Here is a 288,358-nt window from a genome sequence, read left to right as displayed (position 1 = left end):
ATGGAGTTTTACTCAGCCACAAAGAAGAATGAAATTATGCCATTTGCATCGAAATGAATGGAACTGGATAATATCATGTTAAGTGAAATAAGCCAGAATCTGAAAGTCAAGGATTGAATGTTCTCTCTCATGCAGAAGCTAGAGAGAATTAAAGAAATTTTTAAAGAGAGAGTGAAGAGAGAGAGAGAGAGAGAGAGAGAGAGAGAGAGAGAGAGAGAGAATTTTTTAATATTTATTTTTCAGTTTTCAGTAGACACAACATCTTTATTTTATGTGGTGCTGAGGATTGAACCCAGCGCCCTGCACATGCCAGGCGAGCGTGCTATGGCTTGAGCCACATCCCCAGCCCTAGAATTAAAGAATTTTTAAAAAGGAAATCTCATGATAGTGAAAGACAGAACAGCAGAGTAGAGGAAGGGGATAGAAGGGAGCAGGGAGAAACTGCAGAATGAAATTGAGCAAATTTACGCTTGTGCATGAATGAATATATCACAATGAAATCTACTTTTATGTATGACTACAGAGCACCAATTAATTAATTAGTAGAAGGAAGACCAATAGAATAGAGAAAGAAGATCAGGGGGAGGGAGGAAGAAAGAAAAGTCTGAGATTGAAAATGGAGCAAATTGTATGTATTTATGAAGTGTCCAAATGAACCCCAAATTATGTAAAATTATAATGCACTAAAAATCATAAATAAGAAGACTAAAACCCCAAAAATAAATCTCATTTTTGAGATAGTCCACATTCTCCCTTCTTGTTTCCTAAGAAATCTTGGTTTGTTCCTCTATCTGATATGTCTTGAAATTCCCTTCTGAGACTTTGGTCTGACTTCATCCACTTGATTTGTGGTCCCCTGTCTCAGATCTTCTCCAGTGACATTACTAGCACCTCTACTGTTGTTTCTAAGAAAAACTTGGGTTTAGAAAGTGGAGGGAGAATTGTGGAACCAGCTCTGTTCCTTGAGTCTTCTTTGAGCCACTGCTCATTGATAGCCCTACAGAAAAGCCTGGTTTAAATTTTGCATGGGTGTTTGTTACCATGGGAATAAAGGACTTTCATGTTCCTTTTCTACTTCAGCTGTAAGAAAGTTTTTTCTGTTTTTTAAAAATTAATTAACAATAATAAAAAAATAAGAAAAACAAAGAAATATTTTCTGCTTCTCTTAAAAGTAGGTTCTCTTGAACTCACTAGAGCTGCATGCTTATATGCCAGGATGAAGTGGGAGCTAAGCAGTAGCTGCCTCTTTATTCCATATGGGCACCATGACTTCAACTAAACCCTTCCACACCTATTGTCCAGCACAAGTCACATAACCTTGATCATTAGATTTGTCCATTAGGGCTGATGGAGAGTCCTGAAATGGTGTTTTTTGTTTTATTTATTTTTTCAAAAATTTAGCAGCTTTATTGAGATATAATTCACATATCATACAATTTATCCATTTAAAGTATACAATGCAATAAATTTTAATATATTCACAGATGTATGTAGCTATCTCCATACTCACTTTTGGAACACTTTCATCACTTCAAAAAGAACCCTCAACCTTTTAGCTGTCACACTCTATCCCCTATCCTCTCCAAACCAATCTACTTTTTATCTCTATACCTTTACTTATTCTGCATGTTGCATATAAATGGGATATATGTAACATGTGTTATTTTGTGACTGGCTTCTTTGACTTAATGTAATGTTTTCAAAGTTTATCCTCTCTCTGGCATGTATTCATACTTCATTCCTTTTCATGGACCAATTAATATTTTATTATAAGACTATAATATATTTTGTAATCCATTTATCAATGATAAACATTTGAATTATGAGAATTCTATATTTTTTGCTATTATAAATGATGTGGGCATCTACATTGATGTAAAATTTTTGTGTGGGCGTATTTAATTTCCCTTGAGTATATACCTAAGAAAATTGCTTAACCATATTATAGCAGAACCCCTTTGAAATTAAAAGCCCTAAAATATTTTTTCCCTCAACCTCCTGCCTCAATGGAAGCTGAGAAACTGCCCCCAAAGTCAGATGGTGCCAACAAAGGTTGAAAAGCAGAATTATTACATATTCCCCGGATAGCACTGCCCAGCTATATCTATATATGTATATATTCTGACTTCTGTTTATATAACCATAGCCACTTCTATAGGACCTACAGAGACAAATCAGTTGCTTCTCCTCAGTTTTGACCAAACTTCATTAAATTCGTTTTCCTTTTCATATCATTTATTTATTATTATATGGGTGAGCAACCAAATCCAGCCAGCCAGGATCCAGGCAGTTTCCCTAGTTTGGCTGAGAGTAACAGTATGGTAATTCTATGTTTAATTATTTAACTGCTACACTGTTTCCCAAAGTGGCTACAGCATCTTACATTCCCATCAACAATATATGAGCCTGCCAATTTCTCCACCTCCTATCAATACTTCTTATAGTCTAAATTTTATTCCAGCCATCTTTTTTAGGGGGAGGGTAGGTACTGGGAATTGAACTTGGGGGCAACAGACCACTGAGCCACATCCCCAACCCTATTTTTCTATTTTATTTAGAGTCAGGGTCTCACTGAGTTGCTTAGGGCCTTGCTTTTGCTGAGGCTGGCTTTGAACTCGAGATCCTCCTGCCTCAGCCTCCTGGGCCCCTGGGATCACAGGCGTGTGCCACCATGCCTGGCTCTAGCCATCTCAATGGATGTGAAACAGTTGTCTTCGAGGTTTTTGTTTACGTTCCCTGATGACTAATGATGTCAAGTATCTTTTTGTTTCCTTCTTGGTCAATTGTGTTTTGTTTGTTTTGAGGCAGTACTGGGGATGAAACCCAGGGCCTTGAGCATGCTAGGCAGGTACTTTACCACTGAGCTACATCCCCAGTCCCAATTGTGTATCTTCATTGAAAAAATATCTACTCATGTTTTCTGTCCATTTTATTGTCATAAAATATATAAAATATAAAATGACAGTTCAGTGGTATTAAGTATATTCATAATGTGAAAACATCAGCACCATCCAACCTTTTGCCTTTTTTAAAACTGATGCTGTGGGACTGAGGTTGTGACTCAGCAGTAGAGCACTTGCCTTACACATGTGAGGCACTGGGTTTAATCCTCAGAACTATCTAAAAATAAACACATAAACAAAATAAAGGTATTGTGTCCCTCTACAACTAAAACAAAACAAAAAAACTGATGCTCTATGACCACTGAACACTAACTTTTATTCTTCCTAACCCTCATCCCCTGAAAACCACCATTCTACTGCTTTGTGATCTTAACTACTCTAAGAAACTCATATAAGAGAAATCATACAACATTTGTCCTTTTATGCTTGGCTTTTTTCACTTACCATAATGTCCTTGAGGTTCATCCATGTTGTAACATATTGCAGATACTTCTTCCTTTTTAAGGCTAAATAATATTCCATTCATTGTGTGTACACATCACCTTTTGTTTACCCATTCATCAGGTACTTGGGTTGCTTTCATGTTTAAGCTATTGTGAATAATACTGCTATGAACATCAATATATAAATATCTCCTCAAGATCCAACTTTCAATTATTTTTGGTACATACCGAGAACTGGAATCACTGGATCCTATGGTAATTCTATTTTTAACTTTTTGAGAAACTGACATGTATTTTTTTCATGGCAGCTGTAGCATTTTAGATTCCCGCCAATAGTGTATAAGAGTTATAATTTGTTTTTATTTTTGTCTTGTTTTGTTTAGTAGCCAACCTAATAGATGTGAGGTAGTATCTCATTTTAGTTTTGATCCACATTTCCCTAATGATTAGTGGTGTTGACCATCTTTTCTATTCAAGTCCTTTGCTTATATTTAAATAGAGTTGTTTTTGTTGTTGTTGTTGAGTTTGATATTCTCTTTATGTATTATTAATCCTTTTCAGACACATGGTTTACAAATGGGTTCTCACATTCTGTGGGTTATCTTTTTACTCTGCTGATAACTTTTGATGTACAAATATTTTAACTTTCATGAGGTCTAATATGGTATCATATTCAAGAAATCATTGTCGAATGCAATGTTGTGAAGTTTTGTCCTATTTTTTTTCCCAAAAACCTTATTAGGTATTTCATTCAAGTCTTTGAGCCATTTTGAGTGAATTTTTGTATATGATTTTAGGGTCTAACTGCATTCTTTTGCATTTGAATATTCAGTTTTCTTGGCACCATTTTTTGAAAAGACTATTTTTTTTTCTTGAATGGTCTTGGCCATCTTGTCAAAAAAATCATTAGACCACATACTCAAGGGTCTTTTTTACCAGTACCGTTTTGATTACTAGAACTTTGTAGTCAGTTTTGAAATTAGGAAGAATGAATATCCCAGTTTTGTTCTTTTTCAAGATTGTTTTGGCTATTTAGAGTCCTCTGAGATGTCATATGTAGCAGGGTTTTTAACCGAATTCTGACCCATTTAAACCGATGGGCAATAAAACTTAGGTCAACATGTCTTAGTTCAACAATCAGTTCTTGTCAGTTTCTGATCACATTTGACAGATAATATGTTTCTCTTACAATAAATCAGGAATAATTGAAAGTAGGATGGAATTTCTCTGCCCTAAGAAGAAACAGAAACTCAGACTAGAGAAGTTGCTCTTAAGTTTTTATGTTCTGAATTGTTAGTCTTGTAGTACTGATGGTAGACATGTGGCAATTAAATCAACATTATCTTTGACTTTTCTAATATCAATATGTCTCTTAGAACTTTCCCAAATTTAGTTTGTCATTCACTATTATTAGAGTTTTTGTTTTTGCCATAAAATTGCCTAGTCCTAGGACTTCTAATTGGTATCAAATTCATCAAGAAATCTCAGTCTACTTCCTATATGTACATTCTTCTCATCATCTGAACTTGTAATGTTCACAAACTAAGCCCAAGATTGGTACATTTAAATGAAGTCAAGTAGGATGAATGCTCAAAAAAAATTCCTTTATCCAAAATAGCAATAAGCCTTATATTGGAAGGTCACCAATAAAGATTATCAAGAAAACAGAATTTTAAAACTTATAGTTACAACTTAAGTGATATGCTTTAGACAGCGCCAAAATTCATTCCTGTAACTAAACTATTATTTTGCATGACTGTTTTGTAACCAATCAGGAATACTTGGAGACAGAGCCTATCTTATTCATTATGTGTCCTCAGCCTCTAGCCCATCTGCAAGGCATGTAGTGGAAGGTCAATAAATAAGTGGTCAATGAATTGGTTGTGAAAAGTCTTCTCTCTTGGCTCGTTTTCTGTTATTATAACAGATTACCTGAGATTGGATAATTTATAAAGAGGTTTATTGGTGCTCAGTTCTAGAGACTGGTAAGTCAGAGTATGTCATAGGCATCTGCTCAGCTACTGATGAGGCCTCATGCTGCTTCAACTTATGATAGAATGTGGAAAGGCAAGCAGGTTTGTGCAGAAGAGACAAAATACAGCAGCCTCACTTTCTAACAGTCTGCTCTCACTGTACCCAATGCAGCCAGAAATCCCCCACTGAGAAAAGATAGTCTATTAATGTGAGCTCTGCCCCCAGGACTCATACTTCCCACTATGCCTCATCTCCTAACACTGCCCTACTGGGGACAGTTTCAACACAAGCTGTGGAGGGAACAAACCATATTCAAACCATAGCATCATCTTTTCTGAATTATACTGAATGAAAGTTTAGAAAAATCCAAGAAGATTAAAAGCACACACTATTGTGACCTATTAAGTAACAGATAAAAAGGTTACTAAATCATACATTTGTTGTAATGCATGTAGAATGTCCTAGAACATATTAAGATTTGAGACCTAGTAGTGGGGACAGGGGAAAGTGGGATAATTCTGAAGAAAGAACCATTTTGTCCTCGACTAATTATAAAATCCATAGCATTTTCAGAAGTCACCCTCCTTTTATGAAACTCCCTGTAAAGTAAGATTCACTTGAAAGACACTTACAAGCTAGCTCATATTCTCTGGAGAAAAGCAACTTGCAAGGTAATGCCTAGTCAATGGGTCCATTAGGCCTGAGGAATTCAAGTCTTAACAGATTTATATATAAGTGGCTCCATTGTAGCAGAAGCTCTGACAAATGGACAAATGGACAAAATTCATGTGAGTTTTTAAGTAGTACCCAGTTTATCATTTTTGGTGACATTTTACAATGTGTGTTCTTTGCTTGATTTAGAGGCACATCCAGTTCACAATGGCCAATTGTTGAAATAGCTCCTCTGCTTTCTATTCCTAAATGCTAAATAGCTTGGCATGGTTGGTACATTCATTACCAATGCTTCCCATAGATCTTTTCACTGGAAAGTTTGACATTTCTTAAGTAATGTCTGAGATGACAAATTAGCTTGGACTGATTTCTCTCATCTGTTTATGCAAAGTTTATTTCTATAGCCAAACTATAATATGAAAAAAAAGATAATTAGGAAAACCTGATTTTTAAAACTCTCACAAATATCAGGTTACAAATGGATAGAAAACTGAGTGTGAAGGCAGACTTTGAGCAAGTTACATAGATTTTTGCCTCAGTTGTATCATCTCTTCCTTTCCTCCTAAATCTCACATAATAAATAAGCTTGTCTTATTAGCAGATTTAATTCTGAATTCTCCTGGAAAGGAATTCAAGAAAAAGCCATTCTGGATTTCTCTTCTGTGGTCTAGGGAAGAATGCAAAAAAGAGCAGTGATGACTCTGAGCTAAACACAGTACTTGGTGGAAGAGAATCAGCCTGTGTCTCTGATCTTCTACTCTCGTCTACCTCTTCAGATCCATTTCCAGCAAAAATCTATGGTACTATTCTTAGGAATACCTGGCAATCTGCTTCTCTTTTGCTTCTTTCTAAATTGATGAATTAGAAGGCTTCTTCTCTTATGTTGCAGATTGCACAAGGCAGATTTTGCAGAAAAGCAGTACTGGTAGAATATGAGGGCCCCCAAGGATAGAATATGAAATTCACCATGTCACATGTGGCCCTTTCCCACTGACCATGTCTCTCAGATGGTGAGACCACATCTTGGGGGAAGACATAGCTGAAAACAATTACTATTTCTAATCCTTTGCTAACAGAAACTCTTTTCTCCCCACACCTGATATTTCCATCTTGGAAGCTGCCTTATCCTCACAGAATTACCACAGAGGCAGGAGCTTTGCTCATTTGCTTTTCTGTGCATCTAAATATCCTGATAAACTAATCTCTAGAGAGTCCCAGTAGCCAGGCAACACAAGTTATGCTCCAATTGTGAGGTCCTCGATCTACTTTACTGTGCTATATTCTACTTCAAAATGAGAATACTAAAGGAATAGCTTCCAAAATTAGATGTGGATTTTTATTACTACAAGCAGATAACTGGGCCTGCCTCTTCCTCTTATTACTGATTAGAAATTCTGAGATAAGTGCTTTCACACATATATGCATTTCATCTAAGAATAAGATCAAAGCCAATAACTTGTTTTGTTTTTCCAGAAAAGAAAGAAAGAAAGAAAATGAAAGGAGATCTCTTTTGTTGAGTGACAGTTTATTTTAGACCCAAGGCTTTCTCCATTTGTAATTTAGTCCCACTTGTGTTTTTAGAAACATTGCCAAGTCAGATGGGTTTCTTGAGCACAGACTTAATGCACAAGGTTAAACACAGCTGCTATGGTGCCTGAAACTCTTAAGAATCCAGCAGGACCTAAGTTAGTAAAATAAACTCAGAAAGGGCTGTTGGAACAGCCCAGGGATTCTAGAGACAAAGTAAGAATAAACGAGGAAGAAATCAACAGGGTCCTGGGCCAAGGTCAGAGGCAGTCCAGGGACATGGACTTTGGAATAGCATTGTGTACAGTATATCTTCTATGAGACAGCACAGACTTGGACATTCTGGCCTTTAATTATCAGACTATCACGAGGAAAAGTGGTCCTGATTAGTATTGCCTTTGTCAGCACTTTTTATAATGAATGTTTCATTTACTAGGAATTTAGTTATCAGGTTATGGATTATAAAAATAACACTCAAATGCAAGGTCAAACCCCCCTCCCCTGCTTCTATTAGCTAAAACACACAGTTCTAATTATCCAGATGAAAGAGGTAATTGTTTTCCCAACTGGTGCCCTAATCTCTGGTGATTTACAAAGTACTTTTATGCCAGTCATCTCATCATGACAGTGTGTGCCCTTGTTACATGGTGGGTTGGACTGACATAGTTTCACTTGCCAGTTTGACGTACCTTCCTTTCCCTGCTGGGCTGCATTTGTTTCTGTGTGGCCTGACAAACACCACCATTTGGTTCTTCTATGCATGTGACACCTAATAAATTGGCCAATGGATTAGAACTTCCTCAGTTCTTATACCTCAAGCTAGAGAGTTCCTCAACCTCCCTGGGTTTTAGCTTCTTCAGATGTATGCTCTTATATTTTGTCAAAATGGTGGTAATTCTTACCAACTAATAAGAAATGATAAGAATGAGATTGCATGAATACAGGATAGTTAAACAGAGTGATGGGAATATAAATGAACAGTACTTTTTGTTGACATTATGCAATAAAATTAAAAATGTATACATCCATCGAGAAAGTTACAAAAATATTCAGATTTACAAAGATGTTCAGTACTCTTGGAAAAAATCCCAATGCCCTCCACCGTGAGACTAGTTTAAAAAGATATGGGGTATTCATACAAGAGAATCTGTGCATCCACTAAAAAGAATCATGTGGATTTGCATTTGTTGACTTCAGTAGAAGCTCCAAAAAATGTTTTTGAAACAAAAAAGAATCACAAAGCAGTATCATTGATACAATCCCATTTATGTGTAAATCAAATAAATCCCATATCCCACTGTGGTCCAATCTCAGCACAAGAGTCATATTAACAGAAACAATGCAGCAAGCATAAGGTATTACAAAGCAATTTCAGTTTTTGCTCTCAATTTTCAGAAAACATTAAAGAACATAATTCTTAACCCACAGCACCACATCTTAAAACAGCCTCTGTGTCCCACGTTTTTCATCTTGCTCTCTGATTTGCACATTGCAGTATTTCCTGAAAACTCTGTCTCTCAAAACCCCTTCCATTCTCATCCAAAGACTTCACCATCATACCCTATCTAATCAATCATTTTTCTTCTTTCCTCTTCTTCCTTTGGTTCTTTTTTCATTGATTAGTACAATCTGAATGATAAGGTGGGAGAAAGAAGAAAATGCTAAGCAAACAAAAATTCCTTTCCAGAGTGTAAAAGGAAAAGAGTTTTGTCTATGCATATGCTACAATGTCTTAACCTCCTAACAAGTGCAAAATGATTACTGGTATCCACCATATAGACACCAAGAAGTATCTGCAAGGATGTTGACAAAATTCTTAATAATTATCTCAGTTGGGGTTTCTCTGTGATTTTTGCTTTTTAACCTTATGTATTTCCTTGTACCTTTTAATTATTCATGGTGAACATGTTCTGCTTGAATCAGAAATAAATTCATATTAACTGTAAAAACGGAGGTTAACATAATGCCTCAGGAAATAGTGAATGTGAAAAAATAATTTAAGCACACAGCCTATATGTGTGTGTGTGTGTGTGTGTGTGTGTGTGTGTGTGTGTATAGTAAATTCATTTAAACTGTCCCTTTCTGTTTTCATCATTAACAAGCTTCATTATTTTGGAATTATTTTAATTACTCCTACCATGTTAGATTTGTCAAGTTCTTAACAGTTGCTTCATTTATTTTACTACCAATCAACCTTGTTTAATTTGTGAATCCACTGAGGTGTGACTTGGATTGCATCTAATGAGTTACAAGAAATGTTAAACATTTCAAACTAATTGTGATCCCCTTGGAAGCTATTACTTTTAGGGGCCTTTTTGGTTAACAGGGATTTATCATATGAACATTTTGTATCAACTTTCCACATTCACATATCCCTGTACCTCTACCTAAATATATAGCATTTATTTATTTTTATGAATTGTGAGCCAGACAAATTTCTCTCAAAATTAAGGTGCTTGCCTATGCAGTTCCCAGTCTTCTGACTCATGAGTCTTCTCTTAGCTGGGAATTTGAAGAGAAGTTTGCAACACATCACCCGTGAAGCCCAGTCATGGAACTTTAATAACTATTGCCAGGCACCTGGCACTCTTAGTTTCTTAGAAGGAAGCTTGTTAGTCAGACTACCCATCCACAAATGCCAAATGGCCCCTGCGCTGATGGCTGGAAATTCCATCCTGGGAGTTCCAGACAGCAGAACTCTCATCTAACAACTATATTTACACCTCAATGATCCTTTAGAATTACAGCTAAATAACTGAATCAGTTCTAGTTATAAGCAACTTAAAGCAGGTCCTTTTGTGAAGAGAGAAGAAATAACAGCTGTTAAAATCCTAAAGGACCTTGAAAAACTGGAAAAGTATTTGGAAACAGGTTTTAATGGGCTGGCTATGGAACAGAAAGTCAGAAGGGATGGTGCCAAAGTAAGGGGAAAATCACTTACTTTTGGGTCCAGAGTTGCGTCAGGAAAGGACTGTACTCTTAATTGAAATTATAGAAATATTAAGCAGCACTATAATAAATATAGCAGGGTACTTCTGTTTGCTTAACACCTTCTGAGTAGCCTTCAGCATGTGAATACTCGTAAATAAGTCCCATTATACCTCAACTACTGTTTAACAAGACCTCTTGAATTTCTCATTCTTTAGGGTGACCCAGGCAATACTGCTTCACCTTCTGGTAAGTAGATCAACTTACCCAGTAGCCCAGGCTCTTCCACCCTGAAGGAAGAGCTCAGTGGAGTCATCATCTCCTCTGGGAAATCTCCCTGACTTTCCTCTCTGTGTTCCTATGTAATCTTTCTTTGTATCTCTCCATCACTGCCTTATCACAGTTATGGCCTTGCATTTATTTGTTCTTTTTTAAATGTCTCAATCTTACTCTCAGATTTAAGCAACATTATGGCCAGGACCATGAGGACCAAGACTTTCTTTGTTCACCCTATGTTCCTAATGCCTCACAGAGCATCTGACCCTCATTAGCAATTGATAAACACACTACTTGTTGAAAAGATAAATGAATGAATGTGTGGATAGATCTCCTTAGGGTATCAATCAAGCTCTAAGGGCATAAATAATAACAATGTTCAAAATAGTTATCACTAAGGTAAGAAGAGATAGGGCCACTGCCTTGCCCTGGATTTGATTTAGAGAAAATGGGATTGTTGTTTAATTTCTATGATGTGGTAAACATTAGAACTGGTCTTGATGCATCCTTCCTGAGAAGGCCTGTCCTTAGAACTGACTGGATATATGATGAAAGAATCTCTATTAACATAACATATTTTGATCTGAAGCTCTTTTACCTGAGCTCTCTTACTCTCTTACCTGAAGTGACTTTACCTTAAAGGACTGTACAAGTCAGAAAGGATTCTTTCAAAGCAAAGAGCCCCACTTTTATGTTCTTGGATAGTAAGTAATGTTTTCTAGTAATAGTGGGCATAAACTGGAGTCAAATCAATACATAGATTTGCTGCCTTCCCCTTCTTCTGCTGAAAAGAAGCTAGCAGATTTCCAGGTCACCTCCCTCTACCTGACGTTCTTTGAATCCAGTGATTGGAACCTCTTTGGACTCCTACCCACCTTCTATTCATGCAGCAATTTTTCACATGAAAATTACCCTATGGAAGATTAGCAACCTATAAAGCCATCAGGGGAAGAAATTGATATTCTTATAACTCAGAGGGCCCTGGTCAGTTGGTTGGAAGCTAGTGTCACTGAGAACAACCCACACCACCCTCAAATGATAATTTCCATAATGAATGAATGAATGTGTGGATAGATAGACATTCCCAGTCACCCTTAACTACCTTTAAGACAGGGAACTTCATCTCTGTATTTCCAGCAAGATCACACTGTACCAGGTGCTTTCTCCCCTTCGCCACCATTGCCTTTGTATATGATTTTGACTTAGAAACAAAATGAATTTCCCACTTGACAATATAAGTGATACCAGGAGGCAAAATGAGGATGAGATGAAAGCTGACCAAAGGAGAGGTTAGGTGTCTAAACTGTATCTATAGCCATGTAGATTCATGTGCCACAGCCTAGGAACTTCCAGTGCCAATTAAACCACCCCAAACTAAGTGAAGGAACAATCTTGTTATGTAAATGGAGACCAAACAATTACAAGTCCATTAAGCTGGGCCTTCCACCCCTAGTGCAGCCTGCAGTTCTCAATCCTACCTACTATCTTCCATAAACACAGATTCAATTATATCACCCTTCAAGTTAAAAATCTCCATGTGATTCTCATTATCTACAGAATCAGATACAATCTCTGTTCTCACTGTAGTCTCATACCCCATCATGCATCCTTGAATTTATGTTACCATAACAATTTTTTTATATACTTGAAAATTCAAACAATATTAAGTGGTACAAAGAAAAAAGTATTATGTTCTCTTTTTCTATCCCATCAGAAGTAAACTGTTAATGCCTGGTATGTGGCCCCTGTGGTTTTTCTATTTATAAAAATTAATGTACTGGAGTTGTATTATGACTTAGTAAACCAACTAATGCACATATTAAAAAGTACATAGAAATAGGCCCAGGGACATATGTAATGAAAAAGCACTACATGTGTGTCACCCTGAGTAAACTATGAGTTTCTTGAGGAAAAAGAGTGTGTCTTGCTATTTGGTAAATCTCCATGGCCTAGCACAATCACATGATAGGAGCTCACTAAATGATATATTAATGAATAAAAGGATGAAAAGTGCTGCTAATAAAGAGCAACTTTTTCTTAGTTTTAATATGAACCTGAGAAAATTTGCATTTTATTTGTCCATTGATACTAGGGACATTTGTTAAGCATCTAGTATATGCTAGGCACTCTGTTTCTATTTTGAAGAGAATTCTGTCTTTTATCTCCATTTATCATTGCCATTCATGTACCTGCATCAATTCCTGGCCATAATGTCCTGGCTAGATATTATAGCCAGGAATTGACGCAGGTACATGAATGGCAATGATAAACGGAGATAAAAGGTTAAAAAAATGTAAAAATGAAGTACCACAGGCAATTGAAGGGAGCCAGAGTGTAGTATAGGCTTAAAGTTAGATAGTGGTTTGAAGGTAAACCAGCTCTTTTTGGATGAAGGTGCAGAAAAGACTTGATTTGTAACATAGGTGGTGTTCCATGGCCAATTTCAAGCTATCAATATATTTAACAATATAAACCTTCTCCAGCATACTACTGAATCAGAGCCTACCAGACAACATTTTGGAAACACTTTTCCTCCCCCTATTGTGACAACCTCCCAACAAAGTGTTGTCTGAGAGGTTTGAGCAAATGGAGATTAAGGGAACTAGAGAGTATCTCCAGACCTGACTAGGTATGCAGAAAACTCTTCTATCCACATGAAGATAATTTTTGTCTGTCTTGTTGGCTCTCAAGGCATCCAACCCTTCCCCCAAAGATTTATTTTCCCTTTTGTATTGCCTGAGCTGCTGAGTTCTTCAGCAATACTTCCAACCCAATTTTGTCGAATAAGCCAGAAATCATTCAAGAAGATGAGGAAAACAAGAGGAGACTGCATATTATCAGTAGGGTTCAACTCTAACCAAGTTCACAATCCCTGAGGCTTCAACATGTATATTTAGATATCAAATTTACAGCAGAAACATGGGGCCTGGAGTCTGGGAGATGAGTCAGAGTATATTTTAAGAAGTATTGGACACATGTTCAGATTGTATTTTTTTCCCTTTGGAGCCAGGAAACAAAGTGTACCAGCTGTGCCACAAGAAGGTATCATTTCAAAACCTGTTTTGATTGTCCAAGTGAGAGAAAAGATCATATGTTTCTAGAAATGGGGCTGGACCTGAACTAGTCAATCTTAGATCAGAGTATTTTAGTAGGATTATTTGGCTTTGGCTTCCTCTATTTATTAAAAATCTTAAAACATAAAATAAAAAGAACAAAAAATTATACCCACTGCTTTGGGACTCTGAAATACATTTTTATAAGTAGAACTTCAACCCACAATATTCTTATTCATCTGCCCAAGACTTGCAAACCAATATGGGATTCTAATTTTACATTCAAAATAAACCAGTATGTCTGAAGAGAGCCCTTTGAGAATTAAATAGTGTCTTTGATGATCAAAACAAAGAAAGGGTGGGGAATTATGGAGATAAAACTACCCAGTTAAAGCCAATAAAATAGTATGTTTTGTTATTTAAATTAAGAATATCAATATGCTATCCCTGAAAATTAACAATACATTTATTTTATTCCTTTTGTGGAATATTTCCAACCAGGGGCAACTCTATGAGCCTGCCATCACCCAGCACCCCATAAGCATAAGGGCCCTGTGCGTGGGGTTTAATGCTCTGTGGTTGTCATCTTGAAAGTCTTCATTTATCTTTGAATCTGTGCTTCAAAATGAAGTCCAATGAGACAACAGAGCATCTGCAAGTGGCTTGGAGGCTCAGCCCCTAGAAGGACTCATGTCCTACCACTTCCCTGACCTGAGAGACTGCCTAGTCTCTCCTCCTTCTCTTCCTGACACTTCTCATAGACTGATGCTGCCCTTTGGTCCCTGGCTCCAGTATAAGAGGGGTTGAAGTAGAGCTACTGTGTCTCACAGTGTAGTCTGGCAGAGATGGCAGTATGCATCCCACCCTGGGTTAGGGTACCACACTACATCAGACAGGTGATTTGCAACCTGTTTCATATGAGAGCTCTACATGTAGGATATACCATCTCAGAAGATTTCACAAGGGGGTTTTGCCAGTCTGTTCATTAACTCAATCCATCACAACTATGAGCCAGGCATAATGCTAAGCCACTGAGTATATCTTCTAAAGAGCTTAGAGTCTTATAGAAGCACAAGCAGAGAAAGAAAGAGAAATGTCAAAATGGTTTGAGGAGTAGGAAAGATGTGGTAGTGTCTGAGGAACAGAGAAAAGGGACAGAGAATTCTTCCCCTTGCTGGTGAAGTATAAATAGTAGTTTTCCAGGCATGGGTGATGGGAGTGGCACACTCAGGAAGAGAAGGTAGTAGGTGCAAAAAGTGGTAGGAAAGTTAGTAATGCATTGTGGGAGGACTTCCCAGGAATGTGTGATATTTTTCATAAAAACTGAGAAAATACAAAGACAAGAAGAAAGAGGTGGATGTCAAGAGCCATCTGTGGGATTTGTGTGGACTACATCAGCATTGTAGCCTAATGAATAGGAGAATCTGGTGTCTGGGAACTTACAGTGGACATTTCCTCTGGCTGACCGCCCAGACACATTTTGAGCCCTATTGAAGCTCTGCCAAAGGCCCCACACAGCACCAGAGATGGGGTGACCTGCTGTAGCGGCACAGTCCTTCTGAGATGGGTGTGGCCTACCAAGATGCCAATCAACCTGCTGACTGCAAGACATCACAAAGCATTACTCCACCCCTGAAACCTTATTCCTGCCTTTGATGTACCCCTTAAATAAACCACTGGAGCCATTTTCTAATTGTCTAGTTCCAGCTCCTGTGTGGACTGGACCTTTTGGGGCCTCCATTTTTTGATACTATCTTTCCTACTTTGTCTTTTGTTCTTCACTAATTATTCTAGACTTTAATTTCTTAGGTGGCTTACATCCTCCTGAGCAGGAAGAAGAACTCCCTAACGAGGCGCTGGCTACCTCCCCAAAGCTGGAGAGAGGAAGCAAAGTGAGAGATGGAGGAAGAGAGAGGAATTAAGAAAAGAAGAAAGGAAGGGACCCAAAAGGAATCAAGGTTGCCACTGGTTTCTGGAGTTCAGTGTGAAATTGAAGTCCAAGAGAAAAATCGGGAGCAAGATTTTAAAATGGGAAAACAGTGTACAGATTTTGAGAAAAGTTGAGTAAAAATTTTATAAAGTCTTAAGACCCTCCAGAATATCTCTGAAGTCTTCAGGATAAAATTGAAATTTTTCTTCGTGCAGTATTTATCTGGTTTTTTGTTTTATCTGTTTTGTATTCTAGCATCTTATCTCCCTTCCTTATTCTTTGGAAAATTGTCATTCCCCATTGTATAAAGGCTTGGCTGGGGTGAAATACAAGAATGAAACTGTGACTGTGTTTTCCACATCTTGGCATTTCAGAGCTCCCTTGGTTTCTGACAACTGCTAAGCCTTTGTTCTTAAGCCTATGATCAGATTTGTGAAAACCATGATGTTCTTCTAATAACCTCTTACATCCAGTTAAAACCAGTTTCACAGGCTTTCAACTAAGAACATTGTTTTGACCAAGTGCAGTATTTTTCAAATGCTCCTGTAATAAATTACCACACATCTGTAGTTTAAACAATTCAAATTCATTTTGTTTACAATTCAATAGGTCAGAAGTCCAACTCAGGCCTCACTGGGCTAACATAAAGGTGCTGCCATGGCTGTGTTCCTTTCTGGGGGCTTTGTTTCTTTGCCTTTTCCAGTGCCTGGAAGTTGTTCTCATTCCTTGGCCCTGGCCACTGGCACATTTTCAAACCCAGTCATGGTAGATTGAGTCCTTGTCATATCACCATCTCTCTGGTTCCCTGTGGTTTTAATAAAGGCTCTGCTCTTTATATATCTTCTTGTGATTAGCTTAGAATGCTCTGGAAACTCCAAAATAATCTCCCCATCTTAAATAAATGTGTAAAGTTCTTCTTGCCATTTAAGGTAACATATTTTCAGGTTGCTAGGATGAGGGTTAGGACATCTTTCAGGGGTGATCAAACTTTATATCCATGGTGGTAGGATGGATCAGAATCATATTGTCTGCGAAATGGTGCCCCAAGAAGAGAACAGCATCATTTTTAGGGGATTGGTGCCAAGGATGCTTTGCCTGAGTCTGAATATCATGAGGAATTAAGACCCAGAAAGAGGGACATTATTCAGAATGGATACAGTACAAAATTTTAAATGTTAAGGTTATGGAATATGGAAAAAGATTGAATAATTAATCTAGATAGAAGACAGTTAAAGAGATAAAACAACTAAATGCGGCACATGGCTCTGGATTTATGTTCTGGTTCAGAAAGGGAAAAGAGACATTTTGGAGACAGATGAGGAGATCTGAATGGGATCTGTGACTTGGAGGGTCATATCATACATATCATACCCTGAGAATTTCTTGCTTGGGAAGGTTGTACGGTAGAAAGGGAGAAAGTTTCCTTGCTTGGAGATGGGGTGGGAAACAAACAAGGGATGATTTAGAGATGGTGGGGTAACATGTTTGCACCTTTCCCTCAAATGAAAAAGATTAATAATGATGGAGATTCTACCTGCATGCATGTTCACACACACACAGAAAGAAAGAGGTAATGAGAAAGAAAAAAGGAAAAAATGCTGATATTGAAGAATCTACATGAAAGGAATATAGTATTCTTTAAGTTTGAAATTATTTCAAACTGAATTATAAAATGTGATGATGTAGGGTTTATTTTTATTGAAATGGAAAAGTGTCCAGGTAATCAGAGTATTCCATACATGTGTATGTTAACAGAGTAATCTCCTGGCCAGATAATTGGAGGTAATTACTAACATTTTCCTCATATTTTCTAAATTCCTGAGCATTTTTATGAGCTTTTTATTTTTTCTAATCAGAGTAAAATAAAAGGTATTTCCATTTTGAAGCCAGATTTTAAAAATTCTATAATTCCAACTTTTTATTTATAAAACTTCTCAAGTCCTTTTTTTCTTTTTAAAATGGCAGGACTAAAATTATAGTATGCCTACAAATAAATTCATGCATATAGCTACTCACACTTAGGAAAGATACATATATATAGATACAAAAGTACTAAAGTATATATTTTAGTAATTTCCAAGCAATGACCTAAAGTTGTCTTTACACGCACTCAAGTACACCATTAAGTACTTGATTATATTAATAGTCCTAAATCTTTAAACCAGCAGCTCAGAAAATTAAAATTAAAATTAGTGGCATTTATATAACACTTTATAATAAGAAAGTTATTTCATTAAATCTTTCGAATCACATTGTTTGACTGGTACTGCTATGCCTCAACCCAGACCTCTCTATCTCATGAGATATGAGCTAGCACAGGTCTTCAGGATAAAATTGAGAAAGCTCGTGAGAGTATATTAGCAGGGTGGAGAGGAGCAGGAGAATATTCAGACACTTTTTAAAGATAGTTCTTACTCTTCTCACCCTGACTCACTGGCCAGGCAGTCAGTTTGTTGTCATGATTAGTGCCTGGTCTATGAATCTATTTTAGAGAGACAGAAGAGAGAAGACTGATAAGAAATCTGCAGGCATCATGTTCACCATAATCTCTCATCTTCATTCATCAATCCCCAGAAAGAGACCTTAAACCCATGGATGTTGGGGAAAATGAGATGCCACAGAAACCAAAAGAAATTAAAATCTCCTAAGCAGAGCAAATGATTAAATTACTTTTCCCAAAATCATAACTCATGGGCAGATAACTTCACGTGTTCAGTAAAGGTGAAACTCAATAAGGAAACACATAACATCTTGAATTCTAACTGTGGAAACTGGAGCTGCTCAGCTGGTGCCTAGTTTTGTAGGTATCTTGTCTGCTGAGTCATATATAAGCAGTTTGCAGAAAGAATTGTGTCTTTTGCATATCCCACCCATTTCTTGCTTTGCATGGCTTTCAGTAGCCTTTGTCTCTAGCTGTCTCTCTTCACATCATGAGTTTTCATTAGCCATGACAGATCTGCATCACTGCTGAGGGAATCCAGTCTTCTTGCTCCTTTGTTAGTGTTATGGTTTGGATCTGGAATATCCCCTAAAAGCTCATGTGTTAAGGACTTGGTCCCTACCGCAGTAATGTCCAGAGGTGGTACTTTGGGGAAGTGACTTTATCATGAGGGCTCTAATCTCATCTGTGGATTAATCCACTGGATGGTTAATAATTTGGATTATTGAGAGGTGGAATCAAGTTGGAGGAGGTAGGTCACTGGGGGTGTGTTCTAGAAGGTTTATCCTCAGACCTTTCTGCTCTCTCTATTTCCCAGCTGCCAGGAGCTGAGCAAGTTTTCCTCTGCCACGTCCTTCCACCATGACGTCCTGCCTTACTTCAAGCTTAGAGCAATAGAGCCAGCTGACCAGGGATTGAAACCATGTGTCCAAATAAATTTTTCTTCTCTTACTTGTTTTTTTCAGGTATTTTTCACAGTGATAAAAAGCTGACTAACCCAGTAATCTGTGATTGTCACTAAAGGGGAAGGGAAGGGGGAGGTATACAACATTTGAAGCAAGTAGTGAGAGTAGAAAAAATTATTTCTGGATTATACCCTAGAGTCCAATCCATTCTCAAAATCAATTGCACAGGATGTAACTTGGATGGGGGTAAAGCTGTCAGGGCTTGAAACTACTCTTTGTAAGAAGGGAAATAGATAGAAGTGGAAGAAAGCAAATGGTTAGAAAGGGCAGGCAGGAGGCAAGAAAGCCAAGCACCAGAGAGAAAAAAAGAGAGGCAACTGAGATCACAAAGACAGGAGAGAAGAAACATGTCTTCTGGGAATATTTAATAAGAAATTGTCCTGGATATGCAGGAGAAAGTACCTAGATTCCCTGGTCAAAAATCTTTAGTCAACACCATATTGTTTACAAAAGGTCTTATGAAAATGGGATTTCTTTTTGAGAAAAGGATAAGATGACAGCAAACACAATAAACTAGGCTGTATAATTTTTCATGGAAAGTCAGTTTCTCCCCAAGTCAACCAAACAAAAAATGTTAGAGATAGTGGTAGAGATCATTCAAATGTTGGTTTGAAAGAATACTAAATTGTCAGTCCTCCTGCTTGTATCCATCTACCCCTGGGAGTGGAATGCTCCTAGATTATCTTACATTTTCATGTTTTTGCAGAGCCTCTGAGAAGCATTGTGAAGATTCTCCTGGCACACTGCTAAATGGCCTAGAAAGGCCATTGTCTGTGTGCATGACCCTGCTCCCCAGGCAGACCTGCCCTGCCCAAACACGGAACAGTCAAGGGGGAGCCATAAGAGGTTGGTGCCATTTTGTGCTGCAGGAAGAAGAAAGGTGTCCCCATTACCACTATCATTCCCTCCTTCAGGTTTTTGTCTTCTTCACATGTGAACACATAGTCCTCATCTCCAAAACCATCAGAACCCACACCATGCTGGGAAATGACCTACTGCAGTCCCTAGAAGGGGCTTCTCTCCCCAGCTCCTTCTCACAGTTTCTTTCCTTCTTCCAGGATAAGTATAAATATTTACAGGCACCAGAAGTCTAGAGAACCACTGCTCCTGCTTGTCAGGCTGCTGTTAGGCTGTCTTCAAGGATATCCACTTTCCATTTCCCTTCCATGCCATGCCTGATAAAGCACTAAATCCCTTTTGTGTGGGTTAATCTTATGCCTTAACTTGGATGAGTTTTGATATCAGATATTTGGGAAAACATTATTCTGGATGTTTCTATGAAGGTTGTTCTTGTTGTTTTGGATGATATTAGCATTTAAATCAATAGACTAAATAAAACAGATTCCTCTCCATAATATTAATGGACCTCATTAAATCCATTGAAGGCTGTGATAGAACAAAGACTGATGTCTCCACAACAAGAAAGATTCTCTTAGCCGACTGCTTTCATATTCAAACTGCAACCTTTCCTGAGTCTTCAGACTTCTTGTCTACCCTGAAGATTTGGGGTTTACCAAGTCTCCATAATTGCATGAGCCAATTCCTTAAAATGAAAACTAAACTATCTATCTGTCTGTGAGTATCTGTCTCCCTCCCTTTTTCTCTCCCTCTCTCCCTCCCTAAACACACACACACACACACACACACACACACACACACACACACCCCTCTCATTATTTCTGTTTCTTGGAGAACCTTGACTAATGCACCCTTTTCCTGGAGTGAACCATAGGGTCCACATTAATCATATGGTATTACATACACCATTACTCTAAGGCCCTCCAATGGGCTTACCTCAATTCACACATAGCAGATTGGGAAATAGGCATAGGGTGGAGAATGGTTAAGAGGTTCTTTGCTCCACGAATGTAAATAAGTATTTTACTGCATTGTGAGAGAATCCAGTTTGTAGGGATTAGCATACCATTTAATTAAAGGCAAAGGACCAATCCTTCTTTGAAATGGTTTACCTAAATACAGTTAACAGAGTAATATAATGCCTAGCTTTGTTCATTATTCATCGGATTTCCTTGTATTTCAGATATCCCTTTCGGTAGAATATTTTCTTGCTTTTTGGCTGTTTCAACTGGTAATTATTTAATTAACCTAATTTTCAACAATTTTCACATACATGAAGTCTCTCATGTAGTGGACATCTATGGGACTTTTTACCTAGTAGCCTTCCATTATTGAAGAAGAAAACAGTGTTTCTTAAATTCTCCTAGAAGAGTTGCTGTCCTCCTCTTACACCCATGATTCCCTGGAGTAAGACCATGATTCAAGCAAGCACAACAAGCTCCTTCTCTTGGAGGTTTAGACTTGGGATTGAGAGAATCACACTATCTCCCCTTTAAAGAGGCTAGAGCTCTGGGAAATTTCAGCAGCCATATTTTCTGTCATGTAGTTAAAGCTGTTCAAAAGTGAATGTGAAGAATTAGAGAAGGTTTTCAGGAACTTAATTCTAATTCTACCAGAAGTTCAGCCATCTTTCCTCTAAGCTCACAATAAATACTCCCTTGCATTATGGTAATCCGAGTTGGGTGTCTGTCATTTCCAATCAAAGGAGCACTAAATTACATGTGAGGAAAATTGCATCATCTATGAAACCAGAACTCTGTTCTAGTCTGAAGGCAGTTTGAATCATGAATAGAAATTTGTCCCCAGTGTGCCAGCCTCAAGCTACTCCACAGGTGCTTTGTGTGATGGGGTATGACTCCAGAGCTGGGTTCTTATCCACAAGCAAAACCAAAGTTTTTTCAACTCTACAAAGAAAATACAGGGGCTGGGATTGTGGCTCAGCGGTAGAGCGCTCATCTAGCACATGCAAGGCCCTGGGTTCTATCCCCAGCACTACATAAAAATAAATAAATAAACAAAATAAAGGTATTGTGTTCAACTACTTCTAAAAAAATATTTATTTTTTTTAAAAAGAAAATACATTTACATATGTCTTTTCCTACAGAGTTCATCATCATTTTCAATACCTTTTACATGTGATTTCAGAGTTAACACTGCTAATGGTGGGGAATATTGGGGAAATTTTAGAATAATGAAAATAAACATAAAAAGTAAAAATGTTTGATTATATCTCCTACTACTTCTTACCATCTCTGTAAACTTTTGAGAAAAGATGAGAACTTGCAGAATTTTTTCTGAGTCTCTGTTACATCTAACTAAAAAAGATGTTTTCCTCCTTAGTTTAGACTACTAAAATAAATATAGACTGGATGGTTTAGATGACAAACACTTATTTTTTACAGTTCTGGAGACTGGGAAGGGGACTGGCAGATCTAGTGTCTGGTAAGGGCTCACTTCTTGCACAGTCTGGTAAGGGCTCACTTCCTGAAGATGGTCATCTTTTCATCCTGTCCTTAAAAGATGGAAAGCAAAGAGATTTCCCTGGAGTGCCTTTTATAAGAGACACTAATCCCATTTGTGAGGGCTCCACCCTTATGGATCATTAATTACATCCCAAGGGCCCTATCTCCTAATATAATCACATCTAGTGTTAGGATTTCAATATGTGAAATCCTGAAAACATTCAAGAAGTCTATAGCACTTCTTTTGTTTGTTTTGTCTCCACTTATACACTGAAGTTATTCAGAAAGTAAAAGAAATATCTTACTTTACTTTCCACTGCAACTTTTCTTCCTCTCATTCATTCTTTATATACTAACCAAAAGACTAATTTGAAGACACAAAATCAAACCAACACTTTCCCAGTTTAAAATATTCCATTTGTTTCCAATCACACTTAGAATCAAAACCAAATATCTGACTAGGACTCCATAATCCTTTTATGATTTGGGTCCTGCATACCTTCTTGGCTCCAAGGAATGTTACCCTGTCCCTCATTCACTGTCTTCCAGCTATCCCTGGTTCTCTTAATTTCTTGAAAGTACCTTGTCCAAAAGGCATTATTATAAATCAGGCAAACTGTGTTTACATGAAAGCAACTGACAAGGCTCAGGTCTTGCAAAAGCCTATGACAAAACTGAGATGCTAGTCAATGAGGAAGGTTGTATCCTGGGAGACAGAGACCCTTATGACAGCAGATCAACATCTGTTATTCTACTGTTAAAATATGAGAAACCTAAGTGGGTAACTGCCTAATTTCACCTGCACTGAGTGCTATGGGATCCCATCATTGCTCACATGAGACTGAAAGGCTAACATCAAACTCCTGGCAGTAAACAGAGTGTCAAACCTCTAATAATAGAGATTTGATTTAGACAGAACTAGGTTTGAAACCTGGCTTTCCCACTCAGTGGCTGTATTACTTAACCTAGTCAATCTTACTGAGCCCCAATTGTCCACAATGTAATGTAGCAATAATATGACTTTGTGATATTTAAATTAGCAAAAGCTTATAAGGTCCTTTTTTTTAAAAAAAATATTTTTTAGTTTTAGGTGGACACAATATCTTTATTTTATTTTTATGTGGTGTTGAGAATTGAATCCAGTGCCTCACGCATGCTAGGCGAGCGAACTACCACTTGAGTCACATCCCCAGCCCCATAAAGTCCTTTCTTAAAGCAAGACCTTGCTGGAGTTGTGGCCCAGTGGTAGAGCACTTACCTAGCACGTGTGAGGTACTGGGTTCAACTGTCAGCACTACCTAAAATTAAATAAATAAAATAAAGTATTGTGTCCTTCTACAACTAAAAATATTTTCTTAAAAAAGGAAGAACTTAAACACTGCTAAATTCTGTGCAATAGATAAACAGAAGTGTGGTCTTGGCATTTGGTTTTACTTTCACAAATTCCATAGGTACAAAAGTTAAAAGATTGGGTAAGCACGTAAGAGCCAGCAAATCAGTCAACTTTTTGTTGATTGGGATTATGTTAGACTTTGCCCAAAGCCTTTGTAGTTTTTGGCACTGTGCTGGGTACACAATGGGGCAATGTTCATTAGAAATACATGTCTGTCATGAGGCATGTTCCTGAGCTCTGCCCAAGACTTCTCATCCTGAGCATCTGGGGTTGAGGCAGGCATGGGCATTTTAAACAAGTTCCCTGGATGATTCCCACTATAGATAGAAATTGAGAACATATAACTTAGTCTGAAAACAAAACTGATTGAGGGGAAAAAAATGTACCATTCTGGCTCCAAATGCAAATGATCTGCATTTTAGCTTTGTGTCTTTAAAAAAAAAAAAAAACTCTCTCCAAAACATTAGAAATATATTAGAATCTTTCTGAAAAGACATGCAATGAACAAAAGGTCATAGGTTGCTGGGATATTTATTTCAAATCCCGGAAATTTACAGGCTTACTAAGGAACTTTCAAAGGTCCTTAGTGAGCCTGTAAATTGAATATTCTATATCCCCATTCTACCCAAACATTCATTCTTCTGAGCAGCCTCCTATAACAAAGTTTCTATCAGGCAAGGGCTTATAGCTCATTTATAATATTAATGTACCCTCTCATTCAGCACTTTATCACTCTTCCTCTGTATCTGTGTAATAAGAGAGTCTGGCTTTCTTTTTGATGTTTGATTGCTGAGAGCTTTCAAGCCACATCATTCCCCTTCTACCCTACTTCTGGGCAAACTGATAAGAAAGGCTGGGTGCTCCCTCCTTTGCACCAACAGGTAGTTGAAATCACACAGTCCAGCATATGTGAGGGAAATCTTCCCTAATCTTAGGCCCTAATCACTACAAAATCCACCTTGTCACTCCTCCTGGCCTTCTCTAGCCATTTTATTCTTGGAAGTTTGCCCTGCTCTCCCTGGAAAGCCTCCTTGTGTGAGCAGTAAACCTTTTCATAACCTCTTGGTGTGTTTGTATGGGATCATCAGTCTAGACACAGGGCCCAGATTGGGGTGGAAGGTGTCCATCCCATGTCTATAGAGTGACCTAAACCATCTGAAAAGGGGCAGTGGCCTTTTAAACCATCTTGGCATTTGTACTTTCTCCATCCTGTCTGCACACAGATGTCTCCCCAACATGCTGCTCTGATTCTGCCACTTCTCTACTTGAGGTTAAAATACAACATTTTTGACAACCTTAATCTGGCATCTAAAGTCCATAGTTTTAACCCAATTTATGTTTCCAGACTTTTTCCTACCATTTTTCAAGAAAACAAAACAAACAAACAAACAAACAACAATAAAAAAAAAAAAAACACGGTTCTGCCGCAGTCTCTGGCTGGGCACAAATCACGAGCCACCACACAGCTTGTAGATTCAAACAGCAATTCTTTATTCCCGAACTCACACCGGCCGTCTACAAACACGTTCTAGGGAAATCCACCGTTCTCTGCCCAAATCCACTCCTCCACTGGGCTTCTGTCTCCCAAATATACTGTCTGACCCTAAGAACTCAAGAGGAACTCAGGCAGCAGGATACGCCCTATTCTAAAGGGGGAACACCCTAATCTCCTATTATGCTAAACCGGGACTCCCTAAACACGGATCCGCCCTGGTCCTTGAGCAAGGTCACCTTTCAGGAGTCCTTCCACTAGACAGCATGGGAGTAGCTGGCAAGGAAATTGTCATACCTACTTGGCTGATGGCTCCCAGCATCTCCCCCCTTCTGATTAATTAAACAACAAGTAATGTGGCTTAAGGACCGTGCCTGGTAGGTTGTCCAGTTCAACATATGGTTCTTACCCGTCATTGGAAAACTGACCTTTAGGCGTCAGCCTCCTGTCTTAGGTTGATACCACTACAACTGGATCATACCCGTCACTGACTACCGGTCCAGCATACAGCCATACTTGTGGATAGGTCTATGCACCAGTGGGAGGGTGAGGTTCTTTGCCTCACCTCTGTTGGCCCCCAAATTTGGCCTTGGTGCCAGTGGGGGAGTGAGGTTAATGTGGCTTAAGGACCGTGCCTGGTAGGTTGTCCAATTCAACATATGGTTCTTACCCGTCATCGGAAAACTGACCTTTAGGCGTCAGCCTCCTGTCTTAGGTTGATACCACTGCAATTGGATCATACCTGTCACTGACTACCGGTCCAGCATATAGCCATTGGCCCCCAAATTTTAGACCATCACTAGCAGAAGGGAGGAGGATACAGAAATGCTACAACACCAAGCCAATTGACAGTTCCTTTGGAAAAATTGCATCATAGCAGATCTACTGATTTCAAAGGTCTGATAAAAGTCTGATTTATATTCATACTTGTCCTTAAAGTTTAATTTTACTCTCTTATTTTTTTTTTTTTTACTTTTCAGTTCTTAAATTTATTTCCTCTAGCAGATTTTACAGGACTTAAGGCAAAGCTTGGCACATCATATGTTCTTAATGAGTATTTATTCTTCTGATTTGATTTTATAGAGTTATAAACCTACTCCAGTGTTTCTCAAGGATGAGAAATTAAAACACAGAATATTTTTTGATGTGGACTTTTCAGCAAAATTTTGCATTTTAAGTATATATGAGTTTATGGAACTAGGTTTCAGAAAGTATTTTTAAATATAAAAATGAAATGGATCTGTCCTTTAGTCTATTGTGATAAACAAACTTGAGTATTTTTTCACAAGTGTAACTTATAAATAATGAAATTTTCTTAATTATTAAATTACTTGGTTTGTTTTGAATATATTGATGTTTTCAGGAACTTTTTCTAATCATGCACTTTAAGTATAGATTTAAATTAACACAAATAGGCATCATATTGCTAACAAGTGTAACATGGTAATTTTGGTTTCCATTGGATTTGTGTTTGTGTGAATATATGTAGCAGCATCTTTGGGTTCCTTTTAAGAGAACTTTTCTTTAAACACTCTATCTGGTTTCCTCTCTAGGCAGATAAAACTCTAGGAGAAGCCCTGTGGCACCATAGCTCTCTCTGTAATAATTCTAGTCATGTTAGTACAGCTTCTGTCACAGATGTAAGATATGCCATGTCATTCTGTGGCAATCAATGGAATTCTGAACTATTTATGTGAAGGCCAGGAAGCATAAGTGGCCCCTTTCCCTTGTACTTTATTAATACGAAGAAAAGAATATCCCCAGAACGCCTTCTAATATCTAGAAGCTGCCTTAACAATATTTGTATCAATTTCTCTCTCAAAAAGGCTACCAATAATATTCAAAAACACTGTTTTCTCAATAAAGACAGGCAAGTCTATAGATAAGTATATATAATAATCCAGAAGCTGGGTGTTGCAAATTAGAAAGGAAGAGGACTTCAGTAAGAAATGCTTTGGATCACATTATTTGAACCTCCTCAAATATTTCTGAGAACCATATTGAGCCTTGGATTACCTGTTGTGCTGTATTTTTTATAATTGTGACACTGCTTTCCTAAGCAGTAGCCCTTGGCCACATGGGTCATAGCTTTGTAAGTATTACATCAGCTCCAAACTCCATATTTTCTCAGTTCTTTTGGTACAACTTCAACTACATTCACTAAAAAGCTCACCATGTGTGTGTTTGTGTTTGTGTCTGTTACTTCAAATATTCTTGGGTATGTAGGGTCTTTGCCATCTCACCCAACACTCTTCATGTCTCCTTAATTGCCTCTAATTAAATATGTGACCTTCATTCCCTATTCTCCCTCAAAACTATGCAGAGCCTTATATGTCTGAAATAATTTATATTCAGCTACTCTCCACATTCCCCTTTTGTATATCCATGTATTTGAGTCTGGAAAAAAAAATCTCAAAATTTCTGAAGCTTCCTTAGGAGAGTTTTATATCTGCCTCTCCTACTTCTCCTACTTTTCTCTCTCTCTCTCTTTTTTTTTTTTTTTTGTACTTTGCTACTCTTAAACATACTTTTTCACATTATCCTCCTATCTGGTAATTTTTCTGGCTATGTAATATTGATCATAACAGCATCTGTACCCACCTTTGACAAACTACCCACTATCAATACTAACTAAATCTTCATTCATAATAACAGAAGTTAATAAAGCAGTTATTTCAGATAAGGCTGTGGAAATCACTAACAATGGCATGTGAGCAATGTGCCACTAAACTCCCTCCAACCAGAATTTATTTCAAAACTCTTTTAAAAATTACAGTAGCTTATTAGCTGCAGAAAACAAAAATAGAAACAAAATTGCAAATTGTTGGCAGGTTTCTTAACAATTGTATGTTTTTTGAAATATCAAGAATCACCATTACCACTGGTTATAACACAAGTGACATTTATCATTAAAATATAGGAATAATTCTATGAAGACTAAAAGTGTAAGTAGAGAATATTTAAATAGGCTCATATACTTAAAGGAAATCCAGTAAATAAAATTAATGTTTCATTGACATTTCAAATTAGGTCTCTAATTGCCGCAGTCTCTGGCTGGGCACAAATCACGAGTCTCCACACAGCTTGTAGATTCAAACAGCAATTCTTTATTCCCGAACTCACACCGGCCGTCTACAAACATGTTCTGGGGAAATCCACGTTCTCTGCCCAAATTCACACTCTGCCCAAATCCACTACTCTGCCCAAATCCACTCTCTGCCCAAATCCACTTCTGCCCAAATCCACCACTCTGCCCAAATCCACTCTCTGCCCAAAATCCACTCCGCATGGGCTTCTGTCTCCCAAAATATACTGTCTGACCCTAAGAACTCAAGAGGAACTCAGGTAGCAGGATACGCCCTATTCTAAAGGGGGAACACCCTAATCTCCTATTATGCTAAACTGCCCTATTCTAAAGGGGGAACACCCTAATCTCCTATTATGCTAAACTGCCCTATTCTAAAGGGGGAACACCCTAAACACGGATCCTGCCCTGGTCCTTGAGCAAGGTCACCTTTCAGAAGTCCTTCCACTAGACAGCATGGGAGTAAGCTGGCAAGGAGATTGTCGTACCTACTTGGCTGATGGCTCCCAGCATCTAATCTTTGCATCAAATGAATAAAAAAATCATTTCTAAATAAATATTGATTAAACTCTGTTAATTCTTTTATACTGCCCTTTACCAACCAGACCAACAAATCCAGAATAGTAGTTTTATATTATAATATGATCATCTCTTTATGGGGATTTGATCTTAAATATGACCAGAAAGTCAGTTCCAAAATATCTCTTTGGCAATGACTCACTTTTTGACTCCTCTTCTGTTCTATCACATCTCTTCAAAGGGTATGCTAACAAGGGACACTTTTCTTTATCAATCAGGTATTAGGACAACAGAGAAAGTAGCAACTCTTACTTCTGTTTCAGAGACATCTTTCCAAAAGCACATCACTCCATTCTTAGGCAGGAGTTGACCTGAAATCTTTAAGCATAAGTTAACTAGTTTCTGATTAAAATGAAGATTAAACAATAGTATTTACTATTTTTCCTCCAGAAACCTTATTAGGAAGGCAGTAAAGGCATAACAATTTATAAATACAAAAAAAAAAAAACAGGAAAATAAATGACAATAATATTTGGTAGGTAGAAATCAGAAAGATGAGCAATTGCTAATTTGGGAAACTTGAAAAAGCATAGAAGAGGTTTAAGATGGGGAATCCTCCCAGGGTAAGTTCATAAATAATCAGATGCACATTACAAAACCATAGGAAGCCGGTTTCGAGGAAGGTGGAAAGCCAGAAGCTATACAAATGAGAAAAGGAGGTGATTATCAACTCTAAAGAAGCAAAAAGGTACTGAATAGTTCTATAAATAATATTTTTTTTTCTTTTTTTTATTGGTTGTTCAAAACCTTACAAAGCTCTTGACATATCATATTTTATAAATTAGCTTCAAGTGAGTTATGAACTCCCATTTTTACCACAAATAGAGATTGCAGAATCACATCGGTTATACATCCACATTTTTACATAATGCCATACTAGTAACTGTTGTATTCTGCTACCTTTCCTGTCCTCTACTATCCCCCCTCCCCTCCCCTCCCCTCCTCTCTCTCTATCCCATCTACTGTAATTCATTTCTCTCCCTGTTCATTTTCCCATTCCCCTCACAACCTCTTGTATGTAATTTTGTATAACAATGAGGGTCTCCCTCCATTTCCATGCACTTCCCCTTTTCTCTCCCTTTCCCTCCCACCTCGTGTCTCTGTTTAATGTTAATTTTTTTCCTGCTCTTCCTCTCTGCTCCATTTTTAGTTGCTCTCATTATATCAAAGAAGACATTTGGTATTTGTTTTTTAGGGATTGGCTAGCTTCACTAAGCATAATCTGCTCTAGTGCCATCCATTTCCCTGCAAATTCCATGATTTTGTCATTTTTTAGTGCTGTGTAATACTCCATGGTGTATAGATGCCACATTTTTTTGATCCATTCATCCATTGAAGGGCATCTGGGTTGGTTTCACAGTCTAGCTATTGTGAATTGTGCTGCTGTGAACATCGATGTGGCAGTATCCCTGTAGTACGCTCTTTTAAGGTCTTCAGGGAATAGTCCGAGAAGGGCAATAGCTGGGTCAAATGGTGGTTCCATTCCCAGCTTTCCCAGGAATCTCCATACTGCTTTCCAAATTGGCCGAACCAATTTGCAGTCCCACCAGCAATGTACAAGAGTACCCTTTTCCCCACATCCTTGCCAGTACTTGTTGTTGTTTGACTTCATAATGGCTGCCAATCTTACTGGAGTGAGATGGTATCTTCGGGTGGTTTTGATTTGCATTTCTCTGACTGCTAGAGATGGTGAGCATTTTTTCATATACTTGTTGATTGATTGTATGTCCTCCTCTGAGAAGTGTCTGTTTAGGTCCTTGGCCCATTAGTTGATTGGGTTATTTGTTATCTTATTGTCTAATTTTCTGAGTTCTTTGTATATTCTGGATATTAGGGCTCTATCTGAAGTGTGAGGAGTAAAAATTTGTTCCCATGATGTAGGCTCCCTATTTACCTCTCTTATTGTTTCTCTTGCTGTGAAAAAACTTTTTAGTTTAAGTAAGTCCTATTTGTTGATTCTAGTTATTAACTGTTGTGCTATGGGTGTCCTATTAAGGAATTTGGAGCCTGACCCCACAATATGTAGATCGTAGCCAACTTTTTCTTCTATCAGACGCAGAGTCTCTGATTTGATATCAAGGTCCTTGATTCATTTTGAGTTAACTTTTGTGCATGGTGAGAGGAGGGGGTTCAGTTTCATTTTGTTGCATATGGATTTCCAGTTTTCCCAACACCATTTGTTGAAGATGCTATCCTTCCTCCATTGCATGCTTTTAGCCCCTTTATCAAATATAAGATAGTTGTAACTTTGTGGATTAGTCTCTGTGTCCTCTATTCTGTACCATTGGTCCACCCTCCTGTTTTGGTACCAGTACCATGCTGTTTTTGTTACTATTGCTCTGTAATATAGTTTGAAATCTGATATCGCTATACCGCCTGATTCACACTTCCTGCTTAGAATTGCTTTTGCTATTCTGGGTCTTTTATTTTTCCATATGAATTTCATGATTGCTTTATCTATTTTTACAAGCAATGCGATTGGGATTTTGATTGGCATTGCATTAAACCTATAGAGAACTTTTGGTAATATCGCCATTTTGATGATGATAGTTCTGCCTATCCATGAACAGGGTATATTTTTCCATCTTCTAAGATCTTCTTCTACTTCTCTCTTTAGGGTTCTGTAGTTTTCATTGTATAAATCTTTCACGTCTTTTGTTAGGTTGATTCCCAAGTATTTTATTTTTTTGAGGATATTGTGAATGGAGTATTTTTCCTCATTTCCATTTCAGAAGTTTTGTCGCTGATATACAGAAATGCCTTTGATTTATGCGTGTTGATTTAATATCCTGCCACTTTGCTGAATTCATTTATTAGTTCTAGTAGTTTTTTTGTAGACCCTTTTGGGTCTTCTAGGTATAGAATCATGTTATCTGCAAATAGTGATAATTTAAGTTCTTCTTTTCCAATTTTTATGCCTTTAATTTATTTCGTCTGTCTAATTGCTCTGGCCAGTGTTTCGAGAACTATATTGAATAGAAGTGGTGATAGAGGACATCCCTGTCTTGTTCCAGATTTTAGAGGGAATGCCTTCAATTTTTCTCCATTCAGAGTGATGCTAGCCTGAGGCTTAGCATAGATAGCTTTTACAATGTCAAGGTAATTTCCTGTTATCCCTGGTTTTTCTAATGTTTTGAACATAAAGGGATACTGTACTTTGTCGAATGCTTTTTCTGCGTCTATCGAGATGATCATATGGTTCTTATCTTTAAGTCTATTGATGTGGTGAATAACATTTATTGATTTCCGTATATTGAACCATCCTTGCATCCCAGAGATGAATCCTACTTGATCATGGTGCACAATTTTTTTGATGTGCCTTTGTATCCAATTCGCCAGAATTTTATTGAAGATTTTTGCATCTAGGTTCATCAGAGATATTGGTCTGTAGTTTTCTTTCTTTGAGGTGTCTTTGTCTGGTTTCAGAATCAATGTGATGTTGGCCTCATAGAATGAATTTGGAAGAGCTCCCTCTTTTTCTATTTCCTGAAATAACTTGAAAAGTATTGGTATTAATTATTCTTTAAAGGTTTTGTAAAACTCCACTGTATACCCATTCCGTCCTGGGCTTTTCTTGGTTGGTAGTCTTTTGATTGCTTCTTCAATTTTATCCATTGATATTGGTCTGTTCAAATTGTGTGTATCCTCCTGACTCAGTCTGGGCAAATCATATGTCTTAAGAAATTTATCGATGTCTTCACTATCTTCTATTTTATTGGAATATAGGTTTTCAAAATAATTTCTAATTGTCTTCTGTATTTCTGTAGCATCTGTTGTGATATTGCCTTTTTCATCCCGTATGTTAGTAATTTGAGTTCTCTCTCTTCTTCTCTTCGTTAGCATGGCTAAGGGTCTGTCAATCTTATTTATTTTTTCGAAGAACCAACTTTTAGTTTTGTTAATTTTTTTCAATAGTTTCTTTTGTTTCAATTTCGTTGATTTCTGCTCTGATTTTAATTATTTCTTGCCTTCTGCTGCATTTGCTATTGTTTTGTTCTTCCTTTTCTAGGGCTTTGAGATGAAGTGTGAGCTCATTTATTTGTTGGTTTTTCCTTTTTTTGAGGAATGACCTCCAGATGATGAATTTCCCTCTTAAAACTGCTTTCATTGTGTCCCATAGATTCCGATAAGTTGTGTCTGTATTTTCATTTATCTCTAATAATTTTTTGATTTCCTCCTTTATGTCTTCTGTAACCCCTTTATCATTCAGTAACATATTGTTCATTTTCCATGTGACATAGGATTTTCCCTTCCTTCTTTTATCATTGATTTCCAGTTTCATTCCATTATGATCAGATAAAATGCATGGTATTATCTCCACCCCTTTATGTTTACTGAGGGTTGCCCTATGGCATAATATATGGTCTATTTTTGAGAAGGATCCATGTGCTGCTGAGAAAAAAGTATATCCACTTGATGATGGTTGATATATTCTATATATGTCAGTTAAGTCTAGGTTATTGATTGTGATATTGAGTTTTATAGTTTCTTTATTCAACTTTTGTTTGGAGGATCTGTCCAATGGTGAGAGAGGTGTGTTGAAGTCACCCATAATTATTGTGTTGTGGTCTATTTGATTCTTGAACTTGAGGAGAGAGAATTTGTTTTATGAACATTGCAGCACCATTATTTGGTGCATAAATATTGATAATTGTTATATCTTATTGGTGAATGGTTCCTTTTAACAGTATATAATGTCCTTCCTTATCCCTTTGGATTAACTTAGTCTTGAAGTCAATTTTATTTGATATGAGGATGGCCACCCCTGCTTGCTTGCGAGGACCGTGTGCATGGTATATTTTTTCTCAGCCTTTCACCTTCAGCCTGTGTATGTCTTTTCCAGTCAGATGTGTCTCCTGGAGGCAGCATATTGTTGGATTTGTTTTTTTAATCTATGTTACCAGCCTACGTCGCTTTATTGGAGAGTTTAAACCATTAACGTTTAGAGTTACTATTGATATATGGTTTGTACTTCCAGCCATGTTTGATTATTTATCTCTCTCTTTTTTTTTTAATTTAGTTTGTTTCTCCATGATTAGCTTTCCCCCCTCCGTCTGTCTTTACTGAGGTACTTCCCACTGTTGGCTTTGGTTATTGTTTTTCATTTCTTCCTCATGTAGTGTTTTGCTCAAGATGCTTTGCAATGCTGGTTTTCTGGCTGCAAATTCTTTTAGCTTTTGTTTATCATGAAAGATTTTTATTTTGTTGTCGTACCTGAAGCTTAATTTTGCTGGATATAGAATTCTTGGTTGGTATCCATTGTCTTTCAGTGTTTGAAATACGTTGTTCCAGGATCTTCTCGCTTTCAGCGTCTGTGATGAAAAATCCGCTGTTAACCTTATTGGTTTATCCCTGAATGTAATCTGCCTCCTTTCTCTTGTAGCTTTTAATATTTTCTCTTTGTTCTGTATATTGGATATCTTCATAACAATGTGTCTTGGCGTTGGTCTACTGTGATTTTGTATGCTCGGTGTCCTGTATGACCTACAATTTGTATATCTGTTTCCTTTTTTATTTCTGGAAAGTTTTCTGTAATTATTTCATGTAGCAGGTTACTCATTCCCTTGGTTTCAATTTCTATTCCTTCCTCTATCCCAATGACTCTTAAATTTGTTTTTTTTTATGTTATCACATATCTCTTGGATGTTTCTCTCGTGATTTTTAACCAGCCTATCTGAGTTGGCTAGACTCTTTTCAAGATGATATATTTTGCCTTCATTATCTGACATTCTGGCTCCTACTTGCTCCACTCTATTAGTGATACTCTCATTTGAGTTTTTAATTTGGTTTATAATTTCCTTCATTTCTAAGATTATTGTTTGATTCTTTTTTATAATATCAATCTCCTGATAAAGATGCTTAACTTCTTCTTTTATCTGTTTATGTAATTCATTCTCAATGTGTTCTTTTGCTGCTTGAATTTGCTGCCTCATATCCTCTTTCAGTTTCCATTCCATCTGTCTAAGGTATTCCTTGAGTTCTTTATATGACCATTTTTCTGATGACTCTATATCCTCCTGAATATTTAGGCTGTCCTGTGTTGTTTGTACTCCTTTTCTTCCTTGCTTTTTCATGCTGCTCATGTTGCTTCTTGTTCTGTTTGACTGCTGAGTTACTGTTTACTCCTATTAATTTATTTGATGCTTGGGAGGAAAGGTATTAAAAGGGAAGGGAAGAAGTCACCAAAGAGAATGAGAGTAAGCAGGTAGAATTCAAGGAAGGGGGAATAAGAGAATTGAAAAGAAATGAAAAGACAGAAGAAAAGAAGAAAGGAGAAAAGAAACAGAAAATTAAAAAGAATTAAAAAAATAATAATAATAGTAATAATAAAAATGAAAATGAAAATTAAAAAAATAAAATAAAATAAAATGAATTAAAAAAATTAACAAACAACAACAACAACAACTACAACAAAAATTTTAATAAATGCAGTCTTAGAGTTCGATTCACTATTTTTCCAGTAGGTGGAGCTGTGCCCACCGGGCCAAGCTTCTCCTCTCAGTAGGCGGGAGCCAGTCACTGTGCCGCAGCTCTTCCTCTAGGACTGGACAGGTCTTCAATCCTGAGTGCCTAGGGCCTTCTCTTGTGTCTAGTCACTTCTGCACTAGGGGAAGTGAGCTAGGCCCCGCTCACCAGTGACGCTCACCACAATACTGGCTACACGCCAGGTCTGTTGCTCCTGTGAGCCCTGTTTTCATGAATTCCTGGGCACACTCTTCCTGTTTGCCATTCCCTTGAACCCTAAGTTTGTAGAGCTTGGGGCTGAGAACCCCCAGCGAATTTGCTTGCCCTCTGGTAGCCACAGCCCCATAAGCTGGTGCAAGAGACCTCAGTTGTCAGCACTGGTGGGAGCGGTAGCCGGGAGTTCCGTGCCGCGGGTCCTGCGCCACTCCTGATTCCCCCGTGCGGGCAGGGCTGTTATAAGAGCCGGGCAGACCGGGCCGTTTGCCGTGTGGGCAGGGCCTTTCGCAGAGCCCGGCGGGCGGGAGCTGTTCACATGAGCGTGGGGGGGTGGGGGTCGTCATTTGCAGCGCTGAACCGGCGGGGTGGGGGGGGTGGTCGTTTGCAGCGCCTAACTGCCAGAGGCGGTTCACAGAGCCGGGGGTTGGGGCAGGCAGGCAGCGGCCGTTCCTACGTTCGCTGCAACATGTGGGCAGCTGCAGTTCGGCGGCGGCCGGCGGGACTGTGTCCCTGCCCCGCGTTGCCGAGATTTACTCGTCTGGGACAAACTGACCCCTCCAATAGACTTACTAATTCCCGGCAGGTCTCCTTTCAGCGGAATTTTGCTAGAAGATTCTCAGCAGGTCGCATGTAGGTGTATTAATGGGTTTCTCTGATCCCGTTACTGCAGAAGCATTGAAAGTGCTGCCTCCTCGCCGGCCGCCATGTTGGGTCTCCTCTATAAATAATATTTATAAGGAAATAATAATTTAACTAATGGTTATTGATTTTAAAAAAGTTATCTGTGTTGAGAAAATATAAAACCATGCCGGGTATAGTTGTACATGCCTGTAATTCTAGAGACTTGGGAGACTGAGGCAGGAGGATGGGGAGTTCAAAGTCAGCCTCAGCAACTTAGCAAGGCCCTAAGCAACTTAGCAAGACTGTCTTAAAATAAAATGTTAAAAAAGGGCTGAAACTGTGGCTCAGTAGTTGATCACCTTTGGGTTCATTCCCCATTACCAAAAATGAAAGAAAATGTAAAACCTAAGTTATCTTCCATAGTAGGAAGTTAGAAATTAATACCTAAAACTGGAAATGAAAACTAAATAAAATTATGTTATTTAAAAATATTAAATATTAGTTGAATGCTGAAAGACTTGAAATGGGTTGCTTCTTTGCCTCTTGCAATAGGGTTTAGGGACAGAAAGGAGCAGAGTAAAAGATCACTATTTTTCATTTAAAGGCTTTTAAAAATTAGAAAATGTGCTGGTTTTAACTTAGTGGTGCAAAATATAAAAAAGAGTTTATTTAGAACTCTTTCTAAAATATATATGCCAATTCAAAATGCTGAATTACTAGCATATGATTCAAATAATTTTATAAAGCATCATGATTAAGACAGTGTGGAACTAACAAAGAACAGAGTAATAAAACAAAGCAGAATGAAGAAAAAGACCCATGTATAAATAGTCATCTGATTTACAACAAAAGTTCCACTTTAATTTAGGTAGAAAATATTAGCACTTTCAATACAAGTGCTGAACTAATTGAATATCTATTTGGTGTGACGGGAGGAACATTGACTCTTACCTGATACTATGCACAAGAGTGAATTAGACATGGATTATAGATCCAAAAGTTAAATTGATGCTTCTAGAAGAGAAGGGAATGATATATTAAGGAATTTGAGATGGGAAACTATATCTAATTAATGTGATAAAAGCACTAATTATAAAACAGAAAGCAAAAGCTAGGCTTAATGGTATGCATCTAAGAGGCTGAGACAGAAGGATCTCAAGTTCAAGGGCAGCCTCAGAAATTTAGCGAGACCCTAAGCAACTTAGTAAGATCCTGTCGCAAAATTTTTTTAAATAAATAAAAAGGTCTGGGAATGTAGCTCAGAGGTAAAGCATCTCTGGGTTCAATCCCTATAGTAAATAAACAAACAACAACAAAAACCCAAATAATAACAACCCAAAAGATAAATTTCTTCAAAATTAAAAAACTTCTGTATTCAAAAGATACCATTAAGATAGAGGAAAGGTATGCCATAGAGGAAAGCTGTTTTCAACATCTGACAAAGGGCTTGTATTTAGACTATAAAACAAAAAATCTCCTACAAAACAATAATGAAAACATTAGACAACCCAATCTGAATAATTGACAAAAGGCTTGAGTAAGAACTTCATAAAATTGATATTCAAATGGGCAATAGTTATATGGAGAAATATTACCCTACTTATTCAGCAAATGTAAATTAAAACCAGAATAGATACCAATCTACACTCACCAGAATGATTAAAACTTAAGATAGGTAAAATCAAAAATTGATGAAGATGTGCAGCAACTATAATCCTCACATATTGCAAGTGGAAATTTAAATTATATAGGCACTTTGGAAAAATGTTTGACAATATCTATGTGTCTATCCTATGACCCAATACTTCTGCTTCGTGGTATATACACAAGAGAAAGGATGTATAATTCTCCAAAAGAAGTATATAAGAATGTTCAAAGCAAATTTATTCATTAAAGGAAAAATACTGAAATAACCCAAATGTTCATTAGAAATAGAATGAATAAGTAAACTTTAGTATTTTCATATAATAAAACATTGACAATCAATTTTTTTTAAAGAGAGAGTGATAGAGAAGAGAGAGAGAGAGAGAGAGAATTTTTTAATATTTATTTTTTAGTTATCGGCGGACACAACATCTTTGTTTGTACGTGGTGCTGAGAATCGAACCCGGGCCGCACGCATGCCAGGCAAGCACGCTACCACTTGAGCCACATCCCCAGCCCCTATCAATTTTTTTTAAAAAACACTATTATTATATGAAATTATGTGGGTGAATCTCACAGAAATAATGTTGAGAGAAGCAAGAGAGTACATATGTATTATTTCATTTACATGAGGCATACAGATAGTTTGTTAACTGTGCATTACTGTAACAAATTTCCTAATATATATATAACTTTTGAAAAATTTATATATGACAGCAGAATACATTATAATTAATATTACACATATAGAACACAAATTTTTCATATCTCTGGTTGTATACAAAGTATATTCACACCAATTTGTGTCTTCATACCTGTACTTTGGATAATAATGCCCATCACATTCCACCATCATTTATAACACCATGCCCGCTCCCTTCCCCTCCAACCCCTCTGCCCTATCTAGAGTTCCTCTATTCCTCTTATGATCCCCATCCCTACCCCACTATGAATTAGCCTCCTTATATCAGAGAAAACATTTGGCATTTGGTTTTTTGGGATTGGCTAACTTCACTTAGCATATCTTCTCTAACTCCATCCATTTACTTGCAATGCCATGATTTTATTCTCTTTTATTGCTGAGTAATATTCTATTGAGTGTGTGTGTGTGTGTGTGTGTGTGTGTGTGTGTGTATATATATATATATATATATATATATATATATATATATATACATACATATATATACATATATATGCCACATTTTTTAATCCATTCATCTACTGAAGGGCATCTAGGTTGGTTCCACAGTTTAGCTATTGTGAATCGTGCTGCTATAAACATTGATGTGGCTGTGTCCCTGTAGATGCTGTTTATAAGACCTTTGGTTATAGACTGACAAGAAGGATAGCTGGGTCAAATGGTAGTTCCATTCCCAATTTTCCAAGAAATTTCCATATTGCTTTCCATATTGGATATACCAATTTGCAGTCCCACCAGCAATGTAAGTGTACTTTTTTACCTACATCCTTGCCAACACTTACTGTTGTTTGTATTCATAACAGCTGCCATTCTGACTGGAGTGAAATGAAATCTTAGTTTTGATTTGCATTTCTCTAATTGCTAGTGATCATGAACATTTTTTCTCATATTTGTTGACTGATTGTATATCATCTTCTGAGAAGCATCTGTTTAGGTCCTTGGCAAATTTATTGATTGGTTTATTTGTTTTTTATGTTTTTGTCTTGTTTTGTTTTGTTTGGTGCTTAGATTTTTGAGTTCTTTATTTACCCTAGAGATTAGTGCTCTATCTGATGTGTGAGGGGTAAAAATTTGCTCCCAAGATGTAGACTCTCTATTCACCTCACAGATTGTTTCTTTTGCTGAGAAGAAACATTTTAGTTTGAATCCATCCTATTTATTGATTCTTGATTTTAATTCTAACACTATATGAGACTTATTAAGGAAGTAGGGGCCTAACCCCACACGATGGAGATTAGGGCCTACTTTTTCTTCTGTTAGATGCAGGGTCTCTGGTTTTATCCCTGGGTCCTTCATCCATCTTGAGTTGAATTTTGTGCACGGTGAGAGATAGAGGTTTTATTTCATTTTGTTGCATATGGATCCAGTTTTCCTAGCACCATTTGTTAAAGAGGCTATCTTTTCTCCAATGCATGTTTTTGGCACCTTTGTGAAATATAAGATAATTGTAATTTTGTGGGTTAGTCTCTGTGTCCTCTATTCTGTACCATTGGTCTAACAGTCTGTTTTGGTGCCAATACCATGCTGTTTTTGTTACTATTGCTCTGTAGTATAGTTTAAGTTCTGATATAGTAATGCCACCTGCTTAACTCTTCCTGCTAAGGGTTGCTTTAGCTATTCTGGGTCTCTTATTTTTCCAGATAAGTTTCATGACTACTTTTTCTATTTCTATGAGGAATGCCATTGGGATTTTGATCAGAATTGCATTAAATCTGTATAGTGCTTTTGGTAGTATGGTCATTTTGATAATATTAATTTTACCTATCCAAAAGCAAAGTAGATCTTTCCATCTTCTAAGGTCTTCTTTGATTTCTTTCTTTTAGGGTTATATAGTTTTCATTATATAGATCTTTTACCTCTTTCATTAAGTTGATTCCCAAGTATTTTATTTTATTTTATTTTTTGAGGCTATTTTGTTAATGGGGGTAGTTTTCCTCATTTCCCTTTCAGAGGATTTGTCACTGATATACAGAAATGCATTTGATTTATGGGTGTTGATTTTATATCCTGCTACATTGCTGAATTCATTTATCAATTCTAGAAGTTTTCTGTTGGAACTTTTTGGGTCTTTTAGGTCTAGAATCATATAGTCCTACAAGACCTTTAAAGAAGAACTAATACCAATACTCTTCAATTTATTTCAGGAAATAGAAAAAGAGGCAGCACTTCCAAACTCATTCTATGAGGTCAATATCACCCTGATTCCAAAACTAGGCAAAGACACATCAGAAAAAGAAACCTTCAGACCAATATCTCTAATGTACATAGATGTAAAAATTCTCAATAAAAATTCTGGCAAATTGAATACAAAAACATATCAAAAAGATAGTGCACCACAATCAAGTGGGATACAAGCGTGGTACAACATATGGAAATCAATAAATGTAATTTATCACATCAATAGACTTAAAGGTAAGAATCTTATGATCATCTCAACAGAAGCAGACAAAGCATTTGTCAAAATACAGTACCCCTTCATGTTCAAAACACTAAAATTGGGGATAAGAGGAACATATTTCAACATCATAAAGGCTATTTATACTAAGCTGCCGGCCAACATCATTCTAAATGGAGAAAAATTAAAGGCATTCCCTCTAAAAATTGGAACAAGACGTGGATGCCCTGTTTCACCACTTCTATTTAACATAGTTCTTGAAACACTGGCCAGAGCAATTAGATCGATGAAATAAATTAAAGGAAAATAAGAACTCAAATTAGCACTATTTGCTGATGATATATACAACTTATAAGTAGGAAAAGTTTATTATGGCTCAAAGATTTCAGTTTATGGTTGCTTGGTCCTATTTCTTTGGGTACAATACATCATAGTCAGACAGTGTGATAGAAGCCTATTCATATGGCAGTCAAGAAGTAGAGAAATGAAGAGAAGCAGGGTGAGAGGGAGAGACAGAGAGACAGAGAGAGACACACACACACACAGAGAAAGAGGTTCTGAGGTCTTAATTCTTTCAAGGGCAACCCCCAAATGACCTAACTTTAGGCCCTCCCTCCTAAGGGCCCACCCATAGCACCATAAGCTGGCAACCAAGCCTCTAACACATGGGCCTTTAGGGGATACTTATCCAAACTATAGAAACACACAAACTTAATTTTTAGTGATTGAAATCAAATGATTGTATCTGTGGACTGGGCTATTGACTGCAAAGGAGAAAAAGAAATCTTTTGAAATCCTAGAAATAGTTTGTATCTTGAGCTGGCTGTATATTCATAGGTAAACACATAAACAAAAAGTCATCAAGCTTTGTATTTAAGATTCATGAATTCTATATGTCATTCCTCAATATAAAAAAGAAAATGTCTTGGGGGACATCCTCATCCTCTTTATGCTCTCACCCCACTTTAGGCTTCCACACCATCACCACCTCTGATTGCCAATAACCCTAGTGTAGACTATTCACTCTTAAAGTTCAGGTCAAGAACAGGTCCCTAAATGTTCAGTCCTATGACTCCTCCAATGTCACAGCAGACCTAATCTACTGAACCTCCCAGAGGTTAGGGTTTAACTATCTTAATAATCTCATAAATATACCATCTGAGACATCCTGGTCTTCTTTCAACACTAAGTAAAATGCATGTTCTTAGGGAAAGCACATAGAATTCCATGCTATTATCTTCTCATACTCACTCTTATTACCCAAAACAAAAGAATAAAGGAAAATAAAGGGGGCGGGGAAATGGCTTTATAAATTTCTAATATTTTTCTGAATGCCTAAATTTTGGAATCCTTTCATAATTCTATTTTTCTGCCTTTCCCTTTGTTTTAAATTATTCTTATGCCTTTTTTTTCTGTTCACATATTTTGCACTTTAATGGGATATATAAAAAATGAGGTGGCTCTAAATGATTTTTTTAAATTAATATAATTTTAAAATCGTTTTAGGCCTAAAGAAATATTGAACAAAAATATATATAGTGCTCCCAATAATCTCTGTCTAACCCACACCCTCTTCTCCCTATTCTAACATCTTATATTTGTGTGGCTCAATATTGACACATTACTATTATCAAAGTCCATAGTTTACATGAAGGTTCATTCTTTGTTCATTTCATTATGGGTTTTGACATATGGGTAATGACATGTATCCAGCAGGTTCCCTGCTCCAAAATGACCTGTGCATTTTGGGTATTTATCCTCCTTTTCCCCCTTCCAGGCTACACAAACCTGGGACAATTTTTGATCTTTTCCAGAATGTCATACAGTTGGAATCATATAGTATATAACCTTTAAGACTATTTTTTTTAAATTTTGCAGTATGAACTCTATATCTTGTCATGGTTTCATTGCTCATTTCTTTTAATTCACTGAATAATATTCCATTTTTTAGATGCTCCACAGTTTGCTTATTCACCTAAAGGATATCTTGGTTGCTTTGAATTTGGCAGGCATGTATTATCTATGTAGATTTGGGAAAAAAAATTTCTCTACCCTCTTAGGTTCAGTGAATGAGCCTACAAAAATTAAACTAACAAAAGACAGACTAACAGGAGAAAAGGTTTATAAGTGCTCAATTCAATGGGTTATGTCGGAATAAATCCATTATAAATTGAAAATGCATTTAATCCAGAACCTCCAAAACATCATAGTTTGGCCTAGCCTACCTTAAACATGCTTAGAACACTGGCATCAGCCTATAGTTTAACAAAAAGATGTAACAGAAATCCTATTTTATAATAGTGCTGAGTATTTCATTTAATTTATTGAAACTGAAAACTGAATTTGAAAAACATAATGATTCCATAGGTATTCATCATTAACATACTCGTTGAAAGCACACTGGGCATGAAGAGCATCTGAAACATTGAGTTAAAATTAATTGCTGAACAATGGGGCTGGTTCAGCAATGCAATGGGGGCATAACTTCAACTACACAACCCGCTGCTCAGCACCATGACAGAGGTCCTACTGCATATAGCTAGCCTGGGGGAAATAATAAAACTTCAACCTATATTTCTGTTGACTGCATATCACTTTTGCACCATTGTCAAGTCAAAAAATTGTAAATCAAACCATCATAAATCAAGGACTGTCCACTTTTATATCCACATAGGAGCTTCTCTAAAAATAAGTGAAAACCCACAGAGGCAGTGAGACCTGGGCTACCTATTTAACATGTGGCAGTGTGACAAACAAAGAAAAGGAGTTTGGCTTCCAGGAATAGTGAATAAGGAAAAGTTAAATATATGGGGGGAAATAATGGAGATAAGTGTTATTTTCATGAAGTTTATTCAGACTCAGTGTTGACTTTGTGTCTCCTGTGATAAAGGAGAGTCTCCTCTTGACACAGAAGAAGGGATACCTTCACAAAGGAAAGCTTATGTCCTGTGCTTAGGCAGAGAGGGGAGGGCAGAAAATTCTTCTTATGTCTGCTCTTTAATTGTCTTCATCTCAAAATAACCCTTCTGCCAAAATGGCATTTTGCGGGTGACATATTCTGATTCACTTCAGCTGCTATAACCATTCGTGTGCAGGTATTTATGTGGCCATAAGTTTTCAGCTCATTTTAGTAAATACCTGGGAGCACAATTGTTGGATCATATGGTAAGACTATGTTAATTTTTTAACATTCTAAAAATAAAGATAATGAGATACTTCTTCAGAATAGGACATAGGAAATAGCCTTTATTCTGTTGTTATTCCAGTTCTGCTCAATGGTAAGCCTCATAATACTTAAAATTTTAACATTTTATTCTCTACTATCTGCTCATGAAGAAGCCTCTGAATTCCTTTTTATAACAATGTGCACCAAATAAACCTGGGCGGTGAGGAAATTATACCTTCAGTAGAATTCCCTAGGTGAGGTCCCCATTTTTTTTTCTTAGACTAAAAAGATTTGAAAGAAGGGAAGTCAAGCTTGAATCTGAGATCTTCTGCTTTCTAGCTCTTCACAACTACTGAACCTCTCATAGCCAGTTTCCCATCAAAGTAAAACAATAATAACAGGAGCAGCATGGCATTGAAGGGAGAACTGGAGGATATGGTATATGCAAAACATGCAGGATAGAGGCAGGCACATTGGGAAAAACTCTACAAAAGGTCACTTCTCTCCTATGATTGAATACTTGAATACCATACTATATTTTCCCTCCTACTTCACTTGCAGCAACACCAATGAATGGGAACCTCTCTCTGGAGACCAGGAAATCTCTAATAATTTGTCCAAGTAATTATTGAAAAGTCTTGAAAAGACCTGCAAGAATCAGTGACGGTCTATGGAAATCATTAGGAGTAGGATGAAAATATCCCTTGGCACTCTCTTGAAGGCCCTAATTCTTTATGCTCTTTACTACATTGCCTTCCTTGGGGTATTTGCATTTTAAATGAGGATCCCAGAAGATAATACAAAGGAATTAGCAACCAGCTGAATTTTAATCAATTCCATAGCTCACTACCCTCAACCTGCTCCAGGAATTACCAGTATCCAATGCAACATGGCCTAACTCTTCTGAGGATTGTCCACAGATTCAAACACTTCAACTACAGTAGAAATGTGGGACACTCACTCCTTCAGGGACTACAAGGTTCAAATGAAAAGAACACTGTGTTGAGACTGCTTGGAACCTTGGAAAATGAGACTGCTTTTTTTTTTTTTTTTATGGATGAGAGTGTAAAAATAATTTTCCATGAACATACATTTATCTTTAGATGTATTAGCCCTACCTACCACAGGGAGTATCCAACTTCACAACAAGCAAAAGTGCTGAGACTTGCTGATCATGTCTAAGATATGTCAGATATTTGACAGCTAGTCCTGTGCTTTTGGTTTCTAAATAAATGATTTCTTCCTTTTGTCTTCCTAAATGCCTACCAGGGATTAACAGCTGCTTAAATGCACCAAGATTATGACCTTCTGCCAGCCATAGATAACAAAATTCTTTCCCCATGATAATTTACCCTCTCAATTCTCAGGGTTATATTTGCATCATGGAGCCAGTATGTTTTTCTCTGTCAAAAGAAAGCAGGCCCCATACCTTATTTGTCGCTGAACTTTGTAGAATGGAGCCTGTATATACAGGTATTGAATATCTAATGACAAATGTCATAGCCTCACTGTAAAACAGTAAACTAAAGATGCAAATTTTCTCTTTACAATGTGAATACTTGCCCTATGGCTCAATAATTTACATTTTAGGATTTGCTATACCACAGAAAATATGAAGTAGTTTTAAAAATAATTACATCAGACCCTGCATATTCTTGAGAGTCAAGCTATGTAGCAGGCAACCTTAAGAGATAGGTCCTGAGACATTTACAAATTCCCCAAATCAGAAACACCATTATAGCGTGGAATTCCTCTTGTAAAGTGCAGTCAAGTATTACTAAAACCTTTTAATTAACCCCTTAAGACTTTTATAATACTATAAATAGAGAGCTAGACTCATTAATGAAGCTAATAATACCAATTCTGTCTGGAAAATTTATTGAAAGTTTGCGAGTTGCCTTTCCTTACCTCCGAATAGAATGCATGACAAAATTCATCATATAGATCCAAGCCATTGTACATGTGGCATTCCAACTTCATAATTCATCCCAAATTTCTATTTTTCTGTATAAGTACAGATTTCTTCACTTTTTCTTCAGTTGTGGGCTGACACTACTTGCTGGTTAGATTTAGAATGTTTTTGTTGTTACCTTGGTTTGCTTTTCCCCTGTTTGTTCCTTTGTATAGAGGGGGGAATTTTCCAAAGAATATAGAGACTTTTCTGTTTCACAACAGGTACATGGATGGAAACATGAGCTAAGAACTATAAAGTCAGGCTGAGATGAGGATGCTTGCTGCTGAACAGGTTCCAGTCCAGGTTAAGTGAAAACTCTGCAAACCTTGTGTACATTGACAAAGTTCAAATTATTACATTATGTGAACCACTGGAGTTCCTTGAAAGTAATCAAAATTGCATATATAAATTCTCTAAATGTCTAAGGTCTTATAATGATTTTTTAAATGCTCTAATATAATCTGTAAATATATAATTTTTTTGAGAGAGGAAAGAAAGGAGACTAAATTAGTGAGAATTAGTGAGCCCTGTGAAAGGGGCTGGGTTATTTGCTTTATGCTTTAGAGACATGACATCATTTATTTAATTCTCCCAATAAATTTTTGTTTTGTTCTGTTTTGTTTTTGTTTTAGGGCTATGCATCCAACTAAGGCCTTGCTCAAGCTAAGTGAATACTCTACTGCTAAGCTCTACCCCAACTCCATCCTAGTAACTTTATGAAGTAGCTATATGATTCCTATTTTTATAAGAAACGAAAGCTCAAAGAAGGTTTAGACATGTTCATTATTACACAATTAATTATTAATCATTGGTTGGAAAATAATCAAACTCTGTCTGACCCAATATCGTATTTGTTTCTTCCTGTCTGTCTATCTTTTTGTAGTTAGAAGATAGAATATAAAGGTCTAAAGAGGCCACAGATTCCCCAAAGTCATTTACTTTTCTATACCATCTAGAGAATAGTTGATAGGAAGGAAGGAAAGAGGGAAGGAAGAAAGGAAGGAAAAAAGGAAGGAAGGAAAGAAGAGAAAGGAAACAGTCTTGGATATTAGTTTTCCCATCACTGGAGGATTAGTGTTTGGAGCCATGGTGTGGAGAAAGTATGTAGTTGGAGACTTGGATGTATGTTTATGTGGCAAAAGCCTGGGGAGCCAGCTGCCTCCTGCAGCTCCTGCCATGGGTCCTACACTACCCCTTGCTTCTGGAGCCATGATAGTCTAAACACCAAGAGAATTCACCTTTGTGAGAAAAGGGCTAAAACAATGTTGTTGCCAGAGAGAGCACGTTTTGAAATAAATTCTTTCTTCAGCCTGGGAAAAAGGTGCAAGAGTGAACTGGTAATCCTTTTAGGTATACTATAACTTTTAAAATGGGATGGAAGAGTGGGTAAAAATCAGATTTGGGTGACTGGAATTTCTACAGCACTGTAGACTAATAAGTCTAAGGTTCCAAATACCTAATCCTTAACATATTAAAACTTATGGAAAGTCCTAGGCCTTCATTGAAATTGACTCTATTTTACTCCAATCTCAAATTATACTTTAATAAAACAAAGGAAAAGTTATATTAGTTAAGCTCCTTTTCAGGCTTATTATGCATTTACCAATTATATGAAAAAAAGATGCCAACTTGTTACCAAAAGCCGAATGAAACTAAGGTTAATTTTTATCTATAATTTCCATGTGGAAATCCACATAGGAATATAGTTATATTTTAAATCTAAACATTGACATATGTATCTATATATTTATACATAAAGACACTGAAGGACACATCAGATGTCCACTGATTTACAGACAGTGAGGTCTGTAATATTCTATTGGAAATAACACTTTCTGAAGCCATCGCTTCTTTCACTCAATTGCTGGGACCAGCTTTTTCAAAGCATACTTTAAAACATGGTATGAGGAATGTGGAAAATATAAGTGTTATGACTTAGACATGAGGTTTCCCCCAAAAGCTCATGTATAAGACAATGCAAGAACCACCAGAGTGAAATCATTAGATTATGAGAGTTATAATCTGATCAGTGGATTAATCAACTTATGTGAATTAACTAGGTGGTCATTAAAAGCAAATATGGAGTTGCTGGAAGACAGAGGTCACTGGGGATATGTCTTTGGGGTTTACATTTTGTCCCTGGTGAGTGGAGCTTTCTCCTCTGCTTCTTTGTTGCCATGTCCTAAGCTGCTTTCCTCTGCATGCTCTTTGGCCATGATGTTCTGCCTCACCTTGAGCCCAAAGCTATGTAGTCAGCCAACCACAGACTGAACCTCTGAAACCGGGATCCAAAATAAACTTTCCCTCCTATATGTTGTTCTTGTCAGGTCTTTTGGTCACCGTGATGGAAAAGGTGACTAAAACGACAAGGAAGGAAACTTTGGTAAAACAGCTACTTGTAAATTCAAACTGAAACCTCAAGGAAGGCCAAAGTCTGGAAGGGTGCTTTATGGGTACAGCAGTGGGCTTACATGGAGAGCCAGGCTAGTGGAATAGGTTCTGCTCTGGTTCAAGGTCCACTATGGGATTTTCTCATCTATCCGTTCTTTCTTCTTTGGCTTCTGCATGAACCTAAATAAACACATTGTTTATCTAGAGGGGTATGTTCACCATATGGTGTGGGCCCAGTTTTTGGTTTCAGGGAGGAACCAAGTGTTGAAATTGGCTGTGGACATGGTGGTCTTCACAGCCTTTGAGGCAGAGTGTTTGCTCAGGGAGAGGAGCTGGCTGCAGGGAGGAGGCATTTGCCTCTGCTGCTGAATTTTAATGAATGGAATCTATCAACAGAGTCAGGACACTGTAAGGCCTAACAGGTTCCAGGCCTCTCCTGGGCTGAGGTGAAATTGGGGGTTGGAGTCTGACACAGAATTTGACTACTGTTAAAGAAACCTGAAGCCACAGCTAGTCCTCAGGAGGCCATTTCTCCTGGATATCAATGATTGCAAGCTATACTCAGCCTGCTCTTTCCTGCCCTATTGTCAGATGCTACTGGGAAATAAAGGACACCTTCTTTTGCAGCATTATACAAATAATGTGCAACAAGTTGCTACCATAATTAGCAAACAAATGTCACATGTTATAAATTGTAAATACACAAATTCCGAATTGCATTTTGTCCTTAAAATGAAAAACAAAGCCTGCAGAAAGCAGATTTCCTTCAGCCCCAAGATACTACAGCCCAGACTACACCACAGAGTAGGCTCTACTTCTGGTCCGATCTAATTGTGCATGGGTGGGAGCACAGGTAGCAGTGGTAACTCATTCAATCTTATTCTTCCTAGGGTGTCTCTGAGTCCACTTGATTTATTTCACTGGCAGAAAGCATGTTTTTTCATCTGTTTGCGTCACTGAACCAACTGTGAAAAGGGAGAGAACAAAATGGATTCTATTCCTAGTGAATTATTAAAGCAAGTTGTCAGCAACTATAAATCCTGATAATAGGTGACATCCTTAGAAGCAGAAGAATACAACCCAGTCTGTAGAACTCAGTGGAAAAAAAACAAAGAAAATCAGTTCCTCAATGAAAAACTGAAGAAATTCCTATTTAAATTTTGAATGTGGATTTTGATCTTCACAGTCAACCCTGATCAAAAGTGACCAATAAATCCTTTTGAAAAATGGCTGGATGAAGTTTTACACTATTCCCTTTGCTCTTGTTCTTTAACATCTTTCGTGGTTGAGCTTAGAATCATCCAAAGTGATTTAAATGATGTTGCAGAGGAAAATTTTGTGGTTTCTTAATGCAGATACAACCTATACCTTGTGCAAAAGGTATATAAAAAAAAAGAGCATACAAAATAAAACAAACTTGTTACTTCCACATGAAACTGAAATAAGTATACTGAATGCTGGACTATTAGCATGAGTTCATGTGCTCATATTCCTATTGCCAGTTTTAATTCATTATCTATTCATTTGGGAAGTCAGTGCTGGGGTCTCACAGTAACTTGCTCTCTATTCTTTTTGAAGCAAATACTTCTGGGACAGTACTTCGAATTTCTAGACAGCATGAGGATAAGAAAAAAAAAATGTCTTTACAATTCTGTTAACCAAAATTTTTCTTTTCTGTTAGTTTAGGAGTCTATTTTCACTCATCCTAAATTAGTAAATGCCAGGGAGTAGCTAAATATTAATAAAGCATTTTGTCTTAAGAAACATCATGAACCCCACAGACTCCCTAATTCTGAATGGACGTGAGGGCCAATGTAGAGAGAGCAGACCACCTGTGTCAGGTATGGTGGTGTTTGGCCTGAGAGGGAAGGGGATCTTCCCTTCTCGGAACCTCAGAGTCCCTGCATTTCTATTATCCTAAGAGTGAATGCCTGCTTACCTGTTGCACGCTTAGGCTCCTTTCTTGCCCACTCTAGTCCTGGCCTTGCCTCAATGCTGCTACTTTGGCGGGCTATATGACTCCAGAGACATATAGGACATGCCCCTTTCTTCTCTCCTAGTGTAAGACTAGTGAGAATTTAAATAGCTTCCCTTGACTCCAGCCCCAAAGCCCAGCCATAAGTATACTTTTCAAAGAGGCTGCCCCACACTGGGGACAAGGAGACACTATTGCACAAACAGCACTCACAGAGTCATTTATGAATGCTAACACTGCACATTTTTGCTCAATAATAGGACTTTCCACACTCACTATCAGCTGGGTTCTTGATCTGATTTGTTGTATGCATTCCCTTCATGTTTTCTCCTTTTCCCCCAAGGTTGTGGGCTGAGGTCCTGGTTTCATTTCATAACCCATGGTGGTTACTGACAGTGTGTCATAGAAGGGAGAGAAGAGCCCAGAAAGACTTGCTTCCTAATGTTTTTTCCCTATCAGGAAAAAAGACTAAAATATATATATACTTTGCTCTTTTGGACTGCATAGGTGTGTTACAAAGATCAACATTGATGAAGTCTGTGTGGATTAATGTGAAAAGTAGCCATGTAGAAGATTGCCAAGTTATTGCCTTGGTAACATCTCCACATTAGGAAGAAACCTATAACACAGGCTGCAATTATAAAGCAGGAGGCTGGTTTTGTTTTTAGCAAACTGTATTTTTAGGTGTCTCCTGTCCCCTTCAAATGAGCCAGTTATTTCATTTATTTCAGTAATGAATTCCTGCCCAAAAATTGTTTGGAATGACCTTTTGGTATTTCCTTTAGGCTGGTGGCACATCTTCCCCTGCAAATATCCTGAATGGGAAAATCCTTTTGATGTATCAGGAGGCCCTAAATTTAAACCACCAAGTCTTATGAGGAAAGGTAGCCATTAGTCTAAGAAATGTTGGAGATAAAGAGACAAAGAAAATTTGGTTATAGATTATATCTATAACTATTATATCTGATCCTAAAATAGGAAGGTGAAAATGTGGGTTTACTTACACATATATGAACAGGGTTGTGGGACAGGTGTGAATAAGAGAATGAAAAGGGAAAAAACATCCTAGGTATTCTAATTTGTTGGTGAAGTAGTGACTTACCTGTCACAGAAAAAAGAAAGCAAATGAACAGGCTGTGTGTGCTACAACACCTCCCCTACCAGCCCCATCAGGAAAATCTTCTAGCCTCAGCCTTGATTGGACACTTTCTCAAACACAGATGATGCTGCAGCTGGAAGGCAAAAGATCCCATGGGACACACCACGGGAATGCCTTTCCTCCACCCAGGATCTGCACAGCATTGTCACCATCTCTCATCTCAGCTGCTGCAGAAGGCCAGCCAACAGGGCTGGATGCAGACTTCTCAAGGATTTCCATTTGACTTTTGAGGAAAAGCTTCCTTTGCCAATTGGTCAATTTGCTTCTGAGCTGCAAGATATCTCCCTCCCTATCCAAACACTTTTCCTTCTCCCTATTTCCACTATTCTCTCCCTCTGACCTCCTTCTACCTCTAAAAAGATGAGCTTTTTTGTTTGTTTGTTTTACTTCAAACAGGATGCTGCTCCTTAGGGGCCTTCCAAATTCTTGAAGAAGCTGGATGATTTACAGATACTTTGGGATACTTGTCGAAAAGCCTAAGGGAAGGATGAGCAGTTTTGCTAGCCACAGAAACGAAAATCTATAAGTGAAGAGCAATCAACTCCTCTCTCACTCCTCTTAAGAAATCTAGTTATTTTTTCTTTCCCTTTGTCAGACAATTTCATTTTAAGGTGCCTACAAAAGAGACAGGAATATTCTTGCTTTGTGAATTCTGGTATTTCCTTACTCAATACTGTGTACCATTCCTGGCCAACATTAATGATGATCTGATTTCTCAGGGTTTGCTATATTCCCTGCATCCCAGAAAGGCTACCTGTCAGATTTTTCTGAGGACCACTTGAGGATAACTCAGGATATAGAAGAATAGCCTGTGATACTGCTCCTAATTCTCAGTAGCACTATCCATCTTCTCACCCTGTAATTGGCATGTCTACCTTCCCAACTTGCCAGTATGCTGATTTGTCACATTTTAGAAACTTCTTTAATGTAAGTCAGAGTAGACTGAGGTTCCATATTCATGGCTTTTTGTTTGTTTTATCTATCTTAATTCCTGTTGTAGATCACTGATTATAGAGTAGATGAGTATGGTTTATTGCCTCAATATAACTCAGTTTAGTTATCACTATGAAATCTTTGCTAAAGGTAGACAGAAAAGCTGCAAGGTTATATTAAAAGTTAAAACATAGCCTCACATTCTAAATGGGTAGATCATCCAAATATAACAGGAATTTAACACAGGATGGAGTGATACAAGTGTCATAGAAAACAAAAAATATTCACTTACTACTACAGTGTTCTATGTATTGTACCAGTAATGGAATCCTAATGTGAAAATAGGTTAAAAAAAAAACATGAAGAAGGAAAAGTGTTCTATCAAACACTCCTGACAAAAGAGAAGCCTAAACTTGAATTCTGAGGTTTATGCTCTTCTGGCTATACTGGAATGCTCTGAATAATATTATATCAATCAGGTTTTAGGGTATAAGTGTAGAGAAGTATTGCAATATGAGACAGAATCAGTGTCACTCCAGGAGGATTGGGCTGGCAATTGAAAAACCACACAAACACAGGAAATAACTTTTGGGGGGTTCAGGACGGCTCTACAGTCTCAAAAATCAAGCTCCCACTTTTGAGGGCATGGAGAGCAAGGTAGGAAAGAGGCAAGAGGCAGGCAAAAGACAGAGCACTCCCTGAACCCTGGTATTTATTGGGGAAAAGATATTCGATAGCAAGTTCCACCCAAATAAGGCAGGATTTGGGTTTTGGAGGGTGGAGCCTTGCTTGGTGATGTCTTGTGGTCAGCAGTTTGACATCTTGGAAAGTCACACCTATCTCAGGTATTGTGTGGGATCATAGGCAGAGTGAGAGAAACGGCATCCACCATGTGGCCAGCGCAATGGTTTCATTAATGAGGTTCTTGGCATAAAAGTTAGCTAGTGAGATCGAAATAAACACACAGACTCAGTTACCTTTTTCTATGACCAGGTCTGAGACGGCTCCCCTCTCTGGTTCCCACCTCTACCCGCCCGGCAGGGCAGCAAGGATTACTCAGGGCTAGCAGGAGAGAGAGAGAGAGAGAGAGCACGCCAGGGAGTAGCCTTTTATAGGGGAACAAGAAATTCAGGGGAGAATTCCATCCAATGAAGGTTGAAGGGGGGCCGCACTCCAAGGTCAGGGTCAGTGATTGGGCCTCCGGGGTCAGTGGTCAGTCACACCCCCACACGGACAGGTTCTCTCAACAGGAGAGGGCCGGGAAAGCTCCGACACAGCCAGAGCACCTCAGACCCTAACAGGGAGTCACCAAGTCACGTGTGAGAATGGCTCCCGACAATGGCACACATGCATTGCACAGCCCAATCAGGCAGCAACCTCAGTCCAGCTCCCTCAGTCACTCAAATGCACACAGCTCACACACACAGCCCATGGGTGGCTCATGACAGAGAAGCCCCTACTTTATTTCAGAAAAGAGTGGTGAAAACCAAAGAGTAGAGGGACCTCACAGACCATCTGGCCTGTCAGGCAACATTGACTTCTGCCTTTCAATGAAAATTCTATTCTAGCTGGGAGATGGTCCTGTCTCTAAACAGACCCAGAGGTGATTCATTTATTTCTTCCTGACCCAGCAGCCCTTTAATTCTTCAAACAACTCTGTTCAGCTTTCCTATAGTAAAGGAAATCTGCTTCCATGTGATTTCCCTCATATGGCTACCTCGGCCCTTTTCCATGAAACTCTTAGATGTTTGAAACAGGTACAAAACCATCCATCTTGTGGCACAATTTATCCCTCTACACCTTGCTTTTATGCAGCTATATACCACTACCTACTTCAATAGGTGTCTCATCGTAATACTTTTATTTTATTAGAATATAAAAATAATGACTATTGTTGAAAATCCAAAAATGTATAAACAATCCTAGAAGTGTGTGGGCCAGCTGGAAAGTTGAATGTGTGAAATAGACAATATCAGGAGGACAAAAATAAGTGGTTATTTGAATGAAACTTGGTGAAAATGACATTGAGTTGACTGAAGATAGATGAATTGAGGAATAAGGTAAGCCTGGCCACAGAAGATGCTCCATGAAGAAAAGAGATCTTATGCCATAACCCAGAGGTAGGAAAAGGTACATGTTGTGTAGAGAAATGTGTAAGATCAACTTGGCAAATGGGTTATATGAAGGAGTGGTAAAAGATGAAACTATAGATCTAGTGGGGCAGGAAGGACCTTATCAGCAAAGGCATTTATTTCTGTCCAAAAAGTTCTAGGAATACATGCAATTATTTATTGTGTTTAAAAAAAGAATAGGATAAAATTTTTGTTGCTGCAAAGTCATTCTGCTGGCAGGGTAGAAAAAGAATTGAAAGGAGCAAGCTGGGACCAACAGGTCACTTAGGAGGTTATCACAGAGAGAGACATGGTAAAAACCAGAGTGACATCAGTGTGGGAATGGAAAAAAAAAAAAAAGTACTCAGGAGACAGAATCACTATACCTGGTGTCTGATCAAATTTTAGAGGTGAAAATTACTGGGAATCCAGTGACTGGGGCAATTTGAGTAAAAGATACTCAGAGTGTTTAGAACAGGGGTTATTTCAGAAAAGAGCCAAGAAATAAGACTAGAGGTAGGACTGAGCCTGGGACAGATCCATGACAGACAGCTAGAAGACTTAGAACATAACATCAATCCCAGGAAAATGTGAAGGCTTTGAAGAGTGATCAGCTGAGTGTTCTAAATCAGGGCTCCATTTCCAAAGAGCTCATTCAGGCCACAGTGTGAACCAAGGAATTGGAAGAAGGGGTGAGATGAAGACCAAGATAAGAACATAGTAGCCTGGATGGAAGTGGTAACACTAGAGAGTGTTGTATTAGAAATATTCAGCATGAACTCCAAGAAGATTTAGTAATTGATGTGATTATGATATTGTAACACAATATCAAACATCCAGTACACATTCTGGGCCTGCACTGTGGTCCTCAGTCTCCAGGGTTTGGTCAGGTCACAGGAGGTAAGGTCATTTGAAAAGGAAGAGAGTTTCTACTTGAGGTAGGCGTATCCCAGGATGGTGGGATATACAATTCAAAAGTTCAGGAGAGGTACTGAGCTAGAGATTTAGATTTGAGGATCACCTACATACGTGTGGCAATTGAGACATTCAGCATAGATGGGGTTGTAGGGAGGATGTCTATAGGCTGAAAGGGGAAAAATATCTAGAGCCAAACACTGAAAAACAGAAATTAGTGACTTTTCCTGTTGAACCAGAAGGGGCACTTAAACCTACAGCTGATACCTATTGTTTCTAAGTACTTACCTCCTAAAGATGATTGTCAGTAATTTTTCCCAAATATTCTCACTAGGACTTACCAAGAATTTTAGATGTATTCCTACAACAATCATCCTGAAGTGGATCTACCATGAAACTAATAAAGCTTCAAACGTAGTGCTCCTCACTTGCACTGGCCTCTTCTGAAGTATTTGGTGGGGACATAATAATGTATTAACAAGTCTAATGTTTTTATAAAGTTTGCAAAAGTAAAATATGGGCATGTCTTCCTGCTATTGCATGTTTGATTCCAAATCACTGCATAAAACAAATACAGCAATAAGTTCAATCACATGATATTTTAGTTACCCAGTGGATATAAAACTTATGTTTACACTATATTGTACTCCGAAAACCGTGCAATGACATTAAGTCTGGAAAAAATGCACATATCTTATTTTGGAAATATTTTATTGTTAATAAAAATAAAAGGCTAATGATCACCTGGGCCTTAAATGAGTCCTAATCTTTATGTTCTTGGTGGGTTTTACCTGGATGTTGATGGTTTTTCATCAGGGTGGTGAAGGCTGAAGTTTGGGGCGTCTATAGTAATTTATTAAAATAAGACAACAATGAAATTTTTGAATTTTTCTCCCATGAAATACTTCTCTGTAGCACAAAATGCTGGTTTTTTAGTTGTTTATCCAGAGACCTTCTTTCAAAATTGGAGTCAGTCCTCTCAAACCCTTACACTGTTTTGTCAATTCAATTTTTGAAATAGTCTATGTCCTCTAACACAATTTCAACAATATTCATAGCATCTTCACCAGGAGTAGATTCCATCTCAAGAAATAAGTTCCTGCTGGGAGCCATCAGCAAAGTAGGTATGACAAATTCCTTGCCAGCTTACTCCCATGCTGTCTAGTGGAAGGACTTCTGAAAGGTGACCTTGCTCAAGGACCAGGGCAGGATCCGTGTTTAGGGTGTTCCCCCTTTAGAATAGGGCGGTTTAGCATAATAGGAGATTAGGGTGTTCCCCCTTTAGAATAGGGCAGTTTAGCATAATAGGAGATTAGGGTGTTCCCCTTTAGAATAGGGCTTATCCTGCTGCTGAGTTCCTCTTGAGTTCTTAGGGTCAGACAGTATATTTTGGGAGACAGAAGCCCATGCGGAGTGGATTTGGGCAGAGTAGTGGATTTGGGCAGAGAACGTGGATTCCCCCAGAGCGTGTTTGTAGACGGCCGGTGTGAGTTCGGGAATAAAGAATTGCTGTTTGAATCTACAAGCTGTGTGGAGACTCGTGATTTGTGCCCAGCCAGAGACTGCGGCATCTGGTGGCTCGTACGCGGAACGTCTGAAACTTGGAGGTAAGTGAAATTGCTCGCCCCTGAGGGAAGGCGAGAGAATGGGTGACCATTTCAAAAAACAATGTGTTCTTCTTTTGATTTATTTTGTTTTTCTTTCAAGCTGCCTATCCCTAGAAATTTCTCAGGCAAACTGGAAAAAATGGTTGACTAAAGGCTTGAAGTTTGTCGGCCCTGAGGAAGAGAAAATTGATACAACGATTTTTTATTCCGTTTTTGCTTCATTCAATTTCAGTTTTGTTTTGTGTTATCTTATTGGGTTGTGTTATCTTTATAGTAGATTAAAACAAACTGAAAAGATGTTAAGTAAATTGTTAGAGGTTCAGAACATGGAGAAAGACATTTTAGATCAAGCAAAAGAGAAGGTCTCTCGAGCTAGTCAGACAGAGGAAGAAAATTTAAAGGAAAAGGAGTTGTTAGGAAAAAGGCCACAACAGGAGGCTGTTACTAACTCCGTTTTATCACAAGAGGGTTTAATGCAACCAACAGCCCCACCGATAGAGACAGCTGAGTGGCCCTCAAACCCCGTAGTTGATAATTGGGATCCTGAGACAGGACCTCGAAGATTAGCATGCCCTGTACTTGAGCAGGCAGGAGGGCAGCAAATTCACCGTGCTTTAGATTTTAAAACAGTGAAGCAGTTAAAGGAGGCTGTAACAACCTATGGTCCCCAAGCTCCCTTCACGGTGAGCATGGTCGAGTCCATTACTAACTTGGACATGACGCCAGCAGATTGGGCTAGCATGTGTAAATCTGTGCTAAATGGAGGACAATATTTGTTATGGAAGGTTGCCAATGAGGAATTTTGTGCAGAGACAGCTAGGCGAAATGCAGCAGCCGGTTACCCTCAAAGAAATTTAGAAATGTTGCTAGGAAAAGGACCTTATGAGGGTCAGCGGCAACAAATTGAATATGATCCTGCTATATATGCACAAATTGCTGCAGACGCAGTTAGGGCATGGAAGACTTTACAAGGACATGGAGATTTACAAGGTCAGCTATCTAAGGTAATACAGAGAGCTAATGAACCTTACGCTGACTTTGTAGATAGGCTAATTCAAACGGCTGCCAAAATTTTTGGGGATACGGAACAAGCAATGCCATTAATAAAACAACTGGCTTATGACCAAGCTAATCGTTGCTGCAGAGAGGTTATTAGACCATGGAGACATGAAGATTTAAACACATATATTAAATTATGTAGAGATATTAATGAACAAGGGCAAGTCTTGGCAGCTGCAGTACAACAGGCTTTAGATGCCAGGCCAAAAACATGCTATGATTGTGAACAAACAGGACATTTTAAAAGGAGTTGCCCCATAGGAGGAGGATTTAACAAAACTAGGTATCAAAGAAATAGAATACCGGGTATTTGCCCACGATGCCGTAGAGGGAGACATTGGGCTAATGAATGCCGTTCTCAAACTACCATAGAGGGTACTCCCTTATCAAAAAACGGACAAGGACCAAGTATTTACCCACGATATCGTGGAGAAAGGCATCAGGCTCCATTGCCAAAAAACGGACAAGTGGGCCCAATGCTCCGGGGCCCACAACCACAAATATACGGGGCAGTGGAGGAACCCAGCAACACCATCAGAGTAGTGCCCAGGACACATTGTCCATTAAATCCCTCATCAGACAAACCCGAGGGAGCGCAGGGTTGGACATCTGCGCCTCTGCCAGAGCAGTACTAACTCCAGAGATGGGAGTTCAAATCATTCCCACAGGAATAAAAGGACCTCTTCCTCAAGGGACAGTAGGCTTATTATTGGGACGTAGTTCATCTACATTAAAAGGACTTATGATAAGTCCTGGGGTAATTGATCCCGATTATGTAGGTGAAATAAAAATTATAGCTAGTTCTCCAAGAGGTATATCAGTAATTTCACCTGGAGATAGAATAGCACAGTTGTTAATAATACCCAGCCTACATAATAAATTTCCTAGTCATAGTGTAAAAAGAGGTTCCAGGGGATTAGGCTCCACAGGTGTAGATTGGGCTATGTTGTCTTTAAATTTAGATTCTCGCCCAATGTTAAAACTAAATATTCAAGGACACGACTTTAATGGGCTACTGGACACAGGTGCAGACCTTAGCATCATATCTAGTAAGGAATGGCCAAAACATTGGCCATTACAACAAGCCACTCAAACGCTTCGAGGCCTAGGAGTGGCTACTAATCCCCATAGAAGTGCAATGATATTAGATTGGAAGGATCCTGAAGGATGTGAGGGAACTATACAGCCCTATGTATTGGATCATCTTCCTATAAATTTATGGGGACGAGATGTCCTAGATCAATTAGGTTTGACGTTAACAAATAACATCAATCCTAATGCGCCCACTACTAGGGCTAGACAAGGTTTTAGGAAAGAAAAAAGATTAGGAAAACAAGGACAAGGTATAGCAGCACCAATTCAAATAGATCAAGGAACAGACAGACATGGGTTGGATTTTCAGAAAGGGCCACTGAGACAATAAAAATTACTTGGAAATCAGAAAGACCAGTGTGGGTTCCTCAGTGGCCCCTGACTAAAGAAAAGATACAAGTAGCCCATGATCTGGTCAAACAACAATTAGCGGAAGGACATATACAACCTTCCATATCTCCTCATAATACTCCCATTTTTGTCATTAAAAAGAAATCTGGTAAATGGAGATTATTGCAAGATTTAAGAGCCATTAATAATGAAATGGTTATTATGGGACCTGCTCAATCAGGGATTCCTCAATTGTCTGCTTTGCCAAAAACCTGGCATGTTTTAGCCATAGATATTAAAGATTGTTTTTTTTTTCAATTCCAATTCATCCCGAGGATAGTCCACGTTTTGCATTTACTATCCCTGCATTAAATCATGAAGGTCCTGATCAGAGATATGAATGGAAAGTACTCCCTCAAGGGATGGCTAACAGTCCAACTATGTGTCAAATATATGTTAATAAAGCAATCCAGCCACTTAGAAATCAAAATCCTGAACTACAAATATTTCACTATATGGATGATGTATTATTGGCACATAAAGATAAAAACATATTGCTGGAATGTTATGCCACACTTACAAACTTATTAAAAAATTATAATCTAGAGATAGCAATAGATAAAGTACAATTAAATTTTCCAATTAATTATTTAGGAGTTCTATTATCCTCAACCATGGTCCGTCCACCAAAAATTCAAATACGAGTAGATCAACTCAAGTCACTTAACGACTTTCAAAAGTTATTGGGAGACATAAATTGGATAAGGCCTTATCTAGGCATACCAACAGGAGAGTTGGGACCTTTATTTGATATTCTAAAAGGTCCATCAGATCCAAACTCACCTCGCATGTTAACTCCTGAAGCAAGAAAGGCATTAAAAATTATTGAAACATATATGGAAAATATACATTGGATAGAATTGATATAAGTTTGCCTTTATTATTTATTGTACTACCAACAAAAAATATTCCTACAGGAGTATTTTGGCAAGAAGGTCCATTATTGTGGATACATTTATCTTATTCTCCTAACACTATTCTTACTAGGTATCCTGAGGCTGTAGGACAATTAATACTCAAAGGAATAAAAGCAGCGAAGGGAGTGTTTGGAATTTCTCCCAATAAAATTATTACTCCATACACTATGGATCAAATTGATGAGTTAGCTAATGAGTTAAATACTTGGGCAATAATCATGTGTAAATCTAATGTTTCATTTGATAATCACTTACCATCTAATCCTTTGTTGTCTTTTTGGTCTAAGCATCCTGTAGTTTTTCCAAAAATGACAAGAAAAACCCCTATCATGAATGCTCCAAATATATTCACTGATGGGTCAAATAATGGTACAGCAGCAGTAGTTACCCCTGATCAAACTTTTACATTTTTAGTACCCAAACAATCAGCTCAAAAGGTAGAGCTTAATGCAGTATTACAAGCCTTTTTAATGTTTAAAGATTCTGTATTTAATTTATTTTCTGATAGTCAGTATGTAGTTAATGCTATAATATCTCTTGAAGATGCTGGTAGGATTTCCCCTTCTTCTACTGTTTTCTCTTTGTTTTCCACTATACAAAGTCTAATCTGGGACAGAAAAGATCCATTCTTTATAGGACATATTAGAGCACATACAGGATTGCCTGGAGCCCTTAGTTTGGGCAATGATTTAGCAGATAAAACTACACATGACATACATATTTTCTCTACACTAGAAGAAGCTACGAATTTTCATAAAAAATTCCATGTTAATGCTAATACTTTACAAAAGCGTTTTAAAATAACTAAGGAACAAGCCAGACATATAATAAAACAATGTCAAAATTGTGTGACCTTTTTACCACAAGTTAATCTTGGAGTCAATCCTAGAGGACTGATACCTAACCATATTTGGCAGATGGACGTCACACACTTGCCAGAATTTGGAAAATTAAAATATTTACATGTTACAGTTGATACCTCTTCTGGATTTTTGATGGGCTCCCTTCATGCCAGAGAAAAAACTAAAGATGTTATAGCTCATTGCTTACAAAATTTTGCCACTGTGGGCGTTCCTAAACAGTTAAAAACTGATAACGGTCCTGGCTATACCTCTACCTCTTTTAAACAATTTTGCTCATCATTTGGTATTACTCATATAACAGGAATTCCATACAATCCACAGGGACAAGGCATAGTTGAAAGAGCTCATCAAACTATTAAAACGTACTTACTAAAACAAAAAGAGGGAATTGGAAAGGGGTATATATCCCCCAAAGATAAACTTAAAATAACGCTTTTTACTCTAAACTTTTTAAATTTGGATTCATCAGGACTTAGTGCTGCGGAAAGGCATATGTATCCAAAAAATGTACATAAGCCTAAAGTTCTTTGGAAAGATATTCTAACAGGACAATGGAAAGGTCCAGACCCAGTGATTGTCTGGAGTCGGGGCTCTGTTTGCGTGTTTCCACAGGGAGAACAGCAGCCGATTTGGATTCCAGAAAGACTAACCAAAACGATTTCTACAGATCGAAAAGAAGATGATTTGACTCAAATCCATAACAGCTGATATCCAGAACTCCAGCTTGGCCATTCTTACATCTGCGACTGTGATTAACCAGGATGCTTTTTTCAATATCTATTTTATTATTGCATTTTCCACATCATAAGGTTCTATTTTTATTTTTTGAGCTCATACAAACCTAGGTTAATGTTTTTCTGATCAGTTTTATTTTTTTGACTATGGAGTTTTTAAACATTGCAATGGAGATTTCACCTAGGTAAAGCTACAAGGCCTTTATTATTATCTTATGTGTTGTACGTTTGTTTGCACATTTGTGTTTTGTGTTGTATGTCTGTGTGTGCGTATTTCATATATGAGGAGCGCTCATGAGAAAATGTATCCAAATTATTATTTTTTTTATTCACGTGATTTAAATGGCTTAATTTAAATTAGGTAAACAGCTGTTAAGGATTGTTTTTAAAGGTGGTTAACAGATCTGCTTGTTTACTAATTTAAATCAGGTAAACAGCTGTTAAGGATTATTTTTTAAGGAGGTTAACAGATCTGTTTGTTTACTTTCACCTTTCCTTTTCATTATATTTAATAATTCTTTTCAGGTTAATGTCTTTTTAGCATCATTGCCAGAATTCCTATCTTCATCCCAATGAATATAACTCAACAAGTATGCTCAATCAAGGAGTCAACTTACTTTGGGAGGAAACGGACTTTGGGAAGAGGCGGACAGATTGATAGATTCCTCCCCTTTGAACTGCTTACAGAACTTGCCTGGACTATGTAACTACGTTTAGTGCAGCAAATTGTGGTAATGCTGGCATATCTTTGCTGATGGTGTCACCAGTGATCTTTGCTGATGGTGTCACCAATGATGCAATTTTTCCAAAGGAACTGTCAATTGGCTTGGTGTCGTGGCATTTCTGTATCCTCCTCCCTTCTGCTAGTGATGGTCTAAAATTTGGGGGCCAATGGCTATATGCTGGACCGGTAGTCAGTGACGGGTATGATCCAATTGCAGTGGTATCAACCTAAGACAGGAGGCTGACGCCTAAAGGTCAGTTGCCTAAAGGTCAGTTTTCCGATTTCGGGTAAGAACCATATGTTGAATTGGACAACCTACCAGGCACGGTCCTTAAGCCACATTAACCTCACTCCCCCACTGGCACCAAGGCCAAATTTGGGGGCCAACAGAGGTGAGGCAAAGAACCTCACCCCCCCACTGGTGCATAGACCTATCCACAAGTATGGCTGTATGCTGGACCGGTAGTCAGTGACGGGTATGATCCAGTTGCAGTGGTATCAACCTAAGACAGGAGGCTGACGCCTAAAGGTCAGTTTTCCAATGACGGGTAAGAGCCATATGTTGAACTGGACAACCTACCAGGCACGGTCCTTAAGCCACATTACTTGTTGTTTAATTAATCAGAAGGGGGGAGATGCTGGGAGCCATCAGCCAAGTAGGTATGACAAATTCCTTGCCAGCTTACTGCCATGCTGTCTAGTGGAAGGACTTCTGAAAGGTGACCTTGCTCAAGGACCAGGGCAGGATCCGTGTTTAGGGTGTTCCCCCTTTAGAATAGGGCGGTTTAGCATAATAGGAGATTAGGGTGTTCCCCCTTTAGAATAGGGCAGTTTAGCATAATAGGAGATTAGGGTGTTCCCCTTTAGAATAGGGGGTACCCTGCTGCTGAGTTCCTCTTGAATTCTTAGGGTCAGACAGTATATTTTGGGAGACAGAAGCCCATGCGGAGTGGATTTGGGCAGAGTAGTGGATTTGGGCAGAGAACGTGGATTCCCCCAGAGCGTGTTTGTAGACGGCCGGTGTGAGTTCGGGAATAAAGAATTGCTGTTTGAATCTACAAGCTGTGTGGAGACTCGTGATTTGTGCCCAGCCAGAGACTGCGGCAAGTTCCTGTTCTCAGCCATAGGAAGACACAACTCAACCAATAATGTTTTATCATGAGATAACAGCAATTCGATCACATCTTCAGGCTTCACATATAACTCTGTCTCTTATTATTTTCACCAGTTACTTTCTCTACAGAAGTCCTGAATGTCTCAAAGTCTTCCATGGGGGTTGGAATCAACTTCTTCCAAACCTCAGTTAATGTTGATATTTTTACCTTCACCCATGAATCATGGATGTTCTTAATGGCATTTAGAATGATGAATCCTTTCCAGAATGTTTTCAATTTACTTCCCCCAGGGTCATCAATAAAATCACTATCTGTGGCAGCTGTAGCCTCACAGAATTTATTTCTTAAATCTTGAAATTTGAAATTACTCCCTGACCCATGGGCTGCATAATGAATGTCATGTTACCAGGCCTGAAAACAACATTCACCTCAATGCAGGTCCCCATCATAGCTCTTGGGCATTTTCAATGAGCAGTAATATTTTGAAAGGAATCTTTTTTTTCTAAGTAGTAGGTCTCAACAGTGGGCTTATGACATTCAGCAAACCATGTTGTAAACAGATGTGCTGTCATCCAAGCTTTGTTGTTTCATTTATAGAGCACAGGCTATGGAAATTTAGTATAATTCTTAAGGGCCCTAGGATTTTCAGAATGGAAAAGAAGCATTGCCTTCAATGTAAACTCACCACTTCTCTCACCACTTCTCTCTAGTTATGAAAGTCTTAGATGGCATCTTCTTGCAATATAAGGCTGTTTCATCTACATTGAAAATGTAGCCACCTTCATCGATTTTCTTAGCTTGATCTTCTGAGTAACTTGCTACAGCCACTACATCAGCACTTGATGCTTCACCTTATACTTTTATATTATTGAGTTAGCTTCTGTCCTTAACCCTCATGATCCAACCTCTGCAATATTCAAGGTATTGCAGCTTCCTCACCTCTCTTGGCCTTTATAAAATTAAAGAGAGTTAGGGACTTGCTCTGGATTAGGCTTTGGCTTAAGGGAATGTTGTGGCTAGTTTGATCTTCGATCCAGACCACTAAAACTTTGTCCATATTAGCAATAAGGGTGTCTCACCTTTTTATCATTCATGAGTTCACTGGAATAGCACTTTCAATTTTCTATTAATAACTTTTCTTTTGTATTCACAACTGGCTAATTGGTGCAAGAAAGAGGCCTAGCTTTTTTGGTCAGTCTTGGTCTTTGACATTCCTTCCTCATTAAGCTTAATCATTTCTAGTTTGGGATACAAAGTGAAAGATAAGCCATTGTAGGGTTATTAATTGGCCTAATTTCAATTTCATTGTGTCTCGAGTAGAGAGGCCTGAGGAGTGGGGAAGATATGGGGAAATAATAGCCTGTTGGTGAAGCAGGCAGAACACATAAAACATTTATTAAGTTCACCATCTTATATAGGCAAGGTTTGTGGTGCTCCAAATCAATTACATTAGTAGCATCAAAGATAACTCACTGATCACAGATTTAATAATAATAAAAAAATTTTAAATATTGCAAGAATTACTAAAATATGAGACAAAGACACAAAGTGAGTGCACACTTTCGGAAAAATGGTTCAGAGAGACTTCCTCTATGTGAGGTTGCCACAAACCTTCAATGTGTAAACAAATACAGTGTCTACAAAGTGAAATAAAGTGAAGCACAATAAAATAATCTAACTCTATATAAGATTATTAAAAATAATTTTATATAAATAAATAAAATGTACTTTAAATAAAATTATTAAAAATACCCCAAATTCTCTCCATCATATTTTTTTACGCCACTTTTCATTTTTCTGGTTATACATGATGCTAAGTCGCACCATTCATGCACTCATACATGTGTGTAGGGTAATAAGTCCATCTCATTCCACCATCTTTCCTACTCCCAGACTCCCCTCTTTTCACTCCCTTCTGCCCAAGATAGAACTGCTTGTATATTATTTATACAGAAATATCAAAAGTCATTATCATATGAAGAATTAAAGGATAAAAGATATGCAGACAAAAATATTTGACAGTTACTTGAATTTCTTTACATTTGTCAATTTTTAAAAATATATATTAAGATCTTGAATTAGAAATATAAAAAATATAGACATAAATTTACTAATATTACTAGTTATATTAAATGTAATTGCTCCCACTAAACCAAACAAGAAGCAGAGATTGTCAAATCAGAGAAGATATCAAAAAACAATAAGTGCTTTCTATAAAAAATCCACTTTAAATATGAAAAAGCATATCTTAGTCTGAAATAAATCTTTTTCATATTTAATGTTTCTATTAAGAGAGCTTCAAAATCATGAAGGAAATACTGATACTATTGGAAAAATGAATAGACAAATTCACTGAGAGCCAGAAATTTACAGAAGTAGATAGAAATTTGTTAAATATATAGAAGATTTGAACATCACTAACCCCTGACATACAGAATTTTATAAAAAATTCTGTTTAACTTCAACAGAATATGCATTTTTTAAACAAATATACATAGTACATTTACCGTGTATGTTAGTTTCCTGGGGCTTCCATAAAAAAGTACCACAAAATGAGTTCTATGATTTTGATATGGTTTGATTATATCCCAAAAGTTTTATGTGATTCAAGGATTGGTACTCAGAGTGGCAGTACTGAGAAGTGTTGTAGAATCTTTAAAGAGGTAGAGCCTAGGGCAGGTCCTCAGGTCACTGGGAGTGTGAGGTAGGTCTTTTGCAACCCTTTGGTAGTTCTCACAAGAAATGTTGCTATAAAAGGAGAAACGCTGGCTCCTACCATCATCTCTGCTTTCTGGCTCACCATGCAATCCTTCATTCACATGCACTCCACCATCTGCTATCTGCTACAGGTTCCTTGCCAGAGACAGAACACATGCCATGTGGTTAGGGTCTTGAATCTCCAGATTAGAGCTAAATAAATACCTTTTTTTATAACTATCCTCTGTCAAGTGTTTAACTACAGTAACATAAAGCTAACCAATACACAGAATGACTTACAACAACAGAAATGCATACTCTTACATATTTGGAGGTTAGAAGTCTGAAATAAGGGTATTGTCAAGGTTGGTTCCTTCTGGAGCTGCTGAGGGAAAGTCTGTTCCATGCTTCTCTTCTAGGTTTTGGTAGTTACTAACAATTCCTGGTGTTCCTTGACTTATGGTTACATCCCTTTATGGAATTATTCCATAGAATTTTTACATAGAATTCTCCCTGTGTCTCTGTGTCCAGATTTACCTCTTGCAGTCATTGGATTAGGATCCAGCCTAATTGAGTATAGCTTCATCTTATCTTGATGACATCTGAAAAGACTATTTCTAAATAAAGTCACATGGTACTGGGGATTAGGATTTAAACATATTTTGGGGGGAACACAATTCAACCCATATCAACATAAATTTAAAATGACTGAAATAATATAACATATATTCTCTAACCACAATCAAATTAAATTAAAAATCAACAACAAAAATATTCTCAAAATCTTCAAATATTTGGAAACTAAATAGCACTTCTAAATTACCCAGGGCTCAAAAACAAATCATGAGCAAGATGAGAAGCTGAGCTGAATGAAAATGAAAACACAACATCTTAAAATCTAAGGACTCAATATATGAAGGTAGATAAATGGATTAAGAAATTGTGGTATACACACACACACACACACACACACACACACAATGGAGTTCTTCTCAGCCATAAAAAAGAATGAAATTATGGCATTTGCTGGTAAATGGATGGAAATGGAAAATACCATGCTAAATTAAATAAACCAAACTCAGAAAGTCAATGGTCTAATGTTTCTCTCATATGTAGAAGCTGAAGTAAAATAAAGAAAATGGGGAGGGAAGGATAGGATAACATAAAGAACCAATCAAATTAAGATAAATAGATGAGAAAAAGGAAGTCTAGTAGAATAGATGAAGGAGAATACTGTAGATGGAAGAGAGGGGAGAGGATGAAAGGGGAAGAGAAAAGGGGTACAGAGATCATGAGCTGAAATCGATTTCCATGCATGTATGAGTTTGTCAGGATGAATTCAACTACTATATATAACTATAAAAGTGCTAATAAATAAATAAAATTTATTGACTACAATCTAAGTGTTCTTAGGGGTATTGGAGGTATAAGTGTTTGTAGTATATATAGTATACTTGTATTAGTAATGTAGAATGTTTAAAATGAATGATTCATGTATGAAGATGTGAGGAAAAAAAAAGAATAGCGTTACCTTAGATTAGGTAGAGAGAAGTGATGGGAGGGGAGGGAGGCATTGGGGAGATAGGAAGGATAGTAGAATGAAACAGACATATTATTACTATGTGTATATATGTGAATGCATGACCAATGTGATTCTGCAACCTGTATACTCAGAAAAATGAGAAATTATATCCCATCTGATTCAAATGTATGATATGTCAAGGTCATTGTACTGTCATGTGTAACAATTAAAACAAATAAAAAAGAGTTTCTTAAAGAAAAAGGAAACTTGGAAGCTGCTGAAAAAAATGAATGATTTAGGTATATATCTTAAGGAACTATAGAAAGAAGAAGCAAGGCTATATATGAATAAAAGGAATTAAAATATATAATAACAGAAATCAATAAAACAGAGCACACAAATGTAATAGAGAAAAATATCAATGAAACAAAAATCCATGCACAAAAATTCAGACACAAATATGTTACAACAAATCCCACTATTGTGTATAAATATAATGTACCATTTTAAAAGCAGGTCTTTTTAATAAAATAAACAACATTAACAAATTTTAGCCAGAATGATCAAAAAAGCACATAAGTTATCAAGGTCAGAGATGAAAGAGGAGATTCTATTGTCATTAAAAGGAAAATTAAGAACAAGTTTATGCCACTAAATTCTACAACTTGATAAAATGAAAAAAATTCCTTGAAAGACACAAATAACAAAAATTCACCTAAGAAAATTGAACTAGAGAACATTATATCTTTTAGAGAAATTGAAATCATAGCTAAATTTTCAAACACATACATCTTTTTTTTAAAGAGAGAGAGAGAGAATTTTTTTAAATATTTATTTATTTTTTTAGTTTTTGGCGGACACACATCTTTGTTTGTATGTGGTGCTGAGGATCGAACCCGGGCTGCATGCATGCCAGTCGAGCGCGCTATCGCTGTGAGCCACAACCCCAGCCCCACATACATCTTTTTAACAATTATTTTTAGTACTGACATATTTTAATTTTTTAGTTGCTTATAAAATTTTCTCCTTGTCTTTTGTGTTCTTAGTCTCACTGCATGTCTAATATGGCTTTTGGCATGAGACTCCTTGTGTTTCCTAAATCTGGGAATTAATTTTTTTCCTCAGTTCCAGAAAATTCTCAGTCATACTTTCAGAAGTGGAAACTGACACTCAATCTTTGTTTACCCAGTGTTAGGTTCACTTTTTGACTGTAGTTGCAGAACATATTTAGACACACAGATCTATCTAGCTGAAATTTTAGTTCTTGTAGACACTCCATTATTGTAACCCTTCTGTATTTAGATAGACTCCTTCTACAAATAATCAATGCCCTATCTCTAAATTTAATTAATAGAATATTGAAAAATAAAACTCTACAGTAGATTTTGGAGTATCTGCTGAGTGCCTGGCCTTTCTTTGTAATTTCTCTTGACTCTCACTCTTTTCTGCTATATTTGTACCATATTTTCTCTGCTCCCTTAATGAAGCAAATTGAAACAAAGATGGTGCCTCAATCAAACTGAGTTCCTTGTCTTTGGATTTCAGAATGAGGACACATGAGTCTAAGTCAGTTTATATGAGGAAAGAAGAGACATAAACCAAAACAAATGTAACCAAGGCCTTTTGAAGGAAGCAATATTATGGGAACAGAAAACTCCAAACTAGTAATACCCTCATAACTGACACTCTCTTCCTAAAAAAGATTAGCTTCTATGGGATTGGAATCCTCAGAACACCACCCAGTTTACTTAAGATAGAGTAGGAGGGTTGAGAAAAATCAGCAACCCCACAGAACTCCACTTTCCTAGTTTTTGGCCTTTAATCTTTGAGTCTAATATTGGGAGAGACATAAAGAAAGACACTTTTTACTTTCTTCCAGCATAGGAGCTTTGCCATAATTTTTGACATAAAATGTGTTGCTATCAATTAGAATTCTAAATTCAATGCCATAGATATTTTTTTAAAAGTAAAGTGTCACCATACATTGTTTAAAAATCAACTATCATTAGTATCTGGTGTATTTCTGTCAATTCTGCTCTTTTATTGATGTTGCTGCAGAAAATGGAGAATGGCTCAGATGGAGACTACTGTCTTGACCTCCTTTCTCCATGGCACTAATGTTCATGTTTACAAGACAAAGCTATTGATAATGCTCTTTGATTATGTGGACTCTGACTTTTCCACTGCCATAAATAAGCTTTTTGGAAATAAAATTTCTTTTTCATAAAAAATTTCCAGTTTCTTAGATTTCCACAAAATTGCACGAAACCTTAACACAATTCCATAATGTTTTTAATCTCTTATAACTCACCCACTAGTAAAATGATTAATTTCCAATCAGCTCTATATTAATGCTATTCATGATATTTTCATAGCAAAATCTGGGTCCATATTTCAGCATAAATGCCCTCTGACTAGAAACTAAGATACTTGATAATCACAGGAAATATGATAATCACACATGGCCATTACCAAACTGCTGCCTTTCCTCCTTTATCCTCCCATGAACAATGAATGATGAAGTATCTGATAGTGCTGTTAAGAATCACTTCTTGTTCCCAGGTTGATTTGCTCAGTGACCACAAGAATGGTTTCTTCAATCTCAATAAACAGAAAGAAATCCACTTCCTTATGGTCAAAAGTTTTAATATGAACATGTTGGTAAGGCAATTTAATATCTCACATGATCATAAAGGTCAAACTATTAAAGGAAGCTTACTATTATTTTGAGAAATTGAGGAATCTCCACTTGTACTATTCCACAGCAGTGTTGTTCAACTTCCAGAAAGGAATCCAGACATTGCTGTCCATACCTAATTATTTTACCACTGAGCAGTTAGGCCAAATCATGCAGACCAATTTTGCTTTTAGAATTGGAATTGTAGACAATAAATTTATTTATACAAGAAGAACTCATAGCAAATACATATGATCTCAACAGCAGATTAGTGTACATGTCAGGACCTCAGCAGGAAATAAGGAGAGAAAAAAGAAGGAAAGAGAAGAGAAGCAGGGAGAGGGCCCTTGTACAAGTACTGATAACCTCAAATAATCGACTTAAAGAAGAGTGGATGGGTTGGGCTGTAGCTCAGTGGCAGAGCACTTGCCTAGCATGTGTGAGGCACTGTTCAACCCTCAGCACCACAACAAATAAACAAAAAAGGCATTCTCTCCATTTACAACAACAACAACAGAAATGAGAGTTGAGTGAGTTCATGATGATCTTACTCCTCCATACACTAAATCTATCACCCCCCCATACCTATTTCCATTATCCTCATAAATGTTTATACATGAAAAAAAGAACTTCATTGGTTTGTTTTCTAAGAAAGAAAAGAATAAGTAAAGATGAATCTATCACATTTTTTTAAAGATAGAGAGAGAGATAGAGAGAGAGAGAATTTTTTTTAATATTTATTTTTTAGTTATCGACGGACACAACATCTTTGTTTGTATGTAGTGCTGAGGATGGAACCTGGGCCGCATGCATGCCAGGCGAGCGCGCTACCGCTTGAGCCACATCCCCAGCCCCGAATCTATCACATTTTAAATAAATAAGAAAGTAGATTAAATCACAGTCAATAAAAAACATCAGATCTATAAGTCACTTCTTTTTCCCACGTACAGTCCATTAGGAGGGGAAAGAGAGAAAAAGGAAGGAAAAAAGGGAGAAAGAAAGAAGAAAAAGTTCTAAATATAGAAAATGAGAGAGAGTCAATGGGGGAGGTACAGAATAACAAAAGTGATGTCAAATATACCAATAAAAATAGAAAAGGAATAACTGAAATGAGTACCAATAACAAACTTAATTCTTTTGGTAAACACTGAACTAATTCCAAAATGCCTCTCTCTCCCTTTCCTTTTACCTCCTTCATTTATCAAATTGGTAGTGATCTTTAAATTTAAATTTTAATACAATAGTTTGCAGGGTTTAAAGACAGTTCTTACATCTTTCACCAGAAGCTGGACTCTGAGCTTATATTCAGAGGTTTGTCGATTTTTATTTTCTGAAAAAATATGAAGGGAAAAAATTACTGCTTCTCAGTGCTTGTGAAGTTAAAATATAATGGCAATCCATTTTGGGTTGAGGCGTCAGGAAAAAGGCTAAATGGTCAAACAACACCTCCAGTTTATTTCTATCATTTAAATAAGTCTCAAAATGTTAAATCAAGTGAGTGGACATTGGGCAATGACCTGAATGTTGAGGACATCATTCCCTATGTAGACAATATAGCAGTGACTAGAGCAATGTTATAACACTAAAGAAAGTTTGAAATCATCAAATAAAATCTATAGCAAATGCCGGGGGGGGGGGAGGGGGTGACGAATGACTTGTGTAGATTGATACAGCAGGAGTGGAAGCCGTTTATTGTAGGACAGGAGTGGTATTTATACATTTTACACAGCTTATCTAATTAGCATAAAATAGATACAGCAGTCAACCAATAAGGAATCTCCACACTTAATGGCTTGCTTTTGTTACTTCACAAACCACTCCCTCTGGCATTTTGCCAGGCACCATGCAGACTTGTTTACAGACTCTAACATTTCTCTGGCAAAATACCAGGTGCCATCCTGACTTGTTTACAGACCTTAACAAGCAAAGATCCCATTCTACACTAAGATCATGCCTAGGGCTTCCTACAAATAGCTCAACTACTTACATTTTCATTTCTCACTAGGCCAAATTTCCTGTTTTTATATTTATACTAACAAACTGTGAAATTTCATTGCTGTATAAAAATCTACATAAGTTGCATGTGGCAATGAGATTTGAGGTACAAATTTCCAGCTCTGTTAAATAAGATACCCAGAGCATACCCGAGGACAGACTAGGATTCCCTAGGACAAGTTTGGAAGAGACATTGATTAGTATTCTAGCTCCTAGAAAATTACTTCTCACTTATGTAAATTATGAACTCCCATAAGAGGAAAGTTTTAAAAATAATCTATATCATATCACATTTTATTTTAATAAAAGCATAAAACTATCATCAATGTTTATAGCAGCACAATTCACAATAGCTAAACTGTGGACCCAATCTAGATGCCCTTCAGTGGATAAATGGATTAAAAAAAATGTGGCATATATACACAACGGAATATTACTCAGCATTTAAAGAGAATACAATCATGGCATTTACAGGTAAATGGATGGCACTGGAGAAGATAATGCTAAGTGAAGTTAGCCAATCCCCAAAAAACAAATGCTGAATGTTTTCTCTAATATAAGGAGGCTGACTAGTAGTGGGGTGTGGAGGGGGAGCATAGGAGGATTAGATGCATTCTAGATAGGAAAGAGAAGTGGGAGGGCAAAAGAGGGGGCAGGGGATTAGCAAGGAGGGTGGAATGTGATGGACATCATTATCCAAAGTACATGTATGAAGACTTGAATTGAGGGTCAAACTACTTTATATACAGAGATATGAAAAATTGTGGTATATATGTGTAAAAAGAATTGTAATGCAAAAAAACAAAGTACATGTATAAAGGCATAAATTGGTGTGAACATACTTTATATGCAAAGATATGAAAAATTATGCTCTATATGTGTAATAAGAATTGTAATGCATTCTGCTGTTGTGTATTTAAAAATATAAAATCAATAAAAAAGAGGCAATAGGCAATGAAGTATAACATCACACTAAAAAAAAAGAGGCAATAGGAAATGAACTATAGTATCACACTAAAAAAAAGCATAAAACAATATTTAAACTCCTTACTCCTTAAACACACACTTATGAAACCAAAAGAAAATTATAATCTTATAAACACACTAAAACAAAATTAGGAAAAATCAACTTTGCAATTATTAATTTAATTTAATATATTGAATTTATCTGTTAAAACTCCATCTCTAAAGCAGAAAAACATAAACTAAGATCCAGGTTTAAAATATGCTCTCTTTCATTCATGAGAAAGATTCTCCCTGGTATATGGAATAAAGTCTAACCTCTTAGTGTGGCATTTGAGACTGTCTTTGTAGTCAGACCTCTTCCAACCTATTCCCCTCTTTATCCCCTACTCACTCTTCAGACTTCCACCCAGATGATTTGCCATTTTCCAGAGAAGCCCAAACCTTGCCTGTACTAGTGATTTTTGTCAACACTGTCCTCCCAGCCTCCACTCTTCTCAGTCTACCAGCACTCTAATGTTCCTCTCAGATTCAGATCCAAAGCCATCTATTTCATGAAGCCATTTCCATTCCTGGGACTTAAAAATCTCAGCCCACTTCCCCACCAACTTTCTAGAGTGTTTGGTTCATAGTGTATCTTTTCACACCTTCTGCTATTATGTCAGTCATTTATAGATCTGTTTTCCTTACTATACTATTAACTGGGAAAAACACAGATTTATTTAGTTATAATTCACATAGCATACAATTCACCCTTTTAAAGAGTTAACTGAATAATTTATAGTATTGTCACAGGGTTGTACAACCATCATCACAAACAATTTCTGAACATTTTTATCACCTGCCTTGGGAATCCTATGCCCATTTGTACTCACTTCCTGCACCCCACTCCAGACCTGAGCAACTTCTAATCTACTTTCTATATAGATCTGCCTATCTAAACATTCCATGTAGATTAAATTATCCATTATGTGATATTTGGTGTACATGTAATATTTTAAGGGTAGAAACCAAGACCTATTCATAGAACTAGGAGTTAATGAGAAGGACATGTGATATAATAAAAGAGAATGTGTTTGGAGTCAGACAGGTCTGAGTTAAAAATAACAATTAAGTTTTTTACTAGTTGTGTAACTTTGGGTAAGTCACTTGATCCCTCTGTTTATTGATCTATAAAATGTGGAGAACAATATCCTTCTTAAAAGATTGTTGTAAGGGTAAGAAAAAGGATATGGAAAGTTCTTGAAGAAGAGTTTGCTCAATAAACAGAAGGTGTTATTTGTATTTATCTGCAAACCCACAGCACATGGCACAGTAGATCATAAGGTAGCTTCCTTTTGTTTCTTAGCACCTGTTCTTCCTCAGAAGAAAATTAATCTAGTCAATATAGGGAGACAGTGAAGCCAATAAACAAATCTAGGATCTGAGATTAGAAGGAAGGCAGTTAGCCTTCTGAAGACACTTAGAAAAATCAGCTCATCCATCTCAACTTCTAGTTTTCATTTGCATATACTTATCATGTAGTAATTATTTCTACTTTCCTTATGATTGGACAATAGAAGCTTGAATTACACCTGAAATTCTCCTTAAGACGGAGGAGCAATACCATCTGAATCATGAGGAGAAAGAAGTACAGAACCCTTTCACAAAACACATGTTTATCCATAAGAAGGAAAATCTAACCATCATGACAATTAAACTATATCTAGATATATCCAAATAAATTAGAAACCTTCATCATTGAACAATCAGATCCTTCATAGAAAAGAAAGGTATTCGCATACTAATTCAATTCCACAAAATGAACAGGAAAGAGACAAAATCACAGTAATAAGTTTATTTGAATCATACTGCTAATACAGGATATAAATGTTTTAAGTAAGATCCAGAAAGAAACTGAGTAGTATGCCTTCAAATAAAAAGGTTATATAAGTAATTCAGTCCCTATGGAAGAGAAACACGACAGGATGCTTAAAGAAGAAAACATCTAATTTCCAAAGGACAACAGTATAAGTTATAAGAGATTTCTGTAGGATGTAATTTAAAAAAAACCCCTATAAATCATGGCAATAATTAAGAAAATAATTATTTAATCAGGATAGATATAGCATTTGACTATTACAATAACTTGAATTAATAAATTCCAGCCTATTAAGCAGGCTGAAGAAATTTTTAAACATAGCCATAAGGTAGGATCCATTATTAGGATAGAAATAAGCTGAACATTTCCATCTGAAATTGTTCTTGCTCTTTAATTTACCCTTTTCCCACTTTTTCCAAAATTTTTCTGATATCAAAATTTAAGTTGACCTTCTAATCCAAAGAAAGAGGGCCACTAAGTTTTTTCCATTCACTTATTTCTTTCAAAATCAGACAGAATACATATCACTTCTTAATATATCTAGTTCTTAATATATTTTATGCTGGTGGTCCTCTCACATGTGTTCATGAACAAGTCACTCTAAAACCTCATGCCATCACCTCTCCTCCCTTTGTGAAAAGAAATGCCCGGTCAAGACAGAAAAACTTGAGACCCGGTTTCTGGTTTACCATATAATCTAGCTATCACACTTCTGGTTATATCTCCAGAGGAAACCAAATCAGTGTATGAAAGTGATATCTGAACTCCCATGCTATTGCAGCACTGCTCATAGTACCCAAGATACAGACAACTGATGTGTGTCCAGCAGCAGATAGGTGGGTATAGAAAATCTGTTATATGTTATTATGGAATATATAATTATATATTGTTATATGTATGGAATATTTTTCAGCCATAAAATAATGAAATTCCATCATTTGCAGTAAAATGGATTAACTGGATGACATTATGCTAAGTTAAATGAACTAGTCGCAAAAGGACAAATACTGCACCTTGTTACTCCTAAGTAGAAGCTAAAAATATTGACCTCCAAGAAGAGAGAACAGTGATTAAAAGTGACTTGGAAGGGTTTAAATTGTTTAAAATTGAAGACCCAAGTGAAATTCTTGAAACAAGGTATTTCTCCAAGGCAAAGTTCACCATGGCATTTACTGTTTAGCTTTATCTAGAAGTAAGATTTCCCGATCTACTGCCACTCATGTCACCCCTGAAAGCCTGATGTCAGCATTGGGAGCAGAACCATCTATCAACAAGAGCAACATTTTTTTTTTCTCCTCAGGCAACAAGGCACAGGGAACTCCCCAGGTAGCCACAGGTATGAGTTGAAGGGGAGAAGGGGAATGAGTGGCTTTCTACTCATGAGAGTATGGGAGCTAAGCCCCTCTTGAATGTTTTACCATTGCTTTTAGAATCCACTAAGGCCCAATGCCATATATGACACTTTCACTTAGCCAGGCACTATGGTGAATACCTGCAATACCAGCAACTTGGGAAGCTGAGACAGGAGGATCACAAGTTCAAGTTCAGCCTCTGCAAATTAATGAGACCTTGTCTCAAAATAAATCATAAAAGGGCTAGGGATTTAACCCCCTGGGTTAAATCTCCAATACCATAAAAAACAAAAACCACTTTAACTTGATAATGAAGCACCTCTAGGTACATCTCCTTTATGATCAGCCAGCTATGAGACCACCAGTTCATATTGGAAAGTTTAGGTCCAAAATTCAGGTGCAGACCCATGGCAGACATTCTCTTTTAGTAGAACCCCAGGAGCAAGTCATCTGTTTTTCAAAAGGAAAACAGTGACTTTATAAAGAGATCAGAGCCTTGTTCTAAAATCCTAGGAACCCATACTGATTCATCTGGACTTGGTGCAGGCTCTATTCATAGGCCTCAACTACTCTGGACACTCAAGCACCTTGCTGTCCACTGGTTTAGAAAAGCTTAAATTGCACAGCCTCTTATACTGAAGTCTGGCCAGTCCTGGAGTTTGTTTTCATTTGTCTTGCACTGGGCTCACTGGAAATATTTTGGGATGGTGATGAAACAAGTCAGAGAAAATCTAATTTGGTTCATCTTGCTTCAAAAATCCCAAGATGCCTGCTAAACATTGCTTCTCTTTCTTAATGGAGGGGGCACAGGGTGAACAATCATTTCCTCTTGACCGAATATCCCAACTCAATGCAAAAAAATAGACCCTTCAAACTTGATTAAGATAGTGGGTACCTAAATTTTCAGAAATTTTATCTCTCAACTACTGGCACAAACATCTGTCTATTATTTACTGCTACAAGGTCTTGCCAGTATGATATCAAAGATGTAATGCATAAATGTGTTGTTTTACAGGACAGACAGAGTTGACATAAGCCTTTGACAAGATTGGTTTTTGAATAGTTGGAAATTACCCAATTTCATGACTAGGTGCATCAGAAAGTGTGGCAGTTTGTATCAGAAAAAAATAACAAGAAAACAAAAAAACTACATCTGAACATCTACAAGTTTCAACTTAATTGATTGAGTCTTGGTAATTCATAGTCATTCACTAAAATACAGTCAAACTGGTGAGCTAAATGAGATATAATAGCAATTGCTAAGACAGACCATTGCTTCAGTCTTATTTCATTTTCTGTTGCTATAACCACATACTGAGGAACTAAACAGGCACTTCACAAAAGTACAATAATAGGTCTGAAAATATATGAAAAAATGTTCAACATCTCTATTAGTTAGAGAAATGCAAATTAAAACTACACTGAGATTTCATATCACTCTAGTCAAAATAGCAATTATCCAGAATCCAAATAACAATTAATATAGTGAAGATGTGGGGAAAACATTTGCTCATGTATTGCTAGTGGACCACAAATTGTTGCAAACACTATGGAAAGCAGTATGGAGCTTCCTCAGAAAACTTGGAATGGAACCACCATTTGACCCAGTTATCCCACTCTTTGGTTTATTCCCAAAGAACTTAAAATCAGCATACTACAGATGCGGTCACATCAATGTTTAGAGCAGCTCAGTTCACAATAACAAAACTATGAAACCAACATAGGGGCCCTTCAACAGATGAATAGATAAAGAAAATGTAGTATATATACACAAATGGAATATTATTCAGTCTCAAAGAAGAATGAAATTATGTCATTTGCAGGTAAATGGATGGATCCTAAGACTATAATACTAAGTGGAATAAGGGAATCCCCCAAAATGAAAGGCCAAATGTTCTCTCTCATATGCAGACTTACAATAAGTGAGGTGGTGGGGGGATAGAAGTAAGTTGGATTACACAAAGGGGAATGAAGGAAAGGGAAAGGGAATGGGAATATGAAAGATAGTAGAATAAATTGGACATTAGTTTCCTATGTGTATATATGATTACATGATGATCAATGTAATTCTATATCATGTACAAGCAGAAGAATAAAAAGTTACACTCCATATATATATATATATAATATATATATATAATATATATACATATATTTTTATATACGTATATTTTTATATATGTATATATATTATATATAATATAACAAAATATATTATACTGTCAAGTATAACTAATCAGAACAAGTTTTAAAAATATCATATACTTGGTAACTAAGAAAATTATTTTTTTTTAAAGCACCAGAAGCTGGGAAGTCCAATATCATGTTGTCAGCATTTGGCAAGAGTCCTCTTGCACCATTATCCCACAACAGAAGGGAAGAAGGTGAGAAGTTGAGAAAATAAGACACTGAATTTGCAGCCTCAAGCCCTTTTATAATCTGAATTAGTTAATTCACCAAGGTGAAGCCCCACCATCCAACACTGTGGCATTGGGTTTAAGTTCCTAACACATACATTTTGGGAACACTTTCAAACCACAGCAACTTTTCCAAACAAACATAGCCTCTAAGTCTTTAATGGTGGCAATTATCTCTATGGTCACTACTCAAGGATGTAGGATGGTTTTGTTTGTTTAGTTTAATAGTATGAGGAAGGAGATCCAGAAGCTTCTACTGTTGCCTATAATAGTCTTTGTTCTAAAGAAAAGGTTCTCAAATTTTAGTGTATATCATAATCACCTGGTGGGAGGGCTTTAAATAGAAATTGTTAGATCCAACCCCAGAAATTTCTGATTCAGTAGACCTAGGAAGGTCTGAGAATTGGTACTTTTAAAAAATTCACAGATAGTACTGATACCAATGTAGACTGTGCCTGAGGGTTCCATTTTAGAGAAATAGAAATAAATTTTTAAAGAATGTAGAAACTTGAGCATTCAGCATTACACATTATTGGTCATTTACAGAGAATGAAATGGAGGCAAATGGTGAATTTGGTTCATTGACAATTGGTTAAAAGATCTACCTATCCACCACATTTAGACGCAGTAAATGTTAAATGAGATCATGAATTTAAAATGGTCAGCACTGTACTCGGTATATGAAATCACTCAATAAGTAAAGGAATATCATAATTATTTTATTACTATTTTATTTTTCTCTTTATTAACTTAAAAACTCACCCAACACAGCTGATATCACTTCTGCATCTTTGTCTGTTATTTAACCACTTGGTCCCTGCTCTGTTCATCTGTAAATAAAGTGTAAAATAATAGGTGATCTTTAGTATTTTTTCCTAAATTTAAAAATCTCTAGTTTTACATCCATAGGAATGCTTTCAACTGCCCTAATCTAGGTTTTACATTCACTGAGAGTATAGAAGCTCTTGATGATCATAGCTCTGATGTCCTGAAAATCTTGTTTTTTATTTATCTTATCTAAAGTTTTCATCCTGTGGAAAAAGTAAAATGTAGAGTGAACTTCCAGTCAGTTTCTACCTCTATTTATTCCTGGAAACACAGAACTGAGGTACTATAAAGAGAAAACCCCAAACAGGAAAGGTTGAGTCTTCTGTCCATTAGGGTCATAATTTTCCCATTTGGGTTTTCTCTGAGGTTTTATTTGAGAGAACTAAAGCCCCATTTAGCAGAGGTTCTACAGAAACAGAAAAGAAGCTGTTGTTTTTTTTATTATATAGGTCTAATTATAATAATGTGATAGATTACTTATCCTATAATGACAAGTAAGAGTTTCAAGTTATTATAGGACCAGGAACTGCAAATAATTCACTAAGATACCACTGACTTCACTGGAAGGCCATTAAAAATTCTGCAAAACAGTCTTATTATCAGTGGAATTTCAAATTATAATGATGAGAAAGCAAAACAGACCAGAAATAAAAGGTGTACTTGCCAAAATGGTTAGTTTACCACTGACTTTACCATTGACAATCTGCCTTCTTTTGAAATTGCAAAAGCTGAACTTTTGTTGTTGTTGTTTGTTTTTATGTAAATTTCTTTTAATTTATATATGATAACAGAATGCATTAAAATTCTTATTACATATATAAGCACAATTTTTCTTATCTATAGTTGTATACATAGTATATTCACACCAATTAGTGTCTTCATACATGTACTTTGGATAGTAAGGATTATCACATTGCACCATCATTAATTACCTCACACCCCCTCCCTTCCCCTCCAATCCCTCAGCCCTATCTAGAGTTCATCTATTCCTTCCATGCTCCCTCTCCCTATCCCACTATGAATCAGCCTCCTTATATCAAATAAAACATTCAGCATTTGTTTATTGGGATTAGCTAACTTCACTTAGCATTATCTTCTCTAACTCCATCCAATTACCTGCAAATGCCATGATTTTATTCTCTTTTATTGCTGAGTAATATTCCATTTTGTATATATTCCACATTTTTAATCCATTCATTCTATTGAAGGCCACCTAGGTCAATTCTAAAGTTTAGCTATTGTGAATTGTGCTGATATAAACATTGATATGGCTGTGTCCCTGTAGTATGCTGCTTTTAAGTCCTTTGGGTATAGACAGAGGAGAGGGATAGCTGGGTCAAATGGTGGTTCCATTCCCAATTTTCCAAGAAATCTCCATACTGCTTTCCATATTGGCTGCACCAATTTGCAGTCCCACCAGCAGTGTATGAGTGTACCTTTTTCCCCACATCCTCGCCAACACTTATTTTTGTTTATATTCATAACAGCTGCCATTCTGACTGGCGTGAGATGAAATCTTAGAGTGGTTTTGATTTGCATTTCTCTATTGCTGGTGATGATGAACATTTTTTCATGTATTTGTTGATTGTATATCATCTTCTGAGAAGTGTCTCCTTAGGTCCTTGAATAGCCTGATATTGGCACCAAAACAGACTGGTAGACCAATGGTACAGAATAGAGGACACAGAGACTAACCTACAAAACTACAATTAGCCTATATTAGACAAAGGTGCTAAGAACATGCACTGGAGAAAAGATAGTCTCTACAACAAATGGTGCTGGGAAAACTGGAAATCCATATGCAACAAAATGAAATTAAATCCCTATCTCTCACCATCCACAAAATTCAACTCAAAATACATCAAGGACTTAGGAATATAACCAGAGACCAGGCATCTAACAGAAAAAAAGTAGGCCCTAATCTCCATCATGTGGGATTAGGCCTCAACTTCTTTAATAAGACTCCTACGGCACAAGAATTAAAATCAAGAATCAATAAATGGGATGGATTCAAACTAAAAAGTTTCTTCTCAGCAAAAGAAATAATCTGTGAGGTGAATAGAGAGCCTACATCTTGAGAGCAAATCTTTACCCCTCACACATAAGATAAGCACTAATCACTAGGGTATATAAAGAACTCAAAAAGCTAAAATATTGATTGTCTCCCAATCAATAAAAGGCTGAACTTTTTAAAAAAATATTTCTTTAGTCGTCAATGGACCTTTATTTTATATATTTGTTTGCTTGTTTATTTATTTATGTACGGTGCTGAGAATTGAACCCAGTGCCTCACACGTACTAGGAAGCGCTCTGCCACTGAGCCACAGACCCAGCATTTTTATGGGAGGAAATGTAGTTCACGTGCACCCTGAATTCCGCTGCCTCTTCTCGATACTACAACCTCTCTCTTTTTTGCATCACCACTTTTCCTTCTTAACTACATCTTTGTTTGCACATAAAGATGCTGGGGTTTCTCCATGGTTGGAAAAATAAGAACTTCTCTTGGTCCCACAGCTCTCTGTGGGTACTGCTCACTTTCTGCTTCCTTTGTAGCAATGTGCCTCAAAGACACAATGCACTTGCATCTCTCCATTTCCTCCCCTCCCACTCTGTCTGGAGGTGATTCCAATCAGGTCTCCTCCAAGTCAATTGAAGTACTGTTGTCTTGATAACCACTAATTTCCATGCTGCCAATCCAAAGGTTAACTCTGTCAATTATTCTCCTTTTTTATAATGCTTTCTCGTTTGTCTTCCAGAATCACTGCACTCTCCTGTAGATGATTCCAAAATGTCTCTCTGTCCAGGCCTGCTTTGGCCATCCTGTCTAAATTAGCAACTCCTCCTGTTATTTTCTACTCCTTTCCTTACTGCTTAATGTTTCATCACACTAGTCACTAAATTTTAGCAGTGACTAAATTTTAGATTGTATATCTATCCATGTATTCATTTCTTGGTCTCTCCCTGACAAGAATGTAAATAAACCTCATAGGGGAAGGGATTTGGTTTTGTTATCAGTTATATCCCCAGCATCCACAATAGGATGTTAGGTATTCAATAAATATTTGTCAAATGAATAATTAATGTCCAAATTTATATTGTAAAATAATTTAACAACTACCTCTCCCCACTTATTTTATGTAAAAGTGTTGGACAAGGAAGAGCTTTAGCTCTCAGAGGAATTACCCCTGGTTGCCTAAGTTGTTTACCATGGGGCTTGCCAAGAGGAAGGAGGGCTGAGCTGAGGAGCATAGTGTTGAGAGGTTGGAGAAAATGCAGCTACTCTAACTTGGATCCAAACCAGGGATTAGCAAATCTGGTTTAGCTCAAGACAGTTGAGGCTGGGACTGGGAAAACAATGGGAAAGGTGGACTTCAGCACAGAGACACAGCTTTATAACTATCAGGCAAATAATGAAGAGAGTAGGGCTCTAAACACTGAACAGGTTATCTTCCTGAAACTACAGGTGTCCTAGAACAGAAGAAAATCTGCTACACCTGAAGGAGACCTATCACCCTGATGCCTATTTCCTTGATTTCAGTGCAGGATCAGGGCTACCTGAAAGCTTCATGTTCAACTTCACAGCAGCTACTAGGAAAGAACTGGGGCAGGTACAATTGGAAATGAAATAAAACATAATCTCTTCCTTCAAAGTGTCTGTAGACTTTTAGGAGATAAGACACACCAATAGATGTAAGAGCATTACATAACATGTAATGTGCTCAGCAAAGCATGGAATCATAGCAAATTATATCTAAAAAGGAGACTATTTATGGATTGTGTTTAAATTTAGAACTAGTCTCTTGAGTACAAGAAAAGGAACAATTTACCAGTCACAAAGCTCTTCATCTGCACAAAGTAGGATTTAGGCAGAACTCATTTTTATGTTTCCTTCCAATTTGGAGTTACTGATTCTTAATTCACATACATGTTACACTATGTAGATACAGACATAGACACAGATAATAAAATATTCTTAATTTGAACTGTGTTAATTTGAGAATTTATGATCAACCTTCAAAATGAGGCTAGTTAAGTTACAATCTTGCTCTATCAGTGACATTAGTAGCTTGTTCAAAAACAATAAAACAAATCATAAAAGGCTTATCAGCTTTAAAGAAAAAACTATTTTCAAAATGTTTGGAACTCCTGTTTGTAAAAAAAAAAAAAAAAAAAAAAAAAAAGCAGAAATGGAGGTCAGCCACTTGGAAAACACAAGTCATGTTTTGATATACTTCAGAGAGATCTTCAACTAGGACCCCCTAGAGAGAAGGCCTCCTGACCCTCAGAGGACCAGGAAGCTTGCTATGACAGAAGAAGCCAAGGGAAATCATCTGCAGAAGCACCATGGCCTAGCAAATTATCCTCTGAGCCTCCTCTTGTAGTTTTTGCTCTGGCAGTAAAAGACATTCAATGAAGTTATACAATGAAGAAGACGCATTCTTCCTTATTTACAGGTTATTATGTGAAATTCACTCATTCAGAAAGATTTATTTAATGCTTCCTTGCAAGATTTGCTATTATGCATACTTACCAAGTGTTGATTTTATTTACTGCTTTTCAGGATATGTTATATGAGTACCTCATTATTACAGTTAACTCTAATGGGAGTTTTAATTACATTGCCTCAAAAGGCTGCATGTGGACCTCACAGGCAAATGGGATGATACCAAAAACAGAAATTAGGGCGGTTAGAGAATACTAAAATTTATTAAATGCTTTTAGCACTAAGGCCAGAAAAGCCAAAATTCAGAAGGAGATGCAAATTTAGAAAAGCCAGGAAAGGGATAAAAAAACGTGGAAAACATATAACCAGAAATTTTCATCATACCTTAGGAAAACTATCACAAAATGAATGCTGAAGAGAAAGTGGATGCAGGAGAGCAGCAATAGGAGTCAGAGAACCTGTCAGATTCATTAAGTCACTCTAGCTGAGTCCAAAGGCTAATCAAGATTGGCCAAAACTTTTCATCCCCCTACATGGACTCCTACCTGTCTCTTCTAATGCTGTTCTCTTTGCCCCTGTCTGACTTTTCAGAAACTGTTCACACTTTAGAGACTTGCTCAATTCCACCAATCCCTACTGCAGTCCTCTCTAGTTCCTCCTTACTCAATGGGAGATCCACTTTCTGGATGTCCCACAAAAACCTTTAAAATGTGGCCATTTACCACTGATTGGTTCTCTGATGAGTATTGAGTTCTGGAAGTCATATCTTAAACGTTTTGATGATTTATGAATTTACTTGTGCACAAAAGTCTTACAGAATACAAAAATTACATCGTATCAATTAAATAGTTAATATATTGCATTTGTTAAAAGAATAAAAATGTACAAGAATGACACTGTTTTAGAAATCTTGGGGTTTATGATCCACAATCCCCACTGTCCTAACTCCTATAAGAAAAAAGGAAGACATTTAAATATTTTTCCTAAATTGAACAATGGTGTTAAGGAAGTTTTCATTAGTTCTTCGAACTAAAAAAATTCATTCTACCCAAATTAATGTATGAAGTTAATTAGTACAAATAATGAGACCAAAATGTCCCCAAATAAACTCAATACATTTCATCACCATCACCTCTAAGAACTACTCAGTTTCTGTATCCTCTCTCCTAATTAGTGACATCAGCTAGGAACCTGGGGTCCACCCAATCCTCTCTCCCATTCCTATATCTGATTATTCACCAAATTCTGTTGAACTTTTCAGATCCATTCTTGCCCCTCCTTCAGCACAGCTTTTACCTTTGTTCAGGCCTTAACACCCCCGCCCATCCAGGCTCTATGGTCATTTCTTATTGGTTGCCTAGTTGGTCTTACCCCTTTCTAATCCACACTATAATCAGGAAGGATCTTTCTGAAAGACAAATCTGTTCTTGTCATTCTCCTTTTCTAAGTCTTGTAATAACTTCTAATGCCTACAGGATAAAGCCTTAACTTCTTTGCAAGTCCATCAAGGGTCCTCATAATCTGGTCCCTGCTTTTATTTATTTTTTCTCTTATTTATTTTGGTACTAGAGATTGGACCCAGGGGCACTTAACCACTGAGCCACATCCCCAGCCCTATTCATTATTTATTTATTTATTATTTTTTGAGACAGGGTCCTGCTAAGTGGCTTAGAGTCTCTCTAAGCTGCTGAAGCTGGCCTATAACTTGTTATCCTCCCGCCTCAGCCTCCCAAGCCATGGGATTCCAGGTGGGCACCCCCACATCCAGCTCCACCTTCCTAACATTGCCTTTTCCCACTTGCGTATGTGCAGGATACCTTCTACCCACCCTACCACTGTTAGGCTTTGAAGTGCCAAACTATTTCACCTCACTATGTAGAAACATTTTTGACCCTGTATTGTTTTAAACTACTTGAGTCACCTTCAAATTCACACAAGGACTAGTTTTTTTTCTTGACCACCTCTGAAAGATGGATGCCTGGGTCACCATGCTGCCTGGTAATTGCCTCTAAAAGGGTATATACCCATTTGACCTACTAGACTTTCTCAAATAGAGAGGGCTGGGAAGAAGATAGATTCTGTGTGAGGGTAGAAAATAGAGTTGGGCATTTCCTATATTACTATCACTCATCACCTAATAACTACTCAAGTGCTTGCTGAACATTAGTGACTTTGGACTCAGCTAGAATGAGGTGATGATGAAGAAAGTTTCAAAGAGAAGGAATTTCAGGGAAAATGAACAGCAAGAGCAAAAGCTCAGAAGCAGTAATTTGAAATATGCTGAGAACTGCACACAAGGTTTTTTCTTTCTTTCTTTCTTTCTGATATGGTTACTTTGGAGGGATTTTACAAAAGGGCTAAAGATGAGGAAAGGAGCCAGTCTGTACTAGCAATGACTCATTAAATAACAGATGAAATAAAACAAAAACAACTCAAAGACTTCTGCCTGGGAAGCTGAAAGAATAGTGGTATCCTGATAGAAAATGACATTCAGACCTGTTCTTATCATCTGAACTTAAAATGACATCAAGGAGGAAAAATTGGAGGGTCACCTACAAACTAACTACAAATGTCATTACCTACCTGAAGTCTTATGCCCCTGGTTGTATTTCTATTTAATTAATAAAAGTGGTGCAAACTCAAAATTTGTACTTGTGAACCCTAGCATAGTGTCAGGCATGAAATAGCTATCATAAACATTCTGTGGATTAAATGAATGAATCAGATGTACAAATGTTGAACAAAGCACAACTCTGTTGAAAAAAGCTCTGATTTGGGGCTGGGGTTATGGCTCAACAGTAGAACACTCGCCTGTCACGTGCAAGGCCCTGGATTCTATCCTCAGCACCACATAAAAATAAATGAAATAAAGGGTATTGTGTCCAGCTACAACTAAAAAGTAATATAAAAATTTTTTTAATTAAAAAAACCCTCTGATTTGAAGATCAAGAGAGTCGGTATTTAATTCCACACTATTGACTGTGGAGTGACCCAAAGGAATACACCAGACCTCTCTGAGTCTTGTCCTGGTATATATAGAATCATTATGTAAGTGATCTCTAAGGTTATGTCCACCTCTAATGTTCTTGACTTTATACTGGGAATTTAGTTTGAAAAAAATGATAGGTAACCATCCCTTATAGTTGTGTGATTGTTTGATAAACACACACAAACCATGGTGGTCCTTGGCAGTTACTAGCTGAGTTTGAAGCTCCGGAGAGAGTCACAGCATAAGAAGAACTGTCAGAAATGACAAGGAAGTTTGTGGCAATTGAATCTGAACTCACAGCTGCAGGAATCTTTCTGGTTCTGATCTAGCTTCTTGATGATGTCATCATCTTTCCTCCTTAGCTAGAAGTTTCTGAAAAAGATTTTCTAAATATCATTCCTTGTGGCTTGACCCAACCCCAGGATCCTCTCCTACAGCACAATTGACCTTTTCCTCAAAACCAAGCTTCACTCATGACAGAAATTGAAGGGTAAACAAGTACTACAGGATTTTTTTAGGTTAATATTAAGTTTAATAAATGAGACTGTAATAAATGTGTGTGTGTGTGTGTGTGTGTGTGTGTGTGTGTGTATGTGTGTTATTTTTTCAGGTAAAATACAAGATGTAACTGAAAAGAGATGTCTTTAAAAATTGTATTCCTGCTCTTCCTATAAAAGGCCTGAAGTGCTCTGTGAAATGGCTTGCCATTCACTTAGCCTAGAGAACCCCACAAAATCATGTAAAGCAAGAGGTTCAACTCTTCATGTTCAATTGTTTTTAATGAATGGTATTCCTAATACAAGTTCTTACACATAACAGATGTACAGTACTTTTTCCCCCTTTTATTGTGATACTAAGCATTGAACCCAGGGGTGCTTTATCACTGAACTAGCCCTTTTGCATTTATTTATTTTGAGACAGGATCTTGCTCAATTGCTAAATCTGGCCTTAAGCTTGCTATTCTCCTGTCTTGGTCTTCCCAATAGCTGGGATTACAGGCATGCACCTCTGTGCCTGGGTGATACTCAGTTCGTTTTAAAATTTGATCTTTATTAAGGTCATCATCCAAGGCTCATCAGTAGGGCACTTGCCTAGGCTGGGCAAGACATTGCATTCAGTCTTCAGCACTGATGATGATGATGATGATAAATTAAATAATCAACTAATTCTAGGACTTAGGTAGTGACTATACAAAATGAGTAATATTCATGTAGTCCCAGAAGGAAGGTCTATAGTGCCAGAAAGTAATGGAATGCTGGGATTGATGAGCATGCCTGTAACCCCAGGTACTCAGGAATCTGAAACAGAAAGACTGCAAATCGAAGGCCAGTCTGGAAAATTTACCAAGTCACTGTTTCAAAATAAGAAGTACTGGAGAGCAGATTGCTGGCAAAGTGCTTGCTTAGTATGCCTGAGTCGCTGGGATCAATCCCCAGAAGAGAGAGAGAGAAAGAATGAAAGAAAAAGAGAAAGAGAGAGAGAGGAAAAAAGGAAGAAAGGAAAGAAGGGAGGGAGGGATGAAGGGAGTGACTTAAAAACTAAAAAGAAAAAAAGGTATGTCTAAGCTATTGGAAAATTAGTGGAACATACAGAAGAAACAGAAGTTTTAAATCTAGGTAAGAAAAGGATTAAAGGTGATTTAAGTGTAATTGTGTATATTTTTCATTAACAATAATATAGGGAAAATTACAAGATAGCAGAAAGGGGAGATAAAAGCTTTTACAATTCCATCTAGAACAACTATTATTAGGAATGTGTTTTTCATTTTTTAAAATATCCATATGTTTGTGGATTTTTCATGGTTGTAATCATACTTGACATGCAATTTAATCTCTTGGACATTTTGCCTCTCTTAATTGAAGATGAATCTTACATAGTCCATGTCAATTGGCCTCACTGTGCAATATGAACAGAATTGACTTAAGTGAAAGGGAACCATATGACTTCCCAAGAATACAGGTGATGAAACTCAGAATCTGCTCTGTTTATCTAGGACACAGTGCAGTCAGAGGAGATACATATGATATTATATGGGAACTCAGTGGTCTATCTATTGATTTCACTGTGGAGGTGGTATGATATTTAAGAAACAAAACAGAAAGTAGGGGAAAGCCCTTTGGCAGGCAAGAGCCACAGAAATAAGAGGTAGGGTACTGAGAACACTGAAGATGGAAAGTGGGCTTGAGGAGTTTGGAAAGGGCATGTATGTGTTTCAGATGTGAAAAACTTTACAATGGTGACGAAACCAAAGAGCACAGGGGAAATCTATTTTGTACATGTGTGGTGTGTGAATCTGATGACAGAAGGAAGAATGTGTTGAGAGTAAATGGCAAGAAGTATAAACACTGTTAAAATTATGTAAAAATGTGGATGTGTAACCGATGTGATTCTGCAATCTTTGTAATGTTTTGAATAAGCAATAAAAAAAAAAAAGAAAAAATAACATAAAATAAAATTCCTGTAGTTTCCTCTGGGTAGGAGCTTACATTCAAGACAATACTTTTTTCTTAAGATTTGATAAGATGCCTATTTTCCTAGTCAAAAAGTTTGGTGTCTGAAATTCTGTTGGAGACCAGAAACAGTAAACATTCTTGAGCACAAACTGCCACCCAGTGGATGAATATGCATGATGCACAAAGCATTTGCAAAGGAAAAGACAAAGGAAGACAGCAGGGAATTGCCTCCATGATCTGAGGTTGAAGCCTTGTGTTCAGTGAAGGTGGCCTACCATGTGATCCAAAACTGATTATGCCACTCAGAATGCCAGGCCAGGTTTTACTATATGTTTTCAAAGTATCCTGATAAACATTATCAGAGGCTTTGGCAATGAAAGAGAAATATTTTGGGATGTGTGTCTACCACCACACTAAATACTAAAGTCTCATTGATGCTAATGAAACTTATGCCCATGAATTTCCAATAAGACAAGTCAAAGTTACTTATCTTATAACAGGGCATAAAGAGGGTTGTCAAGGCATAGACTTGAGGTTCAAGTCATAGTCCTCCCGGTACTGAGATCTCTGACATAAAGTCTGAGATGAATTACATTTTGGGTATAATCATTTAAATGTCCTTACATCTAAAAGCAAAATAAAGATTTAAAGTGGGGATATATAAAGACAATGGATGGGAACTGGACCATTTAAATAAGCAGTGAGGCCATGTTTACTTGGGGATTTCCTAATGGTTCAACTGGGAGGGTCAGAGCAAAATTTTTCTTTTGGGGGCAACTCCGTAAGAGTCATCTGGTATTCTATAGACAAGTCCAAAACTATTCACTGTGTTATTTAAACAAGAAGGACAGAATATAAGGGATTGGAATGACATTGAAGGTCCAAGGAAATCATCTTGTCTGAGACTTGATTTTTTGCTAATATTCAGCACCCTCACAAAAAATCTTTATTTAATCCACCTCTAGATAGGGAACTGCCAACTGATATACTTATTCATTATCAGGCCTGGGATTTATTGACTTGGTCCTATTTACAATATAATAAAGTAGCCTATCATGGTTTCAAGGATATTGGCAGAAGACAAGAGATATCTGCCTTAGACTTCATTATTCACTACTATTGAGTGGAATTAACACCAGATTTGAATTGGTTTCCCTTATCCCCCAAGTCCTATAGCAAACAGCACCATGGAGGAGCCTAGATATATCCTATGCACAATAGATCTGTTTCCTATGTTGAGAATACTAAGTCTGGGGAATCCACAATTTTTTATAACAAATGGGAACCAAGCTAGCTCATTTTTCCAAAGTAGGACCTAATATACCTCAAGTTGCTTATTGAAAAATCACCTGTATAAAGAACAACCAAGTAGTCGCATTCTTGGCATACCCAGTAAAAATGTGCTAGGGTGATTAAGCCTCATTAGTGATTGCCTTTCCCAATATTCTTACCAAGCGAAAATCAACTTTCTGATAATTCCCACTAGTTTTGGTATTTTCTAACTCTTGAGCATTTTCTACTTCAAATACATGGTGGGTGCAATCCTATTGTCACTGAGGGTTCTTTTCTAATAATAATTATTAGAAAAGAATAATAATTTCTAATAATTTCTCACCCCATTCCTCCATTGACCATATCTGAGTTCCCTCACCATCAGAATTGCTTTCCTCTAAACTTATGTAAGAGTTACTTTCCCAAATGGACTATGATACTCCCAACTATGGTGCAATACCTTTAGGGCAGACCAGGAAAAGCACTTTACTTATTTTAGAAAATGCTTTTTAAATTTTTTTAAAAGAAAACTACTGTTCCATGAGTTATTTTTGACAGTTCTGTTAGTTCCCAAAGCATAATCCTGGTTTTTACCATAAACTGCCACTAACTCATATACTCTTCTATTCCTATGCCAGAGAATGGAAACTCCATGTAGTGTTTTATCAAAAGAATTATTATGCAAAAGGGATTCCATTAATCACAGTAAAAAGTGTTAGAGTGAGCTCCTTCTTTCTTCACCATTTAGTAGTTCTAGCAGGAAAGTATAACTATTGTCTTTACTTTGTGAATTATGAAACTCTTCTACATAAACTACTTGTTCTTATAAGCAGTTTATAAATGGCATATGACTCTCATACTCTTTGTTTCAATAGGTATCCAAAAGTCAGATGCTTTTACCACCTTTACCATGCATATAGCAGAATATAGACAATGTGCACCTTTTGCTTTAAGGAAAAAAAACTGACATGTATGTATGTGTATATATATATATATTTTTTTAAGAGAGCGATGTTACCCTACTACTAGGAATATAAGTTTAATTTTAAAAACAATATAACAACTACAAACACACAGAAAATTTGAGAAAATCATACAATGGATCCCTAGATACCCATCACTCAGATTCTCAATTATCAAGATTTTGTCACATTTGTATCATCTGTCCCTGTTTTCTTTCTTGTTATTAATAGCATTGAAGCATGTAGTAGCAACACTTAGATAACATCAGCCTATCTCTAAGTAGGTCAATATGTATCAACATGGGTGCTTTTTACATGACTGCCATGCCACTAGCATCTAACAAGATTGACAATAATTCCTTGGTATCATTTAATAGCTAACTTACTCAAATTTTCTGAATAAATCAGTCTTTAGAGTTGTTCTAATCACAATGCAAACTAGATTCACTCATTGTATGCGATTGACATGCTTCATAAATCTTTGAATCTAATAGCCCCTTTGTCATGAGTTTTTTTAATTTCTTGCCTTTGACCATCAGCAAAAAGTCAATCTTTAACTCACACTCTAAATATGTGGTATCCTTTAACTTAATCCTCCCTCTCCATATTTCTTATAATCTGTGGAATTATTTCAAGGTGTTTTGTGTTCTTCTTATTCCAACAGATTGGGAAGCAGAAATGTCTGCTTGCCTCAAATCTATGAAATCCTGTTAAGGAATTATTGATTGACTCATTTCTTGAACTAGCCTTCCTCCCTCCTTATCTGCCTCACTTTTCGCTTCCTTCTTTCCTCCCTCTCCCTCCCTCCTTCCCTTTCTTCCTTCCTTTTGTCAAAAATGTATGTTAAATTTTGTTAAGACTTTTAGATACCTATAAAGACAGTTACATGATTTTTCTTCTTGTAACTATGGTATGATGAGTTGATGAATTATACTAAGGGGATTTTCTAATATTGAACTCATGGCATTTCCATAATGAATGCCATGTGCTTATGATATATTCTTAATTTTTGCTTTCTATTTGACTTTACAGATTCTATTTAACAATATTTTTTAAAGATTTTGCATTGATATTCATAAATCAGGCCTGTAATTTTTTAGTACTATTTATCAGGCCTTCGTGTTGACACATACTTTATAAAAAGATTTGTAAGTTTTCTCTCTTTCCTATACTCTGGAATAATTTATGTACCACAGGGTTTATCAGATCATCCAAAGACCAATTGAATTTCTTGATAAAGTCAATTACGTCTATAAAGCTTATCATGGGTGGAGGATGGCCAGTAGCAGAGTTTTGACAACTTTTCAGACTTTTCAAGTACTTTTGTACAGAATTATTCCTAGTAGACTTTTACTATTTTCTGTTTCAAACTTTATTTTCCCTGTGCCATTTTGTATTTTGTGAATTTGTCTTTTCACCAATTAGGATGATTAACAGCTTATTTCTCTTGATTCTTAATCACCTTTCTTAATGTTTTATTTTGCTTTCTAAATTATCAACATCTGCCCATTTTTCTCGATTTCTTCTGCTGAATTTTAGTTTTCATTTCTGTATTCTTTTGAGTTGAATATTGAATTCATTATTTCCATCTTATAGATAAAAGATTTTAATGTAATAAATGTTTCTCAGAACACCGCTTCAAATGTATCACATGGTTTTGATTTTTCTTTATTATTATTTTCTAGAAACTTTATATTTTCATTTTATTGTTACTTTCAGCAACATTTACAATACTGCTGCTCATCTTCATCTTGTTTAAATCCTGCTCTTTTTAGTGATTTGGTCACATCCACCAATAGACTGGGATTTTGTCACCAACTTTTCTTGAAGATGCTATCCATGTTTTTTTATTCTGCTATCTTGATAATCTATTTGAATTTCACAGAAGGAGTTCTGAAATGATGATTCAAGACTGCTACTCTGATCACAGATCTGGAAGACCTCCCAGTAAGAAAACCAGTGAGAGTTATAGATACTTTATGAGACCAAAGGGTAGTGTCACAGAATGTACTAACAATTACAGAATCTGGGTGCCTTTACAGGGAGGTGCTTTGTTAGAAACAGCTTTTGCAGGTTAGTTTTATAACCCCAAATCATTTCTTTTTATGCATCTAGAGAAGAAGATGGAATTTTCCCTTCATCCTGTGATTTTTTAAAATTTCCTTTGCTGGCAGGTTGAAGAGCCTACATCTTCAAGACCAAGCACAAGAATCACATCTAGCAATGAGAAGCTAAAACAATTACAACATGGAAAGTGAAGAATAGAACAAAAATTTTAACAAATGAAACCTGAGCATATAATGTTCCAATTATATTTCCAAGACCATAGCTTTGGAAGGGAAGTGTAAAGTCAGGAAGAAAATGATGACCACTTAGACCTTCAAATGAGAAAGATCTGCAATTAACCATTAGTATTATCAAAGCCAAATTTTCTTCATAGTCTTTAAATACATGTGCTCTGTAGAAGGTTATGAATTTAAATGTACATAAATAAAACAATATGACTAAAAGGGGGAGGAGGAGAAAAGATAAAGCTGGTATAGATTCACTTCATATAAATATTTCTATAAAACTTCATCTATGTTGGAAAAGAAAAGATATGATTTTCTATGAAATTAACAAAATGTAATGGGAGAATGTTTTCCTACTGTGCAGCTCTTGTTGAGGGGCCAAAGCTGAGAGCAACAGCTCCACACTCTATAAACAAACAAATAGGCATAAAAAGAATTAGCTAAGAGGTGGGTCCCCAAATATCACCTGAGATCTCTAAAGCATCCTCTACCTGCAGAGATTACAGCTTGGGATGGGGGAAGTTGGTAGGACTTTTCTTAAAAGAGTATTGTCAAGGTCTTGTGCATTTTCCTTCCCTCCTTAAAAGAATCCACCCTCCGCAGGGCCAGGTGATAAAAGAGAACTAAAGCCAACAATTGAAGAACTTTTACTAAACTTGACCTGTGCTTCCCCTGTCTGGGGTGTGACCTGTTTATTCTCCCCTGTTTTAAGTCTAAAGGAAGAGGTTGGCTAATGGTTAGAGCCCTCTGCAGTAAGAAAAGAAAGAGGACTGTATATGAGGAATAGTCTGCACATCTAGAATCTGTTGAGGGACAAAAAGTCAGCTTTCCTGTAGGCTTAGGAACCATAGCTAGGCTAGAATTATCTTTGAAAGATTTTTCCTGAGACTATAGAAAGAGGCTGGGTAAAGTGTACTATCAAAGTAAGAGCTGAGAGGGATAGACAATGGTTAACACCTTGTCTGAACATGTGTGTGAAGAACATATTTGGGGAGTACTCTCACTATCCCAGCCTATCACTCATCTTTCCCTAATATCAAAACTCTGGCATCAAAACATTACCATCATAAGGAAAACAAACACATTATGCCTTATTCCCCGGTGTTTGTCCAGTCCCACCTGGGAAGGAGACAAGCTTTAAATTGAGATAAGATTAGACTTGTTAATATTCCAAACTTTACCACAAATTAGAAACAGTTCAGTGATAAGTAAAGAAACATGACCAAATGCCTTAAAATAGATCTCCTTTGGAAACATTCTTTCTTTGGAGTACTTTTAACATGTTATTATTATTGAAGATATAAAAGCACTTGGTTAACAGTGGTCCTCAAAACTGGTTACCATTAGAATCATATAATAACTTAAAAAAAAACAAACACTGATGCTTGTCCTACCCCAGATTCTGATTTAACTAAACATCAGAGTTTCTATAGCTTACTAGATGATTCTATCATACAGCCAAAGTAAGGAATGACTCTAAGAATAGTCTACCTAAAAGTATACATATACATCCCTACATTACCCTCAAATATCAAGAAAAAATAATGAAAAGATGAAATTTTTCATGGAAAAGATCTACATGTTTGTTTCCTCTCTGGGCACTCTCCTAGAGATCTGCTTAAATAGTTTGCATTCATTTCATTAAAGGCATATAAATGAGTAAGTGCTAAAGACAGGGTGTAATATAAACACTCAAAATATACATGAGTGGAAAGAAATATAATTTTATAAAAATTAATATTGGTTATTAACATACAGGATTCTATAGAAAGCAAGTATCTTAAAGTGGTCTGTTAAAGTTTATATTGGTATACAAGTTGGAAATAAAAATATCTAAGGATAAATAAAGAAACATGGCTGAATATCCTAAAACAAACCTTCATTAAGAGTATTCTTACCTGAGAGTGACCTTAAATTTTCCCTATCATTTGAATAAATTCACCTAATCATTGAGAATATGATAGTACCTGGTTAAAATTGATAAAGCACACATACTCCAAAATAAAGCTTATTTATTTATTTTACCATTCCAGACCTTACATTACATCATTAAAGGATTCTTTTCCCTCCCTTCTTCCTTTTTCCTTCCATAGAGCTAAGATGATTGCAATGTGAAAATCTTTGACAGATCATAAAAATATGAAGATAATTAAGTCATGGTCCTTACTCTGTGAAGGTTATACTTAGTAGTAGAAAAGCAAACAGAAAAACATTTACAAACCAACTCATTAGAAACTCTAAAAACTGATGCTCAGAATGGATAATAATGAGGCAAACAGCCAAAGAAAATGTTCTGGTAGAGGTGATCTCTGATCTGAATCTTTTTTTTTTTTTTTTTGTACTGGAGAATAAACCCAGGTCTTACACATTCTAGGCAAGCACTCTACCATTGTGTTAAATCTCCACTTCTGATCTGACTCTTAAACGGTGGTTATGAATTCTTCAAGAGAGTGAGGACTCAATATGGCAGATTACAGGAAAACTGAATTTCCAGTTGGTTCATGGCTCAGGATTCAAGCAGTGGGAGATGGGAGTATTACTTCAGTGCAAAGTGGGTGAAAGAAGGTATTAACCCAATGTCGGGCAGAGTCCCTTAGAGATTCAGAAATTTGGCTGCATTGAACAAAGAACAAGAAGGAGTACATTGTAGGCTGCAGCAGTAGCAATGGAGCTGGTTCACCTCAGAGAGAAGGAGTAATACAAAGAGAAACACAGTGGCATACACAAAAAACTGTGGATCAAGTAAAGTAGCCTGAACTTCCTGATCCAGAGGCTGCATAGAAATCTGGTGTCTGGAAAGTGGAAAGAAAGCTGAGGCCAGAGCCTTCTTGGGCTACACTGCAGCTGACTGCTGTAGAAACCTGGGAGACCAGAGAAAATGTTGCCATATTGTCTCAGCAAGCCCCTACCAGGTGGCATAGGCTGTATCTAGCAGAAAGTGAGTGGCATGGGCAAAGAGAAGAATGTATCCAGGGGATCACATGACCAACTGAAGAGGGTCAAGGAAACTGAACAGATGGGTGCTGATATGCTCAGGGACTAAGCCTGGGAAGGTAGTATTTTGGGGTGGCAGAGTGTGCAAGACCTGTGGAGGATTGGCGCCTATGTCCCACCAATAGAATTCTTGGGAAGCACCTGAGATCCATACTGCCAGCAGGAATTGGTATCTGCTAGGCCCTTGGGGTATGTTGATCAAATCTCCCCACAACAGTTACCAACCAACAAAGTCCCTAGGGTCTGATTAGACCTAAACCCCATCCCCAAAACTTCCTTCCCAGAACTCTGCAGAAGTCTCATCCTGGAGTGCACTGATCTGTTCTGTGCAGACAAAACTCCAATGAACATTACTTCCCATTCCATCCTACCTTTACTGGTGAGAACAGAAGCTGATAGCTACTTCAACCAACTTCAGGTTTGGACCACTCCTATTGGCAGCTCAGTGAGCAACACAAAAAAGAAGGGTTTAACAACCCCTTGGGAGTTGTGTGTTCTCTTCTTTGCTCACTCTTTCAACATAGCCCAAGAAGAAATGGAAACAACAGTCAGGTAGAGGCAGTGATCATTCGTCCATGTTAACAGTTTTGAGTACCTCAGTAAAAACAATTCTTTCATTTTTCATTGTGTGTGTGTGTGTGTGTGTGTGTGTGTACACGTGTGGACGCGCGCGCACATGCGTGCGTGTTTTCTTGCTGTGCTGATCAGTTTGGGGACATATTTATTTCTTATTTTTAACAATAGTTATTTTTTTGTTGTGTTGTCTTTTGATAGTTTTTTGTTTATTTTGTTTGATTCTCTTCTTCTCCCATTTAACACCTAAATTCTCTTGTTCTTTTTCTCTCACTTTATTTTTTCTCCTCACTTGCTGCATCTCTTCTGTATTCTCTTCACATTTCAAACATCCTAAACTTTCTTTTACTTTCCTGTCACATTTTTTTCTTTTAAAGAACTGTATTTTTACAATCTCTTAGAACTATTTGGTTTATATAATTACTGCCCCCACCATTCTTGTTTTTGTAGTATGGGTGGTATACTTAACACCTACTGTTTACTGTGACCACATGTAGTTCATGGCTATTTAATGTTTTTGCTGTTGGCAATTGCTGACTCATCTTTCCTGTTTTTGTGGTAATTAGTGTTGCAGATGTCATTAAAGGCAAGAGGCATTTATTTTGATGCTGTACATTGTTGGCTTTGGTTTTTGCTATTGTATATTTCCCCCATTTCTGTGAGATGCTGAGAATCTACAGGGCCACTACAAGATCATAGGATAGATGCATCACAATACCTGACTTCAAATTATACTACAGAGCTATAATAACAAAAAACTACATGGTACTGGCATGAAAACAGACACAGACTAATGACACTGAACAGAAGATACAGAGACAAACACACACATCTACAGCCATCTGATCCTTGACAAAGGTGCCAAAAACATACACTGGAGGAAAGATAGCTTTTTAAATAAATGGTGCTGTGAAAACTGGTTATACATATGAACAAGAATAAGACTAGGTCCTTATCTCTCACCTGCACAAAAATCAACTCAAAATGAATCAAAGACCTAGGAATCAGACCAGAAACTATGCAACTCCTAGACGAAAACACAGGGTCAATACTCCAACACACAGGCACAGGGAATGGCTTTCTCAGTCAGACTGCTAAAGCTCAGGAAATAATGCCAAGAGTTAAAAAATAGGACAGCATCAAATGAAATGAGTTAAAAAATAGGACAGCATCAAATGTTTCCTTTTGTACAGCAAAGGAAACAATTGGGAATGTGAAGAGAGAACCTACAGAATGGGGAAAAATCTTTGTTAGCTACTCTTCTGATACATTATTAATATCTAAAATATATTTTAAAAAACTAACACAAAAAAGAAAAATCCTAATTAATAAATGGGAAATTGAATTACACAGACACATCTCTAAAGAAGAAATACAAATGGCCAATAAATAAACACATAAATGTTCAACATCATTAGTTATTAGGGAAATACAAATTAAAATGACACTGAGATTTCATCTTACACCGTCACAATGGCAATCATGGAGAATACAAAGAACAATAAGTGTTGGAGAGGATGTTGAGAAAAAGAACACTTTTCCACTACTGGTGTAATTATAAGTAGTACAACCACACTGGAAATCAGTATGGATATTATACAAATTATCCTGAGGAATTAAAGTCAGCACACTATAGCAATACATGCATACAATGTTTATACCATCACAATTCACAACAGCCAAACTGTAGAACCAGGCTAGATGTCCATCAATGGATGAATCAATAAAGAAAATGTGGCATACATACAATGGAGTTTTATTCAATCATGAAGAACAATGATTCATGTCATTTGCAGGAGATGTGCATATACTATATTGACAACTGAATGTTGGCCACATCTCTGTAATAAACTAGGAAGACAAAGTGTATTCATTCCCTTACTTGTTTACATTGTATATACATGTCATTGGTATTAATATACTAATTTAATAGAAAGACTAAGTAAAAGTAATCTTGAACAAAGTCTTCAGTTCTAGATGGTCTTTGAATGCAAACCAACCTCTGTGATCTGACCTAGCTTACTGGCTCCATATTCTAGGAATTGGAAAAGTACGGAATGACTAGAGTAGATAGTGTAGATAAGGGAGTGGAAAGTGAAGAAATAAGTAAGGGTGAGCTCATGACTACATTTGCACATTTTAGTCAGCAGTATTCATTTTGGAGGTGGTGGGAACCATGAAGTAATTTAGAAAAGTGTCCTGGGATGATATTTGGGTTTTAAAATAATCGATAATATCAGGGTGATATGTAATTAAAAAGAAAAAAAAAGGCTTATCTAGTGACACAGGTGAGCAATGATGACCTGAATGTCTGGTGGTTGAAATAGGAGCATATGAACAGATGGTAGACATACCGAGTCAGTAGTGTGAGAAAGGAAGGGGAAAGGAAAGGGAGACATTCAGAGGAACTCCAGGTCTTCTGGCTGGACAACAAAATGGTTGAATTCTCTAAGATAACATAGAGCACCAGAGTGAAACAGATTTCAGTGAGGTAAAGTTAAGTTTGGAGGATGTTGTATTTAAGGGGCCATAAAAGCAACATAGCCAAGAGTGGATATGTGTTTAAAAATAGAAAAAGAATGAAGTTACCTATGACTATGAAATATCAAGGATAAAAACAGGGTAATGGAGATAAGGAAACACAACCTTAAAGCATGTGATTCAGGAAAGCAGTGGGAAAACATGATAAGCTATAACTGAAGCAATGTATGATGCAAAATTTTAATTAAAAAAATGAAGGCTATTATAAACTCCATTGCCACCATCAGCAATCTAGTTTCTACAAATATTTCTCATGAAACGAGAGTACTCATTTGGTGTGTATGGGGGAGTGGAGTGGCTGGCTGAAAAGGAAATGTGATATTTTAAGCTATAGTCTGCTGGAAAATTTAATCATTTAATAAAATGTGGTATTTGAACACTCACTCCAGACTTCTGAGAATTTGATGAAACAAATGAGCCTGTTCCTGATAGAGAAGGGACATGGTTCACCTCAGACATCTGGCACAAGCCAAAGGTAATGTGATGTAAACATTACTTTCTCTGCAAAGAAAATGCATCTAAATAAAGTATGAAAAAACTGTCTCAACACAGTAGACATGTAATCACTGTGGGTTCAAACTAAATGTGTCAATCTGGAAAAAGCTGTACTGGCAGATTTCTTTTTCCTTCATTAAGCAATGACCTAGCTTAGAACAATGCACTGCTTACAACAGCTGTCTCATTCTTGAAATCACAAGCAAAGTTTAAAAACACTGTCTATAATGGAAATGTATGTTCCCTAGACCAGGTTATCATAAACACATCCAGTAAGCATACCTGTCATGCTTCCCATTCTTTGCTGTACAATTTATTTTTAAAAAAATTTATGGAGAAATCTCTGATTTAATTGCAGCTAATGTGTTTGTGCATATGAACTGACATTAGGTACAACAATGAGGCTGTACACCACACCTAACACATATACATTTCTTGTTTGTATTTCAAACACAGAGACCCATGCATAACACACACACACACACACACACACACACACACACACACACATGAGCCTGTTCCTGATAGAGAAGGGACATGGTTCACCTCAGACATCTGGCACAAGCCACAGGTAATGTGATGTAAACATTACTTTCTCTGCAAAGAAAATGCATCTAAATAAAGTATGAAAAAACTGTCTTAACACAGTAGACATGTAATCACTGAACAATGATTAACATAACTGAACAATGTTTCTTTAAAAGTGCTGGAATTCCATAGATTGGTAGCATTCTCTAAGAGTTCACAAAAAAAATTAAGATGGATACATTATAAGTATAAACTGAGGGGGCTGGGTTGGAGCCTCAACAATGCATAAAGGTAAATAAACAATATAGGGCTTTGTGTACACCTATACTTAAAAAATTTTTTTAAGTATAAATTTAGGACAACCAAATGAAAACACTTGAAATCCACTTTGAGATTAAAATAATGTAACTCATATATTACTGTCTTCTTATATTTCAAATTTTGAATTCATCATTAGTTTCTGTTTTTGTTTTATAACACAATTTCTTCTGAATTCCCCCAAAATATCAACTCACATAAAAGTTGTTACTAACAATTGTGCAGAAGATTAAGGGTTCCTAAATGCTTTTATCAACTTCAAGTACAATATGTTGTGCCTAAAGTAAGAACAATACATTCAGTCATTTTAAACACCATCCTCTCTCCCCCCTTTTTTTTCCACACGAATATTATAGATTAAATAAGATTGGTTCAATTTCATGCAAAGAAACAGCAGAGATGCTCATAGAAATTCTGCCATCTAGTGCTCAAGCCCTCCCTTTGCTTTATAAAGCACTGGAGTACAGCCACTATGCAATTCTTCATTATTTGAAATTTATAATTAGATAAAGAGAACAAGGTCGTCTTATGTGACCTATTAGAATTCAGTTTGATAATTAGTACTTCCATAAAAGTCAGGCCATGAATTCATTTGATTTACAAGTTTAATTCCTCTTACTAATAAAATGGCAACAAAAATCACTGATGTGCAGTTAGAAGCAGTGCTTATATTTTAAAAAAAAGTCACTAGAAATAATCATTGTTTTGAAACCTAAAAGTCCAAGAAACCTATACTTATATGCTTGAGAATTATAGGGTCTTTAGAGGCAATAAAATAGGATTATTTAATAATCTAGTAGTTCTCTGAGTTGCTGAATCAATTCTTCTCACTCAGTAAAAACAACAAGAACCCAGTTTGACACAGATAATCCAAAATAACAGATAATAAAAATAATTTTATTTGTGTTTTGAATGTTGTCATACATAGTGAAATGTGGCTCATACTGCCTAATACTCTGAAATTATAAATGTCAAATAAAATAACACACAGGGAAGAATTATAAATTATCAACCTTTCTCAAACAGTAAAATTTTTTGTTGATCTATATTGTTACCATTAACAAAAGAATATTTTGCATAAGTTTGAAATTTCTATCCTGTGCTTTGTGTTCAATGCCTTCCCTAAATTGGTAAGAAATGTATTTTTTTAAAACTTCACACTGGGTATTGAATGCACAGAAAAATTAAACAAAACAAGGTACCTTTTAGCCTGCGACCAGCACTGGCTTCATGAATGAAGATTCGAAATGTAAGAAATATCTAGGGAGTTTTGAATTAAAGAGACAAGACTCTAATTACCTTTAAACCAGCTCCTGGACAGCTTCTCCTAGCTCCAGCCTTCAGCCACCTATGATGGTAGCAAGGTTTACTGAAGAGGCTAGCGAGAGAGAGAGAGAAAATATGCCATGGAGTGGACTTTTATTGGGGAGCAAAAAATTCTGGGGAAAATCCCATCCAATGAAGATTAAGGGGGGCAGCGTCCCAAGGTCAGGGGCGACGATTGGGTCTTCAGGGTAGTGGCCAGACACGCCTCCACACTGACAAGCCCTTAGACCTGAGAAGGGTGGAGAAAGCTCTGGACACAAGATGTACCTAAGTACCTCTCATCCAACCAGGGAGGTAACTCAAATCATGTGCAACGATGGCCTCCCACATATTCCCCCTTTTTTTCTTTTAAAAAGCAGGCGATGATTTACTCTCTGCACTCTTGCTCTGAAGACTCGCCATCCTATAATTACAACACAAAAGAGAATTAACAGCAAAGAGAACAATGCAATAATGTACCAGGCTGAGTGTTTAAGAATGTTTCCAGGGTTAAATCCATTTAATTCCTTTAATATTTGATTAGCTAAAGAAGAAGGATCTGAAAAATCAGCTCTATTATTTTGAGTATCTTGGATATGATGATGGAGTTCCAAAAGATCCAAGCTATTATTATTATTTTGCCAAATACCCAATCCCAGAGAGAAGCATTATACTTGGCAGCTGTAACACACATATATTTATAACCTGAGTGGCATTTAAGCCCTTTTTTAAACTTTAAAGCCAAGAGTTCATTACCTATATCTATAACAGTCACCTCTAAGGCATTTAACTTAGTCTCAATCCTTTCATATTTATTTGATTGTGCAGAGCCTTGGAAGTATTTTGGGCTAAATTATTAAGAAATTTTGCATGTTGAACATTTTTAGATAAAGTTACTGAAGCTGTGACTGTGGATGCAATGAAAGAAACCAAGGCTATAATTCCCACAATTATAATTCCAATGGCACATCTAGGTTTTGCTAGCTGGGTATGGATTTGTTGTAAGACTTCAAAACCAGCATCAGTGCCCCATGGCCTGAAATATTAGCAGGCAATAAAACAAAAGAGGGCTGATGAAATACCAGCAATCCTTTTCCTATATTATATCTAGTAATACAATTGGTTAGGTTACATTTGTTACATGTTACAACATATCTGTCATCTATCCATTTAACTTTTACATTTCCAATGATTAAAACGTAAGGAGATTAGACACAGGCTCATAAGTCATAGCAAGAACCTTCCTTACAGCTTTTGCCAACAAATTCCAGTAAAGGCCTATATGTAAAATGTAAGAATTCGGAGGCAGCAATTAAGCGCCAAACATCTTTTTGAATACCACCTTCACTGTAGGTCAAAATATTGCTAACAAATCTTGCAGGTGTCATAGCAGAACTTTTTCATAATTTGTCTTTTATCAATTATTGGAGACCAGTCTAAAATATACCCACTATCTTTAGACACCTTATGTTGCACTGGAAAGGTATTTACACAATCTATCCATCTAGGAAAGGTGCCAATTTCTATTGTAGAACTATTAGGACAATGAGGTATTCATGGAAGTTTTGCAGTAATGACTGGCTTGTTATGGGAAAGTCCCATTTTGATCACTGATCTAGTATAAGGTTTTAAGTCCATAAATAGTATGATTAATTAGTCTAGGTCTCCCAATCGCTGTCTTTTCCTCAAATGATACTCTGAGACAGCCAGCATGTTTATCATGGGACCAACACAAAAGTAATTGGGCACTGTAGCCAGAATAATTAAATCTAGTCACATGATTTGGAGTAATATGAGCATCTGTAAATCCTCCCATCAAGAATGAGTTATTAGTAAACACTGGAATAGATTCTCCAGTCCACACAGCTAGATGTACCAGGGGTGGATCTGGGAAATATGTCCAGTAAATGTCTGCTTGACTCCCTTTTACCTGATAGCCCAGCAGGGTAATCACTGTTGCTACCATCATCAATGGGGTCTTATTTCTTCCTAAGAGTCGAATCATTCATGAAGCTTGTGTTGTCAGCTTTTTCATGTGTTCCCATGAGATCAGCTTTTCAGCTGGGTCTTGCTGGGTCATCTTTATTCTTCTTTGATATCTCTTCCTTTTGAGGGAAGGCTTTTCTGGGTCAATTTTTAGTCATTTGAATCTCTGCTCTATCTCCTCCATGTCTGATTGAGTGTTCAGGCACCCAGACAGGATGGCAAGCACCTTCTGGAAAAATAGAAGCATAATCTCTGCTCCACATAATCCTGGATCTGGGCCTTTCTGTAAGTCTTTCCACAAAATTCGGTCTAAAAGGCCTGTTGCTATGGAAGACATGTGCCTCTCAGCTGCAGTGTGACCTTCTGTGTCACAAATTTAAAAATTTAAAACAAACAAGGCATGATTGAGGCTATTTTTGGAAGTCATAAACCTATTTCCCCCTTTTAATTTTTGTAATTGTAGCTTAATAGATAAATGAGCTTGTTCCCCAATGGCTTGACTTTGGGAGTTATAAGGAATTCCTGTTTTATGGTCAATTTGAAACTCTTGGCAAAATTGTTGAAAAGAAGAGCTTACATAAGCTGGTGCATTATGTGTTTTAATCTGTAAAGGGCATCCTAACACAGCAAAGGCTGCTAGGCAATGAGAAATTACATAGTGAGTATTTTCCTTTGCACGTGCTATGGCAAAAATGAATCTGGAATGTGTATCAACTGTTACATGTACATAAAATTGTTTACCAAATTGAAGAATATGAGTTATATCCATTTGCCATATTTGATTTGGTCTTAATCTACGGGTATTTACCCCTGATGACAGAGATGGAGTGTGAAAAACACACTTAGGGCAGTGACTTATAATTTGACAAGCTTGTTTTCTGGTAATATTAAATTTTTAATGTAAACTAGAAGCATTTTGATGATGTAAAGAATGTGAAGCTTGTGCACAATCATATGGAGACATCTGTTGACAAATAGCTACCAATTTATCAATTTTGTTATTACCTGAAGTTAAAGGTCCTGGAAGATTAGTGTGAGCTTGTATGTGTCCTATGAAACATGGGTATTTTTGCATTTGCACCGCCTTTTGTAGATTATGAAATAATTTAAATAGCTCCTGTGATGAGGTATATCCAATAACTAAAGTTTCAATATTTTTAGTAACTCCGACTGCATATAAGCAGTCAGAATAAATATTAATAGGCTCATTTGTAAAGTAATTTAAGGCACAAATGAGAGCTTGTAGCTCTGCTCTTTGGGCAGAAGTATATGAGGTTTGTATTACCTCTGTGTGAATATGGCTATAAAAACCTGCTTTACCTGAGCTTGAACCATCAGTGAACACTGTTAGGGCTCCATCTATGGGCTGTGCACTTACAATCTTTGGAAAAATAAGTGGTGTTATTGATGCAAATTGAATAACTTCACGACAAGGGTAATGACTTTCTATCTGACCAGGAAAATCAGCAAAGGCTATTTGCCATAAACTAGAAGCTTGAAAAAGCAATTATTTTGTTGAACAGAATAGCCTCTATTGTCAGTTGATGAGAAGAAGTTGGAGAAGGATCTCCTTGTAATATCTGGAATAAAGGACTTAAATCAGAAGTAGTTAGTTTTAAGGATGGCCTTAGCCAATTGATATCTGCTAATAGTTTTTGAAAATCATTAAGGGTACATAACTCCTTAACTTTTATCTGTAGATTTTGAGGATAGATTGTACATCCTTGAATTAATTATCTGACCTAAATATTTAAAGGGAGGCATCTTTTGTATCTTTTGAGAAGCAATGCACAAACCTATTGCTGTAAGTGAAATCTCTGAGTAAAAATTTCGGAAAGTACTTCTGGATTAGTATGAGCCAATAATATATCGTCCATGAAATGAATAATATATGCATCAGGAAAGTTATTTTTTATAGGAGTTATCACTTGACCACAAATTTTTGACATAAAGTTGGACTATTACACCTTCCTTGAGGCAAAACCTTCCAGCAATATCTCTTAACAGGTTCTTTAAAATTAATTGTTGGGATACTAAAAGCAAACTTTTATAATCCTCAGGATGCAACCTTGTTGAGAAAAAACCAATGTTTTAGATATATCACCATTAAGCTATAATTTAAAGGAATTTCTGTAGGAGAAGGAAGTCCAGGCTGCAATGATCCCATAGGCTGAATTGCATGGTTTATTGCCCTTAAATCTTGTAGTAAACCCCAATTACTTGACTTTTTTTAAATAACAAAAATGGGGGTGTTTCAAGGACTAAGCATTGATTTTATATGAGCAGCCTGAAGTTGTTCCTCAACTAACACATGAATATCTTAAGTTTTTCCCCCTGAGATGGGCCACTGAGAAATCCATATATGCTCTTCTGTGAGCCAAAGTGATTTTTTTCCCTGTCTTTTGGATCAGGGAGACACTCAGGGCCCCTAGTAAAAATTTTGGTCTGAAGTATTTACTAGTCTCTGTCAAGGAGACTGGTTTGTAAGCAGATATTCGTTCTGATAATTTCTTTCATTATCTCTGGGGGAAACCCTTGATTAATTTCCTCAGACGATCTCATGATCTCATAGAATTTGGAGTTATTAATGATAATTCTATTTTGTTTAGTATATCTCTTCCCCACAGATTTACTGGTAAAGATTCTAACACATAAGGTTTAAAAACTCCACTATTCCCATCAGGATCTTCCCAATGGAGATACAGAAAGAGCACTCTGAGCAGGCTGTGAGATTTGTCCAATTCCTTTTAAGTTATCTGGGGCTATATGCAAAGGCCAATTCTTAGGCCAGAAATGACTGGACAGGACTGATTTGTCCATTTCTGTGTCCACTATGCATTTGAACTTTTTATGATTAATTTTAACTTCCAGTAAGGGGCGCTCTTGCTGCACTAACTGAGACCAGTATTCTCTGTCTGGTGGTTTGGAAGCTGAATTTACTTGTGGGTGTTGTAAGACTGGAAGACGCCGCACCACACGACACAGATCACCAAAGAGGTTTCCGCTTTATTACAAAAGGCTGTGTGTTTATATAGGTTTAAGGAGAGGTCACAGGGCTGAGGTAGATAACACGTCACCCGCTTATTGGCAAGCTCTTCCATATGTCAGTTCCGGTGCCGAAGAAGTTAATTCTAATTGGGGCTAAGGCTTCCCACCAGCAGGGTTTGAACACTGGCGCCAGCAGGAATGTTTCGCGCCAGTGAAAGAAACAAAGAGGAGAAAGAGGGTCGTTAGACGCCATGCTGGGGTTGTTCTCTGGGGTGCTGCTGCCGTTATATGTTTTCCCAACAGGTATCCATCGGAAATACAGAGTAAAAGAATTAATTGAGCTATGATGTTTTTAGGAGTAAGCTGGATGGCATAATTTGGTTTTACAGTAACATTTAATTCTCCCTCAAAACAAGAATCCACCACTCCAGGTATCACCTCGATGGCCTCTTTTAAATTGTTACATCTCAAAATTAACCCGATTTTTTTTTTTTAGGGAGTGGCCCGAAAACCCCAGTAGGGATTTGCTGTGGTCCTTCCTCAGGAATCAATTCAACTACTACTGATGGTTGTAAAGGAACCGCTTGTGAGTTTCATGCCGGTAAAAATGGCAGCTCCCCATGGTCGGCTGTGATGATGTTAGGCTGTGTGACCTCTCTTCTGGTTCCCCTGTTTTTTCCGGCCTGGGGATGGGCTGACCGGAAGATTTTTGGAGGCCAAAATGCAGGGGGGTTGACCCCATCTTGGTCGCTTTCTTCCCCTGCCATGTGGTCTCTAACTCTACAATATCGATTACTTGTAACAGGGGGAGCTCTGGGCTTATAATGGTGGACAATACAGTTTCACGAAAAGTAGCCACTTTTTCCACAATTGAAACATTGCCCGCGAGATCGGTGTACTGATATTTGGATCTGGAAAGTTTGTTTTAAAGCCACTGCGAGAGTAAAAGTTTGTAAATGAGCTGGATCAATATGAGAACACAAATGAATGAACTCTGAAACCATTCCCTTCTTTCTATGGGGTCTAAGAACATCTTCACAAAATTTGTTTGCATTTCAAATGCTAGCTGTTTAACAATAAACTCACAAGCACCTGGGTCTCCAATTGATTGGAAAGCCATGCGACAAAGTCAGAATAGAGTTCATTGGTACCCTGCTTAACTTTACTCAGAACTAAGCTAGATTGGTCCCTGGGCAATTTGGGGCCAGGCAAGTTTAGTACACACAGTAATCTGATCGTACACTGTAATTTCATAATTTAGCTGTCTTTCCAAATCGATAAATTCACCCATTCCTAAAACATGTCCACTGGTGTTTGAATATCCTGCCTTCGGTTTCTTTCTGCCTGCCCTGAGCAAAAGTCAGTCAAATAAGACCATCCAAAGCAAAAAATCTCCACCACTCAAGCAATAGAAATCCAGTCGCTCGGTAGGAGCGGCTGACTGCAAATTGTTTCAAGCAAGCTCTGTACAAATGGAAAATTAGTACGGTAAACATCACAAGCATTTTTTAATTCCTTAATAGTTTTAAATGGAATTATCACATGGATGCTAGCACACTGGTCTTGATTGTTAACCTGTTCAAAAACTGGGAAAAGTTGATGGGGCTGGGGTTGTGGCTCAGTGGTAGAGCACTCACCTTGCACGTGTGAGACCCTGGGTTCGAAACTCAGCACCACATACAAAAATAAACAAGTGAAATAAAGGTGTTGTTTCCAACTGCAACTAAAAAATAAATATAAAAAAAAAAAAACTGGGAAAAGTTGAAACCCACTAATGTCTTCCCCGGCTTCCTGCGCCTTTTTAACTCCCCACTGTAGCTGAGTAAGGAAGGTCATCGCCAGTTCAGATTACCTGTAAAAATTTGTCCTTCTAACAGGAAGCAGCTGAATTTGAATGGCCAGAGTAGGCCCCATTAGATATAATCTGTTAAAATTCCCTGGTAATTCCTGGACTTCCCTGGTAATTCCTTCCCTGGTAATTGTCTGAGTCCTCTCCCTCAGACTGTGAGCCCTTCTCCATCACCAGCTTGATTCTGACCTTCAACTTCGAGGAGGAGGAGGAGGAGGACTGTCTGTCTCTCTATGAATTTCTCTGGATTTTCCTCTCCCGGAGAGAAATTCTCTATCCCTCCAGAGGCTATCCTCTCTATGGTTTTCCTCTGGACTACTCCAGCTTGGTTCAGGCAAAGCTAAGTTTTTTTGCTTTGGGCTTTGTGCCAAGTTTTTTTGCCTGAATAGGGTTTGTTTTTATCTTTAGTCTGGTTAAAGGAAAAGAGGTTCCCTTAGCCTCAGGCAATTTTTCCATTTCAATAAACTTAATGGCTCTCTGAATACCTTTCAATAGATCTTCAGGGGGCCAAGGACTTTGGCCCATGTAATCAAAAAGACAAATCTCTAATGCAGTCCAAACCTTTTGAATATTTTCAGTATTGCCAGGTAATTTATCAGAAAGACAAACTTTATGTAACTTCCTTTCTAATTTGAACCATGTATGTAAATTTGGTGAATCTTGGTCACAAAACCAAGGACAGAATTCACCAACAATTTTTAAAAATTGTAGGAACTGGGTCCTTTTGACCTGCTTTCCCTTCTGATTAATTATTGTCTCGAAAATGGTCAAATACATGTCCTTTTTGGTAGAATATTAATTCTTTAAAGTCCCTTAGCTCCAAAACTGCCTGGTACCTCCTAGACCCTAAAAACTGTCACAATTTCTAAATTTCTATAGTGTGTTTTCCAACTCAACCTAGACGATTTAACTCATGTGCCCCACGTTGGGCACCAAATTTAGCCTGCGACCAGCACCAACTTCATGAATGAAGGTTTGAAATGTGAGAAATATCTACGGAATTTTGAACTAAAGAGACAAGACTCTAGTTACCTTTAAACCACCTCCAGGACGGCTCCTCCTAGCTCCAGCCTCCAGCCACCTATGATGGTAGCGAGGTTTACTGAAGAGGCTAGCGAGAGAGAGAGAACACGGCAGGGAGTGGACTTTTATTGGGGAACAAAAAATTCTGGGGAAAATCCCATCCAATGAAGATTAAAAGGGGCAGTGTCCCAAGGTCAGGGGTGATTGGGTCTTCGGGGTAATGGCCAGACACACCTCCACACGGACAAGCCCTCAGACCTGAGAAGGGTGGGAAAATCTCTGGACACAAGATATGCATAAGCACCTCTCGCCCAGCCAGGGAAGTAACTCAAATCACATGCAAGGATGGCCTCCCACAGTATCCAGTTGTGGCAACCTACAAACACAGTATTGAAACTGCTGGTCTATTGATCACCAGTTTTCACTATATGAAACATCTTGGGGGTTGCAACTATACGTTTTTAACCTATCCTAGTAGTACCTTAACAAAATTTTGGCTGAATGTATGAATAAATGATATTAACAGAAAGTTGAACATAAAATTTAGATATCTTTAATTAACAATAAAATCTGAATGAAGATTTGGAGATATGAAATATGTGTTCAAATCTTATCTTAGGGGAAGCAAATACCCCTGCAATTCCAGGGGCTCAGGAGGCTGAGGCAAGTGGGTCACAAGTTCAAGGCCAGCCTCAGCAAATTAGTGAGGCTCTAAGCAACCTAGTGAGACCCTGTCTCAAAATTTAACAAACAAAACAAAAGTTAAAATAGGTCTGGGAATGTGGCTCAGTGGTAAAAGCCCCTCTTGAGTTCAATCTCTACTAACACACACACACACACACACACACACACACACACACGTTACAAATTACATGATTTTGAACTCCACCTCAGTGCAGTTTCCCATCTGAATAAAAGGGCAAACACCTATGTATTTCATAGTAGCTGTAAAGGCAAAATGAGGTAATAAATATGAAAGTCCTTTGTATATATTTTAAAAAATGATATCTAAGCTGGGTGTGGTGGCACATGCTTTTAATCCCAGTGGCTTGAGAGGCTGAGGCAGGAGATCACAAGTTCAAAGCTAGATTCAGAAAAAAGCAAGGTGCTAAGCAACTCAGTGAGACCCTGTCTCTAAATAAAACATACAAAGTAGGGCTAGGGATGTGACTCAGTGGCCCAGTGCTCCTGAGTATTTGGTATTCAATCCCCAATACCAAAAAAAAAAGATATCTGCTGTTATTATATTATCTACGTGTAGGAAATACATGTGTGAAATTTACAAAATCTTTTAAAGATATAACTTACATTTAAAATACTTCCCCAAATTAAATGAAGTTTAACATTTCTCTTTAGCCTACAAATAAATTCAACCAAAAATGTATGTGTGTGTATGTGTGTGTGTGTTTCTATCTATCTAATATATATATATATATATATCTTCCTTCAAGATGTAGTTCTTAGCTTTTTCTCATCTCAAGCAAATATTATCAAAGAATGGACACCTATGCCTCCTCTTCCTCAAAGCACCATCATCTGACCTGGCCACCACTGCCTGCAGAACAGCTTCAACACAGCTAATCCATTAGTTTTTCTTCTCAGCTTTTGTTTTATTTTATCCATGAAGATTTCTTTTTAAGCACCTCTCATAACTATGTTGGCTCCTTCAAAACAGCAATACCCTATTTATTTCTATAATTATTTTTTGTAACTGGTTCAGTTTCTTGTTGTTCAAATGCAGGTGTTGTATGAGATTCCATCCTTGCACCTCTATATTGCTCACCATATTTTTTTCTTAGATGATCAGCTTGCTCCAACAGAGTCAGGCATCATCTCCCCATAGCCAGCTTCTAAATGCATGTGTTTGTCTCAAGGTACCTTCGAAATATTTCCATCTGCATGGTCTTTTTTCTGTTTGAAGTGAAACTTTCTCCCTTCTCCAAAACCTCCTCCCTTCCTTTGTTACCACTCATGGTAGTTGGTTGAACAAAAATTCTAGAGTCATCAGTGACTTCTCCACTCTTGCACCCTTCTCATTTCCATGATCTATTCACATAATCTATTGATTCCATCTCTGAAGTGTCTCTCTAATGCATCTATTCTCTTTTCCATTTTAACTTTTAACATCTTCATTGGGGCTTAGTTATTTCTTTTTTGAAATATATTCACTGCTTCTTATCTAATCTCTCTGGTTTGTGTCTCTCAAAATTTGAATCCGTCCTGTGAATGGATGACAAGGAAATTAAAACATTCCTCTACTTTTGATGCTCACACACTATCTGGAAAATAAAGTCCAAACTCTTCAACATGGCATTTGAGACCTTGCTAATCTATTTCCAACCTGTTTTTCCACTCCTAACTCTGCCCACACTGTTCTCTCTCTAGAACATGTTATAAACTAAATGCCCTGGATCATGGTGTTCCCTCTACCTATTATGGTTGTTCTTTATTTTAGGTCTATTCATATGTCATTTTCTCTGTAATACTGTCTGTGTCTTGCCTTCTCTCATACCTTTCCTTCTACTGTTATTAAAAGAACGTTGTAGTTCAGAAAGTGTTCATCTCCTCTACTGCAGTAGGCCCAAAGGGAAAAGTCTTACTCATTTTGGGTAGCACAATATCTGACAAAGAGAGTATCCAGTAAATATTAAACTGAGCAGAAGCTATTCCTCATTTCAATAGGCTATACCAAAGAATCATTCTCATCTGTAAAACATTATACTGATTTTTTTGTCAGTTATCATTATAATGTCTTTCTTTCTTGTACTGAGGATTGAACCCAGAGGCGCTTTCCACTGAACTATATCCCCAGCCTTTTTTATTTTTCATTTTGAGGCAGGGTCTCACTGAGTTGCTAAGGGCCTCACTTAGTTGTTGAGGCTAACCCTGAAATTGTGCTCCTGCTGTCTCAGCCTTAAAATTAAAATTAAGGGCTGGGGCTGTGGCTCAGCCATAGAGTGCTCGCCTAGCACATGTGAGGCCCTGGGTTAGATCCTCAGCACCACATGAAAAAATAAATAAACAAAATAAAGATATTACATCCATCTATAACTAAAAAGTATTTTTTAAAAAATCCAATCAAATATGTGCAAAATACACAGAAACAAAATATAAGACCTTTACTAGCACGATTAGAGTATCAAGATAAGAATCATAATGTCTATTAATTTTTTACATATTAAAAATGTAAAGATATTGTAAAGTCTGAACATAATATTAATATAATAAAAAGCAACTTTAGGGAAATTGCATATATGCTAAACAGGCAGTGTTAAATCAATGTCATAAAATATTTTTGTATAACTCTTAAAAAAATCTAACAAATACTATTTTAATGAAATTACCTTCAAATTACCTTCAACCTCACTCTACGACTGTGTGTGAGGTGTCAGCAAACTATATCCTGTGAGCAAAATGTAGCTCCTCACCTGTTTTTTGCTTTAAAAAAAAAGTTTAACAGACACACAGACACTCTTACTTCTGTTCTGTCAGAGTCTGCTTTTGCTCCTTAGTGACAGAGGTGAGTAATTTAGACAGAGATTGAATGTCACACAAAACATTAAATATTTATTATCTGGCCCTTTAAAGAAAAATCTGGTCAACTCTACTATAGATAGCAGCTGGAAATATAGCTGGAACTAATTCAAATTGTATATTGTGGATTTCTTTTCATTCTAGAACTTAAGATCTTATACAAAGATGTCATTTCAAAAAATTTTTTTAAAAAGGCATAAAGATGATATGATAGGAATGTACAGATATCAAGAACATAGTAAACATAAGAACTTACATACATTTAGTTATTTTTAAAGACAAAATCAGTTTATTTTAGTAGTTTTAATTTAAGCCTGCCTGATTATTCATTCACTAACTAGGAAAAGAAATGGCTCATTTTTATAATAGAGTATGTTACTGGAAATGAACTTTTCTTCTACTATGGTATCAATAGAAAAGAAATCAATAGAAAAGAAAAACCGATTCTTTTTCTAGGGATAAAGGGGTAAAATTAAGTATACTTAATTATTTTTTTAAATATGGGGAGAAAAAGGCTGACAGAGGAAGAAGAAGAGAGGAAAAGAAAGAAGGAGAAAGAGAGGGGGTCAGAGAAAGAGACAAGAGAGACTGGAGAGGGAAGGGAGAACCCAGTACCTCATTATCTAATCGATATGAACTCAATCTGTGTGCCAAAATTAAGGTGATCTCGGACATGGGAGAAAAACTTGTCAGGGTGGCAAGATGTACAGAGGTTAAGATCCTGGTTCAGGTCGTGAATATTCTGTGGAAAAATTCCTCCTTGTTCTAGAAGAATCCATAGGATAAAGATTTTTCGAAAGAGAGCAAGCATTTATTTTACGAAATGCCAAAGAAATATGAAAACAGTATGTACAACGATATAAAAGAGTTCTATAAAAAATCTGGTAGGAATAATGCAAATTGTTACTTATGTACACAACAAGGACTAGTTAAGAAATGGTAGATTTTTATCACCTAAGTTTATAAATTAAGTGTATGAACTTCCATACTGTCCTATAGATATAATCTAGTTACAGAATTTTATAATCAAAATCAAGGGCTTACTTAAGAAGAAATTTTTCAAATTACAAGAGTATTTTTAACCAAAATTCATTTGATTTAGATAGAGTGTGCTTTTTAGTCATATAACCATCTGGTCTCCTTTCTTCTTTATTAACTGTATTTTTCACTGAAAACTTGCTTCACTATGAAATATGCATGAAAATTAGTGATACTTATATGAAAATTCACATCAAGAATCAATTCTAATCCTTTATGCTTATGTGTTAAATGAGGCAGAATTTGGGCAAGGTTTTACTGACTGGAATAGGAACACAATTCAAATCAGATATTAATTTTCCTTTGTAGAAATAACAAGTATTTTTTAATAGATATTAAAAGCAAAATTTTTAATTAAACATACATGAGACCACAAAAATGGCTATGTATTTATATTACCTAATATTTTTCTAAGAAATATATCCTTCCAATTAATTAGAAAATATGAACAATTCTAAAATATTAGTTTTCTAAATGTTTTTATATTCTAGAGCGTTTACCCAAGAAATGACTATAATGTCAAGTAAATGCCAGTTAACTTTAAGTAGAAACTGGGTCTTTTTCAAGACCAACTCTTTCTTCCTTCACTTTCAAATCAATAAGAGATTACCAGAGAAGAAATTTTATGTCATTTGAACATGTTGAGGACAGATTTTATATTTAAAATGAGTTTTTGTGTAGTGTATACTGCAGTGTAATCTGCCACCTGTCTTCTTGGAGTTAGCAATTATTCTCTAAAATAATTTTCATCTCATAATCAATAAACAATAATCAAACTTGCATTTCCACAGTGAAATCACACATACCTGGTGGCTTTACGGATGTCAATATGGGGACTGGGTGAGTTAAAAAGTCATACACATTCAGGATGAAGATTATGAAATGTGTCTGCTGATTCCCTGGGAAGAATAAAACAGCAAGTTCTACTGAAGACCACAGTACAACCATAATGTCTTCTAAGCTACAGCCATATTCTGCTATCATAACATTCACTGTAGCCATAGTAACACCTAATAAAGTACCTTTCCAGCCTGGTAAATAGAAAGAAAAAGAGATAAGAAAAATTAAAACATAAAATTTCAACTCAATTCGTGTCTAAGTTAAAAATGAATAGATTCACATAATTATTACACATAGTACTTTTTTAAAAATGAGATATATTATTAAAAAATACATGACATGGAATAGCTATTTAATGAGAGTCATTGTCTTTTTTTCTTTAAAAAATGTAATATATGCTTCATTTCCACCAGGTTTATACCATCTTAGTCTTCTCTCTTTTTAAAGTATTAATTGTGGTAAGAACATATAAAAATATACCATTTTAAGTGTACAATTCAGTAGTATTAAGTATATTTACACCAATCTCCAGCAGAACTTTTTTGTTCTGCAAATGTGAATGTCTATATCCATTAAATAACTAATTTCTCCTTTCCCTCTGTCCCTGGTGTCACAATTCTTCTTTGTTTCTACAAATTTTATTTGTCTAGATACTCATATAAGTGAAGTCACTGGATGTTTAGTTTGCTTCCACCTCTTAGGTATTATGAATAATGTTGCTATAAACATGGGGTGGGATATGTCTTTTAGATTCTGCTTTTAATTCTTTTACATGAATACTCAGAAATATAGTTGATAAATCATATGGCAATTTTATTTTGAAATATTGAGGAATTGTCATACTGTTTTTGGAGGTGTGAGTCATTCAACATTGTTCCTTTTTTTTTTCCCCCTGAGATTATTGTAACTATCAGGAGCTCTTTGAGATTCCAATCAAGTTTTGGAATGGATTTATTTAGGAAAAAAGTGCCTTTGAGACTTTGTAGTGATTGCATTAAATCTGTAGACCACTTTGGGTAATACTGACATCAATATTAAGTCCTCCAATCCATGAACATGGCATTCTTTACCATTTGTTTGTTTCTTCTTTCATTTCTTTCAGCAGTATTTTGTAGTTTTCATTTCTACCTTATTTTCTACACGTAAAACAAGTCTATTTCAATTAAGTTTCCCTTTTACAAACGTCCCAGTTTTACTTTTCTTCCTCTCTTTACTGAATCCTGTGGAATTCTAAGATTAAACCATTTCCTTCACTCCTGCTCTCATCTACTTCTGGAAGACAAAAACTAAACAATGTTTCTTTTTTCCTTTATTCCCTTTATTGGGAGTTAGATTCAGCTGATTTAGCTGGACAGTGAGGAGCCCCCTTACTCCTTCCTTCAGCACTCCATATGTATATGCTTCTAAAACTAAACACTCAGGTGAAGAGATCAATCTTTCTAAATAAAGGAAGGAGAAGATGAAAGGAAGAAATATTTAGATGATAAATTAAACTTCTGCTGGGAACCCACTGAATATGTGGTTATGGGAAGAACAGAATGAAATATCAGATTCTAGTTAAATAAGTGGATGAGATTATCAGTAGCCAAAATAGGAAATCAATGTGGTAGAGAAGGCTTTAGGAAAAACATATTGCATTTTTAACATGATGATTTTGAGCTACATTTGAAATTCAGAAGAAAGCAACTATAAAAAAGCATTCTGAGCTAAAAAGAAGGCTTTTTAATAGGGACAAGAAGGGAGGAGCCTGGAACTTATGATGGAATAACCTCAAACCAGAGAGGGGTCACAAGAGCAGCTCTTGGTGCTGACTGCTTTTATATGGACAAGAGCATCTCTTTGCCTTGGAGGCCTTTCTTAATTATTCACACACCTATAATTTATTCATCCCCTCTCTATTTGTTTCTTTCCTGAAGGACATGAATATGCAAAAATATACATCTGGCTGAGGAATTTTTATTAAATTAATCATATAGAAGAATTTTATACTTTCTGATATTTGATAAAATAATAAGTTCATAATGCATCCAATTGAATCCTATTTTAAGGTTAACTTAATTATAATGTGAAAGTGCTCTTTTAGAACTTCATTTTGACTGCTTCATCTTAAAGATCTTAAAACTAAACATTTCAAAACATTATTAGTAAATAATATTTCCTTTTTAAAACCAAGAACTGAGATTCAAAACTTAAATAACTTTGACAATGTCGTATGATAAAACTGACTTCTCAACCACTTCCATTAATTTAGCTAGGTCAAAAGAAAAATTTCACTTTCTTCTTTATGGTCTAAATATCAAAGCCACAGATTTACAACTAAAAGGGAATTCAAAACGTCATTTCTCATTCCACATAGAATCATAACCACAGGAAAATCTAAATATTATTTTCAAATATATTCACACAAAAAAATTCTGTAACCTTAGTACAGCGTCTGAAAGTACATCTGTGCTCTTCAGCAACAGTTATGGTTAAATACATGTAGTCATTTAAACTAAAAGCAGTTTTCCAAACGTGTCTTGTTTTTTTCAACTCATTTTTACATCTGTTGCTGCATCTGCGTGAATTACTTTCTACACCATGCCTGATATTCCTACTCTCTGGTGCCTGGATATCAAGGGTTCCCAAACAGAGGCAGCACCATGTCCCTAGGCAGTACTTAGGCAATCATGGAAGGTTGCTGTTTGATTATTACAATGACTGGGGGTGCTACTGGCATTAAGAATTGCAAGGGCCAAAGATACTTTTAAGGGCACAGTAGGATTATCTTACCCTCTAATGTTAATAATATCCTTGCTTACAAACACTGACACTTAGCCAAAACCTAAAGACTCCTCAGGAATCTACCTAGGGACCATCTCCTTTGGGAATTCTACTCTGATTCTTATCATTTGACTTATATATCCCCTTTATCTGCTCCTATAATAAGAGTATATTACGCAGGCCCCACCCCTATCATTACATTGATCACAAAGTAATATAATTAACTGTCACACCCACTAGAAAAATTGATTTTTTCCCCCGTACTAAAAATTCAGGAAAATTCTCAATGCTTAATTAATATACTTACCAGAGTAAGCAACTCCACATGATTTTTGGCAGGATCTGCAAAAACTATAGATATACAGTTAGCACCAAGAGCTGCTATTGTGATTCCTCTCTGGTTTGAGGTTATTCCATCATAAGATCCAGGCTCCTCCCTTCCCATAATCCAGACTTCATTGGAATGATCAGTCTGATACCAAAGATACATGATAAAAAGATTTTGAAAATGGGGTTTCTCATAACATAAGCATTTCTGAAAGTACTTATTTCAGCATAAAATTATGTAACCAGCATAAATTACTAGAATTCAATAAGACTATCATTTCAATACAAAATACTAAATGCAGCAAATCTGCATGTTTTATTCAAAGGAAACTGGGTTTTAACACTTAAGAGTTCAATAAAGTTCATCTTGAATACCTCATACGACAAATGGGTACTAGTCTTCCAAAAAGTAGACATTTAACATTTTAATAAAGAACTTAAATTAACTATCAAATTAATATTACATTTATTTTTCCTAGACTTAAATGAAGCTAGAATTTTGTAAGGAACAAGATATTATTCCTTAATTATGATGCTAGTTTTTAGAAAATAATGGCTTTTCTTTCCTACAATTCAGTAATCTTTCTTCTATATCAAAAAGGACAGTGTTACTCTACTAAGAATTAACCATACTTTTAGAATTGAAGAGCTCTATATGAAAAAAACTGAGATTCAAATAAATATATATTATGAGATTTATGTAAATATATATTCACGACATTTATAAATCTCATAAAATTGATCTTTATGTTATGATACATAAATCTAAGAAAAACAACTACTAAAATTTTAGCTGAGACACCAGAAACAAATGTGAAAGAGTTTAATTAAAATCGATGTAGTTACTGGTATGGTCTAAAAATATGGTTCAAAATATGAAACAAAATTTTACCTTTATTTGATAAAAATTTTCTACATTAAATCCTGCAGTATTTGCCAACCTACATACATTTTCTTGAACAACTACCTTGAGATCTTTTTGTTTGGAACTACTAAAGAGATTGAAGGAGCTAAGAGTTGGTATATAAGATATCCCACCTGTTCTTGTAGTAAAACCATGTATGAAAATATCTGTTGAAGACATGTAATGAGGATTAAAAAGATGCTCTCCAAAAGACTACAAAGCATTACAAAAGCCAGTCTCTCCAGCAGATCTCCCTGATCACTTCAACTAGCTCTAATTTATCTGGCTTCTAATTTTGGCAGCACTTTGTACCTCCATATGTTCTTATTACCTACTGCTGTTTACCTTCCATATGGGATTACTGCTCTTCAAAGATTATCTTCTGTCTCACCTGTCTTTTTCGTACCAACAGCACACAGCTCACAGTAAATACTGTCTAACCAAGAAGGAAGATTGACTATTTTAAATTTCACCCTTCTGTGAAAGTATTAATGAGTTGATGTTTCAGAACTTCTAAATAAGATTTCCAGTGTTATAAATCGCATTGTAAGGAAGGGCTGGGAAATTTGCTTAAAGGTAAATTTGTTTAGAACAAATTTGCTTATTTAGTATGGCTTTGAAGGAGTCTTCCCTTGTCACCCCTGACCCACAAGGCCATCCATAACACACATTGCAAATGATGCTAATAAACAATAAGTGAACAAAAGAAAGGGTGGGGAGAGGTGAGCAACTTCTGAAGAAAGACTGGATTTTTACATATACAGAAAAACAACAGAGAATGTTGAATATACCTGGGACCAAAGGAGATGTGATAATAGTTAATTCTCCTTTCAGTGCTGGCAGATTTCTCAAATATGTTTCTATTTCACTCTGGATTTCTTCTAGTTCATGAGCTATGATTGTGGTTATCTCATGGACTGTTTCAAAAGGCCATCCCTCAAAGTCATCTATAAATCATCAAACTCAAAATTGTAAACCTCAGTGAAGAGATGATTAATAAAAGCCTTCATTAAGGTTTTCCTGTGTGCAGGTACAATTGCCTTAATGCTCTTCAGATTTTTTTCATCTAGTTTTTGCTTAATGGTACACAAAGAGGCAGCTGATGCTGGGATTATTAACTGTCTCAAATTCTCTCCAGAGAGCTAACTATCCATTTCTTTTTCCAGTTCACAATTATCACAGCTCATGTTACTGCAACCCATTATGCAAAGGAACTTGGCCTTGGGTATTAGATGCATTCAATGTCTTCAATATGTCTCAGGGCAGTTTTCCTGACAGTTCAACTTCAAATCAAAGAAATCAATCAAAACTGCATCTGCCATCCTTCAATAGTACACAAAGTTTTTCAAAGAAGATTTCTGTGCCAAATTACCTGAAAAAAAAATGGCACAAGTAAGAATACAAAATAATATCAATTTTCTTACAGTTACAACAGAAATTTGTGGTGAATTGGAAAAAAAAGAATAATTATCTTGACCTCAAAATAGGGTTAGGGTTGTGGCTCAGTGGTAGAGTGTAAAGCAGGGGGTTTGATCCTCAACGCCACATAAAAATAAATAAATACAGTCATTGTGTCTATCTACATCTAAAAAAAAAATTTTTTTTTTTAAGTAACCAAATAGTAACTCTATACTGCTTCCAGAAAAGACAGACCACTATTAATCATAAGAGAAATATGACAAAGTCATCTTTTATTCTTTTTGTGAACATGTGGGTACATCTTTCCAGAACAATAATTCTGCTTTATTTTCTTTATATTTATAGCAAGTTTCAGTAGAAAATTACTTGTTGCCTTAGAAAGTCCTGTTTTTTTTTTTTTTTTTTTTTTAATTACAGGGTGTCAATCTACGCGCTCTATCATTGGTTCTCCATAATTGTTAAATTGGGTCACATCCCCTCATATGAAACCCAGAGAGGCCTTAAGTTTAAGATTTTAACCTGAAAATCGAAGTTTTGTGGGATGAAAGCCAAGGGCTAAGGGACTTCCCTCAGTGTGTGCCTTGTGGGCAAGGATCACGGAAGCGGCCGCCACTTGGATCCCAGGCGCTTCCTACCCACCTGGTTATTCTGGTTGGCGCCCAACTCCTCACCTTCAGCCCACGCGGGGTTAAGGGTCCCTCCCTGGTGACGCTTTGGGTGACCCCTTTGCCCCGACCCTGTTCTCCCGCCGCCCCTCGTCCTCTCCGCTCCCGCCGAATTTCATTTCCACAGCTGTGAGAGGGTGGCCACCCGCCTTTGCTGGACACCACGGATTCCCACGCGGCATGTCTGTCACCGCGGAGTCCCTGTCCACTGTGTGGCGCTCGGCTCCAGAGCAAGGGCGGCAGCTCCGCACCTGCCCGGCTGCTCCACCGACCGCTCCCGCCCGCTTAGGGCTTTGGGACCTGCGGACAGACTCGCAGCAGCGCGGTTCCCCTTCTCGCGCCTCACCTCGGCTGTCGGCCTGTCTGCAGGCAGCTCGGCCACGACCCGCAGCCTCCCTCCCGCGCCCCGAGTCCGCCCGAAACCCGGAAGCCGCGGGCCCCACGCACCTTTGCCCCTCACCGCGCCCTGGCGCCCCAGCAACCTCCGCGTCCGCTCCGGGTGGAAACCCGATGGCAGAGGATGGGGGCCGGGGATTCCTGGGACCGGTCCACGCCGAGCGCCCGCCGCAGCTCAGCAGTTCCCAGTCAGGAGCCGCAGCCGCGGAGGACCCTCTGGCGGAGCCAGGCGGATCAGCGGGCCCGAGGCGGGCACTCCGGACCCGGAGAGGGGGCGGCGGGAGCGGGGGCGCCGTGGAGCGGTCGCCAGGAGGGAACGGCGGGTCCTGTGAGGGCCGGGCGGCGGGAATGGCGGCCCTGGGGTCGCGAGCGCGCGGAGGGCAGGAGTCCGGGCTGCGGGCGAGTCCCCTGAGCGGACTGGAACTCCCCGCAGCTGGCGCTTCCCGATGACCCTCTGAGCCAGCAGTGGGGCGGGGACACTTGGTTTATGGAGCCCAGGCCGGATCCTGTCAGGTTACCTCTTAGGACTTGTCCCCTCCAGGTTCAAGGCATGGGCCTCTAGGGGACGATTGGTTAGTGTGGTTTTGTTTGCCTTTTGGTGATTCTGCCTTTCTTGAGACAAGCCAATCCTCATGACAGCTCCCTCACTTTTATTGACTACACAAGGGTCGCTTATGCCCCTCCCCGCCTTTTTGCCCTTTTAAATAGTGGGTTCCTCTAATTGGAAGAAGGCACCGATTCTTAGAATAGTGTTAAAGGTACACTTCAGCGTCCCTTACCTTTCCTCCAGGAGTGTGATTTCACACATATTGAGCAGCTAAGGTATGGAAGGCATGTGCTATGAAGTGAAGGGGAAAAAATCCAGCCTCCTCAGAATAAGAGTCTGATAGGAGTATTAGTAAAAATATATTGATTAAAAGGTGATGTCATAATTATTGTGCAGTAGCTAGCTAGGAGAGACATGTGCTGTTAGGTAGAGATAAGAAAGTGTGCTTGCAAAGAACTGATATGTTCACCCCATTGGAATGATGTAATGTACTTGCAAAGAGCTGATATGAATGATGTAATGTACTTATGGATTAGTATAAATATATCGGCACGGAGGGCTGGCATTCACCTTCAGACCTGCCTCGAGAGAGGACAACACCGGACGGTCTGTTGGTCCAACCAGTCTCTGCTCCGGAGCCGCTGTGTGAGGCGTGACCTGAATAAACCGAGCATTCGAGAAAGGCATCTGGTGTCCGCGTCTTGCAGTACGTCGTGGGGTTGCTGGACCGGAACGGATACCCGTGAAGGTGAGCGGACTCCTTGCCCATTGCGGGACCCCCGGGAGGTGATCCGGAGCTGAGTTCCAGACATCGGGACCGTCTGCTCGCGACAGAGTCTCTGTAGAACTGGCTAAGATGGAAGAAGAGGTCCCCTTATTATTGTTCAGGTGATAAGTGCTGAAGAAGCTTTGCATGAATGACAGAGAATCTCTGGAGGTGGGCACCTGTTTCTTCTTGACCAGAGACTGGGAGCATCAGCCCAGAATAGGAGCCATTCTCCTTATCCCTGGCAACTGTTCTTGTCAAATTGGTATTTTCCCTGGACATTTGTTAAGAACCTTGAGTGGTAAGTGGTACACCTAACCAGAAGGTACACTATTGTTTTATGTTAACTTTTACCTCAAGCAAAATATAGGTCTTGTAGTTGTTAAAGCAAGTTTACTGTATTTATATAGACAGTGTTGAGAATTCAAATTCTTTCATGCATCAGTAGTGGCACTAAAAAACAAAGAAAATATTTCAAAATAATGAAGTTGTTAGGGAACAGTGTTATTTTGTGTTTACAATCATTTCCTTTCGCCTTCTGGTAATAACTTCATGTGTCATTCCATTCTTACTCATCCTACATCAGTGGTTTTCAGTCCTGCCCAAAAAACAGAATTAAAGTGGAACTTTAAAAAAAAAATAATGCAGAGAACTCCACCCCAGATAAACATTGAATCAAAATCTCCTAGAGTCAGTCCTAGCATGTTTTGTTTTTCTTTCTTGTTTTATTCTTTAAAGATGATTTAGATGCATAATTCATTTTGAAAAAAATAATTGCCTTCTTCCCAAGCCATTCAAATAAAGGCTGTTCTTTGAATAGGCCACATGACTTCATCTTTACATTTGCTGTTTGTTCTACTTAGGACACCCTTCTTTTTGTATGCCTGTTTAGATAACTGTTTTTTATTTAATCTTCAATCTCAAACATAGCCTTCCTTGATTTCCCATCCTAGATGCAGATAGTTTCTTTGGCATTTTGTTCACATACCAGAAACCCTGTATTAGAGGCAGTCCAGACCTCTTTCCAAACAAAAAATTGAAAAAGTTGGTTAAACATTGAATTGTATACTGTATAAGCATGAACTTTCTGTATTGTAAATTATATCTAAGCAAAGCTTTTTTAAAATAGAAAAAGAGCAGTTTAACCAGAAAATCATGAAAGAGTGTAATATTATAAACTTTTATTTTGTACCTAAAACAGCTGTCTGTTCATTTGCCAATCTATTCAGAAAGCCCAGGGCCTTTTCTTTGCACATGGTCTACTAATTGGAGTTCTGTATTTTGTCTCTTGCATAAATCATACAGCTAACCCAGTAGTAAGATTTCCCGAGATTTTGTTCCTTTAAGAGGAGAATAAAGGCACTTGTGAATTAATCTGAGTGCAATTTTAATCTTTATAATTTTAATAGTTATCTCATACAGCTTTATTGGATCTTTCCAAAATATTAAACATAGTTTTTAAAGAAATGACAAACTTTATTTCCATGCTATATTATTTATGTATATGTTATAAAAGCAAAGTATCAAATACAAGTGGCATAAATAGATTGGGAACAAACACAAGTAACTTATAGGACCCTACATTTGGTAGTGCAGAAAGGGGCAGCCTCATGGCAGGTAACTTTGCTAGCCATGAACATTTAGCGTGATATGAGAATTAGCCACTTTACAAAAGAAATAGGGTTAATTGCTTAGAGGTCAAATGTAGATAGGCTAGGAGAGCATCTACTCTGCCTCTCCATTTTAATTATTTGACTATATGGGTTCTTCCTCATAGAGATTTAGAATATTTATTCTGAAGTCAGAGATTGTGCCTTTCTTTTCAGGGGCACTGCTGGGGAAATCACCAGACATTCTTACCCTAACATGTAAATTTTATGAAAACAAGTGGAATTTTAAAAAATTGTTAACATTGTTTTTAAGGCATTTCACTACAGTTTATGGATCTTTAATGAAAAGGTAATGTAACAGATAAATTTTTCCTTCTTAAAAGCTTGAACTAGTTTCCTGGGGTTGCCATACTAAACTACCACAAACTAGCCAGTTTAAAATGACAAGAATTTGTTCCCTCACAGTTATGGAGGCCAGGTTATAAAACAGAGGTGTTGACAGGACTTTGTACCTTTTGAAGCTTTCCTTGCCTCTTCCAGTTTTTGGTGGCTTCAGACACACCTAGCCTGGTGACTATGTGACTTGGGTATCTGTGCCTCCATCTTCACTTGTTCTTCCTGTGTGTCTGAGTCTCAACTCTCTCTGTCTACCTTTCTCTTATAAAGAGAGCTTGAAAATAAATGGAAGAGCAATCAAATGAGAACAAGCAAAGGCTATTTGTTCAGAGGTTGCAAGGAAGTGCTACCATCTGCATTTTAGCTGAGTCAGAGGCAGGAAGTGGAGTGAGTATAACTTGATTGGAGGTATAAACATAGGGAAGCTACAGGCAGGCTGGTTAGAGTGAGGCATCCAATGTGATTGATCAGGGGTGTATATTTGATGTTCTCTGGTTGGCCCCAAGTTGGAAGCAGAGATAAGAATTAGGGAAAATATCATCATTAATCAGGGAGTGACTATTTGGGGGCACTTGTTACATTTGGTTTCCTAGGTTGTTACTAGAGATAGTGTTCTGACTTCCTACATGTCTGATTTATAAATAACAAATTGGCTTCCTGGACTGCTTACTGTAGGTAGTGAGTCGGTTTCCTGGATAGGTTGCTACAGATTGTTTCTGATTTTTATTTTAATGGTCTGGCCATTGTATGGTTGCATATTTATTCTTACACCTGCCATTGAATTTAGTGCCCACACAAAATTCTTTAACCAAATCACATCTGCAAAGATACCTTCTTCTTCTTTTTTTCCCTACATAGAGTCACATTCATGGGCTTTGAGCATTAGGACATGGATGGAGTATCTTGGGAGCCACCATTCAACCCACCAAAAACTCTTCTTGGTTTAGAAATGATGCTTGCTTATTTAGAGGAATAAAACAAAAAGAAGCAAAAACCTTATCCTTTAGTGTCCTAAATAGGCAGGTAGGTTATGACTAGATTTCACCAAAGACTTATGATTTCTATCACAAAGGCAGGGACATTTTGCAATAGTTGCCTGGGCATTCTTCAAAGCTTCATTTGGAGTTTAAGACCAACCCTTTAGTCTACCACTCCCAAATGAGATGTTTTGGTAGGCACTAACAAAACATGTCTACATATTCAGAGAACCCCCACGTTGGTATGAAGCTTGATGAAATATAGATAATATATGGATACTGCCTGAATTATCTTAGAGAGTTAAGGAATAAAACAAACCTTTTCTGTTTCTGTTTTCAATATCCTGAAATTTTAATTTCAGTGCCTGGTCAGAAAATGGAAAAATTACTAGTTTCAGTGGATTCTAAGACACTGGGATATAATAGGGATATAATAAAAATTTCATGATTTGATTTATTCTTTTTGGATGATGGCTGGCTATGTTCTAACTTCTTCTTAAAAACGTGGTTAAAAGTTCTGGACAGGGGCTGTACCTGAGTTGTAGAGCACTTGCCTAGGACATGTGAGGCGCTAGGTTCCATCCACAGCACCAGATAAAAATAAATAAACATACTGTGAAAAAAATTCTTTATTTTAATTTTTTATGATTTTTTTATTTATATATGACATCAGAATATATTATAATTTTTAGTACACATATAGAGCCCCATTTTTCATGTCTCTGTATATGAAGTATATTCACACCAATTCATGTCTTCATACATGATAATAATGTGATCACATTCCATCCACTTCTAACCCCATTCACTCTACCTTCTCCTCCCACCACTCTGCCCTATCTAGAGTTCATCTATTCCTCCCACGCTCCCCCTCCCTACCCCACTATGAATCAGCCATCTTATATCAGAGAAAACATTCAGCATTTTTTTTTTGGGATTGGCTAACTTTACTTAGCATTATCTTCTCTAACTCCATCCATTTACCTGCAAATGCCATGATTTTATTCTCTTTTATTGCTCAGTAATATTCCATTGTGTATATATGCCACTTTTAAAAAAAATCATTCATCTGTTGAAGAGCATCTAGGTTGGTTCCACAGTTTAGCTATTGTGAATTGTGCTACTATAAACATCGATGTGGCTGTATCCCTGTAGTATGATGTTTTAAGTTCTTTGGGTATAGACTCAGGAGAGGGATTTCTGGGTCAAATGGTGGTTCCATTCCCAATTTTTCAAGAAATTTCCATACTGCTTTCCATATTGGCTGCACCAGTTTGCAGCACCACCATCAGTGTATGAGTGTATTTTTTCCCCCACATCCTTGCCAACACTTATTGTTTTTTGTTAATAGCTGCCATTCTGACTGAAGTGAGATGAAATCTTAGAGTAGTTTTGATTTGCAATTCTCTAATTGCCAGAGATGATGAACATTTTTTCATATATTTATTGAATGATTGTACATCCTCTTCTGAGAAGTGTCCTGTGGACCTTGGGCCATTTATTGATTGTGTTATTTGCTTTTTTGGTGCTTAGTTTTTAGTGCTCTTTCTGATGTGTGAGGGGTAAAGATTTGCTCCCAAGAGGTGGCTCTCTATTCACCTCACAGATTGTTTCTTTTGCTGAGAAGAAACTTTTTAGTTTGAGTCAATTCCATTTATTGATTCTTAATTTTAATTCTAGTGCCAAAGGAGTTTTATTAAGGAAATTGGGGCCTAATCCCACATGATGGGGATTAGGGCCTAGTTTTTCTTCTATTAGATGCAGGGTCTCTGGTTTTATTCCTAAGTCCTTGATCCATTTTGAGTTGGTTTTGTGCATGGTGAGAGATAGAGGTTTCATTTTATTTTGTTGCATATGGATTTCCAGTTTTCCCAGCACTATTTGTTGATGAGGCTATCTTTTCTCCAAAGTATGTTTTTGGCGCCTTTGTCTAATATAAAATAATTTTGTAATTTTATGGATTAGTCTCTGTGTCCTTTCTCTGTTTCATTGGTCTACTGCTCTCTTTTGGTGCCAATATCATGCTGTTTTTGATACTATTGTTCTGTAAGTATAGTTTAAAGTTTGGTATAGTGATGCCACCTGCTTCACTCTACCTGCTAAGGATTGCTTTAGCTTTTCTGGGTCTCTTATTTTTCCAGATGAATTTCATGAGTGCCTTTTCTATTTCTATGAGGAAAGTCATTGGGATTTTGATCAGAATTGCATTAAATCTTTTAGTAGTATGGTCATTTTGATAATATTAATTCTGCCTATCCAAGAACAAGGTAGATCTTTCCATCTTCTAAGGTCTTCTTTGATTTCTTTCTTCGGGGTTCTGTAATTTTCATTATATAAATCTTTCACCTCTTTTGTTAAGTTGATTGCCAAGTTGAGAGTTCTGGGCTGGGACTGTAGCTCAGTGATAGAGCGCTTGCCTAAGCACATGTGAGGTGCTGGGTTCAATCCATAGCACCACCTTAAAATAAATGAAATAAAGATATTGTGGAAAAAATTCTTTAAAAAAAAAAAGTCCTTCAATCTTGGTTCTGAAGTTTAATTCCCATTGATTTATGCAATTCCAATGAGTTATCAGTAGATGGCAGTAGATTGTTTTCATTTATTTCCATTCTATTGTAGAGATACAAAAAAAGCTCACACACCCAATTTTACAGCAGATATCCTTTCATGATTTGTTGGTTTAAATAAATGTCATGCACTAGTTCTTCAGTTTACGTTACTTTAGAGAAAGAGATCAAGAAGTAGCAGTAATTATTCTCATGGTATAAATCTAATTTGCTTCATTCTTTAAGTTACTTCATCAAATATTCTAGGGAATACAAAAATGAGTAACACGTTGTATCTTCCTTTTTGCAGTTTACAGTCAAAGGGGAAAAATAGTGTAAAATAATGGAATTAATAAGAATAAATGTGGTGAAAACTCACCACGTGGTGGAAATTTGCTGAGGGCTTTATTTGCATTATTTAATTTCATGCATTGTCCTTACAGTAACACTAATGAGGCAGATACTCTTGTTCCTATGTATAAATAAGGAATCTGAGGCTCAGGTTAGAAATTATTTACCTAATAAGGTATAAAGTGGCACAACCTGGAACCAAAACTAGCTTTATCTTACTCTAGAACCTATAATGTTATCTATCATCATATGAGGCAGAGAAACAACATATTAAGAGAAATATTCCCAGAAAAATTTAAAAATTTTTAAATTTTTAATTTAGAAATGTTTCTTAAAATGCTACCCAAAGTAGAGTTTGAAGATTGGTTTTGATGTTGACATGAACAGAGAGTGTTATAGAAGCCATATTCTATCAGAACAGGGTAAGTTGGACTACAGATAGACCACAATTAGACACCTATTCTGTGCCAGACAGTGGAGGGTCTTTTCTCTCATGGAGTTTACATAAGTTGAAGGATACAGAAAAAATATAAATGTAAAAGATGTCAGTGGTAACAGATGTCAGTAATAATAAATGCTATGAAGCAAAGCAAAGAACTAGAAGATGAAAGAATAGGGTCATGTTCTTAAGAGAGTCATCAGGAAAGGTTTCTCTGCTAAGATAGTTATTTGGGAGTGGGTAAGGAATGATTACATTCCAATAGAATTTAAAGATACAACTAATTAATAAAAAAATTGCATGTAGCATGCATGATAATAAAAGAGTCAAGACACTAGACTGTCTCTTGTATAAGACAACTGGGACAATATCCTTGAGCAAACTGCCTGTGGGGTGTCTTCATATATTTCCCAAAGGGCCTATGAAGTGACAACAATGAGCTCTCCTTTATGACTTTCTGGGGCAGGTCTGGTTGAATTGCCCTGGGGTATCTACCTTTCTAGAGACCTCTCTGCTAATTAATCTGAAGGTTTGGCTTGAACAACAAGAAAAATGAATTGTAACTTACTGAGATGGAAAAAAACTATGAAAGAGCAGCAACATAGTTAGCAAGAACTTAGGAGGAGCCTGCAGAACTCACAGGGTTCCTTCTTCAGTCATGCAAATTATGATACTGAGGCCAGGGGAAGTCTCCAGGAGCTGCAGCTGCTCCATCAATGTGCTTTACTGGAATAGTTCCCCAAAGAAGAAAAGATGTTAGTAGGAAAGGGAAAAGAAGGAAGTTGTGGGCTGGGGATGTATGGGGATGTAGCTCAGTGTGGAGTTATATTTTTAGTAGGCACAGAGGCTGCAAGTTCAATCTCCAGTACTGGAAAAAAAAATTGATTAACAATGTGACTACAAAAGAGTTGTTCAGTTTGATTCTGGAGGCTTAAAGATATAATTCTGCCCTTAAAATATAATCTTGGTAGTTTAGATTAAGAGCATAAAATTTGGAACCCAAATATCTGAATTTAAATCACATCTCTTTTTTATTTTTATTGATTTGTTAAAAAATAAATGACAGTGGAATGCATTACAATTACTTATATAGCACAATTTTTCATATCTTTAGTTGTATATAAAGTTTGTTGACACCAATTTGTGTCTTCATACATGTACTTTGGATAATGATGTCTATCACATTCCATCATTCTTGGAAATCCCCTGCCCCCTCCCTTTCCCTCCCACCCCTCAGCTCTATCTAGAGTTCATCTATTCCTCCCATGCTCCCCCTAAATCACATCTCAATAACTATCTGGCTTCCTTTAAGTTTCTTAATCCATTTGTGCCTCACTGTACTTTTCTAGAAAATGAAAGTTATAATATCTATCTCATAGAGTCAAATGATTTAGTATTTGTAAAGTTCTTAGAATACTGTCAGGCTCCACATAAACACTATATACTATAATTTTTGTTGTCATTGTTGTTTTTGTTTTATCTAAACCACTTATAACAATGTCCAGCATAAAGCAAGCACAATATAAATACTTATGGAGAGAACTGTCTGAAAGTATAAAGGTATGTAATTTCACGTTAGGTGGGCAGAATAAGGATGTTGTCTATGAGCATGAAAGGCAAACTAAAGAGCTGGAGAGAAAAATTAGATTTGAATCTGTTAGAATTGATCTGGGACAGTTCTGTGTGCTAGGAGGAAAGGACTTAGAATAATGACATGAACAGAGTAAATGGACTCGGCATCAGGAAAGACTTCAGGAAAGTGGTACATTTGAGGTGAGATTTGAAGGAAGTGACCTGAAGAGACAGGAAAGAATCATAATTCTCAGGGGTGATTATAAAAATCTGCTAGTTAAGCAAACATATTTAGTGATTTTAAATGTTTCCTAGCATGTGCCTTACTTTATGACCTTTCTTTCTTTCTTTCTTTCTTTCTTTCTTTCTTTCTTTCTTTCTTTCTTTCTTTCTTTCTTTCTTTTTCTTGCAAAGCTTGTAATCACTTGAGTACAATTTGGGAAGATGCACAGATTCTATATAAATCAATTAAGAGTTTTTTTAAAAAGGATCAGTCATCTGAATAGAAAAACCCTTATGTTTAATGGAAGATGGCAACTTCCAATTTCAAAAGTACTTATTGACATTGAATTCCATTTACATATCATAAAAACTTGAACCATTTTCTCTGAGTAGGAATGGACAGGCAGATTTGAGACCTTTTTTCCTAAAGCCCATAATGCCCTTACTTCTGCCAACTCAGCATTGTTATTTTGGAACAACTTTCTCTTCATCTTCCAATGGAGAAAAATATGTACTCCTTCATCTTATCAGTTACTCCTAAATCAAGTACACTGGCACATGATTTTCAACCTGCTTAGGTCCTACCCTGACCAAAATAACACTGGACAGGAGTGCTATATTCCCCACATTCTATATTCATGGTAGAGATTGCTAAAGCATTCTTAGAACTAATTCTCACTAATTGTGTGTGTGTGTGTGTGTGTGTGTGTATGTATGTGTGTTTGGAAAAATGAGGACACAGTGCATCAAAGAAGAAACTTGCTCAAGGTAATAACAACTAAAAAGCAGGAGAACCAAGATTCAAATACAGTTCAACTTTTCTTCCAAAATCTCTCACTTAATCATTGTCTTTTAATTACTGGTACCAGTGGTGAAATGTCATTGCATTCCTGTGACATGTTTGACAATTTATAACAATATAGATGTTTTTGTAGGAGTAAAGAAGGTGAGCCAGACAGTGGAAAATAGGAGATTACAGACAATGAGAATGTCAGGAAGCAAGGAAAGGAAGAGTGAAGAAGTTCCTAAAGAAGGTAGTGAATCAATCTTAAGAAATAAATAATTAAAAGGTCACCAATAAAAAGTAGTACAAAAGGATATTGTGTTAGAAGGAATAATAAATTAAAGTAGAAGGAGGCAGTTATATTTCACCAGGAAGAAACGTACTCAGAGTTTAAAAAAGCTATAACAACCTGAAAATACAGGCCTATGTTGAAAATCCATCAACTATAAGTGCTATTGAGTTGTTGTGGTGGCACTATAATTATATGTACAAGTGGTTCAGATGAAAAAAATTAGGACAATCAAAATATTTATATTTTTTCATAAAAGAACAGTTATGGCATTGCAGTAGGCAACTTTGAATTGCCTACTATTATTTCCTTTGATTATGGTTTTATCTAGAATCAGGGAGGATTACCAATCCTAAATGTACTTTTCTTTTAAATCAGAAAAAAAAACACCTAATTTTTCATGTTCCTGTAAAGAAACATAAGTGTCTTAAAATGTCTTCATTTAGTTTTTATCTTATACTTTATTCTTTCATCTAGCTGTGGGTAAAGAAGATATGTCATCATTAACTGAAATTGTAGAGGAAGTTGCGAAACAACAACGATCCCAAACATCAGAAATAGAAAGAAATAAAAAAGTTCTGTTTAATTTACAGGTAACTTATTTCATATAATTTTTTAAATGTCTTCAAAATATTAGTAGTGACAGAAGGTTTTACAAGAACTTCATATTGGGAATCAATTTTAAATTCCTACTCATTCTCTCAGTTTTTCTATTCTAAGTAAAGTCTGTATGAGTATTCCAGGTTTATGGAACATTTTATATTCCCAATACAGTATAAAGATTCACCCATGTCATTGTAACTATAGAATAAGTGTATGAAACCTAACATGTCATATAGAATCATTTTCAATTCACTTTATTGGATAGTTTTTCCTAAAATACTGAATTCAATAAAAGTTACATTGTTAGCCAGTGTTTTAGAAGTTATAGCTTGTGAAAGACTAGTTGTCAGTGAACATTTCAAGCAGCCTCCTCCTATCCCTTGCCTTTCAGAATATATTCATAAGTCCAGTATCAGGAACATGGAAGCCATTCTTCTTCTTTGCATGCAGCATAACTAAATATAACTATATTCTGTGAATATGATGAAATAAATCAATGCAAAAATAGTATCTTCATTTGTAAATCTTGTTATTTAATATATAAATTAAAAGAATAGGCTCTGGAGCTGAACCGTCTTATTTGAAAGGCCAGATTTGCTATTTTTAGTTCTGTATTTGAATTTGTGTCACTATCTCCTTATTTTTAAAATGGAGATAATAATGGGACTTTCCTCTAGGCTTTTGTAAGGTATAAATGAATGACCTCATAACTATCTATAAGGTATTATTGGTGGTGCCCTGGTGCACAGACACATAGGGCCTGATTTTGACATTGGCTTTAGCCAGTAAATTAGCAGACATATGTTGATGATAATTATGTTAATGTAACATGATTACTTATAAGTATTTGCATGTTAGAACCCTTATAAAAAGCAGTACATTTATACAGTAGGATATAATGCAAGAATAATGTATTGGATTTTCTGGACAACTTACCAGTCTTCAAAGAGTTTTGCAGATATTTATTTCTTTAGGGCCCACTTTCTATTGAGCATTTTGCTAAGCATTTTTTTCTGAACATTGTCCTTTTCCTTTCATCGCTCACAATTTATTTGGGAAGGAGACAAAGTAAACAAATAACTGCACTCAGGGTGGTAGCATCTACAATAGAGGTAGGAGCCCAACATATTTAACACTGAAGAATGAGTGATTGTCAAAGAAGTAATGTTTTAATCTTGGTTTTTAAAGAACAGTTGGAATTCACTGATTGATTTGGTATCTGCAGCAGATATAAGGTTAAGGGATCTGGGATGAGGAAGAAGATATTCCAGATAAACAGAATCTGAGAATATTCACAGAAGACTGAAACAGCATTGGCACATTCATAGAATTCTAAGTAATTTGATAATAAAGTAATTTAAATTAAATCTAAGTAATTTAATATAGTATAGAGTACATTTTGAGAAGAGGTGGGAGATATATACCATGATAAGACTTTATTCTAAAAGTGATGGGAAACCTTTGATTTTTAAACAGGAAACAAATTATAAATTTCTCTTATATAAAGAGAATTTTTAAGAATATATATATAAAGTGTTTCTTATAATCCAACATCTATTCATGACAAAAATGTCTTAGCAAATTAGGATTAGAAGGGAACTTCTTCCATCTTAAAAAAAATACTAAAGACAACCATATACCTAAGGTTGGAAGACTGAATGTTTCTCTCTTAAGATGAAGACCAATGCAAGGATGTCTACTCTTGTTTCTATTCAGGAAGTTACTGGGAGTTGGAGCCAGTATAATCATGTAAGAAAAAGAAATAAAAGGTATCCAGATGAGAAAGGAAGAATTAACTGTTTCTATTCACAGGTAGCATGATTATTTCTAAAAAAATCCCAAATAATCTGTAAGAAAGCTTAGTTCTAAAAAGTTAGTTATAGGATATAAGATTGATATACAAAATAAACATTGTATTTCTATATATTGGCAGAAATATATAGAATTTTATAATTTTCAGAAATTCGATAATTTTTAGAAATTAAAATTTTTAAGCAATAATACTTACAATAGTACCAAAGTTATGCAATACTTAGGGATCATTTTGACATAAGGTTTATCAAATCTATATGTTGAAAATGCAAAATAATGATGAGAAAAATTAAACAACACTTGAATAAATGGAGACAGAGACTATGTTGTAAATCAGAAACCACAGGATTATGATGTCAGTTCTCCCAGTTTTACTTATAGACTAAAGTTAATACTAGTCAAAATCCCAGAAGATTTTGTTATTCTTGTTGTTTGCTGGCTCTTTGTGTAATTGACAGGCTGATTTCTACAAGTTGTATGGAAATACAAAGGAGGACCTAGGCAGCCAAAATAATTTTGAAGAACAATGTTGGAAGTCTTATACTATTTGGATATTTTCCAACACCAACAAACAATTTTCTGATTTTTCCCAATGCCAACTGCATATTGAAGAGTTCAATTAAATTCTGATATTATTTGAGGTTAGCATCAGATCTCACAAGTTAAAGGAATCATCCCCACAAGGCTTCCCCATTTCCATTGTCAGTTACAATTCCCAGACCACTCATACACTCATACTTCTGACCAACTGACTATAAATCAGGGATATTTTAGTCAAATTTTTATCACTATCATAAATACTTGAGAAAAATAACTTAGAATAGGAAAGCTTTGTTTTGGCTCATGGTTTCAGAGGATTCAGTCCGTGGTCAGCTGATTCCAAGGCAGGAATGTCATGGAAGAAACTGTGGCAGAGGAAAGGTACTTATCCCATGGCAGTCAGAAAGCACAGAGAAAAGTAGGCACCTAGGATGGATAGTCCCCAGGGCATGCCCCAGTGATCTATATCCTCGCAAATGCCCCATCTTCCTTTAGTTCCTGCCACCTCCCAGTAGTCCATGAAGCTGTCTGTGGGTTATTCCCCCAATGACATCAGAGCCCTCATGATCAATTATTTTCCAAAAGCCCACCTCTGAACCTTGCTGTACTGAGGACCAAGCCTTCAAGAAATGAGAATTCAGGGAAAATACCAGATCCAGACCACAAAGAGGGTTTCTCATATCTACCCCCCATCCATACTCAAGGCTTAATAATTTGCTAGAGTGAATCACAGAACTCAGGAAAGCACTTTACTTACTATTACTAGTTTATTATAAAAGATACAATTCAGGAACAGCCAAACAGAGAAGATTCACAGGACAAGGTGCTGGGAAGGGACTTGCATAGAGCTGCCATATGGAGCACACCACCTTCCCAGAACCTGGATGTGTTCACCAACCTGAAAGGTCTCCAAAATTCATCATTAAAATTTTTTTAATGGAGGTTGCATCATGTAAGCTTGACTGATTATTAGCTCAACTTCTAGCCTCTCTCCTCTCCCAAGAGGTGGGGACAGTGTAGATAAGGCTGAAAGTCCAGGACTTTAATCAAATCTCAGCCTTTCTAATAGCCAGTCCCCATCCTGAAGCTCTCTAGAAGCCCACTGAGAGAATTTTTTAAAATCAGATTGGAGAAAAACACTTGAATATCCTCATGCCAGGAAAATTCCTTGGAAGGAAAATTCCTAGGGAGGAAGGAAGGAAGGTAGAAAGGAAAAGAAAAGAAAAACAGGGAGAAAATGTTTGGGGGTAATGGATATGTTTATTATTTTAATTGTTCTGATGACTTTATGAATATAAAAATATTAAAACTCATCACATTGCAGCTTCAGTATATGTAGTTTCTTTCATTCTATTTTTGCCTCAAAAAGCCAAAGCAAAGGAGCAAAGAATACTGAGAAAAGGGAAAAGAGAAATACAAAAGAGGAGGAGGAGAAGGATGAAAAACAAGAGGCTGATTAAAGAGGAGGAGGAAGAGGAAAAAGTAGTGGTAGTAATTTAAAGTTGGAAATGTATTGAAGGAAAAAGATCTTAAAGCTAGTAATAAAGTTTAACAGCCTGTTACATTAGATCAGAAAAGAGAGGAGATTATGACCAAAGTAGTTTTCATCTCCTCTCCCTGTATTAATAAATAGAGTTGATATCCTAATGTAACTGACAACACCTGTCTCTTTCCTGACCATGTGCATCACTCATTTAATAAATACTGAGTACCTACTTTGTACTAGTACTATCTTAAGCATTGGGAACATGGTGATAATGACAGAAAAGATTTCTGCACCCATAGAGTTACTTTATAGTTAGGGGAGGCAAAAAATAAAGAAGTTTTATTAAAAAAATAAAATTAATAATAATAATAATAGATAATTTTAGATACTGATGGGTTCCAAAGAAAATAAAGTAGGGTAATTTATAGAGAGTAACTGGGGGAGGGAAAAGGGTGGTTAATTTATATTTTGAGTCAGGGAAGCCTGTTTGAAGCAATAGTAATAAGGCTGAATTGTGACAAGAACCAGCAGTGTTAGAGAATTTTTTTTTTTTTTATGTCGTGCTGGGGATTGAACCCAGGGTCTCATGATTGCCAGGCAAGTGTTCTACCACTGAGCTATATTCTCAACCAAGGTTTGAGAATTATAAGGTAGATGGAAAAATAAACGTTACAAATACTCTTAAGAAGGATTTAGGCATATTTAATAAACAGGAGGCTACAAGAAAGGAGAATAGTATATGGGCAAGATAGCAAAGTAGAGAAATACTAGAGCATATAAGGTCTTACAAGCCACTTTGGTAAATTTGAATTTTATTATTAATGCAATGGGACACCACTGGAGAATCTTGAGCAGGGAGGTAGCGTGATATGATAAATGGAGCTTAGAGAAGGACAAGAATGAAAATAGGAAGATGTATTAGAAACTAGGCCACACTACAAAGATTGCCCAGAAGTAAATGTGGGGACTTAAGTGAGAGAACCAATTCTCACATTTTGGTGGGAAGTAAGATGTGGGGTAAGGTAAATGGAAAAATTAAGAATAACTTTATGGCTTTGGATTATCCAGGTGGAAAATGGTGTAGTTTGTTGGAATCAGAAGAAGTAAGGAGGAACATGGTTGTATATAAGGTGTCCCCCAAAGCTCCTGTGTTAGTGCAGGAATGTTCTGAGGTGCAATGATTGGATTGTGAGAGCTTTAACCTTCTAATCAGTCCATCCTAGTGTGAATGGACTGGATGGTAACTGTAGGTAGCTGGGGTTTGGCTGAAGGAGGTAGGTCACTGGGGAAGAGCCCTGGAAGGGTTCATCATCCCTGTGACTTCCTTCCTACTTTCCTCTGTCTACTTCCTTGCCTCCATGTCTTCCACCATTCTCTTCCACTATGATGTGCTGCCACTCTTGGGCCCAGAGCAATGGACTAGACCAAAATAAAGTTTTCCTCCTCTCCATCGTTCTTGTTGGGTATTTTGGTCATAGCAATGAAAGGCTAACACAGTGTGTACATTAAATATTTTCTGAATATATCTAACTGAAGTGTCTATTAAACACCCAAACAGAAATGTCAAGTGGGCATTTGAAATATTAGCACTGAAGACAAAAATTGAGTTTCACCAGCATATTGTACTTTTCAATGTACTTATCTTTTTGGTCTCTGTCAGAAAAAAGGATTGAAGGCCTTGTCTTTTTAATACAATGCCTTCCTCCCAACATTAAAACTTTATTTAGAGAGAATGACCATCTAGATAGAAAAAAATAATGGAGATAGCCTGCAATTATTTTGGTGGGAGGATCTATAGAATTTGTTGTACAGTTAGATACAAAGAAAAGGAGGAATTAAGGACATCTCTCTTAAGTATTTGGGGAATATAGGGTCATATTAATTTTCATTTTTGTTCACAATTTTTCATCCCTTTGTGTATGCACTGTAATGCCAGATTCGTGGAACCCCAGTAGACCTCCAGAAGCCAAATCTAATGCAATCACACAAGAGTCTTTATTGGATGTTGAGAGCCACAGCCGAAGGGGCCCCAGCAAACTTCCAGCTGCCAACAAACTTCCAGCCGCCAGCAAACTTCCAGCTGCCAGCTGATGATTGGCCCCAGCAACTTCTAGCTGCCAACTGATTGGCTCCTCTTCGGTGATGCTAATTGGGCTGTTTCCACACCTTTTCAGACAATCACTGGGTCAGGACCTTAGTTAATCTCTCTGGAATCCAAATTGGCTGCTGTTCTCCCTGTGGAAACACACAAACAGACCCCCGACTCCAGACAATTACTGGGTCAGGATCTTTCCATTGTCCTGTTAGAATATCCTTCCAAAGTACCTTGGGCTTATGTAAATTTTAGGACACATATGCCTTTCTGCAGCACTAAGCCCTGATGAATCCAAATTTAAAAAGTTTAGAGTAAAAAGGGTTATTTTAAGTTTATCTTTGGGGAATGTATACCCCTTCCCAATTCCTTTGGTTTTTCAGTAATACTGGAAATTCTTCTTTTTTTTGTCTTCACTGGCACTGGGAATGAAGGTAGGAATTCTGGCAATGATGGCTAAAGAAAATTGTGTAGCATTCCAACAAGCACTTAAGAAATCAATTTTCTGAACAATTTAGTACATTATTCTGAATAGAATTATTAGATATAATGAAAAGGAAAGGTGAAAGTAAACAAACAGGAGTAGGTTAAAACATTCTGTTAGGCTTTTATGTTGAACATCTTACTCAGTTGCAGTAAGCCAAATTACTTTGCTAAATTGCTTTCAGCCTAATCATATGCTATTTCTTAACACAGTCCCTGGTGTAACTACTACCAATTAATTGAAGTAAGCTTAACAGGTTCTATTTTTTACATTTGAAATAGGCCTCAATTGTGCTCATTATTCATTAGCCTCCAGGTGTGGGAGAACCATTGTTGCAGATGTAAGGATAGCTAAACTGGAGTTAGCATTCTGAACATTTGTATCCACAGGAATAGCGAGGAGTCTCATGGCAGCACCTGCAGCAAATAGGGAAAAACTGACGACTCATTAGTTATTGGCATTGGAAATGGCCAAACTTCAGGGGCACCGGGCGTGTCCTGCTCCCCGGGCAGCCCCATGATGGTGATGGGGGGCAATGGGCCAGTGGCCGCCGCCGCCGCCGCCGCCTGGAAAATCCCTGCTGCACCTGCGACCCGCTTGTGTACGCGGCAGCCGCAGCACCATGCTGCTTCATGCACCCTCTGGTGATGAAAAGAGATTTGTAGCAGCCTCCTGTTGTAACTACTTCCCTGATAGTCCTTCCTCCTCTGAACTTTCTTTCTCTTTCTGACTAGAGTTCCTGGGCTTTTATCAATGTATGCCCTAATTGTTCTTGGTTTTACTGGGGTGCCTCCTTCCTTTAGCAATTTACTTAACACTCCTCCAGTTCGACCTTCACCAACTTCTGATCCCATATTTCCGCAATGAAGACAACACAACACACTAAGATAAAACAAAACAAAAACACACTGTATCAATCTTCTCCATTTTCTTGAAATGGCCATTCGTCCTCTCGCCCTATCTGCTTCCTCAGGGGCGAGCAGGTTTCCTCCTGTCCTATCTATTTCTAGGGATGGGTAGCTTACCTTGTCACTTACCCCCAAGTGTCCCGGAGTTCCCCATATGGGCCACCATATGCCGCGGTCTGGCTGAGCAGAATAACTGGGAGGTGACAAGCAACTTGAAGGTTGAAGTGGGAACTGCTTTATTGTAGGGAAAACTCAGCAGGCACTGAGTGAGAACTCAAGGTAGCGGGCACCCAAGGTAGCAGGAGCCGCCTTATTGCAAAACAGCAGAGGTATATATACTTAACTGGTTACACACAACTTGACTCAATTAATATCATCCAGTTACAGCAATCAGCCAATAAAGAATCCCTACCATCTTAATGGCTTGGTGGCGTTGCCTTACAAACCACTCTTCCTGGCAAACTGCCAGGTGCCATCTTGACTTGATATGTGGTCCCCAACATGCTATCATGAGCAGGACATGCCTGGGCTGACCCACTGGAGCACAGGAGACACATAAAGTAGAACCATGACACCCTACCAGCCAAGTTCCAAGCCAACATGTTATGTTGGTTATGTTGGTATGGTTATGTCTTATAACCCCAGTCATTTTTTTCTTTGGTAAATATATAAATACTTAAATTTCATATGTACCTATATTATTAAAGGACACAGTACACCTGTATACTAGTCTGGGAGAGAAAAATAAAAATTACAAACTGCACGAATAGAGTTCCTAAATTCAAAACCAGGATTTGACCCTTACTGGTCAAATGATGAATTACTTTTGTTATTCAACATCTCAGAACCTCAGTTTCATTATCATACAGTGGAAATAACAATGTTGAGGCTTTTCACCCACACCAGTCCTCTTCTCACTTCTTAACCTTTTACATAGGAAACTGTATCCAAAACTCTGTGGCTAATTTCTTCTTTTTTAAAATTTTTTTTAGTTGTAGGTTGGACACAATACCTTTATTTTATTTATTTATTTTTATGTGGTGCTGAGGATCAAACTAAGCACCTTGCACATGCTAGGCGAGCGCTCTACCACAGAGCCACAACCCCAGCCCTGTGGCTAATTTCACATGTTCCTTTTTAAAAAATGCCAAGAGAAGGAACCTAATGAATACATTTCCTGAATAAGGGGACTTAAAATTTCTGCCTAAATGCAATTTTTAAAATAAGCCCCAGGGCAGGGATGTGACTCCAGTGAGCACTTGCCTAGCATGCAAGGCCCTGGATTTAATCCCCAGACACACACTCATACACACACACACACACACACACACACAAACTCAGGTGTTTGAGCTGTGAGTAGAACAACATAGCCAAGCTAGCCAATCCCCACCTCTCCCAGTCATGTGAATCACCTAGACAACACCTTCTTTTCCCTGTTATGTCAGTATTTTTTACTATGAACACCTATTTGTTGTTGGGTCACTGAGGTTTTGTGGTTCTGGCAATAGATAACTGATACAAGGGGAAATAGGCTAGGAAGGGAGGAAAAATTAGTCTTTTGGGACATGATGAGTTTGCGATGGCCAATGGCATCTGGCTATGGAATTAAAAGTCACTTTTATTCTCTGAATCATCGGTAGATGCATAGTTCAAAATTATAAGTATGTGCAAGGTAACCCAAGGGTTATGTAGAGAGGGAGAAGAGGAAATGATGAATTCCTGAACTCTGAGGAAGACCTGTGTTTGAAGAAATCACTGAGATTAAGAAGGAATGCTCAGAGATAGCTAAGGAGAATGAGGAAGAGTGGTGCTAGGAAAACTCCTTTTAACGAGGCACCAGTTAGCCATGCCCAATGCCCTAGAGAGGTAAAGTAGATATTGTAGATATCTTAATACTCATTTTAAAAATGAAGAAAGCAAGGTTGGATGGGTAATTAAATTTGTTATGCATGATCACACAAAGTAGTGAACAGCAGTAAGGATTGCTGGAACCTAGGTCTAGGTCTTTTATTTATTTATTTATTTATTTATTTTTAGTGTTGATGGACCTTTATTTTATTCATTTATTTATATGCAGTGCTGAGAATTGAACCCAGTGCCTCCCACATGGAAGGCAAGTGCTCTACCACTGATCACGATCCCAGCAGGTCTTTTAATTCTTGAGTCAGTGTTTTATCATTTTATTATATTGTCTTCCTTGACACCTATAAATATATTATTAAAATATATTATTAAATGATTTTAAGTATTTTTACACATAAAATATTAAAACAAAATGATGATATTTTAACATTTTAGTATTAAATGACCATTAAAAAGTAACAAATATATGACTCTGGACTCTTTCTGAGAAATAAATTGTTATATTATTGCATATTTGCTTCTATTATGCATCAGTTCTTTTTTGTATCTGATAAATGTATATTTTTATGTTAAATGACTTTCCTACATGCATTATGGATCAAAACAATTTTCCTCTCATGCTGAGTACCATGAATTAATAATGTTAATGTTGAAATATATTACAGAATGAACTTCATGAGCTTGAAAAACAAATAGCAGCTGTCTGTGCAGAAACTAAAGCAACAGAGAGGCAGACTTTTACAGTCAATTATTATTTACATGAATGGAGAACAAATATTGAAAAGAATATGCTTTTAATAGTAAAAATTATTTCTACCATTACAGAATTAATATGGAAACTAAGAAGATGCATATTTTCACTTGATTATGACTAATTTGACACAATACAAAAAGCATCTGAAGTATTAAAGGTAAAATCCCCACATTTACATGTTCTCTATAAAGAGATACCATGGAAGTACACCATAACAATAGAAAAGACACAACTCAATTCTTAAATTTTTTATTGAAGCTGGTAAGGTGTAGAACATCTGAAGTTTTAAACACTATTGGTGTGAATATACATTCTTAAAAGAATTTGGGAAAGGAATTTGAGATTACCTAGTACTTTACTTATGCTGATAGGTTTTTCAAGGCACAATTGTCATAAGTCCACAAATTGTAAATGTTTGATTTTTTATTTTTATATGTTCTTTTTGTTACATGTGACAGTAGAATCTATTTTGATATATTTAGACAAGCTTGGAATCTATCTTATTCTAATGAGGATCCTGGTTTTGTGCATGTACACAATGATGAGATTCACTACAGTATGTCCATATCTGTACATAGGAAAATATATGAGATTCATTCTAGTATCTTTTCCATTTACATCTCTCCATTCCTTCACTTTGTCTAATGCAACAAACTTCTTTTTTCCCCATCCCAGGGTTAGCATCCACATACCAGAGAGAACATGAAACCCTAGATTTTGGGGGGAATGGCTTATTTTGCTTAGCATGATAATCTCCAGATTCATCCATTTACTGGCAAATGTCATAAAGTAATTCTTCTTTATGGCTGATTAACATTCCATTGTGTATATAAGTCACAATTTCTTTATCTATTCATATGCTAGGGGGCATCTAGGTTGTTTCCATAGCTTAGGTATAGGGAAATGTGCTGCTATAAACATTGATGTAACTTGGTCACTGTAGTATGATGATTATAACGCCTTTGGATAAAAATTGAAGAGTGGACTAATTAGATCAAATAGTGGTTTCATTCCTAGTTTTATGAGGACTCTCCGTACCGTTTTCCAGAATGGTTGCACTAATTGTAATCCCGCCAACAATGTATGAGTGTAGCCTCTTCCCCTCATCCCATCAATATTTATTGTTACTTGTATTCTTGATAATTGCCATTCTGGTTGGAGTGATGTGAAATTTCAGAGTAGTGTTTTTTGTTTGTTTGTTTGTTTGTTTGTTTTTGAATTTCAAAGTGTATTTTGACATTTTTTTCCCATTTGATTTACATTTCTCTAATTACTATAGATGTTGAACATTTTTTCATATATTTGTTGACTATTCATATTTCTTCTTCTGAGAAGTGTCTTTTTAGTTTCTTTGCCCATTTATTGATTGTGTTATTTGGGTGTTTTTGTTGTGGATTTTGTTTTGGCTTTGGTTTTGGTGTTAAGCTTTTTTAGTTCTTTGTATATCCTTATATGAGGCGGGGGGTGGGGCAAAGATTTTTCTCTCATCCTGTAGGCTCTCTTCACACTCTTGTTTCTTTTGCTGTGAAGAAACTTTTTCGTGTGATACCAACCCATTTATTGATTTCTATTTTACTTCTTGGGCTTTAGGAGTCTTATTAAGGAAGTTGATTCCTAAGATGACATGCTGGAGTGTTGGGCCTACATTTTCTTCTAGTAGGTGCAGTGTTTCTGGTCTAATACCTAGGTCTTGATCCATTTGAGTTTTGTGCAGGGTGAAAGATAGGGATTAAATTTTATTTTACTACATGATTTCCAGTTTGTTTGAGTTGATTTTCATTTTGATTAATGTAAACATGCATCTGTGTTACCATCATCTAGATCAAGACATAGAACTTTCCCAGCATGTCCAGAAAGTTGTTTTGTGCCCCTTTCATAGGCAAACCGCAATTTCATCAGCTGAATTTTGAAAAGAGATTTACTGAGAATAAGTCATGTCCCATTCACCATTCAAATTATTTAATTCAGTGGCTTTTAGTAAATCTACAGATCCATGCAACCCCCATCATCCAAATTAATTTTAGGAAATTTCTTCCTCAAAAGAAACCCATTACTTTCTCTGTGACTTCTCCATCTGTCCCTATTTTATCCCTAATTTTGTTCCACCCTGATTTTTCTCCCTTCCTGATACTCTAAGATTCCATCTTTTATCCTTTCTCACTAGAAAACTTCTTAATTCATTCTCCTAGGGTGGGTTTGTTTGTGACAAATTATTTCTTTTTATTTATTTATTTATTTATCTTAGAATGTCTTGGTTTCCCCTCCTTTCCTGAAGAATGTTTTTGCTATAGATAGGATATAGAATTGTGGGTCAACAGTTCTTTCCATAGTTGAAAAATACTGTATTACTGGAACCCTTCTGGCTTCCATGATTTCAATGAGAAATCTCCCATCAGCAGACATTTCTCCCCACACCAATGTTTGTTTCTTGTTTCTTCAAGATTTTCTTATCTCTGGTTTTCATAAATTTTACTATGACATGTTTAGACATAGATTTATTTAAATTTAATTATTGGTGGTTCTCTCACTTTTGGATTGTAAAAGTTTATGTCTTTTGCCAGATTTGGGATTTTTTTTATCCATTATTTATTTGAATACTTTTTCAGTTTCTCTTTGTCCTCTCCTTACAGAACTTGAATGATAGAAAAGTTAGGACTTTTCTTATAGTCTCATGGGCCCTTGAGATTCTCTTCCTTTCCCCTTTCAATCTATCATAGAACTTCTTACCCTGAAATCTAATAACATTTTAAACATTCATAATAGGGAAGCCTCTCTAAAGATTCATTTATGTTTTTAAATTATAGTTCTATTACTTCTAATACATTTCAAATCATTCCCCAATTCCATTAGAGTGTTATAGTCAAAAATGAAAATTTAAGAAATTAAAGACTCATTGTAAAAATTTTTGAAACTGAAGAACAAATAGTCAGCTTATTGTCTTGAGAACGTTGTATTTTTTCAATAATTTTAATAACTGTCTGATGTGAATTGGTCATTGATTTGAATAACATACTTCTCAAAACAACCAATTTTTTGAAGAAGAGGATAAGTTCAAATACCAGACGATGTTTATTACTTATTTTTTATTTTGTGTCTTTTTTTTCTGTCCCTTATGTATATCTTACTGATAGCCTTGGTTGCGTTTAAGGGGGGGTGCATTGCATATTTTAGTTTGTATGTCAATATTTCTTGTATATATTTTGGTTCAGAAAAATTGAAAATGGTTTTTAGATTTCAATTTTTTTTTCTGTCATGTAACTATTTTAATATTTCTAGGTCATACCTAAGTGAAAAAAATTCCAAATATTTATCCCAAAATGTCTTTTTATTCCCCTGTCTATTGTCTACCTTTATACATTTTGGAAGACGGGAACTGAGATGAGAGTGAAGAATAAAAATAAGCTATGAGTCATTGAGGGAAAAATTGTGAACCAAAAATACAAAGCATACACACACAAAGATTCAAATACAAAGCATTGAGCAACAATCAGTGATTTTTAGTCCAAAGTTAAAAAGAAAAGTGTTATTTGCCAAATCCAGGAAGAGACTGGAGCATTTCAGACATTTTTAACAAATGATGAGTGCTGCAAGCAGTGTTTTGTGATAACAGACATTTTGCAAAGTATTGGTGGTTTACTCTTGCCTAAATTTTGTACAATCTGAGCTGAAAATTTGAAAGGATGGCGGGGGGTGAGGGGAAGTGACAGACTTTCAGAGCTCCTAGAGATCATGAACCAAGCTTGTATAACTTGATACAACATGTAGCTATACAACTGACAATTGCATTCATGTATTAATGTCGGCTGCAGAATGACTACACAGCTAGACACCAGTCCTGTGAGAAAACCCCAGAGAAGCAAGGGAACAAAGGGGACCCAAAAGGCACCATAAGATTTGTTCAAGTAGATAGCTATAAAATATGGTAACAAATTATTCTGTTTTGTAGAAAGTAGAACAAATGTTAAGCATTATTATTTATTGAGTTCCTGGTATTTATCAAGTACTTTATATAGCTAACTCACTTAAATCCTTATAACATATCTTACAGATTTTCAGAAAATTTAAATAATGCATACAAAGTTATACAGCTAAAGATAAGTGACAAAGCAAGATATGAATTCATATCTGTTTGTATTCTTTTTCTCCCAAGGTTATTTAAAAATGTTTTTATTTCTAGGAATACATTCATCTTGATAAAAATTAGATATTAGAGGTAAGGCTATAGTTCCTTCAAAACCACTTCCTATCCCATTACTCTTTCTCATCACCGTCCCCTCTTATTAATGGTAAATACACATACACACACCTCCAGCACTACCACCCCATTCCCCTATGGGTAGGAGGTTATATAAATGTACATATATATGTTTGCCACTGATTTACTTAAGAATTTCTCATGTAGATTTTTTCTATTAGTACATGTTGACCTACTGTACTCTTCTTAACTGTTACAAAATAGCCCACAGTATAGCTTAGCTTAATTTATATAATTATGTCACAACTGATGAATATTTAAACAGTTTCCAGTTTTTCATTATTAAGAGTTGTGTTTTTCATTATTAATGTTGAGTGAATACCATAGTATATACACCCTATTCACCAAAAATTAGAATTATAGTCATAATAGTCATATTGTCCAAGATCTTTCTGTTACTTAAATTTTTTTGTTTGTTTTTTAAGTTGGAACTCTTCTTTTACTAACAGCCAAAAATATCATATAACAGATACAAATTCATTTTGTTACTCTCATTTGTAGCCAAACTTTTCAAAATCTTCTCACTCTGGTGTTATTTCCAATTCCCACATTCATTTTTTATTGATTTTTAAAAAAATTACAGTGGAGTGCATTACAATTCTTATTAGATGTATACAGCACAATTTTTCATATTTCTGGTTGTATATAAAGTATGTTGACACCATTTCATGTCTTCATACATGTACTTTGGATAATGATGTCTATCACATACTTCTAATCCTTGTAATCCCCTGTGCCCTCCCTTCCCCTCCCACCCCTCTGCCCTATCTAGAATTCACCAATTCCTCCCATGCTCCCCCTCCCTACCCCACTGCAAGTCAGCCTCCTTATATCAGAAAAAACATTCAGCATTTTGGGGGGGTATTGGCTAACTTCACTTAGCATTATCTTCTCCAACACCATCCATTTACCTGCCAATGCCATGATTTTATTCTCCTTTACTGCTAAGTAATATTCCATTGTGTATATATGCCACACTTTTTTTATCCATTCATCCACTGAAGGGCACCTAGGTTGGCACCACAGTTTAGCTATTGTGGATAGTGCTGCTATAAACATCGATGTAGCTGTTTCCCTGTAGTATGCTGTTTTAAGTCTTTTGAGTATAATCGGAGGAGAAGGATAGCTGGGTCAAATGGTGGTTCTAGTCCCAGTTTTCCAAGGAATCTCTATACTGCTTTCCATATTGGCTGCACCAATTTGCAGTCCCACCAGCAATGTTTGAGTGTACTTTTTCCCCCATATCCTTGCCAACACTTATTGTTGTTTGTCTTCATAATAGTTGCCATTCTGAATGGAGTGAGATAAAATCTTATAGTGATTTTGATTTGCATTTCTCTAATTGCTAGAGATGATAAACATTTTTTCATGATTGATTATATATCATCTTCTGAGAAGTGTCTGTTTGGGTCCTTGGCCCATTTGTTGAATGGGTTATTTGATTTTTTTGGTGCTTAGCTTTTTGAGTTCTTTATATACCCTAGAGATTAGTGCTCTATCTGATGTGTGAGGGGTAAAGATTTGCTTCCAAGATGTAGCCTCTCTCTTCACCTCACAGATTGTTTCTTTTGCTGAGAAGAAACTTTTTAGATTGAGTCCATCCCATTTATTGATTCTTAATTTTAATTCTTGTGCCAAAGGAGTCTTATTAAGGAAGTTGAGCCTAATCCCACATGGTGGAGATTAGGGCCTACTTTTTCTTGTTGTATTAGATGCAGGTCATACTATAGGGCTCAGCCACATCAATGTTTATAACAGCACAATTCACAATAGCTAAACTGTGGAACCAACCTAGATGCCCTTCAATAGATGAATGGATTAAAAAAACGAGGCATACATACACAATGGGATATTACTCAACAATAAAAGAGAATATAATCATGGCATGTGCAGGTAAATGGATGGAGTTAGACAAGATAATGCTAAGTGAAGTTAGGCAATCCCAAATAATCAAATGCCCAAAGTTTTTCTTTTTTATTAAAACAAGTCTGATTCATAATGGTATAGGGAGAGGGACCATGGGAGGAATAGATGAACTCTAGATAGGGCAGAGGGGTTGGAGGGGAAGGGAGGGGGCATGGGGTTATCATTATTATCCAAAGTACATGTATGAAGACATGAATTGGTATGAATATATTTTGTATATAACCAGAGATATGAAAAATTGTGCTCTATTTGTGTAATAAGAATTGTAATGCATTCCACTGTCATCTATAAATAAAAATGTAATAAAAATAAATACATAAATAATGTCTATTTATAAAATAAATAGCTTTTTGTTTCTTTCATTGTATTGGTATAAAAATCGGTGTTTTGCTATAATGAGATATCACTTCACATTCCTGAGACAGCCATGACCAAAAAGGCAATAACAAGTATAACAACTAAGAAGGATGTGAAGAAATTGGAAGCTTCACATATTACTGTTGGGGATATGGTGCATTCATTTTGGAAAATAATTTTGGCATTCTTCAAATGATTAAGCATGGTTATCATATACATCAGTCAGCTCTTCAATGATGTAACTAAAATATCCAACAAGGACAGCTTAGAGGAGGAAAAGTTTATTTTGGGCTCACACTTTCAGAGGTTAAATCCATAATCTGTGGACTCCAGGGTTGGGGGCCTAAGAAAGGGCAGATCATCATGGTAAAAGGACATGGCAGAGGACAGCTGCTCAGCTCATGGCATCTAGGAAGCAGAGAGTAAGGAGCTAGGGACAAAATACAATCCCTGAGGATTTGCCCCAGTCACATGCTCCAGACCTAATTCCTCCAGTCACACCCAACCTGCCTACAGTTACCACCCCATAATCCATTCAAATTATTAATCCAAGTGGATTAATCCACTGATTAGGTTACAGCTCTCAGAATGTAAGAATTTCATTTCACCACTGAAATTCCTGAATTGCCTAACACTGCTGGGAGCCATTAGCCAAGTAGGTATAACAATTTCCTTGCCAGTGTACCCCATGTTGCTTAGTGGAAGGACTCGTGGAAATAGGACATTTTGCAGTGACATTGCATGTAAGGTGACCTTGCTCTAGGACCAGGGCGGATCCGGGTTTAGGGTGTTGCCGGTTTAGGAAGGTTATTCCTGCTGGGAATAGGGTGTATCCTGCTGCCTGAGTTCCTCTTGAGTTCTCACGGGATTCAGACAGTATTTTTGGGAGACAGAAGCCCAGTGGAGGTGTGGATTTGGGCAGAGAACGTGGATTTCCCCAGAATGTGTTTGTAGAAGGCCGGTGTGAGATCGGGAATAAAGAATTGCTGTTTGAATCTACAAAGCTGTGAGTGGCTCATGATTTGTGCCCAGCCAGACTGCGGCATAACACCATGAGCTTCTCAGGGCATACCTCATATCATTATATATGTTGGTCATATGGTGTTATCAAGTCATAATGTCATGTCACCTACTAATTCTCCTATGCATATGCCCAAGAAAGATAAAAACATGCACATGAACACTTGCATGTAAATGTTAATAGCAGCATGATTCATAATAGCTAAAAAATGCAAACAACTCAAACATCCATTAAGAGATGAATTAGATAAATTAAATGTGCTAGATTATATAATGGGCTATTATTTGACAATATAAAGAATGAAGTACAAATGCATACTATGAAGTAGTATGCATACTACGCCATAGATGACCCTGTAATGAAAGAATTCAGTCACAAAAAAAACAACATATTATGATTCCATTATAATGAAATGTAGGCAAATGCATAAAAAAGAGAAAGATTGGTGGGGATGCTAATTCACACTAAGTGGGGAGAAGAATAGAAGTATTTTGGACTAGACAGAGAGGAGGGAAAGTAGGGGAGGGGCCATGGGTGTAGGAATGATAGTAGAATGGATCAGACATTATTCCATATGTAAATATATGATTACATGACCTATGTAACTTTATATCATGTACAACCAGAGGAATGAGACGTTATACTCCATGTATGTATGATGTGTCAAATTGCATTCTATTGTCATGTATAACTAAGTAGAATAAATAAAGATATATTTTTAAAATAATTGAATTATATGTGTGTTCCTTCTGTAGCCATCGGGAATTTTGACCTTTTTATTTTTTTGTGGAAGGACACCAACCACCTTCCCAATTTCCAATCTGCCTATTGCCTTGTGTTATCATTGTCTGGTTCAGCATAAATACTGATTCACTTAATAGTAGAGAAATACACTAAGTTATCTCTTAGATATTGAGATTGATGTATGGGTCTATTTCAGTGAACTACTGGATATGGGAAATGGAATCATTTCTATTAACTGATGGCAAGAAAAAAAGATTAAAGAAATTGAATTTAACAGTTTATTAGTAAAAAGAACAATTTGTGAATTGGGCATCCCTCAGAACCAGCAGGGGTTTAGGAGATCCTTTCCATAATGTGAGCAGGTGGCCTTTCTAGACAGAAAATGAAAGTGAGGTAGAGAAAAATGTGATTGGTCACTTCTTAGTGTTGTTCTTATTTGAACATGTTCTGATCAGGTGGTAGCCTGTGATTGAAGCATGGCTACAATGATTGTCTGAGACTTGGCTATTTCTTACAAAAGTATACTCCTACATTAGGTTCTCTATTAGTAAAATTAGTCAGCTTTTCATCACTGTGACCAAAATACCTGACAAGAACAACTTTGAGGAGGAAACATTTATTTTGGCTCACAGTTTTGGAGATCTTCTCTCTATGTTCCTCTTACTCCGATGCAGAAACATGGCATAAAGACATTGTGGAGGAAACCTGCTCAACTTATCCCAGTCAGGAAGCAGAGAGGGAGGGAGAGAGGGAGGGAGGGAGGGAGGGAGAGAGAGAGGGAGGGAGGGAGAGAGAGGGAGGGAGGGAGGGAGGGAGAGAGAGAGAGAGAGAGAGAGAGAGAGAGAGAGAGAGAGAGAGAGACAGAGAGAGATCAATCCACCAGAAGAAGAGAAGAGGGATCCAGGGAGAAGAAAAACCTTTCAACTAGGTCCCACCTCCCAGTAGTACAATCAGCTATCAATGATGGATTAATCCACTGATGAGATCAGAGCCTTCAGGATCCAATCATTGCCTAAAAGCCTCGCCTCTGAACCTTGTTGCATTGGGAACCAGGCTTTCAGCACAGAAGTTTTTTTTTGTTGTTGTTGTTGTTTGATTTTTTTTAAAGGGGGGCACATTCCAGATGCAAACCATTACACATACTAATTTAAGTTGCAGTTCTGAGAAGAGAGTCAGAATAAATTTAGTTTAATTTAATGCTGGGTAGCTGCCATGAGAATGTGTTCCATCAAGGATGCTCACTTGGGTTCAATTCTCAAACACCACTAGCACTTGCTAGTTATGAAAGCTTGGACCAATGACTCTTTGGTCTTTGGTTCCTTCATGAAAAATGAGAATAATAATACCCCAATCATAAGGTGTTCTGAGAATTTACTTATATGCAGAAAGCTCTTGGCACAACATCTAACTTGTAATAAGTATTGAATAAATATTAATCACACAATTATTATTTACATTTACTATTATTATTATTTACAATGGTTTCTAATCAAATGCTTTCCTCTTAGAGTAGGCAAAAGATCTTTCATGGCTGTTGACTGTTCTTCTCAAGCCCTGTTGATGTGTGCGTTCTCTTCACAGGTGCAACATAAGAGGTATTATGCAATTCTTAAGCGTTTACATTGTCAGGTGAACAAGCTTCAATCAAATAGAAAACAATGGCAATGGAACATTCAACAGCTGGAAAAAAATGCAGCTGAACTAAGAAAATGTGTTGGAATGAAAGAGTGACATTGCCATCGGGCAATGTGGAACACAGACCATGACAACAAAACTTTGGGGACAGAATTTTAAGAAAACCCTTTGGTTGCTTAACAACCAGCCTCCACTGGCAGAGGCCTGTCTAAATGACAAATGCGTTTTCTCTTTTTTGAATTAGTTATCTGTTGGTTAAAGTACCTCCCAACCTTACAATGGATGGCACTAGATAGACAAAAGCAATGCTTACAAGAAAACAGTGGAAGGACCTTTGTGAATATTTCAAGTGTGAATAATATATTATGCTTACATCTTTTAAAATACATTTATTTTATGTATTTTTATGTAGTGCTGAGGATAGAACCCAGGGCATCACATGTACTAGGTGAGTGCTCTACCACTGAGCCACAGCCCCAACCCCCATTATGCTTACATTTTAACAATGTTGTATTCACTACCCTACAAAGTAAAAAATTAGAAAAGAAACAATCAAATTTTCAATAATTTAAATTGTTGAGATAGTAAAAATGGTTGTTTTCAAACTTTTTATTACATCATGCTTTTTATAACTGCCTTCATAGTAGCCCACAAATATTAATATTCACAGTAATGTTGCTATATGTTTAATGTTCCAGATATTTCACACAGATTTCTCTTTTATCCAGAAGGTAACAATCATTTTTCTTTCTTATTAAATAACATATTTTAGAGTATTGCAATGCATATTATTTTTGTTCCTTTTTCTGTCTATACATTCTTTTTTTCTACTGTGACTAAGTTAAAGTTACAACATCATATAAGGCCAACATATGCCGGGTTTCTGTTCTCGCAACTAAAAGGCTCAGGGGTCACTCTAGTTAAACTGGGCTAACTGGGCTGCATGAAATAACCATACAAGAGACACAAATACCTTTTTCTTTGGGGTTGCTGTGACAGCTCCTCTGACCTTAAGGGTCTGCAGAAAGAGAGAGAGAGAGCACGGGCTGACCCCTTTTATTGGGGAGAAGCTATTCAAATGAGGCAAGGGGTCAGGTTTCAGGGGGCTGAGTCTATCTACATGATGTCCACTGTCAGCAGGTTGACTGACACCTGGGTAGGCCACACCCAAGGGCACAGTAAGAGGAGGGGACACACACAAGGCACTTCCATGGAAGATTCTATCCTAAACAGAGCAAGGGGTAATATTACAAAGGAACAGGTGAGCATAGCTTCATCCATGGGGCTGTAGCAAGACACACCCATTTCTGTCACTGAGCGCCTCAGCACCCAGCTGGGGAGTGTAACTCAGTCACCCGTGAGGTTGGCCTCCCACAAACATACAAGAAAGTTCTTAAAAGAAGTTAACTAGTATAGAGAAACAGTTTTATTCTCCTAGGAAAGCAAATATTATATCCATGGCAATAGATCAAATGTTAACTTTTTCTTTTAAAATACAGTGCTCCCTTTCATGGCTCCATTGAGTCAAATACTTAGAGGTAAAACCCAAATATTAGTTATTACAGAGACTAGTTTAAATCTTCACTTGTAGGATTAAATGATTTCAAAGCAACATCAACAAGTTGCTGGTAGCAGGCCCGCCCTGGCCCCCCGGGGCCCAGCCCCCAGTTCCTTGTTCTGCATGTCAAAGTGGCCAGCTCACAGGGTCAAGACACAGGTTTGCGGTTTCCTGTTTATCTGCCTTGAGCACATGTGTCTCTCAGAACATCTTGACCCGTTCGGAGCCTCCTGATAGGGGACGATGACGGTAACCCAAGGACGCAGTTATTACTCTTCCCTCCTCGCTTTTGAGTCATTTCCCCAGCTGTTTCAAAAGATATATAAGGGGAACAAATTTGGCAATAAAAAAAGCGCACGCTTCCTCCTGGATGAAGAACCTTGGTGTCCTGTGTATTTCTTAACCTTGCCGTCCCTCGCCGGGACTCGGCTCCCGTAGCTGGACGCGGCACAATTCATTTCAAATCCTTTTTCTCTTCACCTTTCTATGTGCCTGAGATTCAGTAATAGTATAGTTGATATAAAACCTGATATAAATAATCTCATTATGTCTGACATTAACAGTCTTATCATGGCTTACTATGGTTAACATTTCAAATGGCTCATCCTGTTGTTTAATCAGGATGATTAAATAATCATGACTCAGAAACACAGCTACAAATGAAAATAGTTAAACCTACAGATTGTAGAGAGTACCTACTAAGGTCAGCTGGAGATAAGGCTGAAACAGATGGTGATCATATAAATATATTTCAATATAATTTGTAGGCTAAGAGTGCTTGTATTTAAACTTCATAATTTTAACTATAGCTTATAAAATAAAAATTTTCTAAACTTTTTAAGTTTATCATGAGATTCAAAATATTTATACATGAAAAATAACACCTTGAGTTATAGTTTCAGGAAAATCCAGTGTCTAAGAAGTGACTGCACTAGTTGAGAGTTGTCAAGAGACCACAGAAAGAGGCAAATAGATCCCAGATTGCACAGAGTACAAGTTACTGGGTGTTAGAGTCTGTAAACAAGTCTGGATGGCGCCTGGCAAAATGCCAGAGGGAGTGGTTTGTGAAGTAACAAAAGCAAGCCATTAAGTGTGGAGATTCCTTATTGGTTGACTGCTGTATCTATTTTATGCTAATTAGATAAGCTGTGTAAAATGTTTAAATACCACTCCTATCCTACAATAAACGGCTCCTATTCCTGTTGTATCAACGTACACAAGTTATTCGTCACCCCCCGGTTATTTTGCCCAGCCAGCCGGGCTGCGGCAACTGGGGACTTGCTGACACAACCATGGTCAAGAGTGACAACAAGACTAGTGGATCCATATCAATGTGGGCTTAAAAAGAGTGGCTTTCACCCAAGTAGAAGTATACCTGGACTTATCACAAGCTAACATCAAAGATGTCAGGCATATTCCTGGAGCTGACAGTACTAGGGTCTGGTCGTAAAGCTCCACGTACCTCTCTGACGATTTTGTTAATCTGTCATAGTCTGGGTAACTACAAGGCAAATAGGCCAGAGGTTTCTCAGAGGCACCCATGGTGGCTACAATTCAAGATGGTCGCAATCAGGTTCACTTTATACTAAGATAAAAAATATATATAAGTCTAATCTACTTCAGATAATGTAGTTTTTAAAAATATCATTAGTAATGAACACAATTATTTTCAATATTATGGCAGTTCAATTATTTGAGAGAAATCATTTTTCTTTTCTCTTTCTACTCTTTAAAACAATTTCAGATAATGGAGAGCTTAATAGTAATCAAGAATTAAGACACGAGGTGACCTCAAACCTATTGAATTGGTAGATGTGACATTTCAGCTCCATCATAAAGCCTAAGGTTGGAAAATTCAAATTATTTACTTTTATTTCAATATAACTGAATCTAGCTTAGAATATGAGACCTTTAGCCTAGTGTTATGTTAGATACTCTTTTCTGTTACTATAACAGCATAACTGAGACTGTTTATTTATCAAGAAAACAATTTAGTTAGCCCATAGGTTTGGAGGCTGAAAGTCCAAATAGGGTAGTACTAGCTCTGGCAAGGGCAAGGGCCCCTCTTGCTACTTTACCTCATGGCAGATAGCATCATGGTGGGAGCATGTACAGGAATGACAGATCATATTGCAAGATGGGAATCCAAAGAGCCACTGGGGACGACTTGAGGTCCTAGGAGAACTATGCAATCCCTGAGGACCTAAGTACTTTCCACTAGCACCCACCTCTTAAAGTCCCACCAGCTAGACACTACTACTGGGGACCAAACCTCCAACTATAAACCTTTTGGGGACATAAATTATATAAAAACCATCTCATGGTCTTTCTCACATGTTTCTGGTTCCTTTCACCTCCTTAGTTGGGTTAATTCCCAGGAATCTTTTTAGGATATTGTGATTGGGATGGTTTTCTTGATTTCATTCTCAGAAGAGTCACTGTGGAAATACAGAAAAGCTATGGATTTATGAATGCTGCTCTTGTGTCATGCTACTTTGTTGAATTAATTTATCAGCTCTAGTCTTCTGGTGCAGTGTTTGGGGCCTTCTAAGTATAGACTCATGTCATCAGCAAACAGAAAGTTTGACTTCTTCATTTTCTATTTGTAAATCTTTAATTTCCTTCTCTTGCCTGATTGTTCTGGTTAGGATTTTAAGAACTATATTGAATAGAAGTTGTGAGGGTGAACATCCTTGTCTTGTTCCTGCTTTTACAGAAAATGGTTTCAGTTTTTCTCCATTCAGTATGATATAGGCTTTGGGTTTGTCATCTACAGCCTTTATAATGTTGAGGTAAGTTCTTTTTTTTTTCCTAGTTTCTCCATTCATGTTTTTAACATGAAGGTGTGTTGAAATTTATCAAAGGACTATTCTACATCTATTGGGATGATTATATGATTTTTGTTCTTAATTTTGCTCGAGTGGCAAATTACATTTATTGATTTGCATATGCCGAATCAACCTTGCATGCCTGGGATAATACATTTGATCATGGTCTATTATCTTCTTGATGTTTTTTAATGGCTTGCTGATATCTAGGATTTTTGTGTCTGTGTTCATCAGTGATATTGTTCTGTTAGTTTTCTTTACTTGATGTGTCTTTGTCTGGTTTTGGTATCAGGATTATACTGGCTTCACAGAATGTATTTGGGAATGTTCCCTCCCTTTTAATTTCATGAAATAATTTGAGAACGACCGGTATTAGTTCTTCTTTAAAGGTCTGGCTGAGAATACATCTGGTCCTGGGCTTTTCTTTGTTGGAAGGTTTTGTGCTGTTACAATTTCACTACTTGATATTTGTCTGTTTAGGTTTTCTATGTCTTCCTGGTTCAACTTGGGCAGGTCATATTTGTCCAGAAATTTGTTGGCATCGTCTGGATTTTCTAGTTTATTGGAGTATAAAATTTCAAAATAGTTTCTAATGATCGTGTGTGTTTTAGAAGTGTCTGTGATGATATCTCCCTTTAAATCTCTAATTTTGTTTATGTGGGTCTTCTCTTTCTTTCTTGTGGTTAATTTTGCTAAGGGTTTATCAATCTTATTGAGCTTTATTGCACTGATCTCTTTATTGCATTAATCCTGTATATTTTTATTCTCTATTAATTAATTTGGACTCTGATATTAATTATTTCCTGTCTTCTAATCATTTGGAGTTAATTTGCTCTTCCTTTTCTAAAGCCTTTAAGTGGAACATAAGTTTATTTAGGATCTCTCTATTTTTTTAATGTACATACTCATTTTTTCTCTTAGAACTGCTTTTCTACTGTCCAAGAGATTTTGATGTCTTCTATCTCTTATTTGTTTCCTAAAAATTTCTGGATTTCTTTTCTCATTTATTTATTCTATGATCATATTTTATTTAAAATAATGGTGTTAAATCTCCATGTGCTTATGTAGCTCTCTTTTCTTTTTATATTTATTTCTAGTTTTATTCCATTATGATCTCAGAAAAAGGTAAATTCAGTTTTTTTCTGGTGAAATACTCTGTAGAAGTCTATTAGGTACATTTGATTTATAGTATTAAAGTCAGAAAAATCCTTATTAATTTTATAATTGGATGACTTGTCTGCTGGTGATAGAGGTTGTTGTAAACCACATGGTTGGATCTTGTTTTTTGATCCAACCCATTAATCTGTGTCATTTAACTGGGGAGTTGAGACCAGATGCGTTCAGGGTTATTATGGATATGTGTTTGTAGTTTTCTGATATTTTGGTTGTTTACTACATTTAATTCTGTCTTAATTTTCATTTAGTTGGTTGCTCTTCTCATGGTCACCATCTATTTAGGAGCTTTGGGGGTTATTTTTGGGTACATCTTTGTGTAGTTTATCTTTGAGCATTCTTTGTAGTGCTTCTTTGGTGATCATAAATTCTTGAAGCTTATCCCTCTCATGTAAAGTTATACTTTCTGCATCAATTTTGAAAGAGCTCTGCTGGATTTAAAAATCTTGACTGACAAAATTTTTCTTTAAGAGCTTTCTTTGAACATCTCATTCTGGGCCTTGCTCTTCTTTAGGATCTGAGTTCAGGAGTCAAAAGTGAGCCTTAGTGGCTTGCTCCTAAATGAGACCTGATGGTTTTCTCTTGCAGCTTTTAGTGCTCTTTCCTTCTTTTCTATGTTAGGTATTTTGATTATCATGTGTCTTAGGTTCTATTTTGATCTTGTCTATTTGGGACCCTATATGCCCTCTCTATGTGGATGCTCCCTCATTTCTGATATGACATTTTTCTTTTACTGTCTCATTGAAAATGTTCTTAATGCCATCAGCCTATATTTCCACATTCTTTTCTATCCCAATGACACTCAGGTATGCTCTTTTAATCCTGTCCCAGAGTTCTTGTGCATTCTGAATATGGTGTTTTATTTTCCCCCTTTATTACATGCTGAGTATTCAAGTTCCTTTACCCTATTTTTTCTTTGACCCATTAAGAATAAATTATTATTTTTGCCTGTACAGAAATGCATCACAAAAATGATATTAAAATAATAACTTTATTATAAAGATAATATTTGATGAATAGGATAAAACTTTCACTGAAGGAAAACTGAAGGATGGGATTAGGAATATTTAGCCAATACACATTAACTTTCACCATGTGATTTTGGAAATTCCAATTTGTTTATAATTCTACTTTGGAAATTCCAATTTGTTGATAACTCTCTCAGTCAGCCAGAGAATATATAAGTGCTTGAATTTAATTATCACAATAACTAATAATGCTTTTATAAAAAAAGATTTTAAATTTTATGGTAGTACAAAAGTGAAAGACATTCAGTAGAACTCATACATTAAATTTTGAATTTTCACTTGTTCCTGGGCTAGCAATATGCAGTACAACACTCCCTTGAAAGGGCAGCACCAGTGAGTGGCAGCTCTCTATCAGCCCCATCTGCACACTGCAGAACATTAGGTGTGGTACATGCATTTTCAATTTAACATGTTTTCAAGTTACAGAGGAATTCCCCGAATGTAGCTCTGCTCTAAGCAGAGGATCATCTCTGATGCTACATTGCACAAGGCTCAGGAGGCAGTTTAACATTTGTCAAACGAACTCCTAGGGCAACTTTCTTTAACTGTACATAAGAATGGCAATATAAGTAAGTTATTCGATGTACAACTTCCAACTGTAAATAAGAACATCTTCATACAACTAAGTATCAAGTCAGGATTTTTTATAATGGGCTGAAAAAAATTAAAGAAATACTCTTAAGTTCTAAACAGCTGGTGCTGGTGTCACGGAAGTGATTTCAGTGATCCTTAGATGCAAGTGTGTCTCCTGGTTGTGGTGGTGATGGTCACATCAACCTATATGCATGATGAAATCACAGAGAACCATATCCACAGAGATGTAGGGGACTGGCAATGCCCCAGAAAAAACCTTCTTCTCCTCCTTTTTACACAAATTCTTCTAAAGATGATGAGCATTTCCTTCAGGTACATTTTCCACACTATGTAAAAAAGTCACAACTAGTACTTTTTTTCTTTTTTGTAAATTGCTGGAGGTTTAAAAGATAAACCACATGTTCCTATCAAAGAAATAAAAAAAAGTTGACACTGAGAGAAAATTTTAAAAAAAAGAAATAAAAAAGAAAAGCTGACACCTGCAGCTTCCAAAACCACTAAGAACACTTTCATTAAAATTAATTTAATTGTATAAAAATTTATATTAAATTATGTAATTCATATTAAATAATCTGATTTATCTTAAATTTTATTTCATTTCTTTACATTTTATTAATTTAAATAAAATTTAGTAAATTTTAAAATATAACTTATAATTAAATATAAATTAATTTTATTAAATTAATAAACAATACTAATTAAATAATAAATTTAAATTAAATATAATAAAAACTAACAAAATTAATAAAATAAATTAAATGTAAGAAAATTAATTTATATAATTATGACATAATTTATTTTATATTAAATTTTATTAAATTAATTTTAATTAAAATGTTCTTAATGGTTCTAGAAACTACAGGTGTCAGAGAAACAATTGCCACATAATCTGCTTTCTCTCCTCTCTGACTTTGCCTATCTCAAGTTGGAAACTCTTGATTCATGTTTTATCTTAATTTACAAAAATAAAAAAGATTAATTTTAAATACTCCTTTTGTTAACCCAGAGAAGTGTGTAGATAAATAGTCCAGATTTTAATGATACATTCTTACAAATTAACTTTTTTATTGGAAATGATTAATATACTGACTCAAACTTAATGTGTAGAAATCATTTTTCTTATGGACATATTTAACACCTAGAAAACTGAATTTAACATGAAGTGACTTTTTATACAATTGAAAATAGTAAAATGGATAGGTTCATAGTATTTTGATTAAAAGAATCTTAGAATTTATCCACTAAATTTCATGTTTGGGCCCTGCAACTGTAATTTTCTTTTAGTAGTTGTACAATGTTTTCTTTGATAAAGAATTCACAATTTCTTGCTACATCATAGTTTGGATTTTTCTTCTTTTCTGTAATTTAAATGTATCATTTTTATTTTAATACAATTAAATTTAACAAATAATATCATTAAAAGAGAGGTTGAGCTGTATAGTTCACTGATACTGTTCTGATTCACAAAGTATTTAAGAATTGATTACTGCTTATGGTTAACTAATAACATCAGAACAAATTTTTATAAACAGAAAGTGCTACAGCAAACAAAACAAAAAAAATTTAAGAGCTACATCAAAAATTAAAAAAAGAAAAGAAAAAAGGAAGACAAAATACCCAGTAGCTCTATATATCAGCCTTTTTTCTTTATCTTTTTTCTATAAATACGGGACTTTTATTCCAAAATGCCAAATTGTGAGAAGTACCTTGTGTTTATGGCTTCTTTAAAGTGCTAAATCATCTCTGGTTTGAGAATCACGTATTGCTTTAAAAGGTCCTTTAGTACAACTCTGGGGCTGTTGTCAAGGGGCATTGGCAATAGTGTACAGGTCAAATAAAGATGCCCAGGTCCATCAGGTCCAAATCCAGCTGCATTAATAAGAGTCACAGCTTCCAAATGGGGAGCCAAGAATGGTTCTTCTACCAGCTCTGAATTCTGCTGCATCTTTAAAACTTGCTGGTACTTTTGCCCCTTGCTTTCTCCTTCCTAGCCAGTCTAGAAGTTTCATGGCATGAACAGAAAGTTTTGGTGGTAGAATAGCTGGATGAATGGTAGGAAGGCCTTAGGCCTGAGCCTAAGCAACTCCGTTTTAAAAACTCCAGTTTGAAACCTGCAGTTTCACTAGGTTCACCCACAGAGTCCTCCAGTATGTCCTCAAACAAGTTGCTTCCCCTCACTCTGTTAAACAGAGAGAAGTCCCTGGCAGGCTGTCCTCTCCTGAGGGGGAAAGGGGAGAAGATCAGGGTCTGTAAAGGTAAAATTTCTAAGCTGATTCTAAGCCGCAGAGCCAGAGTTAAAGTGTAAAAGACCGGACATTGTGAAGTCTCTAACTGCAAGGCTTGGGTTGTAAAGTAAGAGACCATTGATATGTTAAATACCTCGGCTACCCCGGAGCCTTTGATCTCTGTAGCTGTTAGGACAATACCGAAGCTGCCCCAGTAAACATTCTCACTGACTCCTCTGGTGGTCTGATAACTTGGGACTTTGAGTCGCCTGGCACTAGGCACCACGGGCCCAGAATCAATCAGTTTAAATATCCCCCCCCCCACCTTCCCCAAAAAGTGTACTTAAGCTCTGCCTGACCTCTGCTCGGGGCTCTGGGCTGCTGTATCTTCCTGAGTGAGCCTGGAGCCTCAGCATGCTGAATCAATAAAACCCCTTCTGCCAATTGCATGGAGCCAGTCTCTTGTGGTCTCTCCCTCCGACATTTCGCTGGACCCTTACAGGTGGAGACCACCAGACCAGTTGTTTCTGACCCCGGGGTAAATGATGTTGCTGAGTAATCTGGTGGTAGCTGATAAGGATTGAAAGGGGGGTCAAAAAGCCCCCAAATTTAGTATAAATAAGAGAGCAAATGAACAGGAATTCAGCCAGCCCAAACAAGGATGCATTCAAGCTGGAAAGCCTGCTAAGGACCTGACATCCCATCACTTGTCATAATTTCCTGAGCCTCTGTGTGAACCTCACTGCTCTCAAACCCCACCGCCTCATCTGGACCTTGGTGAGAGCCACAACTTCTCCCTAGGACCCTCTCCTCAACCAGTCGTCCACTGCATGCCAGGAAAAGCCTGCCTTGATTCTGAACCTGGTCACCGCAGTCTGAGTTAGTGTGCATCTGATGGACTTAAAGCCTAAGGCTTAGGACTTTTGAATTTAGCATGCAGAGGAAATGTCTGTCATTAGCCTATCATGATTAAGTGTGTTTTGCAGTGCTTAGAATTAATCTAGAATTGTTTGCTGTGAATTGATTATGTCTATTGCAGTGCCTAGCATTAAGGATTGTTGTTTTCTTGATTAAGAACCTATAGAATGAAATTAGTAATTTGAGTGAATAAAGCATTGAAAGGGGCAGAAGTACATGAACATTCTTTATTTCTCCCCTCAAGTGCATACATCACAGTTTTGCCCCCTAGTGACAACGAGATTCTGTTTCCAGAAACTGAATAAAAAGTCCTGAAAAAGAACTATTAAGCATAGTTTTCTCATCTGGTCTCAAAGGTATGCTGGGGAAACTTTTGGATCTTCTCATTTAAAACGTTCTCTTTCCATAGTGAAGTCTAGAGTTGCTGCTAGAGGTCAAGGACATCCTAGGTGTATGAAACTGGAGACATTCTAGCAGGAAGAGCTCGTCTCTCCATGTCTTTCTGCTGGATAATTTGAGTAAGTTTCTCAACCTCATCTTTAGACAGCTGAACAATCTGTTTAGTTAAAGATATATTCCTTTCATTCAGAAGTTTAATCTCAAGTACTCTTTCTTTGATTCTTTTCACAAATTTTTCCATTTTGGCTTTACACATGTCATGGTTCTCACTCCCATTTTCTATATTAAGGCTTTTTACTTTTGTTTCTTGGAAAATATCAGCATTCTCTGTTTGAATGACTTGTCTCTCTTCATTCCCCTGGGCTTTTATTTGTTCAATGGTTTTCTGCAAATTCTTAATTTCCTTGTCTTTTTCTAAAAACAATTGGGTATGTTCAGCCTTCATCTGCTCATACTGGTATTTAAATTCATCCATTTCCTCCTTCTGCTCCTGTAGAGACTGAAGTAGTTGCTTTTGACTCTGGTTTTGATCTTCAATGACATTTTGATGATGTGTAACTTCCTTTTCCAGATGATTCTTGATGACATTCAGTTGAGATACCTCAGATTCTAGTTCTGTGATACTGTCCAGGGTTTCAGGCTCAGCCACAGCTCCAACTCGATTCTGCTGTTCCCTAAGTCTTTCCAATTCTTCTTGCAGATGACTGTTTTCTTCTTTCATGGAGCTAAGACTTCTGTCTTTTCCCTCTATGGTCTGCCTTAAAGTTTCATTTTGTTTTAAGGCCTGAGAACACTTATCTAAATCCTTTTGCAGTTCTGAACTTTCTTGTTTGAGTTGGCCAATAAAAACTTCTTTCTCATTTATAAGTTGCATCAATTGCTTCTGTTCTTCTAAACGAGATGCCAAAATTTCCTTAGTTTCTTTTTGATCAGTAGCCATTTGCTCAATATTCTTCTTGAGTCCTGCTATTTCAAAGTCTTTCTCTTGACTGAGTTGCATTACACGCTCCTGTTCCAGCTGTAAGGCAGAGGTATTACAATTACATACATTTGAGAGTTCCTGAATAGTCTGCCTGTAATTGTTTGCTTCTTCCAACAGTTTCTTTTTGGCCTGACACAGTTCTACTTGTATCTGTTCTTTCTCTCTTTTCAGCGTCTCCATAACAGTGTCTTTTTCTAGAGAAATTTGGTTGTTACCAGCAATAGATTCTTCCAACTGATGCCTTACATCTTCACATGCTGAAATCAACTTGTCATTTTCCATTTTCAGATCAAAAGCAACTTTCTTTAAATTTTCATTGAGCTGTTCTACTTCTGCAAGATTTTGCTTCAAGTTTGTAATTTTGACTTCCCCTTCTTTAAGCAAGTCATCCTTAAAATTAGAGTCTTCATTAACAGCATGTCTTAACTGGTTCTGAACTCTACATAGTTCCTCTTCCTTTTGGCTAATGTATTCCTTAAGTTCCAGGTTTTCCTGCTGGATGTTTAAACTACTTTTTTGTGACTGACTTAGCTGATTTACTAAATCTTCGACTTTATCTTCAAGCTTCTGCTTGGTTAAATGCAAATCACGGAGGCTCAGTGCACTCTCAGTTAACTTGTCTTTCTGTACATGCAACTCTTTAGTTATCTCCATTTTATCCTCCTCAAGTTGATGAACTCTCTCTTTTTCATCATCCAGATCTTGTTTCAATTTCGTGATTAGACCATCTCCTTCATTTTGCTGTTTTGATAGCTCATCTATCATCAAATTCATGTGCTTTGTAGCTTCCTGGTTCTCACTGTCCAGTTCTTCTAACTCAGCTATCTGCATTTCCTTCTCATTCATACTTTCATTCAGTTCTTGCTCCTTAGCGTCCAAGTTAAGTGTTAAGTCATGTATTTGTACATTCAAATTCATGTCTGTTGAAGCCGAACTTTTAATGACTTCATATTCCCAGCTCAGTTTGCAAAGTGATATCTGAAGTTCTTCCTTTTCTTGACTCAATAATGATTTCTCTTTTTCTAAAACTTGGACATGCATTTTAAGTTTCAGATTGTCTTCAGCAAGACTGGTATCTTGTTTTAAACTACTCAGTCTCATTTTTTCATTTTCAGCATCAGACAGGGTTTGTTGTATTCTCAACACTTCTCCCACTGATGAACTCTGTGGAGAAATTGTTCCTGCCACAGGATCACTCTGCTCCATTACAGAAGGTTGCAATTTAGTACATTCCAATTTCAAGTTTTCACATTCTTCAATCATTTGTTGCTTTTCCACACTGAGCTGTTCTTTATCTCTCTTCAGGACATCTCTATAGTTTTCTGTAGAAGATAATTTTTTATTTATGTCTTTTATTGTATCCTCAAGTTCTTTGATTCTTCTTGTGGACTCTAGTTTTTCAGTTTGTAGAACTTGAATAGTGTTTTGCATTTCCCAGACTTGAGACTCATCAGTTACTGTAACTCCTGAGTCACCTTGGTGTAACAGCTTTTCCAGTTCTGCGATCCGTCCTTCATAGTCATTTGACTCCTGTTGACGCTGGTGATTTAACTCTGCCAGTTTCTCTTGATGTGCATTCTGCAAAACAGACATTTCACGTTGGTGATGATCCATGTCCTGACTTCGGTTTTGTTCCAGGACCTTAATAGTATGTTGTAGTTTGCAGATTTCACTGAGTCCATTACCGGATGAACAAGGTGCACTGGTTGCTGGTACACCACCCGTTCCTGAAGGTACTGATTGAGCAGCTGACTGCAGGTTCAACAACTGCTCCTGTAGTGCCATTTGGTTTGCTTGAAGATGGCTGATTTCTACCTGTTTCTGTTGCAGTTGGTTTCGGTAACTTGTAGATTGAAGGTTTATTTGAAGCTCTGATGCTTCATGCTTTTTTTCCAGATCAGTACAATACTTTTTAAGTCTTTTATTCTCAGATCTCAACCTTGATTTCCTGGCTTCAATTTTCCTTCTCCGACAATGAAGTGAACGGGCTTCCACAGCTTTGGAGACCTCCACAGGCATATCTATGGTGCAGTTGGAGACTTGGCCAGTGGGGGAAGCCAAGCTGCCTCCCACCTGACCCAAGGAGTGGCCCAAGCCAGAGCCTAGGCCTCTAAACCAGGATGACATTGCTAGAGCTTCAGAGAGCCATTAGCTCCTCTCTGAAATCCACTCTATGGCCATCCACCTTCCAGCTGAATGTCCTGGAGCACTGTAGGGGTCAATTATGACCAAAGCATTCAGAATTCTGGGCAGTGCAGGGTTCCTGACACCCTTGGCACTCTGCCTCAAATGTAGAGGCCTGGCCTGGGCTTTGACCAGGAACTTGTTGCCAGGGGTGCAGTAACCCCCACGGGGCCTCTGCTCCCTCCCTGGACTTTCAGCCCTCTGGTTGGGTGACCAGCTCCATGGGCTTGTCCTGCCACCTCCATGCTGGCCACAAGAACACCCCCATCTGAGAGCCTTTAGCCTGTCTTGGAGGCCTGAAGTTGAACGTCTGTCCTCAAGGATTCAAGTTCTGTTTTGTATGCAATCTAATCTGTTGGTGATGGTTTCCAGTGAAATTTTTATTTTTTTTCAATATATGACAGTGGAATGCATTACAATTCTTATTACACATATAGAGCACAATTTTCCACATCTCTGATTTTATACAAAGTTTTTGAACACCAATTCATGTCTTCATATATGTACTTCATATATGTTCCAGAAAAAAAGTAAAATGGAAATGGGAATGTAGCTCAGTAGTACAGCATTCTTGGGTTCAATCATTAGTACCACAAACCACTACCAGCACAACAAAAAACAATAACAACAACAAAAAAGCTTAATACTAAGAGTTTGTATTTATTGAGACTTTACAGTGAGCCACAGTAACATTGTGAAGTAGATCACAAATGTATTTTAGAGATTATTTTAGATTACTTAGATTAGTAAATCATTTAGATTATTTTAGGAACTGATTATTTGCTGTGATTCTTAAATAAAGAATTTTTAATTTTTTTTATTTGTTCTAAGTAGTTATATGTGACGGTAGAATATATTCTGAACATCACACATAAATGGAGTATGACTTCTCATTCTTCTGGTTGTACATTATGTAGAATTATACCAGTCATGCAATCATATATACATACATGGTAACACTATCTGATTCATTCTACTATCCTTCCTACCTCACCTCACTCCCCTCTATCTAATCCAAAGTTCCTCTGTGTATCCCTACCCTACTCCCTTACAGTGGGTTAGCATCCACATATCAGAAAACATTCGGCTTTTGGTTTCTTGGAATTGGCTTATTTCATTTACTATGCTCCATCCATTTACTAGAAAATGCCATAATTTCATTCTTGTTTAAGGCTGAATAATATTCCATTGTGTATATATACCACATTTTCTTTATCCATTCATCTACTGAAAGGCATCTAGGTTGTCTCCACAATTTAGCTATTGTGAATTATGCTGCTATAAGCATTGATGTGGCTGTGTCCCTGTAGTATGCTGTTTTTTAAGTACTTGGGTACAGACCAAGGAGTGGGATAGGTGTGTCAAATGGTAGTTCCATGCCCAGCTTGCCAAAGAATCTCCATACTGCTTTCAAAATAGGATGCACCAATTTACAGTACCACCAGCAATGTATGAGTGTGACTTTTTCCCCATATCCTTGAAAACACTTATTGTTGTTTGTATTCTTAATATCTGCCATTCTGACTGGAGTGAGATAAAATCTTAGAGACTCATGCTATGTAGCAGGCAATCTTAAGAGATGGGTCCTGAGACATTTACAAATTCTTCAGATCAGAAATACCATTATAGCATGCAATTCTTATCATAAAGTGCACTCAAGTATTACTAAAACCTTTTAATTAACTCCTTAAGACTTTTATAATTCTATAAATAGAGAGCCAGACTCATTAATGAAGCTAATAATACAAATTCTGTCTGGAAAATTTACTGAAAATTTGTGAGTTTCCTCTCCTTACTTCTTTACAGAATACATGACAAAATTCATCATATGCATCCAAGCCACTTGTCCATGTGGCATTCCAACTCCATAATTCAGCCCAAATTTCTATTTTTTATGAATAAGCACAGGTTTCTTCTTCACTTTTTCTTCAATTCTGGGGTGACACTATTTGCTGGTTGGATTTAGAATGTTTTTGTTGTTGTCTTGTTTGGCTTTTCCCCTGTTTGTTCATTTGTTTAGAGGGGGGCATTTTCCAAAGGATACAGAGACTTTCCTGTTTCACAACAGGTACATGGATGGAAACATGAGCTAAGAACTATAAAGTCAGTCTGAGATGAGGATGCTTGCTGCTGAACAGACTCTAGCCCAGGTAAGTGATCACTCTGCAAACCATGTGTACATTAACAAAGTTCAAATTATTACATTGTGTGGACCACTGGAGTTCCTTGAAAGCAATCAAAACTACATATGTAAATTCTCTAAATGTGTAAGGTCTTAAAATGATTTTTTAAAAATATTCCAATATAATCTACAAATATATAGCCTTTTTGAGAGACAGAGGAAATGAGACTAAATTAGTAAGAGTTAATGAGCCCTGTAAAAAGAGCTGGGCTATTTGCTTTATGATTTAGAGACATGATATTATTTATTTAATTCTTCCAATAACTTTTTTTGTTGTTGTTGTTGTTCTGTTCTGTTTTTGTTTTAGTGCTATGCATCCAACTAAGGCTTTGTTCTGGCTAAGTGGGTACTCTATTGCTAAGCTCTACCCTAACCTCCTTCCCGTAGTGTTTTGAGGTAGCTATGTGATTCCTATTTTTATAAGAAATGAAAGCTCATAGAAGATTTAGACATGTTCATGATTACACAACTAATCACTGGTTGGAAAAAATTCAAAGCTCTTTCTGTCTGACCCAATAATGTATTTCTTTCTTCCTGTCTGTGTTTTTGTAGTTGGAAGGCAGAATATAAAGGTCTAAAGAGGCAACAGATTCCTCAAAGTCCTTTATTTTTCTATGCCATCTAGAGAATAGTAGAGAAGAAGGAAGGAAGGAAGGAAGGAAGGAAGGAAGGGAGGGAGGGAGTTAGGGAAGGAGGGAGGGAAACAGTCTTGGATATTAGTTTTCCCACCACTGGAGGATTAGTGTTTGGGCCATGGTGTGGGGAAAGTATGCAGTTGGAAATTTGGATGTATGTTTGTGTGGCAAAAGCCCGGGGAACCAGCTGCCTCCTGCAGCCCCTGCCATGGGGCCTACACTACCCCTTGCTTCTGGAGCCATGATAGTCTAAACACCAAGAGAATTCACCTTTGTGAGGAAAGGGCTAAAACAATGTTGTTGTCAGAGAGAGCACGTTTTGAAATAAATGCTTTCTTCAGCCTGGGAAAAAGGTGCAAGAGTGAACTGGTAACCCTTTTAGGTAAACTACAACTTTTAAAATGGGATGGGAGAGTGGGTAAAAATCAGATTTGGGTGACTGGAATGTCTGCAGCACTGTAGACTCTAAGGCTATGGTTCCAAACACCTAAACCTCAGCATATTAAAACTTATGGAAGGTCCTGGGCCTCCACTGAAATTGACTCTATTTTATTCCCATCTCAAATTATACTTTAAATAAAGCAAAGGAAAAGTTATATTCTTTAAGCTCGTTTTCAAGCTTATTATGTACATTCACCAATTATATGAAAAAAAAAAAAAAAACAGATGCCAAATTGTTAACCAAAAGTCAAGTGAAACTAAGGTTAATTTTTATCTATAACTTCCATATGGAAATCCACATAGAAATATATTTATGTTTTAAATCTAAAAATCTACGTATGCATCTATATATTTATGCATATAGACATCAAAGGACACATCAGACGTCAAAGGACACATCAGACGTCCACTGACTTACAGACAGTGAGGTCTGTAATATTCTATTGGAAGTAACACTCTTTGAAGCCATCGCTTCTTTCATTCAATTGCTGGGACCAGCTTTTCAAAACATATTTTAAAACATGGTATGAGGAATATGGAAAATACAAGTGTTATGGTTTAGACATGATGTGTCCCCCAAAAGCTCAAGTATAAGACAATGCAAGAACCACCAGAATGAAATCATTAGATTATGAGAGTTATAACCTAATCAGTGGGTTAATCAACTGATGTGAATTAACTAGGTGGTCACTAAAAGCAAGTATGGTGTTGCTGGAAGACAGAGGTCACTGGGGGCATGTCTTTGGGGTTTAGATTTTGTCCCTGGTGAGTGGAGCTTTCTCCTCAGCGTCTTTGTTGCCATGTCCTAAGCTGCTTTCCTCTGCATGCCCTTTGGCCATGATGTTCTGCCTCACCTTGAGCCCAATGCTATGTAGTCAGTCAACCACAGACTGAACCTCTGAAACCGGGATCCAAAATAAACTTTCCCTCCTATATGTTGTTCTTCTCAGGTCTTTTGGTCATGGTGATGGAAAAGGTGACTAAAACGACAATGAAGGAAACTTTGGTAAAACAGCTACTTCTAAATTCAAACTGCAAACTCAAGGAAGGTCAAAGTCTGGAAGGGTGCTTTATGGGTACAGCAGTGGGCTTACATGGAGAGCCAGGCTAGTGGAATAGGTTCTGCTCAGGTTCAAGGTCCACTATGGGATTTTCTCATCCTATCCTGTTCTTTCTTCTTTTGCTTCTGCATGAACCTAAATAAACACATTGTTTATCTAGAGGGGTATGTTCACCATATGGTGTGGGCCCAGTTATTGGTTTCAGGGAGGAACCAAGCGTTGAAATTGGCTGTGGACATGGTGGTCTTCACAACCTTTGAGGCAGAGTGTTTGCTCAGGGAGAGGAGCTGGCTGCAGGAAGGAGGCATTTGCCTCTGCTGCTGAATTTTAATGAATGGAATCTATCAACAGAGTTAGGACACTGTAAGGCCTAACAGGTTCCAGGCCCCTCCTGGACTGAGATTGGAGTCTGACACAGAACTTGTCACATTTAGTATTAACGAAATCCTACCGGTTTTCTCTTCTCGACTAAAAGACTCAGAGGTTACTCCAGGTAAATTGAGATAATTGGGCTGCACAAAGGTCACTCCAGATAAATTGAGATAATTGGGCTGCACAAAATAACCACACAAGAGACACGAATACATTTTTCTTTAGGGTCACTCTGATGGCTCCTCTCACCTTAAGGGTCTGCAGGGAGAGTGAAAGAGGGGGGGCACATGCTGACCCCTTTTATTGAGGAGAAGCTAATCAAATGAGGCAAGGGGTATGGTTTCAGGAGGCTAAGTCTATCTTTATGATGTTCTCTGTCAGCAGGCTGAATGACTTCTATGTAGGCCACACCCAAGGGCACAGTAAGAAAAGGGGATACACACAAGGCACTTCCATGGAACATTCTATCCTAAACAGGGCAAGGGGGAATATTACAAAGGAACAGGTGAGCATAGCTCCACCAATGAGGCTGTAGGAAGACATGCCCAGGCAAAAAACAGACACTTGAACCCTAGAAGAGTGGGGCAGTCTAGCAGCATGGGTGCCTGACACCACATCACTCAGCAGGGGAGTTAACTCAGTCATATGCAAGGTTGGTCTCCCACTAAACCTGAAGCCACAGCTACCAATTTTCCTAAAACGAAGGATACTCAGCCTGCTCTGTCCTGCCCTGTTGTCAGATGCTACTGGGAAATAAAGGACACCTTCTTTAGCACATTGTATAAATAATGTAGAATAAGTTGCTACCATAGTTAGCAAACAAATGTCACATGTTATAAATTGTAAATACACACATTCTATTTGCATTTTTCCCTTAAAATGAAAGACAAAACCTGCAGAAAGCAGATCTCCCTCAGCCCCAGGATATAATAGCCCAGAATACACCACAGAGCAGGCTCTACTTCTGGTCTGATCTAGATATGCACGGGTGGGAACACAGGTAGCAGTGGTAACTCATTCAATCTTATTCTTCCTAGGGTGTCTCTGAGTCCACTTGATTTATTTCACTGGCAGAAAGCATGTTTTTTTCATCTGTTTGCCTCACTGAAAAGGGAGAGAACAAATGGATTCTATTCCTAGTGAATTATTAAAGCAAGTTGTCAGCAACTATAAATCCTGATAATAGGTGACAGCTTCAGAAGCAGAGAGATAAAACCCAGTCTGTAGAACTCGGTGGAAAAAAAGTAAGAAAATTAGTTCAATGAAAATATGAAGAAATTCCTATTTAGATTTTGAATGTAGATTTTGATCTTCACAGTCAACCCTAATCAATAAATTAGTGAACAATAAATCCTTTTTTTAAAGAGAGAAAGGAGACAGAGGGAATTTTTTTAAATATTTATTTTTCAGTTTTCGGCAGACACAACATCTTTATTTCTTATTTTTATGTGGTGCTGAGGATAGAACCCAGAGCCTCGCACATGCCAGGCGAGCACACTACCACTTGAGCCACATCCCCAGCCCCCAATAAATCCTTTTGAAAAATGGTTGGATGAAGTTTTACCCTATTCTCTTTGTTCTTGTTCATTAACATCTTATGTGGTTGAGCTTAGAATCATCTAAAGTGATTTAAGTGATGTTGCAGAGGAAAATTTTGTGGTTACTTAATGCAGATATGGCCTACACCTTCTGCAAAAGGTGTAAAGAAACAAACAATAAAAAAATATACAAAATAAAACAAACTTGCTACTTTAACCACTAGATAAAACCGAAATAAGGATACTGAATATTGGACTATTAGCATGAGTACATGTGTTCACATTCCTGTTGCCAATTGTTATTCATTATCTATTCATTTGGCAAGCCCTTGCTGGGGTTTCAAAGTAACTTCCTCTCTATCCTTTTTGAAGCAAATACTTCTGGAATAGTCCTTTGAATTTTCTAGCCAGCAACAGGATAGGAAAAAAAAATGTCTTTATGATGGTGTCAACCTAAATTTTTCTTTTCTGTCAGTTTAGGAGTTTACTTTCATTCATACTAAATTAGTAAATATTAATAAAGCATTTTGTCTTAAGAAACATCATGAACCCCACAGACTCCCTAATTCTGAATGGACGTGAGGGCCAATGTAGAGACCCAATGAAGGCCAATGCAGACCACGCATGCCAGGTATGGTGGTGTTTGGCCTGAGAGGGAAGGGGATCTTCCCCTCTCAGAACCTCAGAGTCCCTGCATTTCTATTATCCTAAGAGTGAATGCCTGCTTACCTGTTGCATGCTTAGGCTCCTTATTTGCCCACTCTAGTCCTGGCCTTGCCTCAATGCTGCTACTTTGGCGAGCTATATGACTCCAAAGACATATAGGACATGCCCCTTTCTTCTCTCCTAGTGTAAGACTAGTGAGAATTTAAATAGCTTCCCTTGACTCCAGCCCCAAAGCCCAGCCATAAGTATACTTTTCAAAGAGGCTGCCCCACACTGGGGACAAGGAGACACTATTGCACAAACAGCACTCACAGAGTCATTTATGAATGCTAACACTGCACATTTTTGCTCAATATTAAATACTTCTTTTGTTCCCATCCTATGCTTTGTCCATGACTTTTGCTGTGATTTTTGACTATGGCTTCTTCTAAACTTCTATCACCTGGGTTCTATAATGGGACTTTCCACACTCACCATCAGCTGAGTTCTTGATCTGATTTGTTGTATATATTCCCTTCATGTTTTCTCCTTTTCCCCCAAGGTTGTGGGCTGAGGTCCTGGTTTCATTTCATAACCCATGGTGGTTGCTGACAGTGTGTCATGGAAAGGAGAGAGGAGCCCAGAAAGACTTGCTTCCTAATGTTTTTTCCCTGGGAAAAAAAGACTAAAAAATATATAAGTTGCTCTTTTGGACTGCATAGGTGTGTTACAAAGATCAACATTGATGAAGTCTGTGTGGATTAATGTGAAAAGCAGCCATGTAGAAGATTGCCAAGTTATTGCCTTGGTAACATCTCCACATTAGGAAGAAACCTATAACAACAAGTGCAACTATAAAGCAAAAGGCTGGTTTTGTTTTTAGCAAACTGTACTTTTAGGTGCCTTCTGCTCCCTTCAAATGAGCCATTGTGGGAAACTGTCAGTAATTTCATTTATTTCAGTAATGAATCCCTGCCCAAAAATTGTTTGGAATGACCTTCTGGTATTTCTTTTAGGCTGGTGGCACATCTTCCCCCACAAATATCCTGAATGGGAAAACATTTTTGATTTATCAGGAGGCCCTAAATTTAAACCACCAAGTCTCATGAGGAAAAGTAGCCATTAGTTTAAGAAAAGCTGGAGATAAAGAGACAAAGAAAATCTGGTTATAGATTTTATATATATATATATATATATATATATATATATATATATATATATATATTATATCTGATTCTAAAACAGTAAGGTGGAAAATGTGGGTTTACATACACTTATATGGAATAGGGATGTGGAACAGGTGTGAATAAGAGAATGAAGAAGAGGGAAAGAACATCCTAGGTATTCTAATTTATTGGTGAAGTAGTGACTTACCTGTCACAGAACAAAGAAAGCAAATGAACAGGCCCTGTGTGCTACAACACCTCCCCTACCAGCCCCATCAGGAAAATCTTCCAGCTTAAAGGCAAAAGATCCCATGGGACACACCACGGGAATGCCTTTCCTCCACCCAGGATCTGCACAGCATTGTTACCATCTCCCATTTCAGCTGCTGTAGAAGGCCAGCCAACAGGACTGGATGCAGACTTATCAAGGGTTTCCATTTGATTTTTGAGGAAAAGCTTCCTTTGCCAATTGGCTAATTTGCTACTTAGCTGCAAGATGTCTCCCTCCCTATCTAAACACTTTTCCTTCTCCCTATTTCCACTATTCTCTCCCTCTGACCTCCTTCTACCTCTTTTTTTGTTTGTTTAACTTCAAACAGGATGCTGCTCCTTAGGGGCCTTCCAAATACAGTAATTCTTGAAGAAGTTGGGTGATTTACAGATCAATGGATCCCCAATAGATACTTTGGGATACTTGTCGTAAAGCCTAAGGGAAGGATGAGCAGTTTTGCTAGCCACAGGAACGAAAATCTATAAGTGAAGAGCAACCAACCCCTCTCCCACTCCTCTTAAGAAATCTAGTTATTGCTTTCTTTCCCTTTGTCAGACAATTTCACTTTAAGGTGCCTACAAAAGAGACAGGAACATTCTTGCTTTGTGAATTCTGGTATTTACTTATTCATACTATGTGTCATTCCTGGCCAACATTAATAATGGGCTGAATTCTCAGGGTTTGCTGTATTCTCTGCATCCCAGAAAGGCTGCCTGTCAGATTTTTCTGAGGACCACTTGAGGCTACTAAGGTTTCATATTCATGGCTTTTTGTTTGTTTTATGCATCGTAATTCCTCTTGTAGATTACTGATTGTAGATGGGATTAGTATGATCTGTTGCCTCAATTTCACTCAGTTTAATAATCACTATGAAATCCTTGCTAAAGGTAGACATAAAAGCTGCGAGGTTACATTAAAAAATTAAAACATAGCTCACATTTTGAATGGATAGATCATCCAAATATAACAAGAAATTTAACACAGGATGGAGTGATAACAGGTATCATAGGAAACATAAAAATTTATTCATTTACTACTACAGTGTTCTATGTATTAGGATTCTAGGAATGGAATCCTATGAGAAAACAGGTGGGGGAAAAACATGAAAAAGGAAAAGAATTCTATCAAACATTCCTGAGAAAAGATAAACCTAAGCCTGAATTATGAGGTTTATGCTTTTCTGGCTATACTGGATTGCTCTGAATAATATTATATACATCTGGTTTTAAGGTATAAGTGTGGGGAAATGTCAGAATATGTGACAGATCAAGGCCACTCCAGGTGGATTGGGCTGGCAATAAAAAAAACACATAAACACCGAAAATAACCTTTTTGGGGTTCAGGATGGCTCTCCAGCCTCAAGAATCAAGCTCCAATGCTGGAGGGCTAGAAAAGCAAGGGAGGCAAGATGCAAGAGGCAGGCAAAAGAGAACACACCCTGAACCCTGGTATTTATTGGGGAAAAGACATTCCATAGATATTTCCACCCAAATAAGGCAGGAATTGGGTTTTGGAGGGTAGAGCCTTGCTTGGTGATGTCTTGTGGTCAGCAGTTTGACATCTTGGAAAGTCACACCTATCTCAGGTATTGTGTGGGATCATAGGCAGAGCGAGAGAAATGGCACACATGCGTTGCACAGCCCAATCAGGCAGCAACCTCAGTCCAGTTCCATCAGCCACTCAAATGCACACAGCTCACACACACAGCCCATGGGTGGCTCATGACAGAGAAGCCCCTACTTTATTTCAGAAAATAGTGGTGAAAACCAAAGAGTAGAGGGACCTGATAAGTCAGGCAAAGTTGACGTCTGCCTTTCAATAAAAATTCTATTCTAGCTGGGAGAATGGTCCTGTTTCTAAACACACCCAGAGGTGATTCATTTGTTTCTTCCTGACCCAGCAGCCCATTGATTCTTCAAACAACTCTGTTCAGCTTTCCTATAGTAAAGTAAATCTGCCTCCATGTGATTTCCCTCATATGGCTATCTCGGCCTTTCTCCATGAAATTCTCTCAGATTTTTCAAATAGGTACAAAATCATCCATCTTGTGGCACAATTTATCCCACTACTCCTTGCTTTTATGCAGCTATATACCACTACCTACTTCAATGTGTCTCCTCAAAATACTTTTATTTTATTAAAATATAAAAATAATCAGTGACTACTGTAAAAAATCCAAAAATGTATAAACAAACCTAGAAGTGCGTGGTCCACCTGGAAAACTGAATGTGTGACACAGACAATATCAGGAGGACAAAACATAGTTTGAATGAAACTGGGTGAAAATGACGTTGAGCTGACTGATGACAGATGAACGGAGGAATAAGGTAAGCCTGGCCACAGAAGATGCTCCATGAAGAAAAGAGGTAGAAAAAAATACATGTTGTTTAGAGAACTGTGTGAGTTCAATTTGGCAAATGGGTTAATTAAAGAGTGGTAAAAGATGAAACTATAGGTCTAGTGGGGCAGGAAGGACCTTACTAGCAAAGTACCTGAACAGACTCTTCTCTGAAGAGAATATACAATCAATCAACAAATATATGAAAAAAAAATGCTCATCATCTCTAGCAATCAGAGAAATGCAAATCAAAACTACTCTAAGATATCATCTCACTCCAGTCAGAATGGCAGCTATTATGAAGTCAAACAACAATAAATGATGGCAAGGATGTGGGGAAAAAGGTATACTCATACACTGCTGGTGGTGCTGCAAATTGGTGCAGCCAATATGGAAAACAGTATGGAGATTTCTTGGAAAACTGGGAATGGAACCACCATTTGACACAGCTACATCAATGTTTATAGCAGCACAATTCATAATAGCTAAACTATGGACTCAACTAGATGCCCTTCAGTGGATGAATGGATAAAAAAAAGTAGTATATATAAACAATGGAATTTTACTGAGCAATAAAATGGCAATTGCAGGTAAATGAATGGATTTAGATAAGATAATGCTAAGTCAAGTTAGCCAATCCCCAAAAAACAAATGCCAACTATTTTCTATGATATAAAGAGGCTGACTCATAGTGGGGTACGGAGGGGGAACATGGGAGGAATAGATGAATTCTAGATAGGGCCAAGGGGTGGGAGGGAAAAGGAGGGGGTAGGGGGTTAGCAAGGATGGTGGAATGTGATGGACATCATAAACCAAAGTACATATATGAAGACAGGAATTGGGTGTCAACCTACTTCATATACAAACAGAGATTTGAAAAATTGTGGTATATATGCATAATAAGAATTTTAATGAAAAACACCCCAAAATACATGTATAAAGACATGAATTGGCAATACCATACTTTATATAAAAGATATGAAAATTATACTCTATATGAGTAATAAGAATTGTAACACATTCTGCTGTCATGTATTTAAAAAAATAAAATCAATAATAAATAAATAAATAAATACTTCATTCCTAGAACAATGTGAAGGCTTTGAAGAGTGATCAGCAGAGTTTTCTAGATCAGGGCTCCATTTCCAAAGAGTTCATTCAGGCCACAGTGTGAACAAGGAATTGGAAGAAGGGGTGAGATGAATACAGAGATAAGTTAAGAGTATTGCAATTATTCACATGAGAGAACATAGTAGCCTGGATGGAAGAGGTAACACTAGAGAGTGTTTTATTAGAAATATTAAGCATGAACTCCAACAAGATTTAGTAATTGATGTGATTATGATATTGGGTATAGTAACATCCAGTACATATACATTCTGGGCCTGCACTGTGTTCCCAGTATATAGGGTTTGGTCCCATCACAGAAGATAAGGTCATATTGAAAAGGAAGAGAGTTTCTACTTGAGGGTGGCATATCACGGGATGGTGGGATATACAATTCGAAAGTTCAGGAGAGGTTTTGAGCTAGAGATTTAGATTTGGGGATCATCTACATACCTGTGGCAATTGAGACATTGAGAGTAGATGAGGTTGCAGGGAGAATGTCTATAGACACAAATTGGAAAAGATCTAGAGCCAAACACTGAAAAACAGAAATTAGTGACTTTTCCTGTTGAATCAGAATGGGCACTTAAACCTACAGCTGATACCTATTGTTTCTAAGTACTCACCTCCTAAAGATGAGTGTCAGTCATTATTCTCAAGTATTCTCACTAGGGCTTTCTAAGAATTTTAGATTTCTTCCTACAACAATCATCCTGAAGTGGATCTACCATGAAACTAATAAAGCTTCAAACTTTAGGGTCCCTCACTTGCACTGGCCTCTTCTAAAGTATTTTGCGGACTTAATAATTTATTCACAAGTCTAATTTCTTTTAAAGTTTGCAAAAGTAAAATACAGGCATATATCCATGTTATCGAATGTTTGATTCCAGATCACTGCATAAAACAAATATAGCAATAAGTTCAAGTACAAGATATTTTAGTTTCCCAGTGCATATAAAGCTTACATTTACACTATACTATACTCTGAAAACTGTGCAATGGTATTAAATCTTAATTTGGAAATACCTTATTGTTAATAAAAACAAAAGGCTAATGATCATCTGGGCCTTCAATGAGTCCTAATCTTAATGCTCCTGGTGTGTTTTGCCTGGATGTTGATGGCTTTTGATCAGGGTGGTGAAGGGTGGAGTTTGGGGTGCCTATAGTAATTTATTAAAATAAGACAACAATGAAATTTTTGACTTTTCCTCTCATGAAATACTTCTCTGTAGCAGACAATGCTGTTTTTTAGTAGTTTATCCACAGACCTTCTTTCAAAATTGGAGTCAATCCTATCAAACCCTAACACTGTTTTGTCAACTCAATTTTTGAAATATTCTATGTCCTCTAACACAATTTCAACAATATTCATAGCATCTTCACCAGGAGTAGATTCCATCTCAAGAAACAAGTTCCTGTTCTGAGCCATAAGAAGACATTCCTCAAACAATAATGTTTTATCATCAGATAGCAGCAATTCAATCACATCTTCAGGCTTCACATCTAACTCTGTCTCTTACTATTTCCACTAGTTACTTTCTCCATGGAAGTCCTGAACCTCCCTCACAGTCATCCATGGTGGTTGGAATCAACTTCTTCCAAACCTCGGTTAATGTTGATATTTTGACCTCCACCCATGAATCATGGATGTTCTTAATGGCATTTAGAATGATGAATCCTTTCCAGAGTGTTTTCAATTTACTTTCCCCAGGGTCATCAGCAGAATCACTACCAATGGCAGCTGTAGCCTCACAGAATTTATTTCTTAAATAAATTTGAAATGACTCCCTAACCCATGGGCCACAGAATGAATGTCAAGTTATCAGGCCTGAAAACAACATTAACCTCAATGTAGGTCTCTATCACAGCTCTTGGGCATTTTCATTGAGCAGCAACATTTTGACAGGAATTTTTTTTCCAAGCAGTAGGTCTCAACAGTGGGCTTATGTCATTCAGAAAACCATGTTTAAACAGATGCACTGTCATCCAAGCTTTGTAGTTTCATTTATAGAGCGCAGGCTGAGGAAATTTAGTATAATTCTTAAGGAACGTAGGATTTTCAGAATGGAAAAGGAGCACTGTCTTCAATGCAAAGTCACCACTTATATTAGCTTTGAAGATAGGAATCAACTTCTCTCTAGTTATGAAAGTCTTAGATGGCATCTTCTTGCAATATAAGGCTGTTTCATCTACATTGAAAATGTGTTATTTATTGTAGCCACCTTCATTGATTTTCTTAGCTTGATCTTTTGAGTAACTTGCTACAGCCACTACATGAGCACTTGATGCTTCACCTTATATTTTTATGTTGTTGAGACAGCTTCTGTCCTTAACCCTCATGATCCAACTTCTGCAATATTCAAGATATTACATCTTACTCACCTCTCTTGTTTTTTATAAAATTAAAGAAATTTAGGGCCTTGCTCTAGATTAGGCTTTGTCTGAAGGGAATATTGTAGCTAGTTTGATCTTCTATTCAGACCACTAAAACTTTGTCCATATCAGCAAAAAGGGTGTCTCACTTTTTTATCACTCATGAGTTCACTGGAATAGCACTTTCAATTTTGGGTTAAGAACTTTTCTTTTATATTTACAACTGGCTAATTAGTGCAAGAAAGAGGCCTAGCTTTTTTGGTCCATCTTGGCCTTTGACATCCCTTCCTCATTAAGCTTAATCATTTCTAGTTTGGGATGCAAAGTGAAAGATAAGCCATTGTAGGGTTATTAATTGGCCTAATTTCAATTTCATGTGTTTCAGGGAATAGAGGGGGCTGAGGGATGGGAAAGATATTGGGAAATAACAGCCTGTTAGTGAAGCAGACAGAATACATACAACATTTATTAAGTTCGCCATCTTATGTGGTCGAGGTTTGTGGTGCTCCAAATCAATTATAATAGTAGCATCAAAGATAACTCACTGATCACAGGTTCAATAATAATAAAAAATTTTAAATATTGCAATAATTAGTAAAATCTGACACAGAGACACTGTGATTGCACACTTTTGGAAAAATGGCTCACAGAGACTTCCTCTATGTGAGGTTGCCACAAACCTTCAATGTGTAAAAAAAAAAAAAAAGCAAAGTGGAATAAAGTGAAGCATAATAAAATGAGCTATACCTGCACTTTAATTAAAATTATTGAAAACACTGCAAATTCTCTCCATCATATTTTTGTTGTACACAACTTTTCATTTTTATGGCTGTACATGATGCTTAGTCACACCATTCATGCATTCATATAGGGACACAGGGTAATAATATCCATCTCATTCCACCATCCTTCCGACCCCCAGACCCCCTCCCCTCCTCTCACTTCCCTCTGCCAAATCCAAAGTTTCTCTGTCATATTTTTACAAATATAATTTGGTAGAATGATAAGGGTTTTGAATAATAAGGGTTTTTTTCTAAGGGGATTCTGAGTTGGGGATTCATTTAGTTTGGGTTTAGTAGGACCTGTTTATATAGTTTTAGTCACTTTCATTTATTGTTAAGTTATTTCTGACTGCTCAGTTTAGCAATGGATTCCAGAATGTTTGTATCACTCACCATGGCAATTCTCTCAAAATTGTGAAAAGAGAACCCACAGCCATAGGACATGTATTGGTATTAACCTTGCACTTGGTACTGTGAATGCACAAGTAGCAAAAATGAAGATATGAAATCTTTGGAATCAAATTTTGGTCTTTGGAAAATTCTTCCAAATCTTAGATATCATGTATGAAAAAATACAACTGAGGTTTCCCTAAATTTGACAAAAATATTTACAATGTATATTAACATCCCCAAAATGAATTGTGAAACTTAAAGAAGCAGTTTAAAACATTATCAATCATGAAAACAATGTTTATTGGCCACATTAGAAGATAGAACTGCTTGTATATTATTTCTACAGAAATATCAAAACAGTCATTGTCATATAAAGAATTAAAGGGTAAAAGATATGCAGACAAAGATATTTGATAGTTACTTAATTTTAATATGTAACTTTTTCTGAATTTCTTTACATTTGTCAATTTTTAAAAATGTTTATTAGGATATGAAATACATATATAAAAATTGACTTAAATTTACTAATATCACTAGTTATAATAAATGTAATTGTTCCTATTAAACCAAAAGAGAAGCAGAGATTGTCAAATCAGAGAAGATATCAAAAAACAATAACATGGGCTGGGGATGTGGCTCAAGTGGTAGCTCGCTCACCTGGCATGCGTGGGGCCCGGGTTCAATCCCCAGCACCACATACAAACAAAGATGTTGTGTCCGCCGAAAACTAAAAATATAAATATTAAAATTCTCTCTCTCTCTTTAAAAAAACAAACAAAAAAACCCAATAACATGCTTTCTATAAGAAATCCACTTTAAATATGCAAAAGCATATCATGATCAGAAATAAATCTTTTTCATATTTAATGTACTTATTAAGAGAGCTTCAAAATCATAAAGCAAATACTGATATTATTGGAAAAAATGAATAGACGAATTCACTGAGAGCTTGAAATTTCAAAACCCTTTCTCAGTAATTTACAGAAGTAGATAGAAAATTGTTAAATATATAGAAGATTTGGATATCACTAATCTCTGACCTACTGAATTTTATAAAATATTCTATTCAACATCAATAGAATATGTATTTTTAAAACAAATATACGTAGTACATTTACCATGTATGCTAGTTTCCTGGGGCTTCCATAAATAAGTACCACAAATTGAGTTCTATGGTTTGGACATGGTTTGACTATATCCCAAAACTTTCATGTGATTGAAGGCATGGTCCTCAGGGTGACAGGACTGGAAAGAGGTGGAGCCTAGGGCAGGTCCTCAGGTCATTGGGAGTGTGAGGTAGTTTTTTTGCAACCCTTTGGTAGTTCTCACAAGAAAGGTGGCTGTAAAAGGAGCAATGCTGGCTCCTATCATCCTCTCTGTTTCCTGACTCACCAAGTGATTCTTCTTCACATGCACTCCACCATCTGCTATCAGCTACAGGTTCCTTGTCAGAGACAGAACATGTACCATGTCATTTGGGCCTTGAATCTCCAAATCAGGACCTAAATAAATCCCATTTTTTTAAAATAACTATCCTCTGAAAGTATTTAACTACAGTAACATAAAGCTAATCAATACACAGAATGAATTAAAACAACAGAAATGCATTTTCTCACATATTTGGAGGTTAGAAGTCTGAAATAAGGGTATTGTCAAGGTTGGTTCCTTTTGGAGCCCCTGAGGGAAAATCTGTTCCATGCCTCTTTTCTAGGTTTTGGTGGCTACCAACAATCCCTGGTGTTCCTTGACTTCTGAAGACATCCTTATATGGAATTATTCTATATGTTATTATATAGAATTCTCCCATGTGTCTCTATGTCCAGATTTACCTCTCACAGTCATTTGGATTAGGATCCACCCTAACTAGTATGGCTTCATCCTATCTTGATGACATCTGAAAAGACTTTTTCTAATTAGGGTTTAAACATATTTTGGGTGGAATACAATTCAACCCACATCACCATAAATTTAAAATGACTGAAATAATATAATGTATATTCTCTAACCACAATCAAATTAACTTAAAAATCAATAATAAAAATATTCTCAATATATCAGTGACAAATCCTCTGAAATGGAAATGAGAAAAACCACCCTATTCACAATATCCTCAAAAAAATAAAATAAAATAAAATACTTGGGAATCAACCTAACAAAAGAGGTGAAAGAACTGTACAATGAAAATTACAGAACCCTAAAGAGAGAAATAGAAGACCTTAGAAGATGGAAAGATATACTCTGTTCATGGATAGGCAGAACTAACATCATTAAAATGGTGATATTACCAAAAGTACTCTATAGGTTTAATGCAATGCCAATCAAAATCCCAACGGCATTTCTCGCAAAAATAGAAAAAGCAATCATCTGGAAAATTCATCTGGAAAAATAAAAGACCCATAATAGCAAAAGCAATTCTAAGTAGGAAGAGTGAAACAGGCGGTATAGCGATCCGATACCAGACTTTAAACTATACTACAGAACAATAGTAACAAAAACAGCATGGTACTGGTACCAAAACAGTCCGGTAGACCAATGGTACAGAATAGAGGACACAGAGATCAATTCACAAAATTACAACTACCCTTATATTAGACAAAGGTGCTAAAAACATGCAATGGAGAAAGGATAGCATCTTCAACAAGTGGTGCTGGGAAAACTGGAAATCCATATGTAATAAAATGAAACTGAATCCCTTTCTCTCACCTTGCACAAAAGTTAACTCAAAATGGATCAAGGAGCTAGGGATCAAACCAGAAACTCTGCGTCTGATAGAAGAAAAAGTTGGCTCTAATCTCCACCTCGTGGGGTCAGGCTCCAAATTCCTTAGTAGGACACCTATGGCACAAGAGTTAAAATCAAGAATAAACAAATGGGACTTACTCAAACTAAAAAGTTTTTTCTCAGCAAGAGAAACAATAAGAGAGGTAAATAGGGAGCCTACATCCTGGGAACAAATTTTTACCCCTCACACTTCAGATAGAGCCCTAATATCCAGAGTATACAAAGAACTCAAAAAATTAAACAATAAGAAAACAAATAACCCAATCAACAAATGGGCAAGGATCTGAACAGATACTTCTCAGAGAAGGATATATGATCAATCAACAAATACACAAAAAAATGCTCACCATCTCTAGCAATCAGAGAAATGAAAAGTAAAACCACTCTAAGATACCATCTCATTCCAGTAAGAATGGCAGCCATTATTAAGTCAAAGAACAACAAGTGCTGGCAAGAATGTGGGGAAAAGGGTACACTTGTACATTGCTGGTGGGACTGCAAATTGGTGCAGCCAATTTGGAAAGCAGTATGGAGATTCCTTGGAAAGCTGGGAATGGAACCATCATTCCACCCAGCTATTCCCCTTCTCGGACTATTCCCCAAAGACCTAAAAACAGCATACTATAGGGATACAGCTACATCAATGTTTATAGCAGTACAATTCACAATAGCTAGACTGTGGAACCAACCTAGATACCCGTCAACAGATGAATCGATAAAAAAACGTGGCATTTATACACAATGGAATATTACTCAGAACTAAAAAATAACAAAATCATGGCATTTACAGGGAAATGGATGGCATTAGAGCAGATTATGCTAAATGAAGTTAGCCAATCCCTAAAAAACAAATGCTGAATGTCTTCTTTGATATAAGGAGGGCAACTCAAAACAGAGCAGGGAGGAAGAGCATGAGAAGAAGTTTACCATTAAGCAGGGACGAGAGGTGGGAGGGAATGGGAGAGAGAAGGGGAATTGCATGGAAGATGGAAGGAGACCCTCATTGTTATACAAAATTACATATAAGAGGATGTGAGGGGAAAGGGGGGAAAAAGAGAGAGAAATGAATTACAGTAGGTGGGGTAGAGAGAGATGATGGGAGGGGAGGGGAGAGGAGGGGGGATAGGAAGGAGATAGGAAAGAAAGCAGAATACAACAGACACTAGTATGGCAGTATGTATAAACGTGGATGTATAACCAATGTTATCCTGAAACCTGTACACGTGGTAAAAATAAGAATTCATAACCCACTTGAACCAAATGTATGAAATATGATATGTCAAGATCATTGTAATGTTTTGAGCAACCAATAAAAAAAGAAAATTTCAATTTTATCTATGAGTTTAAAAATATAAGCATAATAATAAAAATGAAATTCTAAAAAAATATTCTCAAAATCTCCAAATATTTTGAAACTAAATAACACTTCTAAATTACCCAGGGGTCAAAAGCAAATCATGAGTAAGATTAGAAACTGAACTGAACAAAAATTAAAACACAACATCTTAAAATCTATGGACTTAAAATATGAACTTAGATGAATGGATTAAGAAATTGTGGTATACACACACACACAAAAAAAAAAACACACACACACACAGTGGAGTTCTTCTCAGCCATAAAAATGAATGAAATTATGGCATTTGCTGGTAAATGGATGGAGATTGAAAATATCATGCTAAATTAAATAAACCATATTCAGAAACTTAGTGGTCTAATGTTTCCTCTCATATGTGGAAGCTAGAGTAAAATAAAGGACATGTGGAGGGAAAGATAGGATAACATAAAGAACCAATGAAATAAAGATTAATAGATGAGAAAAAGGAAGTCTAGTAGAGTAGATGAAGGAGAATAGTAGAGTAGATGAGAGAGAGGGGAGAGGATGAAAGGGAAAAGGGAAGAGAAAAGGGGCATGAGATCATGAGCTGAAATTGATTTCCATGCATGTGTGAGTTTGGCAGGATGAATTCAACTACTATATATATGTATATATTTAGATATTATATATATATATATATATATATATATATATATATATAAAATAAAATTTATTGACTACAATCTAAATGTTCTTAGGGGTATCATAGGTTTAAGTGTTTGTAGTATATATAATATTCATGTATTAGTAATGTAGAAGGGTTTAAAATGAATGATTTAGGTTTATATCTTAAGAAACTAGAGAAAGAAGAAGCAATTAATCTATATATGCATAAAAAGGAATTAAAATAGATAACAGAAATCAATAAAACAGAGCTCACAAATGCAATAGAGAAAAATAAATGAAACAAAAATCCATGCACAAAAATTCAGACACAAATATGTCACAACAAATCCCACTATTGTATATAACTATAATACACCATTTAAAAAGCAGGTCTTTTTAATACAATAAACAACATTAACAAATTTTAGCCAGAATGATCAGGAAAACACATAAATTATCAAGGTCAGGGATGAAACAGGAGGTTCTATCATCATTAAAAGGAAGATTAAGAACAAGTTTATGCCACTAAATTCTACAACTTGATAAAATGAACAAAAATTCTTGAAAGACACAAATAACCAAAATTCACCTAAAAAAATTTAACTAGAAAACCCCTATATCTTTTAAAGAAATTGAACTCATAGCTAAATTTTCAGACATATACATCTTTTTAACAGTTATTTTTAGTACTGACATACATATTTTAATTTTTTCAGTTGCTTATAAAATTTTCTCCTCATCTTTTGTGTTCTTAGTCTCATTGCATGTCAAATATGACATTTGGCATGAAACTCCTCGTGTTTCCTAAATCTGAGAATTAATTATTTCCCTCAATTCCAGAAAATTCTCAGTCATACTTTTAGAAGTGAAACTGACACTTAATCTTTGTTTACCCAGTGTTAGGTTCACTTTTTGACTATTGTTGCAGAACATATTTAGGCAAACAGATCTATCTAGCTGAAATTTTACTTCTTATATGCACTCCATTATTAAAACCCTTCTGTATTTAGACAGGCTCCTTCTATAAATCATCAATGTCCTATCTCTAAAATTAATTAGTAGAATATCAAAACACTAAAGTAGAGACATTTTGGAGTATCTGTTGAGTGCCTGGCCATTCTTTGTAATTTCTCTTGACTCTCACCCTTTCCTGCTATATTTGTACCATGTTTTCTCTTCTCCCTTAATGAAGCAAAATGAAACAAAGATGGTGACTCGCTCAAACCGAGTTCCCTTTCTTTGAATTCCAGAATGAGGACACATGAGTCTAAGTCAGTTTATCTGAGGAAAGAAGAGACATAAACCAAAACAAATGTAACCAAGACTTTTTGAAGGAAGCACTATGATGAGGACAGAAAACTCCAAACTAGTAATACCCTCATAACTGACACTCTCTCCCTAAAAAGATTAGCTCCTACAGGACTGGAATCCCCAGAACACCACCCAGTTTACTTAAGATAGAGTACAAGGGTTTTATGAGAAAAATAAGCAACCCCACAGCACTCCACTTTTCTAAGCATTGGCCTTGAATCCTTGAGTCTAACATTGAGAGAGACATAAAGAAAGACAATTTTTACTTTCTTTCAATATAGGAAGTTTGCCATGTTTTGATACAATATGTGTTGGCTATCAATTAGAATTCTAAATTCAATGCCATAGATATTGTTTTTAGAGTAAAATTCTCACCATCCATTGTTAAAAAACTATCAATAGTATCTGGTGTATTTCTGTCAATTCTCTTCTTTTATTGATGTTGCTTCAGAAAGTAGAGATTGGCTCAGAAGGAGACAACTGTCCTGACATCCTTTCTCCACAGCACTAATGTTCATGTTTACAAGACAAAGCTATTGATAATGCTTTCTGATTATTTGGACTCTGACTTTTCCACTGCCATAAATAAGCTTTTTGGAAATAAACTTTCCTTTTCATAAAAAATTTCTAGCTTCATATATTTCCACAAATTCGCTAAAAACCTTAACACAATCCCACAATCTCTTATAACTCACCCACTAGAAAAATGATTAATTTCCAATCAGTTCTATATTAATGCTATTCATGATATTTTTATAGCAAAATCTGGCTCCATATTTCAGCATAAATGCCCTTGGAAAGTTTCAGATATATTCTAGTAACTTTAGCGTTGTAAGTGTCTGACTAGAAAACAAGACATTAGATAATCTAACTCAGAAAATTCACAGGAAATATAATAATCACACATCCTCTTTTATCCTCCCATGAACAATGAATGATGAAGAATCTGACAGTGTGCTAAGGATCACTCCTTGCTCCCAGGTTGATTTGCTCAGTGACCACAAGAATGGTTTCACTTTCTGTTCTTCAGTCTCAATAAAGAAAATTAAATCCACTTCTTTTAAGGTCAAAATTTTAATATAAATGTGTTGATAGGGCAGTTTGAGGTCTCACATGATCATAAAGGTAAACTATTAAAGGAAGGCTACTATTATTTTGAGAAATTGAGGAATCTCCACTTGTGCTTGTCAACATCAGTGTTGCTCAACTTCCAGAAAGGAATCCAGACATTGCTGTCCATCCCTATTATTTCACCACTGTGCAGTTAGGCCAAAGCATGCAGACTGATTTTGCTTTCAAAATTGGACTTGTAGACAATAAATTTATATATACAAGCAGAACTCACATCAAATGCATATGATCCCAACAGCAGAACAGTGTACATGTCAGGACCTCAGCAGGAAATAAGGAGAGCAGAAAGAAGGAAAGAGAAGAGAAGGGAGGGAGAGGGCCCTTGTATAAGTACTGATAACCTCAAATATAATTATCTTAAAGAAGAGTAGATGGGTTGGGGCTGTACCTCAGTGGTGGAGTACTAGGCTACCATATGTGAGGCACTGGGTTCGATCCTCAACACCACACAAAAATAAACAAATAAAGGCATTCTCTCCATTTATAACAACAACAACAGAAATGATAGTAGAGTGAGTTCATGATGAGCTTGGTCCTCCATACACTTAAATCTATCACCCCCATACCCATTTCCATTATCCTCATAAATGGTTATACATGAAAAAATAACTTTATTGCTTTATTTTCTAAGAAAGAAAAGCATAAGCAAACATTAGTCTATCACATTTTAAATAAATAAGAAAGTAGATTAAATCACAGTCAATAAAGAACATCAGTTCTATAAGTTACTTCTTTTTCCCACGTACAGTCCATTAGGAGGGAAAAGAGAGAAAAAGGAAGGAAAAAAAGGGAGAAAGAAAGAATAAAAAGTACTAAATAAAGAAAAGGAGAGAGATTCAATGGGGGAGTCACAGAATAACAAAAGTGACATCAAATACACCAATAAAAATAGAAAAGGAATAACTGGAATGACTACCAATAACAAACTTAATTTTTTTGGTCAAAACTGAACTAATTCCAAAATGCCTCTCTCTCCCTTTCCTTTTACCTCTTTCATTTATCAAATTGGTAGTGACCTTTAAATTTCAATTTCAAAACAGTAGCTTGCAGGGTTTGAATATTGTTCGTACATCTTTCACCAGAAACTGGACTCTGAGCTTATATTCAGAGGTTTGTCAATTTTTTTTTCTGAAAAAAAAGGGGAAAAAATTACTGCTTCTCAGTGCTTGTGAAGTTAAAATACAATGGCACTCTTTTTTTGGATTGAGGGATCAGGAAAAAGGCTAAATGGTCAAACAACACCTCCAGTTTATTTCTGTCAAATAAGACTCAAAATGTTAAATCAAGTGAGTGGACACTGGCAAACAACCTGAATGTTGTGGACATCATCCCTTATGTAGACAATATAGCAGTGACCAGAGCAATGTTATAACTCTAAAGATAAAGTTTGAAATCATCACATAAAATCTATAACAAAGGTCCCATTCTACACTAAGATCATACCTAGGGCTTCCTCCAAACAGCTCAACTACTTACATTTTCATTTCTCATTAGGCCAAATTTCCTGTTCTTATATTTGTACTAACAAATTGTGAAATTTCATTGCTGTATAAAAAAATCTACATAAGTTGCATGTAGCTCTGATATTTGAGATACAAATTTCTAGCTCTGCTGAATAAGATACCCAGAGCATACACAAGCACAAACTGGGGTTCCCTAGGATAAGTTTGGAAGAGACACTGATTAGTATTCTAGCTTCTAGATAATTACTTCTCACTTATAGAAATTACGAACTCCTTTAAGAGGAAAGTTTAAAAAATAATCTACATCATATCACATTTTATTTTAATAAAAGCATAAAACAATATTTAAAGTCCTTACTCCTTAAACACTTACACCCTTATGAAACCAAAAGAAAATTATAATCTCATAAACACATTGAAAAAAAAATTAGGAAAATTCAACTTTGCAATATTAATTTAATGGATGACATTGATCTGTGAAAACTCCATCTCTAAAACAGAAAAACATAAATTAAGATCCAGGTTTAAAATAGGCTCTCTTTCATCCACGAGAAAGATTTTCCCTGGTATGTGAAATAAAGTCTAACCCCTTAGCATAGCATTCTAGTCCCTCTTTGTAGTCAGACCTCTTCCAACCTATTCCCCTCTTTATCCCCTACTCCCTCTTTAGACTTCCACCCAGATGATTTGCCATTTTCCAGAGAAGCCCAAACCTTGCCTATACCTGTGATTTTTGTCAACACTGTCCTCTCAGACTCCACTCTTCTCAGGCTACCAGCACTCTAATGTTCCTCTCAGATTCAGATCCAAAGACATCTATTTCATGAAGCCATTTCCATTCCTGGGACTTAAAAATCTCAGCCCACTTCCCCACCAACTTTCTAGAGTGTTTGGCTCATAATATATCTTTTCACATCATCTGCTATTATGTCAGCCATTTATAGATCTGTTTTCTTTACTACATTGTAAACTGGAAAAAATAGATTTATTATTTATAATTCACATAGCATACAATTCACCCTTTTAAAGTGTATAACTGAATGATTTATAGTATTGTCACAGGGTTGTACAACCATCATCACAAACAATTTCTGAACATTTTTATCACCTGCCTTGGGAATCCTATGCCCATTTGTACTCACTTCCTACACCCCACTCTAGATCTGAGCAACTGCTAATCTACTTTCTATATAGATCTGCCTATCTAATCATTCCATGTAGATTGAATTATCCAATATATGATATTTGGTGTATATGTAATCTTTTAAGGGCAGAAATCAAGACCTATTCATAGAACTAGGAGTTAATGAGAAGGACATGTGATATAATAAAAGAGAATGTGTTTGGAGGCAGACAAGTCTGAGTTAAAAATAATAATTCAGTTTTTTACTAGTTATGTAACTTTGGGTAAGTCACTTGATCCCTCTGTTCATTGATCTATACAATGTGGATAATAATACCCTTCTTAAAAGATTATTGTAAGGGTAAGAAAAAGGATATGGAAAGTTCTTGAAGAAGAGTTTGCTCAATAAACAGAAGGTGTTATTTGTTTTTATCTGTACACCCACAGCACATGGCACAGTCGATCATAAGGTAGCTTCCTTTTGTTTCTCAACCACTGTTCTTCAGAAGAAAATTAATCTAGTCAATATGGGGAGATGGTGAAGCCAATAAACAAATCTAGGATCTGAGATCAGAAGGAAGGCAGTTAGCCTTCTGAAGACACTTAGAAAAATCAGCTCATCCATCTCAACTTCTAGCTTTCATTTGCATATATTATCATGTAGTAATTATTTCTGCTTTCCTTATGAGGGGACAATAGAAGCCTGAATCACACCTGAAATTCTCCTTAGGACAGAGGAGCAATACCATCTGAATCATGAGGAGAATGAAGTACAGAACCCTTTCACAAAACACATGTTTATCCATGAGAAGGAAAATCCAATAATCATGACAATTATATCTAGAAATATCCAAATAAATTAGAGATCTTTACCATTGAACAATTAGGGTCCTCATAGACAAGAAAGGTATTCACATACTAATTCAATTCCACAACATAAACAGGAAAGAAAGAGACAAAAGTCACAATAATAATAATAATGTTTGTTTGAATCATACTTCTAATACAGGATATAAAGGATTTAATTAAGAGCCAGAAAGAAACTGAGTAGTATGCCTTCAAATAAAAAGGATATACAAGTAATTCAGTCCCTATGGAAGAGAAACACAATAGGATGCTTAAAGAAGAAAACATCTAATTTACAAAGGACAACAGGATAAGTGATAGGAGTTTTCTGTAGGACTTAATTAAAAAATAATAATCCTATAAATCATGGCAATAATTAAGAATTTTTTTTCAGAAGAGATAATGTAGCAATTGACTGTGACAGTAACTTGAATTAATAAATTCCAGCCCATTATGCAGGCTGAAGAAATTTTCAAACATAGTCATGAGGCAGCATTATTAGGACAGAAATAAGCTGAGCATTTCATTCTGAAATTACTCTTTCTCTTTTAATTTATCCTTTCCCCATACTTTTCAAAAACTTTTCTGATGTCAAAATTTAAGCCGACCTTGTAATCCAAAACACGAGGGCCACTAAGTTTTTCCTTTCACTTGTTGCTTTCAAAATCAGACAGAAAAAGATAAATAGTAAATACATATCAGTTCTTAATATATCTAGTTCCTTATGCTGGTGGTCCTCTCACATATGTTCATGAACAAGTCACTCTGAAACCTCATGCCATCACCTCTCCTCCCTTTGTGAAAATAAATGCCTTGTCAAGACAGAAAAACTTGAGACCCTGTTTCTGGTTTACCATATAACCTAGCTATCACACTTCTGGCTATATCTCCAAAGGAAACCAAATCAGTGTATGAAAGTGATACCTGAACTCCCATGCTATTGCAGCACTGCTCACAATAGCCAAGATACAGATCAACCAATGTGTGTCCAGCAGCAGATAAATGGGTATAGAAAATCTGTTATATGTTACTATGCAATATATAATTATACATTGTGATATATATGGAATATTATTCAGCCATAAAAATAATGAAATTCCATTATTTATGCAAAATGGATTAAAATGGAGTACACTCCTAAGTAGAATCTAAAAAAGTTGTCCTCCAAGAAGAGAGAACAGTGATTACCAGAGGTTCAGAAGGATAGGGAAAAGCAGGGACAAAGGGGGTTGGGTAACAGGTACAAAAATAGTTACTCAACTGGCCCAGCTCAGCTCTAGGACTTAGGCACCAAGGAGGGGAAGCATTGTCTACACTTTTTACTGGGCTTCTGTTTGCATAAGAAACTTTCTTATGCTGAGAAAGACGTTTAGTACTGAGCATCTTTGAAAATAGTCCTTCAAGTTATGACAAGCTTAGGAACTGATGGGGGGAAGAGGGGAGGAAACTGAAGGGACAAGATATTGGCTTTCAGTATTACCCTAACCATACCTGGAGTGAATCAAAATCCAGAACCCAAAAAATCAACATGAAACTCACTAAAGAAAATGACCAGAATACAAATATCCTCTCATGTAAAATGATAGAACAGGAAAATTGTTATTCACCAAGCTTTTGAGTCCTCTCTAACATTCACAATGACCTAGGTACTTATTCCAATATGGAATGTCTTCATTAACTCTTTCTTGCTGACAAACCACACAAAATCAAAACTTGAATTAGTTTTTGTGCTTTTAACATTTCTTAAGAGTTTTGTTTCAAATGCCAAAAGTTTGCTCCCCAGGCCACTAATCATTAGAATCCTGCCCTATCTTTGGCTTTTCCATTGACTGTTACTTTAACCAGTTGAGTGGATATTTTTAAATATCTCTAATTTTTCTTTCTTAACATAGGAATGATAATATAGTACCTATCATTTGTCTTAACAGGGTATGATAAATGTTCTTCAATCTTAAGGATATTCTTCTGAACAAATATGAAGAGGCATTTCATATTGAAATGTTATGACCCGGGCTGGGGATGTGGCTCAAGTGTTAGCACGCTTGTCTGGCATGAGGGCGGCGCTGGGTTGGATCCTTAGCACCGCATACAAATAAAGATGGTGTGTCCGCCGAAAACTAAAAAATAAATATTAAAAAACTCTCTCTCTCTCTCTCTTTAAAAAAATGTTATGACACACTAATACAATATCGAAATAAAACATTAAAGTAATAATAGATCCATAGCATTAGCTAACAGAGGTGGTAGTCATGAATATACATACATTCCAGCCCTCAGAATACCTTATTACTGCCCACAGTTCTTTTTCTTCTTTGGAAGGGAGGAGCCAATAGTTCATTCAATGTATTCCTTAGTCATCAAAATATTTTATATTCCCCTAAAAGGCTATTGCCTTTGACTCAAATATTTTAGAAACTGACCAAAGTATCCTCTTGCATCTAAGATCTCTATTTGCCTTAGATAAGTATATAAATTAGACTTGCTACTTATTATTATAAAGATTAGTTTGATGTGAATTCTAAGTCAAAGGGGCAGAATTGTGGAGGAATGGAAAGTAAATTTAATCCATTCTATATTCATTATCATGGGGCTCAATTCACCAAGAAAATGGCTTTTGTTGCCTTAAAGATACAAGGATCTCAGCAAAAGTGAGGTATGAGATAGGATGAGCTCTGTGCTCACCTTGTGGAGACAGCTATAAAGAATGACAGGAAGGACTTTAGAATTTAAACCGCCTCAAATTTTTCAGTTTTTTTCTGTTTATAATATTAAAAAAATTATTTAATTGCTCTGAGGTTTCTTATGTATAAAATGGGAACAAAACTGCTTTTGTTGCATTCATCAAATCAAATATTCATTTGTTTATATTGTTCCTTTGTTTGTAGCTCTGCCACTGAGTTTCTTGAGAGTAGGGACCAGTCTTATTCATTTCTATATCTTGAATACCTAACACAGTGCCCAATAAACAAAAACACTATTTGTTAAATTATATTGAATCAACTATATGTACTATTGCAGCTCTTTGATGACAACATACTGCATAATATTTTTCTGAGGATAAAAATGCCAGTTTTAAACTTAGATAGTGTGGTCACATTAGATTACTGCTCAGGAAATCTTCACCATGACCTTCTCCTCAATGAGAAATTCTCCTACCCCTTGAATATAGGCTTGGCTATGTGCCTTGCTTTGGCTAATAGGATTTTAGTGGCCATGAGTAGAGACTTGTCTTGGGATTACTCTCTTATTCCTGCCTTCCACCAAGAGAGGAGCATGCTATGGGTGGCCCCCTAGTCCTGGAGGATGGGAGACACCAGGAGGGAGGCCTTCCTGAAGCCAGGTTGGATCAGCCAACCTTCAACTGATTAAGATGTATCAGCCAGAAATAGTACTCTATGCCACTGTTCTGGAAGGGGGATTGCTAGACAAATTACTGAAGTATACTTGATTAATACAGATGGTGTTTGGTTAAAGAATGTGCACCATTTTCTATAGTATTACTTCTAAAACTGGACTATACTTTTAATCTAATGAGTCCTATTTTCAGTTCAACTCAGTAGATTACCTAATTAATGTAAATGTGTTATTCATGTTTCAAGTAGTATAATGTTTAAAATTGAAGACCCAAGTGAAATTCTTGAAACAAGGTATTTCTCCAAGGCAAAGTTCACCATGGCATTTACTGCTTAGCTTTACCTAGAAGTAAGATTTCCCTTTCTACTGCCACTCATGTCACCCCCGAAAGCCTGATGTCAGCATTGGGAGCAGAACCATCTATCAACAAGAGCCATATTTTTTTTTTCTCCTCAGGCAACAAGACACATGGAACTCCCCATGTAGCCACAGGTACGAGTTGAAGGAGAAAAGGAAATGAGTGGCCTTCTACTCATGGGAGTGGGAGCTAAGCCCCTCTTAAATGTTTACCATTACTTTTAGAATCCACTAAGGCCCAATGCCATATATGACACTTTCACTTAGCCAGACACTATGGCGTACACCTGTAATCCCATCAATTTAGGAGGCTGAGACAGGAGGACCACAAGTTCAAGTTCAGCCTCTGCAAATTAATGAGACCTTGTCTCAAAATAAATCATAAAAGGGCTAGGGATTTAACCCCCTGAGTTAAATCCCCAATACCATAAAGAAACAAAAATCACTTTAACTTAATAATGAAGCACCTCTAGGTGCATCTCCTTTATGATCAGCCAGTGATGAGACCACCAGTTCATATTGTAAAGTTTAGGTCCAAAAGTCACTTGCAGACCTATAGCTGGCAGACACTTTCAGTGGAACCCTAGGAGCAAGTCATGATCTGTTTTTCAAAAGGAAAACAGTGACTTTATAAAGAGGTCTGAGCCTTGTTCTTAAATCCTAGGGACCCATACTGATTCTCTCATCTGGACTTCCTGCAGGCTCTATTCATACTCCTCATCCACTCTGGACACTCAAGCATGGCCTCTTATACTGAAGTCTGGCCAATCCTGGAGTTCGTTTTCATTTGTCTTGCACTGGGTTCCACTGGAAATATTCTGGTTGGTGACTAACTGGAAATATTCTGGTTGGTGACTAAATGAGTCAGAGAAGATCTAATTCAGTTCATCTTGCTTCAAAAATCCCAAGATGCCTGCTAAACATTGCTCCTCTTTCTTAATGGAAGGGGCACAGGGTGAACAATCATTTTCTCTGGATCAAATATGCCGACTTGATTCAAACAAATAGACCCTTCAAACTTGATTGAGATAGTGGGTACCTAAATTTTCAGAAATTTTAATCTCTCAACTACTGGCACCCACATCTTAGGGTGTCTATTATTTACTGCTACCAGGTCTTGCCAGTATGATATCAAAGATGTAATGCACAAATGTGTTGTCTTACAGGACAGACAGAGTTGACATAAGCCTTTGGCAAGACTGGTTGTTGAATAGTTGGGAAATGCCCCAATTTCATGACTAGGTTCATCAGAAAGTGTGGCAGTTTGTATCAGAAAAAATAACAACAAAACAAAAAATTACCTCTGAATATCTACCAGTTTCAACTGAATTGATTTTTAATAATTCATTGTCAATCACTAAAATACAGTCAAACTGGTGAGCTAAATGAGAACATAATAGCAATTGCTTCTGTCTTAGGTCATTTTCTGTTGCTAAATCACAAACTGAGGAACTGAACAAGCACTTCACAGAAGAAGTACGATAGGTCAACAAATATATGAAAAAATATTCAACATCTCTAGCAGTTAGAGAAATGTAAATTAAAACTACTCTGAGATTTAATCTCATTCCAGACAAAGTGGCAATTATGCAGAATCCATGTAACAATCTTGGTGAGGATGTGGGGAAAACATAAACTTGTACATTGCTGGTGGATCGCAAATTGGTGCAACCACTATAAAATGCAGTATGGAGCTTCCTCAGAAAACATGGAATGGAACCATCATTTGACCCAGTTATCCCACTCTTCAGTTTATACCCAAAGGACTTAAAATCAGCATACTACAGATGCAGCCACATCAATGTTTATAGCAGCTCCGTTCACAATAACAAAACTATGGAACCAACATAGGGGCCCTTCAACAAATGAACAGATAAAGAAAATGTAGTATATATACATAAATAGAATATTATTCAGCCTCAAAAAAGAATGAAATTATGGCATTTGCAGGTAAATGGATAGATCTAGAGACTATAATACTAAGTGGAATAAGGCAATCCCCAAACAGGAAAGGCCAAATGTTCTCTGTGATATGCAGATGCTGACTCACAATAAGTGGGGTGGTATCCGGATAGGAGTAAGTTGGATTACACAAAAAGGAATGAAGGGAATGCGGAAAGAATGGGAATAGGAAAGATAGTAGAATGAATCACTTTCCTATGTATATATATAATTACACAATAACCAATGTGATTCTACATCATGTACAAGCAGAAGGATGAAAAGTTACACTCCATATCTACCTATGTGTGTATGTATGTATATATATATATATATATATATATATATATATATATATATATAATATATTAAAATACATTATATTGTCATGTATAACTAATAAGGAAAAATTTTTAAAATACCACATACTTGGTAACTAAGGAAATTATTGTTTTTTACAGCACTAGAAGCTGGGAAGTCCAATATCAAGTTGTCAGAATTTGGCAAGAGTCCTCTTGCAGCATTATCCCACAACAGAAGGCAAGAAGGTGAGAAGGTGAGAAAATAAGACACTGATTTTGCAGCCTCAAACCCTTTTATAATCTGAATTAATTAATTCATGAGGGTGAAGCCCCACCTTCCAACACTGTGGCATTGGGTTTAAGTTCCTAACACATACATTTTGGAACACTTCCAAACCACAGCAACTTTTCCAAACAAACATAGCCTCTAAGTCTTTAATGGTGGCAATTATCTCTATGGTCACTACTCAAGGATGTAGGATGGTTTGGTTTGTTTATTTATTTTTTATTTGTTTAATAGTATGAATAAGGAGATCCAGGTACCTACTGGTACCTACAATAGACTTTGCTCTAAAGAAGTGGTTCTCAAATTTTAGTGTATATCATAATCACCTGGAAGGAGGGCTTTAAACAGAAATTGTTGGATCCAACCCCAGAAATTTATGATTCAGTAAACCTAGGAAAGTTTGAGAATTGGTATTTTTAAAAAATTCACAGAGAGTACTGATATCAATGTAGACTGTGCCTGAGGATTACATATAAGAGAAAAAGAAATACATTTTTAAAGGAATGTAGGGCCTTACAAATTATTGGTCACTTACAGAGAATGAAATGGAGGCAAGTGGTGAATTTGGTTCTGTGACAACTGGTTAATACAACTGCCTTTCCACCACATATAGATGCTGTAAATTTTAAATGAGATCATGAATTTAAAGTGGTCAGAACCAGTACCTGGTATATGGAATCACTCAATAAATGAAGGAATATCATCATTATTTATTACTACTTTACTTTTTTCTTTATTAACTTAAAAACTCACCCAACACAGCTGATAACACTTCTGTATCTTTCTCTGTTATTTTACCACTTGGTCACTGAATTTGTTCATCTGTAAAATAAAATGTAAAATGATAGGTGATCTTTGGTATTTTATTCTAAATTTAAAAACCTTTGGTTTTACATCTATACGAATGCTTTACAACTGCCCTAAGTTTTACATTCACTGAGAGTATAGAAGCTCTGGATGACTATGGCTCTGATGTCCTGAAAATCTTGTTTCTTATTTATCTTATCTAAAGTTTTCATCTTGTGGAAAAAGTAAAAAGTAGATTGAACTTTCAGTTAGTTTCTACCTCTATTTATTCCTGGAAACACAGAACTGAGGTACTATAAAGAGAAAAACCCAAACAGAAAAGGTTGAGTCTTCTGTCCATTAGGATCATACTTTTCCCATTTGGGTTTCTCTGAGGTTTTATTTGAGAGAACAAAACCCCATTTAGCAGAGGTTCCACAGAAACATAAAAGGAAGCTGTTATTTTTTTAATTATATAGGTCTAATTATAATAATGTGATAGATTACTTATCATATACTGAGGAGCAAGAGTTTCAAGTTATTCTAGGATTAGAAACTGGAAATTATTCGTTAAGATTCCACTGACTTCAATGGAAGTCCATTAAAAATTCTGCATAACAATCCTATTATCAGTGTACTTTCAAATGATGAGAAAACAGACAAGAAATAAAATGTGCAATTGCCAAAATGGTTAGTTTACTGCTGACTTTACCATTGACAATCTGCCTCCTTTTGAAATGTCAAAAAGCTGAATTTTGTAAAAAAAAAAAAAATATTTTTTTAGTGGTTGATGGACCTTTATGTGATTTATTTATTTATATGCAGTGCTGAGAATCAAACCCAGTTCCTCACACATGCTAGGCAAGCTTTCTGTCACTGAGCCACAGCCCCTGTAATGTGCTCAGCAGAGCATGAAATCATAGCAAATTATATCTGGAAAGGAGACTATTTATGGATTGTGTTTAAATTTAGAACTAGTCTCTTAAGTACAAGAAAAAGAACCAGTCACATATCTCTTCATCTGCACAAAGTAGAATTTAGGCAGAACTTATTTTTATGTTTCCTTCCAATTTGGAGTTACTGATTCTTAATTCACATACATGTAGCCCTATATAGATACAGTCATAGACACATAAAATGTCCTTAATTTGGACTGTGTTAATTTGAGAATTTATGATCAACCATCAAAGTGAGGCTAGTTAAGTTACAATCTTCCTCTGCCAATGACATTAGAAGCTTGTTCAGAAACAACAAACAAATCCTAAAAGGCTTACCAGCTTTAAAGAAAAAGCTATTTTCAAAACATTTGGAATTCCTGATTGTAAAGAAAGAGCAGAAGTGGAGGTCAGCCACTTGGAAAACACAAGTGATGTTTTGATGTACTTCAGAGAGATCTTCAACTAGGACCCCTTAGGGAGAAGATTCCCTAACCCTCAGAGGACCAGGAAGCTTGCTGTGACAGAAGAAGCCAAGGGAAATCATCTGCAGAAGTACCATGGCCTAGCAAATTATCCTCTGAGCCTCCTCTTGTATTTTCTGCTCCGACAGTAAAAGACATTCAATGAAGTTATACAATGAAGACCACTCAGTTACAGGTTATTATGTGAAATTCACTCATTCAGAAAGATTTATTGAATGCCTCCTTGTAAGATTTGCTATTATGTATCCTTACCAAGTGTTGATTTCATCTATTGCTTTTCAGGATATGTTATATGAGTACCTCACTATTACACAGTTGACTCTAATGGGAGTTTAGTTACATTGTCTCAAAAGGCTGCATGTGGATCTCACAGGCAAATGGGATATTACCAAAAACAGAAACTAGGGCGGTTAGAGAATACTACAATTTATTAATTGCTTTTAGCACTAACGCTAGAAAAGCTAAAATTCAGAATGAGAAGCAAATTTAGAAAAACCAGAAAAACATATAACCAGAAATTTTCATCACACTTTAGGAAAACTATCACAAAATGAATACTGAAGAGACTATGGATGCAGGAGAGCAGCGATAGGAGTCAGCTGAGATAGGAGTCAGAGAACCCTTCAGATTCATTAAGTCACTCTAGCTGAGTCCAGAGGCTAATCAAGATTGGCCAAGGCCTTTCGTCCCACTTGAACTCACTGACATGGACTCCTACCTGTCTCTCCTAATGCTAGTCTCTTTGCCCCTGTCTGACTTTTCAGAAACTGTTCATACTTTAGAGACTTGCTCAGCTATCCCCACTGCAGTCCTCTCTGGTTCCTCCTTACTCAACATGAGACCCACTTTCTGCATGTCCCAGGAAAACCTTTAAAACATGGCTATTTACCACTGAATGGTTCTCTAATGGGTATTGAGTTCTGGAAGTCATATCTTAAACTTTTTGATGATTTATGAATTTCCTTGTGCACAAAAGTCTATATAAATTAGATCATATCAATTAAATAGTTAATAAATTGCATTTGTTAAAAGAATAAAAATGTAGAAGAATGACACTGTTTTAGAAATTTGGGGATCTACGACCCACACAATCCCCACTATTCCTAATTCCTATAAGAAAGAAGGAAGACATTTAAATATTTTTGCCAAGTTGAAGAATGCTGTTAAGGAAGTTTTTCATTACTGAGAACTTTCATTCTAATCCATATATTAATGTGTGAAGTTAATTAGTACAAATAATCAGACCAAAATGTCCCCAAATATACCGACATTCATCACTACCACCTCTAAGAACTACTCAGTTTCTATATCCTCTCTCCTAATTAGTGACATCAGCTAGGAACCTGGGGTCCACCCAATCCTCTCTCCCACTCCCATATCTGATTATTCACCAAATTCTGTTGAACCTTTCAGATTCATTCTTGCTCCTCCTTCAGCTCAGCTTTTACCTTTGTTCAGGCCTTAACATCCCTGCCCATCCAGGCTCTATGGTCATTTCTAACTGGTTGCCTAGTTGGTCTTACCTATTTCTAATCCACACCATAATCAGGAAGGATCTTTCTGAAAGACAAATCTGTTCTTGTCATTCCCCTTTTCTAAGTCTTGTAATAACTTCTAATACCTACAAGATAAAGCCTTAACTTCTTTGGAGTCCATCAAGGGTCCTCATAATTTGGTCCCTGTTTTTCTTTTTTCTTAGTTTGGTACTGGAGATTAGGCCCAGGGACACTTAACCACTGAGCCACATTCCCCAGCTGTTTTCATTATTTATTTATTTATTTATTGAGACAGGGTCCTGCTATGTGGCTTAGAGTCTAACTAAATTGCTGAAGCTGGCCTAGAACTTGTGATCCTCCCACCTCAGCCTCCCAAGCCACTGGGATTCCAGGTGGGCACCTCCACACCCAGCTCCACCTTCCTAACATTGCCTTTTCCCACTTGCCTATGTGCAGGATACCTTCTACCCACCCTACCACTGTTAGGCTTTGAAGTGCCAAACTATTTCACCTCACTGTGTAGAAACATTTTGACTCTGTATCCTTTTAAACTACTTGAGTCACCTTCAGACTCAACACAAGGACCAGTTTTTTTTTCTTGACCACCTCTGAAAGATGGATGCCTGGGTCACCATGCTGCCTGGTAATTGCCTCTAAAATGGCACATACCCATTTGACCTACTAGACTTTCTCAAGTAGGGAGGGCTGGGAAGAAGATAGATTCTGTGTGAGGGTAGAAAATAGAGTTGGGCATTTCCTATATTACTATCACTCATCACCTAATAACTACTCAAGTGCTTGCTGAACATTAGTGACTTGGACTCAGCTAGAGTGAGGTGATGATGGAAGAGTTTCAAAGAGAAGGAATTTCAGGGGAAATGAAAGAGAACAGCTCAGAAGCAAGAGCAAAAGCTCAGAAGTATATTTGAAGTACACTGAGAACTGCACACCAAGGTTTTTTTTTTTTTTTTTTTTTTTCTGATATGGCTACATTGGAGGGTTTTTACAAAAGGGCTAAAGATAAGGAAAGGAGCCAGTCTGTACTAGTACTGAAGATGAAATAAAACAAAAATAACTCAAAGACTTTTGCCTGGGAAACTGGGAGACTAGTAGTATCCTGATAGAATATGATGAACTTCAATTGCACATTCAGACATGTTCTTATCATATGAACTTGAAATAACATCGACAAAGAAAAACTGGAGGGTCACCTACAAACTACCTACAAATGTCATTACCAACCTGAAGTTTTATGCCATCTTACCCATATTTCTATTTTCTTGGCTTCATGTTCAATTGTTTTTAAAGAATGGTATTCCTAATACAAGTCCTTACACACAACAGACACACAGTATTTTTTTCCCTTTTATTGCGGTACTGAGCATTGAACCCAGGTGTACTTTATCACTGAACTACATCCATAGTCCATTTGCATTTATTTATTTTGAGACAGGATCTTGTTCAATAGCTAAATCTGGCCTTAAACTTCCTATTCTCCTGTTTTGGCATTCCTAATAGTTGGGATTATAGGAATGCACAAAAAAGGTATGTCAAAGATAAGGTATGGATGATACTCAGTTCGTTTTAAAATTTGATCTTTATTATGATCATCATCCAAGGTTCATCAGTAGGGCACTTACCTAAACTGGGAAAGACATTGCTTTCGATCTTCAGCAGTGATGATGATAATGATACTAAATTAAATAATCAATAAATTCTAACACTTGGGTAGGGACTATATAAGATGAGTTATATTCATGTAGTCTCAGAAGGAAGATCTATAGTGTCAGAAAGTAATGAAATGCCGGGTTTGATGGGTATGCCTGTAATCCCAGGTACTCAGGAGACTGAGACAGGAGGATTGCAAATCGAAAGCCAGCCTGGAAAATTTTATAAGTCACTGTTTCAAATAAAAAGGACTGGGGAGTAGATTGCTGGCAAAGTGCCTGCTTAGTATGACTAAGGCCTTGGGATCAATCCCCAGAAGAGAGAGAGAGAGAAAGAAAGAAAAAGAGGGAGGGAAAGAGGAAAGAGTGGGGGGGGGGAGGGAGGGAAAGAGAGAGAAAAGGAAAAACAAAAGGACAAAAGAAAGGAAAGAAGGAAGAAAGGAAGGGAGGGAATGAGGAAGGAAGAAAAGGGCTTAAAAACTAAAAAGAAAAAAAAAAGGTTATTTCAAAGATAAATAGGAACCCAACTGGAAGAGCAACAAATGGATAATCTGAGCAACAAAAATAAAGTGACATTGGATTGAAATTCAAAGTAGAGGTTGGTTGGGAAGATGGCCGCGAAGGGAGTGCAGTAACTCCGAGTACTGCGTCACTGTGAGGGAAAATGATGAGTTAGAACGGCTAAAAGCTATCTGGTTAGGAATTTCCAGCAAAATTGGGGTGCTCCAAAACCTAGTGGAAGGATTTTCATCGCACGAGGATCAGCTTCAGGGGCTCAAAAGCGAGCGATTTGTCCGTACGGAGCGCTTATTGTTCGGCAGATCGCCCTGCGGCTGGAGTCTGCGGAGCGCACTGGGAAACGACGGGCTGGTGGCGCAGAGATACAGCGATGCTGATTCTGCGGGCTCCTGCCAGCTAGGCATTTGCTGAGCTCGGAGCTGAATTCTGGGTTGGAGACGGGGAAGGAAACGGTCCAGTTCGGTTCTCCACACCGGTCAGACCACGGAGGAAGCCAGCGGCCACCATCTTGGAGAGCTGACGTCACCATCCTTGTTTTTGACTGATTGCAGCTCTTTCAGCTATAGAACAGGTAATTTCAGGCTGACAATTGTCTGCGTCTCGCAGACAAATTGCTCAGACTTAGTGCTAAATAACACGCGGAAACTGCTTCTTGGAGCCTGCTCCTATCAGAACACGCACCGAGCCCGGAGCGGCGGAGCTCCGGCTACCGGAGCTGCTCTGGCCCAGGGCTATAGAACCCGCGGAAACTGCTTCTTGAAGCCTGCTCCTGTCGGAGCATGCACCAAGTCCGGAGAGGCCGAATTCTGGCTCCCGGAACTGCTCTGGCCCAGGGATAAAGAACCCGTGGAAACTGTCTCTCGGTCCGGGTCCTGCTGAATACTGTGAAGGCCAGAGGGGCGGAGCAGAGCCGCCGCCAGAGCCCGGAACAGGCCTAGCGACCTGCCGGCGTGGTGTCGCGTCGCCCCGGCTAGAGCAGGGGCCGAACAGAGCCGCCGCCAGAGCCCGGAACAGGCACAGCGACCCGCCGGCGTGGTGTCGCGTCGCTCCGGCTAGAGCAGGGGCCGAACAGAGCCGCCGCCAGAGCCCGGAACAGGCACAGCGACCCGCCGGCGTGGTGTCTCGTCGCTCCGGCTAGAGCGGGGGCCGAACAGAGCCGCCGCCTGCGCCCGGAGCAGGTCCAGAGACCTGCCGGCGTGGTGTCGCATCGCTCCGACTCGAGCAGGGGCCGAACAGAGCCGCTGCCAGAGCCCGGAATAGGCCCAGCGACCCGCCGGCGTGGTTGTCAAGAATCCCCAATTGGAGTAGGGGGAAAGCAGATCCTCCACCCGCGTCCGCAAGGTAGGCAGGCCTGTGACAGTCTGGCAGAACAGCCCCAGCGGCCTGCCGGCGTGGTAGACACGTCACACCACTTGGGGGAGGGGCAGAGCAGAGCCGCTCCCCGAGCCTGGATCAGGCCCAGCGGCCCGCCAGCGTGGCAGTCACATCACTCCATTTGGAGTAGGGGCAGAGCAGAGCCGCAGCCCGCGCCCAGAACAGGCACAGCGACCTGCCGGGGTGGTAGTCACGACAACCCAATTGGAGAAGGGGCAGAGCAGAGCCGCCGCCCACGCCTGCAAGGTAGTCAGATCCGCGACTAACTGGTGGAACAGGCCCAGGGGTTCACGGACGTGGTGACGTGGTAGACACGTCACAGCAATAGGAGGAAGGGCAGAGCAGAGCCGCTGCCCGCGCCTCCAAGGTAGGCAGACCTGCGACCGACCGGCAGAACAGTCCCAGCGGCCCACCAGCGTGGTAGACAAAACACCCCAATTGGAGGAGGAGCAGAGCTGCCGCCCGCCCCTGCAAGGGAGACTTTTCAACTATACAAGAGCAATATAAATATATAGGGGGAAAAATTTCAAAAACACAATAGTTTCACTAAGCAGAAAGAAACACGAGCAATATGAAAAGACAAGGAAAGAAAGGACCACAAGCAATGCAGGTCAACTCAACTTTAGAAGAGGTTATAGCTGCAGCAGATGGAATGTCAGATAAAGAATTCAGGATATACATGCTGCAAATGATCTGGAGTCTCAAGGAAGACATTAGACAGCAAAATCAGACAATGAAAGATCATTTCGACCACTTCGACAATGTATTACATAAACAAATCCAAGAAGCAAAAGATCAACTATACAGGGAGATAGAGGTAATAAAAAACAAACAAACAGAAATCCTAGAAATGCAGGAAGCAATAAACCAACTTAAAAACTCAATTGAGAATACTACCAGCAGAGTAGAACACTTAGAAGATAGAACATCAGACAATGAAGACAAAGTATTTCAACTTGAAAAGAACATAGATAGCTCAGCAAAACTGTTAAGAAACCATGAGCAGAACATCCAAGAAATATGGGATAATATAAAGAGACCAAACTTAAGAGTCATTGGGATACAGGAAGGTATAGAGGTCCAAACCAAAGGAATGAACCACCTATTCAATGAAATAATACGAGAAAACTTCCCAGACTTGAAGAATGAGACAGAATCCCAAATCCTAGAAGCATACAGGACGCCGAATGTGCAAAATCATAAGAGATCCACACCTAGACACATTATAATGAAGATGCCCAACATACAGAATAAGGAGAGAATTTTAAAAGCTACAAGAGAAAGGAAGCAGATTACATTTAGGGGTAAACCAATCAGGATAACAGCTGATCTTTCAACACAGACTCTGAAAGCTAGAAGATCCTGGAATCACATATTTCAAAAACTGAAAGAAAATGGGTTCCAACCAAGAATCATGTATCCAGCGAAATTAAGCTTCAGGATGGAAGATGAAATTAAAACCTTCCACGATAAACAAAAGTTAAAAGAATTTGCAGCTAGAAAACCATGTCTTCAAAACATCCTCGGCAAAACATTACAGGAAGAGGAAATGGAAAATAACAATGAATACCAACAGTGGGAGGTAGGACAGTAAAGGGGGGGAAAATAATCAAAAAAGGAAAACAAACCATGTTTAGTAACATAAATAAACAATTATGGCTGGAAGAACAACCCATATCTCAATAATAACCCTAAATGTTAATGGCTTAAACTCACCAATCAAGAGACACAGACTAGTAGAATGGATCACAAAACAAGACCCAACAATATGCTGCCTACAGGAGACGCATTTGATAGGAAAAGACATACATAGACTGAAGGTGAAAGGTTGGGAAAAATCATATCACTCATATGGACTTAGGAAACAAGCAGGAGTGTCCATACTCATATCAAATAAAATAGATTTCAAGCCAAAGTTAATCAAAAGGGATAAAGAGGGACACTACATACTGCTCAAGGGAACCATACACCAACAAGACATAACTATCATAAATATATATGCCCCAAACAATGGTGCAGCTATGTTCATCAAACAAACTCTTCTTAAGTTTAAGAGTCTAATAGACCAACATACAATAATCATGGGAGACTTCAACACACCTCTCTCACCACTAGACAGATCTTCCAAACAAAAGTTGAATAAGGAAACTATAGAACTCAATAACACAATTAATAACCTAGACTTAATTGATATATATAGAATATACCACCCAACATCAAGCAGTTACACTTTTTTCTCAGCAGCACATGGATCCTTCTCAAAAATAGATCATATATTATGTCACAGGGCAACTCTTAGACAATATAAAGGAGTGGAGATAATACCATGCATCTTATCTGATCATAATGGAATGAAACTGAAAATCAACGATAAAAGAAGGAAGGAAAAAACATGCATCACTTGGAGAATGAACAATTGGTTACTAAATGATCAATGGGTTATAGAAGACATCAAGGAGGAAATTAAAAAATTCTTAGAGATAAATGAAAGCACAGACACAACATATCGGAATCTATGGGACACATTAAAAGCAGTTCTAAGAGGAAAATTCATTGCTTGGAGTTCATTCCTTAAAAAAAGAAAAAACCAACAAATAAATGATCTCATACTCCATCTCAAAATCCTAGAAAAAGAAGAGCAAAACAACAGCAAAAGAAGTAGAAGGCAAGAAATTATTAAAATCAGAGCTGAAATTAATGAAATCGAAACAAAAGAAACAATTGAAAAGATTGACAAAACTAAAAGTTGGTTCTTTGAAAAAATAAATAAAATCGACAGACCCTTAGCCATGCTAACGAAGAGAAGAAGAGAGAGAAATCAAATTACTAGCATACGGGATGAAAAAGGCAATATCACAACAGACACTTCAGAAATACAGAAGATAATCAGAAACTATTTTGAATCCTTATACTCCAATAAAATAGAAGATAGTGAAGGCATCGATAAATTTCTTAAGTCATATGATCTGCCCAGATTAAGGCAGGAGGATATAGACAACCTAAACAGACCAATATCAATTGAGGAAATAGAAGAAACCATCAAAAGACTACCAACTAAGAAAAGCCCAGGACCGGATGGGTATACAGCAGAGTTTTACAAAACCTTTAAAGAGGAACTAACACCAATACTTTTCAAGCTATTTCAGGAAATAGAAAAAGAGGGAGAACTTCCAAATTCTTTCTACGAGGCCAACATCACCCTGATTCCTAAACCAGACAAAGACACTTCAAAGAAAGAAAACTACAGACCAATATCTCTAATGAACCTAGATGCAAAAATCCTCAATAAAATTTTGGCAAATCGGATTCAAAAACATATCAAAAAAATTGTGCACCATGATCAAGTAGGATTCATCCCTGGGATGCAAGGCTGGTTCAATATACGGAAATCAATTAATGTTATTCACCACATCAATAGACTTAAAAATAAGAACCATATGATCATCTCGATAGATGCAGAAAAAGCATTCGACAAAGTACAGCATCCCTTTATGTTCAAAATGCTAGAAAAACTAGGGATAACAGGAACTTACCTCAACATTGTAAAAGCAATCTATGCTAAACCTCAGGCTAGCATCATTCTGAATGGAGAAAAATTGAAGGCATTCCCTCTAAAATCTGGAACAAGACAGGGATGCCCTCTCTCACCACTTCTGTTCAACATAGTTATCGAATCACTGGCCAGAGCAATTAGACGAAAGAAATTAAAGGCATAAAAATAGGAAAAGAAGAACTTAAATTATCACTATTTGCAGATGACATGATTCTATACCTAGCAGACCCAAAAGGGTCTACAAAGAAACGATTAGCACTAATAAATGAATTCAGTAAAGTGGCAGGATATAAAATCAACACACATAAATCAAAGGCATTCCTGTATATCAGCGACAAATCCTCTGAAATGGAAATGAGGACAACCACTCCATTCACAATATCCCCCCAAAAAATAAAATACTTAGGAATCAACCTAACAAAAGAGGTGAAAGACTTATACAATGAAAACTACAGAACCCTAAAGAGAGAAATAGAAGAGGATCTTAGAAGATGGAAAAATATACCCTGTTCATGGATAGGCAGAACTAACATCATCAAAATGACAATATTACCAAAAGTTCTCTATAGGTTTAATGCAATACCAATCAAAATCCCAATGGCATTTCTTATAGAAATAGAGAAAGTAATCATGAAATTCATATGGAAAAATAAAAGACCCAGAATAGCAAAAACAATGCTAAGCAGGAAGGGTGAATCAGGCGGTATAGCGATACCAGACTTCAAACTACACTACAGAGCAATAGTAACAAAAACAGCATGGTACTGGTACCAAAACAGGCGGGTGGACCAATGGTACAGAATAGAGGACACAGAAACCAACCCACAAAACTACAACTATCTTATATTTGATAAAGGGGCTAAAAGCATGCAATGGAGGAAGGATAGCATCTTCAACAAATGGTGCTGGGAAAACTGGAAATCCATATGCAACAAAATGAAACTGAATCCCTTTCTCTCGCCATGCACTAAAGTTAACTCAAAATGGATCAAGGAGCTTGATATCAAATCAGAGACACGGCGTCTGATAGAAGAAAAAGTCGGCTACGATCTACATACTGTGGGGTCGGGCTCCAAATTCCTCAATAGGACACCCATAGCACAACAGTTAATAACTAGAATCAACAAATGGGACTTACTCAAACTAAAAAGTTTTCTCTCAGCAAAAGAAACAACAAGAGAGGTAAATAGGGAGCCTACATCCTGGGAACAAATCTTTACTCCTCACACTTCAGATAGAGCCCTAATATCCAGAGTATACAAAGAACTCAAAAAATTAGACAACAAGATAACAAATAACCCAATCAACAAATGGGCCAAAGACATGAACAGACACTTCTCAGAGGAGGACATACAATCAATCAACAAGTACATGAAAAAATGCTCACCATCCCTAGCAGTCAGAGAAATGCAAATCAAAACCACCCTAAGATACCATCTCACTCCAGTAAGATTGGCAGCCATTAGGAAGTCAAACAACAACAAGTGCTGGCGAGGATGTGGGGAAAAGGGTACACTTGTTCATTGTTGGTGGGACTGCAAATTGGTGCAGCCAATCTGGAAAGCAGTATGGAGATTTCTTGGAAAGTTGGGAATGGAACCACCATTTGACCCAACTATTCCCCTTCTCGGTCTATTCCCTAAAGACCTAAATAGAGCATGCTACAGGGACACTGCTACATCGATGTTCATAGCAGCACAGTTCACAATAGCAAGACTGTGGAACCAACCTAGATGCCCTTCAATAGACGAATGGATAAAAAAAATGTGGCATTTATACACAATGGAATATTACTCTGCATTAAGAAATGACAAAATCATAGAATTTGGAGGGAAATGGATGGCATTAGAGCAGATTATGCTGAGTGAAGCCAGCCAATCCCTAAAAAACAAATGCCAAATGTCTTCTTTGATATAAGGAGAGTAACTAAGAACAGAGTAGGGACGAAGAGCATGAGAAGAAGATTAACATTAAACAGGGACGAGAGGTGGGAGGGAAAGGGAGGGAGAAGGGAAATTGCATGGAAATGGAAGGAGACCCTCAGGGTTATACAAAATTACATACAAGAGGTAACGAGGGGAAAGGGAAAAATAATACAAGGGGGAGATATGAACTGCAGTAGAGTGGGTAGAGAGAGAAGAGGGGAGGGGAGGGGAGGGGAGGGGGGTAGTAACGGATAGGAAAGGCAGCAGAATACAACAGACCCTAGTATGGCAATATATAAATCAATGGAAGTGTAACTGATGTGATTCTGCAATTTGTAAACGGAGTAAAAATGGGAGTTCATAACCCACTTGAATCAAAGTGTGAAATATGATATATCAAGAACTATGTAATGTTTTGAACAACCAACAATAAAAAAAAATATTAAAAAAAAAAAAGAAAGAAATTCAAAGTAGAAAATACATATCCATAAGCCCATACTAATATAAATGATTAAATAATTCATGGATGAAAGCAGACAACTCTCCAGTACAGAAGCATTTCAAATAATTTATGTAGACAACACACTGAGTTAAAACATAACTCCACTTAGCAAGTCTGAGCTATGTATACACTTTCAAACAGTGAGGAACAAAAGGGAAATGAAAGAGTAACTTTCCAGTGGAGGAACCTGGGAAACACTACTTCAGGCAGGTGACTAACAACATTGTGTTCTGTGGGCAGGACATATTCTTGATAAAAGGTTATGAGAATGACACTTTAGTTTTGTGATCTTCTCTCCATAGTTTATAATCCCAGGCTAATTATGAGGAAAATATTAGACAAATCCTAAATGAGGGACATTCAACTAAATACCTGGCCAGTACTCCTCAAAGCTGCCAAGATCTTGACGAAACTGTCCCAGCCAAGAAAGCCTAAGGAGACATGATGACTGAATTCAATGTGGTTTCCAGGACTGATGGCTTCTTGGAAAAGAAAAAGGACTGGTCCTTAGGTAGGGAGATGGCTATCTGGTGGAAACAAAGGAAGTCTGATAAAGAAAGGACTTTAGTTAACAATAAGGTATCATTATGGGCTCATTAACTGTGACAAAGGAGACAAATAATGAGGCTAGTAATAGGGAAACTGGGCATGGGGTTTATGGAAATTGTACTATCTTTGCAATTCTCTGTAAATTGAAAGATATTAAAACATAAGGAATTTATTTTTTGAAAAAAAATAAATCAAAGCTATTACACTCAGCAATAACCAGTGCTATGTTCAAGGAAATGTCAAAATACTGCTAAGGAACTATGGGAAAATTAGCAGAACATACAAAGGAAACAGAAGTTTTTAATTTAGGTAAGAGGAAGAGTACAGATGGTTTAAGTGTAGTTGAATATATTTTTCATTAACGATAATATTGGGAAAACTACAAGATAGCAGAAAGGGGAGATAAAGGCTTTCACAATTCCATCTAGAACAACTATTATTAGGAATTTTTTCATTTTTTAAAAATGTGTCTATATTTTTGTGGGGTTTTCATGGTTTAATCATAAACATGCAATTTAATCTCTTGGACATTTCTGCCTCTCTTAATTGAATATAAATCTTAGGTAGTCCAAGTCAATTGGCCTCAATTTGCATTATGAACAGAGTTGGTTTAAGTGAAAGGGAACCATATGACTTCCCAAGAATAGAGGTGTTGAAACCCAGAATCTGGTCTATCTTGATTTCACTGTGGAGGTGGTATGATATTTAAGAAACAGAAAGTGGGGGAAAGTCCTCTGGCAGGCAAGAGCCACAGAAATAAGAAGTAGGGTAATGAGAACACTGAAGATGGCAAGTGGGCTTGAGGGATTTGGAAAGGGCATGTATCTATTTCAGATGTGAAAATCTATACAATGGTGATGAAACTGAAGAGCATGAGGGGAAATCTATTTTGTACATGTGTGGTGTGTGAATTTGATAACAGAAGGGAGAATGTGTTGAGAGAAATGGCAAGAAGTATTAACACTATTAAAATTCCTGTAGTCTCCTCTGGGGAGGAGCTTACATTCAAGACAATACTTTTTCTTAAGATTTGATAAGATGCCTATTTTCCTAGTGAAAAACTTTGATGTCTGAAATTCTGTTAAGAAACAGTAAACATTCTTGAGCACAAACTGCCACCCAGTGGGTGAATGTGCATGATGCACAAAGCATTTGCAAAGGAAAAGACAAAGGAAGACAGCAGGGGGTTGCCTGATGTGAGGTTGAAGCCTTGTGTTCAGTGAAGGTGGCCTATCATGTGATCCAAAACTGATTATGCCACTCAGAATGCCAGGCCAGGTTTTACTATATGTTTTCAAAGTATCCTGATAAACATTATCAAAGGCTTTGGCAATGAAAGAGAAATATTTTGAGATATTGATGAGGGCCACAGACAAGTCAAGATGGCGCTTGGCACTTTGCCAGAAGGAGTGGTTTGAGAAGTAACGCCAGCGAGCCATTAAGATGATGGAGATTCCTTAATGACTGACTGCTGTATCCAATGATGTTAATTAAGTTAAGCTGTGTATAATTATTAAGATGATGAGGACTCCTTAATGACTGATTGCTCTAACTGGATGATGCTAAATTGAGTCAAGCTGTATATTCAGTAATGTATATATACCTCTACTGTCCTACAATAAAGAGGCTCCCGCTGTTTCAACCTTCACAAGTTGCTTGTCACCCCCCTGGTTATTTTGCCTAGCCAGTCTGCGGCAGGATATGTGTTTACCACCACACTAAATACTAAAGTCTCATTGATGCTAATGAAACTTATGCCCATGAATTTCCAATAAGACAAGTCAAAGTTACTTATCTTATAACAGGGCATAAAGAGGGTTGTCAAGGCATAGACTTGAGGCTCAAGTCATAATCCTCCAGGTACTGAGAGCTCTGACATAAAGTCTGAGATGAATTACATTTTAGGCATAATCACTTAAATATTCCTACATCTAAATGCAAAATAAAGATTTATTGTGGGAATATATAAACACAATGGACGGAAGCTGGACCATTTAAATAAGAAGTGAGATTGGGCTGGGATTGTGGCTTAGCAGTAGAGCACTCGCCTAGCACAGGCAGGACCGGGGTTCGATCCTCAGCACTACATAAAAAAATAAATAAATAAATAAATAAATAAAGGCACTGTGTTGTGTCCATCTACACCTTAAAAAATAAATATTTAAGAAAAAAAAGAAGTGAGGCCATGTTTACCTCGGGATTTCCTAATGGTTCAGTTTGGAGATACAGAGCAATATTTTTCTTTTGGGGGCAACTCCACAAGAGTAATCTGGTATTCTATAGACAAGTCCAAACCTATTCACTGTGTATTTAAACAAGAAAAACAGAATATATAAAATTGGAATGACGTTGCAGGTCCAAGGAAATCATCTTGTCTGAGACTTGATTTTTTTGTTCATATTCAGCATCCTCACAAAAATGTTTAACTATCCACCTCTAGAGAGAGAACTGCCAACTGATACACTTATTCATTATCAGGCCTGGGGTTTATTGACTTTGCTTTACTTAACGAGATAATAAAGTAGCCTATCATGGCTTCGTGGATATTGGCAGAAGACTAGAGATATCTGCCTTAGACTTCATTATTCACCACTATGGAGAAGCATGAGCACCAGGTTTGAATTGGTTTTCCTAATCGCCCAAGCCCTATAGCAAGCAGCACCATGCAGGAGCCTAGATATATCCTATGCACAATTATTTGTTTCTTAGGTTGAGAATACCGAGTCAGGGGAATCCACCATTTTTTATAACAAATGGGAAGCAAGCTAGCTCATTTTTCCAATGTAGGACCTAATATACCTCTCAAGGTTGCTTGCTGAAAAATTGCCTGTATAAAAAGCAACCAGGGATTTGCATTCTTGGTATAACCAGTAAAAATGTGCTAGGATGCTTAAGCCTCATTAGTGATTGCCTTTCCCAATTCTTACCCAGCCAAAAATCAGCTTTCTGATAATTCCCACCAGTTTTGATATTTTTCTAACTCTTTTGACCATTTTCTACTGCAAATACATGCTGGGTGTTATCCTCTTGACAACTGAGACTTCTTTTCCCCAAGCTGATCATTTCTAATCCCATTCCTCCATTGACCATATCTGATTCTGGGGTGCCCTCACCATCAGAATTGCTTTCCTCTAAACTTGTTTAAGAGTTACTTTCCCAAATGTACTATGATACTCCCAATGATGGTGCTAATGAAAAAGCAGACTAGAAAAAGCCCTTTACTTATTTTAGAAATATATATATATATATATATATATATATATATATATATATATATATATATATCTATCTATCTCAAGGAGATCCCATTCATCACAGTAGAAAGTGTTAGCATAAGATCCTTCTTTATTCATCATTAGTAGTTCTAGAGGAAAGTATAACTACTGTTGTCTTTACTTTGTGAATTATGAAACTCTTCTATATAAGCTATTTGTTCTTTGTGTTAATATATATGGCATATGACTCTGATACTTTGTTTCAATAGGTACCCAGTCAGACACTTTTACCCACTCCACCATGCACACAGGAGAATAAAGACAATGTGCACCTGTTGCTTTAAAAAAGGAAATTGATATGTATGTATGTGTGTGTATATATATATATATTTTTAAAGGGAGAGATGTTACCCTATTACTACTAGCAGTATAAATTTAATTTTAAAAACAATATAACTACAAACACACAGAAAAATTGAGAAAATTGTACAATGGACCCCCAGATACCCATCACTCAGATTTCACAATTTTCATGATTTTGTCACATTTGTATCATCTGTCCCTGTTTTCTTTCTTGTTATTAATAGCATTGAAGCATGTAATAGTAACACTTACATAACATCAGTTCATCTCTAAATAGGTCAATATGTAGCAACATGGGTGCTTTTTACATAACTGCCATGCCACTGGCATCTAACAAGATAGACAATAATTCCTTGGTATCATTTATTAGCTAACTTTACTCAAATTTTCTGAATAAATTAGTCTTTAGAGTTGTTCTAATCACAATGCAAACTAAACTCACTCATTGTATGCGATTGACATGCTTCCTAAATCTTTGAATCTAATAGTCCCTTTGTCATTCATTTTTTAATTTCTTGACTTTGATCATCTGCAAAAAGTCAATCTTTAACCCACACTCTAAATTTGTGATATCCTTTAACTTAATCCTCCCTCTCCATATTTCTTATAAACTGCAAAATTATTTCAAGGTGTCTTATGAACTTCTTCTTCCAGCAGATTGAGAAGCAGCAATGTCTGCTTGCTTCACATCTATGAAATCCTGTTAAGGAATTATTATTATTATTATTTTTAAAGAGAGAGAGAATTTTTTAATATTTATTTTTTAGTTTTTGGCAGACACAATATCTTTATTTGTATGTGGTGCTGAGGATCGAACCCAGCACCACGCGAATGCCAGGCGAGTGAGTGCGCTACCACTTGAGCCGCATCCCCAGCCCAAGGAATTATTGATTGACTCATTTCTTGAGCTAGCCTTCCTCTCTCCTTATCTGCCTCACTTTATCCTTCCTTCTTTCCTCCCTCTCCCTGCCTCCTTCCTTCCCTTCATCCTTCTTTTTGTCAAGAATACATGTTGAATTTTGATAAGATTTTTAGATATCTATAAAGACAGTTATATGATTTTTCTTCTTGTAACTATGGTATGATGAGTTGATGAATTATACTAATGTTTTTTTCTAATATTGAACTCGTGGCATTTCCATAACGAATGCCATGTGCTTATGATATATTCTTAATATTTTGCATTCTATTTGACATTATAGATCCTATTTAACAATATTTTTAAAAGATTTTTCATTGATATTCATAAATCAGACAGGCCTGTAATTTTTTAGTACTATTTATCAGGCCTTCATTTTGACACATACTTTATAAAAAGAATTTGATGTTTTATCTCTTTTCTACACTCTGGAACAATTTACATACCACAGGGTACATCAGAAAATCCAAAGGCTAAAAGAATTTAAACTCAATTGGGTCTAGAAAGATTATCATGGGAGGAGGACGGCCACTAGCAGAGTTCTGACAACTTTTCAAGGTTTCATGTACTTTTGCAAAGAATTATTTAAAGTAGAATTTTACTATTTTCTGTTTCAAATATTATTTCCCTGGGCTATTTTGTATTTTCTGAATTTGTATTTTCACCAAAGAGAATGATTCACAGCTTATTTCTCTTCATTATTAATCACCATTTTTAATGTTTTATTTTGCTTTCTAAATTGTCACCTTCGGCCCTTTTTTCTCCATTTCTTCTGCTTTATTTCAGTTTTCATTTCTGTATTTTTTTGAGTTGAATATTGAATCCACTATTTCCATTTTATAGATAAAGGATTTTAATCTAATAAATGTTTCTCAGAACACTGCTTCAAATGTATCCCAGGGGTTTTGATGTTTCATTATTATTATTTTCTAGAAGTTTGTATTTTCATTTTACTGTTACTTTCAGCAACACTTACAATACTGCAGTTTATCTTCATCTTGTTTAAGTCCTGCTCTTTTTGGTGATTTGGTTACATCCACCCATAGTCTGGGATTTGGAGGGATTTCAATTATATTTCATCTTGTTAATCTGTTTGAATTTCACAGAAGGAGTTTTGAAGTGATGACTCAAGACTGCTACTATGATCATGGATATGGAAGATCTCCCAGGAAGAAAACCAGTGAGAATTATAGATACTTTTACGAGACCAAAGGCTGCTGTCACAAAATGTACTAACAATTATAGAATCTGGGTGCCTTTACAAGGAGGTTCTTTGTTTGAACCAGCTTTTGAAAAGATAGTTTTATAACCCAGAATCATTTCTTTTTATGCATCTGGAGGAGAAGATGGAATTTTCCCTTCATCCTGTGATTTTTTAAATTTCCTTTGCCGGCAGGTTGAAGAGCCTACATCTTCAAGACCAAGCACAAGAATCACATTTAGCAATGAGAAGCTAAAACACTTACAACATGGAAAGTGAAGAATAGAACAATTTTAACAAATGAAACCTGGAGTTCCATATATATATATATATATATATATATATATATATATATATATATACACACACACACACACATACATATATATTTATATAAAACAATTATATACATATATGTATGTGCATATATACATATAAATGTGTATATATATATAATATATATAATGCTCCAATTACATTTCCCAAACCATAGCTATGGAAGGGAAATATAAAGTCAGGAAGAAATTGATGACCACTTAGACCTTTAAATGAGTAAGATCTGCAATTAACCACTGAGTATTATCAAGGCCAAATTTTCTTCATAGTCTTTAAATACATGTGCTCTGTAGAAAGTTATGAATTTAAATGTACAAAAATAAAATAATATTACTAAAAGGGGGAGGAGGAGAGAAGATAAAACTGGTACAGATTTACTTCATATAAATCTTTTTATAAAACTTCATCTAAGTTGGAAAAGATGTGATTTTCTATGAAGTTAACAAAATGTAATGGGAGAATGTTTTCCTACTGTGCAGCTCTTGTTGAGGGGTCAAATCTGAGAGCAACAGCTCCACACTCTATAAACAAACAAACAACAGGCCTAAAAAGAGTTTGTTAAGAGGTGGGTCCCCAAATATCACCTGAGACATCTAAAGCATCCTCTACCTGCAGAGATTAAGGCTTGGGATGGAGAAAGTTGGTAGGGCTTTTCTTAAAGAGTATTGTCAAGGTCTTGTGCATTTTCCTTTCCTCCTCAAAAGAATCCCCACTCTCCACTCTCAGCAGATACAGTTGACAAAAGGACACTAAATCAATTAAAGAACTTTTGCTAAACTTGACCTATGCTTCCCATGACTGGGGTGTGACCTATGTTTATTCTCTCCTGTTTTACCTAAAGAAGAGGTAGGTTAATGGTTAGAGCTCTCTGCAGTAACAAAGAAAACAAAGAGGGCTATATGTGAGGAATAGTCTGCACATCCAGAATTTCTTGGGGGCCAAAAGGCCAGCTTTCCTGTAGGCTTAGGAACCATAGCTAGGCTAGAACTATCTTTGAAAGACTTCGCCCAAGACTATAGAAAGAGGCTGTGTAAAGTGCTCTATCAAAGTAAGAGCTGAGAGGGGCCGAGAATGGTTAGCTGAACACCTTGTCTGAACATGTGTGTGAAGAACATAATTGGGGAGGCCTCCCATTAACCCAGCCTAACTCTCATCTTTCCCTAATATCAAAACTCTGGCATCAGTGAGTAGAAAACATTGGCATCATATGAAAAACAAAACATATTATACCTTGTTCCCCAGTGTTTGTCCAGTCCCACCTGGTAAGGAGAGAAGCTTTAAATTGAGATTAGATTAGACTTGTTAATGTTCCAAACTTTTACCACAAATTAGAAACAATTTAATCTAGTGATAGGTAGAGAAACATGACCAAATGCCTTAAAATATATCTCCTTTGGAAGCATTCTTTGTTTGCAGTTCTTTTAATATGTTATTATTATTTAAATGAATTCAACTAAATATTGAAGATATAAAAGCACCTGGTAAACAGCGGTCCTCAAAATTGGTTTCACATTAGAATTATCTAATAACTTTTAAAAACCACTGATTCTTGTCCTACCCGAGATTCTGATTTATTTGGATATCAGAGTTTCTAAAGCAGCCAAAGTAAGGAATGATTCTACTGTGCAGACAAAGTAAGGAATGACTCTAAAAATAGTCTGCCAAAAAGTATACATATACATCCCTACATTACCCTCAAATATCAAGAGAAATTAATGAAAAGATGGAATTTTTCATGGAAAAGATCTACATGCTTGTTTTCTCTCTGGGCACTCTCCTAGAGAACTGATTAAATAGTCTATATTCATTTCATTAAAGACATATAAATGAGTAAGTGCCAAGACAGGGTGGGATATAATATAAACACTCAAAATATACAGATGTAGAAAGAAATACATTTGTAAAAATTAATTTTCTAACATACAGGATTTCTAACAATCAGGTTTCTAACATACAGGATTCTTTACAAAGTATGTATCTTAAAGTGGTATTTTAAAGCTTATCTTGCTATACAATTTGGAAATAGGAATGTTTAAGGATAAATAAAGAAACATGGCTGAATGTCCAAAAATAGAACTTCATTAACGGTGTTCTTTCCTGAAAGTGACCTTAATTTTTCCTGATCATTTGAATAAATTCACCTAATCATTGAGAATATGATAGTACCTGGTGAAAATTGATAAAGCACACATACTCCAAAATACAATTTATTTATTTATTTATTTTACGTTCCAGACCTGACATTACATCATTAAAGGATTCTTTTACTTCCTTTCTTCCCTTTTTACTTCCATAGAGCTAAGATGATTGCAATGTAATAATCTATGCTAGATCATAAATATATGAAAATATGTTCTGTGAGTTCACAGGACAGAGGCATCACAATACCTGACTTCAAATTATACTACAGAGCTATAGTAACCATGTGGCGTAGGCAGTATCTAGCAGAAAGTGAGTGGCATGGGCAAAGAGAAGAATGTATTCATGGGGTTTAAGTCAGAAATACAGAGATGAATGCAACTCACATAACCAGCTGGTAGATCACATAACCAGCTGAAGAGGGTCAAGGAAACTGAAGAGGTGGGTATTGATACACTCAGGGACTAAGCCTGGGAAGGTAGTATTTTGGGGTGGCAGAGTGTGCCAGACTTGTGGAGGATTGGCTCCCCTGTCCTAATTCTTGGAAAGCACCTGAGATCCATACTCCCAGCAGGAACTGGTATCTGCTAGGCCCTTGGGGTATGTTGATCAAATCTCCCCACAACAGTTACCAACCAACAAAATCCCTAGGGTCTGATTAGATCTAAACCTCACCCCCAGAACCCAAAACTTCCCTCCCAGAACTCTGCAGAAGTCTCATCCTGGAGTGCATTGATCTGGTCTGTGCAGACAAAACTCCAATCAACAGTACTTCCCAATCTATCCTACCTTATACTGGTGAGAACAGAAGCTGAAAGCTACTTCAACCAACTTCACACTTAGGCCACTCCTATTGGCAACTCAGTGAGCAACACAAAAAGAGGAAGGGTTTAACAAGCTCTTGGGGTGTGTGCTCTCTTCCTCTCTCCCTCTTTCAACATATCCCAGAAGAAATGGAAAGAACAGTCAGGTAGAGGCAGTGACCATTTGTCCATGTTGACAGTTTTGACTACTTCAATAAAAACAATTCTTTCATTTTTCATTATGTGTGTGTCTTGTGTGTGTGTGTGTGTGTGTGTGTGTGTGTGTGTGTGTGTTTTGCTGTGCTGATCAGTTTGTGGACATATTTCTTTCTCATTTTGTTAAAAATTTGTTAAAAACTATTGATAAATAGTTATTTTTTGTTGTGTTGCCTTTTGATAGTTTTTTTCATTTTGTTTGTTTGATTCTCATTTTTCTCTCTCCTTCTCCCGTTTAACAGCCAAATTCTCTTGTTCATTTTCTCTGGCTTTATTTTTTTCTCCTCCTTTTTACCCATCACTTGCTGCATCTCTTCTGCATTCTCTTCACATTTCAAACATCCTAAACTTTATTTTACTTTCCTGTCACATTTTTTTTCTTTTAAGGAACTGCATTTTTACAATCTCTTAGAATATTTGGTTTATATAATTATTGCCCCCAGCATTCATGTTGTTGGAATTATTAGTTCTGTGGATGGTATACTTGACACCTGCTGTTTACTTTGATACCAGACGTAGTTCATGGCTATTTGTTGTTTTTGCTGTTGGCAATTTCCTGTTTTTGTGGTAATTAGTGTTGTAGATGTCATAATAGGCAAGAGGCATTTATTTTGATGCTGTACACTGTTGGCTTTGGTTTTTGCTATTATATGTTTCCCCATTTATGTGAGATGCTGGGAATCTACGGGGACACTGTGAGTTCCCTGAACAGAGGCATCCCAATACCTGACTTCAAATTATACTACAGAGCTATAGTAACTAAAATGTTACTTTTTTTAATGCATGGTACTGGCATACAAACAGACACAGACTAATGGTAATGAAAAGGCACACATCTACAGCCATCTGGTCCTTGACAAAAGTGCCAAAAACATACATTGGAGAAAAGATAGCTTTTTAAACAAATGGTGCTGTGAAAACTGGTTATCCATATGTAGAAGAATAAGACTAGATCCTTATCTCTCACCTGCACAAAAATCAACTCAAAATGAATTAAAGACCTAGGAATCAGACCAGAAACTAAGCAACTCCTAGAAGAAAACAGAGGGTCAATATCCAACACACAGGCACAAGGAATGACTTTCTCAGTCAGACCACTAAAGTTCAGAAAATAATGCCAAGACAGCATCAAATTAAACAGTTTCTGTACAGCAAAGGAAACAATTAGGAAAGTGAAGAGAGAATGTACAGAATGGGAGAAAATCTTTGCTAGCTACTCTTGTGATACAGGATTAATACCTAGAAAAAAAATATATATATATAAATGTAACACCCAAAAGAAAAAATCCAATTAATAAATGGACAAATGAATTAAACAGACTCATCTCTAAAGAAGAAATACAAGTGACCAATAAATAAATAAATAAATGTTCAACAACATTAGTTATTAGGGAAATACAAACTAAAATGACACTGAGATTTCATCTTACACCAGTCACAATGGCAGTCATCAAAAATACAAAGAACAATAAGTGTTGGAGAGGATGTTGAGAAAAAGAACACTTTTCCCATTACTGGTGTAATTGTAAAGTACAACCATATTGGAAATAAGTAAGGAGGTTTCACAAAAAGTAGAAAGGAACCACCATATGAACCAGCTATAACACTCCTTGGTACTTATCCTGAAGAATTAAAGTCAGCATACTATAGCAATACATGCATACCCCTGTTTATAGCATCACAAATCACAATAGCCAAACTATAGAACCAGGCTAGATATCCATCAATGGATTAATGGATAAAGAAAATGTGGCATACATACAAAGGAGTTTTAGTCAACCATAAAGAACAATGAAATCATGTCATTTGCAGGAGATGTGCATATACTACATATATATTTTTAAATTTTTTTTTGTAGTTGTAGATGGGCAGAATGCCTTTATTTTATTTGTTTATTTGTATGAGGTGCTGAGGACCAAATCCTGTGCCTCACAGATGCTAGACAAGTGCTCTGCCACTGAGCCTCAGCCCCAGCCCATGCATATACTATATTGACAACTGAATGTTGGCCATATCTCTGTAAGAAACTAGGGACACACACTGTATTCATTCCCTTACATGCTTACATTGTATATACATGTCATTGGTATTAAGATGCTAATTTAGTAGAAAGACTAAGTAAAAGAAATCTTGAACAAAGTCTTGATTTCTAAGTGGTCTTTGAATGAAAACCAACCTCTATGAGGCCTGACCTAGGTTACTGGCCCATATTCTAGGAAGTGGAAAAGTACAAAATGACTAGAGTAGATGGTGTAGATAAGGGAGTGCAAAGTGAAGAAGTAAGCAAGGGTGAGCTCATGACTACATTTGCACATTTTAGTCAGCGTGTTCATTTTGGAGGTGGTGGGAAAACCATGAAGTAATTTAGAAAAATGTCCTGGGACGATATTTGGATTTCAAAATAATCAATAATGGCAGGGTTAGATGCAATTAGAAAGAAAAAAAAGGCTTATCTAATGACACAGGTGAGCAATGATGACCTGAATGTCTGGTGGTGAAACAGAAGCATAGGAACAGATGGTAGACATACTGAGTCAGTAGTGTGAGAAAGGAAGGGGAAAGGAAAAGAAGGCATTCAGAGGAACTCCAGGTCTTCTGGCTGGACAACAAAATGAATAATGGTTGAATTCTTTAAGATAACAGAGCACCAGAGAGAAGCAGGTTTCAGTGAGATAAAGTTTGGAGGATATTGTATTTAAGGGGCCATAAAATATGGCCAATAAGCAACATAGACAAGAATGGATATGTGTTTAAAAACAGAAAACTTAAAGAATGAAGTTACCTGTGACTATGAAATATCAAGGATGAAAAAAGGTGATGTCAAGGAAACACAACCTTAAAGCATGTGATTCAGGAAAGCAGTGGGAAAGCATGGTAAGCTATAACTGAAGCAATGTATGATGCAAAATTTTAATTAAGAAAATGAAGGCTACTATAAACTCCATTGCCACCATCAGCAAATCTGTTTTCTACAAATATTTCTCATGAAACGGGAGTACTCATTTGGTGTATGTCTGGGCCGGGGGGTGGCTGGTTGAAAAGGAATGTGGTATTTTAAGCTATAAAGACTCATGGAAAATTTAATCATTTAATAAAAGATGGCAACTGGACACTAAGACTTGTCCTGGACAACTGGACAACTGAGAATTTTATGAAACAAATGAGCCTGCTCCTGATATACAAGGGACATGGTTCACCTCAGACATCTGGCACAAGCCACAGGTAATGTGATGTAAGCATTTCTTTCTCTGCAAAGAAAATGCATCCAAATAAAGTATGAAAAAACTGTCTCAACACAGTAGACATGTAATTACTGTGAGTTCAAACAAAATGTGTTAATCTGGAAAAAGCTGTACTGGCAGATTTCTTTTTCCTTCATTAAGCAATGACTTAGCGTAGAACAATGTACTGCTCACAGCAGCTGTCTCATTCTTGAAATCACAAGCAAAGTTTAAAAACACTGTCTATAATGGAAATGTATGTGCCCTAGACCAGGTAACCATAAACACATTCAGAAAGCATACCTGTCATGCTTCCTATTCTTTGCTGCACAATTTATTTTTAAAAAATTTATAGAAAAACCTATGATTTCACTGCAACTAATGTGTTTGTACATATGAACTGACATTAGGTATAGCAACGAGGCTACACACCACACCTAACACATGCACATTTCTTGTTTGTACTTCAAACACAGAGACCCATGTATAAAACACACAAAAAACACAGATAACTGAAAAATGTTTCTTTAAAAGTGCTGGAATCCATTAATTGGTAGCATTCTCTAAGAGTTTACAAAAAATTTAAGATGGATACATTATAAATGTAAATTTAGGAGCCTGGAATTGGATGCTGGGTTGGAGCCTCAGCACCACATAAAAGTAAATAAACAAAATAGGGTTTTGTGTCCATCTACAACAACAACAACAAAAATCTTTTACATATAAATTTAGGACAACCAAGTAAAAACATCTGAAATCCACTTTGAGATTAAAACAATGTAACTCATATATTACTGTCCTCTTATATTCCAGATTTTGAACTCATCAGTAGCTTCTGTTTTTGTTTTGTAACATAGTATAAGCTTCTAAATTCCTCTAAAATATCAACTCACATAAAAGTCGTTACTAACAATTGTGCAGAAGATTAAGTGTTCCTAAATGTTTTTATCAACTTCAAGTACAATGTGTGCCTAAAGTAAGAACAATACACTCAGTCATTTTAAACACCATCCTCTCCTTTTTATTTTTTTCCCCACAAGAAAATTGTAGATAAAATAAGATTGGTTCAATTTCATGCAAAGAAACAGCAGAGACACTCCTAGAAATTCTGCCACCTAGTGCTCAAGCCCTCACTTTGCTTTATAAAGCACTGACTTTTTTTCAATCTTTTCTACCACACACACCTAGGGCAAACACCTATGTATTCCATAGTAGCTGTAAAGGCAAAATAAAGTAATAAATATGAAAGTCCTTTGTATATATTTTAAAAAATGATATTTGAGCTGGGTGTGGCGGCCCATGCCTTTAATCCCAGTGGCTTGGGAGGCTGAGGCAGAAGAATTGCAAGTTCAAAGCTAGACACAGTAAAGCAAGGCACTAAGCAACTCAGTGAGACCCTGTCTCTAAATAAAACATAAAAAGTAGTGCTAGAGAAGTGGCTCAGTGGCCCAGTGCCCCTGAGTTCAATACACATACCAAATAAATAAATAAATAAAAGATATCTGCTATTATTATACTACATTATATACATGTAGAAATACATGCATGACATTTACAAAATCTAAAATCTTTTAGGATGCAACATGACAACTTACATTTAAAATATTTCCCCAAATTAAATGAAGCTTAACATTTCTCTTTAGCCTACAAATAAACTCAACCAAAAATGTATATATATCTTTCTTCAAATGTATATATATATATCTTTCTTCAAGCTTTTTCTCTTCTCAAGCAAATATTGTCAAAGAATGGACACCTATGCCTCCTCTTCTTCAATGCACCAACATCTGACCTGGCCACCACTGCCTGCAGAACAGCTTCAATACAGCCAGGCCATTTATTTTTCTTCTCAGCTTTTGCTTTATTTTACACCTTTTTTTTTGAGCACCTCTCATAACTATGCTGGCTTCTTCAAAACAACAAAACCCTATTTCTATAATTATTTTTTGTAACTGGTTCAGCTTCTTGTTTGTCAAATGCAGGTTTTCTATGAGGTTCCATACTTGTAACTCTATATTGCTCACCCTATTTTTTTCTTAGATGATCAGCTTGCTCCAACAGACTCAGGCATCCTCTTGGCATAGCCAACTTCTAAATCCATGTGTTTGTCTCAAGGTACTTTCAAAATATTTCCATCTGCATGGTCTTCATTCTGTTTGAAGTGAAACTCACTACCTTTCTCCCTTCTCCAAAACCTCCTTCCTTCCTTTGTTACCACTCATGGTAGTTGGTGGAACAAAAATTCTAGAGTCATCAGTGATTTCTCCACTCTTGCACCCTTCTCATTTCCATGATCTATTCACATAATCTATTGATTCCATCTCTGAAGTGTCTCTCTAATGCATCTACTCTCTTTTCCATTTTAATGTCTACTGTCTTCATTGGGGCTTAGTTATTTCTTTTTTGAAATATTTTCACTGCCTCTTATCTAATCTCTCTGGTTTAGGTCTCTCAAAATTAGAATCTGTCCTGTGAATGGATGACAAGGAAATCAAAACACTCCTCTATTTTTGATGCTTTCACACTATCTGGAAAATAAAGTCCAAACTCTTCCACATGGCATTTGGGATCCTGCTAATCTATTTCCAACCTGTTTTTCCACTCCTAACTTTGGCCACTCTGTTCTCTCTCTAGAACATGTTATAAACTTTCACAATTTCATGCCCTGGATCATGGTGTTCCCTCTACTTGTTATGGTTGTTCTTCATTTTGGGTCTATGTATATGTCATTTTCTCTGTAACACTGTCTGTGATTGCCTTCTTTCTACTGTTATTCAAAGTACATTTTAGTTTCAAAAAATGATCATCTCCTCTACTGCAGTAGGCCCCAAGGGAAAAATCTTAACTCATTTTGATTCACTTTGGATAGCACAATATCTGACAAAGACAGTATCTACTAAATACTAAACTGAGCAGACCTATTCCTCATTTCAATAGGCTATACCAAAGAATCATTTTCATCTGTAAAACATCATACTTATACTGATTATTTTGTCAGTTTCATTATAATGTCTTTCTTGGATTGAACCCAGAGGTGATTTAACTATATCCCCAGCCTTTTTATTTTTCATTTTGAGACAGGATCTCACTGAGTTGCTAACGGCCTCACTTAGTTGCTGAGGCTGACCTTGAACTTGTGCTTCTCCTGTCTCAGCCTCCCAAGTCACTGCAGTTTGCAATAAAGTTCAGTGAAAATCATTTGGCTTTGGTAATAAAAGAGAAAATGTACCCTAAAGATGAATTATCCATTGTAATCCTCTTGGTTTTACATAAATCAAATAGTAGTTTTTCTCTTGCATTCAGTTTGGAAGGACACAGGAAGTTATTCAAAAATCCAGTCAAATGTCTGTAAAATACAAAGAAACATAATATAAGACCTTTACTAGCACTATTAGAATACCAAGGTAGGAATCATAATGCCTATCAATTTTTTACATATTAAAAACCTAAAGATATTGTAAAGTCTAAACATAGTATTACTTCAACGAAAAGCAACCTTAGAGAAATTGCATATATGCTAAAGGGGCAGTGTTAAATCAATGTCATGAAATATTTTTGTATAACTCTGAAAAAAATCTAATAAATACTATTTTAATGAAATTACCTTCAACCTTGCTCTATCACTGTGTGTGATATAGTTTGTCAGCAAACTATATCCTGTGGGCAAAATGTGGCTCCTCATCTGTTTTTTGTTTAAAAAAAAAGTTTAATTGGCACACAGACACACTCACTTCTGTTCTGTCAGAGTCTGCTTTTGCTCCACATTGGCAAAGATGAATAATTTAGATAGAGACTGAATATCATACAAAACATAAAATAGTTATTATATGTCCCTTTAAAGAAAAATCTGGTCAACTCTACTATAGATAGCAATTGGAAATCTAGCTGAAAACTAATTCAATTTGTATATTGTAGATTTCTTTTTATTCTAGAATTTAGAATCTTTATGCAAAGATATCATTTCAACAAATTTTTTTAAAAAGCATAAAGATGATATGATAGGAATGTATAGATATCAAGTACATAGTAAACACAAAGAACTTACATACAGGATTTTTTTAAAAACTAAATCAGTTAATTGTAGTACTTTTATTATAATCCTGCCCGATTATTCACTAACTAGGAAAAGGAATGGCTCATTTTTATAATAGAATATGTTACTACTACGGTCTCATTAAAAAATATTCTTTTTATAGGAATAAAAGGGTACAATTATGTATACTTAATTATTTTTTTAAATAAGGGGAGAAAAAGGTTGACAGAGGAAGAAGAAGAGAGGAAAAGAAAGAAGGAAAAAGAGAGGGGGTCAGAGAAAGAGGCAAGAGAGACTGGAGAGGGAAGGGAGAACCCAGTAAGTACCTCATTCTCTAATTGATATGAAGCCAATCTGTGTGCCAAAATTAAGGCCATCTCGGACATGGGAGAAAAATTTGTCAGGATGGCAAGATGTACAAAGGTTGAGATCCTGGTTCAGGTCGTGAATATTCTGTGGAAGAATTCCTCCTTGTTCTAGAAGAATCCTTAGGATAAAGATTTTTTGAAAGAGAGCAAGCATTTATTTTACCAAATGCCCAAGAAATATGAAAATAGTATGTACAACAATGTAAAAGAGTTCTATAAAAAATCTGGCAGGAATAATGCAAATTGTTACTTAAGTACACAACAAGGATTAGCTAAGAAATGGAAAGAAAAAAAAAAAGAAAAAAAAAAAAAGAAATGGTAGATTTTTATCACCTAAATTTATAAATGAACTGTATGAACTTCTATACTGTCCTGTAGACATAATCTGGTTACAGAATTTTATAATCAAAATCAAGGGCTTACTTAAGAAGAAATTTTTCAAACTACAAGAGTATTTTTAACCAAGATTTATTTGGTTTAGAGAGAGTGTGCTTTTTAGTGATCTAACCGTCTGGTCTCCTTTCCTCTTAATTAGCCGTATTTTTCACTGAAAACGTGTTTCCCTATAAAACTTTATGATATGAATATGAATGAAAATTAGTGATATTATTTGACAAGTCAAATCAAGAATTAATTCCAATTCTTTACACTTCAGTATTAAGTGAGTAAGGTTTTACTGACTGGAATAAAAACACAATTCAAAACATGTATCAATTTCCTTTGTAGAAATAACAAATATTTTTCAAAAGACATTAAAAGCAAAATTTTTAAAATTCAAGATGCATGAGACCACAAAAAAAATGAAAAGTGGCTGTGTATTTATATTACCTGATATTGTTTTGAAAGTATATATCTTTCTAATTAATTAGAAAATATGAACAATTTTAAAATATTAGCTTTCTAAATGTTTTTATATTCTAGAGTGTTTACCTGAGGAATAACTGTAATATCAAATAAATGCCAGTATTTCTATATGAAGTAGAAATTGAATCTTTTTCAAGGCCAGCTGTTTCTTCCTTCATTTTCAAATCAATGAGAGACACCAGATAAGAAATTTAATGTCATTTGAACAGGCTGAGAATAGATTTCATATTTAAAATGAGTTTTTGTGTAGTGTAGTGTGTTGTGTAGTGACTGCAGTGTATATCTGCCACCTGTCTTCTTGGAGTTAGCAGTTGTTCTCTAAAATAATTTTCATTTCAGAAGCAATAAACGATAATCAAACTTGCAGTTCCACAGTGAAATCAAACATACCTGGTGGCTTTACGGATGTCAATATGGGGTCTGGGTGAGTTAAAAAGTCGTACGCATTCAGGATGAAGATTATGAAATGCATTTGCTGATTCCCTGGGAAGAGTAAAACAGCAAGGTCCTACTGAAGGTCCCAGTACAACAATAATGTCTTCTAAGCTACAGCCATATTCTGCTATCATAGCATTCACTGTAGCCATAGCAACTCCTAATAAAGTGCCTTTCCAGCCTGGTAAACAGGAAGAAAAAGAGATAAGGAAGATTACAGCATAAAATTTCAACTCAATTTGTGTCTAAGTTAAAAATGAATAGATTCAGTTTCTGATTCACATAATTATTATTACAGTACTTTTTCCAAAGTGAGATGTACTATTACAAAATATATGACACAGAATAGCTATTTATTGAGAGTTACTGTCCTCTTCCTTTAAAATTTTCTATATGCTTCATTTATACCATCATAGTCTTCTCTCTTTACAAAATATTAATTGTGGTAAGAAACATATAAAATGTACCATTTTAAGTGTACAATTCAGTAGTATTAAGTATATTTACCATGTTGTATAACCAACCTCCAGCAGAACTTTTTCATTCTGCAAATCTGAATCTCTATATCCATTAAATAACTAATTTCTCCCTTCACTCAGTCCCTGGTGTCACAATTCTTCTTTGTTTCTACAAATTTTATTACTCTAGATACTTGTATAATTGAAATGACATAGTTTTTATCTTTTGGGGAGTGGCTTATTTTACTTAGCATAACAATCTCAAGGCTCATTCATGATTTAGTATATGTCAGAATTTCCTACCTTTTTAAGGCTAAATAATATTCTATTGTGGTATACCACAATTTGTTCATTCATTCTCCTGTCATTGGATGTTTCATTTGCTTTCACATCTTAAGTATTATGAATAATGCTGCTATAAACATGGGGCGGGATATGTCTTATAGATTCTGCTTTCAATTCTTTTAAATGTATATTCAGAAATATAGTTGATAAATCATATGGCAATTTTATTTTTGAAATTTTGAGGAATTGCCATACTGTTTTCAGAGGTGTGAGTCATTTAACATTGTTCCTTTTTTTTTTCCCCCCTGAGATTGTTGTAACTATCAGGAGCCCTCTGAGATTCCAATGAAATTTCGAGATGGATTTATTTAGGAAAAAGTGCCTTTGGGGTTTTGTAATTAATCTGTAGACCACTTTAGGTAATACTGACATCAATAATAAGTCCTCCAATCCATGAACATGGGATTTCTTACCATTTGTTTGTTTCTTCTTTCATTTCTTTCAGCAATATTTTGTAGTTTTCATTTCTACCTCACTTTCTATATGTAAAACAAGTCTATTTCAATTAACCTTCCCTTTTACAAACTTCCCTTTCTCTTTGTTGAATCCTGTGGGATTCTAAGATTAAACCATTCTCCTGCTCTCATCTACTTCTGGAAGACAAAAACTAAACAATGTTGCTTTTTTCCTTTATTCCCTATATTGGGAGTAAAATTCAGCTGATTTAGCTGGACAGTGAGGAGCCCCTTTACTCCTTCCTTCAACACTCCATATGTATATGCTTCTAAAACTAAGCACTCAGGTGAAGAGACCAATCTTTCCAAGTAAAGGAAGGAGATGATGAAAGCAAGAAATATTTAGATGATACACTTCTCCTGGGAACCCACTAGATATGTGGTTTATGGAAAGACAGAATGAAATATCAGATTCTAGGTAAGTAAGTGGATTATCAGTGGCCAAAATAGGAAACCAATGTGGTAGAGAAGGCATTAGGAAAAACACATTGCATTTTTAACATGATGATTTTCAGCTACCTCTGAAATTACAGGCAGTGATTTCAGAAGAAAGAAACTATAAAAAAGCTTTCTGAGCTAAAAAGATATTGTCAAGGCTTTTATATGGACAAGAGCATCTCTCTGCCTTGGAGGCCTTCCTTAATAATTCACACACATTTAATATATTCATCCCCTCTCTATTTGTTTCTTTCCTGAAGGACATGCATATGCAAATATATACATCTGGCTGAAGAATTTTTATTAAATTTATCATATAGAAGAATTTTATACTTTCTCTGATATCTGATACAATAATTTCAAGGTTAAAAATTATAATGTGAAAGTTCACTTTTATAACTTCATTTTGACTGCTTCATCTGAGACACCTTAAAACTAAACATTTCAAAACATTATTATTAAATAATATTTCCTTTTTAAAACCAAGAACTGAGATTCAAAACTTAAACAACTTTTGACAATGTCATATGATAAATGTGACTTCTCAACCAATTCCATTAATTTAGTTAGGTCAAAAGAGAAACATGTCACTTTCTTCTTTATAGTCTAAATATCAAAGTAGTCACAGATTTACAATAGGGAATTCAAAACATCATTTCTCATTCCACATAGAACCATAACCACAGGAAAATCTAAATATTATTTCAATACCTTCACACAAAAAAATTCTGTATCCTTAGTATAGCATCTGAAAGTACATACATCTGTGTTCTTCAGCAACAGTTATGGTTAAATACATATAGCTTTTTAAACTAAAAGCAGTTTTCCAAACATGTCTTGTTTTTTTTAACTCCCTACTTTTACATCTGTTGCTACATCTGCGTGAATTACTTTCTACACCTGCCTGACATTCCTACTCCCTGGTGCCTGGATATCAAGGGTCCCAAACAGAGGCAGCACCATGTCCCTAGGCAGTGCTTAGACAAGCATGGAGGGTTGCTGTTTGATTATTGCAATGACTGGGGGTACTAATGGGATTAAGAATTGCAAGGGCCAAAGATACTTTCAAGGGCACAGTAGGATTATCTTACTCCCTAAAGTTAATAATATCCTTGCTTGCAAACACTGACACTAAAGGATCCTTAGGAATCTACCTAGGGACCATCTCCTTTGGGAATTCTACTCTGATTCATATCATTTGACTTATATATTCCCTTTATCTGCTCCTATAATAAGAGTATGCTGCCCCACCCCATCACAAAGTAATATAATTAACTGTCACACCCACTAGAAAAATTTATTTCCCTGTACTAAAAATTTAGGAAAAATCCTAAATGCTTAATTAAGTATACTTACCAGAGTGAGCAACCCCACATGCTTTTTTGACAGGATCTGCAAAAACTATAGGTATGCAGTCAGCACCAGGAGCTGCTATTGTGACTCCTCTCTGATTCGAAGTTATTCCATCAAAAGATTCAGGCTCCTTCCTTCCCATAATCCAGACTTCATTGGCATGATCAGTCTAATACCAAAGATACATTATAAAAAGTTTTTGAAAATTGGGTTTCTCATATTATAAGCTTTTCTGTAAGTACTTATTTGAGTGCAAAATTACATAACCAGCATAAATTACTATAATTCAATAAATATATCATTTCAATACAAAATACTAAATGCAATATCTCTGCATATTTTATTCAAAGGAAACTAGATCTTAACACTTAAGAGTTTAATAAAATTCATCTTGAAGAGCTTATACTTGAAATGAGTACTAGTCTTCCAAAAAGTAGAAATTTAACATTTTAATGAGGAATTTAATTAACTATCAAATTAATATTGCATTTATTTTTCCTAGACTCAAATAAAGCTAGAATTTGTAAGGAACAAGACATTATTCCTTAATTATGATGCTAGTTTTTAGAAAATAATGGCTTTTCTTTCCTACCCTTCAGGAATCTTTCTTCTACATCAAAAAGGGCAATGTTACTATACTAAGAATTAACCATACTTTTAGAATTGAAGAGCTCCAGTGGGTTACCAATGGTAACCTACCAATGGTAACCCACTGAATAAAAAAAGTAATCCATATGTGTGTGTGTGTGTGTGTGTGTGTGTGTATAATGATATTTATATGAGATTTATGTAAATATATATTTGTGAGATTTATATATCTCATAAAATTTATCTTTAGGCTAAGATATATAAATCTAAGAAAACAACTCCTAAAATTTTATATAAAACAACAAAAGCAAAAGTGAAATACCTTAATTAAAATTCATTTAGTTACTGGTGTGGTCTAAAAATATGGTTCAAAATACGAAACAAAATTTTACCTTTATTTGATAAAATTTTTCCACATTAAATCCTGCAGTATTTGCCAACCTACGTAGATTTTCTTGAACAACCACCTTGGGATCTCTTCGTTTGGAACTACTGAAGAGATTGAAGGAACTAAGAGTTGGTATATAAGATATCCCACCTGTTCTTGTAGTAAATCCATGTATGAAAATATCTGTTGAAGACAAGTAATGAAGATTAAAAAGATTCTCCCAAAAGACTACAAAGCATTACAAAAGCCAGTCTCTCCAGTAGACCTCCCTGATCATTTCAACCAGCTCTTATTTATCTGGCTTCTAATTTTTTTTTTTCTTCTGCCCTACTGATCTTATACTTATTTTTAGTGTTTTAAGGGTTTTTTTTGAATAATGCATTATGAATATACATGATGGTGAAATTCACTGTGGTATTTTCATATGGATTCACAGAAAAATTTGATCGGATTCATTTCACTATTCCACACTCTGGCTTCTAATTTTGACAGCACTTTGTATCTCCATATGTTCTTATTACCTACTGCTGTTTACCTTCCATATGGGATTACTTTTCTTCAAAGGGTATCTTCTGTCTCAGACCTGTCTTTTTCATACCAACAGCACACAGCTCACAGTAAATACTGTCTAACTAAGAAGGAAGACTGACTATTTTAAATTTCACTCTTCTGGGAAAGTATTAATGAGTTGATGTTTCAGAACTTCTAAATAAAAGATTTCTAGTGTTATAAATCACATGGTAAGGAAGGGCTGGGAAATTTGCTTAAAGCTAAATTTGTTTAGAACAAATTTATTTATTTAGTATGGCTTTGAAGGAGTTTTCTCTTTTCACCCCTGACTCACAAGGCCATCCATAACACACATTGCAAATGATGCTAATGACCAGTAAGTGAACAAAAGAAAGGGTGGGGAGAGGTGAGCAACCTCTGAAGACAGACTGGATTTTTCACATATACAGAAAAACAACAAAGAATATTGAATATACCTGGGATCAAAGGAGATGTGATAATAGTTAATTCTCCTTTCAGTGCTGGCAGACTTCTCAAATATGTTTCTATTTCACTCTGGATTTCTTCTAGTTCATGAGCTGTGATTGTGTTTATCTCAGTGGATTGTTTCAAAAGGCCATCCCTCAAAGTCACCTGTAAATCTTCAAACTCAAAATTGTAAACCTCAGTGAAGAGATGATCAATAAAAGCTTTCATTAAGGTTTTCCTGTGTGCAGGTACAATTACCTTAATGCTGCTCAGATTTTTTTCATCTATTTTTTGTTTAATGGTATACAAAGAGGCAACCATGCTGGGATTTCTAACAATCTCAAATTCTCTCATAAGAGTTAACAATCCATTAATTGTTTCCAGTTCACAATTATCATGTTCACCATCCCTTTCACAGCTCATTTTACTGCAATCCATTATGCAAAGAAATTTGGCCTTGGCAGCAAGGTGGTATTGGATGGCATTCAATGTCTTCAATAATGTCTCATGGAAGTTTTCCTGACAGGTTAACTTCAAACCAAAGAGATCAATCAAAACTGCTTCTGCCATCCTTCAATAATACACAAAGTTTTTCAAAGAAGACTTCTATGCCAAACGAATTACCTGAAAAAAAGAAAAACTGGCACAAGTAAGAATACAAAATGATATCAATTTTCTTACACTTACAACAGAAATTAAAAACAAGAAGAATTAATAGTCTTGACCTCAAAAAGTAATCAAAATAGGGTTGTGGCTCAGTGGAAGAGTGCTTGCCTAGCAAGTGTGAGGCATTGGGTTCCATCTACAACACCACATAAAATATAAAACAATACAGTCATTGTATCCATCTACAACTAAAAAAATATATATATATTTTAAAAAGTAACAAATTGTACCTATACCCCTTCCAGAAAAAAAACAGACCACTATTAATCATAAGAGAAACATGACAAAGTCATCTTTTATTCTTTTTGTGAACATGTGGGTACATCTTTCCAGAACAATAATTCTTCTTCTTTTTTTCTTTACATAGGAAATTTCAGTAGAAAATTAATTGTTGCCTTAGAAAGTCCTGTTTTTTAATTACAGGGTGTCAATCTACGTGCTCTACCATTGGTTCTCCATAATTGTTAAATTGGGTCACATCCCCTCATATGAAACCCAGGGAGGCCTTAAGTTTAAGATTTTAACCTGAAAATCGAAGTTTCGTGGGATGAAAGCCCAGGGCTAAGGGACTTCCCTCAGTGTGTGCCTTCTGGGCAAGGATCACGGAAGCGGCCGCCACTTGGATCCCAGGCGCTTCCTACCCACCTGGTTATTCTGGTTGGCGCCCAACTCCTCACCTTCAGCCCACGCGGGGTTAAGGGTCCCTCCCTGGTGGCGCTTTGGGTGACCCCTTTGCCCGGACCCTGTTCTCCCGCCGCCCTTCATTTCCACAGCTGTGAGAGGGTGGCCACCCGCCTTTGCTGGACACCACGGATTCCCACGCGGCATGTCTGTCACCGCGGAGTCCCTGTCCACTGTGTGGCGCTCGGCTCCGGAGCACGGGTGGCAGCTCCGCACCCGCCCGGCTGCTCCACCAACCGCTCCCGCCCGCTTAGGGCTTTGGGACCTGCGGACAGACTCGCAGCAGCGCGGTTCCCTTCTCGCGCCTCACCTCGGCTGTCGGCCTGTCTGCAGGCAGCTCGGCCACGACCCACAGCCTCCCTCCCGAGCCCCCAGTCCGCCCGAAACCCGGAAGCCGCGAGCCCCACGCACCTCCGTCCCTCACCGCGGCCGCGCGGCCCCGACAGTCTCCACTCCAGCTCCGGGTGGAAACCGGACTGCGGGGGCTCGGGGCCGGGGGTTCCCGGGACGAGTCAGCGACGAGGTCCCGCCGCCGCTCAGCAGTTCCGGGTCAGGTCCGCCGCTGAGGTCGCAGGCGCAGGAGCCCCAGCCACGGAGGACCCTCAGGAGGAGCCAGGCGGGTCCCCGGGCCGGAGGGGGGCAGGCCGGACCCAGAGAGGGGGCGGCGGGAGCGGGGGCGCCGTGGAGTGGTCGCCAGGAGGAAAAGGCGGGTCCTGTGAGGGCCGGGGCGGCGGGAATGGCGGCCGTTGGGCCGTGAGCGCGCGGGGGGTAGGAGTCCCGGCTGCGGGCGAGTCCTCTGAGCGGACTGGAACTCCCCGCAGCTGGTGCTTCCCGATGACCCGCTGAGCCAGCAGTGGGGCGGGGACACTTGGTTTAAGGAGCCCAGGCCAGATCCCGTCACGTTAGCACTCAGCGACTTGTCCCCTCCAGGTTCAAGGAATGGGCCTCTAGGGGACGATTGGTTAGTGTGGTTTTGTTTGCCTTTTGGTGATTCTGCCTTTCTTGAGACAAGCCAATCCTCATGACAGCTCCCTCACTTTTATTGACTACACAAAAGTTGCTTATGCCCCTACCCCTGTTTTGCCCTTCTTTAAAAATAGGTACCTCTAATTGGCAGAAGGCACTGGTTCTTAGAATCGTGTTAAAGATACAATTAAGCATGTGTTACATTTCCTCCAAGAATATGATTTAACAAATATTGAGCAGGTAAGGATGGAAGGCATGTGCGTTTTTAAAGGAGGAAAACTTCTGCCAATTACAGTCATTTCCTTTCACTTTCTGGTACTAAATTCATCTGTCAACCCATTACTCTACTTACCCCAGTGGTTTTCAGTCCTGGCTACACATCAGAATTAAAGTGGAACTTTAAAATAATAATAATAATAATAATAATAATAATGCAGGAAACCCCACCCCAGATATACATTGAATCAAAATCTTCTAGAGTCAGACCTAGCATGTTTTGTTTTTCTTTCTTGTTTTATTCTTTACAGTTGATTTAGATGCATAATTTGTTTTCAAAAAATAACAGCCTTCTTCCCAAGCCATTCAGATAAAGCCTTTTTTTTTTTGGAGAGGCCACATGACTTTATCTTTTCTTTACATTTACTGTTTGTTCTACTTAGGACATCCTTCTTTTTGTATGCCTGTTTAACTAATTGCTCCTTATTCAGTCTTCAAGCTCAAACATAGCCTTCCTTGAATTCCCATCCAAGATGCAGAATTGTTTCTTTAGCATTTTGTTCACATACCAGAAACCCTCTTTTGATATAGTCCAGACCTCTATCCAAACAATAAATTGAAAAAGTTGGTTAAACATTGAGTTGTATATTGTATAAGGATGAACTTTGTTATGTAAATTATATCTAAGCAAAGCTTTTTTAAAGTAGAAAAGAGCAGTTAAGCCAGAAAATCATGAAAGTATAAAATTATAAACTTTTATTTTTTACCTAAAACAGCTGTCTGCTCATTTGCCAATCTATTCAGAAAGATAGGGCCTTTTCTTTGCACATGGTCTACTGATTGGATTTCTATATTTTATCTCTTGCATAAATCATACAGCTAACCCAGTAGTAAGATTTCCCGAGATTTTGTTCCTTTAAGAGGAGAATAAAGGCACTTGTGAATTAATCTGAGTGCAGTTTTAATCTTTATAATCTTTAATAGTTATCTCACACAGCTTTATTGGATCTTTCCAAAATATTAAGCATAGTTTTTAAAGAAATGAGGAACTTTATTTCCATGCTATTACATTTATGTATACAATATGTTATAAAAGCACAATATCAAATACAAGTGGCCTAAACAGATTGGGAACAAACACAAGTAACTCATAGGACCCCACATCTGGTAGTGCAGAAACAGGCAGCCTCATTGGAGAGTACTTTGCTAGCCATGAGCATTTAGCATGATATGGGAATTAGCCACTTATGATTTACAAAAGAAATAGGGTTAATTGCTTAGAGGTCAAATGTAGATAGGCTAGGAGAACAACTACTCTGCCTCTCCATTTTAATTATTTGACTATACGTGTTCTTCCTCATAGCGATTTAGAACATTTATTCTGAAGACAGAGATTGTGCCTTTCTTTTCAGGGGAACTGCTGGGGAAATCCCCAGACATCTTACCCTAACATGTAAATTTTATGAAAACAAGTGGAATTTTAAAAACTTGTTAACATTGTTTTTAAGGTATTTGCACTACAGTTTATGGATCTTTAATGAAAAGGTAATATAACAGATAAAATTTTCTTTCTTAAAAGCTTGAACTAGTTTCCTGGGGCTGCCATACCAATTACCACAAACTAGATGGTTTAAAATGACAAAAATTTGTTCCCTCACAGTTGTGGATGTCAGGTTAAAAAACAGAGGTGTTGACAGACTTTGTACTCTTTGAAGCTTTCCTTGCCTCTTCCAGTTTTTGGTGGCTCCAGACATTTCCAGCCTGGTGACTACATGGGGGTCTGTGCCTCCATCTTCACTTGGTCTTTCTATGTGTCTGAGTCTCAAGTCGCTTTCTACCTTTCTCTTATAAGGACAGCTTGAAAATAGATGGAAGATCAACCAAATGAGAATAAGCAAGGCTATTTGTTCAGAGATTGCAAGGAATTTGGCTACCATCTGCATTTTAGCTGAGTCAGAGGCAGGAAGTAGAGTGAGTATGACTTGATTGGAGGTATAGACTTAGGGAAGCTACAGGCAGGCTAATTAGAAGTGAGGCATCCAATGTGATTGATCAGGGGTGTATATTTGGTGTTCTCTGGTTGGTCCCAAGTTGGAAGCAGAGATAAGAATTAGGGAAAATATCATCATTAATCAGGTAATGACTATTTGGGGAGTACTTGTTATATTTAGTTTCCTAGGTTGTTACTAGAGATAGTGTTCTGACTTCCTGCATGTCTGATTTATAATAACAAATTGGCTTCCTGGACTGCTTACTGTAGATAGTGAGTCAGTTTCCTGGGTAGGTTGCTGCAGATTGTTTCTGAGAGTTCTGATTCTTTTTTTAATGGTCTGACCATTGTATGTTTACATATTCATTCTTACACCTTCCATTGAATTTAGGGCCCTAACAAAATCCCTTAACAAAACCACATCTGCAAAGATTCCTTCTTCTTTTTTCCCCCACTTAGGGTCACATTTATGGGTTTTGAGCATTAAGACATGGACGGATGTATCTTGGGAGCAACCATTCAACCCACCAAAAACTCTTCTTGGTTTAGAAATGATGCCTGCTTGTTTAGAGAAATAAGACAGAAAGAAACAAAAACCTTGTCCCTTAGTTTCATAAGTAGGCAGGTAGGTTATGACTAGATTTCGGCAAAGACCTATTATTTCTATCACAAAGGCAGGGACATTTTGCAATGGTTGCCTGGGCATTCCTTAAAGCTTGAATTGGAGTTTCAGACCAACCCTTTGTTCTACACTCCCAAATGAGATGTTTTGGAAGGCACTAACAAAACATGTCTATATATTCAGAGAAACTCCACCTTTGGTAGAAAGCTTGAAGCAATGTGGATAACTTGAGTACTGCCTGCGTTATCTTAGAAAGTTAAGGAACAAAACAAACTTTTCTAATTCTTTCTGTTTTCAATATCCTGAAATTTTAATTTCAGTGCCTGGTTAGAAAATGGAAAAAATCACTAGTTTCAGTAGATTCTAAGGCACTGGGATATAATAGGTATAATAAAAATTTCATGATTTGATTTATTAATTCCTTTTGAACGAAGGCTGGATATGTTCTAACTTCTAAAAACGTGGTTGAAAGTTCTGGGTTAGGGCTGTAGCTCAGTGGTAGAGCACTTGCCTAGCAAATGTGAGTTGCTGGGTTTGATCCATAGCACCACATAAAACTATATAAAATAAATATTGTGAAAAAAATTCTTTTTTAACTTTTTATTATTTTTATTTATATATGACAGCAGAATGCATTACAATTCTTATTACAAATATAGAACCCAATTTTTCATGTCTCTGGGTGTATACAAAGTATATTCACATCGATTCATGTCTTCATACATGAGCTTTGGATAATAATGTCCATCACATTCCACCATCAGTTTTAACCCCATACCTCTCCCTTCTCCTCCCAGCACTCTGCCCTGTCTAAAGTTCATCTATTCCTCCCATGCTCCCTGTCCCTACCCTACTATGAATCAGCCACCTAATATCAGAGAAAACATATGGCATTTGTTTTTTGGGAATTGGCTAACTTTACTTAGCATTATCTTCTCCAACTCCATTTGTTTACCTGCAAATGCCATAATTTTATTCTCTTTTATTACTGAGTAATATTCCATTGTGTAGATATGCACCAACTTTTTAATCCATTCATCTATTAAGGCATCTAGGTTGGTTCCACAGTTTAGCTGTTGTAAATTGTGCTGCTATAAACATTGATGAGACTGTGTCCCTGTAGTTTGATGTTTTAAGTCCTTTGGGTATAGACTCAGGAGAGGGATTGCTGGGTCAAATGGTGGATCCATTCCCAATTTTTCAAGAAATTTCCATACTGCTTTCCGTATTGGCTGCACCAATTTGCAGCACCACCAGCAATGAATGAGTAGACCTTTTTCCCCACATCCTTGACAACACTAATTGTTGTATTCATAATAGCTGCCATTCTGACGACAGTGAGGTGAAATCTTAGAGTGGTTTTGATTTGTATTTTTCTAATTGCTAGCAATGATGAACATTTTTTCATATATTTGTTGATTGATTGTATATCATCTTCTGAGAAGTGTCAATTCAGGTCCTTGGCCCATTTATTGATTGGGTGATTTGGTTTTTTTGTTGCTTAGCTTTTTGAGTTCTTTATATACCCTAGAGATTAGTGCTCTATCTGATGTGTGTGGCATAAAGATTTGCTCTCAAGATCTAGGCTCTCTATTCACCTCACAGATTGTTGTTTCTTTTTCTGAGAAGAAACTTTTGAGTTTCAATCCATCCCACTTATTGAGACTTGATTTTAATTCTTGTGCCACAGGAGTTTTATTCAGGAAGTTGGGGCCTAATTCCGCATGATGGAGATTAGGGCCTACTTTTTCTCCTATTAGATGCAGGGGCTCTGGTTTTTTTCTAGGTACTTGATTCATTTTGATTTGAGATTTGTTCATGGTGAGAGATAGGGGTTTAATATCATTTTACTGCATATGGATTTCCAGTTTCCCAGCACTATTTGTTGAAGAGGCTATCTTTTCTTTGATGCATGTTCTTGGCACCTTTGTCTAATATAAGCTAATTGTAGTTTTGTGGGTTAGTCTCTGTGTCCTCTATTTTGTACCATTGGTCTACGACTCTCTTTTGGTGCCAATATCATGCTGTTTTTGATACTATAGCTATGTAGTACATTTTAAGGTTTGATGTGATACCACCTGCTTCACTGTTCCTGATAAGGATTGTTCTAGCTATTCTGGGTCTCTTATTTTTTCAGAAGAATTTCATTACTGCTTTTTCTATTTCTATGGGAAATGTCATTGGAATTTTGATAGGAATTGCATTAAATCTGTATAGTGCTTTTGGTAGTATGGTCATTTTGATAATATTAATTCTGCCTATCCAAGAGCAAGGTAGATCTTTCCATCTTCTAAGGTTTTCTTTGAGTTCTTCTTTAGGGTTCTGTAATTTTCAGTATATAGATCTTTCACCTTTTTTGTGAAGTTGATTCCCAAGTTGAAAGTTCTAGGTTGGGATTGTAGCTCAGTGGTAGAGCGCTTGCCTAGCACATGGCAGCACTGGGTTCGATCTACAGCACCATATAAAAATAAATAAAATAATGATATTGTGAAAAAAAAGTCTTTAAAAAAAACCTCATTCAGTTTTGGGTCTGAAGTTCAATTCCCATTAATTTATACAACTCCAATGAGTTATCAGTAGATGGCAGTAGATTGTTTTTATTTGTTTCCATTCTATTGTAGAGATACAGAAAAAGCTCACACACCCAATTTTACAGCAGATATCCTTTCATGATTAGTTGGTTTAAATAAATGTCATGCACGAGTTCTTCAGCTTACGTTGATTTAGAAAAAGATAGTCAAGAAGTAGCAGTAATTTGATTATTTTCATTGTATAAATCTAATTGGCTTCATTCTTTAAGTTACTTCATCAAATATTCTAGGGAATACAAAAATGAATAACACATTGTATTTGCCCTTTTGCAGCTTATAGTCGAAGGGAAAAGATAGTGTAAAATAATGTAATTAATAAGAATAAATGTGTTGAATACTCACCATGTGGTAGGAATTTGCTGAGGGCTTTATATGCATTATTTAATTTTATGCATTGTCCTTGTAGTAACACTAATGATGCAGGTACTATTGTTCCCATGTATAAATAAGGAATCTGAGGCTCAGGTTAGAAATAATTTACCTAATAAGCTATGAAGTGGCACAACCTGGAATCAAAACTAGCTTTATCTTACTCTAGAACCTATAATGTTATCTATCATCATATGAGGCAGAGAAACAATCATATTAAAGGAGATCACATATTCCCAGAAAGATTAAGAAAAGTTTCTTTAAATGCCACCCAAAGTAGAGTTTTAAGATTGGTTTTGATGTTGACATTATAAGAAAGTGTGTAAAAGCCATATTCTGTCAGAACAGAGTAAGTTGGAGTACAGATAGACCACAGTTAGACACCTATTCTGGGCCAGGCAGTGCTCTTCTCTCATGGAGTTTACATAAGTTGAAGGATACAGAAAAGATATAAAAGATGTCAGTGGTAATAGATGTCAGTAATAATAAATGCTATTAAGCAAAGCAAGGAAACAGAAGATGAAAGAATAAGGTCATGTTTTTAAGAGTGTTATCAGGAAAGCTCTGCTAAGACAGTTATTTGGGGGTGGGTGAGGAAAGATTATATTCCAATAGAATTTAAAAATACAATCAATTAATGAAAAAAATTGCATTTAACATGCATGATAATAAAAGAATCAAGATACTAGATTGTCTCTAGTATAAGACAATTTTGGGGGGCAACATCCTTGGGCATCCTACCTATGAGGTGTCTTCAAATGTTTCCCAAAGGGTCTATGAAGTGACAACAATGAGCTCTCCTTTATGACTTGCTGGGATTGCCCTGGGGAATCTACCTTTCTAGAGACCTCTCTGCAAATTAATCTGGAGGTTTGGCTTGAACAACAAGAAAAATGAACTTGTAACTTACTGAGATGAATAAAAACTATGAAAGAGCAGTTTTAGTGGTGGTAATTGAGTGGGAAAAGGAACCAGAATTCAATTTGGTACATATTAATTTGAAATGCCTTTTAAATTCTGAGTGGAGATATGAAGTAGGCCATTTCAAGACTCTGTACTTGAAGAAAGACATTCAGTCTATAGATATAAATTTGGGAGTTGTTAGTCTATAAATGGATTTTCAAACTGTAGAACTAGATGGTGGATGGCATAACCAGTAATACGTGTATGAGAAAAGTAGATGAGAGCTGAGCCCTGGAACATTCCAACAAGTGAGAAAGATGAGAAGGAATTGGCAAAAGAAACCAAGTGTGGTTTTTCAGAGAAGGTGGTCAGTTCAAATGTGTCAAAAGATGCCATCAGGTCAAGTAAAAGGGAGACAGAACTTATCCATTGAATGTGACAACATGGAGGTCAGATAAGAGCTTTAAGAGCAGAGTGGCAACTGTTTGTTCTCATTGGTTGAAGAAGAATGAAGGGAAAGGAATTGAACAGCATGAATTGTTGCCTATAAATGGGAACAAGAAATGGTTAAGTAGCTGATGGGTTACAGAATCAAAGCAAGGGTGGTCATGTTGGTAGGTGGTGATTTATCAGTTATTTAGGATGACACATACAGCTAAATAAAGAGTGAATTATGTTGAGAGAACATTGAAATAATGTCTTTGACAAAATGAGAAAGTCCAAGAGCAGATTCTTGACCTTAGTTATGAGCAAGGATGCTTTATTCATTGTAAGAAAGGATAAATTATTATATGGGTACAGGTTCAGAAAGACTAGTAGATGAATAATTTAGTAACCTCTGATATTTTCTACTATCTCAATTAAATAAGAGGGTAGGTTATCAGCTGAAAAGGGAAAATATATGTGGGAAGTTTGTTTGTTTTTAAAAAAACATATTCAGCTACTTGGGCATAAGTGAAGCAACAGGTTTGATTTTTCCAAGAAGAAGGTCAAGGAAAGAGCTCTAGGGGAAGTGGAATGAATGCAAAGGAATCTAAGCCAGATAAAGAAGTAAGAATATATGAAGGGCTGAAGAATCACGTAAAGGTAAGTGTTAATGGATTGGAAGTCTTGGTGTGATTGAACAACCCTTATAATCAAAATACTGAATAGAACGAGCCAGAAAATTAAAATATAGTTTGAAACTGAAATAGCATATGAGGTACTATTATTCCTGTGGGTGCCTGGGGAGAGTGGATGAAAGAAGACATCAAGAAACTCAGAGGCCAGGGTATTAGATTAACCATCTGTGTGGATATGGAAACTCCAGAGAAATGTAAAGGGGAAAATGATGCAGAAACAGAAGTTATAATCTAGGAGTGAGGAGGAGAGAACTAAAGATCAATTAATAACAACAAGGACAGGTAAAGCTTAGTCTGATGGCATGAACCTGAAAGAACCAGAGGTTTTAAATAGAAGAGAAAGATACTAGTTTGGTAGTGCTGACAGGGAACAGGAACAACGCCTTACCTCCAGATTTAGTAGTGATTTGAGGATGAAGAAGCGATATTTTTGGATTTCAGTTAGAGGCAAAAGATGAAGGGAAAGTTCACTGACATTGTGAAAGATAGGATTTTTCAGAGACCACAATGGAAAGATTATAAAATGTTCGAGGAGTAGGTAACACAACATCAAATTCAGGGACTTACCAAGTGAATATGGATGGGTCTTCATGACCAAGAATGAGCCCTTGGGAAATAGAGTATAATGGGAACAGTGATCACAGTGTCTTTGATTATGGAAATGACACTGATTTGGAGTAAAGAGAAGGGACTCACCAGGAAGGCAACATAGCAAGAACTTAGGAGGAGCCTGCAGAACTCACAGGGTTCCCTCTTCAGTCATGCAGATTATGATACTGAGGCCAGGGGAAGTCTCCAGGAGCTGCTCCATCAATGTTTTTTACTTGAATATTTCCCCAAAGAATAAAAGGTCATAGTAGGAAAGGGAATAGAAAGAAGGAAGTTGGGGGCTGGGGATATAGCTCAGTGGTGGAGTTATGTTCTTAGTAGGCACAGAGGCTGCAAGTTCAATCTCCAGTACTGGGGTGGTGGGGGGGAACGGCCATTAAAGCAACAAAATGACTACAAAAGTGTAGTTTAATTTGATTCTGGAGGGATAAAGATATACTTCTTCCCTTAAAATATAATCTTGGTAGTTTAGTTTAAGAGCATAAACTTTGGAGCCCAAATACCTGAATTTAAATCACATCTCAATAGCTAGCTGGCTTTGGTTAACTTTCTTGATCTATTCGTGCTTCACTGTATTTTTCTATAAAATGAAAATTATAATAATATCTAACTCATAGAGTCAAATGAGTTAGTATCTGTAAACTTCTTAGCATACTCCCAGGCACCACATAAATACTAAACAATATAGATTTTATTGTCATTGTTGTTGTTTTATCTAAATCACTCATAACAATGTCCTGCATAAAGCAAGCACAATATAAATATTTATGGAGAGAACTTTCTGAAAGTATAAAGGCATGCAGTTTTACGTTAGGTGGGCAGAATAAGGATGTTGTCTGTGAGCATGAAAGGCAAACTAAAGAGCTTGAGAGAAAAATCAGATTTAGATTGGTTAGCACTGATCTGGGACAGTTCTGTGTGCTAGGAAGAAAGGACTGAGAATAATGACATGAACAGAGTAAATGGACTCGGCATCAGGGAAAACTTCAGGAAAATGGTACATTTGAGGTGAGATTTGAAGGAAGTGACCTGAAGAGACAGGAAAGAATCATAAATTCTCAGGGGTGATTATAACAATCTGCTAGTTAAGCTCTCAGGCTTTCTTTTGCATGGTAGGATATTCTGGATAGGCTTAAGTCTCCTCAGATAGAAGCAATTTAACATTGTTTTTCTCTTTTTGTTTATCATATTTTAATCCTTTAAAACGTGTGACTAATACATGAGTACTTTGTTTATGATATTTAGGAAACATATTTAAGTGTTTTTAAACATTTCCTAGCATGTGCCTCACTTTATAACATTTTTTCTTTCTTTCTTTCTTTTTTTCTTACAAAGCTTGTAATCACTTGAGTACAATTTGGGAAGATGCACAGGTTCTATATAAATCAATTAAGAATTTTTAAAAAAGGATCAGTCATCTGAATAGAAAAATCCTTATGGTTAATGGGAGATGGCAACTTCCAATTTCAAAAGTACTTATTGACATTGGATTTCATTTATATATCATAAAATCTTGAACCATTTTCTCTGCATAGGAATGGACAGGCAGATTTGGAGACCTTTTTTCCTAAAGCCGATAATGCCCTTACTTCTGCCAATTCAGCATTGTTATGTTGGAACAACTTTATCTTCATCTTTCAATGGAGAAAAATATGTACTCCTTCATCTTATCAGTTACTCCTAAATCAAGTACATTGGCACACGATTTTCAACCTACTTGGGTCTTACTCTGACCAAAATAACACTGGGCAAGAGTGCTATTTCCCTACATCCTATATTTGTGGTAGAGATTGCTAAAGCATTCTTAGAACTGATTCTCACCAATTGTGTGTGTGGTTGTTATAATTATTACAACAGCCCTATGAGGGTGTAGAGATGAGGACACAGTGAATCAAAGAAGAAACTTACTCAAGGTCATAACAGCTAAAAAGCAGGAGAACCAAGATTCAAATACGGTTCAACTTTTCTTCCAAAATCTCTCCCTTACTCATTGTCTTTTAATTACTGGTACCAGTGGTGAAATGTCATTGCATTCCTGTGACATGTTTGACAATTTATAACAATATAGATGTTTTTGTAGGAGTAAAGAAGGTGAGCCAGACTGTGGAAAAGAGGAGATTACAGACAATGATAATGTCAGGCAACAAGGAAAGGAAGAGTGAAGAAGTACCTAAAGATGGTAATGAATCAATCTTAAGAAATAAAAAATTAAAAGAACATCAACAAAAAGTAGTACCAAAAGATAATTATGTTAGAAGGAATAATAAATTAAAGTAGAAGGAGGCAGTTATATTTCACCAGGAAGAAATGTACTCAGTGTTTAGAAAAGCCATAACAACCTGAAAATACAGGCCTATGTTGAAAATCCATCAACTATAATTGCTATTGAGTTGTTGTGGTGATGCTATAGTATATGTGCAAGTGGTCCAGATTAAAAAAAAATTAGTCAATCAAAATATTTATACTCTTCCAGAAAAGAACAGTTATGGCATTGCAGAAGACAGCTTTGAGTTGCCTGAATTGCCTACTATTATTGCCTTTGATTTTCATTTTGTCTAGAATCAGGGAGGATTACCAATCCAAAATGTACTTTTCTTTTATTTATTTATTTATTTTCTTTTTTTTTATTGATTGTTCAAAACATTACAGAGCTCATGATATATCATCTTTCATATGTTTGACTCAATCATAGAATTTGCAGGGAAATGGATGGCATTAGAGCAGATTATGCTAAGCGAAGCTAGCTAATCCTTAAAAAAAAAAATGCCAAATGTCTTCTTTGATATAAAGAGAGCAACTAAGAACAGAACAGGAAGGATGAGCATGAGGAAAAGACTAACGTTAAACAAAGACGAGAGGGGGGAGAGAAAGCGAGAGAGAAGGGAAAGCATATGGAAAAAGTAGGAGACCTTCAATGGTACTTTTCTTTTAAATCAGAAAAAAACACCTAATTTTTCATGTTCCAGTATAGAAACATAAGTGTCTTAAAATGTCTGCATTTAGTTTTTATCATGAACTTTTTTCTTTTGTCTAGCTGTGGGTAAAGAAGATACATCATCATTAACTGAAGTTGTAAAACAAGTTGCAAAACAACAACAATCACAAACATCAGAAATAGAAAGAAACAAAAAAGTTCTGTTTCATTTACAGGTAACTTATTTCATATAATCTTTTAAATGTCTTCAAAATTTAATAGTGACAAAAATTTTTAAAAGAACTTCATATTGGGAATCAATTTTAATTACACTATACAGTCAACAAATATATGAAAAAATGTTTATCATTGCTAGCAATTAGAGAAATTCAAATCCAAACTACTCTAAGATATCATCTCACTCCAGTTAGAATGGCAGCTATTATGAGACAAACAACAATAAGTGTTGGCGAGGATGTATGGAAAAAGGTATACTCATATACTGCTGGTGGGGCTGCAAATTGGTGTAGCCAATATGGAAAGCAGTATGGACATTTCTTGGAAAAGTGGGAATGGAACCACTATTTGATCCAGCTATCCCTCTCCTTGGTCTATACCCAAAGGAGTTAAAAACAGCATATTACAGGGACACAGCCACCTCAATGTTTATAGTAGCGCAATTCACAACAGCTAAACTAGGGCCTACTTTCTATTGAGAATTTTGCTAAGCATTTTTCTCAACATTGTCCTTACCCTTGCATTGCTCATGATTTATTTGGGAAGGAGTCCAAGTAAAGAAATAATTGCACTCATGGTGGTAGCATCAACAATAGAGGTAGGAGCCCAACACATTTAACACTGAAGAATGAATGATTGCAAAAGAAGTGATGTTTCAATGTTGGGTTTTAAAAGACAGTTGGAATTCACTGATTGATTGGGTATCTTGGCCAGTTATAAGATTAAGGGAACTGGGATAAGGAGGATGATATTCCAGATTAACAGAATCTGAGAAATTCACAGAAGCCTGAAACAGCATTGTATATTCATAGAACCCTAAGTAGTTTTATAATGGTATAGTATAGAGTATGTTTTGAGAAGAGGTGAAAGATATATACCATGATAAAAAATTTGGACTTTATTCTAAAAGTGATGAGAAACCTTTGGTTTTTAAACAAGAAGCAAATTAAAAATTGCTTTTATATAGAGAGAATTCTTTTTAAAAATATATATAAAGTGCTTGTTATAATTCAACATCCATTCATGACAAAAATGTCTCAGAAAATTAGTATCAGAAGGGAACTTTGTCCATCTTAAAAAAAAAAAATCCTAAAGTCAACCATATACCTAAGGTTGGAAGACTGAATGTTTTTTTTTTCTTTCTTTTTTTTTTTTTTTTTAGAAAAGTATATGACATTTTATTTTTACTTATGGATGTACAGTACACAAATTAAGAAATAAAATCATTACAGGGTTCTGAAATATTGATAGCTTATGACCTAACATACCAATAAGTCCTAACATACCAATAAGCCACATTAGCAGTTCAGACTTGGTCTTTGATGCAGTAGTTTTCACATCATTACCATGAAATGCCCAGTAGCATTTGGATAATATATTACAGTAGACATGAGCTATGTGTCAATATTCCATCTTTGGAACAAATTATGCTTATTTACATGTTAAGAATAGGTGGTTCTATCTACTTACCCTACTGTGAGTTTTAATGACTGATTTTAAGCTACACAGGGTTTTCCAAACTATTATTTCTTTCAGAGCTTCTAAAAGCAACAATTCTTATTAATGTTTGTAAAAGATTATATTGGAAAAGATAATGTTAAAATGAAGGCGCTTTAAGAAACATTTAAGGACAACATAAGGTACTACTATTGGGAAAAAAACCTGTACATATTTTCAAGCAAAACACTGAAATATAGTAGCAGTGTTTAATTGAATTGTTTCAAAATAGTAGTAACTACACTACCTTACATACTATACTATTGTTGAAACCTCATAATTACAATTTGAATATACAATATGACTTACAATTTCAACTATGCACAGCTTCTGAAGCATATTTTTCAGGTTTGTTTTTGCACATGAATTGAAGTTGAAGTTGGTCCTTGATTTGGAGAACTATAACTACCTGGAAGCACTAAATTTTAGACACAGTTATTGATAGCCAACAAAAAAACGTGACAGAGAGAAAAGCAATAGTAACATGCGTGGAAAAGCAGCTGTTGCCCTAAGTGCAATATCAGATCTAGAGAGGCCTCTGGGTCTCAATGAATAACCCCCAAAGAAACCAAAATGTACAAGAGGAAGCAGCTGGCCAGTCAAGGGTATTTCCCACAATGGGACAATCCTTAAAAAGTAGAGGCTTTACACCTTTAGCATAAGAGAGAGACTTTCCATTCTTTGATTCCATGCACACTTGGTAAAAAAGACAGAAATCTGTCTTGACCCTTCATCACACGTAAACTGCTGGTGCACTGCAGCAGCTCAAGCTGACTGAGGTGGAGGCAGCCCACTAGAAACTGAAGAATCCAGACCCCCATCCTCCTCCTCCTTCCCGTGAAGTCACAGACTATTTTATCAAGCCATCTGATGTAAGTAAGAGACTTACATTTTATAGATATAGTAGAGTTAGCGCATTATTAAACTTTGAAGAAAAGTCCAAAGGTGTGGAAAAATATGCTTGCTAACAGTGACTGCATCTACAATGACAATAACGAAACAGCTAGAAAAATAATTGTACTGTTTTAAATAATGAAAGAAGCTAATTTAAAAAAATATATTACTCATCTGCAACAGCTGATTAAATTAACAATGAGTATATTCCTTTTCTGTGAGCTGAATTCGGGTTATTTTTCAATTATTATATAGCTTCAAATTATAAATATAACCATCCCAACAGTAAAGAGATCATCAAGGCAGTAACATCAGATCAATTTTAAGTCATTACTCCACACAGAGCACAAGAGGTGCTTTTGGATAAAGGCTTTAAAAAGACAGTGACTAACTGTAGTAAAGACTCCAGTTCTGCATCATGGAATCTTCCAAGCCAAGCCACTTTCCACAAACACAGATTCAGTCTATCTTTTCTTTCTGGACCAATCTAGGAGTATCAATAAAAATCTTTGCCATTGTAAAGAATAATAAAAAATGTTCCAATGCTTGCAACTCCCCAGAAAAGTACATAAGCCAGTGTTTCTGTCCAAGTGTCACCAGCCATAAGCAAACAGATAATGCACATTGAAAAGACAACAACCATAATAATAGGCAAAGCCTGGAATTTTCAGTCCCTTGGAACACTTAAAGGACTTTGAGATTCTAATTCATCCACTAAATAGTTCCCAAGAAATAAGTCTATGGAATCCTGTCTAAATTCATCAGAAAAGTTGATCTTGTAATGTCATTTGAGTGAGTTCCAACCATCCCTTATGAGTACTAACTGAGTTCTCTTCTCAGTTCTGGTAAAGTCAGACTTCAAGGTACCAGTTCCAGCATATTGTTTGGCACAAGCATTTGCTTTGTCAGCCCAGACATTTTTATAGATCTTCTCAAATTCATCTTGTTCTTCAAGCTTTTGTCCCATGTGCAAAACACCTGGTCTCTGAAGCTGGGCCTGAAGAGACCGATGAGCTAACAAACTCAAGATCACATTGGTTCTATCCTAGATAATCCATACAGTTGCTGGGGAACACACCGTCCTGGTTTGTCACCACTTTGCCAGCAGAGTCCACTAGAAAATAACTTAATTCATCTTGAATTTCTGATACCTGATCCAATAAAATACTTAGTTGATCCCATCTCATATTTTTACATACCTTATGGAAGTCAAAGGCAATGTATCTGATCATTCCACTTCCCAAGGAAGACACCATTGTTGCATATGTTTGTTCAAGTAGTTTCTCTGAGCCCTTCTGGTTTACCAGATTGATTTTGACTTGTTTTCCATAAATAATTACTTGTGAATCAAAATGCTTTGGAAATCATCCATATAATTTGTTTCTTTGTTGATCTGTGGCCATGGATTGTACTTGAGGTTTGGTCTTTTGGACCAGAAGACAGGGATTGATCCTCGAGTCTGTACAAATGAAGCCTTGCTCCCATTATAGTACACAATTTGTTTTGTTTCTACAAAGTTAGCTGCATGGCCTTCAGAATCAATTCCTCTTACATAATAATCTACGCCAGCTCTGAAACAACTCCTCCTGGACATGAGAATCCAATTGAAGTATTTTCCAATGATAGAACATGAGTGCATAGTAATAAAACCATGTGACACTGGAAGAGCAAAACGATGAACCTCAGGCTGAGCAGACAGTTCTCTTAGAAGATGACCATTCCATACAAATCGCTAATCTGCCCGTTCCAAGAGACTCATTTCTTGCAATTCTGGACTAGTGTTGGACAACTGCTGCAAAGTATGGGTCAAATCATATGTTGTTGAAAAGTAAAACCCATCCACACTCAAGACATGGTTTAGCATCAAAACGAAAGTTTTATTATCTTGTAACTGAATATCAGTTAAGTGCAACATTATCTTCTTATAAGAAAGGACATCAAAATCTGTTGCTTTCCAGATCACATGATTAAAAAATTCACCTATTTTTGTATTTTTGATAATGACGATAAGATAATTACCTGCCACCAGATGGATTGTGCCCAGTATACGAAATATTGGTCATGTGACAGCTGAAGAAGGAACATCTTTCTTGGCTATAAGGGTGACCTATGTGTACATATGGTCAATGTTAAGTACGTCATCTGCTTCATCATCATAAGCTTCCACATAAAATTTTTCAGGTATAATATGCAGCTTCAGCCGCTCGTAAGTCATTGCCGCCATCCTACACCACCACTTCTTTTTCTTTGCCTCGCTGGCCTGCCCTGAGCTTCACCACCACCTCTGCTAATGCCTACCTGTCACCCTGGTACCCCAGCCACCGCACCCGCCTCACCCCATCCCTTTGCCACCCCACAGAAAGAACAGAATATTTTTTTCTTCACATGAGTAGGAATGCAAGGATATCTGCCCTTTTTTCTATTCAGGAAGTTACTGGGAGTTGGAGCCAGTACAAACATGTAAGAAAAAGAAACAAAAGGTATCCAGATGAGAAAGGAAGAATGAAACTTTCTATTCACAGGTAGCATGATTATTTTTAGAAAATCCCAAATAATCTACAAGAAAGCTCTTAGTACTAAAAAGTAAGTTGTAGGATAAAAGATTGATATACAAAAACGAACATTGATATACAAAATAAACCACTGTATTTTTATATATTGGCAGAAATATATAGAATTCTATAATTTTCAGAAATTCTATAATTCTGTAATTTTCAGAAATTAAAAATTTTGAAGCAATACCACTTACAATAGTACAAAACTATGCAATACTTAGGCATCATTTTGATATAAGGTTTATCAAATCTATATGTTGAAAATGCAAAATGATGATGAGAAAAATTAAACAACAATTAAATAAATTGAGACAGTATGTTGAAAATCAGAAACAACAGCATTATGATGTCAGTTCTCCCAGGTTTACTTATAGATTAAAAGCAGTACTAGTAAAAATCCCAGAAGGTTTTGTTGTTGTTGTTGTTTGCTTCCTTTTTGCTGCAGTCTGGCTGGACACAATTCACAAGCCACTTATCAAGCAGAAACAAACTTTATTTTTAGAACACACTCTGCACCACATGAGCTCTTCAGGAATTCCCTCAGAGCCCAACTGCCATCACTGGCTTCCCACAAGCCTCTCAACCCCCCGCCCCACTCCTCTAGCTCTTGAGGCCGATTGGCTGGGTCGCGTGGGCAGAGCCAAAAGAGTCCCCCAATGAGCAGCTCCGTGGTCTGAACGGGCGGGGAAACAGCCCAATGAGCATCACCGCAGAGGAGCCAATCAGCTGGCAGCTGGAAGTTTGCTGGGGCTGCTGTGAGCCAATCATCAGCTGGCAGCTGGAAGTTTGCTGGGGCCCCTTCGCCTGTGGCTCTCAACACTTTTTGAGTAATTGACAGACTGATTTCTACAAGTTGTATGGAAATGCAAAAGAGGACCTAGAACAGCTAAAATAATTTTGAAGAACAATGTTGGAAGTCTTATACTACTTTGGATATTTTCCAACACCAACAAACAATTTTCTGATTCTCGCAATGCCAACTTCATATTGAATAGTTCAATTAAATTCTGATATTATTTGAGGTTAGCATCAGATCTCACACGTTAAAGGAATCATCCCCACAAGGCTTCCCCATTTCCAATGTCAATGATAATTCCCAGACCACTCATATACTCATACTTCTGACCAACTGACTATAAATTGGGTATTTTAGTCAGTTTTTTTTTATCACTATCATAAATACTTGAGAAAAATACTTAGAATAGGAAAGCTTTGTTTTGGCTCATGGTTTTAGAGGATTCAGTCCATGGTCAGCTGGCTCCAAGGCAGGAATGTCATGGAACAAAGTGTGGCAGAGGAAAGGTACTTATCCCATGGCAGTCAGAAAGCACAGAGAAAAGTAGGCGCCTAGGATGGATAGTCCCCAGAGCGTGCCCCAGTGATCTATATCTTTCCAAATGCCTCATCTTCCTTTAGTTCCTGCCACCTCCCAGTAGTCCATGCAGCTGTCTGTGGATTATGCCCCCAATGACATCAGAGCCCTCATGATCAATCATTTTCCAAAAGTCCACCTTTGAACCTTGCTGTACTGAGGACCAAGCCTTCAAGAAATGAGACTTCAGGGAAAATACCAGATCCAGACCACAATGAGGGTTTCTCATGTCTACCCCATATCCATACTCAAGGCTTAATAATTTGCTAGAGTGAATCACAGAACTCAGGAAAGCACTTTACTTACTATTACTAGTTTATTATAAAAGATACAATTCAGGAACAGCCAAACAGAGAAGATGCACAGTACAAGGTGCTGGGAAGGGACTTGCATAGAGCTGCCATATGGAGCACATCACCTTCCCAGAACCTGGATGTGTTCACCAACCTGGAAGGTCTCCAAAATTCATTATTAAAAATTTTTTATGGAGGTTGCATCATGTAAGTTGACTGATTATTAGCTCAACTTCTAGCCTCTCTCCTCTCCCAAGAGGTGGGGGCAGTGTAGATAAGGACTTTAATCAAGTCTCAGCCTTTCTGATAGCCGGTCCCCATTCTGAAGCTCTCTAGAAGTCTTGAGAGTTACCTCATTCCAAAACAAAACAAAAAACAAACAAAAAACCCCAAGTTTTTAAAAAATTAGATAGTAGAACACTTGAATATCTTCATGCCAGGAAAATTCCTTGGAAGGAAAATTCCTAGGAAGAAAGGAAGATAGGTAGGAAGGAAAAGGGAAGAAAATGTTTGGGGTAATGGATATGTTTATTATCTTAATTGTTGTGATGACTTTATGAACATAATAATATTAAAACTCATCAAATTGCAGCTTCAGTATGTGTAGTTTCTTTCATTCTACTTTGCCTCAAAAAGCTAGAGCAAAGGAGCATATACAAGACTGAGAAAAGAGAGAAGAGAAAGATAAAAGAGGAGGAGGAGGAGGATGAAAAACAAGAGGCTGATTAAGAGGAAGAAGAAGAGGAAGGAGTAGTGGTAGTAATTTAAAATTGGAAATGTATTGAAGGAAAAAGATATTAAAGCTAGTAATAAAATTTAACGGCCGGTTACATTCGATCAGAAAAGAGAGGAGATGATAACCAAAGTAGTGTTCATCTCCTCTCCCTGTATTAATAAATAGAGTTGATATCCTAATGTAACTGACAGAATACCTGTCTCTTTCCTGACCATGTGCATCACTCACTTAATAAACACTGAGTACTTACTTTGTGCTAGTACTATTGTAAGCATTGGGAACATGGTGATAAGGACAGAAAAGATTCCTGCAGCCATAGAGTTACTTTACAGTTAGGGGAGGCAAAAATTAAAGAAGTTTTCTTAAAAAATAATAAAATAATGGATAATTTTAGACACTGATGGGTTCCAAAAAATATAAAGGAGGGCAATGTATAGAGAGTAAATGTGGGAGGGGAAAGGGGGTTAAATTATATTTTGAATCAGAGAAGCCTATTTGGAGGAATAGTAATAAAGCTGAATTGTGACCAGACCCAGCAGTGTTAGAGAGTTTTTTTTAATATCATGCTGGGAATTGAACCCAGGGTCTCATGATTGCCAGGCAAGTGCTCTACCACTGAGCTGTATCTCCAGCCCAGGGTTGAGAATATAAGGTAGATGGAAAAATAAACAATTACAAATGCTCTTGGGAAGGAATTAAGCCTATTTAATAAACAGAAAGGAGGCTAGAAGAAGGGAAAATTGTAGATGAGAAAGATAGCAAAGTCAATAGGTACTAGAGCATATAAAGCCGTATAAGCCACTTTGGTGAGTTTGAATTTTATTATTAATGCAATGGGACACCACTGGAGAATCTTGAGCAGGGAAGTAGCATGACATGATAAATGTCTTTCAAAGATCCTTCTTCCTGATAAATGGAGCCTAAGAGAAGGACAAGAATGAAAATAGGAAGATGATTAGAAATTAGGCCACACCACAAAGATTGGTCAGAAGTAAATGTGGGATTTATGTTAGAGAACCAATTCTCACATTTTGGTGGGAAGTAGGATGTGGGATAAGGGAAATGGAAAAATTAAGAATAACTTTATGGCTTTGGATTATCCAGGTGGAAAATGGTGTAGTTTGTTGGAATCAGAAGAAGTAAGGAGGAACATGTTTGGTGTGTGGTGTTGTTTGTACATAAGATGTCCTCTAAAAGCTCCTGTGTTAGTGCAGGAATGTTCTGAGGTGCAATGATTGGATTGTAAGAGCTTTAACCTTCTAATCAGTCCATCCTAGTGTGAATGTACTGGATGGTAACTGCAGGCAGCTGGGGTTTGGCTGAAAGGAAGTAGGTCACTGGGGAAGTGCCCTGGAAGGGTTCATCTTTCCTGTGACTTCCTTCCTACTTTCCTCTGTCTGCTTCCTTGCCTCCATGTCTTCCACTACTCCCTTCAACTATGTTGTGCTGCCTCAGTTGGGCCCAGAGGAATGGACTGGACCTCTGAGACTATGAGCCAATATAAACTTTTCCTCCTCTCCATCGTTCCTGTTGGGTATTTTGGTCTCAGCAATGAAAGGCAAACACAGTGTGTAACTTAAATATTTCTGAATATATCTAACTGAGGTGTCTATTAGACATCCAAACAGAAATGTCAAGTGGGCATTTGAAATATTAGCACTGAAGACAAAAATTGAGTTTCACCAGCATATTGTACTTTTCAATGTACTTATCTTTTTGGTCTCTGTCAAAAAAAGGATTGAAAACCTTTGTCTTTTTAATACAATACTTTCCTCCAAACATTAAAACTTTATTTAAAGAGAATGACCATCTAGATAGAAAAAAGGAATGGAGATATCCAGCAATTATTTTGGTGGGAGGATTTATAGAATTTGATGTATAGTTTGTTTTTTTTTTAAAAAAAAGCCATACTGTTAAGTACTTTGGGGAATATAGAGTTATGTTAATTTGCATTTTTGTTCCCAATTTTTTATCCCTTTCTATGTCGACACCCTTTCCCATATCATTATAATGTTCTCACATCATGGGTAGACATACTTCCACTCCTTGACTCTTGAGTTTGATCATGTGACTGGCTGGGGCATTAGCAGATATGATTCCAGAAAAAGCTTTTTAAAAGCTCTTAAATAGTTGAGCTTTGACTTTTCTGTATCTGCTATCATCATGAGAAGGACATGCCTGGGCTGACCCACTGGAGGACAGTAGACACATAAAGTAGAAGTAGGACACCCCTGCCAGCTCAGTTCAAAGCCAACCTAAATTGTCTTACAACCAGCCAAACCCTAGACATTTTTTTCTTTGGTAAATACATAAATACTTAAATTTCAGATGTACCTGTATATTTAAAAGACATAGTACATGGTACCTGTATACTAATGTAGGAGAGAAACAAAAAAATTACAAACTGCCTGACTGGGGTTCAAAATTGAAAACCAGTATTTGACACTTACTGGTGAAATGATGAATTATCTTTGTTATTCAACATCTGAGAACCTCAGTTTCATTATCATACAGAGGGAATAACAATGGCAACTGATGAGGGCACTCACCCATACCATTCCTTCTCATTTCTTAGTTTTACTTGGGAAACTGGATACAAAACTCTGTGGTTAATTTCATATTTTCCTTTTCAAAAAATGCCAAGAGAAGAAACTAAATGAATATGTTATCCTGAGTAAGGGGACTTAAAATTTCTGCCTAATAGCAATTTTGAAAATAAGCCGCCCAAGGGCAGGGATGTGACTCCAGTGAGCACTTTCTTAGAATGCAAGGCCCTGGATTTGATTCTCAGGTACACACACACACACACACACACACACACACACACACACCCCACACACACACAGGTGTTTGAGATGTGATTAGAAACACCTAGCCAAGCTAGCCAATCCCCACTTCTCCCAGTCACATGAATCACCTAGCCAACCCCTTCTTTTCCCAGTCGTGTCAGTAATGAACACGTATTTATTGTTGTGTCACTGAGGTTTTGTGGTTCTGGCAATAGATAACTGATACAAGGGGAAATAGGCTAGGAAGGGAGGAAAAATTAGTCTTTTTGGGACATGAGTTTGCCACGGCCAAGGGCATCTGGCTATGGAATTCAAAAGTCACTTTTATTCTCTGTATCATCAGTAGATGCATAGCTCAAAATTATAAGTATGGGCAAGGTAACCCAAGGGTTATGTATGTAGAGAGGGAGAAGAGGGAATGATGAATTACTGAACTCTGAGGAAGACCTGTGTTTGAAGAAATCACTGAGATTAAGAAGGAATGCTCAGAGATAGCTAAGGAAAACGAAGAAGAGTGGTGCTAGGAAAACTCCTTTTAAGGAGGCACCAGTTAGCCATGCCCAATGCCCTAGAGAGGTAAAGTAGATATTGTAGATATCTTAATACTCATTTTACAAAAGAAGAAAGCGAGGTGGGATGGGTAATTAAATTTGTTATGCATGATCACACAAAATAGTGAACAGCAGTAAGGGTTGCTGGAACCTAGGTATAGGTTTTTTATTTTATTTTATTTTTTAGTGCTGATGGACCTTTATTTTATTCATTTATTTATATGCAGTGCTGAGAATTGAACCCAGTGCCTCACACATGAGAGGCAAGTGCTCTACCACTGACCACGATCCCAGCAGGTCTTTTAATTCTTGAGTCAGGGTTTTATCATTTTTATTATATTGTCTTCCTTGACACCCATAAATATATTATTAAAATATATTATTAAATGGTTTTAATATTTTTATACATAAAATATTAAAACAAAATGATGAAATTTAACATTTAGAATTAGATGACCATTAAAGAGCAATAAATATATAACTCTAGGAACTTTCTGAGAAAGTAATTGTTACATTATTGCATATTTCCTTCTATTATGCATCAGTTCTTTTCTGTATCTGATTAATGTATATATTTATGTTAAGTGATTTTCCTATATGCATTATGGATCAAAACAATTTTCCTCTCATGCTGAGTACCATGAATTAATAATGATAATGTTGAAATATATTGCAGAATGAACTTCATGAGCTTGAAAAGCAAATAGCAGCCATCTCTGCAGAAACTAAAGAAACAGAGAGGCAAATTTATCAGAAGGATGCTGCCATAGAGAATTCCAGACTTCAATGTGGAAGCCTGGAATCTCAAATCAAGTCCTTATATACAGAGAATGTGAAGCTTAAGTTTGATACTGAAATGGCCCAAGAAGATTTTGAGGAACGCATGATAAAATATAAGACTTACTATGCAAAAATAAAAGCACATAAAGACAGTTTGGGGGAGATAGAAAGCCAATGTTCATTTATGATTGAACTCTGTGAAAAACGAGATCTAGTAAAAAAACTAAAGACAATGAAAGAGGAACTTATACAACAAGATCTCCAAAATCCAAGAGGGAACCAAATGACACAAGTACAGGTTTGAATTGTTACTTATCAAAACTTTTTCTTTCATTCTAGAATGTATTAAATAGTACATTCATCATTAAGTTAATAAAATTCTATTTTATTATATTTAGAAACTATTTTCACAATTTTTAAGAACTTGGATAAGTACATGAATTTAGATAACAACTACCTTAAATGTGCAAATCATAAAGGAAATATTTACAAATACATTGTGGATTTCTAAAAATATATAGTTAAACAAAATCACAGTGAACAATTAATCCATGTGTTGCAAAAAGTATAAATTCAGAGAAAGGTTGAGGCTCTAGCTTCTATGCCAATGCATCCAGACCAATTCCATCCAATTTAGTATGCTGTTATGGAAAGAGTCTGAATTAAGAATTGCGCTTTAAACATCTTTGTATTTCTCTTACTATTCTTTGAAGTCAATAATAAGTACAAACTTAAAATACCATTTTTTTTTTTGCTATTGAATTAAGTATCCTTTGCATTGTTGTCAGGCAAATGCCACAATAAATACCACTTTCCTTTGTCTTAATTTGTTTTTACTTCTGAGTTTTCAAAGTAAGGTAGCTTTGTTTGAATAATAGTTATTTATCCAGTATACCTATAAAAGTCATAATCTAATCCCATGTATCAAAATTAAAATTTAATTTATCTACTTTTCTTAAAATATGGCCACACTGAGTGTTGCAGATTTATATGAACCATGCCTTTCTGACTTGTATATTTTAAATTTAACTATACAGGAAGACATTTCAAAGCTAAAGAATGAAATTATAACTGTAAAAGAATCTATCAATGAAAAAACTTGTTTTCTTGAGGAAGAAAAGAGGAGACATGAAAAATTAACAAAAGAAATAGAGGTAAGTGTTAATTATTGAGATTTCAATTTTTTATAAGATCAGGTTTTAAATGTATGCTATATTCATGTTTCCATAGTTTACTCTCAATTATCAAAACAGCTAGAGAACAAAAAATTATAAAATTCAGCAGATAAATACATATTATTAATAGATAAACCCCCTCATTCAAAGATGTTCAAATATGTGAATATGTTCAAGCAAAGGAAGTACTACTATTAAATATGGCCTAGAATTCTTTCAAGTCTCATTGCACCCACAGCTTGATATCTGCTTAATGGCAAGACAATAGAGGCTCTAGTCATAGAAGATGACAATTCCTAGACACCAGATACTCCTCGAAATAAAGTGAAAGACAATGGGAATCGTCCTCATTCTAAATCTCTCTGATTACATATTTGTAATTCTCAGGAGCCAACTTTTTAAAAAAGCAATATGTAAAACCAAAAATGAAACAAATTCTCATCACCTGCAGACTTTTACAGTGAATTATTATTTACATGAATGGAGACAAATATGGTAAAGAACATGCTTTTAATAGTAAAAATGCTTTCTACTATGACAGTATTAATATGAAAACTAAGAAGATGCCTATTTTCACTTGACTATGACTAATCTGACACAATATAAAAAGCATCTGAAGTATTAAAGATAAAATCCTCACCTTTTCATGTTCTCTATAAAGAGATACCATGGAAGTACACCATAACAATAGAGAAGACAAGACTCAACTCTTACATTTTTTTTGAAGCTGGTAAGGTGTAGAACACCTGAAGTTTTAAACACTATTTGTGTCTGTATACATTGTTAAAAGCATTTTGGAAAGGAATTTGAGATTACGTAGTACTTTTCTTATGCTGACATGTTTTATCAAGGCACAATTGTCATAAGTCCATAAATTGTAAATGTTTGATTTTTTTCTTTTTTTTTCTTTTTTTTTATTGGTTGTTCAAAATATTACAAAGCTCTTGACATCTCGTATTACATATATTAGATTCAAGTGGATTATGAACTCCCATTTTTACCCCAAATACAGATTGCAGAATCACATCAATTACACATCCACATTTTTACATAATGCCCTATTAGTAACTGTTGTATTCTGCTACCTTTCCTATCCTCTACTATCCCCCCTCCCTTCCCCTCCCCTCCCATCTTCTCTCTCTACCCCATCTATTGTAATTCATTTCCCTCCTTGTTTATTTTCCCCTTCCCCTCACAACTTCTTATATGTAATTTTGTATAACATTGAGGGTCTCCCTCCATTTCCATGCAATTTCCCTTTTCTCTCCCTTTCCCTCCCACCTCATGTCTCTGATTGATGTTGATCTTTGCTTCCTGCTCTTCCTCCCTGCTCTGTTCTTAGTTGCTCTCATTATATCAAAGAAGACATTTGGTATTTGTTTTTTAGGGATTGGCTAGCTTCACTAAGCATAATCTGCTCTAATGCCATCCATTTCCCTGCAAATTCCATGATTTTGTCATTTTTTAGTGCTGTGTAATACTCCATGGTGTATAAATGACACATTTTTTTTATCCACTCATCTATTGAAGGGCATCTGGGTTGGTTTTCCACAGTCTAGCAATTGTGAATTGTACTGCTATGAACATCGATGTGGCAGTATCTCTGTAGTATGCTCTTTTAAGGTCTTCAGGGAATAGACCGAGAAGGGCAATGGCTGGGTCAAATGGTGGTTCCATTCCCAGCTTTCCCAGGAATCTCCATACTGCTTTCCAAATTGGCTGCACCAGTTTGCAGTCCCACCAACAATGTACCAGAGTACCCTTTTCCCCACATCCTTGCCAGCACTTGTTGTTGTTTGACTTCATAATGGCTGCCAATCTTACTGGAGTGAGATGGTATCTTAGGGTGGTTTTGATTTGCATTTCTCTGACTGCTAAAGATGGTGAGCATTTTTTCATGTACTTGTTGATTGATTGTATGTCCTCCTCTGAGAAGTGTCTGTTCAGGTCCTTGGCCCATTTGTTGATTGGGTTATTTGTTATATTATTGTCTAATTTTTTGAGTTCTTTGTATACTCTGGATATTAAGGGCTCTATCTGAAGTGTGAGGAGTAAAAATTTGTTCCCATGATGTAGGCTCCCTATTTACCTCTCTTATTGTTTCTCTTGCTGAGAAAAAACTTTTCAGTTTAAGTAAGTCCCATTTGTTGATTCTTGTTATTAGCTCTTGTGCTATGGGTGTCCTATTAAGGAATTTGGAGCCCGACCCCACAATATGTAGATCAGAGCCAACTTTTTCTTCTATCAGACGCAGAGTCTCTGAGTTGATATCTAATTCCTTGATCCACTTTGAGTTAACTTTTGTGCATGGCGAGAGGAGGGGATTCAGTTTCATTTTGTTGCATATGGATTTCCAGTTTTCCCAACACCATTTGTTGAAGATGCTATCCTTCCTCCATTGCATGCTTTTAGCTCCTTTATCAAATATAAGATAGTTGTAGCTTTGTGGATTGGTCTCTGTGTCCTCTATTCTGTACCATTGGTCCACCCGCCTGTTTTGGTACCAGTACCATTCTGTTTTTGTTACTATTGCTCTGTAATATAGTTTGAAATCTGGTATCGCTATACCGCCTGATTCACACTTCCTGCTTAGAATTGCTTTTGCTATTCTGGGTCTTTTATTTTTCCATATGAATTTCATGATTGCTTTATCTATTTCTACAAGAAATGCCATTGGGGTTTTGATTGGCATTGCATTAAATCTATAGAGAACTTTTGGTAATATCGCCATTTTGATGATGTTAGTTCTGCCTATCCATGAACAGGGTATATCTTTCCATCTTCTAAGATCTTCTTCTATTTCTCTCTTTAGGGTTCTGTAGTTTTCATTGTATAAGTCTTTCACCTCTTTTGTTAGGTTGATTCCCAAGTATTTTATTTTTTTTGAGGATATTGTGAATGGAGTGTTTTTCCTCATTTCCGATTCAGAAGTTTTGTCACTGATATACAGAAATGCCTTTGATTTATGCGTGTTGATTTTATATCCTGCCACTTTGCTGAATTCATTTATTAGTTCTAGTAGTTTTTTTGTAGACCCTTTTGGGTCTTCTAGGTATAGAATCATGTCATCCGCAAACAGTGATAATTTAAGTTCTTCTTTTCCTATTTTTATGCCTTTAATTTCTTTCGTGTGTCTAATTGCTCTGGCCAGTGTTTTGAGAACTATATTGAATAGAAGTGGTGATAGAGGGCATCCCTGTCTTGTTCCTGATTTTAGAGGGAATGCCTTCAATTTTTCTCCATTCAGAATGATGCTAGCCTGAGGCTTAGCATAGATAGCTTTCACAATGTTGAGGAAAGTTCCTGTTATCCCTAGTTTTTCTAATGTTTTGAACATAAAGGGATGCTGTACTTTGTCAAATGGTTTTTCTGCTTCTATCGAGATGATCATATGGTTCCTATCTTTGTCTATTTATGTGGTGAATAACATTTATTGATTTCCGTATATTGAACCATCCTTGCATCCCAGGGATGAATCCTACTTGATCATGGTGCACAATTTTTTTGATGTGCCTTTGTATCCGATTCGCCAGAATTTTATTGAAGATTTTTGCATCTAGGTTCATCAGAGATATTGGTCTGTAGTTTTCTTTCTTTGAGGTGTCTTTGTCTGGTTTTGGAATCAGGATGATGTTGGCCTCATAGAATGAATTTGGCAAATCTCCCTCTTTTCCACTTCCTGAAATAACTTGAAAAGTATTGGTATTAATTCTTCTTTAAAGGTTTTGTAAAACTCCGCTGTATACCCATCCGGTCCTGGGCTTTTCTTGGTTGGTAGTCTTTGATTGCTTCTTTAATCTCATCCATTGATATTGGTCTGTTCAAATTGTGTGTATCCTCCTGACTCAGTCTGGGCAAATCATAGGATTAAAAAATTTATCGATGTCTTCACTCTCTTCTATTTTGTTGGAATATAGGTTTTCAAAATAATTTCTAATTGTCTTCTGTATTTCTATAGCATCTGTTGTGATCTTGCCTTTTTCATCCCGTATGTTAGTAATTTGAGTTCTCTCTCTTCTTCTCTTCGTTAGCATGGATAAGGGTCTGTCGATCTTATTTATTTTTTCGAAGAACCAACTTTTAGTTTTGTCAATTTTTTCAATAGTTTCTTTTGTTTCAATTTTGTTGATTTCTGCTCTGATTTTAATTATTTCTTGTCTTCTGCTACATTTGCTGTTGTTTTGTTCTTCCTTTTCTAGGACTTTGAGACGAAGTGTAAGCTCATTTATTTGTTTGTTTTTCCTTTTTTTGAGGAATGACCTCCAGGCGATGAATTTCCCTCTTAAAACTTCTTTCATTGTGTCCCATAGATTCCTATATGTTGTATCTCTTTTTTCATTTATCTCTTAAGAATTTTTTGATTTCCTCCTTTATGTCTTCTGTAACCCATTGATCATTCAGTAACATATTGTTTATTTTCCATGTGATGTAGGATTTTTCCTTCCTTCTTTTATCATTGATTTCCAGTTTCATTCCATTATGATCAGATAAAATACATGGTATTATCTCCACCCCTTTATATTTACTGAGTGTTGCCCTATGGCATAACATATGGTCTATTTTTGAGAAGGATCCATGTGCTGCTGAGAAAAAAGTATATCCACTTGATGATGGTTGATATATTCTATATATGTCAGTTAAGTCTAGGTCATTGATTGTGATATTGAGCTCTATAGTCTCTTTATTCAACTTTTGTTTGGAGGATCTGTCCAATGGTGAGAGAGGTGTGTTGAAGTCACCCATAATTATTGTGTTGTGGTCTATTTGATTCTTGAACTTGAGAAGAATTTGTTTTATGAACATTGCAGCACCATTATTTGGTGCACAAATATTGATAATTGTTATGTCTTGTTGGTGAATGGTTCCTTTTAACAGTATATAATGTCCTTCCTTATCCCTTTTGATTAACTTAGTCTTGAAGTCAATTTTATTCGATATGAGGATGGCCACCCCTGCTTGCTTCCGAGGACCGTGTGCGTGGTATATTTTTTCCCAACCTTTCACCTTCAGCCTGTGTATGTCTTTTCCAATCAGATGTGTCTCCTGGAGGCAACATATTGTTGGATTTGTTTTTTAATCCATGTTACCAACCTATGTGGCTTTATTGGTGAGTTTAAGCCATTAACGTTTAGAGTTACTATTGATATATGGTTTGTACTGCCAGCCATGTTTAATTATTTATCTTTTTTTTTTAATTTAGTTTGTTTCTCCATGATTAGCTTTCCCCGCTGTCCTCTGTCGTTACCGAGGCTCTTCCCACTGATGGTTTTGGTTGTTGTTTTTCATTTCTTCCTCGTGTAGTGTTTTGCTCAAGACACTTTGCAATGCTGGTTTTCTGGCTGCAAATTCTTTTAGCTTTTGTTTATCATGAAAGATTTTTATTTCGTTATCGTACCTGAAGCTTAATTTTGCTGGATACAGAATTCTTGGTTGGCATCCATTGTCTTTCAGTGTTTGAAATATGTTATTCCAGGATCTTCTCGCTTTCAGCGTCTGTGATGAAAAATCCGTTGTTAACCTTATTGGTTTACCCCTGAATGTAATCTGCCTCCTTTCTCTTGTAGCTTTTAATATTTTCTCTTTGTTCTGTATATTGGCTATCTTCATAACAATGTGTCTTGGCGTTGGTCTACTGTGATTTTGTGTGCTCAGTGTTCTGTATGCATCTACAATTTGTATATCCGTTTCCTTTTTTATTTATGGAAAGTTTTCTGTTATTATTTCATTCAGAAGGTTATTCATTCCCTTGGTTCGATTCTCTGTACCTTCCTCTATCCCGATGACTCGTATGTTTGGTTTTTTAATGTTATCTCATATCTCTTGGATGTTTTTCTCGTGATTTTCTACTAGCCTTTCTGAGTTGGCTAGACTCTTTTCAAGATGATATATTTTGTCTTCATTATCTGACGTTCTGGCTTCTACTTGCTCCACTCTGTTAGTAATACTCTCAATTGAGTTTCTAATTTGGTTTATCGTTTCCTTCATTTCTAGAATTATTGTTTGATTTTTTTTAATAACCTCTATCTCCTGATAAAGATGCTTTACTTCTTCTTTTATCTGTTTATGTAATTCATTATCAATGTGTTCTTTCACTGTTTGAATTTGCTGTCTCGTATCCTCTTTAAGGTTCCATTCCATCTGTCTAAGGTGTTCCTTGAGTTCTTTATATGACCATTTTTCTGGTGACTCTAGGTCCTCCTGAATATTTAGGCTGTCCGTCATTGTTTGTACTCCCTTTCTTCCTTACTTTTTCATGCTGCTCATGTTACTTCTTGTTCTGTTTGACTGCTGAGTTACTGTTTACTCTTATAAGTTTATTTGATGCTTGGGAGGAAAGATATTAGAAGGGAAGGGAAGAAGTCACTAAAGAGAATGAGGGTAGGCGGGTAGGACTCAAGAAAGGGGGAATAAGAAAATTGTAAAGAGATGAAAAGACAAAAAAGTAGAAAATAGGGGAAGAAAGAAATTTTTTTTAAAAGATAATAATGATAATAAAAAAATGAAAGTTAAAATTTAAAAAAATAGTAATAATCATAAAAATTTAAAAGGGTTAAAAAAATTAAAAACATAACATAAAAAAATTAAAGAACAGCAACCACAAAAAAGAAAATGAAAATGAAAGAAAAGACAAAAAAAAAAAACCAAATAAAAAAAAATAACAACAACAATAATAATAACAGTAATAATAAATGCAGTCATAGAGTTCGATTTACTTCTCTTCCAGTATGTGGAGCTGTGCCCACTGGGTCAAGCTTCTCCTCTCAATAGGTGGGAACCAGTCACTGTGCAGCAGCTCTTCCTCCTAGACTGGGCGGGTCTCCAATCCTGAGTGTCTAGGGCCTTCTCTTGTGTTTCCTCCAGCCAGGCCCTGCTCACCTGTGATGCTCACCACAATATTGGCTACACGCCAGGTCTGCTGCTCCTGGGAGCCCTGTTTTCATTAGTGCCTGGGCACACTCTCCGTGTTTGCCTCCCTCAGACCCTAAGTTTGTAGAGCTTGGGGCTGAGAACCCCCAGGGAATTTGCTTACCTTCTGGTAGCCATGCCCCCGTATCTGGTGCAAGAGACCTCAGTTGTCAGCACTGGTGGGAGCGGTAGCTGGGAGTCCCACGCGCCGAGTAGGTGTAAGAGACCTCAGTTGTCAGCACTGGTGGGAGCGGTAGCTGGGAGTCCCGCGCCGGGGCGGCTCCTGCGGCTCCCGCGCCGCCGCCTTGGCTCCTGCGCCACTCCTGATTCCCTCGGTCTGGCTATTGCGCTCACAGGAGAGCTGGGAGGGGCCCTTAAGTTTTCCCCGCTGTTCTATAGCTGAAAGAGCTGCGATCAGTCAAAAAACAGAGATGATGACGTCAGCTCTCCAAGATGGTGGCCGCTGGCTTCCTCTGTGGTCTGACCGATGTGGAGAACCGAATTGGATGGCTTCCTTCCCCGTCTCAAGCCCAGAATTCAGCTCTGAGTACAGTATTTGCACAGCTGGCGGGAGCCTGCAGAATCCGTAGTGCTGTATCTTTGCGTTGTTATCTTATCGTCGTTTCCCAGCGAGCGCTGCAGACTCTGGCCGGGGGGCGATTTGCTGAATACGCAGCGTGACCCTCCGTGCGGACAAATCTCTCCGTTTGAGCCCCAGTGGCTGGTCCTTATGCGATGAAAATCCTTCCTCTAGGTTTCGGAGCACCCCAATTTTGCTGGAAATTCCTAACAAGCTGGCTTTTAGCCATTCTCCCTTGTCTTTTTCCTGCTCAGTGACGCAGTACATGGGGGTGCTCCACTCCCTTCCCCGCCATCTTCCCTACCCTGATTTTTTATTTTTATGTGTTCTTTTTAGTTACACATGACAGTAGAATCCACTTTGATATATTTAGACAAGCATGGAATATATCTTATTCTAATTAGGATCCCGGTCTTGTGCATGTATAGGATGATGAGATTCACTATGGTATGTCCATATCTGTACATAGGAAAGTTACATCAGATTCATTCCAGTGTCTTTTCCATTCCCATATCTTTCTCCCTTCACTTCATTCCCCTTTGTCTAATGCAATGAACTTCTTTCTTCCCCATCCCATTATTGTGGGTTAGCATCCACATATCAGAGAGAATGTTCAACCTTAGGTTTCTGGGATTGGCTTATTTCACTTAGCATGATAGTCTCCAGATCCATTAATTTACTGGCAAATGTCATAAAGTAATTCTTCTTTATGGCTGATTAACATTCCATTGTGTATATATACCACAATTTCTTTATCTATTCATATGCTAATGGGCATCCAGGTTGTTTCCATAGCTTTAGTGAAATGTGCTGCTATAAACATTGATGTAACTTAGTCACTTTAGTAGGCCAATTTTAACACTTTTGGTTAAAAATTGAATAGTTAACTAACTAGATCAAATAGTGGTTTCATTCCTAGTTTTTTGAGGACTCTTGGTACTGTTCAGAATGGTTGCACTAATTGTAGTCTCACCAACAATGTATGAGTGTAGCCTTTTCCCCACATTCCACCAACATTTATTGTTACTTGTATTCTTCATAATTATCATTCTGGTTGGAGTGATGTGAAATCTCAGTGTAGTATTTGCTTGTTTGTTTGTTTTTGAATTTCAAAATGTATTTTGATATTTATTTTCTATTTGATTTACAGATGTTGAACATTTTTTCATATATTTTTTAACTATTCATATTTCTTCTTTTGAGAAGTGTCTTTTTAGTTCCTTTGCCCACTTACTGATTGTGTTATTTGGATGTTTTTGTTTTGGTTTTGGTGTTAAGATTTTTTAGTTCTTTGTAGATCCTTATGTGAGGTGTGGGTGGCAAAGATTTTTCTCCCATTCTGTAGGCTCTCTCTTCATACTCTTGGGTGTTTCTTTTGCTGTGAAGAAAATTTTTTGTTAGTGTTCTTTAATTTTCATTATTTAGATCTTTCACTAAGTTGATTCCCAAGGTTTTTTGTTTGTTTGTTTGTTTGTTTGTTTGAGGCTATTAAGAATGGGGTAGTTTTCCTCACTTCCCTTTCTGAGGATTTGTCATTGATATACAGAAATGCCTTTGATTTATTAGTGTTGATTTTATATTCTGCTATTTTGCTGAATTTCATTACTAGTTCTAGAAGTTTTCTGGTGGAACTTTTAGGGTGTTCCAGATATAGAATCATATCATCAGCAAATAGTACCAATTTGAGTTCTTCTTTTCCTATATGTATCACTTTAATTTCTTTCATCTGTCTAATGGCTCTGGCCAGTGTTTCAAGAACTATGTTAAATAGAAGTGGTGAAAGAGGGCATCCCTGTCTTGTTCCAGGCACTTGCAGGTAAATGGATGGAGTTACAGAAGATAATGCTAAGTGAAGTTAGCCAATCCCCAAAAACAAAATGCTGAATATTTTCTTTGATATAAGGAAGCTGATTCATAGTGGGATAAGGAGAGGGAGCATGGGAAGAATATAAGAACTCTAGATTGGGCAGAGGGTTAGGAGGGGAAGGGAAGGAGCATGGGATAATTAATGATGGTTGGATGTGATGCTCATTATTATCTATAGTACATGTATGAAGACACGAATTGGTGTGAGAACACTATGTATACAACCAGAAAAATTGAACTCTATATGTGTAATAAAATTGTAATGCATTCCACTGTTGTATATAAATATAAATAAATAAATAAATAAAATTTAAAAAGAAACTTTTTCATGTGATACCAACCCATTTATTGATTTTTTATTTTACTTCTTGTGCTTTAGGAGTCTTATTAAGGAAGTTGATTCCTAAGATGACATGTTGGAGTGTTGGGCCTACATTTTCTTCTAGTAGTTCTGGTTTAATACCTAGGTCTTGATCCACTTTGAGTTGAGTTTTGTGCCGGGAGAAGATAGGGATTAAATTTTATTTTGCTACATGTGGATTTCCAGTTTGTTTGAGTTGATTTTCATTTTGATTAATGTAAACATGCATCTGTGTTACCATCATCTAGATCAAGACATAGAACTTTCCCAGCTTGTCCAGAAAGTTGTTTTGTGCCCCTTTCATTGCAAACTGCAATTTCATCAGCTGAGTTTTGAAAAGAGATTTACTGAGAAATAACTCATGTTCTATTCACCATTCAAATTATTTAATTCAGTGGCTCTTAGTATATCTATGGATTTATGCAACCATCATCCAAATTAATTTTAAGAATTTTCTTCACCTCAAAAGAAACCCATTACTTTCACTGTGACTTCTCCATCTTTCCCTGTTTTATCCCTAATTTTGTTCCACCCTGCTTTTTCTGCTTTCCTGATCTCCTAAGATTCTGTCTTTTATCATTTTATTTCTTGCTAGAAAACTTCTTAATTCATTATCCTAGGGTAGGTCTGCCAGTGACAAATTCTTTTCTTTTATTTATTTATTTATTTTTATCTGGGAATGTCTTGGTTTCCCCTTCTTTCCTGAAGAATGTCTTTGCTATATATAGGGTATAGAATTGTGGGCCAGCCGTTCTTTCCATAGCTGAAAAATATTGTACTACTGGAACCCTTCTGGCTTCCATGATTTCAATGAGAAACCTCCCATCAGCAGACATTTCTCCTCACACCAATGTTTGTTTCTTGTTTCTTCAAGATTTTCTTATCTCTGGTTTTCATAAATTTTACTATGACATGTTTAGACATAGATTTATTTAAATTTAACTATTGGTGGTTCTCTCACCTTTTGGATTCTAAAAGTTTATGTCTTTGGCCATATTTGGAATTTTTTTATCCATTACTTATTTGAATACTCTTTCAGTTTCTCTTTGTCCTCTCCTTGTAGAACGTGAATGACAGAAAAGTTAAGACTTTTCCTATAGTCTCATTAGCCTTTGAGACTCCCTTCTTTTCCCCTTTCATTCTATTTTCCATCTATTGCTCCAACTGAGTAGATTTTAGTGCTCTTTCTTCTAGTTTATTAAATTCTCTTGTTATCTCCAGCTACTTTTGAAATCCATGTAGATTTATCATTTGGGTTATTCTGTCTTTAATTCTTCAAATTTTAATTTGATCTTTTATCTTCTATTCATCTGCCACTATTTTCTTCTACTTTTTCTAGGCATGTTTGTAATTGCTTGTTGAAGTATTTTTATAATGCTTGGTCTAAAATGCTCATCAGGTAATTGTAACTTCTGTGTTATTCTGGTGTTAGTGCTGATTACAGCAGCCACCAATGCAATTCTGCTAACTGCCCTTGCAGCAACTAATTGAGGAGTAAACCATGGAGCAAGCACAGGGACTTCAACACGTGGCCTCAAGCCCAGGGCTGTGCCTACAGGGTAAGCAGACTGCTGATCACATGCCTAGCACAAGGGGAGTGGCCTGCCACTCAGATGCCCTTAACATATGCCATGTAAGCAGTAATCCATGCACTTGTCTCCACAACAGAATAATTTGTTACCACATTTTCCAGCTATCTGCTTGAGCAAATCTTATGTGCCTTTTAGGTCTCCTTTTCTCCCTTGCTTCTCTGGGGTTTTCTCATAGGACTGGCATCTAGCTGTGTAGTCATTCTGTAGCCAACATTAATACATGAATGCATTTGTCAGCTATACAGCTACATGTTGTATTGTATCAAGTTATACAAGATTTGTTCATGATCTCCAGGAGCTCTGAAAGTGCATCCCCCTGTCCTTTCAAATTTTTTCAGCTCAGATTGTTCAAAATTTAGGTAAGAGTAAACCACCAATGCTTTGCAAAATGTCTGTTATCACAAAACACTGCTTACAGCACTCATAATTTGCTAAAAATTTATGCACTGCTCCAATTTCCTCCTGGATTTGGCAAATAACACTTTTCTTTTTTTCTTTTTTAACTTTGGACTGATTATTGCTCAATGCTTTGTATTTGAATATTTGAGTTTGTATGCTTTGTATTTTTGGTTCCCCAATTTTTCCCTCAATGACTCATAGCTTATCTTTATTCTCTACTCTCATCTTCAGTTCCCTTCTTCCAAAATGTATAAAGGTAGACAATAGACAGACGGGGATAAAAAGACATTTTGGGATAAATATTTGGAATTTTTTTTTTCATTTAGGTATAACTTAGAAATACTAAAAATATTTATTTGACAGGAAAAAAAAAACACTGAAATCGAAAAACCATTTTCATTTTTTCTGAACCAAAAAATATAAAAGAAATATTGACACAAAAACTAAAATATGCAATGCAACCCTTAAAAGCTACCAAGGGGGGCTAGGGATATGGCTCAAGCAGTAGTGCGCTCACCTGGCATGCGGCCTGGGTTCCCTCCTCAGCACCACATACAAACAAAGATGTTGTGTCTGCCGAAAACTAAAAAAAAATAAATACTAAAAAAAAAAAAAAAATTCTCTCTCTCTCTTTCTCAAAAAAAAAAACAAAAACAAAAACAAAAAAACCTATGCCTCGCTGAGTTCTTTCTTTAAAAAAAAAAAAAATCTACCAAGGTTGTCAGTAAGATATTCAGAAAGGACAGAAAAAAAAACTCAAAATAAGAAATAAGTAATAAAAACCTTCTGGTATTTGAACTTATCCTCCCTTTAAAAAATTGGTTGTTTTGAAAAGTACGTTATTCAAATTAATGACCAATTCACATCAGGCAGTTATTACAATTACTATCTTAGGTTCTGATGATAGGGAAGTAAAAAAAAAATTAATAAGAATCACGTACCTCATGGAAACTGCACTGTAGTTGGAGAGACAGGCATAAACAAGATATACAAAGCATTTTAGATAAGAATAGGAGGATTAAAAACAAAAATATGGAGAAGGTCTCTCTGGGGGAACACCCTGAAATATGTGAAGGAGACAGGTATATAAATATCTAAGGAAGAGCTTTCCAGGCAAAAGGAATGGTAAGTGCAAAGATTTAAAATGGGAACCTGTCTGGGCTTAGGGCATGGAAGCACAGTGTGTCCAGAGTAGAGCAAATGAAGACAAAATTAATAGGAAATGATTATATATGTTCTTGTTCACTTTTTTCAGTGTGTTTTGTGAATATCAAACCTATTTCTATTGGCTTTATTTTTGCCTGGCTTTCAACAATTATTAAGTAAAAGTAACCATCCATGTCCTAGGGCAAAATCTATCTCTTTCCGTTTTTCTTTTTTTTTTTTTTTTTTTTTTTTTTTGCAGATGGACACAATACCTTTTTTTTCTTTCTATTTACTTATTTTCTGTGGTGCTGGGGATCGAACCCAATGCTTCACATGTGCTAGGCAAATACTCTACCACTGAGCTACAACCCTGGCTGCTATAAAGAATTTTTCTCTAGAGAACTTCTATATGCTTAGCAGCTTAATGCTGATCAAGTTTTAATTTTAGGACACATATCAAATCACAATGCTATTTGTAGAGTCTCAACAAATGAACTGGCCTCTAAGAAGACTCACAAGGTGACCTTTGCCTTCATGAAATCACCTCTGAGCCTAATACAAATCTATACTTGTCAGAAAGTACCAGAACAGAACTTCCTTCACTTGCCTATTTTTGTAATACCCTTTTTATGACACTCTCCTGAAGATATATTTTTCCTTTTGATTTATGAATGCCTTCTTTAAGTCTGACTATGGTTAATAACCAAGAGTTCTACTAATGGGACTCTGCACATCTTTACTCTGAACCATTGTGAATTAATTTCATAGCTTAATTATTGGAGGATAATTTTAGAAGTGGGCCAATTTACAACTGACCAAATTTACTAACCAAAAGTTTGCTCTAGATATTTCATTACTATTAATACATCTGATAAACATGAATGTGAGCATATTCAATGACATGTTTTTATTAACATTTTATATGTATATATGGAGAGAGAGAATGGATATGGTATGTGTAAATGGATATATATCATCTTGAATATATTCAATGTATTTAAAACTTCTTTTGGATATAGTTTCATTATTAACATATTTCAAATTAAACTCATTCATTTCTAATATTTTAAGGCTGTTTTTTTGCCCATAGATCAATACGTCTAGTTCATTACTTGGGATAAATTTTCTACATTTGCAGAAATAACAAAAACTGAAAACTTAAAAGGATATAAAGTTCCAAGCAATTTTTGTGAAATGTTAGTTGACAGATTCTCACTTTGTTTTTCCAGCAGTATTGTTAAATGCTCAGATTGTTTCTGTTCTAGTTTCTCTGCTCCTCCTGCAGAACTGCATTTTGACATAATTATTTTCCTTTGCAATTGTGTACATTTTATTTTATGCATTTAACAAAAAATTGTGTGAGGGTGTCCATGGTCTTCATTATATTGTCACTAATTCACAATAAGTGGTGGTAAAGGTGCTCCCTCTCTCACTGTGAGGATAAGTGCTGGCAAAGCCATGCTGTTGGGAAACAGAACCCTTTTTTTTTATGTAATGGCAAAGTCAAGGTAAAGAACTCCTGGGCTAATGGGAAAGGTGGGAAAGAGTGAGAGAAGCAGGGAGGAGATTCAGCAGATAGCCTGATCTGGGCCCTAATGGGAAGAGAAATTGAGGGTTAGAGAGATGGCGCATGGACTTAAGTCTTGGAAACTAAGAAGCATGGCTCCTATATGGTTTTACCAAATCAGTTATTTTTATACATTTGTAAATTAGCATTTTGAAAAGTTGATCCTTCTTTGAATTGACCAAAAAACACCTTCCCGACTTGCTAGAGCACCTCTAAAATATATATGAAATAGATAGCTTTTGTAAGTCTTTTGTTTCTTTCATTGTATTGGTTAAGGTAGTGCTATAATGAGATATCTGTTCACACCCCTGAGGATAGCCATGACCAAAAAAGCAATAATATGTATAACAATAACAAGAATATGAAGAAATTGGAAGCTTCACATATTAACCTTGGGGATGTAAAATGGCGCAGTCATTTTGGAAACTAGTTTGGGCACTTATTCAAATGATTAAACATAGTTATCATATGTGTCAGTCAGCTTTTCAAGGCTGTGACTAAAATATCCAATAAGTACAACTTACAGAAGGAGAAGTTTATTTTGGGTTCACACTTTGAAAGTGTGAGAGTTTCAATCCATAGTCAGTGGACTCCAGGGTTGTGGGCCTAAGAAAGGTCAGAACGTCATGGTAAAAGGGCATGGCAGAGGACTGCTGCTCAGCTCATGGCATCGAGGAAGCAGAGAGTGGGGAGCCAGGGACAAAATATAATCCCCAAGGGCGTGCCCCAGTCACATGCCCTAGTCCTACTTCCCTCAGTCACACCCCACGTGCCTACAGTTACCACCCCATAGTCCATTCAAATTATTAATCCAAGTGGATTAATGCACTGATTAGGTTACAGCTCTCAGAAGCATTTCATTTCACCACTGAAATTCCTGAATTGCCTAACACCATGAGCTTTTCAGGGCATACCTCATATCAATATATATGTTGGTCATATGATGTTATCAAGTCACAATGTCATGTCACCTACTAATTCTCCTATGCATATGCCCAAGAAAGATAAAAACATGCACATGAACACTTGCATGTAAATATTCATAGCAGCATGATTCATAATAGTTAAAAAGTGCAAACAACTCAAACATCCCTCAAGTGATAAAGTGGATAAATAAAATGTGGTGGATTATATTATTTGACAATATAAAGAATGAAGTACTAATGCATCCTGTGAAATAGTATGCATACTACTCCATAGATGACCTTAACACATTATGCTAAGTGAAAGAATTCAGTCACAAAAAACAACATATAATTGATTCCATTATAATGAAATGTAGGCAAATGCATAACAAGAGAAAGATTGGTGGGAATACTAATTCACAATAAGTGGTGGTAAAGGTGCTCCCTCTCTCACTGTGAGGATAAGTGCTGGCAAAGCCATGCTGTTGGGAAACAGAACCCTTTTTTTATGTAATTGAGACTTTTCATTTTCATGCTCATGTTCTCAACAGGAGGCATGAATATGTTTAATGCCAAACCAAATTAAATTTCAGATGACTAGAACACAACAGGTAGTTCATGCCTTGAAGGATGTTCTACTACCCCTCAGCATTTCGAGGACAAAATAGAAGGCTGTTCTTCTATCTCAGCACATTGGGGACAAAACTGATAATAGACAACAATCATTCTCTGAAATCTCATGAGAATTTTAGGCACCACATTGATTATATCCACTAAGAACACAAGCCCATATTTCCAGCCTCTTAGAAAGTCTAATCATTATGCTTATTGCACAAAGCCCACCATATGTAGGTTTATTTGATTAAAGAAAAGTTATGTTATATACCTAGGAAAGTTAAGGCATATAAAGATACATTCTCCTCTTTTCTGTAAATTCTCTTTTACTTCACATAGGGACTTATGATGAGCATAGTTAATATTGTCGATAAGTGGACTGATATTTAGAATTGCCTTTCACTGAGAGAGATTACAAAGATATAAGAATGAGTGCACCTTGACTAAGAAACAAAGAAACTCTTTGAGAAAATAAATTCAACCAGTTTTATGAGAATAAATGTAGGAATTAAAGTAGCTTTATATGACATTTTTAGAATAATGTTAGAAATATTATTTTATTTAGATTCTTGGGTTTAGAATTCTTAAGTTTTTAGCTGTATGCTTTCCTAATACTCTTTAAGAATAGTTTATAGACTTTAGGATATTTTAAGTATAATCTTTAAGGGGACTTCTTTAGATGGGAATTTTAGATTAGAAATAAAGTACAGGTGTACTTTAAACTTAAAGGTTAATGAAAGGTTAGGAGACTTAGTGTCTGGTTATATAATTTGGCATCTGTTAATAAGAAAATAGTATATCTTGGGAAAAATAGTGAATCTTGGAAAAATCTGAAAAATGTAAATTAGTGTCACATTTTATTAATGATTTTGTACCCTTAATAATTGATAAGTAAATGTCACATCCTGGAAAAATGGAAAGAAATAACTATATTATCTCTTAGATCTTAAGATTGATGTATGGGTCTATCTTAGTGAACCACTGAATATAGGAAATGAAATCATTTCTATTAACTGATAACATTAGGCAAATTGAATTTAACAGTTTGTTATTAAAAGAACAATATGTGAATTGGGCAGCCCTCAGAACCAGCAGAGGTTCAGGAGATCCTTTCCATAATATGAGCAGGTAGCATTTCTGGACAGAAAATGAAAGTGAGGTAGAGAAAAATGTGATTGGTCACTGCTTAGTGTTGGCCTTATTTGAACATGTTCTGATCAGGTGGCAGCCTGTGATTGACTGAAGCATGGCTACAGTAATTGTTTGAGACTTGGCCATTTGTTACAAAAGTATACTCCTATGTTAGGTCCTCTGTTAGTCTATATACTGTATTAGCTTTTCATCACTGTGACCAAAATCCCTGACAAGAACAACTTTGAGGAAGAAAAATTTATTTTGTCTCACAGTTTTAGAGGTTAGGAAGGAGAGAGACAGACAGATCCACCAGGAGAAGAGAAGAGGGTGCCAGCAGGGAGAACAAAAACCCTTCAACTAGGTCCCACCTCCCAGTAGTACAATCAGCTATCAATGATGGATTAATCCACTGATGAGATCAGAGCCCTCAGGATCCAATCATTGCCTGAAAGCCTCACCTCTGAACCTTGTTGCATTGGGAACCAGGCTTTCAGCACAGAAGTTTGTTTGTTTGTTTGTTTCTTTTTGAGGGGAGCACATTCCAGATCCAAACCATTACACATACTAATTTAAGTCACAGTTCTGAGAAGGGAGTCAGAATAAATTTAGTTTAATGCTGCCTTGAGAAACAGAATGTGTTCCATCAAGGATGCTCACTTGGGTTCAATTCTCAAACACCACTAGCACTTGCTAGCTATGAAAGCGTGGACCAATGACTCTTTGATCTTTGGTTCCTTCATGAAAAATGAGAATAATAATACCCCCATCATAAGGTGTTCTGAGAATTTACTTATATGCAGAAATCTCTTGGCACAGCATATAACTTGTAATAAGTATTGAATAATTACAATTACTGTTTACATTTACTATTATCATTGTTTACAATGGTTTCTAATCAAATGCTTTCCTCTTAGAGTAGGCAAAAGATCTTTCATGGCTGTTGACTGTTCTTCTCAAGCCCTGTTGATGTGTGCTGTTCTCTTCACAGGTGCAACATAAGAGGTATTATGCAATTCTTAAGCGTTTACATTGTCAGGTGAACAAGCTTCAATCACATAGAAGACAATGGCAATGGAACATTCAACAGCTGGAAAAAACTGCAGCTGAACTAAGAAAATGTGTTGGAATGAAAGAGTGACATTGCCCGATGGCAATGTGGAACACAGGTCATGACAACAAAACTTTGGGGACAGAATTTTAAGAAAACCCTTTGGTTACTTAACAACCAGCTTCCACTGGCAGAGGCCTGTCTAAATGACAGATGTGTTTTCTCTTTTTTGAATCAGTTATCTGTTGGTTATAGTACTTCCCAACCTTACCCGATGGCACTAGATAGACAAAAGCAATACTTACAAGAAAACAGTGGAAGGACCTTTGTGAATATTTCAAATGTGAATAATATATTATGCTTACATATTTTTAAATACCTTTATTTTATGTATTTTTATGTAGTGCTGAGGATAGAACCCAGGGCCTCACATGTGCTAGGCGAGTGCTCCACTGCTGAGCCACAGCCCTGACACCCATTATGCTTACATTTTAACAATGTTGTATTCATTGCCCTACAAAGTAAAAAATTAGAAGAAGAGAAACAATAGGATTTTCATTAATTTAAATTGGGTTGTTTTCAAAGTTTTTATTAGATCATGCTTTTTACAACTGCCTTCATAGTAGCCCACAAATATTATTATTCACAATAATGTTGTTATATATTTAATGTTCCAGATATTTCACTCAGGTTTCTCTTTTATCCAGAAGGTAACAATCATTTTTTCTTTCTTATTGTGTAATTTTTTTTCCTTTTTCTGTCTATACATACTTTATTCTACTGTGACTAAATTTAACTTAAAACATCATGTAAAGCAAAAATACAAGCAAGTTCTTGAAAGAAGTTAACTAATATAGACAAACATTTTCATTCACTCAGGAAGCATGTTATGTCCATGGCAATAGGTCAAATGTTAACTTTTTCTTTTAAAACAAGTTATGGCTATTTCATGGCTCCAATGAGCCAAATACTTGGTGGCAAAAACAAAATATTAATTATTGCAGGGACTGTTTTAAATATTCTCTAGTAGAATTAAATGATTTCAAAGCAACATCAACAAGTCATTTCAAATACTTTTTCTCCTCACCTTTCTATGTGCCTGAGATTCATACTAAGTGTAGTTGATATAAAACTTGATATAAATAATCTCATTATGTCTGAAATTAATAGTCTTATCATGGCTTAGCCAGGCTTACTGTGGTTAACATTTCAAATAGCTTATCCTGTAACATAATCAGCTTTGGTCCATGACTCAGAAACACAGCTACAAATGAAAATGGCTAAACTTACAGATTGTAGACAGTACCCACTAAAGTCAGCTAGAGATAAGGCTGATACAGATTCTGATCATATAAATATATTTTAAAATAATTTGTAGGTTAAGAGTTCTTATATTGTCACTTCATAATTTTAGCTATACCTTATAAGAGAAAAGTTTTCTAAACTTTTTAAGTTTATCATGAGATTCAAATGTTTATACATGATAAATAACACCTTGAGTTGTAGTTTCAAGAAAATCCAGTGTTTAAGAAGTGACTGCACTAGTTGAGAGTTGTCAAGAGACCACAGAAAGGGGCAAATAGATCCCAGATTGCACAGAGTACAAGTTACTGGGGATTTACTGACACAACCATGGTCAAGAGTGACACTAAGACTAGTGGATCCATATCAATGTGGGCTTAAAAAGAGTGGCTTTCACCCAAGTAGATTTATCACAAGCTAACATCAAAGATGTCAGGCATATTCCTGGAGCTGACAGTGCTAGGGTCTGGTCATAAAGCTCTACATACCTCTCTAATGATTTTGTTAATCTGTCATAGTCTGGGTAAATATAAGGCAAATAGGCCAGAGGTTTCTCAGAGGCACCCATGGTGGCTACAATTCAAGATGGTTGCATTCAGGTTCACTTTTAAACTAAGATAAAAAAATATATAGAGGTCTAATCTACTTCAGATAATGTAGTTTTTAAAAGTATCAGTAATAATAAATGCAATTATTTTCAATATTGAGGCAGTTCAATTATTTGAGAGAAAGCATTTTTCTTTTCTCTTTCTAATCTTTAACATGATTTCAGATAGTGGAGAGATTAATATTAATCAAGAACTAAAATATGAAGTGACCTCAAACCTAGTGAATTGGTAGATATGACATTTCAGCGCCATCATAAAGCCTAAGGTTAGAAAATTGAAGTTTTTTATTTTTATTTCCGTATAACTGAATCTAGCTTAGAATATGAGACCTTTAGCCTAGTGTTTGGATAGACTCTCTTTTGTTACTATAATAGCATAACTGAGGCTGTTTAGTGATCAAGAAAAGAATTTAGTTAGCCCATAGGTTAGGAGGCCGAAAGTACAAATAGGATACTTTGGTACCAGCTCTAGCAAGGGCAAGGGCCCCTCTTGCTACATTACCTCTTGGCAGATGGCATCATGGTGGGAGCATGTGCAGGAATGACAGATCATATTGCAAGATGGGAATCCAAAGAGCACTTGGGACTACTTGAGGTTCTAGGAGAACTATGCAATCCCTGAGGACCTAAGGACTTTCCACTAGTGCCCACCTCTTAAAATCCCACCACCTAAACATTAGCACACTGAGCACCAAGCCTCCAATATATCAACCTTATATATACAAACCATCTAATGGTCTTTCTCATGTGTTTCTGGTTTAAAACTCTCTTTGGGGTTACCACTCAGTTCATAATTCTCATCCTCATTTTCTTCTCCTGGGAAATGGTAAGTTCATGAGGAGTTTAAATTGCTTTGTCATCAGAAGCAAGGCTGTGGCCCAAGTGCCATTCTTTGACATCACTGGCCTCTGCAGAAACAGAATCCATTCTTCTTGGTCTTAAGTATCATCTCTGTCAATGTTATACCTGCAGTCTTCCCTCTGATCAATGAAATCTACTTCCTTGTCCAATCACAATCCTTCAAAAGCTATGATTTAAAGAATATTGTTTTTAATACATACTTTAAGAAGTATCTGTCTTCACCCCGGCCTGCTAGGTGCTATTACTGAAATGATAGGGAAAAGGTAACTAATGCAAGGAAGCAGAGGGAGGAAAAAACTCAGTTAATATCTTAAAATATTACATATGAAATATATGTGCAAATCAGAGCTGATATCTCAAAATATTACTACAAATGCAAGCTGTGGGCAAATTAATGGACCAATGTTCAGAAATTGATATCTACTTTGCAGCCATATCTTAACAACATAGAAAAATTTTACATATTAAATCCAGTCACATTAAACATCATAGACACTTGCATGGTGAACATAAAGTACCTACATGTTATCTTTTCAGCCGTGTTTCTTCTAGTCCATTTATTAGACATGCTATTTTCCAAAATACTACTGATATGTAAACAACAGTAATGTACTCAGAAACTATGATATTTCATATTTGGCAAATTTGTACTTTATTTCATTGAATTCCTAAAATAATGGTATAAGGCATACGTTATTATCCCCGGTTTATTGATGGAGGAAATGAGGCTAGACAGGTAATGCAACTTTGCTAAGACCTAATCACACAGCTCATGAGGCGGAGATAAAATTTAAAGTCCTATTTTAGTTCATGGCAATACAAGAAAAGGATTCTAAGGGTAAGTGCAACTGTACTATAAATTAGAAATAATTCATGTTTATATTTCACCTGTAATTTTCATAGATTGTAAAGCATAAATGGATTTAATCAAAGAGAAATTTTATGGTTAAAATAATCAGCACTAAAATGCATAGGTAATTCTACACTGGTGTCTGAAAAAGCATTTTGGTTAAGGAAAAGAGCATTCTGTTTATAAAAACTGCTTTGGAAACTTTTGAAATTCACAAAGGAAATTGCATTGAATTGAAACTAAGTTCCTTATCATCTTATAGTGAATGTGGGCTTCACCACTCATCCATAAAACCTATTAAACTGCTAAATGAATAATACAGTGATTTGGTGCTATTAGAAGTGTCAGTCCTTGTTTTGCAAGAATGTGTGGTTTTGATTTGCTAGTTGCTCGTATTTTACTTGCTCCTATTTTCACTATTGTACTTTATTTTTCATTACTAAGGTAATGATTACTAAAGCCAATGATCAGAAGCTAGAAGTTATGTGCCTATCACAAATGACCTATGTGATTTGAATTCTAAGGGAAGTGTTTTTCTTTGCTGATAAACTTGGCATTGTAAGAAACAGGTCTTCTATGATATTAGCTACCATAAATAGTTTCTGTTGAATATTACTGAAAGTATGACTAAAACCAAGAAAAGTAAATTAAAACTGATACTAATAGCATAATAGATTTAATCAATGCATAGCTAAGAATGGGATGCTCCAAATTGCTTTTTCTTTTTTATAATGTTACATTTAAATGATGGCTGTGAGCTTTAAAACTTTGGAAATTTTTTTTTAAAAGCATATGAATTGAGTTACTGTAATGACAGGGTTGCTGTTTACATAATCCAGTGAAGTCTGACATGCAGTAATTAGACTTCAACCTCTTAATTAATGAGATGTTGTATTCAAAAAGCAAAAACCAGAGTTTGAGAGAGAAATAATTTTAAAAAACTTCTTACCCAGAAATCTCTGTGGCATAAAAATCATGTCAAAATTGGAATAAAACTGAAATTGGAGAAATTTGCTTGCATTGCTCAATCTCATAGCACAGGTAATTTAGAGGCTGTGATAATACACTGTCAGTCTAAGATATAAATTTTCCAATATTTTTTCCTAAAGTAAATAAGTCAAGACACATCATCTACTTCATTTGCTAATATTTATTGTTCCCCTGACATTAGTCTACATAGAATAGACCCCTGTGATTCCTGTGCTTGTGTTGGAGAAGCCTCCTTAAGGTGTTTTCAAAACCTTTTCTCCCTGAATCTACAATCCTTCTTTCTATATGTGACATGCAAAAAATAGCAAGCCAAAAATTTGCATGGGTTGTTTTGTCTTCCATGACTTAGCATTAACTAGCTGATGCACAGATTTAGCCCCATGTTAATATATCTACTTGGCAGAAAATATCACAAAATTTTCTCTTTGTGCACCTTTTCCAGAGACTGACAGCCACTTCAGTTGTCTATCAATCCTTAAGGTGAGAACTATCCAAGAGCATCCCCATCCCTTAAATGTACTATTGACTTTGCTGGACAGCTAGATAACATAGGTATTATTTTAATTTGTGGTTCATACAAATTCGCATAAAACTCTCAATTCTCAGAAAGACCCATTTTTCCCTAACCTGTAACTTATTTAGATTATTCATCTAAGCCTTTCAGTCTCAGTCTGTCCATGTAGTTTACCCATGCACAGGTTTAACAATTGGTGTAATTCCCTCATGTTTCTTTTATCTATTTGTATCAAAAATACCACTTACTCATTCAGACTCTTCCTTTTTCTGTCCTTGAACATCCATAAATTGCATTACCTCCAGGCTCCAATTCTCAAGTTTTGGAACTCCAAAGCTTTATCTACTGTTCTAAAGTGAGATCCCAAACATTGAAAACAATTTCTTCATTTCCAGCTGCCTTATGCAAGAGAATCTACCGTTACTTCAAAATGCTTCACTAAGAGAAGCTTTTTCTGGAACATTGTACAATAGACACAGTTAATGTTCTGCCCAGATCCTCTCAGACCTTGTTTTCTCCTTCCCAAGCAGCCCTCTCCCTTTTGAGGCATGCTTTTACCTCCAATTGCTCTTATCTGAGACTTTCCTTGGAAGGTTTGCTGTCCTCAAAAGGACTTTGCCTGGTACTGCAGTTTGGCTTTGCCCTTTTTTCCTTACCAGACTTGCTTCCCATTCTGATCTCTCCTAGGAAGCCTTTAATAATAAACAACTACCTCAGGAATCTCCATCTGAGTCCACTTCTAGGAATCCCTAAGTCACCTGTGGAAATAATCACACAATGCAATCTTCATTTTCTTTTCTTTCTTTTTTTTTTTAGGTGCCAACCAGTTTTATTTTTCACATATCTGAAGAAGTGATTAAAAAGACAATGTTAATCAGCTTTTTTAGTCGCACAATAATAATAGAGAAAGTAATGGTTTGTTTGCAAGGTTCATTTGTATGTGGGGCCAACTGCAATAAACTTCAAGAAAATTCTAAGTCTGTGGAACCTGGACTTTAAAAAAAGCAGTTGGGCTGGGGATGTGGCTCAAGTGGTAACTCCCTCACCTGGCATGCACCGGGCGCTGGGTTCGATCCTCAGCACCACATAAAATAAAATAAAGATGTTGTGTCCACCAAAAAACTGAAAAATAAATATTAAAAAATTCTCTGTCTCTCTTCTCTCCTTTTTCTTCTTCTTATCTCTCTCTTTCTCTCTCTAAAAAAAAAAGCAGTTGGAATTAACACTGCTTTTACATTCATGGCTCAAGGAAGCTGTCGTGTTTTGTTTCTTTGTACGGCAGATATAACCAT

General features: G+C 36.7%; 3 protein-coding genes and 3 pseudogenes across 10 annotated transcripts; 2 read left to right on the top strand and 4 right to left on the bottom strand.

Annotated features, from left to right (window-relative positions):
* Positions 1–115,605: 115,605 nt before the first annotated feature.
* Positions 115,606–122,180, bottom strand: LOC143411767 (purine nucleoside phosphorylase LACC1-like; annotated as a pseudogene).
* Positions 122,181–133,752: 11,572 nt separating this feature from the next.
* Positions 133,753–154,413, top strand: LOC143411422 (coiled-coil domain-containing protein 122-like). The gene is made up of 3 exons (XM_076872207.1): positions 133,753–133,798; positions 134,315–134,430; positions 154,264–154,413. The coding sequence occupies exons 1-3, from the start codon at positions 133,753–133,755 to the stop codon at positions 154,411–154,413; spliced, it is 312 nt and encodes a 103-aa protein (XP_076728322.1).
* Positions 154,414–161,554: 7,141 nt separating this feature from the next.
* Positions 161,555–239,472, bottom strand: LOC143411686 (purine nucleoside phosphorylase LACC1). Of its 5 annotated transcripts, none has more exons than XR_013092885.1 (8): positions 239,055–239,472; positions 237,305–237,920; positions 236,323–236,501; positions 235,346–235,511; positions 232,249–232,474; positions 229,823–229,939; positions 201,143–201,211; positions 161,555–161,902 (listed from the first exon to the last, which is right to left on the bottom strand). XR_013092885.1 is itself a non-coding variant. In XM_076872541.1 (7 exons), exons 2-7 carry the CDS (start codon positions 237,864–237,866, stop codon positions 214,155–214,157), a joined length of 1,254 nt encoding a protein of 417 aa, XP_076728656.1. In that variant the 5' UTR covers positions 237,867–237,920; positions 239,055–239,472; the 3' UTR covers positions 214,081–214,154. The 5 variants fall into 5 exon arrangements, 3 of the variants coding, with proteins under 3 accessions (XP_076728656.1, XP_076728655.1, XP_076728654.1); XR_013092886.1 differs by lacking the exon at positions 161,555–161,902 and adding an exon at positions 186,099–186,345; XM_076872541.1 differs by lacking the exons at positions 161,555–161,902; positions 201,143–201,211 and adding an exon at positions 214,081–214,158.
* LOC143411421 (thyroid receptor-interacting protein 11 pseudogene) lies at positions 164,982–168,149 on the bottom strand (annotated as a pseudogene).
* LOC143411689 (coiled-coil domain-containing protein 122-like) lies at positions 238,926–288,124 on the top strand. Of its 4 annotated transcripts, XM_076872543.2 has the most exons (7): positions 238,926–239,259; positions 250,111–250,209; positions 251,065–251,180; positions 262,545–262,946; positions 263,686–263,802; positions 281,883–282,060; positions 287,883–288,124. In XM_076872543.2, the coding sequence occupies exons 2-6, from the start codon at positions 250,158–250,160 to the stop codon at positions 282,030–282,032; spliced, it is 837 nt and encodes a 278-aa protein (XP_076728658.1). In that variant the 5' UTR covers positions 238,926–239,259; positions 250,111–250,157; the 3' UTR covers positions 282,033–282,060; positions 287,883–288,124. The 4 variants fall into 4 exon arrangements, with proteins under 4 accessions (XP_076728658.1, XP_076728657.1, XP_076728660.1 ...); XM_076872542.1 differs by lacking the exon at positions 287,883–288,124 and having other exon boundaries at positions 281,883–283,994; XM_076872545.1 differs by lacking the exons at positions 238,926–239,259; positions 287,883–288,124 and adding an exon at positions 239,532–239,604 and having other exon boundaries at positions 281,883–283,994.
* LOC143411685 (phosphatidylinositol-3-phosphatase SAC1 pseudogene) lies at positions 254,032–255,796 on the bottom strand (annotated as a pseudogene).
* Positions 288,125–288,358: the final 234 nt, after the last annotated feature.

This window comes from Callospermophilus lateralis, chromosome 12 (genome assembly GCF_048772815.1).
Source record: "Callospermophilus lateralis isolate mCalLat2 chromosome 12, mCalLat2.hap1, whole genome shotgun sequence".
NCBI classification, from domain to species: domain Eukaryota; kingdom Metazoa; phylum Chordata; class Mammalia; order Rodentia; family Sciuridae; genus Callospermophilus; species Callospermophilus lateralis.
Note: the sequence above shows the minus strand (reverse complement) of the source record. Positions and strands in the feature narration are given on the sequence as shown.

Coding starts and splice junctions, on each gene's coding strand:
- LOC143411422 (XM_076872207.1), top strand. CDS start 133,753: ATGTCAGGAAGCAAGGAAAGGAAGAGTGAAGAAGTTCCTAAAGAAG. Junction 133,799..134,314: donor TGAAGAAGTTCCTAAAGAAG/GTAGTGAATCAA, acceptor TCTTTCATCTAG/CTGTGGGTAAAGAAGATATG. Junction 134,431..154,263: donor AAGTTCTGTTTAATTTACAG/GTAACTTATTTC, acceptor TTCTCTTCACAG/GTGCAACATAAGAGGTATTA.
- LOC143411686 (XM_076872539.1), bottom strand. CDS start 237,866: ATGGCAGAAGCAGTTTTGATTGATCTCTTTGGTTTGAAGTTAACCTGT. Junction 236,502..237,304: donor CACATCTCCTTTGATCCCAG/GTATATTCAATA, acceptor TGTCTTCAACAG/ATATTTTCATACATGGATTT. Junction 232,475..235,345: donor ATGTGGGGTTGCTCACTCTG/GTAAGTATACTT, acceptor CCTGTTTACCAG/GCTGGAAAGGCACTTTATTA.
- LOC143411689 (XM_076872543.2), top strand. CDS start 250,158: ATGATAATGTCAGGCAACAAGGAAAGGAAGAGTGAAGAAGTACCTAAA. Junction 250,210..251,064: donor TGAAGAAGTACCTAAAGATG/GTAATGAATCAA, acceptor TCTTTTGTCTAG/CTGTGGGTAAAGAAGATACA. Junction 262,947..263,685: donor ACCAAATGACACAAGTACAG/GTTTGAATTGTT, acceptor TTAACTATACAG/GAAGACATTTCAAAGCTAAA.